Genomic DNA, 288358 nt, shown 5'->3' with positions numbered 1-288358 from the left:
TCTATCTGTGTGTGTGTTTGTACACACATTTATATAATGAATTTAATTACATTTGATGATACACACATACATATAGACACACATATATGTGTTATTTCAATTGTGATAAGTACTATGAAGGAAAAGTAAAAGGTTTTCTGAGAAGGTCTATTTCAGCTAAAACCTGAAGGGTGAGTGGGCTTTGGCCAGGCAGATCGTTGCATGGAGAGGGAACCGTGTGTTTGAAAGTCCTGAGGTAGGCCAGTGGCCCATGGCTTCAGGAGCTAGAAGGCCAGTGTGCGTGGACATTCCTGAGAGAACAAAAAGTGGGGCAGCAAATGAAGAAGTACTTGGATGGAGCCGGGGTCTGCAAGGGCTGGTAGATCAAATGTAAGGATTTTGTCTTGTATTGCAAGCACATATTAAAGAACTTAAGGATCTGGTGGAACATGATCCAATGTGCACTTTTAAATACCTCTCAGCTCCTGTGTGGAGGATAGATTTAAAAGGGAGGCCCAGGGAAGAAAGTAGGGAGACCAGATTGAGGAGGCATGGTAATGGCTTGGCCGAGGAGCAGCAGAAAAGATGGAGAAGAAGATTTTGGGGGTAGAGCCTCAGGATCCGGTGATAGGTGAGCTGAGCAGATTGAGTGAGGCAGATGGCTGGAATGAGTCTCAGGTTTCAGGGTAGATGTAAGTGCTTTTCACTGAGATGGAGAACAAGGGAGAAGGATCATGTTTGAGGGAGAAAGATGAAGAAATCAATGGGCTGGTTACTGGCACAGGTGAGCCTCTTGTTTCTGAAAGTGAGAACAAATGTTTTAAAAAGATATGTATGACAAAGAAGATGAATTTTAAGATTTGTTTGTTCTAGGTCTAGAGTTTGCAACCATTGGATGGGTATTAGCCTGGTAACATAAGAGGAGAAAAAAAATGTAAATGTTTGGCCATCCTTTGACCTATGGAATTGTGCACAATGTGCAATTTTTTTTCTTTCTTTCTTTCGTTTTTTTTGAGATAGACTCTCGCTCTGTCACCCAGGCTGAAGTGCAGTGGCGCGATCTTGGCTCACTGCAACCTCCGCCTCCCAGGTTCAAGCAATTCTCCTGCCTCAGCCTCCCAAGTAGCTGGAACTACAGGCACGCACCACCACGCCTGGCTAATTTTTGTGTTTTTAGTAAAGACAGAGTTCCACCATGTTGGCCAGGCTGGTCTCGAACTCCTGACCTCGTCATCGGCCAGCCTCGGCCTCCCAAAGTGCTGGGATTACAGGAATGTGCAATTTTTTATTTCCTTTGGTATCAAACTGACACTTCTCTGCATTATACAGTATCATTACGTTATATACAAATTTGAGTTTTAAAAACTTGAAGTAGGATATTAACTAAGTCTCAATTTTGCAAAAAATTCAGAATGTCAATACTCTAAGTTTAAAAAAATTAAAAATTACAGTTTCAAAGCTGATAAACCCTGTGAATTCTGAATTGTGTTTATGATACTTTCTTATGGCTGTGTCATTTTAACTAGTAAACAGAAACACCTATCATTTTCTAGAACAGCAATGAACTATGACAATTTTGAATTATGTGAAATATAGAAGAAAACATTTTTGCTTACAATGATACTTCCTATCCAGCAGAATTATAACATTTTAGCTTAGAAATGGCCTTAACCAAGCCCCATATATGTTGCTTTATGCAATGTTATGCACCCAGGAGAATTAGTGAATCACATCCTTCCAAATATTTCACGTATATTCTCAAATGTGTTATTTTAAGAGTCTTCCTTCTCTTCCTTTTGCCTCTTGTTTTCCCAAAGTGTAGTTTTAAAAGTAAATTGTTGGCAAGTTTGTAGATAGTTTTTAAACTGCAGTGATACGTGAGTAGAACAGCAAATATCAAATCAGAAATTATTCCTTACATTTCTATTCCCCCAAGAAAGAGGAACTGCAAGATGGAAAAAGGCCTGTCATCATCAAAACACATATGGAGAAAATAATTTCCCAGTGAGAAGATAAAATTCTGTGGCTGTCTCTGCAGGTTAAACTAGGAGTGCAAGATTTGTTCAAAAGACCTCGTACGCATTAGCAAGATGTAAACAGCAATCAGATTATTTGATCAATATGTGAAAAAAGAAAGCACACATACATGCCAGTGGAACTTTTTCTTTGGTTTTCGAAATAATTTATCATTATGTGTTACTTTCCTTTAAAAAAGGAATGGAGACAATGAATCACACCCTACCACTCATCTCAGAAAGGAATTCCCCATCTCCTGGTGACCTGTGAGAAAACAGGTCACAGGTTATAGGATGGTTTCTCTGCCCCTTACCAAGAGTAAGAATCTGCAGGGCCATCATTCCTCGGTATGCGTGACTTTATGGCGTTTCCATGCCTGTGGAGAGAATGCGAGATGAGGCCAAAATAAAACATGATTTTTAGCTAGAGTTCCAAAAGAAGGTTACTGCCCTCTGCTTAGTAATTCTTAGTAATTACTAAATTCTTAGTAATTCAGACAAGAAGCCCAACAGAATACACACACAGCATATAGAGAAGCCTTCTGGGCCGCTTGCCAGCAAGACACCCCACGTTGGAGCAAGTATCAGCAGTGCATAGGTAGGAGACTGTGCAGGGCTAACTCTGAAATTCTGTTGATCAAATTTCACATTCTAAAATGTATTCATTAAAGGACAGACTCAAGGAAAATTTTCCTTTCCACAGTTCTAAGAAGTAATCTAATGTGAATGCTGGTTTTGTTATCCTTTGCTCTAGTTTTAAACAAGTAACTTGAAAACGTAATGATGCGCCCTAAGATAGAAACAAATTAAATCACATGGAGAAGGAAAAGAGAGGAAAGGAGATGAATTGAGACTTGTCCAACTATATTTCAGTGAGTCTTGTCCCATACTGATATGGATCTGTACTTAATGACTGATTAAAATTGCTGCCAGTTAGGAGAGCAGGCAGAGGGCGGCCTGGCAGCCAAAGGCAGAAATGCGTAAGTGTCCACTTGGAACACTTGGCCCTGCTAGCTGGAATTTCTGTGTGATTAGAGAAAACTTCTTTTCATCAACCAATAATTTCAAGGGTTTTCACAAATACAGGTGTGAGATCTAGAATAGTAATAGCCCCTTTATCTAGCATCTGGAAAAAGTAAGCATTACCGCCTATGGGAATTTTTGAGATGGCTGAGCATAGCACTCTGAGTATCACAACGTCAAGAAAAAAAAATCACCAGTTTTGATTGAAACCCTTCACAGTAGAGATGATTTTTTCCTAACTTCTTCCTGTCTGTTTTGCTAGTGATTCCCAAATTTTATTTCCAATCTGGATCTCTTCCCTGAACTCTAGATGACTTTCTCACTTCACTCAGACCAAAAGCCAAAGCTCTTCCAGTGGCCTAAAGCTTTCCACTAGCCAATCCCACCATCCAGGTGACTTCATTACTCTCCCTGCACTCACTCTATTCAGACATGCTGGCCTTCTTCATTTTCCATGAACATGTCAGGCACACTTCTAACTTTCCATGTGCTTTCTTTTCTGTCTGAAATATCTTTCCCTGAAATATCTGCATGACTGTCTCCTTCACTGCCTACAAGTCTCTGCTTTTTTTTTTTTTTTTTTTTTTCTGAGACCGAGTTTCTCTCTTGTTCTCTTGTTGCCCAGGCTGGAGTGCAGTGGCATCATCTCGGCTCACCGCAACCTCTGCCTCCCAGGTTTGAGTGATTCTCCTGCCTCAACCTTCCTGAGTAGCTGGGATTATAGACATGCACTACCATGCCTGGCTAATTTTGTATTTTAACTATTAAACAGAAACACCCATCATTATTTTCTAGAATAGTGATGAACTATGACAATTTTGAATTATGTGAGATATAGAAGAAAACATTTTCTTCTATATCTGTGTTTCTTCTATATCTGTATTTCGAGGCTGGTCTCAAACTCCCAACCTTAGAAGATCCACTCGCCTTGGCCTCCAAAAGTGCTGGGATTATAGGCGTGAGTCACCGCGCCCAGCCAAGTCTCTGTTTAAACATGATATTCTCAGCAACTTTCCTGACTATCTTATAGCAAATCCCCCCAGTCCTATTCTGCCTCCTTGTCTTATTTTTCTCCATATGCTTATTACTAATTGGCATAATATGTATGTATGTATGTATTCATTCATTCATTCATTATCTTATGACCTGAAGATCTCACCTATGAATACCTGAATAAAATATTTGACATTAACTCTGGGATCTCAGATAGACTTGGAATAACTGAGATTGACTTATAAATGATCTCCTAGTAGAGTAGCATTGTATCATTCAGAAGAAAACTGCAATATGTCTAACATGTAGTCAAAAGGTGCTTTAGAGTACCCAAAAATAATGTGGGAGTTCACTCTGGGCTGCCTACATAATGAGCTTGTGGGACCAGAGTTTCACTATTTTTTCCAGAAGAGTGAATGAAACTCCAGATTGTCTTCTCTGGGACTAATGATGCCCAAGATCTCTCAGTGCTCAGTAGCTGGCTTTCTTTGACAACTCCTAACACAAAAACCAGCCAAGAAGCCATCAAAGGGAGTGGTATGGTTTGGCTATGTCCCCTTCCAAATGTCATCTTGAATTCGCATATGTTGTGGGAGGGACCTGGTGGGAGGTAATTGAATCATTGGGGCAGGTCTTTCCCATGTTGTTCTCATGACAGTGAATAAGTCTCACAAGATCTGATGGTTATATAAAAATGAGAGTTTCCCTGCACAAGCCCCTCTCTTGTCTGCTGCCATGTGAGACGTGCCTTTTACCTTCTGCCATGATTATGAGGCTTCCCCAGCCACGTGGAACTGCAAGTCCAATAAACCTCTTTCTTTTATAAATTGCCCAGTCTCAGGTACATCTTTATCAGCAGCGTGAAAAATGGACTAATACAGGGATCTAATTAGTGTGCTCATGATTTCCATATAAAAAGGGAGAAATACCAGAGAAGTGAGTTCTCCCCTAGACAGACACACCTCCCATGCATGGCCAACCAAATACCTTGTCCCTGGCCTCCTTTGACCCGCTCCGCATCAAGAGGAAATCTGGGAACCTGTGGCTTCTGCTCCTTGATGACTCTTGGCTTGTAAGTTTCTGCTTTCTTAATATAGTTTATTCTTTAATTCATGGTTTTGAGGAGTTCCCAAGACCATCATCAGGTGTGATAATTTGCTAGAAGGACTCACAGATCTCAGGAAATCTGTTTATTCATGGGTATGGTTTACTACTACAAAATGATATAAATCAAAATCAGCAACAATAAAAGGAGCATGTGGCAGAATCAAGGAAAGCCCAGGCACAAGTTTCGGCTGTCCTCTCCTAATGAAGTTGCAGAGATGGTGCTTAATTCTCACAGCAAGGATGTATGACAGCATGTATAAAGTGCCACCCACCAGGGAAGCCCCCCGAGCCATGCTGTCCAGGGATTTTATTGGGAGTCCCTCATGTGGGCATGCAGTGCCCATGTGGCTGACCTTAGTACTTCAGACTCCAGTTTCTCCAGAGGTCAGATGGTTAACATATTACCCAAGGCCCAGACCATAAATGACACTGATAGGATAGACTATCTGATGTGGCTCAAGTCCCCAGGAAAGCACACCCTTTTATCAAGCAGGATGTTCCAAGGGCTTAGAGGTTATCTCCCAGGAACCATTCAAAACCCAAGCCTTTCTTTAGAATGTGCAGGATCTGAGCACCCACTGAGCATTCAGACCTGCTGGGCCAAACTTTTGATGCACATATACTGTGTAATTCTGTCAAATTCATCCTCAGCCTTTGCACAATAGGTGATGACTATTAAGAAACCAAGCTCACATGATATAAAGATAAATCTGCTCATTCTTTTTTTTTTTTTTTTTAAGACAATCTCACCCTGTCACCCAGACTGGAGTGTAGTGGCATGATCTCGGCTCACTGCAACCTCTGCCTCCCAGGCTAAAGCAATTCTTGTGCCTCAGCTTCCCAAGCAGCTGGGATTACAGGTGCCCACCACCATGCCCAGCCAATTTTTGTGTTTTTTGCAGAGATGGGGTTTCACCACATTGGCTAGGCTCATTCGGACTCTCAGAAATGGAGCTACTTTCCATCTCCAGCTGTAGAAGAAAGCTAGCTCAAACGATATTTGTTGTGGCAGATTAATCAACAAGAGCATGACAAGTTCATTCACAAACCGTGTAAACTCAATTTTCTATAATCAACATGTTATATAATCAAATGAACAATAAAAAATTTCTATAGAAAACTTATCATATGTATTTCTGAGAAATAAACAAATTCTTTAAATTGTTTATAATAGAAGTTTAATTATGAAAACAAAAGAGCATAAAAATTAAACATACAGAAGACTTTTATCCTTCTTGGATAGATTTTTTGTTTATACTATTCCTGTGACTTCCAGAAATAAAATCTTTAACTTTCTCATATATTGTGGCTGAAGAGGATAATACCAGAACTAGATTTTGAATTCTTAAAGTATATGGCAACAATATGACAGCAATATTATTTAAGAATTTTTATCATGTGCAATTGTAATCTACCCTTTCATAACTAAGGTTAATCAAAACCAAATTAAGTCCTTAATTTCTGATTTCCACAGTGTAGATAACAACAATTTTTAGCTTTGACTAAAACAGTGCAGGTGGAGAGAGGAACAACATTATTAAGAATCAAAGATACCAAAGATATCATAGGGTTATTTTGCAGCTTCATGTGTGTTCATTTACAGAAGTTACTTTTGAAAATGTATAACAAAAATCAAATTTAATTCACATGTGCAGATAGACAAGGAAGGGCTATGGAAGAGGTATGAATTTTATTATCATATTTCCTCAACTCACACTTTGGAATACACTATGCTTTTTCAAAAAAGAGGAAAGATTTCAGCCCTAAGTGCCCACATCATTTAATTGAATCAAATCCAGAAGTATTTGTTTGTTTGTTTGTTTGTTTTTAAGGGAAAGCACAACTAGGAATTTCATCTCTTCCAGAAGCATGAATCAGAGAAGTTGTTAATCAGTCAATTAAAAAAGCCAAACAGAGGCTTTTCCCTCTGAGCTTCCAATCCAATAAAAAATTACAGATGGAATCCAGGCAGTTTGGAGGGATATAAACCCCTAGATTCACCCACAATACTGCCCACTCTTTTTATATTTTTGAACATCAACCAAAATTAAAATTACCTTTTCTGGTGTGCTGGAAGGGATATCAAAGCACTCATACTGATCTCGACCCATCTCCACAATGGTTTTTGCTTTTCTTGAGTAATCACAGTAATCATAAGCCCACTATCTATTTATCAAGGCATTAAATGAGAGAGACAAAGTAAAAAAAAAAAAAAAAAATGCAGTCATAGACTTTCAAAGCTGAAAGGAGCATGAAGTAAGTTTGCTTTAAAGTGAGTGTAATTGTCTAACTTTACAGAAAACTGAGGCCCAGAGAGGTGAGGTGATCTCACATGCTCTTTCACTTTCTCATTTGTCCACTTGATACATTATTCTTATCTCCCCTATGCTGTGTGCAGAGGTAACAGCCATCAAGGCGTGCAGTCTCCAGTGGCAGAGAGAGCCGGGAGCAGCTGAATCTGGAGACCAGAGCTTTCATTTTCCAGCGGGCACACATTCCGCAAGACCAGGTTTTCTCCTGTTTGTGTTACGATAGGAGATACCTAGAGTGTTTGTTAGGCCCACACATGCCAGGCCCTACCCCGGCCCACTGAATCTGAAAGCATGCCAAAGGAGCTGTGGCTCTACCCTTTTAACAAATGCACAGATGAGTCTTATCACCAGGCACCAGCAGGGCTCCCGTCTGCTGACCAGGGTCAGAGCCCCGCTTCTTTCACTGGCCTCTTTCAATGTCCAGGCTCACATCCCCATTGGCTTCATGGTCCTAGGTCTGACTGTTTAGGTAAGAACTGGCATCAGCATTCACAACCCAGAGTGAGCCACAGAATTACCTACTTTGCTATAAGCAAAGTAAGAAGCCAAGGTCTACCCCAGACCAACTATATTAACATCTTTCAAATCTTTTTTTGAAATACCAGGAGGTATTCTGATGAACAGCCAACATTGAGAACCACTGCCAGCCCTGGGTCCTTTCTGAAACCTCAGGAAGGATCCTGGTCCATAATGTGGTAAAGGAGAGGCTTGGGAACACTTTTCAAAGACAGGACACACAGTGTCTCCAGGTATCATGACTCCTTCCATGTGCCTGCCTATCAAGGTGTTATAAAGCAGCCTGCTCTGAGACAGTGGGATTCACAAATTTCCCTTCAAGACAAAGCAAAACAAAGGAACCATCATGTCTGTAACTGTCGTGCTGGACTGTGCATTCCCCAAACCATTGCAGTCGTGCCACATCTCTGCCATCCCATAATTTCACCTAAATGCCTTTGCACTTGTCTACATATCTCTTCAGGCAGTGCTGTTACAGGATTGCATCGTGTTTAGCTGAGCCTCACTCCTTTGCCCCATGTCCCATCATCCTGTCCCAATGTCATCTGCTCAGGCTCAGGACACACACACATACACAGTAAGCGCCACGTGATCCACGTGCCTGCTGTCAGCCCAGAGCTTTCCCAGGACCCCGCAGAGCCTCTTCTTATGGGCATACATAGGGTGGTGGGCGTGACCTTTAGGAGACAGGAAGATAACAGACACTTCCCCACAGTGTCATGGCCAGGCACACTGACTTCTGAGGAACCCAAGTCACTCAAGACCAAAGAACACGGGTGAGTAAGTGATGTCCCATCAGCAGCTGCAGCTCACACCCTCAAAGCCTGTATCACTTTACACTTTTCATAATCTATGTCTCTTAAGAGTTTCGCCAGGCATGGTGGTTCATGCCCGTAATCCCAGCATTTTGGGAGGCCGAGGCGGACGGATCACCTGAGGTCAGGAGTTCAAGACCAGCCTGGCCAACGTGGCAAAACCTCGTCTCTACTAAAAATACAAAAATTAGCCAGGTGTGGTGGCGGGCACCTGTAATCCCAGCTACTCAGAAGGCTGGGGCAGGAGAATCACTTGAACCTGGGAGGTGGAGGTTGCGTTGAGCCGAGATCATGCCACTGCACTCCAGCCTGGGTGACAGAGTGGAGTTTCAAGAAATACCCTGATGGTACTCCAGTTTGCCTTTTATTTTCTGTCCTGTGCTGAAATAAGGAGTGAGTCTAGAGGCATATAGGAAATCAGCTCTCTCCTTGCAAGTAGATTCCTATGGCACTACTAAAAAAATCTGCATAGCAAGCTTCATGCTAATGGCTTTCAGTTATGCTTGCCTAATGATGCCCAAGCTCTTACAAATTCATCCTCTTTTTATTACTGTGCTGTTCTTTAAAAAAAAAAAAATCAGTAATACTTTGGATTCAACATGTAACTAGACAGGAAACTTAAAAGAAACACTTGTAGAAAGTTAACAAGGTCAAGATTGTTCCCATTATTGTTTACAATAACTTTCATGTTCCTCTTAATTTTATTTTGTTTTCTTGAAATATAGGAAGGGGTTGTATTTTGGTATTCTTGGATTAGTTACAACTAAGACAGTACCTCAAGGGTACTGGTACTTCATTGCACACTAGCTGGGTATTTTGTGTTTCTCAAGTATATCTTACAGAGTACTGAAAATAATTCTTTTGTGGAATGAGAAAATCAAGAGCATTTGGATACTTAAGTGGCAGATAATAATGCCATAATTTAGTATTTAGTATCTTCATAGTGGTTTAATTTAGCAGCTTTAATTTTTTTGGACCATTTCCTGACTTCATCTTCTCTTTTTCACCATTGGTACCAGAATCTCGGTGACTCCATCTAGACAGAGGACTCCCCCTAGCATATGAGAAATACACCCCAGTCCAGCCTCTGGGCCTCTGTCTCCCCAATAATCTCAGGTATTGATACCTGCATGTGCGTTCCAGTAGCTGAACCCACATTCCTTTAATCTTCCTCTGTTTTTAAGGAACGGCTCTCAAAATGCATATTCAGTATATGCTTTGAGCCATATGAAATACACTTTCAAAATGCAATATTCGTTGCCGAAAGAAAAAGGTTTAGTTTAATGAATCTGTACAAATAGTGACAGCATTCCCTCTCTTATCTCCTTCCAGCACAAGCACGACTTTATTGTGAAATCCAGGTGCAGTCGTGTAGTCGCTGTGTCTTTCCTTACTCCGGAAAGGCAGTCTATTAACTGAAGCCCAAGAAGGGAGTGCATTTCTCTGTTAACCATTTATTAAGTCAACAAGCTAAGTAATGACTACATTTTTCTTTCTAATGCGCCTGCAGTATTATGCATTTAGCAATATTATTCCTTGAACAGATGTGTCTTTTCACAGTCGTCTTCCTTTCCTGTGAACACAGGATTTCTTCTTAATTGTATGCTTGTAAGCTTGCAACTGCTCTGAAAGGTGCTTCTAAACACACACTGAGATCCCTCCGTGCTGAGAGCCAAGTGACATGAAAACCACAACATCATCAAGAATGGGAGCAGCCAGCTCCCCACATCAAGCACCCAATTAGCTCGTATTCTTTGGCTAAATATACTCTGCAGCCAATCCAGTCACCTCAGTGCTTTGATTTCAGAAGCTTTAGAAATACCTGGAGTTACTTGAATGTGGCAGTATTCAAAATACAAAAGATAAGGAAGAAGCATTTCACAATCAGCCAGCAAACTATAGGACTTGACAGCAAAGACATTGAAGGTTCCATCAAATTCCTTCCACGTTCGCATTTTGAATAACTAAGCACATTAACCAGGTTTGTGCTCAGCACTTCCCTTTATCAATAAAAAGGAGTATTCACAAAGAATCAATATCTAAAGCACATCGGGCAACTACTACGCTTTTATGATTTCCTCAATGCTGAGTGTTAACAAAGAAAACCTTGCTACTATACTTTTGAAAGACACCAATGGAAGCTGACAACCAAATTGATATCATTTTTTTCTTATAAAAAGTATAATGAGCTCTTGGGTCACCTTCAAAATATGGTCACATTCTTTCCCTGGAGTAGAGTTACTGTGGGATCAAGTGACTGAAAAGGCGAGGAGAGGAAATAAAACGATTGCTCAGCAGGACAAGTGTGGTGCTGCTGTCCTCGCCTGTGTCTCTGCCCACAGCAAGGTCATGGAAATTCAGCGTGAGCCCGAGTGGTTCTTCAGCAGCAGACACTCATGGACATGATCCTGGCACTCGCCGGTGTTTGTCTGACAGCTGCGTGTGCTTCAGCCACGGCTGCAGTAAGTGACCTACTGGGTTCTGCGGAGGAAGCCTGGCCCTACCATTCCCCATTGAGTCAGGAGGTCAAGTGAGAATTCCACTGATGTCTTTAAATAGTCTTGGCTGCAACAAGCTAACGTGGGGGAGGATTCTGGAGTGTGCCCGGGTGTGCCTGGCAGTGATAGGCAGGTCCCCAGTTGCTGCTGGAGGGGGAATTCGGAGGAGACTTCCTTAGCTGCCTCCAAGTGACACTGGTAAGGTCTGTGTGCAATGGTTCAACAGAAGACCTCATGCACAAATGTGCTAATGGAACTATGGTATCTGGTGATAACAGCAGAAATTGGCTTCCTTCTTTTATGGGTGGGAAAATTGAATTGGGGTCTGTTGGGAAAAATCACTTGCTCTATGAATAAGCTATACAGATCCCCTTTGAACAGCTTTTAGAAAAAGCAAGTATTTTTCACAGTAAAATTGCCTACGCTCAGAACCTGAGAGTGAGCTGGCTACTGCCTCAACGCTTTGCTGTTCTTTCCAAATCAGGCAAGTGCAGAGGTGGGGAGGAATTAGGGTTTGATGGCTGCAGGGAATGAAGGGGTTAACTGATTTATCCCAGCTGTGCTCTTTGCTTACTGTTCTCTGGTTACTGAGACTTTGGAGCTCGGTCTAGTCTATGCCCTACAGTGTGTTATTCTTGCCGCAGCCCATTTTTTGTATCTTTCTTGAGCAGGGATCACATCTTGCTGCACATCATAGAAACCATGTGGGTCTGTCTCCTCCTCCAACCTGGGAGCTCCGTGGTAGGAGGAGCAGGTGTTGTTCTTCTCAGGTTTCCCGCCCAGTGTCCAGACTGGAAAAGGTGCTAATAAATATAAGTTACATTGAATGAAACTAAGAATACTGAGAAGTTATACAAGTCTTGGCAGCAACCCCAAATGCTAAGTCTTGGTATAGTTTGCTATAACTTTGTAGACAAATGTGCCAAGAAATCAGAACAATTGGCTCTTCGTAGACCTGAAGGTACTTGATTTTCTTCAGTGTCATATTTTCATTCTGATTATTTAGTTCTAAATCAATATTAACGTGTGGCTCTTGGCTGCTGCCATAGCAGTAAGGTCCGGTGACCTTTGGTGCCGGAACTCTGTCACTGCTTGCCCTGGTGTCTGTATTTCACTAACAGCTGTGTACTCTTAAAATAAAAAACAAGCTTCATGTTTTTATAGAGCCTTTTTTCCAAGGAGCTTTTAAATGTCATTAAACTCACTTTTTTAAAATGTTAACATGGGAAAGTCAATATTACCCTCCTCTAAATTGTAAAAGGGTAATTACTTTTTTGCATGACTTGTCTATGTCTTTCCCCCTCTTTGCTGCCTTTTGGTCATTGTTGGCCAAGTTATCCCATTTAGTAGTTTATCTCTGAGAGGGCAGATGTAGTCATGGAGAAGTGAAATTAGAATGGGATCATCTGATGATTGTCTAGTGTCTAGCAAAGAAGTTCAAGGACATGACAATGAGTGGAAGATGACTGGGAAGGAAGGTTGAAATACACATTAAATCAGTTCATATTTATTACCTGAAAGCCATCCTTCTACCCATTACTCACCACCAGACATAAGCATGAGTGGCTTGGTTATTCCTCTACAGCCGCATGAAAGAAAAATTCCTATGATTGTCCCCCAGAACTCAAGGAGAAAGCTCTGCCTGTTTTGGTCACTGGGGACAGAGCCCACTGTGGTTTGCCTTTTGGTCCCAAGTGATGCTTCATGGAGGCTGATGGAGGAATGTGTCTTGCCGTTGCCACCTGGCCACAGGTTGCTGATTCAAGGGTAGAAACTATCTGAAACCAGGTTTCAGCACCTCATACTGTACTTGGCACACAGTACTTAGCAAATATTTGCCTTTTGAATTACATGGAATTCAGACCTGTTAGGTGTCCACTCTCCCAAGGGCTGAATCTCACTGCTCCTCAGAAGAATCAGAACTGTTAGTTCTCTTTGGGGAAAACCAACCCCCTTTCAATTTATGTTTAGGATGAGATGAACATGATAATCCAGAGGTTATTAAGAACATACAGAGTTAAAAGCAAACACCTCCTTAACATGGATGTTCAACAGCGACTTAGCAAATATTAACAAAAGCATTGCCAGACACTAAGGGTGAGAGTAGAAAGCTGAGATGAGAGAAGTACCCCGGCTGACCGAGTCCAGGTGAGCTGCCTCCCATCCAGGCCTCCAGGACCCACGTCATGTGTGTTTTTTGTCCTTCAGGTAGCCGAAGAGCATCTCCAGGCCCCCCTCCACCAGCTCTGGCAGAGGCTTGGATAAAGGGTTGTGGGAAATGTGGAGCCCTTTGTCCATGGGATTCCAGGCGATCCTCACCAGTCTACACAGCAGGTGGAGTTCGCTCGGGAGGGTCTGGATGTCGTTGTTGTTGAGGTTCAGCAGCTCCAGGCTGGTGACCAGGCAAAGCGACCTCGGGAAGGAGTGGATATTGTTGGCCTCTGCGATGAAGATCTGAAGGCTGGTCAGGTGCTGGATGCTCTCAGCGATGTTTTCCAGGCGATTCGAGCCCACGTGCAAGAAAATCAGTTCCTTCAGGGAGAACACACACATGGGGATGTGCGCGAAGAGGTTGTTGCTGAGGTTCAGCTTCCTCAGTCTGGAGAGGTCAGCGAAGCACGCAGGGAGCTGGGACAGGCAGTTGTGCGACAAGCTCAGGACCTCCAGCTTTCGGCACAAGCTCAGCTCGGCCGGCACCTCGGTCAGGCAGTTCATGTTGACAAACAGGACCCTGAGGCCTTGCAGGAGGCTCACTTCTCTGGGCAGGCTCTTCAGGCGGTTCCCGCACAAGTTCAGGACCACGATCCGGGTCAGTTTCCCCACCTCGGGAGGGAGAACCCGGAGCTGGTTGTGAGACAGATTGAGCTTCTGGACCTCGGACAAGCCCCACAGAAAGTCGGGGATGTCTGTCATTCCTCTGGTGACCAGGCTGAAGCTGACGTGGTGCATGCCTCGCTTCAGCAGAGACCGCGGGTCCCTTCCCGGGAGCAGGGCATCGTCCCACGGGGAAAACTTCTGTCTCCTCCCCGTGAACAGTATCCTCTTGGGGCCCTTATCCTTGGAGCTGGCCCTTGACTGCCTGGCCCCCATCGTACCTTCCCTTCTATTCACTCTCCTCTGCCACCTCCCAGCAGGGACTGTGTCCTCTCAGCTGCTAAAAGCCAGGCTGCTGCAGGCAGGGAGCCTGCGTCCGGGTGAGAACCAACTTGGGACTAGGCGGTCCTAGCGTGGAGAAAGCTGCCCGGAGAGTCTTGATCAGGCCTAGCAGGTATCCGAGACAGGTCCCTGGGCGGCTGCAGGAGCTGTGCCTGTCCCCCAGCGTTTAGGTGTTTTTTCTCCGAGCAGCTGGGCTGTAATGATATACTTGTCCAGGAGGCTGCTAAACTGCTCGATTCCCTCTGAATGCCACAAGGCAGCTGTCACTGTCACTCTGCCTGAGTTTTATTGACCGGGTACATGCAAACAGGTCACAGGAAGGCTGCATATAACTTTACTCTCTCAGCTTTTCTTGGGTGTCACAATTGAGGAGGGTGATTAACAAGCCCATGTCTAAAAAGAAGTAAAGTGGAAAAACAGAGCAGGTCACACGAGCACCGGCTGGTGGCAGGATTGCGGGAGCTCAGCCAGACAACTTCACAGTGAACCTGGGCTCCGTGCTAGCGACAGTTATGTCTCCAAAGCTAAGAATCTGCAGATGATCTCGTAGGTCCCCGTTCCAAACCTGGATGAACTGTATGTTTGTGAAAACATGACAAAAGCAGCCCGGATACCTGGAATCGTCCAGGTCAAAGGTTTTTATCCTGTGCTTGTCAGAGGTGATTTAGTGAGAAGGGGGTTGGGACGGATCTCAGCCCCTCACTCGCATTTCAGCCAGAGAAGCTCTGGGCTCATCTATCTTACAGAGACCTTCTGTATTTAGTAGGATGCGCTTTAAATGTTTGAACAGCCACTTGAGTGGCCACCTCAGTATGGTAAGCACGGGCCATGCATTGTCCTGGAAGGATATAATGAGGCCCCCCTCGCTACACACCATTCTCTTTCTCTCTCTCTCTTCTCCTCCCTGTCTTTTTATTTATTTTTAATTTTTTATTTATTTCTTTTTCTTTCTTTCTTTTTTCTTTCTTTCTTTTTTCTTTTTTTTGACGAAGTTTTTGCTCTTGTCACCCAGGCTGGAGTGCAATGGCGTGATCTTGACTCACTGCAACCTCCGCCTCCTGGGTTCAAGTGATTCTCCTGCCTCAGCCTCCCAAGTAGCTGGGATTACAGGCGCCCACCACCTCACCTGGCTAATTTTTGTATTTTTAGTAGAGACAGGGTTTCACCATGTTGGCCAGGATGGTCTTGACCTCCTGATTGAGGCGGGCGGACCCGCCTCGGCCTCCCTTTTTCTTGAATTAAAAAAGTTAACTTATACCTTAAGTTTGCACAGTTAATTGTTGGTGTTATGGGCTGAACTGTGTCCCCTCACCCTGCCCTCAGATTTCGTATGCTGAAATTGTAACTCCCAGTATCTCAGAAGGCGCTGGGTTTGGCGATCGGGCCAAGTGAAGACGTGTGGAGAAGGCAGCCACCTGTGAGCCAAGGAGAGAGGCCTCAGAAGAAACCAACACCTTGATCTCAGGCTTCCAGTCTCCTGAATTGTGAGAAAAATACATGTCTGCTGTTTAAGCCACCCAGTTTCTTAGAGCAGGCCTGGCAAACTAACATAGTTGGGGAGGAGGCGGACACACGTCTGCACAGGTGAAAAATCCTAAAAATACGTAGTGAGAAGACAAGGGATATCAAGGTGCTGACCTAGGTTCTGAGCACAGGGCTTGTGGCCCTTGGCAAGGGCTGGTTTGGCCTGGAAGCGTGGGGTTTTTACTGCTATGTGTCCTGGAGACCCCTGCTGCTCCTGGGACCCTGACCTCACAGGGATGTTGCCACCAACCCAAGAGTTGTCACTGGGTCCTAGCTGGGTGCTGCCTGGGGAGCCTGGACGTCCATCCACACCCAGGGTGCAGGATCTGACCAGGAGGAGCAGCAGAGGTATAAAATCCACACCCAGGGTGCAGGATCTGACCAGGAGGAGCAGCAGAGGTAGAAACGAGGGGAGGCCACTTCTCTCTCCACACGCCATTTGAAAGAGATCTGACCCTTCTGACTGAGTCAGCCCCAGGGATTCTGGACAAAGGTGGAGACTTTGCACATGCTTTTTATGAGGCACTTGAGTGTTGTAGTTAACAATTGTGGTGGCTTGCGTGGGATCAATGTGGCTACATTTAGACCCTAAGTTTTTGGAGCAGACCATGCCTTATATATGTAAATTTCACATGGTTCTGTTAAAAAAAAAAAAAAAAAAAAAAAAAAACAGAAAAAGAAAAGCTAGCTGTGCTTCCTCTTTCCTTCCATGAGCCTGAGAAATTATGCTAGAGTACTTGAAATGTGGGGAATTGCAGTACCTGGGATGATTTGAGAAAAATATCAATAACTTTCTTCTTGTGGCAATTCTCTCTCTTCCCCCTTAATACATTTTTTCTAATAAATATTTATTGAGCACTTATCAATAGCCAATATTCATCAGATGTTTACTTATGTAAAAGTCACTGTAGCCCTCACTTTATATGCAGAATAGGTATTAAAATTATCTCTATGTTACAGATGAGGAAAGGAAGATAGACAAAGGTAAGTTACTTATGCAAAATCAACTCACTGACCCAAGATCAAGTAACTAGTCAATGGGAGAACCAGGATTCAATCTTAGTTGGTCCGCACAGAGCTCAGACTGGGAACCACAAGAAGACGCTGGTCTTATCTCTGTAGAGAAGCAAAGCAACTCTGGCTAGGACATGGTCCCTTGCTTTCAAGTGCCAGGGTGTAGGATTGACAGAGCACGGGTCAAAAAATGACTACATTACTCCCTGCATAGAAGTAACTACACAGGGCCAGGGGTGGTGACTCACGCCTGTAATACCAGCACTGGGAGGCTGAGGCGGGTGGATCACCTGAGGTTAGGAGTTCGAGACCAGCCTGGCCAACATGGCGAAACCTTGTCTCTACTAAAAACACAGAAAATTAGCTGGGTGTGGTGGCAGAGAGCTGCAATCTCAGCTACTCGGGAGACTGAGGCAGGAGAATCGCTTGAACCCAAGAGGTGGAGGCTGCAGTGTGCTGAGATCGCCCCACTGCACTCCAGCCTAGACGACAGAGTGAGACTTTGTCTCGAAAGAAAGAAAGAAAGAAAGAAAGAAAGAAAGAAAGAAAGAAAGAAAGAAAGAAAGAAAGAAAGAAAGAAAGAAAGAAAGAAAGAAAGAAAGAAAGAAAGAAAGAAAGAAAGAACTACACAGCTAGATAGCAACCCTGCTTATCTTATGCCAGCATAACCAGGAAGAGCAAAAGTTAAACTATCATTCCAGAAAACTTCAGAGTGATGGATTTAGCGCCTCCAAAAACAGTTCAGGTCTTCTCCAGAGAGCTTCTCATGTATCAAATGGACGAGCTGAGTCACTAGCTGACTTGTTTTCTTCTAACTTTTTGAAATGTAAATGCTGCCCACTCAGTGACTGTCAGTTATCCGGTCAGCACGTAGTTCTCTGAGAGGACATGCCTTGTCTCTGGTCTCAGTTTTCTCCTCTATGAAATGGGTCATTTGGAGGGGATAATGGCCGAGAGCCCCTTTCCCAGTCTCCCAGTCTGATTCTCACTACAGATGAGGCCACTTGTGAGAAAGTGAAAGTCACATTTAATCCCCTTTCTGGTAAAAGGATGCAAAATCCAAGACAGCCTTCATTTTTGTAACTTTAATGTTCGTCCTGGGGAATAAACACTAACAAGGAAATGTTGACTTTGGGGTTCTCTATACTGTGTAGACCACATATTTGACCTTTACCAAAAGAGACTTTTCAGGGCTCTCTGAATGGAATGCAGCTTGAAATAACTCTCAGAACATTGTTGGACAATTTTTTGAAATTCCAGGGCATTGTAAGTAATGTGATTATATTTAAAACCTAAGGAGCCTGGAGAATAATTGAAATGCATTTAATATGGCTGACATGTTTACTACACTGCTGTATGTTCCAGCTGATTGTTCCAACATATGAAAATCAATATGGATTATTTCTTTAAACCTAAGTAATATAAAACTGAAATAATGAGAATGTAAAATAGTAGGTTATGAAAACATCTGAAGCTACTCCTGAATTCACACTAACGGAATATCTACAGAAAAGAATATTTTTTATTCTCACTATGACTTTTCAGCCTATGTCTGTACATCATATGTTAATTTCAGAAGAAAGAAATGTGTACCTCTAAATAGTTTATTAAAATAAACTTTCTACTGTTTAAAAAATCTAAAATAGGCCAGTTGCAGTGGCTCACACCTGTAATCACTTTGGGAGGCTGAGGCAGGCAGATCACGTGAACCCAAGACCAGCCTGGGCAACATGGTGAAACCCCATTTCTACAAGAAATACACAAATTAGCTGGGCGTGGTGGTGCATGCCTGTAGTCCCAGCTACCCGGGAGGCTGAGGTGAGGGGAACATTTGAGCACTGGAGGGCGGGGCTGCAGTGAGCCATGATCACACACTACACTCCAGCCCAGGCGACAGAGCAAGACACTATCTCAAAAATAATAATAATAATTAAAATAGAAAATACAGAAAAGTATGAAAAGAGACAATCCAGTTAACATTTTGCATATATAAAGCTAGATCTTATACCTATGCATATTGGCTTCTATCTGTTTTCCTTTACCACAGAAAAAAATTTTTTTCAAGATCTGCCTTAGCCTAGGTTTCCTCAAAAGCAGACCTTCAGGCAAAAGCTTATGGGGCTAATATTTTATTAAGGAGCACAATTGTGGGTAAGCAAGAATGAGGGAGACATGGGGAGGAGCAGCAGGAGGGGGAGCAAGCACAAGTGATGTGTTCTGAGCTGCCACATCTTTGCATCAAACACAGCCTGTTGCTAGGTTTTGCAGAGATCTGCAGAGAAGCTATATTAAACTATTGTAGCTCAGAATGGTCCATGGTTAAGCATCTATGAAGTGCATGCAATAGTAAAGCCCAAAGCACATAAAAATAAAGTCCCTAAATCATGGTTATTGAAGACATATGGCCCATAGTACAGTACTAGGATAGAGTAAGAACTCTATCAATGATAGTTACTCTAAAAATGATAGCTATTACACACACACACACACACACACACACATATGCCCCTGGAGTCATTGAGAGAACATTCTCCATGTGTTTGATTTTTATTTTGTCCTTCTTTATGAACTTTACACTTTCTTTAAACCCAATCAAACCTGTAACTCTGCAGCATCCCTCATTTATCTCCCATTCATCTTCCACGCAAAACTTTAGTTAGTGCTAGGAGCTGTTTGAGACACTTTCATACATTCTATCTGACACAAATAATATTTGGAAGATTGATATTATTAACCTCATATTAACTATGAGGAAGTTGAGCCTCACTGAAGTTAAATGACTCTCCAGGTTGCAAAGCCAATTACTACCAGCATCAGAATCAACATTCAGGTCTTCTGATTCTGACTCTGGCTCTCTTTCCACTACATGGAAACCTGTCTTCCTCTGCACAATTTTTTCTTAGTAAGGTGGCCGATTATTTTTCCAATTAGAGCATCCCACAGCCTTCTAGCACATAGACACTGCAGCAAGAGGCAGCATAATCTAGTGGTTAATGTCATAAGCTCTGATTGATTGACCATCTTGGGTTTCAATCCTGGAAATTTTAGTCAAAGGCTGTGTGACTAGGGCAAGCTACTTAGCTTGTCTGTGCTGTTTCCTCATATATAAAGTGGAGATAATAATACTACCCATACATAGGATGGGCGCGGTGGCTCACACCTGTAATCCCAGCACTTTGGGAGGCTGAGGTGGGCAGATCACGAGGTCAAGAGATCAAGACTATCCTGGTCAACACGGTGAAACCCTGTCTCTACTAAAAATACAAAAATTAGCCAGGCATGGTGGTGTGCACCTGTAGTCCCAGCTACTTGGGAGGCAGAGGCAGGAGAATCGCTTAAACCCGGGAGGCGGAGGTTGCAGTGAGCCAAGATCACGCCATTGCACTCCAGCCTGACCAACAACAGCAAAACTCTGTGTCAAAACAAAACAAAACAAACAAACAAACAAACAAAACATAGAAATCATCAGTTTTTGTGCCAGTCTCCTCCATTAGACTATAAATACATTTCTTAGGGCTGGAGCTAAATCTTATTCATCACCGTTTGTTCTCCTTGAGCGTAGGATGTTGCCCCATATGTGGTAACTATTCAATGAGCCCTGGTTCCTCCCCACTGTATCCTTTTATTTATGAATCAAACCTACTCTATTTTGAGAGGCTTACTGACTCTGTATCCTATTATGTGACCCATATGACCAGAAACATAAATAAAATTGCCTTGCTTGTCAACTGGTATCAGACTTCTATTTATCCAAAATTACACTGCTGACATAATTCATTCGGGGAAAGAAAACCTACAAGCAAGGCCATTTTATCTCTTTGAAATCCTAATGTCAATAGCTCTTGCCTGTCACCGAACAAGATACAGAAATTATAGGACTGGTGCAACTCTAAGAAAGCATTGAGTCTACTTTTGCTGGCCAGCTGCATTTTATTAAATCATCTCAGCAAATTCAAATTTAGCTTTTTAAAAGGCTGCTTCTAGAAAGACAGCCATTTTGTTATTTTGCATATTTTTCCTCTCGGGAAATCCATTTGCTGGGCTAAACCTAGCCTTCAGGTATCAGTTTTCCTTGCATCTTCCTATTTGTCTTCAGTGGAGCTGGGTAACCAGTGAAGGCTTTTATAGTCCTGTTCATTCAGTCCTAATCCATCAAAGTACACTTCGTGCTTTACAGCACTGAAGGAAAGGCGAAATAAAAAGATGCTTTGATTAAAAGTCGAGAGAGTAATTAAATACCAATTCAGCCTTCTGCATATTAAGTTTATATCAGAAAGCAAGGTCATGAATTTAAGAGCAATGAGATTCTATATAATATCCACATACCAAAGTAGCAGAGCTTTATTAAAGATCAAGTCTCTTTTTAAGAAGTTTTAAATTATTGTGACATTTCAGGATAATAAATTGATAAATGGCTAAAAAAAAATTTAAAAAGCAAAGAAGAGACACTAAGTTCAGTCAAGTGAAATATCTGAGATCTAGGCCTCTCTGATAAAAAGTTTAAAATATGCATAGTGTGTATAAAACTTATCTGTTTAATAAATTATAAGTTTGAATCTCATTGAAAACTCCCCCAACTACTTACTATTGTTTTAATTTCAGATTTGGTCTAGATTATGTTAACAAAAATAAACTTTCCCTCTTCATTGAATTGGTGAGGAAAAGTTAAAAAGAGTTGAGCCCTAGAGTAAGAGGAATTCCAAATTCAATTTAAAATCCTTAGTTAAGAGTTGGACTTTGTCCACATATGTCTGAGCCACTGGGGAATGTTTTCCAGCTTCTTTCTCACAGTGGATTCTGAGGGAGCACCATCTTGGCTACAGCCCCTCTCATGGGAACTCCCCTGTGCATGCGGAAAATGTTGGTAGCATACATATCTGTGCCACTGGGGCAGGCTTGCCCACCACTGTCCAACAGCAAACTCTGAGGGGGCCCATTCTCAACTCCAGCCCCTGTCATGGCAGTCAGGGAATGGTCCCAGCGATCCAGGGATCTGCCAGGAAGTTTGCTCCTGTCTGGGTCAATGGGACAGGCTTCTATACTTGGTCCCTGGCCAGCCTTCCCACATAGACTGGTTACCCTCCTTAAGTCTACCCCAGGTCCATCCCAGCTGGGACACTGCAACAGCCAACCTTGGAGTCTTTGTGAGACTTACAGTAAGCCTGGGCTTATGGCTCCCTCTAGTGCTTAAATGGCTGCAGGAGTCACAGGCTCTGACAACGGTCAATCCACTTAGGTTTCTAGACAGGCTCTCTAAAGGATAGGCACAAATAAAGCTAGACTGCAAAGACCTGAATAAATACCTAACTCTTGAATGCACAGACATCAATGTACATCTACAATTATCAAGAACAGTCAGAGAATTATGACCTTACCTAATGGACAAAACAAGGCAGCAGTGACAGAATGTAAAGAGATAGAGATGTTTAATCTGACAGACAAGAAATTCAAAATAGTCATGGTAAGGAACCCATTAACTTCAAGACAACACACAAAAACAATTCAGAATTTCATCAGATACATTTAACAGATAAACTGAAACAACAAAAAAAACAGAAACTCTGGAGCTGAAAAACTACAAATGAATGAAAGGAAAAAAGCCAACAGACAGCAATAAAAGATAAAGTAGAAACAGAGAAGTGATAAAGTAAAAGAAAGAATCAATGAGCTTGAAGACAGGCTATTCAAAAATATACAGTCATAAGAAAAAGAAGAAAAAGAAATAAAAAAATCAAGCTTATATAATCTGTGGAATCGCATCAAAAAAGCAAGTATTTGGGTTATTGGAGTTCAAGAAGAAGGAGAAAAAGACAAAAGGGTAGGAAGCTTATTCAAAGAAATAATTAAAAAAAAAGGGGGGGGCCAGGCACAGTGGCTCACGCCTGTAATCCTAGCACTTTGGGAGGCTGAGGCGGGTGGGTCACGAGGTCAGGAGATCGAGACCATCCTGGCTAACATGGTGAAACCACATCTCTACTAAAAATACAAAAAAATTAGCCGGGTGTCGTGGTAGGTGCCTATAGTCCCAGCTACTTGGGAGGGTGAGGCAGGAGAAGCATGAACCCAGGAGGCAGAGCTTGCAGTGAGCCGAGATTGCACCACTGCACTCCAGCCTGGGTGACAGAGTGAGGCTCTGTCTCAAAAATAAATAAATAAATAAATAAATAAAAGTCTGGGCGTGGTGGATTACACCTGTAATCCCAGCACTTTGGGAGGCTGAGATGGGTGGATCATGAGGTCAAGAGATTGAGACCATCCTGACCAACATGGTGAAACCCTGTCTCTACTAAAAATATAAAAATTAGCTGGGCATGGTGGCTCGTGCCTGTAGTCCTAGCTACTCAGGAGGCTGAGGCAGGAGAATCACTTGAACCCAGGAGGTGGAGGTTGCAGTGAGCCGAGTTCACACCATTGCACTCCAGCCTGGTGACAGAGCAAGACTCTGTAAAAAACAAACAAACAACAACAACAACAACAAAAAACTTTTCAAACCTGAAGAAAGATATAAGTATCCATGTAGAAAAGTCACCAATCAGGCTGGGTGTGGTGGCTCATGCCTGTGATCTCAGCAATTTGGGAGGCTGTTGCGGGAAGTCAGGGACCCCAAATGGAGGGACCGGCTGAAGCCATTGCAGAAGAACATAAATTGTTACGATTTAATGGACATTTATTAGTTCCCCAAATTAATACTTGTATAATTTCTTACATCTATCTTTAATCTCTTTATCCTGTCATCTTCATAAGCTGAGGATGAATGTCGCCTCAGGACCCTGTGATGATCACGTTAACTGCAGAAATTGTTTGTAGAGCATGTGTATTTGAATATGAAATCTGTCACCTTAAGAACATGATAACAGCAATTTTCAGGGAACAAGGGAGATAACTTTAAAGTCTGACTGTCTGTTGGCCGGGCAGAACAGAGCCATATTTATCTTATTACCGAAAACGGGTAAGATAGATATCACTGAATTCTTTCCCCAGTAAAGAATATTAATAATTAACAGCCCTAGGAAAAGAATGCATTCTCAGGGCGGGGCCTCTAAAATGGCTGCCCTAGGAGCGTCTGCCTCATGCAGATGCAGACAGGGATGAAACACGCCCTAATCTCCTGCAGCAATTCCCGGCTTGCTAGGATTAGGAAATTCCAGCCTGGCAAATTCTAGTCAGACCAGTTCTCTGCTCTTGAACCTTGTTTATCAATGACAATGCGTGCACAGCTGGACATGGAAGTTCATTAGTGATTCTAGTTTTGCCCAGACCTTGTGATCTCGCCCTGACCTCCTGCCTTGTGATCTTTTGTCGCCCTTAAAGCATATGATCTCTGTGACCCACACCCTATTCGTGCACTCCTTCCCCTTTGAAAATCGCTAATAAAAACTTGCTGGTTTTATGGCTCAGGGCGCATTACGGAACCTGCCAACATGTGATGCCTTCCCCGGACACCCAGCTTTAAAATTTATCTCTTTTGTACTCTTCCCCTTTATTTCTCAGACCAGCCAACACTTAGGGAAAATAGAAAAGGACCCACGTTGAATATTGGGGGTGGGTTTCCCCAATACGAGGCCAAGGCAGGTGGATCACCTGAGGTCAGGAGTTCGAGACCAGCCTGGCCAACATGGTGAAACCCTTTCTCTACTAAAAATACAAGATATTAGCTGGGCATGGTGATGGGTGCTTATTATCCCAGCTACTCGGGAGGCTGAGACAGGAGAATGACTTGAACCCAGAGGAAGACTCTGTCTCAAAAAAAAAAAAGAAAGAAAGAAAAACTGCAATAAGATGTTACCTCACTCCAACTGGAGTGACTATTATCAAAAAGACAAAAAGTAACAATTTCTAGAGAGAATATGGAGAAAGGGGAACTCATATACTATTGATTAGTACAACCATTAAGGAAAACAGTATGGAGGTTCCTCAAAACATTAAAAATAGAACTACCATATGATCCAGCAATCCCACTTCTGGATATATATCCAAAGGAAACAAAATCAGTACGTTAAAGAGATTATCTGCACCCCCAAGTATATTGCAGTACAATTCACAATAGCCAAGATATGGAATTGACTTAGGTATCTTTCAATAAATGAATGGACAAAAAAAGTGTGGTGTATACACACAAGGGAATACTATCTAGCCATAAGAAAAGAATGAAAATGTGTTATTTGTGACAACATGGATGAACCTAGAGGACCATTGTTAAGTGAAATAAACCAAGCACAAAAGGACAAATACCACATGATCTGACTGATATACGGACTCTAAAAAACCTGGTTTCATAGAAGTAGAGAGTAGAATAGTGGTTACCAGAGGCTGGAGAAGGTAGTTAGGAAGAATGGGGAGAGGTTGGTGAACACATTCAAATTTACAGTTGGGCAGGAGAAATAAGTTCTGGTGTTTATTGCACAGTAGGGTTACTATAATTAATATGATGTATTGTATATTTCAAAATAGCTAGAAAAGAGAGTCTTTAATATCCTCATCATAGCTGGGCATGGTGGCTCACACCTGTAATCCCAGCACTTTGGGAGGCTGAGGCAGGTGGATCATGAGGTCAGAAGTTTGAGACCAGCCTGACCAACATTCTGAAACCCCATCTCTACTATAAATACAAAAAGAAAAGAAAAGAAAAAAAAAATAGCCAGGAGTGGTGGCGTGCACCTGTAATCCCAGCTACTCAGGAGGCTGAGAGGCTGAGGCAGGAGAATTGTTTAACCTGGGAGGTGGAGGTTGCAGTGAACAGATATCGAGCCACTGCACTATAGCCTGAGAGACAGAGGGAGACTCCATCTAAAAAAATAAAAATAAAATCCTCATCACAACAAGATGATAAATGTTTCAGGTGATGGATGTGCCAATTGCCCTGATTTGATCATTACACAATATATACATGCATCAAAGCATCACATCATAAATATGTACAATTATGATTCGTCAATTAAAAACAAAATAAAACTTAAAAAAAAAAGTTGGGCTTGTCAGTCTTAGCTCTGCCAAGCAGCACAATCTTGGGCCAATTACTTATCCTCTCTCCTCTGGGAGATGCTTTGAGGTTTAAAAGAGACAAAGCAGGTCAACTGCTCTTCATAGATCCTGGCATATAGTAAAGTAATAGGTAAGTATTAATGATGTGATTACTATTAATATTACTCTTATTATCCTACTAGTTTTGAGACTCTAGGCAAGTTTTCAGCCTTGCTGAGCCTCAGTTTGTTCTGGGGGATGTGGAGGGGGAACTCTGTAAGTAATAGTTATCATCATCATCATCATCATCTTCATTACCATGGACATCAGCATCTTGGTGGTTTCTGGACTTTTAAGTGATTGCATTTTAGCTGAAAGAAAGGGAGTTAAGATGCTTCTATGTTTAAAAGCATCCATGTAAATGTATATATTATATAAATGTAAAATTATATATGTATACAGGCAAGGACTGAAAGAAAACAGGGAAGAATAGAAATTGATTTGTTTGGGTGTTCAGCATGTGGATGAAGTTTTAAACTTTTCTTTGATTTCTACTAATATTATAACTGTATGTCATGATAATGCTTTAAATAGGTTGATTATATACAAAGTATAATGAATCCCCATACACCTATCATCTACCTTCCCTATGAACAATTTATTTTATAATCATGATGGAAAATTCAAGTCAGCACTGCGGCCAAATATAATAACTTTCATGAATAAATGAGGCAATAAAAGTGACCTAGAATAAGCAGGTGAGGAGTAGGAAACAGGAAATAAAAAGGATTGGCTCAACTGGAAATGTCCAGCTGGCTCAAAGTAATCAGAAGCAAACCCAGTGTGTTTATGACACATCATTCCGTCTATTCACTCAACGAGCATTTATAAAGCCCTTGTTGTGCACGAGGCCAGGCATGAGGTCCTATGCCAAACAAGAAAGCTACTGGGGTAATAAAGGAAAATGAAGACCAAGACCGTGTTCTCAATGATTTCCTTCTCTAAATCTAAGCGAAGTATTTTAGTGTAGGGTTGTATTAAATACATGCTGTAACAGAAGCATGTCCAAGTTGTGATGGGCACAGACCAAAGAAGGCAGACGCTCTGCTGGGGATGGGAACAGCAGAAGATTCAGAGGAGGCAGCCGGGCATGGTGGCTCATGCCTGTAATCCCAGCATTTTGGGAGGCTGAGGCAGATGGATCATCGGAGGTCAGGAGTTTGAGACGAGCCTGGCCAACATGGTGAAACCCCATCTGTACTAAAAATACAAAAATTAGCCGGGCGTGGTAGTGGGTGCCTGTAATCTCAGCTACTTGGGAGGCTGAGGTAGGAGAATCGCTTGAACCCAGGAGGCAGAGGTTGCAGTGAGCCGAGTTTGCGCCAGCCTGGGCAACAAGAGCAAAACTCTATCTCAAAAATTAAATAAATAAATAAATAAATAAGATTCAGAGGAGGCATAAGTTGGGGTGAGAGGGCCAAGGAGAATCAGAGGATTGAGCCTGGCAAGCTGAGTGGCCATAAGGGCGGAGATGATGGAGAGAGCACTGGAGACTGCAAGCACCTGGGGAAGCCTGGAGGGCAGGATGCAAACAGGTGAAAGGCAAGGCAGCAGAGCAGGCAGGAAGAGTGGAGAGGCTGAATATCACAGAAGACAAATGAAACATGCACTCCATCCGTGTCACTGTTCTTGGAATAATCTTGAAAGAGTTCTTCGATTTGAGTTAGTTAATGACTTGGCGTCATGTAATGGTGATTCTGCTCAACTTAAGCTTCAAGAGGATTTTATTGTTCTGGTTTCATACTTTTAGAAAATACATGGCTTTGTTTATGGGCCCCTGGGGTTTAATGACTATGCATTTAGGCGTTTGCAAGATGTAATGGTTTAATATTGCAATGGATTTTAAATATCTCCCAAAAATAATTAAAAGGGGATGAAAAGAAGTCATGATTAAGTACTGAAAATGCTTTAAAATTTTTGTAGTTCGGTATTATGTCTAATTAAATAAACTCTATTTCCACATTAACATATTGTTTGTAGCACGCTGGTGTCATTCTCAGGCACATCAGACTGACCCCATATTGTGCTGATGGATCACTCATTTTTGAAAGTCCCAGAGATAGCCAGGGGTGGCGGCTCACAGCTGTAATCCTAGCACTTAGAGAAGATGAAGTGGGAGGATCACTTGAGGCCAGGAGTTTCAGACCAGCCTTGGCAGCATAGCAAGACCCTGTCTCTACGGAATTTCTTTGAAAAATTATCTAGGTGTGGTGGCACGTGCCTGTAGTCCCAGCAATTCAGGAAGTTGAGGCAGGAAGATCACTTGAGCCCACAAGTTTGAGGCCGCACTGAGCTATGATCATGGCACTGCACTCTAGCGTGGGACACAGAGGATACCCTGTCTCAAATAATAATAATAATAACTAACAAGTAAAGGAGAAAGGAGTCTGTGCACTCCTGCGTGCTGCCCAGCTGAGTGCCCGAGAGTGGGACTTGCATGGGGAGTTGAGAATTGCTGGGACCTCAACCACCCAGTTTGGAGGCTGAAAGCACAGGAATGCTTTGCCCAACGTCCTATCTGGAAACCCCATAAAGTGTAAGCCCAACAGAGAGAACAGAGAGCTCAGAGCTAACCAAGGAGTGGGGAAAGAAAAAGTTTTGAATTCAATTGAGTTGAAACCAAAAATTACTGTAAAATCACTGAATTTAACTACAATTTTATGGATGTTTTTGTGTACTTGCAGCTATGAGAGCCTGAGATAGATTTAGGTTTAGTTGTAAGAAAATAAGACACTTTTTGCATAACTCAAATAAATAACAATTTTTTTACTGAAAATCATGCATACTATATTTACAGAGCTTTTTAAAATTCAAAAACACAGTTAATGAAAACATTATGGGCAAGAAAGCAAAACACACTTTTTTGAAAGGGAAAGAAAATCAACCCTTGCCATGGTTCCTGGCGCTACAAAACTTTGTATATTTGGATTCAATTTGTCCTGGGTTCAGTAACTTGGAAGAATTCATGTTAGCTTTGGTTCCGTTCACATCCCTGTAAGGATATTTGCCCTTCAATAAGCAAATATGCCCCCACCAGAGGAAGTTTAGAAAGGTACTTTATGCCCCACAAAATCTTTTCTCTCTGTAGGCAACTGGAATACCCAGGTATAGTTATGTTTTCTTTCAGAGGCTTCTGTTTTCTGTGTACACGGACATAGAAGAATCCAAACTTCATTCTCACCCTGAGGCGTTCTGATGAATTTCCATTCCAGGCAGAGGTGGATTTACTGTGAAGCTAACACAGCTTAAACTTTAGCACTCCTCACATGCCCGGGACACTCCCAAGGCACTAGATGAGGCCACGGTCTATGTTCACATCAAAAATAAACTGTGTAAAAGTTAGGCATTTTAGCTACAATCCACTTGGAATTCTCTCTGTCACACATCCCCTCGGTTTAGGTGGCATGAGAGTGGCCAAGCATTTTTGGGGTCTAGCCGAAGGGAACTTGAATAAGAAATGCATCTTTTTTGGGTTAGGTAGGATGTATGTACGTGATTTGTGATCACCTTCATGGATAATGAAGTTTTTCTTGGCCATTCTGGTGTTAGAATATATTCCAGGACAATTATTACCACCTACCATGTATCTCAATTGGTGGCATAACATGAAGGTTCAAAACCAGAGGACATGTTGAGATACAAATGAGTCCTATGGCTCCTAGCACCAGAAGCTAACTTGTGAAACATTCTGCCGCTTGGCAGATGTTGTGGTGCATTGTTTGCAAAGCTGGCTGCAAAAACTACTTCCATACTGCACTGTCATTTGTTTGCAAAGTCTTTTTGGTGTCTTCCGTAAAGAGCCCCCTCTATTTCACCACACCTCAAATCTAGGCTAGAATTTGGGCTTGACTTGACCAACAGAATCTTGTGGAAGTGGTAGATCCCATTTTCTCCAGGTGACTAATTTGCCGAGGGCATAAGAGGCCAGGTAGCCTTTTCTGTTCCTTATGGAAATAGGGTCTTGCTCTGTCACCCAGGCTGGAATGCAGTGGTGCCATCGGGCTCACTATAACCACTGGAACTCCAGGGCTGAAGCAATCCTCCTGCCTCAGCCCCCCAAGTAGCTGGGACTAAAATGTGTGCCACCATGCCGGGTAATTTTTTATTTTTTATTTGTAGAGATGGGATCTTTTTTTTTTTTTTTTTCTGAGATGGAGTCTCGCCCTGTCGCCCAGGCTAGAGTGCAGTGGCACAGTGGCACGATCTCGGCTCACAGCAACCTCTACCTCCCAGGTTCAAGCGATTCCCCTGCCTCAGCCTCCCAAGTAGCTGGGATTATAGGCATGTGCCACCATGCCCATTTAGTTTTTTTGTGTGTACTTTTAGTAGAGATGGGGTTTCAGTGTATTAGCTAGGATGGTCTCCATCTGCTGACCTCGTGATCCGCCTGCCTCAGCCTCCCAAAGTGCTGGGATTACAGGCCATGAGCCACCGTGCCCAGCCTTTTTTTTTTTTTTTTTTTTTTTTTTTTTGAGATGGAGTCTCACTCTGTTGCCAGGCTGGAGTGCAGTGGCACAATCTCCGTTCGCTGTAACCTCCACCTCCCAGGTTCAAGTGATTCTCCTGCCTCAGCCTCCCGAGTAGCTGGAACTACAGGCGCCCACCACCATCCCCAGCTAATTTTTGTATTTTTAGTAGAGACAGGGTTTCACCATGTTGGCCAGGAGGGTCTTGATTTCTTGACCTTGTGATCTGTCTGCCTCAGCCTCCCAAAGTGCTGGGACTACAGGTGTGAACCACAGCACCAGGCTGAGATGGGATCTTACTATGTGGCCTGGCCTCAAGTTATCCTCCCACCTCAGCATCCCAAAAAGATGGGATTATATGTATGCGCCACTGCGTCTGACCATGAACAGGTAGCTTATCATTTGGAAACACTAAGTCAAGAATATATGGAACTCGACCATTTTGCAACTTTTCTGAGTCTAAAATTATTTCAAATTAAAGTATTAATTTAAAAAATCTTTTTGAGGCTGGGCGCAGTGGCTCACGCCTGTAATGCCAGCACTTTGGGAGGCCGAGGTGGACAGATCACGAGGTCGGGAGATCGAGACCATCCTGGCTAACACAGTGAAACCCTGTCTCTACTAAAAATAAAAAAAAATTAGCCGCGCCCTGGTGGCGGGCACCTGTAGTCCCAGCTACTCGGGAGGCTGAGGCAGGAGAATGGTGTGAACCCACGAGGCGGAGCTTGCAGTGAGCCGAGATCGTGCCACTGCACTCCAGCCTGGGCGACAGAGCGAGACTTTGTCTCAAAAAAAAAAAAAAAAAAAAGAAGAAGTGCTGTGTGTTGCCACACCTGGAAGGGAAGAGAGTAGTTGAACAGAGCAGTCAGAAAGAAAGAATGAAACCTCTCAGCCTCTGCTAGAACATGCTGGGTTTGCCTTTACTCACCAGTCTTGAACCAGAGACCCCAGGAGAGGAGAATTTTAGTGTTGGCAGAAGGACTCTGAGGGCCATCTCAGCCAAGCCCTCTGTTTTATAGCTGAGGGGCCTGGGGATTCCAGGAGTTAAGTGAATCACTCGAGGTCAAACAGGCCGTGACCGGCAAAGCTGGGCCAAGTCTCTGGCTCCTCATCCAGTGCGTTCTGCGCACCTGATCTTCAAGCTCTCAGAAGTGCTACCTGTCCGTCCCCGCGTGTGGGATTGGGGGAGACTTGAAGGCAGTGTGTGGAGACAGGGGAGGCCCATGGGGCAGAACCTGTCACGAAAGGTGAATTCAAGTCAAGCCCTCATAGGAAAAAGAAATTATGAATTTGTTTCCTCTGTTTTTATCATTCTCCTTAAACAACACGATGCTGTTGCTTTAAAATGTAGTATTTAAAAAAAGTGGAGAAGGGGAGAAAACATTAAAAAACCTAGAAAAAATATTTGAAAGTGACTCAGCAGAGCCCAGAGAAAAGAAGAGGAGGAGGAGGGGAGCAGAAGAGGAGGCTGTTTCATGTTGGCATCAAAATCTGGGCCACATTTCTCCTCTGTAACTTGGAGCGGCTAATTTGCTTAGTAGGGGAGCTGTATCGTTAAGCAGAAAAGTTTACTGGTAAAATCTCAGGCTGGCAAGTTTAGCAGCAGAGCCAGAGCCCATGGCTGGCCACACGGGAGGGCTGCCTGTTAGAGTCCTCAGGGGTTTTGTTTCCTGGGACAACTGGCATTGCCTTATCACTCATGTCCCAGATGCCTTCCCACATGTCCTCACGTGAAACAAGGTGGAGGCAGAGGTCTCTGTCACCGACAGTGGCTCAGGGCAGTGTGAACTTCTCCTTCCTCATCTACCATCTCCCTCTCACGATGTTTGTCCCCAAAGAACTTGTACTGACTTTTAGTAAAAAGGCTGCCGGAGAGGTGGAAATGGGAGAGTTAAGGATGAGATGTGGGAGAATATATTTTACATATAAATGGGGAAAGTTTTCTTTTAAAAGAAGATTATCCGCCAGACACAGTGGCTCATGCCTGTAATCCCAGCATTTTGGGAGGCTGAGGCAGGTGGATCATGAGGTCAGGAGTTTGAGACCAGTCTGGCCAATATGGTGAAACCCCATCTCTACTATAAAATATTCAAAAATTAGCCAGGAGTGGTGGTGCCTGCCTGCAGTCCCAGCTACTAAGGAGGCTGAAGCAGGAGAACTGCTTGAACCCAGGAGGTGGAGGTTGCAGTGAGCGGAGATCGTGCCACTGCCCTCCAACCTGGGTGACAGAGTGAGACTCCATCTCAAAAAAAAAAAAAAAAAAAAAAGCGGGGGGCCGGGAGCGGTGGCTCATGCTTGTAATCCTAGCACTTTGGGAGGCCAAGGCGGGCGGATCACGAGGTCAGGAGATCGAGACCATCCTGGTTAATAACGGTGAAACCTCATCTCTACTGAAAATACAAAAAATTAGCCAGGTATGGTGGCGGGCCCCTGTAGTCCCAGCTACTTGGGAGGCTGAAGCAGGGGAATCACTTGAACCTAGGAGGCAGAGGTTGCAGTGAGTCGAGATCACGCCACTGCACTCCAGCCTGGGCGACAGAGCAAGACTCCATCTCAAAAAAAAAAAAAAAAAGAATATCTTACACATCACATTTCTGTTTCTTTTACTCCTCTTTAAAAAAAATCCATACAAGTGCTCGTATGTCCTGCCTTTCCCTTTGAGAATTATTTCTGTATAAATTGATTCCTAATTCAAGGAAATTGCCTTTTTCAAGCACAATGGGAGAGAAGAGGCTTAGCCAGGAAGGAGCTGGTCCTCCATTCCTGGAGCCTGGGTTTGCTCTCTGCAAATGGGAGGATGGTAAGGGTCCTGCATGCCTTTAGCATCGAGTCTGGCACATAAGATGCACTCAAAACATGAAGCTGCCATCATGTTCATTGTCTTTCTTCTCCCTTTCCATAGAAAAATATACAGGTACATATCACCTCTTTTTCATCTAATTAAATGAAATCAGGGCAAGCACTATGGAAATCAAGAAGCCTATTTAAAAAATTAGACAGTCGGTGTCACAGGAGTTGAATCTGTTTGTCTTCTCTTACTCTCCCTTTCTGATCTGTTTGTGAGCTAAATGCCTGGTGTTTCTATTTCTCTCTTATTCAATCTGTCATGATTGCTATGGGGGGAGGTGCAAAGTTCTGAGCTCTGCCCCGAAGCAGCAGCCAGGAGGAGTGGGAGATGCAGCAGGGTAGGTGGACAACTGAGGATGCAACTTGAATTTAGGAGGGCTGAGTAGACTTTTTGCAGTGTAGTGATTTTTATTGACTGATTGCCAGGCTTAGCATAATCCCAGGAATGACATTTTGCAGGTTTAATGCTTTCAGCAGTTTTATCAACTGGCTAGATTACCCCCAATGACACAATAAAACTCTTATGTTTACTGAAAGTTTATAAGACACTGAGCCCTGGGCATTCTTCCAAAGGCTAGAAAAGACAGTGAAAGTGAATGGAATAGAAACATAGATGGAGGGAGAGAGAAAGATAGAGACAGAGATGGAGAGAGAGAGACAGAGATAGAGAGAAGGAAAGGAAAGGGGAGGGTGGGAGGGAAGGTGGAAGGAAGGAAGGAAGGAAGAAAGGAAGGAAGGAAGGAAGGAGGAGGGAGGGAGGGAGGGAGGGAGGGAGGGAGGGAGGCAGAGAGAGAGGGAATGAAGGAAATATGGAAAGAACATAGGGTTTGCTGACTGAATGAGAGTAGAGTCTGGGAGGGACTGGAGAAGGTTATGGTCTTTGAAAGACCTTGTAGGAGTATGACAACATTTAGAATCCAGCTGACATAGCATCATCTTTTTTTAGAAGAGTATTCAGGAAAGATTTTGTTTTCAGCAACTTAACAAATACTGTTTAAAATGGGCTAACCACAGTCAAGTCCTTACATATAAAGTCCTGCCAAAATGTTTCACAGCCATCCTTTTGGAGCCAAGTAAATTATTTTTAACCAGTAGACTCTAAAGACTCTCTGAAGTAAGTCATCAAACAGAAGTCTGTGTTTTTCCACTGTTGATTCTAATGTCATAATTCAGAACAGTTGAAATGTCTAAACATCCACAAAGAACATACAATGAAGCTTTGCAAAAATCTAGCACATTAAGCCAGAAGGAATCTCCAATCTCTGGTTTACTGCCTCTGAATTCATAGATAATTGAACTGAGACCCCGAGCTGTTGGGTGCTGCCCCCAGACACACACAGCCGTGGGCAAGCCAGAGCTGAACTGAACCCCCACGTCAGACTCCTGCCTCAGCAACATTTCACCCCACTCCACAGCCCTTTCCTGAAAACACTTTAAAGTAACCCTCTTCTCAGGGATATTTTATTTCAAGCGGAATCAAACCTTCAGAATGAAAGGGATGATGCTGTAAGTGGCTGACTTCAGGCTTTAGTCATAGGGAGAAATACTCCGGACATCAGTGTGGCCTCCCTTGTGCCTCTGATATCACCCCATGAAGAAAGGTGTTTGCCTGCTCTCCCTACAAGTTAGATTAACTTTGGGAGAGAAAAGGGAGAAGCGGGGTGGTGTGCAGAATCCTGGTGTTTATGTGGAGCCTCTTAGCCCTCTTTCTCCTCACAGGAATGGGAAGGAGGCCCTGGAGGAAGGGCACCATCATGACATTGGGTGAAGGATGGAGAACTCCCTCTGCAGTAGGGAGACTTGGCTTTGAGGCCAGCTCTCCCAGTGACTGTCTGGGCAACTTGCCTCTCGCGCTGAGCCTCCAGTTCCTCTTTTTAAACTAGAGAGGCGCGGTGGCTCAAGCCTGTAATCCCAGCACTTTGGGAGGCCGAGACGGGCGGATCACGAGGTCAGGAGATCGAGACCATCCTGGCTAACACTGTGAAACCCCGTGTCTACTAAAAAATACAAAAAACTAGCCGGGCGAGGTGGCGGGTGCCTGTAGTCCCAGCTACTCGGGAGGCTGAGGCAGGAGAATGGTGTAAACCCGGGAGGCGGAGCTTGCAGTGAGCTGAGATGGTACCACTGCACTCCAGCCTGGGCGACAGAGCAAGACTCCGTCTAAAAAAAAAAAAACTAGAGAGGCCATCTACAGTAGAGCTAATGGAAACAATTCAGTGGGATAACAGACACGATCGCCCATTGTAAACCAAAATTCACCATACACGTTTGAGTTGCTATTATTATTAATTGGGACACTTTTTCAAACACGGATCCCTCCTCTGGCTCTTGGCACCCCTAGTAAGTTAGCAAATGCTTAGATGGGACTATTCAGTGTGACCAAGTTAGTATAAAGTAATCTTTAAGAGAAGGGACTTTGGTGTTTGACAAATCCGGGTTTTAATCCTCATTCTACCATCTTCCCACTATGGCGCATTGGACATGTTCCTCACTCTTTCTAAGCCTAGCTTTCCTCATGTGTGAAGTGGAGATGGCAAAACAAGCTTTGTATCTCTCAGACTAGTGTAGGGATTCAGTGAGTCAGCACATGTGCAGTGCTCTATTCAAGGGTGGACATTCCTAACTGCCCTAAAAAATGTTAACTAATTTTATTAGTAAAAGAAATTTAAAATCTTCTTCTCCATGGGACTAACAGACAGAATTTGTTCCTGAAGACTAAAACTAAGGCAAAATCCAAGCAGATGCGACTCGAGAGGCTCACATGCCATGCACTGGGCTATTTCCATGGCATTTAGCAGAGGATATGGTCAGTGCCCATGTGGTGAAAGTTGTGAGATTGGAGACCCAAACTCCCCTAAGTCTAGTGCCCACTCTAGAAACCCCCCATTCTCGCTACTCAGCATAGAGCAGAGTTTAGTGGCCTCCATACAGTGTAATTGGGAAATTCATACAATAAAATCAGGAATATAAATTAAGTTGTATTCATATTATTTAATTGGGTATATTATTTCACTTGGATATTTATTATTGGGTGATTTTAATTTAAATAGAAGGACATACTTATTTCTTTTTTTTTTTTTTGAGACAGAGTCTCGCTCCATCACCCAGGCCGGAGTGCAGTGGCATGATCTCCGCTCACTGCAAGCTCTGCCCCCCGGGTTCTCCTGCCTCAGCCTCCCAAGTAGCTGGGACTACAGGTGCCCGCCACCACACCCGGCTTTTTTGTATTTTTAGTAGAGACGAGGTTTCACAGTGTTCACCAGGATGGTCTTGATCTCCTGCTCTCGTGATCCACCCGCCTCGGCCTCCCAAAGTGCTGGGATTACAGGCGTGAGCCGCCGTTCCCGGCCACACTTATTTCTTAAATAGATTATCATTGCAGCATTTTAAGCTGTATTATTATTAATCATTATTCAATGATTTACTGTAAATTAGTGCAACCCTACGGGGGAAAATGGGAATGTCATTGTGAAGTGTTCAATCCCTGCTTATAATCTGAATATTTTGCACCAGGATTGGAATGGAATTTTTGAGAAATGCTAACAGACTGGCACCTTGTATCTTTCTGGGGTGTGTTTGTGTGTGCACACGTGTGTGTGCACGTGTGTGCGTTTGCATGCACACACTTGTGCTTCATATAAAAAAGATGCTGGTATTTTGCCTCAGGAGTCAGGGAGCAATGATAACAGTGTTCTGTGACAGCTGGAATCAAATGTGAATGTGCAGCTGCTCATCAGAAAGCTGCTCCAGCCTCCAGAATAAAGAGGAAAGTGCTTCACCAGGCCCCATGCCAGCTGGTCCCTCCATTCCCCTGAGGTCTCTGCTCTTCCACTCTCTGCTAGCTGTGGCCAGTTCTCCCAGGGAGCGTGCCCCGCTTAACCTCAGCCACCTGGAAAGCCTTCACCTCCAACTTCCCCTCTGCCCTGGTAATGCTCATGAACCCCATACGTAGGTCTCCCCTTAGACATGGATGTTTGCGTTCTCAGTTGGATTTCTCTGACTTTGTGATCTTTCTAGAGCCTCAAGTGGCAAGTAAAGGCTAAATATATTTTAGAAATTACCCATCATGAGCTATTTGGGTTTGGATGAAAAGTTGTAATGTTTTGAGTAGTTGACCTGAGTACTTTGGGTATTTTACTTTTGTTTTAATCATTATTTAGTAATGTCAGTTTTTTAGTGTTCTTCATGGGCTGTTTTTTAACCACTTAAGAGTTTTTGGCCAGGAGCAGTGGCTCACGCCTGTAATACCAGCACTTTGGGAGGCTGAGGTTTATGGATCACCTGAGGTCAGGAGTTCGAGACTAGCCTGGTCAACATGGTGAAACCCTGTCTCTACTAAAAATAACAAAACAGAACAAAAAAAAATAGCCAGAGTGGTGGTGTGCGCCTGCAATCCCAGCTACTCAGAAGGCTGAGGCAGGAGAATTGCTTGAACCTGGGATGCAGAGGTTGCAGTGAGCCGAGATCATGCCACTGCACTCCAGCCTGGGCAACAGGAGTGAAACTCCGTCCAAAAAAAAAAAAAAATCATTGGGGTGGGAAACAGAGGTTAGAGATTCAAAGCCATGATTTTTTAAATGTATGAAATGGAAATGAGAAAGAAAATGTATAAATATATAGCAGCAGATGATGTAAAGCTAGAGACTGGAATGATGGAGAGGAGGTACAGGAGAACTAGCTGAGGGAAACAAGCCTCTGTGCACATTCACTAGATTTCCGCTGGACAGATTTCACTGGAGTATATGCTATCTATGAAACAGTGGCTACTCCGTATGCTAAACAATTCCTTTGAACAGTGGTCTGATCTGTTCTGTTAGATTCTGTACAAGATCAGCGGTTGGCTTGAGATCTGTGTGGCCTTAGGTCCCGAAGGTGCTCCTCATTTTTGACCTCTTGTGCCCTCAGAATTCCTGAGAAGCAAACACTTTTCACAAATTAGTGAGAGACTACATGAGATAAAAGAAATGGGAGGGAAGGTGGAAAGCCGTGGTACAGGAGACGTGACAAATTACCTACTTCATTGTAGGTAGGTAGCAAGGATAGCAACCTTTTCTTTTACAGCTTCTGAGTTTTCAATCATACTTTTTGTATAATTTCATTCTCTTTGTGGAAACCATAACACTTTTTCCCATGTTTCTTCAAATATATTACATTTGCATTTTCGTTTTAACCTTTTAAACCTTCACTTTTTTTTTTTTTTCTTTCCGAGACAGGGTTTTGCTCTGTCGCCCAGGTTGAAGTGCAGTGGCACAATCTCAGCTCACTGCAGCCTCGATCTCCCAGGTTCAAGCAATTATCCTGCCTCAGCCTCTCAAGTAGCTGGGATTACAGGCACCTGCCATCACACCCGGCTAATTTTTGCACCTTTAGTAGAGGCAGAGTTTTGCCATGTTGGCCAGGGTGGTCTGGAACTCCTGGCCTCAAGTAATCCACCTGCCTCAGCCTCCCAAAATACTGGGATTACAGGCGTGAGCCTCTGTGCCTGGCCTACATTTTTTACTCAACTGAAATCTGTTTATTATTTATTTATTTGAGACAGGATTCTGTCTCCCAGGCTGGAGTGCAGTGACGTGATCACGTGAACTTCCAGGCTGGAGTGCAGCACTGTGATCATGGCTCATTGCAGCCTCAACTTCCTGGACTCAAGTCATCCTGCCACCTCAGCCTCCTGAGTAGCTGGGACAACAGGTGCGTGCCACCACGTCCGGCTCGTTTTTTCAATTTTTAGGAGAGATGAGGTTTTACTGTGTTTTCCAGCCTGGTCTCAAGTTCCTGTGCTCAAGCAATCCTACCACCTTGGCCTCCCAAAGTACTGGGATTACAGCTGTGAGCCACCACACCCTGCCTGAAATGTTTATTTTTAAACAGATTTTATGGCGTGAGGTAAGAATTCAACTTAGTACTTTTTTTCCAAATAACTATTTATTCCAACATAATTTGTTAAATAGAAAACACTTTCCTCCTAACTCAAAATGACCTAGGCTTTTAAAATCTGTTAGTGTTCCTCCGTGGGAAACATCCATGCTGACAAAATTTTCAGACCACCTTGCCTCCTATGTCTGGTTGCTGTTTGGGGTCAGGTGGGAGATGTTAACTAGAATGGAACGGTCTGGAGTAAATTTCAGGACACTGTGCCAAGGGGGAGGAGAGTCATGCAGAGTAACTCGATGGCCCTGTGCTTTGGTTGTGGGTTTTTTTTTTTTTTTTTTTTTTTGAGACGGAGTCTCGCTCTGTGGCCCAGACTGGAGTGCAGTGGCGCCATCTCGGCTCACTGGAAGCTCCGCCTCCCGGGTTCACACCATTCTCCTGCCTCAGCCTCCCGTGTAGCTGGGACTACAGGTGCCCGCCACCATGCCCGGCTAATTTGTGTGTGTGTGTTTTTAGTAGAGACAGGGTTTCACCGTGTTAGCCAGGATGGTCTCCATCTCCTGACCTCGTGATCTGCCCATCTGGGCCTCCTAAAGTGCTGGGATTACAGGTGTGAGCCACCGTGCCTGGCCTTTTTTTTTTTTTTAATAGGGTCTCTGTCACCCAGGCTGGACGGCAGTGATATGATCACAGCTTTCTGCACCGTTGATCTCCATCCAGGTCTTAAGCAATCCTCCCACCCAGAGGTGAACCCAGCTGGGCATCTGGGTTGGGTGGGGACTTGGAGAACTTTTCTGTCTAGCTAAAGGATTGTAAACACACCAAGCAGCACTCTGTGTCTAGCTAAATGTTTGTAAACGCACCAATCAGCACTCTGTGTCTAGTTAAATGTTTGTAAACGCACCAATCAGCACTCTGTAAAAACGAACCAATCAGCGCTCTGTAAAATGGACCAATCAGCAGGCGAAGGACATCTGGCAGGGCCAAATAAGGGAATAAAAGCTGGCCTCCCGGAACCAAAAGCAACAACCCGTTGGGGTCCATTTCCAGGCTGTGGAAACTTTGTTCTTTTGCTCTTTGCAATAAATCTTGATGCTGCTCGCTTTTGGGGTCAGCACTACCTTTATGAGCTGTAACACTCACTGCAAAGGTCTGCAGCTTCACTCCTGAAGCCAGTGAGACCACCAACCCACCAGAAGGAAGAAACTCCTAACACATCTGAACACCTGAAGGAACAAACTCTGGACACACCATCTTTAAGAACTGTAACACTCACGTCGAGGGTCCGTGGCTTCATTCTTGAAGTCAACGAGACCAAGAACCCACCGGAAGGAACCAATTCCAGACACACCACTTCAGCCCCTTGAGTAACTGGAACTACAGGCATGTGCCACCATGCCCAGCTATTTTTGAACGATTTTTTTTGTAGAGATGGGGTCTTGCTATGTTGACCAGGCTAATTTTGAATTCCTGGTCTCAAGCAATCCTCCTACCTTGGCCTCCCAAAGTGCTGGGATTACAGGCATGAGCCATTGTGCCCAGACACCCCTGTTTTGAATTCAACATGTGTCTGATTATTTTCCATTTTTGCATTGCTGTTCCAATACTGGAAGAAAACTTGGCTGCATTGCACATACTGATAATGTTGCTGAGACACCAGGGGTTCAGCCGAGGTCCTTGTTGCTTGCCACACAGAAAGTCAATCACTGAGACGGTGAGTACTGCCAAGGAAGACGGCTTTCAGCAGGTGCTGCAACCAAAGAGATGGGAGTTCAGTCTCAAATCTATCTCCCTGCCTGACTAAAACTGGGGTTTATTTAGCAGGGAAGAAATGTAACAACGTGTACGAAAACAGGAACTAGGGAGGGGCAATGAAGCATGAGTGAGAGGTCCAGCCCATCACCATGCCTGGCTAATTTTTTGCATTTTTAGTAGAGACGGGGTCGTTGATACATTTTTGTGAGGCTTCAGTTCTTTGAAACTTTTTTGAGAGGCCTAAAGGTCCTGTGCTCAGGAAAGAACTCAAATAAAACAAATACAAGTTTCAAGCTTGACTAGCAGAAGGGTCAATTTTTGTTTATCCAAAAGAACTGTCTCTGGGACTACTGGGTCAGTTTTAACAGTACATTATTAAAAAGTGTGTATATTGGCTGGGTGCAATGGCTCACGCCTTTAATCCCAGCACTTTGGGAGGCCGAGGTAGGTGGACCACCAGAGGTCGGGAGTTCTAGACCAGCCTGACCAACATGGAGAAACCTTGTCTCCGCTAAAAATGCAGAGTTAGCTGGGTGTGGTGGCAAATGCCTATAATCTCAGCTACTCGGGAGGCTAAGGCAGGAGAATCACTTGAACCCGGGAGGCGGAGGTTGTGGTAAGCCAAGATCACGCCATTGCACTCCAGCCTGGGTGACAAGAGTGAAACTCCGTCTCAAAAAAAAAAAAAAAAAAAATGTGTATGTATATATACTTGTGTGAGTCTTTTATATATTATTTGATTATCCACATGTAATTTTTGCCTTACAGGCTAGCTTTAGACTTTGATTTCCATTTAAAATGTGACTCAACAATGCTATGGTCTGACTAGTTGTGTCCCACCAAAATTTGTAGGCTGAAATCATAACCCCCAAGATGATGGTATTAGGAGGTGGGGCTCTTGTGGGGGGGGGTGTTTAGGTCATGAAGATAGAGTCCTCACGAATGGATTCATGCCCTTATAAAAGAGGCCCGAGGGAGTTGATTGGCCCCTTCCACCATGTGAGGTCCCCTAGATGGTGCCGTCTATGAGGAGGACCCCCCCCACCCCAGACACCCAATCTGTTACCACCTTGCTCTCAAACTTTCCAGCCTCCAGAACTGTGAGAAATAAATTTCTGTTGTTTATAAGGTACCAGTCTAAAGTATTTTGTTATAGCAGGATGAACAGAGTAACACGTACAGTATAATAGAAGGAGTGGGGCCAGGCATGGTGGCTCACACCTGGAATACCAGCACTTTGGGAGGCTGAGGTGGGCAGATCACGAGGTCAAGAGATCGAGACCATCCTGACCAACATGGTGAAATCCTGTCTCTACTAAAAATACAAAAATAGCTGGGTGTGGTGACGGGCACCTATAGTCCCAGCTACTCGGGAGGCTGAGGCAGGAGAATAGCTTGAACCCGGGAGGCGGAGGTTGCAGTGAGCCAAGATCACACCACTGCACTCCATTCTGGTGACAGAGAGAGACTCCGTCTCAAAAAAAAAAAAAAAAAGAAGAAGAAGAAGAAGCAGTGAGTATGTTTGACATGGTCTGGCAGCATTAAGGGTGGCTTCTATTGGAAGTGGCAGTTAAGCTGATGTGAGAGATTTAGCCATATTGGAAGTGATAGGCTGATGGGAGAGATTTAGCCAGGTGAGGAGTGAAGGCAAAATTGAAACGAGGGAATACATTGTGTGCAAGAAGTTGGAAAAGCCCAGTATGGCTGGAGCAGATAAATAATAAGGATGATCATTAACAGAACAACAGCTATGTCTTCTGTGTTTATTCCCACCCAGGGCCTTTGGGAACTTTGTCTCTTTTCACATGATCTTTGTTTAAATATAGTTATTTCCATTTTGCCAAAATGGAGACCAGTACTTAAAGAAAAAAATAATTTGTCTTAGATGGCATAGGTATTTACTACAGAGTATTTTCTTTTTAATGGTGAAATTAGGAGTATTTTCTTTCTAATGGTGAAATTAAGAATCCTTCTGTCAAATTCTAAAAGAAATTATGACATAGTTACAGTTATTTTGGCTTTGTCCCAGATTTCTTTTTTTTTTTTTAACTGTGGGCAAGTGACTTTACTTCTCTGCACCTCTGTTTTCTTGCAAGCAGAGCAAATGTTTGGATAAAGGTTAGATTCTGTGAGTGTAAACGTGATGCCAACAGAGGCCCTGATCGTGCGAGCAGAGAGCTCTACCAAGAATGCTCCCTCTTGCCCTCTCATACTTCAGTCTCCCCTGGGCATGTTTCTTATTTCTTGGCTTGGCTTCTGTGACATAGACACCATCCTTCTTTCACCTTATTTTCCTACTAAACCACTGGACCATTAGGACTAAAAGGCTGGCTCAAATTTGTACCTCTCGCTCCAACTCACTTTTCCTGCCCACACTACTGAGCAAGCAGCTGTGGCCAGGCTGTCCTGCCCCTCTTCCTGCCCAGTTCCGTGTCTGCGTGTTGGGGTCCATTCTCTTTGGTAATTGCCACTATAGGTTCTCCATTCTCCTCAACACTTAGATTCCTTAGGCTTCCAGAACTAGGTTGATTTTCTTCACAGCCTGGAAACTCATTTTCCTTGCATTTCCCCATTTCCTCCCGCCCCTGCGGAGTGGCCTGTGGAAACTCTCATTCCTCACATAAGTGCCCTTCTCTCCATGTCTCTCACTTCCATTTTCACTGTCAGCACTGCACACATGACTCTGAAAAAGCAACCAACCCCTCCGGCCTGCTGTCTAAAGCTTCGAGACCACATTTTCAGCCCTTAGTTTTGGACATCCACTTGGACTTCAGAGAAGCATTTCAAAGTGAATATAGTTAATATTGAACTTTATTCCTCTTCTCTTTAAGCCCAGATTTCCTTTTTAAAAAAAATTATCACTCTACCAGGAAGGAACCCTGGCTAACTATGAACCATTCTTAACTCTTTTCCCTCCCTCTTCCTCCATCCAACCCATCACCAGAACGTTCTTTTTCTAAATTATTTCTCCCTCCCTCTCTTCTTCTCTCCTTCTTTCCCTCCCTTCCACTTTGTTTTTTTTGTTGTTGTTGTTTTTATTTATTTATTTATTTATTTTGAGACAGAGTCTCGCTCCGTCCCCAGGTCAGAGTGCAGTGGCACGGTCTCAGCTCACTGCAACCTCCACCTCCCGGGTTCGAGGAATTCTCCTGCCTCAGCCTCCAGAGTAGCTGGGACTGCAGGAGTGCACCACCATTCCCAGCTAATTTTTGTATTTTTAGTAGAGATGGGGTTTCACCATGTTGGCCAAGATGGTCTCGATCTCTTGACCTCACGATCCTCCTGCCTTGGCCTCCCAAAGTGCTGGGATTACAGGCGTGAGCCACTGCGTCTGCGTCTGGTCTCTCTTTCTTTTCTTTCTTTTCTTTCTCTTTCTTTCTTGCTTGCTTGCTTGCTTCTTTCTTTCTTTCTATTTCTCTCTCCTTCCTTCCTTCCTTCCTTCCTTCCTTCCTTCCTCTCTTCCTTCCTTCCTCTTTCTTTCTTTTGCTCTCTGTGTCTTTCCTGTCATTCCCTCAGCAAACTGGTTCAGACATCCTTGTTATCTCATGCTGGGGCCTTTTCTGTTGTCTCCTGTCTGATTTCCTTCCCAGTAGTACTTGGGCTATACAATTAATTATTCAGAGAGCTGCCAACTTAACATGAATAAATCTTGAAAGCATTGTGTTAAGTGAAAGAACACAGACACAAGAGACTACATACTGTACAGTTCCGTTTATCCTAGAAAAGGAAAGGCTACCGTGATGGAGCGAAGATTAGTGATTGCTGTTACACAGGTGTGGGGGAAGAAGACCGACTCTAAAGGAGCACAAAGGAACATTTTGGGTGAGCAAAATGTTTTCTATTGTGATTGCAGTGGTGGTTACACAATCATATACATTTATCAAGCAAAACTCATGAACAATTGGTGAATTTTATGAAATGTATGCGTGATTTATACCTAAGTATATATGTGTGTGTGTGTGTGTGTGTGTGTATATATAAATGTGGGACTCTATGCCTCACACCCCCAGGAGACATTAATTCACTTTTGCCTATGCTGCGTATACTTTGTTGAGTGTAACAGTTTTTACTGCAGTGACCACAATTACACAATACACATCCCTACCTCCCACATTCTCTCACTTGTGCCCTACTCCAGGTGACCTCTGGAGGGCACGATTTGACATCTTCCTGAACAACTTGGAAACTGTTGCAGCCAAGCTCTATGGGGAATATGACAAGATGATCTAGCTCTTTCTCTGGTGAGTCTATGTAGGAAGCGTTAACATACGAATAGCTTGGAAGTTCAGAAAACAGCTCGAAATGATCCCTGTTTCCCACCCCCAGCCCCCACCTATTAAGCCTACTCATGTCAAGGTCCAGCTCCACTGACACCTTCTCCTTAAAGCCTTCTTTAGTCATTCATGGTGATCTGCTCTTGCGTGTCTGAACTCTGATGCAGAAGTGATGGAGAAAATTTATTCCACCAGAATTCCCTTTTGGAAAATCACTGAAAACAATACTTTGAGAATCTTGGATTGAAAATGAGACTCAGCTGGGTGCGGTGGCTCACGCCTATAATCCCAGCACTTTGGGAGGCCGAGGCAGATGGATCACGAGGTCAAGAAATCAAGACCATCCTGGCTAACACGGTGAAACCCTGTCTCTACGAAAAATACAAAAAATTAGCTGGGTGTGGTGGCGGGTGCCTCTAGTCCCAGCTACTTAGGAGGCTGAGGCTGGAGAATGGCATGAACTCGGGAGGCGGAGCTTGCAGTGAGCAGAGATAGTGCCACTGCACTCCAGCCTGGGAGACAGAGCGAGACTCTGTCTCAAAAAAAAAAAAAAAAAAAAAGACTCAAAGTGAATGAATAAGTAACAAAGATGGCCACCACACCGCCTTCTAGGGAGGTTGGAACCTGTTACCTGGCGAGCCCATACTTTTGCATAGTACAGTGATAAGTTTGGGACTGCGGGTTGGGAGGACGGTTGCTACTACAATGCTAAGGGTTTTTTCATAATAGAAGGAAGAGGCATTTGAAGCTCCCTCTGAGAAGAAATCTCAGAGTGAGGGGGAAAGTCAGAAAGGCTGAGACGGGTTACTTGAAAGATGACAGACAACATGCCAGCAGTTGTATGGCTGAGAAGTGACTGGAGAACAAAAAGGTCTGGGTGAGATGTTCCAGTTGTTTGCAGAGAAACAGGTGGCACAGCCTCCTTGGACATCCCCACCTGATGCTCACAGAGCTTACCTCACTCACTAGTGCTGTGGCCCCAACTCTAGGAAGACATTTACGTTGCCTCAGGGGATACAGACAGCATGTGTAGAGACATCTGGAAGATGCAGGGGACGCCATCTTTTTTTGTTTTTTTGTTTTTTTGGAGATGGAGTCTTGCTCTGTCACCCAGTGTGGAGTGCAGTGGCGTGATCTTGGCTCACTGCAACCTCCGCCTCCTGGGTTCAAGTGATTCTCCTGCCTCAGCCTCCCCAGTAGCTGAGATTACAGCCGGCTGCCATCTTTTGCGGTTAATTTTTGTAATTTTGTATTTTTGTTTCACATGTTAGCCAGGCTGGTCTTGAACTCCTAACCTCAGGTGGTCTGCCCACCTCGGCCTCCCTAAGTGCTGGGATTACAGGCCACACCCGGTCATCTGTGTTCCTCTTGAGTGAAGCTGAGTCTGTGTGTGTGTGTGTGTGTGTGTGTGTGTGTTTGTGTGTGTGTGTGTGTGTGTGTGTGTGTGTGTGTGTTTGTGTGTGTGTGTTTGTGTGTGTGTGTTTGTGTGTGTGTGTTTGTGTGTGTGTGTGTTTGTGTGTGTGTACTGGTGACTGCTGCTCCTCTGGTAAAGCTCCATATTCTAAGTATAAGGTCTTGTCTTAGAAGTAGAGGAGGAGGATGGGAGCAGTGGCTCACGCCTGTAATCCTAGCACTTTGGGAGGCCGAGGTGGGCAGATATCCTGAGGTCAGGAGTTCCAGACTAGCCTGGCTGACATGGTGAAATCCCATCTCTACTAACGATACAAAAAAATTAGCCACGCGTGGTGGTGGGCGCCTGTAATCCCAACTACTCAGGAGGCTGAGGCAGGAGAATTGCTTCAACCTGGGAGGCAGAGGCTGCAGTGAGCCAAGATCTCACCATTGCACTCCAGCCTGGGCAACAAGAGCAAAACTTCATCTCGAAAAAAGAAGAAAAATGGCTGGGCGTGGTGGCTCACACCTGTAATTCCAACACTTTGGGAAGCCGAGGTGGGTGGATCACAAGGTCGAGATTGAGACCATCCTGGCCAACATAGTGAAACCCCATCTCTACTAAAAATACAAAACTTAGCTGGGTGTAGTGGTGCGCACCTGTAATCCCAGCTACTCGGGAGGCTGAGGTAGGAGAATCAGTTGAACCTGGGAGGTAGAGGTTGCAGTAAGCCGAGATCATACCATGGCACTCCAGCCTGGTGACAAACCGAGATTCTGTCTCAAAAAAAAAAAAAAAGAAAAGAAATAGAGGAGGAGACAGACCAGATGCATAAGTACAAGGAACACGGTTAAAGAGCCCGGTCCTACTGGAGCCCAGCATGAATAGTTGGAGAAGGGAAGCATTTTCTTCTTTGCACTTAGTAGGTTCTCATTAACTACAGCCTGATAGTAGTTGTCACTATGCTGTCTACACAACTTCCCAGGTTTCCCTCTCACTAGGGAGTGCATGAGTGGGCATCCTAGCCTCCCCCTACAGGGAAGTCTAGCCCTCTGTTGCTAGGCTTCTATTCCAACGTTGCTGTTTGATTCGGTTGGTAGTTTAAAAAATAAGCAGAAGTCTACAAATCAACTCAGATCAGATTTGGAGTCTGCAGAGACAGCCAGGGTCCCAGTAAAAGCTGGTAGCACCTTGTAATGAAACATTTATTCAGATTGTGGTTTTGCAAATGACAAATCAATTTAGAGTAATGTTTCTTCTGGTTAATGGAGGAGTGCAGCTGGGTTTCACACTCATCACAGGCTGACATTTCCTTGAACTGCCTAACTTCAGCCTTGCATTGTGTAACAAACGTGTGACACAAATGTAGCAGAACGAAATGCTCCTGCAAGGGCACAAACTGCTCTAACAAGGCCAGTGCAGCAGCCCGTGTGCGTCCAACATAAATAAAGCATCAGCAGATTCAGGAAAACAGAAAGCGTAATTGAACTGAGATGAGGACAAGAGTCAGGTTTTGTAAGACCATCCTAAAGTGGATGCAGCTAATGGCTTTATCATTTCTTCTCAGATAAAGGCTGAATGGTTGAGTAGGCAGCCTTGGGAAGCCGGTAGCAATGAGGGGAAGATCACAGACACACAGAACTGCAAGCATCAATCACAGGTGCTCTTGTTGGACACATTTTTTTTAAAGGCTTGGGAAATGAATGGAGAGACAAGCAAGAAAAAAAAGAAACAGGATGGATGTACTTTCTGTTTCACAGAGAAATCCTAAGGCCGTGGAAAACCTGTTTTCTGGCCAGGCACGGTGGCTCACGCCTGTAATCCCAGCACTTTAGGTCACGAGGTGGGCGGATCATGAGGTCAGGAGTTCCCGAGCAACCTAGCCAACATGGTGAAACCCCGTCTCTACCAAAAATACAAAAAAATTAGCTGGGCATGGGGGCAGGTGCCTGTAATCCCAGCTACTTGGTAAGCTGAGGCAGGAGAATTGTTTGAACCTGGGAGGCGGAGGTTGCAGTGAGCTGAGATCGCACCATTGCACTCCAGCCTTGGCGACAGGGTGAGACTCTATCTCAAAAAAAAAAAAAAAGTTTTCCATGACAGCACTTGACTCAGAATCCTTATCAGGGACTATGGCTTATGCACGTGTGGCGCATCTGCTTGGTACCCAGCACAGTGCCTCACCTGTGGAAGTTACCCAGTGAAGGTGTGTCACACTGTTTTAGCTTCATTAATTTTCTGTTCTTTCTTTCTTCCCAATCCTTGGTTCCCATTGAATATGGCTGTGGCTTAAGGAAATCCTAACACCTGATTAGAAGTGGACAGGCAAGCAGAAAAAAAGACAGGATTGAGTAAAGCAGAATCGGTATAAATAGTAAATTTCAGACTCTCACTTCTAGTCAAGATGGGATGTCTAAAAAATAGGACAAAATACACAAAACAATGGTTTTCAGACATTGGACATCAAACAGTGCAGGACAATGACCCCTGAGCTAGAGGACACCAACAGGGTGAGCCCTGCTTGCCAAACTCACTTGCTGGAAAGGAGGGAACCAGAAACAGATGGTTCAGGAGACAGTGCTGGGAGTGTGGGGAGGCCAGAGTGGCTGGAGTTTGCAGGGGAGGGAACCGCAGAGATGAGAGTTACACAGAGAGGAGAGCACCAGAGACCTGCTAAGGGGCCCTCCAGCCAGCGGGTGAGCACCGATGGGTGTATACATGTGATGAGACTACCCAAGTCCTGGAAAAGAGCCAAAAAATCCCGACGGGATTACAGAAGCCGATCGCTTCAACTCACCCAGGCCCAGCAACAGTTTGTGATCCCGAGTGGAAAACCTCATAATTCACAGCACATCAGTCATAGTACTTCCATGGTATTGTCTCTGCAGTGGGGAACTTTTTAACAAGGTCTACTTTGACCCAGACAACAAAGCTTCAAGAGACGCTACAAGAGGACTGAACTTTTTTCAAGTAGCTAAATGGCGTTCCAGAACAAAGCTCAAAAACATCCATTGTGACAGAAAATATCCAGCACCTAACAAATTAAAATTCATAGCAAATGTATTTGTTAGAGCCAAAAAATGGAAACAAGCCAAATGTCCATCAACGGGTGAAAGGGTAAACAAACTGTGGTATAATCCACACAATGGAATAGTATACAGTGATTAAAAAGGAACGAACTACTGATACATGTAACAAAATAAATGAATCTCAAAATAATTACACTGAAGGAAAAAGGCCAGGCTAGAAACAAAAACAAATAAGAGTACACACTTTATTTTCCCATTTATACAAAATTATTGAAATATTCAAGCTAATCAATAGGGACAGAAAGCAGACCATTGGTTGCCTTGGGATTCTGTGGCCTGGAGGGGAATTACCAAGGCTATGAGGAAAATGTGAGGATTTTGAATATGTTCATGATTGGATTATGGTGACAGTTTCATATGCATATACACACATTATGTTAAATCTTACCAAATTGTATAGTTTAAACACATACAGTTTATTTTATGTTAGTTACATCTTATTAAAGCTTTTTTTTAAAGTAAATTCATCTCAGTTGTTTAGGAAAAAAAGTATTTCCTTTTTTAATGGAAATGCTTAAGTTTTTAGACAAATAGTGCTTTCATTTTCTGATTTTCACACAAATGCTGTGAATTCAGGAGATTAAATGTTGCTGTTTCCCTGTTTAGAGAATGAGGCTAATCTCCCAGAGGTGAGCTGGTTTATTCAAGTTCACACGACTTGGCGATGGTGGTAGAATCACGGTCACAGTTCAGGTTTGCTGGCTCCTGGAGTAATCACAGTGGCTCCTCTGCTTAGTTACAAGTCTCATGGGGAACATTGCAATTGGCCTGTCAGAGATTCTGTTCCTCAGCTGCAATGCAGCCAATAAATCTCCAAGATCATTGTACTTTCATGGGTTACTGGATTTGGAATAAAACCAAAGTTAGAAGTGACAGTTTGAAGGAACTTTCAATCACAAAATGCAAAGTGTGTTGCACTCCAGCCACCCCGGATGAGTTATTGGCCAGTTTATTGATCATGTTGGGTAATCACTGGAATCCCCAGAGCTCTCAGAGTGAGGCCTGTGTAATGGAGCACATGTAATTCCCAGTGAAAGCAGAAGTCCATGAAAGGAAGTTTTCCTTGTAACACAGTCTCCTTAGAAAGTCTCAAATTCCTAGTCATTATCTTGTTACTAGATCAAAATATACGGTTATGTTTTCTCTCCAAATATATCTTTGAGTTTTTCCTTTATCTCAAATAAGTCCAGCAACCAGAGAAGGACATGGATTGCTCTTCCAAGAGCAATCCAAGCTCTGCATGGTAAGATTTGAATACATGAAAAAAAAAAAACCCATAAAATTCTAGGTCGGGCGCAGTGGCTCACACCTGTAATCCCAGCACTTTGGGAGGCCAAGGCGGGTGAATCACGAGGTCAGGAGATCGAGACCATCCTGGCTAACACGGTGAAACTCTGTCTCTACTAAACAAAATACAAAAAAATTAGCCGGGCATGGTGGCGGGCTCCTGTAGTCCCAGCTACTGGGGAGGCTGAGGCTGGAGAATGGCATGAACCCGGGAGGTGGAGTTCGCAGTGAGCTGAGATCGCGCCACTGCACTCCAGCCTGGGCGACAGAGGGAGACTCCATCTCAAAAAAGAAAAAAAACCACAAAACTCTATTTCCTTGCTTTATGCCTCAGGGCAAGACTTTCACGTGAGCACCAATTTTCACATTCCGTCTAAGGGCAGATAATGTTTATGTATGGAACAGTGTTGGTCTTCCACTCTAAGTTTTTCTAAGAAATGTGTATAGATGATCACTCAAATTATTGCTTTTATTTTCAATTTTCTACCCTATACTGTTATTCTCAAAATTTCTGAGCTAGACATAATTTTCATTCCTTCTTTGTGTTTTCAGCTGGAATCCTGTCTGCAGTGACACCTCCTCATCTCCACGCAAACTGGGTTATTCCTCACCCCTCTCTGGTCACCCCGCCTGACCCTGGCCTCAGCCCTGACTCATCCAGGCGCTCTCCTCACTGGGTTTTATCCAAAATCACAGGTCCCATTTCATGCACTCTTTCTTCAAACTCCATTTTAAATCTTTTACAAATCTTCTCTTTTGATTAGTTAATGAGCCCATTTAGTTCTCTGTCCTTCTACCTTCTCACATTATTGGAAGTGCAAGTTTCCTATTTGCTTATCAATTCCAACTGCTACTATCATCTTTTTTATTTTTTTTTTATTTTTTTATTTTTTTGAGATGGAGTCTCGCTCTGTCACCCAGGCTGGAGTGCAACAGCATGATCTCAGCTCACTGCAACCTCTGCCTCCTGGTTTCAAGCGATTCTCCTGCCTCAGCCTCCCGAATAGCTGGGACTACAGGAACCCGCCACCATGCCCAGATAATTTTTGTATTTTTAGTAGAGATGGGGTTTCACCATATTGGTCAGGCTGGTCTCGTGCTCCTGACCTTGTGATCCAGCCACCTCGGCCTACCAAAGTGCTGGGATTACAGGCATGAGCCACCGCGCCCAGCCCTTACTATCATCATTTAAGGACCCGTCTATTTCCTTCATTTGACAATCGGCACTTGAAGCAGTATTAGATTTCATTCAAGTTTATAGATTAAACGAAACCTCTCATCTGGGCAGTTCAGTAATATGGAACAGATACAAAGAGGTGTGAGGGAAAACACAGATGCAGCTCACAACTGTGTGGCCACACTTTGGATTAAGAGGCAGCAGGCATGCTATCACAACCACGGAAGTGCCCCGTGCACCCCTCCCCAATCCCGTCCTCTCCCTCTTCCCTTAGCCATAACCATTATCTTACATTGTAGGTTGATAATTCCCATGCTCTTCCACACATTTTACCATATATGTTCATCTCTCCAACTGCTATACCATTAAATTCTGCCTGCTTTTGAGCTTTATATAAAAATGGGGCCATGCTGTGTGTATTTTGTAGTGACTGGCTTTTTTTTTTTAATTCAAAATATTTTCCTTAAGATTCTTGCATGTTGCTGCTTGTGGCATACTCAGGCCATTGAACTGCAAGTCACCACTGCCGCCAGGACACTCTGGACAAGCAGGCAAATAGAGGAATCACCTGATGGCCAAGAGTAATCACCTGATCACCTCAACAGGGCAGGAGGAATAGAGTGGAACTCAGGTGATCCGCGGAGGCACCTGGGCGTCCTTTCTTGCCATTGGAGCAGTGAGCGCATACAGGGAGCAGCCTTGAACTGAGAAGGGGTGACTGCCAAGGTGCAGGAGTGAAGTTTGGAGTGAAGTTTGGCTGTACCACCAGGCAAGCCAGCAGGTGAATGGAAGTGGTCGTTGAGGGGGAAAGGAATGCAGAATGGAGGGAAGGAGATGAACGGCAGTGCTGGGGCCATACCACCAGCCTCCCTGCTGTCAGTCTCCCCTGAGGAGGAGAGGGTCCCAAGGGCCAGGGGCAGTTGCATCCGTGCAGCATGAGGAGTGAGCCAAGGAGCCTGGGGAAGTTACCTCTCAGAGCTGTACTTGTCCAACACCCCACTGCTGGGCTCTGAACCGCGTTTTGCAAGCACCCCAGATCATACTTCCTGGGGGCTCCTCTCACTTGTGACGGAGCTTGGCAGGGATACGAAGGCAGGCCCACTCCCAGGAGAAGGGGAACACCTTGCATGCATGGCTATGGCCCGGGGACTCCTCAATGGGCTTCTCAAATTTTCACTAGCACTGCCCTGCCATTTCCCACCCAAATTCCTTCCTTCCCTCTCTCCTTCCCCTGTAATCAGACCTACACCTGGCCTGCCACCTCCCAGCCTCTCTCAGCTTCCTCCCATTCTCTCTCACAGGTGCTTCCCCAAATAATGTTCGTGCCCATGTATTCCTGCCTTGGTGCCTGATTCTTGGAGGACCCAGACAAACGTGTCCATCTTTACCTTTCTGATATGGTTTTCCATACTTTTCCTCCCGTTTTCATCTATTTCATCAAATTTATTAGTCTTTACAAAGAGTCAGCTTTTGGTTTTGTTGATTCTCCCAGTTAAACATTTGTTTCTATTTTATAGTTCCTGCTCTTACCATTTTTAGTTCCTTTCTTTCAAAATAAACTTTTTGAGGTTGAAATGGATGCTTAATTCACTAAACTTCATGCTTCCTTCATATTGCATCTGTTTAGAAGCTATAAATTTCCCTTTAAGTGTTGCTTTAACTGTACTCCACATTATTATTATTATTATTATTATTGAGTCTCTCTCTGTCGCCAGGCTGGAGTGCAGTGGCGCAATCTCAGTTCACGGCAACCTCCAACTCCCTGGTTCAAGTGATTCTCCTGCCTCGGCCTCCTGAGTAGCTGGGATTACAGGCACGTGCCACCACACCCAGCTAATTTTTGTATTTTTAGTAGAGACGGGGTTTCACCACGTGGGCCAGGATGGTCTCAATCTCCTGACCTCAGGTGATCCACCCACCTCGGCCTCCCAAAGTGCTGGGATTACAGGCGTGAGCCACCGCGCCCAGGCACTCCACATTATTAATATGCATTATTTTCATTTTTGTTTTGTTCAAAATATTTTCTAATTTTTGTTTTGACTTATTGTTTGACCTGAGTTGTTTAAAAACAGAGGCAGTTATCCTTTTGTGATTTATTCTTAACATAATGATATTATACTCAGAGAAAATGTTTTGTATAGTTTCAACCTTTTGCAAATATGAGGACTTGCTTTATGGCCCAGTGTGTGGTCAATTTCTGCAAATGTCCTTGTGTACTGAAAATAATTTGTCTTCCAGCACAGTTGGGTCTGGTGTTGCAAGTGTATATATTTGGTCAAATCATTACATGTGTCACGGTCAAGTCTTCTGTATCACTATCAATTTCTTCATGCTTATCATCTCCTGAGAGAGGTATATATTTTTTTTTTTTTTTTTTTTTGAGACAGAGTCTCGCTCTGTCGCCCAGGCTGGAGTGCAGTGGCCGGATCTCAGCTCACTGCAAGCTCCGCCTCCCGGGTTCACGCCATTCTCCTGCCTCAGCCTCCCGAGTAGCTGGGACTACAGGCGCCCGCCACCTCGCCCGGCTAGTTTTTTGTATTTTTTAGTAGAGACGGGGTTTCACCGTGTTAGCCAGGATAGTCTCGATCTCCTGACCTCGTGATCCACCCGTCTCGGCCTCCCAAAGTGCTGGGATTACAGGCTTGAGCCACTGCGCCCGGCCCGAGAGGTATATATTCTTATGTCAGCTTTTAAAAATATATTCACAGCTATAGTGTAGACGTTGCAAAAGATGCATAAAAGTTTTGAATTGTTATATACTCCTAGTTAACTGGAACTTAAATCAATAAGAAGCCCCCTCCAAGTTCATCCATGTTGTCGCAAATGACAGAATTTCCTTCTTTTATCAGGCTGTATGGTGTTCTATTGTGCGTGTGTACCACTGTATACCATATCATCTGTATCCATCCATCTGTTAATGGACATTTAGGTTGATTCCATAAGTTGGCTATTGTGAATAATGCTGCAATGAACATGGCAGTGCAGACATCTCTTCGACATACCTAGTTCAATATTTTGGATAAATACCCAGAATTGGGATCTCTGACTCATATTTAGACTATTTTTAGTTTTTTGAAAAACTTCCAAAAAGACAGGGACAGAAAGGCAAATAATTCATGTCTTCACTTATAGGCGGGCTCTAAATCACTTAGACTCCTAGAAGCAGAATGGAATAGGATGGCGGTTACTAGAGGCTGGGGTTGGGGGCCTTGAGGAGATATTGGTCAAAGGGTACCAAGTCTTAGGAGAAATGTTTTCCTTGGAGATCTAGCACACAGCATGGTGAATACAGTTAATAATAGTGTATTTTACATTTCAAAGTTGCTCAGGCAGTACATTTCAAATCCTCTACAAAAAAGGAAAGCATTTGAAGGAATGGATATGTTAATTAGTTTGATTTAATTGTTACATTATGAATATATTGTATTCATAAATCATAACATCACTTTGTGCATCACAAGTATATACAATTATAATTTGTCAATTTACAATAAAATAAAATTCTTAAAAAGAAAACATAAAAAAGCACCCTGTCAGCCAGGTGCGGTGGCTCACGCCTGTAATCCCAGCACTTTGGGAGGCTGAGGTGGATCATCTGAGGTCAGGAGTTTGAGACCAGCCTGGCCAACATGGTGAAACTCCATCTCTACTAAAAATATATATATATAAAAAATTAGCCGGGCATGGTGGTGGGCGCCTGTAATCCCAGCTACTCGAGAGGCTGAGGCAACAGTATTGCTTGAACCTGGGAAGAGGAGGTTGTAGTGAGCCGAGATCATGCCATTACACTCCAGCCTGGGTGACAAGAGCAAAACTCTGTCTCAAAAACAAACAAAAACTCACCAAAAAACAAACAAACAAAAAACAAAAAACACACCCTGTCAGCTGGGCACGGTAATCCCAGCACTTTGGGAGGCTGAGGTGGGCAGATCACCTGAGGTCAGGAGTTCGAGACCAGCCCGACCAACATGGAGAAATCCTGTCTCCACTAAAAATACAAAATTAGCCGGGCATGGTGGCACATGCCTGTAACCATTACACTCCAGCCTGGTGCTAAAGTGCTAATTTTATATTTTGTGATGTTATGATTTATGAATACAATAGCCGGGCATGGTGGCACATGCCTGTAATCCCAGCTACTTGGGAGGCTGAGGCAAGAGAATCGCTTGAACCCCGGAGGCGGAGGTTGCGGTTAGCCAGCATCGCACCATTGCGCTCCAGTCTGGGCAACAACAGAGAAACTCTGTCTCACATAAAAACAAAAACAAACAAAAAAAAGCACCCTGTCTTACCAGTTGTGAGGGTTTTGTTGCCATAAGATCTGTTGTACTTACTATTAATAGGTTTCTTCTGGTTGGTGTTTATGTGGTTTATCTTTTTCTGTCTTACTTTCACCCTTTCTGGATCCTGTATATTTTAGATGCTTATAAAAAATAGTTCCTGCAGCCAGGCATGGTGGCTCACGCCTGTAATTCCAGCACTTTGGGAGGCCAAGACCGGGGGCTCACCCAAGGTCAGGAGTTCGAGACCACCCTGGCCAACATGGTGAAACTCCATCTCTACTAAAACAAACAAACAAAAAAATACAAGACTTAGCCAGGCATGGTGATGCATGCCTGTAGTCCCACCTACTCAGGAGGCTGAGTCAGGAGAATTGCTTGAACCTGGGAGGCAGAAGTTGCAGTGAGCCAAGATCGTGCCACTGCACTCCAGCCTGGGCGACAGAGCGAGACTCTGTCTCAAAAAAAAAAAAAAAAGAGAAGAGAAGGAAAGGGAAAAAAAAGAAAAGGTTCCTATTCCTGTGAACCTCATATTTGTGTGTATGTGAGTGTGTATGTATGTGAGTGTGTGTATGTATGTGTGTGTGAGAGAGGTAAACAATAAACAATAGATACAATAAGCAAATTAAGTAGCATTCTAGAAAGTGACAAATGCCAGGGAAAGAGAAAATAGAGCAGAGCGATGCAGCTGGGAGCTCAGGACCGCAGGGTTAGGGAGGGAGCTGCAGTATTCACTAGGGTGGGGTCTCCTAGAGAAAACCACATAGTGAATATGGAGGGCAGCAGAGATTTAGCCAAATAGAAGTCTGAGAGAAGAGCCTGTAGGGTGGCAGAAACTTCCAGTACAATGCTTTATAGCAGCAGGAATGGTCAGGAGGCCAGTGGAGAGCACAGGAGGTGAAGTCAGAGTGGTGACAAGAGCAAGGGCAGAAGGAGGGCAGGGCAGGAGACGCAAGGGGTTGGAGGGATGGATGCTCCTTAAGGACCATTGTAAAGACTGCAGCTTTTACTCTCGGTGAAATGGGAAGGCATCTCAGGATTGTTTTAGCAGAGAACCGATATGGTCTGACTCAACATTTTAAAGGGATCACCCTGGATGCTGTAAGAAAAACGATTTTGAAGGTCATTGATAGAAATGGGGGGACAGAAGCCAGTGATCCAGGTGAGAAGTGACACCGGCTCAGAGCGGCACCTTGGCAGTGGGAAGTGAGTTCTGGAGAGAGTTTTTAGAGTCATTCACATTTCCTGGTGGATTGAGAAAGAGGTGTTAGGATTGAGCAACTGGAGTTTTGATGACATTGCCATCAAAAGACATGAAAACGCGTTCAAGTGCAACAAGGTTTATTTTTGTTTTGTTTTGTTTTGTTTGTTGTTGCTTGTCTTTTGAAGGGGAAAGACGGGTTTAGGTTGTGTGTAAATTTGAATTGTCCAACAGACATCCAAGTGGTGATGTCAAGTAAGTAGTTCGATCTGTGAGTTTGGTGTTTAGGGCAGAGGTGTGGATTGAAGATAGACTTTCTGGAGCCTCTGGCATGGAGGAAGTGTATAGTGGTCACTCCAGACTTTTTTTTTTTTTTAATTATACTTTAAGTTCTGGGATACATGTGCACAACATGCAGGTTTGATACATATGGTATACATGTGCCATGGTGGTTTGCTGCACCCATTAACTCGTCATTTACATTAGGTATATCTCCTAATGCTATCCCAGCCCTAGCCACCAGCCCCCTGACAGGCCCGGTGTGTGATGTTCCCCGCCCTGTGTTCGTGTGTTCTCATTGTTCAATTCCCACCTATGAGTGAGAACATGTGGTGTTTGGTTTTCTGTTCTTGTGATAGTTTGCTGAGAATGATGGTTTCCAGCCTCATCCATGTCCCTACAAAGGACATAAACTCATCCTTTTTTATGACTGCATAGTATTCCATGGTGTATACGTGCCACATTTTCTTAATCCAGTCTATCATTTATGGACATTTGGGTTGGTTCCAAGTCTTTGCTATTGTGAATGGTGCTGCAATAAACATATGTGTGCATGTGTCTTTATAGTAGCATGATTTACAGTTCTTTGGGTATATACCCAGTAATGGGATTGCTGGGTCAAATAGTATTTCTAGTTCTAGCTTCTTGAGGAATTGCCACACTGTCTTCCACAATGGTTGAACTAATTTACACTCCCAACAGTGTAAAAGCATTCCTATTTCTCCACATCCTCCTCGGCAGGTGTTATTTCCTGACTTTTTGATGACTGCCATTCTAACTGGCACGAGATGGTATCTCATTGTGGTTTTGATTTGCATTTATCTGATGATCAGGGATGATGACCATTTTTTCATGTGTCTGTTGGCTGCATAAATGTCTTCTTTTGAGAAATGTCTGTTCATATCCTTTGCCCACTTTTTGATGGGGTTGTTTGTTTTTTCTTGTAAATTTGTTTAAGTTCTTTGTAGATTCTGGGTATTAGCCCTTTGTCAGATGGGTAGATTTTAAAAATTTTCTCCCATTCTGTAGGTTGCCTGTTCACTCTGCTGATAGTTTCTTTTGCTGTGCAGAAGCTCTTTAGTTTAATTAGATCTCATTTGTCTATTTTGGCTTTTGTTGCCATTGCTTTTGGTGTTTTAGTCATGAAGTCTTTGCCCATGCCTATGTCCTGGATGGTATTGCCTAGGTTTTCTTCTAGGGTTTTTATGGTTTTAGGTCTTATATTTAAGTCTTTAATACATCTTGAGTTAATTTTTGTATAATGTGTAAGAAACGGATCCAGTTTCAGTTTTATACATATGGCTAGCCACTTTTCCCAGCACCATTTATTAAATAGGGAATCTTTTCCCCATTTCTTATTTTTGTCAGGTTTGTCAAAGATCAGATGGTTGTAGATATGTGGTGTTATTTCTGAGGTCTCTGTTCTGTTCTATTGGTCTATATGTTTGTTTTGGTACCAGTACCATGCTGTTTTGGTTTCTGTAACCTTGTAGTATAGTTTGAAGTCAGGCAGCATGATGCCTCCAGCTTTGTTCTCTTTGCTTAGGATTATCTTTGCTATGTGGGCTCTTTTTTGGTTCCATATGAAATTTAGAGTAGTTTTTTCCAATTCTGTGAAGAAAGTCATTGGTAGCTTGATGGGGATGGCATCGAATCTATAAATTACCATGGGTAGTATGGTCATTTTCACAATATTGATTCTTCCTATCCTTGAGCATGGAATGTTCTTCCATTTGTTTGTTTCCTCTTTTATTTCGTTGAGCAGTGGTTTGTAGTTCTCCTTGAAGAAGTCCTTCACATCCCTTCTAGGTATTTTATTTTCTTTGTAGCAATTGTGAATAGGAGTTCACTCATGATTGGGCTCTCTCTCTCTCCGTTTATTGGTATATAGGAATGCTTCTGATTTTTGCACATTGATTTTGTATCCTGAGACTTTGCTGAAGTTGCTTATCACCTTAAGAAGATTTGGGGCTGAGACGATGGGGTTTCCTAAATATACAATCATGTCATCTGCAAACAGAGACAATTTGACTTCCTCTTTTCCTAATTGAATACCCTTTATTTTTTTCCCTTGCCTGATTGCCCTGGCCAGAACTTCCAACACTATGTTGAATAGCAGTGGTGAGAGAGGACATCCTTGTCTTGTGCTTGTTTTCAAAGGGAATGCTTCCAGTTTTTGCCCATTCAGTATGATACTGGCTGTGGGTTTGTCATAAATAGCTCTTATGATTTTGAGATATTTTCCATCAATACCTAGTTTATTGAGAGTTTTTAGCATGAAGGGCTGTTGAATTTTGTCAACAGATGCAGAATTTTCTGCATCTATTGATGTAATCATGTGGTTTTTGTCATTAGTTCTGTTATGTGATGGATTACGTTTATTGATTTGCATTTGTTGAATCAGCCTTGCATCCCAGGGATGAAGCCGACTTGATCATGGTGGATAAGCTTTTTGATGTGCTGCTGGATTTGACTTGCCAGTATTTTATTGAGGATTTTTGCATCGATGTTCATCAGGGATATTAGCCTAAATTTCTCTTTTTTTTGTTGTTGTGTCTCTGCCAGGCTTTGATATCAGGATGATGCTGGCCTCATAAAATGAGTTAGGGAGGATTCCCTCTTTTTCTATTGATTGGAATAGTTTCAGAAGGAATAGTACCAGCTCCTCTTTGTAGCTCTGGTAGAATTCGGCTGTGAATCCGTCTGGTCCTGGACTTTTTTTGGTTGGTAGGCTATTTATTATTGCCTTAATTTCAGAGCCTGTTACTGGTCTATTCAGAGATTCTTAGTCTTGGGAGGGTATATGTGTCCAGGAATTTATCCATTTCTTCTAGATTTTCTAGTTTATTTGCATAGAGGTGTTTATAGTATTCTCTGATAGTAGTTTGTATTTCTGTAGGATCGTTTTATCATTTTTTATTTTTTTATTGCATCTATTTGATTCTTCTCTCTTTTCTTCTTTATTAATCTTGCTAGTGGTCTATGTATTTTGTTGATCTTTTCAAAAAACCAGCTCCTGAACTCATTGATTTTTGAGGTTTTTTTTGGTCACTATCTCCTTCAGTTCTGCTCTCATCTTAGTTATTTCTTGCCTTCTGCTAGCTTTTGAATTTGTTTGCTCTTGCTTCTCTAGTACTTTTAATTGTGATGTTAGGGTGTCCATTTTAGATCTTTCTTGCTTTCTCTTGTGGGCATTTAGTGCTATAAATATCCCTCTACACACTACTTTAAATGTGTCCCAGAGATTCTGGTATGTTGCGTCTTTGTTCTCATTGGTTTCAAAGAACATCTTTATTTCTGCCTTCATTTCTTTATTTACCCAGAAGTCATTCAGGAGCAGGTTGTTCAGTTTCCATGTAGTTGTGTGGTTTTGAGTGAATTTCTTAATCCTGAGTTCTAATTTGATTTCACTGTTGTCTGAGAGACAGCTTGTTGTGATTTCTGTTCTTTTACATTTGCTGAGTTGTGTTTTACTTCCAACTATGTGGCCAATTTTAGAATAAGTGCAATGTGGTGCTGAGAAGAGTGTATATTCTGTTGATTTGGGGTGGATAGTTCTGTAGATGTCTATTAGGTCCACTTGGTGCAGAGCTGAGTTTAAATCCTAGGTATCCTTGTTAACCTTCTGTCTCATTGATCTAATATTTATAGTGGGGTGTTAAAGTCTCCCATTATTATTGTGTGGGAGTCTAAGTCTCTTTGTAGGTCTCTAAGGGCTTACTTTATGAATCTGGGTGCACCTGTATTGGGTGCATATATATTTAGGATAGTTAGCTCTTCTTGTTGAATTGACCCCTTTACCATTATGTAATGGCCTTCTTTGTCTCTTTTGATCTTTGTTGGTTTACACTGTTTTATCAGAGACTAGGATTGCGACTCCTGTTTTGTTTTGTTTTGTTTTTTTTCTTTCCATTTGTTTGGTAGATCTTCCTCCATCCCTTTATTTTGAGCCTATGTGTGTCTCTGCACGTAAGATGGGTCTCCTGAATACAGCACACTGATGGGTTTTGACTCTTTATTCAATTTGCCAGTCTGTGCCTTTTAATTGGAGCATTTAGCCTATTTACATTTAAGGTTAATATTGTTATGTGTGAATTCGATCCTTTCATTATGATGTTAGCTGGTTATTTTGCCCGTTAATTGATGCAGTTTCTTTATTTTGCCCATTAATTGATGCAGTTTCTTCCTAGCATCAATGGTCTTTACAATTTAGCATGTTTTTGCAGTGGCTGGTACTGGTTGTTCCTTTCCATGTTTAGTGGTTCCTTCAGGAGCTCTTGTAAGGCAGGTCTGGTAAAATCTCTCAGCATTTGCTTGTCTGTAAAGTATTTTATTTCCCCTTCACTTATGATGCTTAGTTTGGGCGGATATGAAATTCTGGGTTGAAAATTCTTTTCTTTAAGAATGTTGAATATTGGCCCCACTCTCTTCTGGCTTGTAGGGTTTCTGCTGAGAGATTCGCTGTTAGTCTGATGGGCTTTCCTTTGTGGGTAAACCGACCTTTCTCTCTGGCTGCTTAACACTTTTTCCTTCATTTCAACCTTGGTGAAACTGACAGTTATGTGTCTTGGGGTTGCTCTTCTCGAGGAGTATCTTTGTGGTGTTCTCTGTATTTCCTGAATTTGAATGTTGGTCTGCCTTGCTAGGTTGGGAAAGTTCTCCTGGATAATATCCTGAAGAGTGTTTTCTAGCTTGGTTCCATTCTCCCCGTCACTTTCAGGTTCACCAATCAAACGGAGGATGTGCTCTTTTCACATAGTCCCATATTTCTTTGAGACTTGCTCGTTTCTTTTTACTCTTTTTTCTTCTAATCTTGTCATCTTGCTTCATTTCATTCATTTGATCTTCAATCACTGATATCCTTTCTTCCGCTTGATCGAATCGTCTATTGAAGCTTGTGTATGTGTCACAAAGTTCTTGTGCTGTGGTTTTCAGCTCCCTCAGGTCATTTAAGGTCTTCTCTACACTGTTTATCCTAGTTAGCCATTTGTCTAACCTTTTTTCAAGGTTTTTAGCTTCCTTGCAATGGGCTAGAACATGTTCCTTTAGCTCAGAGAAGTTTGTTATTACTGATCTTCTGAAGCCTTCTTCTGTCAATTCGTCAAAGTCATTCTCTGCTTAGTTTTGTTCTGTTGCTGGCAAGGAGCTGCGATCCTTTGGAGGAGAAGAGGTACTCTGGTTTTTGGAATTTTCAGCTTTTCTGCTCTGGTTTCTCCCCATCTTTGTGATTTTATCTACCTTTGGTCTTTGATGTTGGTGACCTACAGATGGGGTTTTGGTGTGGATGTCCTTTTTGTTGATGTTGATACTATTCCTTTCTGTTTGTTAGTTTTCCTTCTAACAGTCAGGGCCCTCAGCTCCCGGTCTGTTGGAGTTTGCTGGAGGTCCACTCCAGACCCTGTTTGCCTGGGTATCACCAGCGGAGGCTGCAGAACAGCAAATATTGCTGCCTGATCCTTCCTCTGGAAGCTTCATCCCAGAGGGGCACCCGCCTCTATGAGGTGTCTGTCAGCCCCTACTGGGAGGTGTCTCCCAGTCAGGCTACACAGGGGTCAGGGATCCACTTGAGGAGGCAGTTCTGTCTGTTCTCAGAGCTTGAACACCATGCTGGGAGAACCACTGCTGTCTTCAGAGTTGTCAGACAGGGACATTTAAGTCTGCAGAAGTTGTCTGCTGATTTTTGTTCAGCTATGCCTTGCCCCCAGAGGTGGAGTCTACAGAGGTAGCAGGCCTTGCTGAGCTGTGGTGGGCTCCACCCAGTTTGAGCTTCTGGCCGCTTTGTTTACCTATTCAAGCCTCAGCCGTGGTGGATGCCCTTCCCCCTGCCAGGCTGCAGCCTCTCAGGTTGATCTCAGACTGTTGTGCTAGCAGTGAGCAAGGCTCCATTGGCATGGGACCCTCTGAGCCAGGCACAGGAGGGAATCTCCTGGTCTGCTTGGTGCTAACACCATTGAAAAGAGCGATATTTGGGTGGTAGTGTACCTGTTTTCCATGTACAGTCTGTCACAGCATCCCTTGGCTAGGAAAGGGAAATTGCTCAACCCCTTGCACTTCCTGGGTGAGGCGACACACCACCCGGCTTTGGCTTGCCCTCTGTGGGCTTCACCCACTGTCCAACGAGTCCCAATGGGATGAACCAGGTACCTCAGTTGGAAATGCAGAAATCACCCGTCTTCCGCATCAGTCTTGCTGGGAGCTGCAAACCAGAGCTGTTCCTATTTGACCATTTTGGAAGCAACCCCACCCCAGACATTTTAACACAAATATTCCACTTACCCAAGTCTAAAGTTAATCAATAGCTTCACAGTTTTCCTAAATGATGCAAGGAATTTGGAACACTATCACTTTGATTACTCTTCTTTGTGTACTGCATTTTTGTTCCTCTTTGTTTTTGTTTAATCCTACAGGATTTGTTGACATTACTTCATATAGTCAGTGCTCACATAAATTGACCCTTTCTCAGCCATCATTCTCACATCTTAGATCTACACTTGGACTCACTGTCCTTTTCATTAAATACATCTTTCACAATTTCCTTAACAAAGGTTGGTGGCTGGAAAATTCTGTTTTTATTAATTTAAATGAACACAGTTCTAAGTTCACATCTATTTTCTTGATATTTTTGAGACAGAGTCTTACTCTTGTTGCCCAGGCTGGAGTGCAGTGGCACAATCTCTGCTCACTGCTACCTCTACCTCCTGGGTTCAAGCAATTCTCCTGCCTTAGTCTCCTGAGTAGCTGGGATTACAGGCAGCCACCAATATGCCTAGCTAATTTTTTGTATTTTTAGTAAAGATGGTATTTCACTATTATGGCCAGGCTGGTCTCAAACTCCTGACCTCAGGTGATTCACCTGCCTTGGCCTCCCAAAGTGCTGGGATTACTGACATGAGCCACAGCATCTGGCCTGACATCTATTTTCTCTAAGGACATGGAAAATACTAATTCCCTCTCCTGGGCCTCCCACTGGTACCAGTGAGAAATCAGATCTCAGACTAAATATCATTCAAATGTAGTTAATTTGTGTTTTCTCATTGGCTTTTACAGAGGTCTCTTTGTCTTTGTCTCACTCTGATGTAACTACAGGTGGATTTCTGTTTCTTTCAATTGTGCTTGAAAATTGTGTTTAGTTCATCTGTGAGTCAATGTCTTTTATCAGTTCCGAAAAATCCACAGCTATTATCTCTTCAAATATTGCCTTTGGTCCCTTCATATATTATCCCTTTTCCCTGTAGCTTCCACATCTCTTAACGTTTCTGTCCTGTTTTCCCTGTGTGTCTCAGGCACTGAACTCTGAATAATTTCTTCAGAAATAATGTTCTTTTTGCTAATTCTCACTAGGTACAAATAAACAGCTGCCAAAACTTTTCAACAGTTTTCATGTCAATCATTATACATATCTTGTCTATAAATTTTACTTTTACTTTTTTTTTTTTTTTTTTTTTTTTTTTTTGAGACGGAGTCTCACTCTGTTGCCCAGGCTGGAGCACAGTGGTGGAATCTCGACTCACTGCAAGCTCCACCTCCCAGGTTCACGCCATTCTTTCACCTCAGCCTCCTGAGTAGCTGGGACTACAGGTGACCACCACTACGCCCAGCTAATTTTTTGTATTTTTAGTAGAGATGGGGTTTCACCATGTTAGCCATGATGGTCTCGATCTCCTGACCTCGTGATCCGCCTGCCTCGGCCTCCCAAAACGCTGGGATTACAGGTGTGAGCCACCAGGCTTGGCCTTACTTTTACTTTTAAACTTGCTTTTTTAAAAACTTTTAAGCTTCCACTTTTATTTCATTAAAACATATTAGACATTCTTATTTAATATTCTGTATCTGATAATTCCAATACTCGCTGTCTTTGTGGGTCTAATTCGGCTGTCTTTATTTTTGCCAGCTCTTGAGCGTGGTGACTCGATTCCTTGTGCATTTTGTGGTTTTCAACATTAAGTTTGTGTTTCTTGGAATTTTATATGAGGGAGTTCTTGGAGGCCTCATCTGAAGGTAAATGCCTGAGAGACAATGTTCATCTGCTTTTGCCAGTTATCTCAGAGCACACCAGGCCTGGACTACTACAAACTAAATGATGGTTTGGAAAAGTTTGGGACCACAAAAAAATGAATGAATTCAAAGTAAAAGTCTATAGAAGACCACCTGGTAATGATACATTTTCAAGGAAGATTTATTGTTCACTCTAACCCAAGGATGTAAGCTAGGCAATTAGCCTTACAGTCCCTGGGGTAGGGTATACATATCCTTAGTCTACCCTGACACCAAGTAGGTAACTGTTTAAGGCTCCAGCTTACCATAAGGGGGGTCTCCTACAAGAGTCTCTTTCTTGGGCTACCCATGAAAACCAGAGACCAAGGTATCAGGTTTGGCAGATGTGCTCAGGACTAAACCTCTCCTATCTACTTCCAATTTCAGGTTCTCCTTTCACTTAGTTTTGGCCTCTATGCATGCCTTATATTCATACTGGTTTCTCAATGTATTAGAATTTTTTGTTCAGCATATTTAGTTTATACAAACAGAAGAACTGGTCAGGGTATCTAGTACCCAGACTGTTGGAATCACAAGTCCTTCACTGTCATTTCATTTTAACCTGAACAATTGCGGTATCCCATCACATCACCATAGGCTCATTTACAATAATTGAAAAGATGCTAAGATGCTACTTTTGAAAATATACTTCCTTTATCGCCACAGATAAGTTTGTTTTTTTTTTTTTGTTTGTTTGTTTTTTGAGACGGAGTCTCACTCTGTCACCCAAGCTGGAGTGCAGTGGCGCTATCTCAGCTCACTGCAATGTCCGCCTCCCGGGTTCATGCCATTCTTCTGCCTCAGCCTCCCGAGTAGCTGGGACTACAGGTGCCCGCCACCATGCCCAGCTAATTTTATTTGTATTTTTAGCAGAGACGGAGTTTCACCGTGTTAGCCAGAATGGTCTCGATTCCCTGACCTCATGATCTGCCCGCCTTGGCCTCCCAAAGTGCTGGGATTACAGGCGTGAACCACCGTGCCTGGCCCACCACAGGTAAGTTCTTAAAAGCATATGTAGGGAGGGAAAAAGAACAGAATAAAGGAACTAAGGTCTTCCATGAGGCACAGAGGGTTAAATGGGAGATGGACTGAATTAACTCTTCAGCCAGAGATGGTGACTGTCTCACATGGCCATACATTTCTGTGGCCACCACAGGTGCATTTAAAAGGCTTGGGCAGGATAGACAGTCCCAAATAATCACTGCTTGCGGTAGCCAGGACTCCAAATTTGGATCCTATTGCAGAAATTACACACGTTAAGACTTAATTTGTTTTTGATCCATCAGATTCTGCTAATGAAAACTAATTGCCTTGAAACTCATTTTCTACGTGTTTGTATCAGAAACTCTGTAGCTAACCCTGAATTATTGGATTTGTATTTCTGCCTCCAAAATCAAACAACTGTGAATGTTTCAGTTTCTCGTTTAACGCTTGATCTTCTCTTTGATCATTTTGTTGGATGTGAAAAATGGTAGGTTAATACTAAATGTTAACCAATTCTTGATGGCTTACTTTTCTCAATTTGCTTTGGTGGTAGCTTGCATCTAATACGGTAAGTGAATGCAATTAGACTGTGGATAAATAACATTAACATATGTTCATATTCAGTACTGGTAGAGTCTGAAGACATGATTTCTCCTCTGTCAAACCTCCACAATCTTTTTTTTTTTTTTTAAAAAAAAAAAAAAAAAAAAAAGTCTCACTCTGTTACCAGGGTGGAGTACAGTGGTGTGATCTCAGCTCACTGCAACCTCCGCCTCCCAGGTTAAAGTGATTCTCCTGCCTCAGCCTCTCGGGTAGCTGGGACCACAGGCACACGCTGCCATGCCCAGCTAATTTTTTCATTTTTAGTAGAGATAAAGTTTCACCATGTTGGCCAGGATGGTCTCGATCTCTTGACCTTGTGATCCGCCACCTCAGCCTCCTGAAGTGCTGAGATTAAAGGCATTAGCCACCATGCCCAGCCATCAAATCTTTATTGATTTGATTTCTCTATGCAACTTGTGGCTCTGAGTAATTTGGCCTTTGGGTCTCTTTCAGTTTAACTTTCAAAGTCTTCTGGGTATCTTTTTTCTCTTGTCTCACATTAACTCAGAATGATGCAGAATAATTTTCCATTTAGATGAGTGAGGCAACTAGGAAAGGCAGTAACTGATGTCACAAATATCTTCTAAGCCTGATTCAGACTCAAAGAAAGTTTTGAAAAGAAAAATTGGATATGTTTTTCTTTTCTTGGCATTTTATCATTTCCCCCAAATGTATTAGTGGCAGTTATTGAACCATATTTATTAATTTCTCATGAAAATTCAGTTACAATATTTTGTTCTTACCAGTAGTCTAGCAAAACAAGCTATTCTTTTAATAAACCCTGGGGATTATATCTTGACGTTAAGATGAGTGAGTGTTTTAAGATAATTTAAATTCTCTTTTATCTGTGTTTATTCAGATTCCATTATTTAAATGTATGCATGATAGTATAAAGTCTTTCAGTTACAAAAAGAATAACCAATGTATTATGTAACTTCTTCCTAATTGATAATTAATATTTGCACCTGCAGTTTTTTATTCTGCCTGTGAAAATCTGTGATAAAATGAGGTTTAAATCTGAATTTGTGCTCACTTCACAGGGCTCCTGTTAGCTAGTGTGAGCAGGTAGTACCCCCATTACGTCGCTAAGGGGAGCTGTTGGTCCTTCATTACTCGGTAAACCAGTGCTGGCCTCTGCCTGGTCTGTGAAGTTACTTTCTGATTAGGAGTGGTTCATTATCATTTCATGCTTGGCGCAATTATGAAAGAATTCTGTAATCATTCAGAGAGGCACCAAAGCAGCTAGGAAAAAGAAGCTGATAAACTCAATCAGATACCTTGAAAACTTCTAAAGAATACTCAGCTGGCTTAGAGCTTATCATCAAATCCTAACAACTTCTCTAACAGAGAAAGTAAAATTATGAAAATTCCATACAAAGAACACATTTCATTAAAGTTGAAAAGGATAGTAGGTTAAGAGTTACATGATAAATGGCCCCAAAACTGCTTATTAAAGAATAAACGCGGCCGGGCGCGGTGGCTCAAGCCTGTAATCCCAGCACTTTGGGAGGCCGAGACAGGCGGATCACGAGGTCAGGAGATCGAGACCATCCTGGCTAACACGGTGAAACCCCGTCTCTACTACAAAATACAAAAAAACTAGCCGGGCGAGGTGGCGGGCGCCTGTAGTCCCAGCTACTCGGGAGGCTGAGGCAGGAGAATGGCATAAACCTGGGAGACAGAGCTTGCAGTGAGCTGAGATCCGGCCACTGTACTCCAGCCTGGGTGACAGAGCGAGACTCTGTCTCAAAAAAATAAAAAAAATAAATAAATAAATAAAAATAAAAAAAAGAATAAACGCCCATGAAAATGTTGTCAATCAACCAGGACTACTTTTTCCTTTTTTCTCTTTTTCAATCCAATTCAAAAAACCTGGTAATACCCAGCCCTCACTAGCCAAAGGGTGTAAGGGAGGTCATGTGAATACTGACAGATGAATTTTTGTTGGCTTGATAAACCTGTTTTGTAACCAGAATCTCAGCTGCATTTGGATGTCTTCTCCCTATTCTAGAATCTTCTTGGAGCACATCTGCTCTCAGGGGCCCCATTTTTGCTCCTGCAAGCTCCATTTTTTATCAACCTCCTTTTACCTCAACTCAGTTTCCAGGCTTATCTGTGGGTATCCTCAACCTCATTTGAAGGCATGTCTGACTGGTGTCCTCTTAAGAAGAGGAAATTTGGACACAGAGACCCACACAGAGGGAAGACCATGTGAGGACACAGGGAGAAGACAGCCATCCAAGCCAAGGAGAGGCCTCACCAGAACCCAACCCTGCCAACACCTTGGTCTTGGACTTCAGCCTCCAGAACTGAGAGGAAATAAGTTTCCGTTGCTTCAGCCTCCCAGCCCATGATTCTTTGCTATGGCACCTGCAGCAGACTGAGACAGCCCTGTCTGTCCCTCCTGGCCACCGGGTTGTGAGCTGACTATGAACAGGCTGATGGGCGCTGAGGGCAGAAGCTCCCTTGTCCTGCTTCCCATCGGGATTCTAGGCGGAAAACCTCTTAGCGTTCTTGATCCAACATGAGATTCCTGTTAGTGTGCAATCCGTAGCATCGCTGGGCATGGAAGGACACATCTTCAGCTGCCCAGTTCTCCCTCAGCTCCTGGGGTGCCCGGCAGGTCCCTAATCCTGGTGTGGGCCACATGGAAGGCCACTCACTTGCAGGAGGATGAGCTGAGGGGGACAGTGGTTGCTGCGAGGGAAAAACCTGGGCCCTGTAGGCCGACACAGCAGAGCGACTGCCCCAGCTGGGGAGTGCACGGAGTCACAGTTGGCTTCTGCTCCTTGGAGCAGGGAGGTGGGGCCAGGCCAGCGGGGGGAGTCCAGGCCAGCTGACCTGAGAGGATGGTGACAGCAGATGGCAGCAGTGATCTGTGACCAGGGTGACAGTCACTGTAGCTGAGAGGTCAAGGACCCCGAGAGCAGCGCAGGCCCTGGCTGCAGAGCCCAGGCTTCCTTGCCCAGGCATCGCTGGAAGACAAGGGAGAGGGTGTGGGTTTGGGGTGCTGAAGGAGGGAGTGTTTTCCTGTCAAAGGCAAACTGCAGCAGATGCAACATTCCCTTCGGGGCACGGAAGGGAAACTACAGCTTTCCTAGGAATCCGCAACTTCCCATGCAAGGAGCCCAAGGGTAGCAAATGTAGCCCTGGATTCCAGGACTGGCCACCACTTCTCCCGCTAAACTGCAAAAAGTCCCAGGTGTCATCTGGGCACCATGCCCAAATGGTGGAATTTCACTACTGGGAGATGGCATAATCACTTGTCCCTCGTGAAATGTCCCCATGGTGGTGGTGGTGGTGGTGATCCTTCTCCTTCTCCTTCTCCTTCTCCTTCTCCTTCTCCTTCTCCTTCTCCTCCTCCTCCTTCTTCTTCTTCTTTCTTTTCTTCTTCTTCTTCTTCCTCTTTTCTTCTTCTCCTTCTTTCTTCCTCCTCCTCCTCCTCCTCCTTCCTCTTCCTCTTCCTCTTCTTCCTCCTCCTCCTCCTTCTTTTTTGACATAGAGTCTCGTTCTGTCACCCAGGCTGGAGTGCAGTGGCATGATCTCAGATCACTGCAACCTCCACCTCCCTGGTTCAAGCAATTCCCCTGCCTCAGCCTCCCAAGTAGCTGTGACTACAGACACACACCACCATGCCCAGCTAATTTTTTTTGTATTTTTAGTAGAGACAGGGTTTCACCATGTTGGCCACACTGGTCTCGAACTCCTGACCTCAGGCAATCCATCTGCATCAGCCTCCCAAAGTGCTAGGATTACAGGCGTGAGCCATTGTGCCCGCCCCCCGCTTTTTTTTTTAATCTCCCTTTTCTCTTTTCTTTCTGTGTTATCAAATGCTAACTGCCCAGAGTGTCACTGAAACAGTCTGTTGATCAGCCCACAAAGCCCTGTAGATTCTGGCTGTAGGGAAGAAGAGGCAGAGGGAGGAGGACAAAGCTGGCATCTTTACTGAGATGCTCAAGTCTGATTCCAGGTGGGTTTTCCCATTGAATGGGGCCTTGGTTAGGCTTGGGTGAGGACCATGCTATAATCGGTGAGGACTGCGGGATGACACAGCAAATCGGTGATTTTGAGGCAGGGTAAAAAGAGTCTTGGGACGGTTTGATGTTCTGTATTGAAAAGCTGATGGGTCTTTCCAGAAGATGTTGGAAAGATAAAGTTATCAACAGCTCTCTGGCAAGTTTGCTGGAATAGTAAACTCATGTTGAGAAGGACAATAGGCCAATGAAGTCACGTTAATGTAGACCGTGAGCTGTGTGGTGTAGACAGCCCCGGTTCTCAATCTGGTACGGAGAAAGCCCTGGTCCAGAGGCAGATGAGGCAGCGTGTCCAAGCAGAGCTGGCTTGCCTGGGCTCGCCAGGGCTCTGCCGCTTATGGTGTGTGAGATTTGGGGATAGTTGCCTCACCTCAATGCTTGGAAGATAGCAAGTTCTTGCTACTAATCTTATCAGAATCTATTCTCAGCCCTCAAAGAACGTCAGCATTCATGGAGAAATCAGATGTGCAGCAGACGTGGCCTGAGAGACCCGGGCTCACCTCCTGGCGTGTCCTTGGGCAAGCAGGTTGCCGCACATCCAGCCTCACGGCTCCCCGCCTGCAGCCTCTCCCGTATGCTTCACAGGGCTGTCATGGAGGGCGCGTGGAAAATCACTCACACGCTCAATTCTGGAGCCCTCTGCTATGAAAGGCATCCCTAAGGGGCCTCCCCTTCACTGCCCCCATCTCTCTTACCTCCCCTTACCCACTCCATCTCCACTCCTCTGCCAGTTGCTCCCCTCCCACGCCTCTTCTGTTTCTCCCCTCCCTGCCTGTGCCTTCTGTGTATGTTTGGTTTCTTTTCAGGGTAAAACCCTTATTCCAGGCCTTTGTTTGTCTAGTTTCAGGTGAAGACGCCAGATACGTTTACCATAGCTTGGCTTTAGCAACCGAGTCCTGGGGTCAGACCCAGACTAGCTAGCTGTGCAGATGGAGGTAAGGTACCTAATGCTGCGCCATCTGTTTCCACATCTTAACAATGACACAGTGCCTGCTGTGTACACAGGTGTTTTCACATTGGCTGGCACAGGCAGATGGAGGAGTGCTTGAATCACCTCCCAAGCTCTCCTGGGATCACAGGAACTACTTTGTCGGTGGCTTTGGGGTTTATTGGATTAGTGGGCCAGGCTGTCTGTGTCCCAGTCGTGGCTCCATCCCTCAGGGCCAGGTTTAGTGAGGCTGCAGAGGAGCTCCACTTGGCACAAAATTTAAGGGGCCACCAAAATCTCTGTAATCAAGCTGGATAATATCTTTTTTTTTTTTTTTTTTGAGACGGAGTCTCGCTCTGTCGCCCAGGCTGGAGTGCAGTGGCCCGATCTCGGCTCACTGCAAGCTCCGCCTCCCGGGTTTACGCCATTCTCCTGCCTCAGCCTCCGAGTAGCTGGGACTACAGGCGCCCGCCACCACGCCCGGCTAGTTTTTTGTATTTTTAGTAGAGACGGGGTTTCACCATGTTAGCCAGGAAGGTCTCGATCTCCTGACTTCGTGATCCACCCGCCTCGGCCTCCCAAAGTACTGGGATTACAGGCTTGAGCCACCGCGCCCGGCCTGGATAATATCTTAATGCAGTCTTTCTAAACATCTTATCAGCAAACTACAGCTCACAGGCTGGTCTCCTGGTTTTGTTGTTGTTGTTGTTGTTGTTGTTATTGAAACGAAGTCTCGCTCTGTCACCCAGGCTGGAGTGCAGTGGTACGGTCTCGGCTCACTGCAAGCTCTGCCTTCCGGGTTCATGCCATTCTCCCGCCTCAGCCTCCCAAGTAGCTGGGACCACAGGTGCCCACCACCACGCCCGGCTAATTTTTTGTATTTTTAGTAGAGACAGGGTTTTGCCATTCACAGGATGGTCTCGATCTCCTGACCTCGTGATCCACCCACCTCAGCCTCCCAAAGTGCTGGGATTACAGGCGTGAGCCACCACGCCTGGCCCCTCCTGTTTTGTAAGTCATGTGTTATTTCAGAGCTGAGATTCTGGAAGCTCGTATATTCGGAAGGTACCCAGTATTAATGAAGCCGAAGTCTGCATCTACTGGGGAGACCCATTCTGCTTCCATGGCTCCTCTGCCCAAGAAGCGTTTGCCATAGGCACTTGATCATCCTCTACTTTGGCTCCCAGAAGCACAGCAACATAGAGAAGGCTGGCGGTGGGGGCTAGGAGTGAGGGAAGAGGGCAGGGCTCAGGCGTGTGGCTCTTCTGCCCTGGTAGCCTCATGTCTCCAGGGTTCTTACCTATCCTATCTCTTTCTCCTTGCTTTTTGTCCTGTGTTTCCAATTCATTTAATAAGCAGTGTGTTTCAAACACTGTACTTTAACCTGTGAGCCTCTCTGTTCCTTGGTGTCTGTGACAGCTTGCCTGGCAGTGAACTTGAAGGCTCCCACTACTTCAAGGGACTTTCCATAGGAGAAGGGTTTTGGCCTCCTCCCTAGTGTTCAATTGATCCAGGACTTTTCTTATTTTGGGTGAGTCTAGATAAACAGGCTAAATACAGCACCATGAGGAAAAGACAAAGAATGCAGTGACTAGGCTGGGGGCAGTGGCTCATGTCTATAATCCCAGCTCTTTGGGAGGCTGAGACGGGTGGATCATGAGGTCAAGAGATCGAGACCATCCTGGCCAACATGGTGAAACCCCATCTCTACTAAAAATACAAAAAATTAGCCAGGTGTGATGGTGAGCCCTGTAATCCCAGCTACTTGGGGGGCTGAGGCAGGAGAATTGCTTGAGCCTGGTAGGCGGAGGTTGCAGTGAGCAGAGATCATGGCATTGCACTGCAGCCTGGGTGACAGAGCGAGACTCTGTCTCAAAAAAGATACTTTAGCAGGATGCAATGAGAGTGCTCAGATTGCATGTGGTTGAGATAAACAGGCTTCCCCACCACTCCCACCACACATATCCTCTTCTTAGCTAACAGGGCTTATAAAGACTCTCCCAGAGACTAATCACAGTATCAGGAAAGTCAGGCCCTCATAACCTACAATTCTACATCAGCTGCTGAGCACTTTTTTTTTTTTTTTTTTTTTTTTTTTTTTTTTTGAGACAAGGTCTCCCTCTGTTGCCCAGGTTGGTGCTCAGTAGTGTGATCCTGGCTCACTGCAACCTCCACTTCCCAGGTTCAAGCAATCCTCCCACCTCAGCCTCCCAAGTAACTGGGGCCAGGTCTCACTATGTTGCTCAGGCTGGTTTTGAACTCCTGACCTCAAGCGATCCTCCTGCCTCGGCCTCCCAGAGTGCTGAGATTACAGGTGTGAGCCACTGCGCCTGGCTGTGAGCCACAATTTTCACAGAAAACCAACCAGGGCTCCAAAGGATCCAGCAATTTAAAACAGTGCAACATTCCAAAGTGCAAGGTGAAGTTGTCTTCTCCCCAGCGCTTTCTGAACCAAGGAAATATTCAGCGATGCACGTTCCTGCCCCTGAAGGCATAGTGGCCTCTCCCCTTCCCACTGACAAGGGACATGTCTTCTTTTCTTCAGCAAAACTATAGGCTTGAAGGCCAGCCTGGCTGTTGTCTTGAGAGAAAAGTTTCCAGATTCCTCAGCCCTGTCTTAGCACAGCAACCAGCAAGGAAGGCTGTGCTGCTCAGAGCAAATCACTGGGCTCGGCGAGCCTCCAGGTAGGGTTGGGTGCCAGGGCTGGGCTGAGAGTAGCCTGGGTGGCTCGGGCCACTTGGGCTCCTGTGCCCTGGTTTCTTCATCCATAGGGAGGAGAGGATATTAGATAAAATATGTGTGAAGGCTAAATGGGTCAATATGAGCATCTTCCCCCTTGGGCACCTGCTAAGCACTTCATAAACATGAACCATCATGGCATGGGGCAGGTGGGGCTACAATTTGCCATAGGGGAGAGAATGGGAGCGACATCTCGAAAAAGGCAAAGAGAAGTAGGACTCCTCAGTCCTCTCTCAGGGACGCTCTGAAAGCAAAGGGAGGAGCGATCGCTCTCCAGCCACCAGCCATCCCTGTGCCCCGGGGAGCAGTTTCAGAAAAGCGCACACAGGAAAGCATTTACAGTGATTCCAGAGTGGGGTGACTGTTGAGGCTGCTCCAGACAGGAATGCAGGGCAGTTGTGCCCTGGAGGCCCTGGCAGGGAGTGCAGAATGGGCTGCCATGGCCTGGAGCTGCGCAGAGACCCCCACGAGGCTCCAGAGAAGGCGCCTAGGAGCCCAGCAGGCGAAGAGAGGCTCAGGCCTGTGGTGGCAGGGGTTTTGGGGGTGGGGGTGTCTCAGAAGAGGCAGGGACACCCCCAGCCCCTAGCCCCAGCTCAGCAAGCCGAGCTGTGTGGGTTCTCAGATGGCCACGTAGCCTGCAGCCCCAACAACTGAGAGGCCATGCCAGGGACAGCACCTGGGGGGCAGCACCCTCCAAGGACCCCCTGAAGTAGGGAACCCCCATCCACACCTCAGAACTGCATTCTTGAACCCAGTTAGCTCAACTTTGCTCTAGCCAAGTCCCCAAAATGCCCATAGACACCCCAATGCCACCAAATCTGAAAAAAGTTTTAGAAAGGGCAAGTTAGCGTAGAAAGATAGGATGCTCTGGACAAACTGCAGTTCAATTATCTTCATTTTGTCAACTTGATAAAAACAGATGACCCTGTGATGATATTACCGGGGTCCCTCCCAGGCCTTACAAGAGACTCAAGTGAGTGGGGAGCCTAAAGATTCTTTGGTCTCCCCGTAAGTCCTTGTCTACTTGTAAGAGCTGAAATCTAAAAGGAAACTGGGGATATGAAGAATTTTCCTCCCAGTTATATCTCTGCCCAATTCTGTTTGCTGAACCTAAGGTCTGGTCTCCATTTACAGGAAGACTTAACCACTTGCTTTGAAAGATAAAGTAGATTGGGTAGTAAAGAGCTGCATATTAATGAATTAAAGCTTGCTTACAAAAACCTCGTCATCAAAAATGGGATTTCAGGCAGGTTCATAAAATACAGTTTATCCTTAAATGTTCTCTTGGAAACAATTGTGCAGGATGTGAACGTTAATCTCTGAGACCTTGGACTTTAAATTCTTAATCTAATTGTTGCCTATTTGCTTAGGCTTCCTGACCTTTCATTGCCGAGCAGTTTATTGTTACAAGCTTTCTGCTTTATAGGGTAGTTTTTAAATTTTTAACTACGCTGGGGCAACACATAGAGAATATCTCATAATGGCTGCAAGCACAATCTTTGGCAAAATAAAGCCACTGCAGGTTAATTAAGAAATTTAGAAGATTCTTTCACAGACAACTCTGTGCCCTGAGAGGAAAGGTTATAATTAAGATAGATTCAGTGTCATTACGATCATTTAAAATGCCAACGCTTCAAAAACTGAAGACAATAAAGTCAGCGGGAGAACACATACTATGTGTTCAAAGGGTTTATTGGATGAACTGACCTTGCTAAGAACAAGGAAAAAGGAACTTTTGTTCTTCCCACCACTGTCTTCACACCTGCACCCCCTGATCTCCATTCCTAAGGCAAGGAAGATGTACTTAAGCTTTCCCTGTGACTTTCAGGGATTAGAGCAATCTCCTTCTCAGATGTTAAAAAGTCCAGACCCTCTGACTCAAAATGCAAACGTCTCATTCGATGGAAAGCTTCCACGGCGCAGGCCTGAGCTGGGTTTGGCAGCTCTAAGCTCATTTCTGGCTTCTCCAGGGCAGGGTGAAGGGTGGGACAAACAGGGAAAAGGGGCTTCTTGCATGAGGTTGTGGCCATCTGGTGCCGTGGCAGTGGTGTCATGATGATGGTCTGGAGGGCTGCTCTTGTGGGTTCTTCAGGCGCACACACAGCTGGGGACATTGGACGGGGCCCCTCCCTGGTGGGAGCAAAGCAGCCTCTGGCTCACTTCCTAGGGCTGGCCCACAGGCCCTGCTTCCACGCCACAGAGATCCTTTTCCCTCTCTGGAAAAAGATCTTCTTGGGCAGAGGCGTCTTTGAAGTCGGCTCCGCCTTGGCTCACAGTTTCCCCTCCCCTCCAGCGGTTCAGGTGCCGCCCCTTGAAGCACCAACTCTCTGTTGCTGGGGGCAGCGTCCGCCATCTCTTGCCTTCAGACTTTTCCAGGTGAGAACCAGGGGGTGGTCTCGGGGTGGGGGGGCACCCGACCCAGGGGCTCACCTGCAGCTCCCACAAGGCCCTTCATCTTGCCCTGTTCTTCTGCCCCAGGGCCTGGGGACCTCCCCTCCCCAGCAAACATCCCAGCAGCAGAACACATCCTTGGGCAGTGGGAGCCAGGACTGCAGTCTATTCTCTTACACTGACCGCTGTTCTCAAAGAAATCACCTTTTCCTCCTACCAGTCTCATCTCTATTTATTTATTTATTTATTTATTTATTTATTTATTTAGACAGAGTCTCGCTGTATCACCCAGACTGGAGTGCAGTGGCGCAATCTCAGCTCACTGCAACCTCTGCCTCCCAGGTTCAAGTGATTCTCCTGCCTCAGCCTCCGGAGTAGCTGGAATTATAGATGCGCGCCACCACACCTGGCTAATTTTTGTATTTTTAGTAAAGATGGGGTTTCACCATGTTGGTGAGGATGGTCTCAAACTCGTGACCTTGGGTGATCCACTTACCTTGGCCTCCCAAGGTGCTAGGATTACAGGCGTGAACCACCGTGCCCAGCCCATTCTCATCTCTTTTAGATTAAAAGTAGATGAAAAGTGAGTGACATGCAGGGGCTGCAGAATCAGCTTTGGGCCCACCCTCAGCAAGTTCTGCCCAGATGACCTCACACCACTTTCTAGAACACAGAGGCCATGGTGACGTATGGTTCTCAGCTTCAGGGCCTCACTTGAAATTCTTAGATAACATGGGAAGCCCATAATGTATGAAATTATACTATTATGATCTGAGGGAAATTCTTCATAGTGCAAATTCACAGAATGCAAATTCTTTACATCCTGGTATCATTGACTGATATGGGAAGTCAAGGAGTATCTGGCTGGAGTGCGAATCACCATGGCCATGTACAGTGTTGGACATCCACTGTGCAAAGGCTTTTCATGAACATCTGATCCTCTATAGACATTCAGTTCACAATCTGGAGTCACAGACATTATCTTCCAGGTGAGGAAACAGACACAGGGACATCATGTGACTTGCCCAAGGTTAACCAGCTTTTAAGTGGTAGAGTTGAGGTCAGACCTCAGAGCTATTCTGTCTCAAAGCTTGTTTTATCATATACCCTCTGGCTTGATAATTATTATGAAAATATCCCTTATGCTAGTGCTTGAGGCTGCTGTCACCTCAGTCTCCTGCTTCTTCCTCCAAAGCCCTGAGCAAATCAATCAAATCAGTAAATGTGTTCACGATGGCTTAGATTGACCTGACGTTAAACATAGCTCCTAAGCTTCGGGAGAGCATTCAAGGCCCTTAGGGCTTCACTGGGGAAGTAACAAATATCTGGGAGACAGAGAGCAGGGGAGGCTGTGGAACAGCAGGGACAAGTGTGCAGTGGAGGCCGTAAGTGGCAAGAGGGAAGTGACTGGAACTGAGGGTCGTGGTGGGTTGAGGAGGAGGAGGGCTTTGAGGTAATCATGGAAGCACAGACAGGAGTGCGTGGAGGAGCACAAGGAGGTGACTCCGGGCGGGATCTCCTAGCTCAGGTGCAGGTGGCTAGCAGGGACATAAGCAGGGATTGAGGAGGGCTGTGGCTCATTTTCCTGGAGCTTCCATAACAAAGCACCACCAGCTGAGTGCTTAAACAGCAGAAGCTGATTACCTCAGAGTCTGAGGCTAGAATTCCAAGGTCAAGGCGTCAGTAGGGCCATGCTCCTGCTGAAACCCACAGGGGCTTCTTCCTTGCTTCTCCCAGCTTCTGGTGTTGCCAGCAACCTTTGGCCTTCCTCGGTGTGCAGCTGCACCACTCCAGCCTCCGCCTGCGTTGCCTTGTGTTTGGGTCTTTTCTCTTCTCATAGGAGCCCCAGTTGTTTGGGATCAGGGGCCTGCATACTTCAGTACGACCTCACCTAACCTTAACTAATCACATCTGCAACAGCCCTTTTTCCAACTAACGTCGCATTCTAAGGTATGGAGGCTAGGACTTTATCTCTTTTTGAGGGGAACACACTCAACTCTTGACCTGGAAGACCTTTGCTGGCTCCTCATAGCTTAGAGTTCAAGTCTAAGGACGAAGGGGCACTTGGGGTCGCTCAGTCTGTCCTCAGCCCTCTCTCCCTTCTTCCCGTTGGTCAATCTCCTACTCACTTTGCATCAAGCTTCCTGGCCTCCCAGGCCAGAAGCACACTATAGTCTTGGTGGGCACTGCCTCCTGTCCCCACACTCCCCACTCCTTCTGATGAGGAGCTCTTCATAGATCATGCTCACTATCACCTCCTTTTCTGTGCCTTGCTTTAGCCTTCACCTGGAGGAACAAGGAATTCTCCCACAGCATCTTCCTTAGAGCCCTGTCACAGCATTTACTGTGAGATACAGTTACCTGTTACCTAGCTGTGATCGCATTTTAACTCAGCCAATCACCCACTTTGGGCTTGGGACTCACTGAGTGATAGGCTTTTAGGATTGGAGGCTATGTTCCCAACCAGCCCCCCAGAACCACTGAACTCCTGATCTGGTTGAAGTAAAATGTTGCATTTGATGACTGGCCAAACAGTGTGGTATCTGAAAGAAGATATCATCTTCCCACATGGTAGGGGGCGAGTGCTTCCAGAGTGCAGGCCAGGTGTCCGCAGGGGACGTCTGCCAGGCAGGGCACCTGGGAGGAGAAATGATGGGGGTCACGGGTCTGGCTGTTTTGGGACAGCAGTAGGGTTGTGAGGAAGAGGGAAAAAGAAGGAAAAGAAGGAGGGGAAGGGAATTCTAGGCAGCTACCACTGAAAAGGAAGAGGAGCTCTTTTGCCCAAAACCTTAGAAGGACCCAAGGTGGGGCACAGGGTGTGGTGGGGGAGCAGGTTCTAAGTGTGCCGCATGGAATACAGAATAAGAAATTGATCTGGAGATAATGTTTCTTGGGGAGTGATAGATTATTACCAAAGACAGATGAAGTAGTAGAATCACTCTGGTTCCACGCAGGAAGTCATGCGTGGTTTCTCCCACTGCACAGATCAGCAGTGCCATCTATTGGGGCTTGGAGTAAACTGTGTGGTCTGGAACGCATGAAGACTGAATCCTCTTTCACGCCCAAACCCACAATTACTGCATTAGTATGTGTTCAGTATGACTTATTGCAGATTAGGATTAAACTGTAATGAGAAAGGACATTATGCATGGCTAGAATGCTTTTTCATTTATTTTTTTTTTATTTTTTATTTTTTTTTTTGAGACGAGTCTCGCTCTGTCACCCAGGCTGGAGTGCAGTGGCCGGATCTCGGCTCACAGCAAGCTCCGCCTCCCGGGTTCACGCCATTCTCCTGCCTCAGCCTCCCGAGTAGCTGGGACTTCAGGCGCCCGCCACCTCGCCCGGCTAGTTTTTTGTATTTTTTAGTAGAGACGGGGTTTCACCGTGTTAGCCAGGATGGTCTCGATCTCCTGACCTCGTGATCCGCCCGTCTCAGCCTCCCAAAGTGCTGGGATTACAGGCTTGAGCCACCGCGCCCGGCCGCTTTTTCATTTAAAATGGTTGGGGGGGTGAAGGGAGAAAACTGTGTTCTTTAGCTCTGAACAACATTTTATCGTTCAGAAATGAGAATTATGTGCCTCCCAGGCCTGAGGTCAGCACAGGCACCACCCTGCCCTCGTGGGATGCGGTGTGGAAAGCTCAGAGCAGCTTGTGCACACTCCCGTGTTGTAGAGAATCTCTCCATACACGCATTCTGAGAGATGATAGGGAGAGAACTTTGAGTTTATGCAATTTCCCAGAACACTCAAAAGTCCATGTTTTTCTTTTTATTTTGAGTTAATGGTAAATGTTATCTCTGCCATCCCAGTGGCAGGCTCATTTTTGTTCCTCCCACCTCTCCTTGACTGTAGGTACTCCCCATGAGGGCAGTCCTCAGCCCTTGTCCCTTGAATCCCATGACTTCACCTGCCATGGACATGCTGATGATACATGTGTCTGCATCTGCTCCCCCAACACCCCATCTCTTGGCTTACTTCCAAATCCACCTGCCTAAATGCCTATCAGTCATCTCCATCCAGATGACCTGCAGGCACCTAAAACTCAACATATCCAAAGTCAGTTCAGTATCCCCCTTAAATCTGTCCTCTTACTTTCTTTTCCTTGGCCGAAGGCATAACGCCCACCAGGTTCCCCAAGCCAGAAATCCTGGAACCACTCATTCTTGACTCTTTTATCCCTTGAACCACAGCGGCTTCATCCGTAAGGCACAGTGGTGGGACTATGCAGAGTGCAATGGTTTACACAGATAATTCAGGAATCAAGAGTCCTTCAAACAGAAATGATAAAATAAAAACTAATACTTACATAGAGTGGTTTATGTGGCAGGCACTGCCCTAATAGTGATTTAACTACCATTCAAATGTATTGGTTCGTTTATTCAATCAAATTCTCACTGCAACTCTGAGCTAAGTATGATTATTATTTGTGTTTTATAGATAAGGAAACTGAGGCACAGACCTGTTAAGAAACTTGATTAAAAGTTCACCGGGCCAGGCGCGGTGGCTCCTGTCTGTAATCCTAGCACTTCAGAGGCCGAGGCAGGCAGATCACTTGAGGTCAGGAGTTCGAGACCAGCCTGTCCAGCATGGTGAAACCCTGTCTCTACTCAAAACTATAAAAAAATTAGCCAAGTATGGTGGCACGCACCTGTAATCCCAGCTACTCCAGAGACTGAGGCAGGAGAAGCACCTGAACCCAGGAGGCGGAGGTGTCAGTAAGCCAAGATCTTGCCGCTACACTCCAGTCTGGGCAACAGAGCGAGACTCCATCTTAAAAACAAACAAAAAAAAAGTCCATTGGATAGTTGGGTAAAAATATATCATTGCTGCCTTTTAGGAGCTCATAACTGTAGAAGAGAATCAGACGGGCAGCAAACAGCCACCTGTGTGGAAGTGCTGTAATGGGGGCCTGTGGAAGGCTCCCCAAGGACAGGGATATACTCACATATGTCTGAGATGACACAGGGACCTGCACTGTGTTGAGAAGGATGAACATTAGTTTGAGTCTCCCGTTTCTCAATCCCAGTGTGTGGGATTTAACCCAAGCCTATCACATTTCATTCAAGCCTCATTAGGGGTGTGTCATTCATGGCAGGTTTATTATGTTGTAGGAACAACCCCCAAATCCAGGGACCTCATACACTAAAGGTTTGTTTTCACTGACACCACACATCAGTGCAGGTCAGCTGGGGCAGAGCTCAGTGCCATCTCTCGGGATCCTGGGCTGATGGAGGCTCCGGCTGGACACAATCGCTGCAGCAGTGATAAGGGAGTGTGGCGACTCACACACGGCCTCTTAGAACTTCCATCCGGAACCAACACAAGTAACTCCTGCCAGGTTTTGTTGGCCAAAAGAGTCGCCTGCCCACATGGGACATCAAAAGACATGAGGAATTACAACCCTACCAGGTCCCTGAAGAAGGCAAAGTAGAGTATTTGTGAACTACCCTAATGGCTGCCATGGGGATGGGGAGTGAAAGTATATTCTCTGAACATGGGGCATTCGGGACTGGTGCCTGACTCAGGTGTGGAACCTAAGCAGCCTTGGCAGCAGGTGGGAGGAAGCTGTGCTGGGATGGGCCCACATTCCCATGGTGGCAGGACAGGGGGCAGTGATGCCAAGCATGGAGCTAAAAATAACTAGACTTGGCTAGGCGCAGTGGCTTATGCCTGTAATCCCAGCACTTTGGGAGGCAGGCAGATCACGAGGTCGGGAGATCAAGACCATCCTGGCTAACAAGGTGAAACCCCGTCTCTACTAAAAATACAAAAAAATTTAGCCAGGCATGGTGGTGGGCGCCTATAGTCCCAACTATTCGGGAGGCTGAGGCAGGCGAATGGCGTGAACCTGGGAGGCACAGTTTGCACTGAGCCGAGATCACACCACTGCACTCCAGCCTCAGTGACAGAGAGAGACTCCTTCCCCCCACCAAAAAAATAAATAAATACATAAGAATAAATAAATAAATAAATAAATAAATAGCTAGACTTTCATAGCTCTTACTATGTGCCTGTCACTGCCTTAAGTGCTTTACATATATCAACTCACTTGACTCTCAAGCCTAAGGCCCTAATAATTGTAGAGCTACAGAAGAATCCCTCTTCAGAATAATTCCTCTTGGAGGGTTTCTAGTATCTAACTTGTCTCTTCTTTTCCCTCTAACATCTCACCAGTATGTTGTGCAACATCCTGAATCCAAAGCAAAGCTGATAGACTGAGTAACCATATTCTTTTGTAACAGGGTATATTAGTTTGGTGGGAGCGGGAGGATATGACCCTTCCTCCAATTTCCATTTGGAATATGGCTTCAAGAGAGTGAAGTTGGCCAGTATCCTGTCTCCAGGACAAACATTTGTGCCCAGGGATTTGCACAGCGGCTAGAGAGACACCTAGCAAACAATTTGAGCTTATTAATCACTGGGGTTCACACATGAGTAAATTTGTTGAATGAATTTGTGTGGCCTCTGACAGAAGCCAGATTGTTGAAGGGATAGTGGAAACCCTAGAGAGAATGTGTAGTCAGCAACTGAGCATGAGGGTGGAGCTAGAGAAGCCTGGTTCGGGGTTCTAGGTGCACTGATACTCAAACTCAGCCACCCTGTTCATTTTCTGCTGCTAAAACAGAATATACAGGCCGGGTAATTTTATTTTTAAAAAGAGATCTATTTGGTTCACAGAAGCTGGGATGTCCAAGACTAAGAGCTGCATCTGGCAAGGGCCTCCTTGCTGCATTGTAAGATGGCAGAAGGGCATCATGTTGTGAGAGACCCTGGGAGAGAGGGAGAAAAAGTGGGCGGAATTCCCCAACTTATGAATCTCCCATTCCTGAGATAATGACATTAATTCCTTCATGAGAGCAGAGCCCTTATCACCTGATCATCTCTTTAAGGTCCCATTTCTTAATACTGTCACAATGGCAATTACATTTCAACATGAAGCTGGGCGCCGTGGCTCACACCTGTAGTCCCAGCATTTTGGGAGGCTGAGGCAGGTGGATCACGAGGTCAGGAGATCGAGACCATCCTGGTTAACATGGTAAAAGCCCGTCTCTACTAAAAATACAAAAAGGTAGCTGGGTGTGGTGGCACGCACCTGTAATCCCACCTACTCAGGAGGCTGAGGCAGGAGAATAGCTTGAACACAGGAGGCGGAGGTTGCAGTGAGCCAAGATCACGCTATTGCATTCCAGCCTGGGCAACAAAGCGAGAGTCTGTCTAAAAAAAAAAAAAAAAAAAAAAAATTCAACATGAGTTCTGGAGGGGACATTCAAACCATAGCATGTGGGAATTGAAAATGCTGTAACTCTTTGTAGGGAAACAGTGAGAGCTTCAGAGCTCCAGCTGTGGGGCAGCATGTTCATGGAACTGCCATGGGTTGGCCTCTCAGAAACAATGAGAGGGTTCTATCATCATTACCGTCATGACTAATACCTATAGAGCTTTGCACAGTCCAAAATGCTTTACATATGCTCACCACCACAACTGTAGCAAGTAGGTGCTATGGTTATATTTATCTTGTAGATGAAAACCCTGGGTGGGCGCGGTGGCTCACACCTATAATCCCAACAATTTGGGAGGCTGAGGTGGGCAGATCACCTGAGGTCAGGAGTTCAAGACCAGCCTAACCAACATGGAGAAACCCCATCTCTACTGAAAATACAAAACTAGCCCAGCGTGGTGGCATATGCCTGTAATCCCAGCTACTCGGGAGGCTGAGACAGGAGAATGGCTTGAACCCAGGAGGCGAAGGTTGCAGTGAGCCAAGATTGCACTATTGCACTCCAGCCTGGGCAACAGGAGCAAAGCTCCATCGCGAACAAAACAAAACAAAATAAGACCAAAAAAACCAAAAAAGAAAACCCTAAGTCACAGGTCACACTGCTGATAAGTGGAAGAGTCAGATTTCAATCCATTCACTGTGGTTCTAGGCATTGGAAAGCTGTGAATATTAGAAAGAAAAATTGAATGGAACTAAATGCTAAAAAGGAACAGACCACTTTAGTGTGTGCTGAGAATGTCCCTGTTTTCTTCACTGAGGGGTAGATGTCAAGTCTGGGCACAGGCTGAGGACTAGGACTGGCCTAGGCAGAGGAATTTGCTGAAGGAACAAAATAGAAGCAGAGTTTTCTATGGCCATATGAATGGGCTTAATGGGTTTAGACCTAGAGTGGAACCAAATGAATGTCAGGCTTTCCATTTCCTGAGTGCTAGACTAGAGGGTGAATCTACAGGATTAAGCTAGAAAGCAGTAGTAAAAATCTCTCACAATCTCACTTAGCTTGGGAGACAGATTCCACTTGGAGGAGGGGAATCCTGCAAAAAACATATAACAGACCTCTGTGGTCTTCCTCCCAAAAATCTGTAACCACAGTCTAATCATGAGAAAAACACCAGAACAATTCCAATAGATGGACATCCACAAAATACCTGACCAGGCTGGGCGTGGTGGCTCACGCCTGTAATCCTAGCACTTTGGGAGGCTGCGGCAGGCAGATCACAAGGTCAGGAGTTCAACACCAGTCTGGCCAACGTAGTGAAACCCTGTCTCTACTAAAAATACACAAAATTTAGCTGGGTGTGGTGGTGTGTGCCTGTAGTCCCAGCTACTCAGGAGGCTGAGGCAGGAGAATCACGTGAACCCGGGAGGCGGAGGTTGCAGTGAGCCAGGATTGTGCCACTGCACTCCTGGGTGAGACTCCATCTCAAAAAAGAAAAAAAACAAACCTGACCAGTACTCCTCAAAACTGTGAAGGTCATCGAAAACAAGGAAAGTCTGAGAAACTGCCACAGCCAATAGCAGCATAAAGAGATATGACAAGTAAATGCAATGTGGTATCCTGAATGGGAACATAAAAAGGGCAGCAGGTAAAAACTCAAGAAATCAGAATAAATTACAGAATTTGTTAATGGTAATGGATCCACGTTGGTTCATTAATTGTAACAAATGTGACTTCCTAAAGTAATACATTAATGAGAGTGGAAACAGAGTAAGGTGCATATGGGAACTCTCTACTATCTTTTTAATTTTCTGTAAATCCAAAAATGTTAAAAATAAAGTTTTTATAAAATGTATTGTTCAAAAGGAACAATAATAATGAGGTTTATGAGCTTTATAACTATAAAAAGGGGAATATTTGGCTACAATGCCACAAAAAATAAGAAGGAATAAATGAGAATTTATTTGCTGTGAGATTCTCATATTGTTTGAGAAGTGGTAATGTAGAAGAAAAGATAGTCACAGATCAATATTTCTCACGAATATACCAGGTGGTATGGTTAAATTGACCATTGAAAACCAATTGATATAATTCATGCCATTAACAAAATAAAGGGGAAAAACTTATATGAGAATCTCAATAGATGAGAAAAATGATGTAATAAACTTCAACACTTTTTAATGATAGAAATTCAAAACAAGTGTAAAGGAACTTCTTAAATCAGATAAAATATATCTTGAAAATGCCTGGCTAATAATTGATTATTAAATTTTTAACATTTCCCTTGATTTTTCAAAATAAGAAAAGAGTGTCACTTGTTAGAGTTTCTAGTCAACATTTTATTGATGGTCTTGGCTAATGTAATAAACCAAGAAAATTAAATTTTAAAAGTAAAGACTGGAGAAGAAGTAAATCTATCTTTATCTGCAAGTGTTAAGACTTGTATACAAAGAAAATACTAGCAACAAATAATTGGAAAACAAGTTTAAAAGCAATGCCATTTATGCTAGTATCAAAAAGTTAAATAGATAGTAATAAATCAACAACAATGTTCTAGATCTTTACACTAAAACTTTACACTGAAAACAAATGTTCTGAGAGAAATTTTATTTTATTTTTTTTAATTTTTTTTTTGAGAAATTTTAAAATACTTAAATAAATGGAGTGACATACCGTATTTATGGATCAGAAAATTTAATACTGATAAGATGTCAGTTCCCCGAAGTTAATGTGTAGATTCAATGCAATCCAATCATAATCCCAAAAGGATTTTGTGGAAGTTGGCAAGCTTTTCTAAAATGTGTATGGAAATGCCAAGGACCTAGAGTAATCAAGAAGAGAAAAACAAATTTAGGGGACATACACTACTAGACTTTAAGAATTACTATAATGTTAATTAATCAACGTGAGATATTGATGCAAAGAAGATGCAATTGACCCACAAGGAAGAAAACACTTTAGAAATATATCCAAAACGCAATCACTTGATTTACAACAAAGGCAACACTGTAGTTTAGTGGGGGAAAGAGTCTTTTCTATAAATGTTGTAGCAATTGGATATCTCTAACATCTCTCTCCGTATCTGCATTTGTGTCTACATCTATAATGAATCATGACCTCTTACATCATTTACAAATATGCAATAGATCCTGGACCTAAATGTGAAAAGTGAAGTAGTAAAGCTTCTAGAATAGAACTGAAGAGCATGTTTAGGATCTTGAGGTAAGAAAATATTTTCTAGCTCTTTTACCAAGGACCTGCCAACATGAGTTGCGTTTGCACCAAAACTGTGAAGAAGATGGCCCGGGTCATCACAGAAAAGTACAACATGTGCCTGGGCAACGACTTCCACAAGAACTAGCGCGTGTGTGAAGGGGTCACCATTATCCCCAGCAAGTAGCTCCACAACAAGATGGCAGGCTAAGTCACGCACCTGAAGAAGCGGATTCCGAGGGGCCCGGTGAGAGGTATCTCCATCAAGCTGCAGGAGGAGGAGAGAGAAAGGAGAGACAGTTACGTTCCCGAGGTCTCAGCCCTGGATAGGAGATCATTGAAGTAGATCCTGACACTAAGGAAATGCTGAAGCTTTTGGACTTCGGCAGTCTGTCCAACCTGCAGGTCACTCAGCCTACAGTTGGCATGAATTTCAAAATGCCTCGGGGAGTATTTGAATCTTTCTGCGATGTTGTAATATTTTCAATAAACCTGGGACAACAGCCTTAAAAAAAGGAAAACATTTTCTGATATATGTCTATATACATTCTACATATAGAATATATATAATAAAGGCTGGGCGTGGTGGCTTATGCCTGTAATCCCAGTACTTTGGGAGGCTGAGACAGGTGGATTACCTGCATTCAGGAGTTTGAGACCAGCCTGGCCAACATGGGGAAACTCCATCTCTACTAAAAATACAAAAATTAGCCGGGCATGGTGGCACATGCCTGTAATGCCAGCTACTCAGCTATATATATATATATATATGTACACACACACACATACACACACACATACTCAAGCAGAGGATTTACACAAAAATAAAGAACTTTCATAAATCAATAAGTAAAAGACAAAGGAGGGCATCCAAAAATCAATACATGCCTGAATAGGTGCATGTATTACTCATCAGGAAAATGAAACTAAAATCAAAATGTTTTACATACTCACAGGAAAAGCTAAAATTAAAATACCTAATAATACGAAATAGTGGTGAAGATATAGAGAAACTGGAACTCTCTCATGTGACTGGTCTCGTATAAATTGGAAAACTATTTGACAGTATCTCCCACAATTAAACACACACCTGCTTTATGACCCAGCAATTCCACTCCTAGGTATATACCCGTGAAAAATAAGTGCCTATGTCCATAGAAAGATATGTATAATAATATTCATAGTAACTCTATTCATAATAGCAGTAAACTAGAAATAACCCATATGTCCATCAGTAGGAGAATGAACAAATGAATTATGGATATTCATACAGTAGAAAGCTACTCAGCAATAAAAAAGAATAAATTACTTTTATATTTAACATGAATCACAGACATTATGTTGAATGAAAGAAACCAGAAGTAGCCGAGTGTGGTGATTCACAGGCCGAGGAGGGTGGATCACGAGGTCAGGAGTTCGAGACCAGCCTTACCAACATGGTGACACCTTGTCTCTACTAAAAATGCAAAAATTCACTGGGCATGGTGGCACATGCCTGTAATCCCAGCTACTCAGGAGGCTGAGGCAGAAGAATCGCTTGAACCCGGGAGGCGGAGGTTGCAGTAAGCCGAGACCGCACCACTGCACTCCAGCCTGGGTGACAGAGAGACTTTGTCCCAAAAAGAAAAAAAAAGAAAAGAAAACAGAAGTAATATATGATCTTACTTATATGAATTCAAGAACAGGCAAAATTAATTCCTAGTAATGGATGTCAGAATAGCAGTCACATCTGTTGGGGAAGGTCCTGACTGGGAAAGTATTGAGAACTTCTGGGGTATGGGAAATGTATATTTCGACTGGGTTATAGTTATACAGGTGTAAGTATGTAAAAATGCAGAACTATGCACTTAAGATATAATCCCTTATTTGTTTTAATGTATATAATTTATGTTTCAAAAAATAAGTATGTGTATGCTTCACAAAGTTGGCAAGGTTATTCTCTCCTCACCCCTCAATATCCCCAAAACCACACAGCCCAGAAGTTTACAGAGGGAAATTCCACCACTCTACAAAGAACAGTATCTTTTTTTTTTTCTTTTTTTGAGATGAAGTCTCGCTCTATTGCCCAGGCTGGAGTGTGACGGCACGATCTCAGCTCACTACAACCTCTGCCTCCCAGGTTCAAACGATTCTCCTGTCTCAGCCTCCTGAGTAGCTGGGATTACAGGTGTGAGCCACCATGCCTGGCTAATTTTTGTATTTTGAGTAGAAACAGGGTTTCACCATGTTGGCCAGGCTAGTCTCGAACTCCCAACCTCAAGTGATCCACCCGCCTCGACTTCCCAAAGTGCGTGAGCCACCACGCCAGGCCCAAAGAACAATATCTGCTATGTTATTTAAACAATTTCAAGACTAGACAAGAACAGCTTCCAGATGTGTGATGACAGCCCAATAAAACTGAAGACCAATCTTACATATGAATATTAAAGCCAAAGGAGCTAAGTAAAGAATAAAGAATTATGGTAAATAATTCAGAATGCCATGACCAAGTGGTGGTTATGCCAGAAATGCAAAAAAAAAAAAAATATTAGAAAATACATTAGTATATTTCACCATAATAATAGATAAAATGAGAAAAAACATATGCTATCTCTCTAGAGCAGCACGTCCAATAGGAAGATAAAGGGAGCCATGTGGGTAATTTTAGATATTCTAGAGGCCGTATTTCAAATAAAGTAAGGAGAAACAGACAAAACAAATTTTAATGATATTTTATTTAACCCAATATATCTAAAATGTACTGTCCCAGCTCACTGCAATTCAGACATAAAATTTTCATTGGAAAAGCTCGATCTGCATTAAGATTTAATGAAGTTTATGATACAAAAAAGTAGATGTATATATCCAAGTTGCAAACGTACTCGAGTTTTTCAATAACTGAATTAACAGTCTTAAAACTTAGTTTAATTAAAATTAAATTAAAAATTCAGTTCCTCAGTCACACTAGCCAAATTGCAAGTGTTCGCAAGCCAGCCACAGGAGGTAATGGTTACCTTATTGAACAGCACACTTCTAGATGATGAAAAAGAATCTGAAAAAATCAGCATATGTCCTTGAGTTTAAAATCTAGGTCCATCTCTCTGGGGTTTCAAGCAGTTCTTTTTAGAGGCAACCAATGTTAACTGAAAGAAACCCTGAGGGAGACGTCACTTGTACACTCCTTTTTCCCTTTGGAGCTTGTATTAAGTTCATCATCTCACATGAAGACAAAATAAAACTAATCACTTAAAAATTTTTTTCGCTGGGTGTGGTGGCTCACGCCTGTAATCCCAGCACTTTGGGAGGCTGAGGTGGGCACATCATGAGGTCAAGAGATCGAGACCATCCTGGCCAACATGGTGAAACCCTGTCTCTACTAAAAATACAAAAATTAGCTGGGCGTGGTGTTGGGCGCCTGTAGTCCCAGCTACTCGGGAGGCTGAGGCAGGAGAATTGCTCGACCTAGGAGGTGGAGGTTGCAGTGAGCCGCGATTGTGAGTGAGACTCCCTCTCAAAAAAAAAAAAAGGTTCACAGAAAATTCTAACAATACTTTTCATGAGTGTAAACATCTTGGTGAAGAATTTACTCTAGTGAGTGCAAATGTCTATGAGGTTTTTTTACGGGGGTGATAAAAATGTTTTAACATTACTGTAGCAATGGTTGCATAACTAGTAAATTTACTATTAAAAGTCATTGAGTTGTACTCTTAAAAAATAAATGGATTTAATTGTATATAAATTATATCTCAATAAAGCTTTTAACATAAGTTTACTTCATATATAGATTCATGTAGATATAGCTATAACACATAGCTAGAAACATAGAATCAAATACAGATACAGAGAGAAAATAACACAGAGGTAATAACAAAAATAACTTCCTGATTATCTACTATATATTAGGTACTTAAGGATGTTATACTTAATGATAACAACTTTTCCAGACAGGCATTAGGGATCCCATTTTACAGATTAAAAAAACTGCAGTTCAGAGATGTTGAGTGGAACTGACAGTAAGGGGGAGGGTGGGGATCTGAGCTTGGGCCATCCAAGGCCTGTTCTGGGTCCACTTTATTGCCTCTATTATGAGAATATCCCCAAGTAATCCAGCCTGGGAAGCCAGAGTACCAGAGCTTCCTAGTATTCTATCCTGGGATGCAAGTCAAGGAACCATGGCTGATAACCTGAAAGGAGGAGAAAGAGGGGAGATTTAGATAGTTCGAGCCTCGGTGTGAGTCAGTGGACAAACATCCCTTCTAGAAACAGTGTCAAGTTCTGAGGAATGCCTGCCCTCCCCCTCCGTACAGAGCCCGGGACTCCTGCTCCCTCCTGTGCCTCAGTCTCCTGATTTGGGTCTTCCTCTGACTCCCATGCCACACCCAATATGTTCATTCCAACCCAGCCTTGCAATGAAGCCCTCCAGCCACCACTGCTACCTAAAGTCATCCCAGAGTTTACAGTTCCGATAGAACTGCAGCAAGGTCAGGACATCGGGAACTACCACCAGAGCAAGTTCTCCAAAACTGTTCCCTTTTAAAGGGTTAAGGGTAATATGTACAGGTGATGATTGCTTTTTACAAAGTTCAAAAGAACCTGGAGGAAGCAGTGTAAAAGCAAGAGCTGGAGGTTTTTTGAGAAGATGTGGTAAAAGGAGTCAACAGCACCACAAAGCCCTGCTGGGGTCCAGCCCACGCCTCCAGAAATCAGAGCCACACTACGCCCCTGGCTGTAGTCTTGATAAAGTTTGCCTTGTTATCTTGAAAGAGAAAGACTTTGGGTTAGTTTGCTTTGCTTTGCTTTGCTTTGCTTTGCTTTGCTTTGCTGAGGCTTTTATCAAAAGATAAGGCAAGCCGACTTGTGTGGAGGTTGTAGGGATCACCACTGCTAACACTGATAGGTTCAGGACAGGCGGACTGCTTCCCCTGACGGCTTCCTTTAGCTAGAAATCAGGGAGCAGCAAAATGAACAGATTTGAGGACATGTCCATTTCCTCTTCCTCCCTCTTCCTCTCTCTGCTCAGAAATGAGCAGGCTCTGCAGTAACAGTCTCAGAAGATGGAGAAATTGTCCCAGGTGGGGCCCGGAACTGGCTCTGTGATGCAAACTAGGAATTGTGAGGTCTATTTCTTTGCCCCTTTGGAACACTTGGGAGGCCCCCGAAAGAGCACCACGTTAGTGCCCTCGAGCCACCTACCACCCTTCTGCCATTCGCTTTCCCTTGTTCTGTTACCTGTCTTCATGATTTGCTCCCTTGCAAAGTATCTATTTAGTAGTCAGATGTGAGTTAATTTAATTAAATCCTAGGAAGTGATGGAGATGGAGTTCTTCAATGGCTTCTTTTCTGGCACAAAACTAAATGCCCCAAACACTCAGGGAAACACAGTAGTTAAAGTGGTGTCTCTCTTGCTTACAGTTTAATAATTTCTTTTTTTTTCCTTGCCTAACATTAAATAGTACTTTGATTAAAGGTCACTCTTACACCTTAATAAAGAAAACTGCTTACATTTCCCAAGTATGTTTACATTTCATTTCACGTCAGCAAGTAATCAGGTCCTTTCTTCATGTGACACCCCCTAACTTTCTAACTAAATGACTGACGTTTTTATCCAAAACTTAGCCTTGGGAATGGGGAGAAGAAACAACGTGTTCATCAATGTGTTGGTTCTTTTTGCTTGACACACCATCACTAAAAAGTTACTGATACATAACTCAAACTTCCTACTAGTCTGTCCTGGAAACCATAAAGTCTACACCCCAGTGGATAGCTCAATTGCACTCTTGTATTTAATGTTAAGGGGTGTCTTAATCTGTTTCTGTTTCTTGTAATAGAAAACCTGAAACTGGGTAATTTATAAAGAAGACAAATTCATGCCTTATAGTTATGGAGGCTGAGAAGTCCAAGGTCAAGGACATCTGGTGGAGACTGTCTGCGGAGTCCCAAGGTGGGGCAGGGCAATCACCGCTTAAAACCCCACCTCTCAGCCGGGCACGGTGGCTCACCCCTGTAATCCCACACTTCGGGAGGCTGAGGTGGGCAGATCACGAGGTCAGGAGATTGAGACCATCCTAGTCAACATGGTGAAACCCTGTCTCTACTAAAAATACAAAAATTAGCTGGGTGTGGTGGCACATGCCTGTAGTCTCAGCTACTCGGGAGACTGAGTCAGGAGAATCGCTTCAACCCAGGAGGCAGAGGTTGCGGTGAGCCGAGATTACACCACTGCACTCCAGCCTGGTGACAGAACAAGACTCTGTCAAAAAAACAAAACAAAACAAAACAAAACAAAAACCACCTCTCAATAATGGGAATTTGAGGGCCCGGGTGTGGTGGCTCATCCTGTAATCCCAACACTTTGGGAGGTTGAGGGGACTGGATCACCCGAGGTCAGGAGTTTGAGAGCAGCCTGGCCAACATAGTGAAACCCCATCTCTACTAAAAATACAAAAATTAGCTAGGCATGGTGGTGGTGGGCACCTGTAATTCCAGCTACTTGGGAGGCTTAGGCAGGAGAATCGCGTGAACCCAGGAGGTGGAGGTTGCAGTGAACTGAGATTGCGCCATTGCACTCCAGCCTGGGTGACAAGAGCGAAACTCCATCTCAATAATGATAACAATAATAATGGAACTTTGGGGATTAAATTTCAACATGAGTTTTACGTGGGACAAATAATTGCACCACAGGTGGGAGAGAACAGCAAGCAACGGTTAAACATTTAAATTAAATCTTCAGGACTGCCTGTTCATCTGGTCATTCTCCACCTGCCCCCAGCTTCCTTCTCTGCCCTCCTCTGCCTGCTCCCTGCCCCAGGAGGATCCCCATGAATGCCTCACCCAGGCTCCCTGTCCAGCTTGCATCTGGTGGATTCAGCCTGCAGAGACACCAGCAAGAGATAGAGGAGTGAGGAACAGAGAGCGGTCAGGGTTACATCTTCCTGGCTCCCTCCCTGCTGTGGTACCCTGTTGTTAGCTCTGTCCTCCCATGATTACACCGCCTTTATAAAGATGGATATGGTTTCACCAGATGAAATTAGTAGTAGGGGCTTTCCAAGTAAAGAAAAAATAGGCTAGAAAGGAAAAATATATTTGGAACAAACCAGAAGCTCCGTTGGGCTAGAAGTCATCATAGGCACAGAGGGACTCTGGGAACAGACACCAAAGGTGTGTCAGGCCTCGTTGCAGGGGGTCAGAGCCAGGCAGGAGAGTTTCAACTTACCTGGAAGGCTGAGCTTGGGGGTAATTCTGTGAGATGCACCTGGCAACAGTTCACAGGAGAGACTGAAAGAGATACTAGACACAGGATGTCAAAGAAGTTAATGGGGCCAGGTGCAGTAGCTCACGCCTGTAATCCCAGCACTTTGGGAGGCCAAGGTGGGCAGATCACCTGAGGTCAGGAGTTCGAGACTAGTCTGGCCAACACGGTGAAACCCTGTCTCCACTAAAAATACAAAAGTTAGCAGGGTGTGTGTGGAGGCATGCACCTGTAATCCCAGCTACTCGGGAGGCTGAGGCAGAAGAATCGCTTGAACGCAGGAGGCAGAGGTTGCAGTGAGCAGAGATCACTCCATTGCACTCCAGCCTGAGCGACAAAAGCGAAACTGTGTCTCAAAAAAAAAAAAAAAGAAAGACAAGAAAAGTTACTGTCTTGAGCAGAAAGACTGAAGGGTGGGTGTTGAGAGGAGATGGAATGGGGTTAGAGGAAGACCCTTGGACAAGTCCTATATTTAGGGACGGGATAATGTCATAGAGCTATGGCAGAGACTGCTATTTGCCTACCTGGCAATTATTCACCTTGAAATTATTGCTTAGGTAAGGAACTTTGATTTTATTTCGTGTGAATAAATCCCCCACCTAACAAATTACATTGCCCAGCTTCCCTTGATGCCAGGCCAGGGCACGTGCTGGCCAAAGAGATGTAAGTAAAAATGTGGAACTTGGAAATAAATTAACTTAGCAGAAGCTGAATCTGGAAGTCACGCCTTTTTCGTTCTTTTCCTGCTTGTTGCCCCGAATGCAGACGTGGTGGTTGAAGCTCCAGCAGTCACACTGGGCCCTGAGTGATATTCAGGTGAAGCCTCTAAGCGAGAATGATGGAGCAGAAAGAACGAAATACCCTGGGTTCCCGAAGATTTTCTGGAAAGTCCTTATCAGTCCTGGACTAGCCACCTGTGGAGCTTTTCTGTGTGAGAAAACAAACACCTGTGTGTTTAAGCCATGATTGTATTGGATTTTCTTTTATATGCAGTTGAATGTTATATGAACTGATATAAAAGTGAACAGAGTCAATGGCAAAGAAAAGAGAGGCCAGAAGGTGAACTTGTCAATTGCAAACAGGGCCAGGGAATTAGAGCTTGCTGGAGGTTAAAAGACACGCAATAAGGAGGAAGGTATTTCTGATACATGTGACTGAATGGCGATCAAGGTGATGTCCTCAAATCCACCTTCCTTTAAAAACCCCTTGTTCCTTTAAGATCAAATTGAAGGCATCGGTGGCTCACCCCTGTAATGCCTCACCACTTTGGGAGGCCGAGACGGGCGCCATCTCCACGAGGTCAGGAGATCGAGACCACCATCCTGGCTGACACGGTGAAACCCCGCTCTCTACTTTAAAAATACAAAAAAAAAAAACTAGCCAGGGGCCAGGCAGCAATTTGCGCCTGTCTTCCCAGCTACTCGGGAGGCTGACCTCCTGGCATCCCAATGGCTTCTCTAACACGGGAGGCGAGCTTGCAGTGAGCTGAGATCACCTCACTGCACTCCAGCCTGGGCGGCACAGCGAGACTCCGTCTCAAAAAAAAAAAAAAAAAAAACCCCTTGTTCCTTTAAGATCAATTTGAAGTGCATCGGTCCCCACCCCATCTGCCTCACCTACCATGGGAAGTCTGTGCCTGCCGCCATCTCCAGAGCGTCTCGTGGAGGGTTCCACCATGGTCCCTGCTCACTTCTTGTTCAGAATCCCTGGCCTGAGGACCTCTCAGGGGCCAGGCAGCAATTTGCCCCTTTCTTCTTCTTCACCTCCTCACTCTGGATTCACCTCCTGCCTCATCCCACAGAGCTTCTCTAACACAAGGCGATTTCAGCGGAGTGAGGTTTTGAAGTGCAACAGAACACACCCCTGTTGTACAATTTCTCCACCTACAACTACAAAGAAATCACATTCGTGTGTGTGTGTGTGTGTGTGTGTGTGTAGTAGAGACAGGGTTTCACCATGCTGGCCAGGCTGGTCTCGAACTCCTGACCTCCAGTGATCCGTCAGCTTCAGCCTCCCAAAGTGCTGGGATCACAGGCGTGAGGCACCGCGCCTGGACAAGAAACCACGTTCTACACCAGTTCCCTCATGGCCCGACGTCCCGTCGTTTTGCTTGAACCTCTCTCCCTGCCAAGACCCCGTCCTCTCCTCTGTCGACTCTCCCGTCCAGTCCAGGCCATCTCACAACCTCATCTTCCCAGCTTCTCTATTAGGGAAAAATTTAAGGGTTGCATCATTACTATAAAAAATATTATCATGAGCAGGGAAATTTGGTTTTCTTTGTTGTAACTCTGGCCTGTGCAGATTACCTGCGGGAGAACTCATCACAGCCAAAGGGCTCCTATGGTGTTTTACAAAACAAAAGGGACCTGAATCCCAAATCTCCATCCTGGCAACATGAAAGAACAGGCTAAAGCTTTGAAATGAAGGTTTCTTTTAACTGGAGTCAGATCTCAGACTTGGGCAGTTTCACTCTCCCTCTAAGTGGAAGCAGTCAGCGGAACATTGTTGTTTTCATATGGCCAGAGCAGGGGCCCAGGACTCGTGATTCCCATTTCTCTTCCTGATACACATGACAAAGTGTTAATATTGCTTAGACAGTAGACCCTTGCACATTAATAATTAATTAATATCCTCATAGAAAAGTAGCCATACAAGTTATTCAAAAAAGAAAACATACATATGGGCAATTACTTAATTACTTAATTATTATTTTATTTATTTCTTTATTTATTTTTGAGATGGAGTTTCACCCCTGTTGCCCAGGCTGGAGTGCAATGGCATGATCTTGGCTCACTGCAACCTCTGCCTCCCAGGTTCAAGTGATTCTCCTGCCTCAGCCTCCTGAGTAGCTGGAATTACAGGCGTGCGCCACCACGTCTGGCTAATTTTTTGTATTTTTAGTAGAAACGGGGTTTCACCATGTTGGCCAGCCTGCCTTCGAACTCCTGACCTCAGGTGATCCGCCTGCCTCAGCCTCCCAAAGTGCTGGGACTACAGTCATGAGCCACCATGCCTGGCCCAATTATTATTATTTTGAGAGGGAGTTTCATTCTTGCTGCCCAGGCTAGAATGTAATGGCAAGATCTCGGCTCACTGCAACCTCTGCCTCCTGGGTTCAAGCCATTCTCCTGCCTCAGCGTCCCCAGTACCTGGGATTACAGGCATGTGCCACCCCGCCTATCTAATTTTTTGTATTTTTTGTAGAGAGGGGGTTTCACTATGTTGGCCAGGCTGGTCTCAAACTCCTGACCTCAGGTGATCCACCCGCCTCAGCCTCCCAAGGTGCTGCAATTACAGGCGTGAGCCACCACGCCTGACTGAATTTATTACTTAACACCTCTTAGCATTATGCAATACAAAATGCAAATGTAATAACTATGTATACTTTTTATTACAATGTTGGCAAAGGCAACACTTTATTATAATGTTGACAATATGTCAATGTGGGTGAGAGTGGAGAGGAAGTAGCTGTTCTCATACACTGGTAGTGCACATTCTTATTTTGGCTTGTCTCCACCCGCCTCCCAGGCCTTTGGGGGCTTGCAAAAGCTCCAGATACCATAAGAGTAGCTTTATTTCTTAGCACTGCAGCTCATCTTGGCTTCCCCTCTGAAGGCCAGCCTCTGGCATGTGGATCTAGCTTCCCTAGCAGTTGCCCTCTACCTGCAAGGAAAGGGAAGTTAACACCCCATGGTCAATGGGAGGCAACAGCTGGTAATTTCTCCCCCTTATTTTTTCCAACAGACTGTTCCAAGGCACAGTGGTTACTTATGACATTTCCAGAAACACTCTCATTGCAAAGCAACTGAGGTTTTGCAAGAAGCTATGACCAGCTGTGTAAAACATTTCTTTAATTTGCTCTCTTTCCTTCTTATTTCCTTTTTTCCTTCTTTCTTGCTCTCTCAAGACAGCAAACCCCCAATAGACTATTCACATGTAAGCTATGTATCAGACTCAGTTTTCTAAGACACTGGAAAGATGGTAAAGTAGTATAACTTTTTTGGAGGACAGTTTGGCAAAACACATCAAATTGTAAAAGAATGTATGTACTTTTTACTGTGGTAAAATATAAATAACATACAATCTACCATTGTAACTGTTTTAAGTGTATAGTGCAGTGGCATTAAGTACGTTCACACCGTCGTGCAGTCATCACCGCCATCCAGAGCTTTTTCATCACTGCAAACTGAAACTCTGTACCCATTAAACAATAGCTCCCCTTTCTTCCTTCCCTCTAGCCCCTGGTAAGCACCAGTCTACTTCCTGTCTCTAGGAATCTGACCACTCCAGGTGCCTCAGATAAGTGAAACCACACAGTATTTGTCCTGCTGTGTCTGGCTTACTTCACTTGGCATTCTGTCTTTAAAGTTCATCCATGTTGTACCATAACGTGTCAGAATTCCCTTCCTCCTTCGTAAGTCTGAATAATATTCGATTATGTATATATATATGTGTGTGTGTGTGTGTGTGTGTGTGTGTGCGCGCACTACAATTTGTTTTTGTTTTGAGATGGAGTTTCCCTCTTATTGCCCAGGCTGGAGTGCAATGGCACAATCTCGACTCACTGCAACCTCTGCCTCCCGAGTTCTGTCTATCACATTAAGCATTCTCACCCTGGGCCGGGCGCGGTGGCTCAAGCCTGTAATCCCAGCACTTTGGGAGGCCGAGACGGGCGGATCACGAGGTCGGGAGATCGAGACCATCCTGGCTAACACGGTGAAACCCCGTCTCTACTAAAAAGTACAAAAAACTAGCCGGGCGTGGTGGCGGGCGCCTGTAGTCCCAGCTACTCGGGAGGCTGAGGCAGGAGAATGGCGTGAACCCGGGAGGCGGAGCTTGCAGTGAGCTGAGATCCGGCCACTGCACTCCAGCCTGGGCGACAGAGTGAGACTCCGTCTCAAAAAAAAAAAAAAAAAAAAAGCATTCTCACCCTGCAGAGAGAAAGAGAGAGAGAAGAGATGGCCAAAAAGCGTGATCCTCGGGGCCCTCTTCCTTGTGGTTGAAAACAGAACATGTTTACCACTCCTGTGATTACGTTATGCTATATGTCAAAGAGAGAATCTGTGAGTGGACCTAATCTAACCACACAAACCCTTTAAGCTTAGAAAGCTTTCTCAGGCTGGTGGTAGAAGGAAAGTCAAAGAGATTTGAAGTGTAAGCACAGCTCACTGTTGACGGCTTGAAGATAGAAGAGATCACATGTGAGGAGGACCAGAGCGTGGCTTCTAGGAGCTGAGAGCAGTCCCAAGACAACAGTTAGCATGGAAATGGGGACTTTCACCCCGCAGCCATGTGGAACTGAGTTCTTCCAGTGAGCTGAATGAGGCTGAACGCAGATTCTCCCCCTTCTCAAAGAGAAGAACCCAGCCTTTGAGACCCTAAGCAGGGAACCCAAATGAGCTCACCTAAACTTCTGACCTTATTAACTGTGAGTTAATAAATGAGTGTCCTTTTAAGCTGCTGGTTTGTGACAATTTGTTACACACAACAGAATACGAATACAATGACCTATTTATCCTATCGCTATTTAAACAGCACTAGCTACTGGGATTCCACTGAGCCTGTTTTCTCATCTATAAAACAGGAACACTAACACTAGATGGGTTAAATGAGAGAATGAACGTAGAAAAAAACTTTGTAGATTGTAAAGTGTTAAAGAAAATTGTGAACTATTCTTGTTACCATTACTGAGCATGTACTTGAACTGGGCCCAGTTGGTGGCCTGGTGTCATCATTTTTTACCCATTAAGAGTGGGCAGGCTGGGTGCGGTGGCTCACGCCTGTAATCCCAGCACTTTGGGAGGCCAAGGCAAGTGGATCATGAGGTCAGGAGATCGAGACCATCCTGTTGCTATTAAAAAAAAAAAACTGATAGGCTGGGCACAGTGGCTCATGCCTGTAATCCCAGCACTTTGGGAGGCCGAGGTGGATGGATCATTTGAGATCAGGAGTTTGAAAGCAACCTGACCAACATGGTAAAATGCAGTCTCTACTAAAAAATACAAAAAGAATTAACTGGGCGTGGTGGTGCATGCCTGTAGTCCCAGCTACTGGTGAGGCTGAGGCAGGAGAATCGTTTGAGCCCCAGAGGCAGAGGTTTCAGTGAGCCAAGATAGCGCCACTGCACTCCTGCCTGGGTGACAGAGCAAGACTTGGTCTCAAAAACAACAACAACAACAAAAACAAACAAACAAAAACCTTGATAATACCAAATATAAGTGAGGATGTGAAGCTACTAGAAATCTTGGAATTTTAGGCTGGCCGTGGTGGCTCACTCCTGTAATCCTAGCACTTCGGGAGTCCAAGGTGGGCAGATCACGAGGTCAGGGGATTGAGACCATCCTGGCTAACACGGTGAAACCCCGTCTCCACTAAAAATACAAAAAATTAGCCAGGCGTGGTGGCAGGCACCTGTAGTCCCAGCTACTCGGGAGGCTGAGGCAGGAGAATGGCGTGAACCCAGGAGGCGGAGCTTACAGTGAGCCGAGATCACGCCACTGCACTACAGCCTGGGTGACAGAGCGAGACTCCATCTCAAAAAAAAAAAAAAAAAGAAATCTTGGAATTTTATATTGTTGATGGGAATATCACTTTGGAAAGTACTTTTGCAGCTTCTTAAAGAGTTCGTATATACTCACAATGCAATTCAGAAATCCAGCTCCACACAAAGATTTGCACTTGATGTTCATAACAGGTTTATGCATAAGAGCCAAAAACTGTGGGTCATCTAAATTGGTAAATAAGTAGAGGTATACTTTTACAATGGAAAGCTTCTCAGCCATCAAAAAGAATGGCCTACTGACTCTCAGAATGGATGAATCTCAATAGCATTATGTAAAGTGAAAGAAAAGAAGATAAAGACAAAACACTGTATAATTCCATTTATTTGTTCATTCATTTTTTCTGTTGGAACCTTTTACTCTGTTTTGTTGATGCTTAAGGAAAACAGCCTTGCCCATAACTTACTGTGGCCTGGAGTCATGACACCAACTTATTGTGACCAATTACGAAAGAGGCCAAACCGCATTCTTCTTAGAAGGTCTATTCAGTTAATAAATGGCACTTAACTGATGGTTTTCTTCATATAACCTCTAACAAGAACTCCTAAGTTGCACTGATTATGCCCCAAGCGGTAAGGGACCGATGGTAATTCAGATGAGCACCTCTGAAAAGATTTATCAGTTTTCTGTCCCATTCCGGACAGATGTTTTGGAAAACCTTGAGGAAAGACTGAAATTCTCCACCAGTCTGAGACTGTGTGCTAGTTTTTACAACATTAACTAGAAAAAACAAGAATCCCAACATGGCACCCAATAGTCTTCCACAGAGAAAATCATTGACCAAATGAGCACTGGGAGTCGTTGCTGTAGACAGATGCTCCTTAAAGGCACCTCCAGGCCAAAAAAAAAAGAAAAAAAGACATTGCTGAGTCCATTCCGGAAAAGAATGGGCAGCAAGCCTCAACAACGCTCCCCAATTCCATGGAATTTCAGTGCCTTGAAAGCCTTATAAGTGCTGGTAAATGTGTCATGATGCCTGTGGCCTTGAAGCAATGTCTGAACTCCTTCCAGTGGAGTGAAAATTGCTTCTGTTGTCCCTGCAAGCACTGCTGCCACGACACAGGTTGCAAACTCTAGAGCACTGACACACTTGTGGAGAAGGCAGGATAAATCCTCCTACAGATCAACATAAGTGCAAGTCTAGTTATCTTTTACATCAATGAGGGAAGGATTCCAGGATACAAGTTTCGAAATCCATCCCTTCTCAACTGAAGTATTGCATCCCGGGTTTTGATGGCATACAGCTGTTGTTGAAAGAGGACCTTCTGAATGGGAAATGTGATTACTACGTGTTGAAGGCTGCACAGCAGCCACACAAGTCATGCTTCATTTCATCAACATTTATAATATGAGGCGATATATCTTGTTTCAAAGATGTTAGTATTGGTGGCCTCTTTTCATGAGCTTCTGAATCCATCATGTTGCTTAAGATCTTTCTGGGGCTGGGCACGGTGGCTCATGTCTATAATCCCAGCACTTTGGGAGGCTGAGGTGGGTGGATTGCATGAGGTCAGGAGTTTGAGACCAGTCTGGCCAACATGGTGAAACCTTGTCTCTACTAAAAATACAACAAAATTAGCCAGGTGTGGTGGGGAGCACCTGTAATCCTAGCTACTTGGGAGGCTGAGGCAGGGGAATTGCTTGAACCAGGAAGGCGGAGGTTGCAGTGAGCCAAGATCGCGCCACTGCACTCCAGCCTAGATGACAGAGTGAGACTCCGTCTCAGAAAAAAAAAAAATTGTTTGGTGCAGTGGTTCACGCCTGTAATCCCAGCACTTTGGGAGGCTGAGGCGGGCAGATCACGTGAGGCCAGGACCTTGAGACCAGCCTGACCAACATGGAGAAACCCTGTCTCTACTAAAAATATAAAATTAGCCAGGTGTGGTGACGCATGCCTGTAATCCCAGCTACTCTGGAGGCTAAGGCAGGAGAATCACTTGAATCTGGGAGGCGGAGGTTGCGGTGAGCCGAGATCGCGCCACTGCACTCCAGCCTGGGCAAGAGCAAAACTCTGTTTCAAAAAAAAAAAAAAAAAAAAAGAAAAAAAAGATCTTTCTTTTTCATGAAGGGCTTTTTTTTTTTTTTTTTTTTTAACCTGTAACACCATCTGAGCCTAGAGTTTTGCAGGATGATAGCTGTTTGATAATGTTCCCAGTTTCTTCCATTGTTATTGTTCTGTTAGGTTCTCTCTTCTGGAGTCAATTTTGATAACTGGATTTCCCATTGCCAAGGCATCCCGCAGGCCAGTGAGTGAGCCAGGGCCCATGCAGGCACCTACAATTCCATTTATATGAAAAATGTAAAAGGGCTAACCTGTAGTGACATAAAGCAAGACAGTGGTTTCCAGAAATAGGTGGCTGGGAACTGATTACAAAAGATAGTAGGCGACTTTCCAAGGGTGAGGAAGATGTTTTCTATCATGAATATGGGGGTGGCTGCAATTGTTTACATTTGTCAATCTTACCAAACTGCAAACTTAAAATTCCTGCATTTTCTTATCCATAAAACATACCTCAATAATGCTGATTAGAAAACGAGCTTGTATCTGAGCCAATCACTGGCAAACAGAATAGAATTACCTTGACCAACTTCAGTTTATCAAGATTCACGCCCCCAGGGTGAAAAAGAGCTCCTCTTCCCTCAAAGCAGCCTGTCTTCAACCTGGAAGGAAGGCAGGGTTACAACCAGCAGTATCTTCTGCCCTGGGTCAGCTACATGCAGGCTTTGGAGAACACAAATACCCTGATTGAAATGATGGACTCTTCATCTCATAATTACAATCCAATCTTTCACAGTACTAATTACCTATTGAATCAAAACTGTGCAGAATGTTAATGAAAAATAGCCAGTCAATTAGAAGTCACATATCAAACAAAACCTCCAGCTCAATGAGCAGGCAACCAAGGAAGAGTACATTAAGCTGCCCTGGAACAAGTTGTGACACTGTGACCAACACATGTGGTATGTGACCTTCTTTTAACTCTTCTTTTCCTTCGCTCCATATGGGTTATTTTATTTTCAATCCTTGGCTGCTTCGTTTGTCCTTCTGGCTCTGAAGGGAGGTCATTTTTGGTCTAAATCAGAGAGGAAAGGCATATGCTGCTTAGCTCTTGAAATGTTTATTTTTCTCCACTACATACGTTTTGCTTCCTTGTCTAACGTCTGTACTGAAATTTAAGAAGGTCTGCCTTGCACTGATGGTTCTCATTACAATGGATCTAGGGTGGTCCCAGCTTCTCCCTCGCATTTTATGTGTGAGTTCCAGAGCTATGCATAACTTCTGCTCTGCTACTAGTGATGCATTATTGGTACTTATGGAATTCAGGCACAGATTAACTAAGATCTAGTATCAGCTCACTTGAAACATCTGATATTTAAGAAAGTCAATCTAATAGAAAAATAATCGATGCATTCTTTGAGATTCTTTAGGTCCTAGATACCTTAGGAATGTAGATAATCAAAAAACAAACAAGCCTGACCTCATTATCTCAGTCTCTTTTCTTCGTCAAAGCCCTCCCTGAGTTAATAAAGATGTAAAGCTGTGCCCTGGGCTCTAAAGAAGGTTAATATGAGAATCTGTTTGAATAGCACTGTGTCTTGGAAACCTGTAACTAAAAGTATTGTCCATTATGCTGATAATCCACAAATACATTCACTCCTGAAATTATTTATGCTTCAGTGTTTGTCTCTGCAGATAAATGTCCATGTTTTTTTTCATTAGAAAATGAAAACCTTGCAGCCCTTAGTTGTCAGGAAACACAAAAGCGAAACTTATCGCAGAATTATAATGATGAGTGTAGCGTAGATACAACTGAAATATTTGCTTTTATAAATGATCTCCCTAAGAGTCCCCAGCAAAGGCTCAGCTCTAGAGACCTGGGCCCTCTAGATAACATGACTGTAGACTCACTTCTTTCTTAAGGCCCTTCTTGCTCCTAGTAAAGTTCTCATTCCACACCTGGAATTGGTAGTGCATTGTCTCAGGACACACTTGGAGAATGTCTGGAGCAGAAGGAAAAGAACCTCCCCATCCTAGCATGGATTAGGGTTTCCTGAATTGGGGTCCTCAAGAGAACCCCAAGCTGCTCCAATAATAAGCTTCCCTGTTTGCCGCAAACTCCACCTGAACAGCTACCTTGTGGAGAGCGGTCCTGATTGTGCTTTGGATGCTGGCATGGCTTGATCTTGCCCATCGCCGTCTCTCTTGCTCTCCATTTCTTCTTCTCCATGCTCAGCTGGAATTCCTAGACCTGAGTTCCAGCTCTCATGTGTCTCCCGACAATGTCCTAGCATAGTCTATGAGAATTTCTCAGTGGTCCTCATTAGCACTATTTTCCTAATATTTCTGGTTCTCCTCTACTTACAGACACATAATAGGACCCCACTATCATGGTTTCTTGAGGTTAGTTATGACCAGGTGACTTGCCATGGCCTATGGAATATAAACAGAAACTTTAAGAGCCAGTGTGGGACTTACTTCTTTGCTTGCCTCAGTTGGAAGCATATGTTGAAACGAAGGTTCCATCAGCTTGGATCCCTGAGTTACAACAGTGAACGGAGCCCACTGCTAACCCACAATAATCGAGAAAGAGATCTCTGTTGTTTTATGCTTCAGAGGTTTCAGACTACTTTGTTACTGCAGTATAACCTAGCCTATCCCCGTACTATGTCCTCTCCTGGGTTGGTCTTTAATTTTTCTGTTTTCCCAGGATTGTATAATATTTCACATCCTGTATTTCATTGAATATTTCACGACTAAGTTTAACTTCTTTTTTTTATTTTACACTTTATTATCCATCATTATTCTTAGTGACATCAACATCCATGTTTACGACCTTTAGCATCTTAGAATCAGTTCCTGCCCACCTTACCTGTGGAAGGTTTCTTCTTCGTATCAGCAAAATCACTAAATCAAACCTTTCTTCCAAATTCCAAACTCCACACCCCTCTGCCTGGATTCATCTTGATTAAGCTACTTAAGGCATTGCGTGCCTGTTTCGTCACTGAAAAACGATGCTAATCAGCCCACCTTATCTCCTAGGGCTGCTGTGGGCATTCAGTGAGACAAAGCACAAAAGCCCTGGGCCCAGTCTCTGGCACATGACATGCGCTCGGGAGCTGCCTGCTCTGATCATTATTGTCATTATGATGTGCTGTCAGCAACCGCTCTCTACCACACTCTCCATTCTTGATATTTTGGATATTTTGTTCTAATTCTAATTTTGTTTTAAATTTCTAATTCTTGATCTATCAGCTTCCTTTGACGATGGAGGACTCCTGTGTTTTAGCTCCATGCATCCAGGCTGTGGCTTCCCCTAAATCACTCATCCTGAACCTAGAGTTGACTGCAGACGCGTGAAGGAGCCCAGGAAGGCCAGCAGAAGAAGCATCCAACTGAGCCTGTCTAGCTGGCAAAACACAGAATCATCTTGAGGAAAATAAATGATTGCTGCTCTAAACCATTAAGTTTGGGGTTGATTTATGATACAGCAAAAATGAAAGTACACTTTTTAGCTCGGCAAACTCAAGCAGGTTAGCCAGCCTCTGTGAATCTCTGTGGTTTTACCCAGAAAATGGGAATCATATTCATCTTGCATAAGCCGGGCGCAGTGGCTCACGCCTATAATCCCAGCACTTTGGGAGGCTGAAGTGGATGGATCACCTGAGGTCAGGAGTTCGAGACCAGCCTGGCCAACATGACAAAACCCCATCTCTACTACAATTACAAAAAAATTAGCCGGGCATGGTGGCGGGAGCCTGTAATCCCAGCTCCTTGGGAGGCTGAGGCAGGAGAATAGCTTGAACCCGAGAAGCAGAGGTTGCAGTGAGCTGAGATTGAGCCATTGTACTCCAGCCTGGGCAACAAGAGTGAAACTCTGCCTCAAAAAAACACAAAAATTTACCTTGCATATGAGGATTAAGCAGCTGGCATAGTAATGGCTCAGCAAAGGGCATGTCACTTATCTTCTCTGTAACTTTCTGGTGTCCTCATCATGACCATTCTTTCCTCCTTTGTCCTTTGTCCTTCCTCAAGTGTCCCTACTCCAGCTCTCACCTTCAGTAGGTCAATCCTGGATCCCCTTTTCCGGGAAGGCTCCCGCTGTTTTCTAGAAGCCCTCTTGTCTTGTCTTGCTCTCACTTCAGTTCTCTGTGACCTTTCTCTGCACAGTCTCAACTTGGTGAGCTCCTGCACATCAGTGACTCTGAGGTCACACAGAGAAGACTCGATTCTCTGGCCTCAGCCACAATCTCCATCTGTCTTGAATTTCCAGCCGTTTTTCTAACACTGCCATTTGACTAACTGGTAACATCGAAATGACAACAATCAAACTGTGCTCATGATTTCCTCTCCCGTCGGTTCATCTTCCATCTAACCATTCTTTTTTTCATTCTCAGAAAGAAAATTTTAAGTCTACAATTTCCTTGATCATCTGCATCCAATTAGTCACTAAGTCATGTTTCTTTGTTTGAAATCTCAGCTGAGTCCCCTTTCTTCATTCTCACTGCACATTCCTCTTCTATGTCCCCCACCTCCACCCATATGGCCACTTCCATTTCTTTTCATTCCGCTCCTTCCGTTTACTGCTAGCAGGTAGATTTTCATTTAAAAAAAAAAAAAAAAAAAAAAAAAAAAAGATTGCTGCCTTGTTCTTGTGCTTAAAAATTGATAATAAGCTAGGTATGGTGGCCCACACCTGTAATCCCAGCACTTTGGGAGGCTGAGGCGGGTGGATCACTCGAGGTCAGGAGTTTGAGACCAGCCTGGCCAACATGGTGAAAACCCGTCTGTACTAAAAGTACAAAAATTAGCCAGGTGTGGTGGCACGTGTCTGTAATCCCAGCTACCTGGGAGGCTGAGACAGAAGAATTGCTTGAACTCGGGAGGCAGAGCCAAGATCATGCCACTGCACTCCAGCCTGGGTGATAGAGTGAGACACCTTCTCAAAAAAAAAAAAAAAGGAATTGATAATAATTTCCCCTTGCCTGCAGGATTCAAACGTATCTCCCACGTCTCACTAATTGCTCCATGCAAAGGGTCCTTTCTCAGTCCAATATCTCCATACACAGATCCTGAAGCAAAGATGAACATGCTGATGGTTTATGCTTTGAGACATGCAAATTCATGGCAACAAAGAAGAACATGAAGAGCGAGATGGGGAGTAACCTAGAGTGATGTGTGACTGCCTGGTACTGCTTCACCGGGAAGAAACCCCGCACGGGCTTGGCGGCGTATCTGCACCCTGGACTTGTCCAGGTGGGCTACTAGGAGAAACTGGGCCTGGCAGAGGTGCATAGTAGAGAGAGACAGGAGGAGAGCCTGTCTAGCTCTCTCCCTCTTCTATTTCTCATTGGTCAGAATTCATCCCATGGGGAGTAAACTGACCCCCGCTTCTGGGTTTCATCATCTGTCCCCCTCAGTTGCTACTTAGGGTGCCAGATTGTACACAGTGTGGCGTGGTGTTTCCCCTAAGCCCAGAAGTGCAGGGAGGAGGAGAAACTCCAACAACAGCCAGGAAGAAGCCAGATAGGAGAGCCCAACGGCCCTCATACAGCCTGCCTATGGCTCTGCCCCATCCACACATTTCCAGTGTTATCTCTGCGCCCCCGCCAAAGTGATTCCCCACAGCTTTTTCTGTTTTCTTGCCCCTTTCAAAACTAGACTTATCCTGCATTGACTGTTGGCATCTCACCCGCTTCGTGGAGCTCTTCCTGTCCACCTGTGGAAGGCAGGTGCCATCTTGCTTGTTGGCCAGCAGCACTCTCCTCCTCTCAGCACTCCCTTCTCTGTCCGGGGGAGGATTCCCCACGGGTGAAACCTCTTTCTTACTCCCAGCTCCTCCTGTGGAAGAGAAGGGAAGGTCAAGGCTTCCTCACTGCCCACCTGGGGCATACAATGTAAGCTCAGCCAATCAGTTACTGGCTCTCCATGCTTTGAGCCTTGAGCTGGTGAAACAAAGATGCAGTGAACATTTGAAGGTCAGACAGCTCCGGGTGCAGCAGTCTGCTTCAGCTCGACTGTTTTCGGTGGGTGACCTTGGCCGTGGATTCTGTTGCATAGCATCTGTGACCCTGTTGGTTCCTGTTTTCCAAGCCCTCGTCTACAAGTTCCCATGGATTCTATGATCCCCATTCTCCCTGCTGTGCTATCCCTCTGATTAACTTGCCTTTGTTTAAGGTGGCCAGAGGCAGCTTTTGTTGCTTGTGACTCAGAACTGTTTATACGTAGCCGCTTACATTACTTTCTGCCACCTTGGGACTTTTATACCATTTGGAGCTAGTTTATGAAACATGCTTAGCACAATGCCTGGAACATAGCAAACACACAACTGCAACCAAACTACATTTTTGTCAAAATCAACAAATATTTGTCAGGTTTCAGACACTGTGGGGGAGTGGGAAAACAAAATAAACTGAGAAGGAGCCTGTGTTTCTTATTTAATAGGAAAAACATGTTTATAAAATCAACAGCAGTTGCAACCGAGATTGTATTACAGAGCGCATCCGGGCCACAAGGGAGCAAGTGGTTGGTGAGTTTTGGAACAATCATAGAAGGCTTCCTGAGGGAGGAGATTTTTTACTTGGGTGCTCAAGAAAGATCAGGAATTCAAAGGTGGGGAAAGGAAGGGCTGGGCATCATAGATAGGGGGAAACGCAGCTGAGCTCTGAAAGGATGGGGTGCTAAGTGGGAGAGTGAACAGTTTAGGGTAGGCGATGTGTTTGCCTGGCAATTCTAAAGGCCCCTTAATGACCGTGGGCAGGAGTTGAAATGAGACGGGTTGGCATGATTCTCTAGCCACCTTCAGTGGCCATGGTGCAGTCCATCTTCTCCCATATTCTGCTTAAATCTCCAACTCTCTCATGGTAAAGGTGGAGTTGGAGATTTAAGCAGCATAAGTGAGACAATGGGTGTAAAGTACGATTTGAAGATTCAGTACCTGGTAACAGTTGTTATTATCATTGTCATTACTTCTTCTTCTTCTTTTTTTTTTTTGGAGAGAGAGTCTTGCTCTGTGGCTCAGGCTGGGATGCAGTGGAGCAATCTCAGCTCACTGCAAGCTCTGCCTCCCGGGTTCAAACAATTCTCAGGCCTCAGCCTCCCCGGTAGGTGGGACTAGAGGCGCCTACCACAATGCGTGGCTAACTTTTTGTATTTTAGTAGAGACAGGGTTTCACCATGTTGCCCAGGGTGGTCTCGAACTCCTGAGCTCAGGCAATCCGCCCATTAGACCTCCCAAAGAGCTAGGATTACAGGCATGAGCCACTACCCAGCCAGCGACTACTACGTCTAGCAAAAGATTCGGTTACTTAACATTTTACAGAGGAGGAAACTGAGGCTCAGAAAAGGTAACTGACCTGTTAAAGGGTCAAATCGCTAACAATTTCTGGAGCTACAATTTTAATTTCAGTCTTCTGACCTTCATATATCCAATGTGTTGCTTCTCAAGATTGAGATCCTGTAAAATGTTTTTTGATAAAAAAAAAAATACTGTCTTTTCAGGCAACTGATTTTATTACTTAGTAACATCTTCTTCCTACAATTTGAATATTGTCCTTGCCACTAAGCCAATGCCAGGTTTACGAGTTATTTAACTCAAATTTCGCTTCTTGATGACAGGTCTGGAGATGTGTCATAAAATGACACAAGTGGGGATCATGAGGCAAACATGAAGAAAAGAAGCCCTTGGAGAACCTAAAGTGTAAAATATTGTAGAATATTTGCCTCCATCGGGAACAAATAGTAGAAGAAATTAGTAAAAAGCTGAAGGAAGGCTGGGCGCTTAGAATCATGCCTGTAATCCCAGCACTTTGGGAGGCCGAGCTGGGCAGATCACAAGGTCAGGAGTTCAAGACCAGCCTGGCCAACAAGGTGAAATTCCATATCTACTAAATATACAAAAATTAGCTGGGTGTGGTGCATGTCTGTAGTCCTAACTACTCGGGAGGGTGAGGTGGGAGGATCACTTGAACTGGGAGGTGGAGGTTGCAGTGAGCCGAGATTGTGCCACTGCACTCCAGCCTGGGCGACAGAGCAAGACTCTGTCTCAAAAAAAAAAATTGCTGAAGGAAGCTCCAATAATAGTGAGTGGTGTAATACAAATGACACAATGACAAGTATCTTTATAAACATGTATTTCTCACTTTCTAGATAATTGGTGTCCAGCTATAAATTTTTTATTTGCAGGGCTGGGCCCAGTGGCTTTGGGAGGCTGAGGCGGGTGGATCACGAGGTCAGGAGTTTGAGACCAGCCTGACCAACATGGTGAAACCCCATCTCTTAAAAAAAAAAAATTAGCTGGAAACAGTGGTGCACGCCTATAGTCCCAGCTACTCGGGAGGCTGAGGCAGGAGAATCACTTGAACCCGGGAAGTGGAGGTTGCAGTGAGCCAAGATCGCGCCACTGCACTCCAGCCTGGGTGACGGAGTGAGACTTTATCTCAAAAATAAATAAATAAATAAATAAATAAATAAATAAATAAATAATTCGTATTTGCTGCTACTGTTGCAAACTTTGCTTTCGAAGTCTGACTTTCCTGTTGAAAGGCTGCATTGTTAGAGATACCCAGCAGGCAGGGATGTCCTGCAGAGTCCTGGGGACAAATGCTATCTACATGTCCGTATGAACAGCTGTCTTCTAGACCCCTCCAATTTGGCTTCCTCTTCCTCTGTAAAAGAAAAACACACCCACCAAGTTCCCTGAGGACCAATTCCCTGCCAAAACCAATTTTTAAAAGTCTTTTTAGTTTTTGATATAGCTGGTTGCTATTTTCTTGTAGCCTCCATCCACTCCTTGGCTTTAGGGAGATGCTCTTTCTTAGCTCACATCTCCCCTCTGGGTCTCTAGTGCTTCTTGCTACATAAATAAGAGGACAGATAATAGTTCATCTCTTTGCAAATGTCCAATTGCCTTTTGTAAGCATGTGTTGAAAAGCTCCATTAGAGCCCCACATTATCGTCTTATGGCAGCTGTACAACACTCTTCCTAACCCACGGCCATGAAGATGATATCATAGAATAAACTACTATCGAATGTTTACTTGATGCTAGGAACAATGCTAACAATTCTGTGTTCATTATGTCATTCGATTCTCATCTTTTGATGTACATCTTATTTTTATCTCCATTTAATAGTAAAATGGGGATATTTTATAGTAAAATGAGTAAACTGAGGGCGAGAAAGTGAAGTAATTTTCCACAAATCACCCAATCAAGTAAATGTGAGAGCTAGTATTTGGTCCCAGGCAGTTTGAGTCCTGAATTTTTTAACTACTGCTTTTTCTTGTGAAACAATCCTATTTAAATGTATTTTTTTACATTATGCTCTGGAAATTCAGCTATGTAAATGTAAAATACTACAGGCCCCTTAAGAAGAGATTAAATGTCAAAAGGCAGACGCTGCCTGCTGCTGTGGCACATACCTGTAGACTCAGCTACACCACAGGCTGAGGCAGGAGACTTTCTTGAGACCAAGAGTTCTGGCCTGGAGTGTGCTATGTCAATCAGGTGTCCACACTAAGTTCCACTGCAGTAATGGTGATCTCCCAGGAGTGGAGGACAACCAGTTTGCTTAAGGAGAGGTGAACTGGTCAAGTTAGGAAATGGAGAAGGCCAAAACTCCCGTGCTGATCAATAGTAGGACTGCACTGTGAATAGTCACTGCACTCCCTCTTGGGCAATGTAGCAAGGCCTCATATATATATATATATATATATATATATATATATTATATTTTTTTTTTTTTTTTTTTTTTTTTTCTCTTTGAGACAGAGTGTCACTGTGTCCCCCAGGCTGGGATGCAATAGCGCAATCTTGGCTCACTGCAACCTCTACCTCCTGGGTTCAAACAATTCTCCTGCCTCAGCCTCCCGAGTAGCTGGGATTGCAGGCGCCCACCACCATGCCAGGCTAATTTTTGTATTTTTAGTAGAGACAGGGTTTTGTCATGTTGGCCAGGCTGGTCTCTAACTCCTGACCTCAGGTGACCTGCCCACCTTAGCTTCCTAAAGTGTTGGGATTATAGGCACGAGCCACTGTGTCTGGCCGCTCTCATCTCTTTAATAAAAGAAAAAAAGAGTTTTAAGTAAAATATAAGAAAGCAGATGCTATCTGACATTCTCTATGGTCCTTAATGGAAGGTAGATATACTAATATTAAAAAGTGCCCAATTTCAAGTGACAAAAACCCAACTCAAAATAGTTAAAGAGAGAGGAAAGTTTAGGGCATGTACATATAAGGAAGACTTGAAAAACGAAGATGGTGCTGAGGCTCAGATAACCTCTGCCTTAAATAAAGGTCTAAGATGGTGACTGTGATTTGTCAAGACAGAGGGTGATAGCCAGAGTGGGAGCAGTGTCCTAGGGATAAGGTCATGTTGTGTAAATTGGATCTGCTTCTTCTTCTTCTTCTTTTTTCGAGACGGAGTTTTGCTCTGTTGCCCAGGCTGGAGTGCAGTGGCATGATCACTGCTCACTGTACCCTCCACCTCCCAGGTTCAAGCGATTCTCCTGCCTCAGCTTCCTGAGTAGCTGGGATTACACGCGCACACCACCACCCCGGCTAATTTTTGTATTTTTAGTAGAGATGGGGTTTTGCCATGTTAGCCAGGCTAGTCTTGAACTCCTGACCTCAGGTGATCCACTTGCCTCAGCCTCACAAAGTGTTGGGATTGGCCGGGCGCGGTGGCTCACGCCTGTAATCCCAGCACTTTGGGAGGCCGAGGCGGGCGGATCACAAGGTCAGGAGATCGAGACCACGGTGAAACCCCGTCTCTACTAAAAATACAAAAAATTAGCCGGGCGCGGTTGTGGGCGCCTGTAGTTCCAGCTACTCGGGAGGCTGAGGCAGGAGAATGGCGTGAACCCGGGAGGCGGAGCTTGCAGTGAGCCGAGATCGCGCCACTGCACTCCAGCCTGGGCGACAGAGCAAGACTCCGTCTCAAAAAAAAAAAAAAAAAAAAAAAAAAAGGGTTGGGATTACAGGCGCCCGCCAGCACACCCGGCCTGGATATTCTCCTGCTAACCACAGAGCCACAGGAAGGTGATTCTGAGAAAGTAAGTGGGAATGTAGTTACACCATCCCACAGATGTTCTGTGCAACAGACACGCTAGGAAATTTCTATTAAACATGTTCTCTAAGAAATGTTGTCAAGGGTAAAGGCCTAAATCAAATGGTGATAACCATTTTCATTTAATAAGGCTGTTCAGGGCCAAGCAAATCATGTAAGGCTTCTGATATTAATCATTTTACTCGCATGGTTCTATACTCTCGCAAACAAGTAAAAGCAATGGGATTTTGAAGAGTAAAAATTCCCCTGACATTGAAGCAGATATACAACAATATCTGAGGCAAAGAAAAGCCATGGATACCCAGAAAAAGAACAATTTTGTGAGAAATATTAAAATGAGAACATAATATCTAAACCAAAATTATTTCAAAGTTAAGAGATTCAGAATTAGTTAGAGGCAGGCTACTCAGGCCTGGAACACACTCAGGATAACGTTCAGCTTTGAGGGAAGATTTGTTTTCTTCTGAAACTGACTCTTGTGAAGTAGCTACTTCATTATTTTTCATACATTTCTAATTTTTATTTTAAAATACATAATCTGTTGAAAAGCCATCACAATTTACTTTTATTAACTGCACAAAGGAGGGCCTGGTTATTCAGGTTATAGGGTATTTTAGGCTAAGGCTAGGTTGCCCTTTTAAAGGACTCTAAAATACAATGGCTTAAATCAAATACTATTTTATCTCTTTCAGCCATTACGCACTGTAGGCAGCCATATGACTTTTTTTCTTTTCTCTTCTTTTTTTTTTTTTTGAGACAAGAGTTTCACTCTTGTTGCCGAGGCTGGAGTGCAATGGCATGATCTTGGCTCACGGCAACCTCCACCTCTCAGGTTCAAGTGATTCTCCTGCCTCAGCCTCCCGAGTAGCTGGGATTACAGGCGTGCACCAACACACCTGGCTAATTTTGTATTTTTAGTAGAGACGAGGTTTCTCTATGTTGGTCTGGCTGGTCTCAAACTCCTGACCTCCGGTGATCCACCCACCTCAGCCTTCCAAAGTGCTGGGATTACAGGTATGAGCCACCTTTTCATAAAGTTATTAACTTTTCTCTCATCTTGTTGCTTCACCATCCTCCAGGAGGGTCTTTACTCGTGGGGTTGAAGGAGCATGGCAGAACAGCATCTGAGTTTAAGTTTAAGGTGAAAGAGGACACACCCAGTGTCTGGAGCAAGAAGGTCATGTTGAGTTGGCAGGGCCTCAAGTTTCACACCTCACCTCTGCTCACATCCTGTTGACCTGAACCTCGTCAGAGCCTGTGATGGACCAAATGTTTACATTCCCCCCAAATTCATGTGTTGAAGCCCTTTTCCCCAGTGTGGCTGAATTTGGAAATGGGACGTCTGAGAAAGTAAGTAAGGTTAAATGAGGTAGCAAGAATGGGGCTCTGATCCAATAGGATTTGTGTTCTTGTAAGAAGAGAACTTATGAAAGCTTGCTCTTTGTCTCCACCACTTGAGGTCACAGTGAGAAGGTGGCTGCCTGCAAGCCAAGAAGAGAGCCCTCACCAGAAACTGAATGCTGCCGGACCTTGATCTGGGACTTCCAGCCTCCAGAACTCTAAGAAAGTAAGTTTCTGTTGTTTAAGCCTCCCAGCCTGTGACATTTTGTTACAGTAACCTGGGCAGACTAATACAGATTTAAACCTAGCTTTGAGGGAGGCTGGCAATGCAGTGCCCACCTGGGTGACCTACCTGGGTGACTAAATGCTCAGAAGGATAGGAGCCTGCATTTTGGGAGGCAACTTGCAGTCTGTCACCAGGGCTATAAACAGAGTTCAGCCTATCACTTTATAGCCACTTTGTCCAAATTGTTCGCAGAGTTTATGGCACATCTTGCATGAAAACCAAAGCTTATAATATACCTCATGAATAGCAATTTTGTCTCTCTCCAGATGCCAGGTTCTCTACTGCTATCCTCTGAGACCTCTATTCTTCCTTCTCTTTTTTCCAGTATTTCAAGTAATTTTTTCAAATTCTTCCTTCTTCTGCTCTTCATCATGGGCACAAATGGAATCTTCAGGCTCTACTTCAATCCTAATACAGATACTCACTTTCCCCTCAACTTCATCTCCACTTACTGGGAGGTAGTCTTTGCCTAATGTATTAGTTCCCTACTGCTACTGTAACAAATTATCACACACTCCTTGACATAAAACAATACAAACTATCAGATAACCATTTGTATTGTTATCTTATAGTTCCGGAATTCCGAAGTCCAAAATGGGTTTCACCTGGGCAAACTCAAGGTGTCCTTACAGCTGGCTCTTTCTGGAGGCTCTAGGGGAAGATCTGCGTCCTTGCTTTCCAAGGATCTAGAAGCTGCTCACATTCCAGGACTCATGATCCCCGCCCCCATCTTCAAAGCCAGCAATAGCTGCTTGAGTCCTTCTCACATTGAATCACTGAGTCTTCCTCTCCTACTCTCACTGTCACTTATGAAGACTTCTACTGATTACTTTGGTCTGCCTGGTGAATCCTAGATAATCTCCTCATCTTAAGACTCTTATTTAATCACATCTGCAAAGTACCTTTTGTCATGTAATACAATGTATTTCCAGGTTCCAGCCTAGGACATGGGCCATGCACCTTTGAGGGACCATTTTTGCCGCCCACCTCCAATTTGCCTTCATTGACTGCTAGTCCTTCCAGCCCTCACCCCTGTCTAAAACGAAGGGTCTCAACCACCTTATTTCCAGCCATGAGACCTTAAGGAGCTTCTCCTATGGTCAGCCCCTCTAATTTTGCCCTAGATCAGACTCTGACACCATAACCAATTCTAGTAACTGACCTCTTGCCTCTGTCCTTGTAACCAAGCCCCCAGCTTTACATCCAGGCCTACTGCCTGGATCCTGGTGTGATGCTCCTGTGCCCAAGTGTCTGCTTTGTATCTCAGTCCCTTTAGAACTAGAAGTCAGTCTTGCTTGTACTAAGTCTCCAGAGAAACAGTCCTGTCCCGTATTCTGGGCACCGTGGCTGGATCCCTGTTATATGGGTGTCAGGATATGAGGGAAAACACTTACCAGGCCAGGCTTCTTCATACAGCCTGTGATCACACACTGAATGTGGCTCCCCCAGCCTGCTCAGCCACCAGTGACCAGAACCTGGATTGTCTACATGCAGGAGCAGGTCAGTCTAGCTGTGTTTCTGAAAGTTTGCTTCACATTAGAATTATCTGAAGATCATTAGAAATATCTAGATGTCCAAATTGTACCCCATACTAATTGAATCATAATCTCTGGGGGTGGAAACCAGCATCAGTATTTTTTAAATTCCTCCACTGATTTCAATTTGCAGACAAGATGGAGAACAAGCAAGCAAGCTACATGCTGCTCAAGATGTGCTCTGCCTGTCCGCAGCATCAGTGTCATGGGGAGCTCAGGCCTCCAACCCAGAACTACTGAACTAGAATCTGGATTTCAACAGGATCACCCAAGGGATTTGAAAGCTCCAGTTTAGCTCATCTCCACCTGTGTGAGTCCTGGTTTTGAAAATGGTCATAATTAAGCTTTTTTTTTTTTTTAATGTTAAAAAACATAATAGTATTAGTGAAATTACTGAAATAAGAATTCATATTCCAGCACTTTGGGAGGCTGAGGTGGGCAGATCACTTGAGCTCAGGAGTTCAAGACCAGCTTGGGTAACATGGCAAAACCCATCTCTGCCCCCGCAAAAGAAAAGTAATCATAATAATAATACAAAGATTAGCCGAGTGTGGCAGCATGAGTCACTGTGCTTTTAAAAAATACATTACTTTTTTTCTTTTTTTGAGACGGAGTTCTGCTCTTGTTGCCCAGGTTGGAGTGCCATGGCATTTCGGCTCACCGCAGCCTCCACCTCCCGGATTCAAGCGATTCTCCTGCCTCAGCCTCCTGAGTAGCTGGGATTACAGGAATCTGCCACCACGCCTGGCTAAGTTTTATATTTTTGGTAGAGATGGGGTTTCACCATGTTGACCAGGCTGGTCTCCAACTCCTAACCTCAGGTGATCTGCCTGCCTTGGCCTCCCAAAGTGCTGAGATTACAGGCGTGCGTCACCATGCCTGGCCACATGTGCTTATTTTATGTACATAATTGCAATCAGAATGTCTATGTTATTTGGAATTTTGCTTTTCTTAACATGAGTTTTTTTTTAATTGCAAAAGTTTCATAATATAAAAGTAGTACATAATAACCTATCACATTGATTTATAAATTACTTAACCATTTAAACTATTGCTTGACATTTAGGCATTTTCAATTGTTCATTATTTATAGGTGGCTTTGAGGCAAGCATCTTTTTGTGTACAGTTAAGTTGAATTTTTACTTTCTCACAAAACATGAACATTCTTGTTATACTAATTTTCAACTTGAACAAGCCAGCCCTGCACTTTCATGGTGCTCTAGGTAATTTAGATATTTTCCAAGCATGCTAAAGATTGGAAAAATTTTTACTGCAGGGTTTTTAGAAGATGTGTAGAATTATGACATTTTTACTGCCATATTTTATCCAAGTTTGTTCTGAATTCTTTTAGTTGAAATCTTTCTGCTTAATTTTGAGCAGTGATAGTGCCATTTTGCAACTTTTGATGCTTACTATTCACTCCCCAGAAGTGCTGACCACTTGCCTCCCTTGCAATTACACATGAGAGATCCCTGCTTGCAGTTCAAAGATAAGGTCCCATCAACCTCCTCCCTGAATATCTAGGAACCCAGGATACGGGGAGACCCAGAATATGGGGACACCCCTTGTGATTCCTCCACTTTGCTTTTGATCAACATCCTCTGTGATTTCAGTGTGATATTGTAAAGGACTATGGACTAGAAACCAGACTTGGGGTCTAGCTCTAGACCAGACATTTGCTGACACTGAGAACTCACTTCCTTATCTCTTGGGAAGCATCTCATAGAGCTGTGAAGATCCCAAAAGATAATCTATATGAATGCTAGTGTCTTTAAGACACTCTAAAAGATACATATCTAGTGTATACATTTGTGTGCAGTTCTTTCAGCGCACAAATGCTTATAATTCTGCATTTTAATAGCTATGTGCCTAATACTATAATATTTGATCATTTATTAAGTACTAAGTTTACTTATTTAATAATTACTTAGTAACATTTTCATAGTTAAGAACGTCTGCATTTTAAATTTAGTACTGTATGGAGTACTCACTGAACTATATTGCATCCTTTTAAAACGGCCTATCATTTTGTTCTGTACTTCCATGTTTTTTAAAAATTAATCGATGGCTAAGTATTATAACTAAGTTCTACTCACTAGATGTGTAAGTGTCCTCAGAAAAACAGGAATTGATAGAGTTGTCAAATCGATTCACACAAGTGAGAGGAAATTATCTTCCTATCAAGCAAAAAAAAAAAAAAAAAAAAAAAAAGACAAAATGAGATAGTGGGATGATATCAACATCCTCTGCGATTTCAGTGTGGTATTGTAAAGGACTATGGACTAGAAACCAGACCGGGGGTCTAACTCATCTCAGCCTGTGTGAGCCCTGGTTTTGAAAACGGTCATAATTAAGCTTTTTTTAAGTGTTAAAAAACATAATAGTATTATGAGACATTGTCCCTGTATATTTATATAAAATATATATATATAGAGAGAGAGAGAGAGAGAGTATATGGGACATTGTTCCTGTATATTTATATTGAGAAAATGTGAAATCTGCAAAGTGTTATGAATACTTTTTTTTTTTTGAGACGAAGTCTCACTCTGTCTCCCAGGCTGAAGGGCAGCGGTGTGATCTCAGCTCACTGCAACCTGGCTCCAGGGTTCAAGCAATTCTCCTGCCTCAGCCTCTCGAGTAGCTGTGACTGCAGGCGCCCATCACCATAGCTGTGACTGCAGGCGCCCATCACCACGCCCGGCTAATTTTCGGATTTTTTTTAGTAGAGACGGGGTTTCACCATGTTGGCCAGGCTGGTTTTGAACTCCTGACCTCAAGTGATCCACCCGCCTCGGCCTCCCAAAGTGCTGGAATTACAGGCGTGAGCCACTGTGCCCAGCCAATACTTTTGATAGACAAAAAGAGAGAAAGAAAAAAATCAGAGGAAATTAAAAATTCTTTAACGGGGACCAGACATAGTTTAAAAATAATAATTATTATTATTATAATAACAAAGCAGTTGAAATCGCGTGTCAGGAGCGCTTCCTCTCTCCAGCGGTGAGGGTATCTAATCATAATAATTAAGTCCAAGGGACCTTGCCTTCTTTAGGCAAACAAAGTGGGGAACAAGTTGCAACAGATTTTCAGAACCAATCCTCAAGTCCTCTGCCCACGGCGGCGGGTCGGCCGAGCCTGGGTGGCGTCCCGAGGGTTCGCCTCTCGCCCAGCTCCCGGCAGGGGCGCGTGGGTCCTGGCCCGGGGACTGCAGGGCCGCGGCGGGGCGGGCAGGGTCAGCAGGGCACATACTTTCTCGGAATCCACCCTCCCGGGCCCCCACAGCCCAGTTTCTCCTCCCCTCAGCCCACCTTCTCCGCCCACCTCCTACCCGGAGCCAGGGCGGCGGCCGCGGTCAGCCCGACCTCCCCCACCAGGGGTCCGCGTGCGCGGGATCCCGGCGGCCAAGCTGGGCGCCCCCGGAGGAGGGGTCTGGGCGGCTGGGCCAGGCCGGGCGGGGCGGGGCGCAGCCGGGGTGGGTGTGTCCGAGGGCGGCTGGAGGGAGGGGCGGCCGGGACGCCAAGGGCGGCGGGGCCGCGGCAGCTCAGACTCGAGTCCGGCGGAGCGTTCCAGGCGGGCGCGCGGCTTTCTCCCCAGACCCACCGAGCGGCGAAAAGGCGAGATGCGCGGCGGCGGCGCGTGGGGCGTGCTCCTGGCCTCGCTGCTGTGGGTCGCCGCGCGGTGCCAGCAGAGAGGTGAGCCCGGCCCGGGTCCCTGGGTCCTCGGGTCCCGGTTCCCCGCAGACGGGCGGGCGGGGGCGGGCGCGGGCGGGCGGGGGCGGCCGCGGACAAAGCCCGTCGCGTTGGAGCTGCTGGAGACCGGGCGCGCATCCTGGTGCACCTCGGACTGGGGGCCTCTGACACGTGGGTCTCCCGCGCCGGCCGGGGAGGGCGGGATGGGGACGCCGCTCCTGGAGGACGCTGCCCGCTCTTCGCAAGCTTAGGCTTTAACCTCCTCGGGCTTCGGGGGTCGTCTAGCCTCGCCTCTGGCTTTTGCGGAACTTAGTGACCCAGGAGCGCCATCTACGCGAGCAGTGCTGGGGGTGGCGGGAGCGGGCGCCTGGGGGTGCTTTCAGTGCCCCGGCTGCGCGGGCAGGGGTGGCGGGGCTGCTGGCCGGGCGCGGGGAAGGAATGGGGAAAGAGCTCCCCCGAATCGCCCTCACTGTCCGGCTGCGCAAGCTGGGTCGCCGCGGTCGGGGAAGGGCGGATTCCTCGGGGCCACTCGCTGCCGGGCGGGCTAGTGGGGAGAGACGCGGCGAGAAGCGCGCCCCTCGCCAGCGGCCCCGGGCAGGGGGACCCGCAGGCGGCGTTCAGGGCACTGATGCGCCTTCCCGACCCTCGGTCTTTGTGCAATCGGCGAAGTGGCCAAACCCGTTCATTCCCCGCGCAGGTTTGACCGTGGGCGCGCCGGGGCGAGGGACCGGCGGAGAAGGGAGCACCTTGCATGCGCGTTGCAAGGATTGAGAAGACAAACTCAAAGCGAATTTTCAGTTTCTGTTTTTGCGGGCGAAGCGGGAGAGAGAGAGAGAGAAAGAAAGGAGAGAATTCTTTTCCCTTTGGGGGGACAAACCCGGTCCCCACGCCACCCCTAGTCTTCGCAGCGTGGCTTCGTGTTGGCTAGACAGTCACAAATACTTGCTGAAAACAGGTTGAAGTATACAGCACTTGACAATGGGCGTATTCCCACAAATACAAACTTCATTAAAAAAAAAAGTACAGGTCAAAAGTAGTGGGCGGAGTTCGCAGTGCCCTCGTGGGAAACGTGTGTTTGGGCATTGTGCTGAGTTTTGAGCTCTGCAGAAACGCGACCATCTCATTCATTCAAGCATTCATGATGGAAGCACTGGACCGGAGCTGGAAACGCAGCTTTGAATAGCTGCGAGTCTGCTGCGCGGAGCCGGGCTGGGAAGAGGGAATTTACATAGTTATCAGCCAGAAGAAAGGAGCCTTTGGGGAGGGAGAGGAGCCTTAGAGGACTTCGAGCGGACTCCTGTCTATCAGGCTGCTGAAAGTGAACAAGTCTCAGTTTCCCACAGGGTAGAGAAAGAGCAGCTTGCCTCAGCTTATTGTTCCCCGAAACTGAAAGTCTTAGGCTGGGGAGATGGCCTGAAGGTTGTCCTGGTCCCTCGGGGCTCGGCACTTGGCCTGCCAGTTATGAGTGGTGTTTGGAGAAAGTGGGACCTCATGGGGCTTTCCTGCTTTGAGATGCTGCGGAAAACCTCCCAGGGCAGGAGCCCTTTAATGTTGCATATCGCATTCCCTGTTTGCGTTCTGAACCCCACCAGCCCTCACCCTTCCTCACGAGCCTCCTTGAGCAGTTTTGATTTTTTTTTTTTTTGAGATGGAGTCTTGCTGTCGCTAGGCTGCAGGCTGGAGTGCAGTGGCGCCATCTCCGCTCACTGCAACCTCCCATTCCCGGGTTCAAGCGATTCTTTTGCCTCAGTCTCCCGAGTAGCTGGGACTACAGGCGTGTGCCACCACGCCCGGCTATTATTTATTTATTTATTTTTGTATTTTTAGTAGAGACAGGGTTTCCCCATATTGGCCAGAGTAGTCTCGAACTCCTGACCTCGTGATCCGCCCGCCTCGGCCTCCCAAAGTGCTGGGATTACAGGAGTGAGCCACTGCGCGCGGCCTGATTTTTTTTTTTTTTTTTAAAGAAACGATTTTGTGCCCCGTGAATAGCATGAATGATTAGTAAAGTTGTGTGTTTTGGTGATAATACAATAATCCTGGCCTGCAAATCACCTGCTAGTTAGCTGTCTGGTGTTAGTTTTTAGAATAACTTATTCTCTATTGACGTTCAGATTGTTAGACATTCCGAATCATTTCTGCAGTCTCTCTGGGTTACCTTACAACTTATACTATATGACCTGATGGCTCACTTTCCTTTGAAATGTAATCAGTTTCAAGTGAGCTCCTTCTAAGTATTGAATAGGAGGTATTGTGTTTGTAAAAATAATGTGTTAAATTCATGGCTGGCAAATCACAGGAAATTATGGTAGCTTCATCACTTTTGTTGGAAACCAGCCCCTCTTTTTTTCTGAATAAAATAGACAATTCTAAGTACAGGAAAAAAATCTACGAGTAAAAGAAAATTCACTTCATTCTCATATATGACATAGTATTCAAATTTAGCAAGTATATACTCCACTGTAAAGTATGCAAGCCTGAATGCATTTCAAAGGTGTATTTTTCTTTTCTGTTGCTGTATTCTCTAACTAAGGGCCCATGAAAAATACTGATTGTAGCAGTTGGAAACAAGGGTATGTGTAATAGAAGCATCACTGCCCACCTCCTACATAGCCTGGACTTTAGTCCATTCTTTTTTTCCCTCTTTTTTTCCAGACATTAAATATGAAGCCTACACCTGTAGTTAATCTAGTGTGATTGAGAATTCAGATGCAACAAGAATATTAGAATAAATACATATACTGATCTTTAGTGTCTTGTGCCACTGCTTTATAATTGCACTGCTTTATAAACTCATATCATAAAATGTTTCTGGGACCATTTATTTCAGGGTAATGGTCCTTGAAACACCCTACCGTTTTATACTAATTCATTCATAAAATCCTATGGATATTCATTTTCATGTACAGTAAATTGTTATGGGGAAATAACACAAGCTCTATCTTTAAGCTTCAGGTGTTTAATTCTCTGGCTTTACTAGCTATGGCAAATTGGGTACATGACCTGTGCTTTAGTTTCACCATCTGTAAAATGGGAATAATAATAGTGCCTATCTGGAAGGGATGTTAATGATTAAATGAAATAATGTGAGAAAAGTTCTTAGACCAGTACCTAGTACAGGGTTAACCCCCAACAAGCAAGTTTATCTATATTCATCACTATTACTATTTTATAAAGAACTATATATTTTTAAACTGTATTCTCCAAAATGCATAATTGTCTAGAAATTTGGAGTCTAGATTTGGAATCAAATAGTCTTGGGCTCAAATGCCAGACCTGTCACTATGATTAGCTACGGCCATGGCTAAGTTTCTTAACTTCTCTGAATGTCAGCTTTCTATCTATAAAATGGATAGCATTGATATAATTAAATAATATGTGAAACATATTGGCACGGTGTAAGGCGTGTCAGGTACTCAGTGCATGATGGTTATTACTGTTATGCCTATTGTACTTGCTCATTGCTCATCATCCTGGACATCCTGTCTCTTTCATTGCTGAAATCCGTTTGGTCATTAAGACTTGTTGATTTTACCTCCTGAAAATCTGTGCAGTCTCTTTCCCCTCACTGCTGGCTAGGCTTAGGAATTGTTTGTTTTTCTCAGGAAATAGTGCGATGGTTCACCCAGCAGGCCAGCAGCCTCACCTGTTCTCCCTCCTCAGCAGTGCCATCACTGCGATGTTTCTAGAAACACCATCTCCATAACTGCTCCTACTCCTGTTTAAAATTCTTCCCATTTCTCACCGTTTCTTTATCAAATTACTTAATGTTCCCCAATGTGACTGACTTTCCTTCCTTTGTGTTTAAGCAAGTGGTCTTCTTCCAAGGTGTGCCCTTTTCACTCCACATCCCTCTCCTGGGCCCACCGTCTGGGTTTAGATTATGTGCCCCAAACGCCTCGCTTTATCAGATGCACAAAATGACAGTGTCCTGCTGCGTCACATTGTGGGTAAAGCAAGGAGGCTGGGACCCCAGCTGGCCTGCTGTCTCAGAGCTGAGAGGCGTTATCTGGGACACGCCTGCACCTATTTGTAGCTAACCAGTGTTTCCTGGAACATGTGCTATTAAGTGCTGGACACGTCTTTCATTTGGGTTCTAAAGAACCCTGGAAAATCTTCCCAGCTCTCTCTCTGCTGAAGTATTTGTTAGACCACCTTCCCTGCACTCCCAGGGCTTTCCCTGCTCAATCCTATTGTCTTGCCTGTCATGGGGCCAGTAATTGGCTTGCTTATCTGTCTCACCTTCTCTCTCAGTCTTCTCAAGGGCAGGGACTGCTTTATTCATATCTGCCGGTTCATTGCTTTACAGTGTTTTTAGCAGTTAGTAGCCACTTCTTATTGCTGAGCTGAGTTGAAATGAACATCTTTATTTAGGAATCAAGTAACTTTATTTTTTTTTTTATTTTTTTATTTTTTTTTTGAGAGATGGAGTCTCGCTGTGTCTCCCAGGCTGGAGTGCAGTGGTGTGATCTGGGCTCACTGCAAGCTCCGCCTCCCGGGTTCATGCCATTCTCCCACCTCAGCCTCCCAAGTAGCTGGGACTACAGGCGCCCGCCACCACGCCCAGCTAGTTTTTTGTATTTTTAGTAGAGACGGGGTTTCACCATGTTAGCCAGGATAGTCTCGATCTCCTGACCTCGTGATCCACCCGCCTCAGCCTCCCAAAGTGCTGGGATTACAGGCTTGAGCCACCGCGCCCGGCCAAGTAACTTTAAAAATATTTTGAATAGCTGGACGCGGTGGCTCACGCCTGTAATCCCAGCACTTTGGGAAGCTGAGGCAGGTGGGTCACCTAAGGTCAGGAGTTCAAGACCAGACTGACCACCATGGAGAAACCCCGTCTCTACCAAAAATACAAAAAATTAGCTGGGCACTCAGGTGGCACGCACCTGTAGTCCCAGCTACTCGGGAGGCTGAGGCAGGAGAATCGCTTGAACCCTGGAGGCGGAGGTTGTGGTGAGCTGAGATTGCGCCATTGCACTCCAGCCTGGGCAACAAGAGCGAAGCTCCGTCTCAAAAAATATATATATATATATATACACACACACACATATGTAAATACATATATGTATATATATTTATTTTGAATAGATAGTCCATATTTATGGTACAGAATGCAAAAGGTACTATAGATAGAAAAAAAGTTAAGATTTGGCTTTTTTTTACTCTCTTTTGAGGTAACCACTGGCTTTAGTTTTTTGGGTAAGCTTCCAAAGATGTTTCTTCAGGTAACTTTTAAAAGCAAGCTACATCATAAAACCCACTTCTTCTCTAATAGTGTAAGAGGGGCACCAGTGATTTTCTGAGGAAACATGGATGCATGGAACAGTATCCCTCTGTCCACCGCCCTCCCCTCATACTAACTTCTTTACTAGACCTTGTGCGGGATATTGACACATCATTTAGTAAATGTATATACTTGCAACCTCTTCACCTTGCAACTTGTCCTTCCAAGTAGGGCTTTGACAGAAAGGTATTGTTAGAGCAGTGTTTCCTAGATCTTTTGGGGTTTAAAAACTTGATTGATTTCATGGCATTGTACTACTTCTAAAAGTATTGTTTACTGTAGTATTAATAAGCTATTTTTAAGCCATAGAGAATTTTTAAAAATATATTTTAGAACTTTATGATTTATGATATAGAGAAGTTGAGTTTGAGAATAATTCTATTACACGTTAAGGGTAAGTTAATGTATTGACCGATAGGTATGACTTATTACTGGAACACTATGGCAGGTACAGAAAATCTTTATTTAAAAAAATTTCTAATGAATAAGTTAAATCTGTACCTTGAATATAAAAATTAATTGATAGCAACTGGACAGCACTCTGGAACTTAGACTTTAGCTGAAGTTTTTCGTTACATTCCTCAGGAATGTTTGGATGAACCACATAAACTATCGTCTCCTAAGAATGATGTATGTAGTTATTTACAAGTTTGCAAATAATTCTTTTACTTGTGTTATTTCTAAAATATCAATATGCATCCATGGACAATAGAATAAACCAAGGCATTGCAAAATTAATGAGGAGAAAAAACCCTGCATAGAAGTAATTTAGTTAAGGTCATGAACTTTGGTTCTGTTGGAACATGTCTGTCAGGGAGCTATTTCAGCATAAAACACCACACGATAGCAGGGTTCATTGTATTTTCACCCCCCTTTATACTGGGGGTGACAGTGTCCAGAGGAACCATTTGATAATAAATAGCACAGAGTCTTCCCACTTGTGTCTTTGTTTTCTAAGGCTGGCTCAGGACAGCTTTCTTTGGGTTAACTTGTTCCTCATCTTGCTTGGGGGCAAGAGGCAGACAATGGAGGCAGTGAGATTCCAGATCAGCTTGGGTGGGTAACATTCTTGCCTAGGTAAGCTTTTATCTCGAAGTGTTCATTCAGAAATGGTGATGGAGAAATACCACTGCAAAATCACCAGTGTGATTTCAGTGTGTGTGCACATTTTTTTAAAATCAACCATTTGAAGTTTGAATCTCCTCATTCCGAAGTTATCTTTGAAGTCTGATCTGCTGGCCCAGCAGGCAGTGTGACTGACATTCTTGTGCCAGAGAACCTCCTGTATTGCTGGTGGGAATGTCAGATTTAGATCAATGAGTATTTATGGAAAGTGCCATCTTTTCTCATTCCCAAAAGTATTTCCTGCATCTTGTTCCATTGCTCCATAGTTTCCTGCCAGAACCTCAGGAGGTTCTCTATGACAATAGCAGCGTTAAAGAAGATGCTTAAATTTAGCAGATGATTTTTAGTTAAAAGAGAACAATTAGAAGTTGGGACGGGGGGAGGGAAAAAAAATCCTCACACCACAGTGTTGATTATGATACACCATGCTTTTTTCTTTGTTTTTCCTTTGGCACGGAGTCTCACTCTGTTGCCCAGGCTGGAATACAGTGGCTCAATCTCTGCTCACTGTGACCTCTGCTTCCCAGTTCAAGCAATTCTCCTGCCTCAGCCATATTGGTCAGGATGGTCTAGGTCTCCTGACCTCGTGATCCACCCACCTCGGCCTCCCAAAGTGCTGGGATTACAGGCGTGAGCCACTGCGCCCGGCCAGCCGGCTGCTTTTTATCGGGTCTCTGATGCTAGCCTGTGTCCTTTCGTTTAATCTAGGCCCACACTGCAGTTACAGTAAGCCCGCCAAAATACCGCCTTCATAATGTGCTGCCTCAGCTTCTGCCCACCTGCTGTGGCCCTGTGTGATCCCTCCAAGTTCGGTCACAGCTACCCTGCCCTTCTCCACACTTTTCTGTAGCTGAACTATTAGCTTCCATTGCAGGGGTCTCCTTCCTGTCTAACGTCACGTGGCATGTTGACTTGCAGCTGTGTGATTTGGTTACGTGACTCTCTCACCCAAAATGTATTCCCATTTCCCACTGAAAACCTCACCTGACAACTCATGCACAGGCTGCAACATACCAACCCCAGGACAACCTTGATGTGATGGCCTGTTTCAACTGTCTCACTTCTGAATATGCATTGTATTTTGTGATAAATTGGGGTTTCCACCCAGCCAGAGTTGCCATCCGCTCCTCCTTTGAATGGCTGGTCCAGAATGCCATAAGCCAGTGTCAAAAAGAAGGGACATATCTGTTTCGAAGATCAAAACCTTAGCTCCCAGCATTTCTTTGACTACACAGACAACTCCAGGGGGCGTTCTAGTGTTAAAACCTGGGTCATTAGAAGCGGGAGGACAGTAACACCGAGGAACTCCCCACAGGTAGTCAAGTTGTCTGAGGAACCATAAAGCCATTCCTCAGACTCTGGATAACAAACCCAGCCCTGGCCCCTCTGTGGGTATGAGGTCCTTCAGCCTCTTAGACTTTGCGTCATCCAATCACGTGGATTGCAGTTCATTTGATCTGGGTAGGAACCAAAATCTGTGCTTCAGAAAACCTTTTCCCATTTTGTATCCAGAGGCACAAGGACCTTTTCAGTTGGTCTTCAAGCAGACCCTTTGGATTTCTGGTCTAAATGGTTGTTTGCAGAGCTCTTCCTGCCACTGCTTGCTTTCTGTCCCTGCTGCTGTGTCCTCTGGTGGGCCGGTACTCTTTCCCCGCCCCTCAAAATCCACAGTTTGTCTCTTCAGCCCTTTTATCTGAATCTCCAACTCTGCCATTTTTACCTTTACTTCAGTACAAAATGAGTTTTTTCGACTCTTTGCAGCTTCACTCCTGGCTTCATGGGCATACTTTTGTTCATTCTACAAGTTTGGAATGGGGAGAATTGGAGATAATGCATCCACATATGAATGCTTTTGGAAGCTCCCAGTGTTTTTCTTTAAAAGGGAGTTAGCTTTTTTTCTTTTTTTTCTTTTTTGAGACAGAGTCTGGCTCTGTCACCCAGGCTGGAGTGCAGTGGCACAATCTCGGCTCACTGCAACCTCTGCCTCGCGGGTTCAAGCGATTCTCTTGCCTCAGCCTCCTGAGTAGCTGGGAGTGGCCTGTCACCACACCCAGCTAATTTTTGTATTTTTAGTAGAGACAGAGTTTCACCGTGTTGGCCAGGCTGGTCTTGAACTCCTGACCTCAAGTGATCCGCCTGCCTCAGTCTCCAAGAGTGCTGGGATTACAGGTATGAGCCACCATGCCTGGCTGGGAGTTAGCATTTTATTTTTTATATTTATTTATTATTATTATTATTATTATTTTTGAGACGGAGTCTTGCTCTGTCGCCCAGGCTGGAGTGCAGTGGCGCGATCTTGGCTTACTGCAAACTCTGCCTCATGGGTTCATGCCATTCCCTGCCTCAGCCTCCTGAGTAGCTGGGACTACAGGTGCCCGCCACCATGCCTGGCTAATTTTTTGTATTTTTTAGTAGGGAACAGTGTTTCACCGTGGTCTTGATCTCCTGACCTCGTGATCCGCCTGCCTCGGCCTCCCAAAGTTCTGGGATTACAGGCGTGAGCCACCATGCCCGGCCTTTATATGTATTTTTTTGAGATGGAGTCTTGCTCTGTTGCCTAGGCTGAAGTGGTGGAGTGCAGTGGCGCCATCTTGCCTCACTGAAACCTCTGCCTCCCAGGTTCAAGCGATTCTCCTGCCTCAGCCTCTTGAGTAACTGGGACTACAGGCACATGCCACCACGCCTGGCTAATTTTTGTGTAGAGACAGGGTTTCACTATGTTGGTCAGGGTTGTCTCGAACTCCCCATCTCGTGATCCGCCTGCCTCGGCCTCCCAAAGTGCTGGGATTACAGGCGTGAGCCACGAGAGTTAGCATTTTAGAGTTAACACCTCATTGGAGAGGAGAATAGTATTTCCTTGTAGGAGTACTGTCATTTCTATTTAGTTTTTAAATTTTTTTTTCATGCACTTGCTCATTCATTGATGCACTCATTCATTCATGCACTGAAGACACTTTGGGACCTCCACTCTTCCAGGCCCTGGGTCAAGGATGTTCAAAGTTAGTGTGTCTGGAGAGCCCTGTTCTTGGCTGCCTTCCTCACTGTGAATCCATGGCACTTCTTGACTTTCTTGGTGTGTTTGTTTTTGAAAGTCCAAGGAACTGAAAAGTGTGTATATCAAAAGGAGTTTTCTGGCCGGGCGTGGTGGCTCATGCCTGTAATCCCAGCACTTTGGGAGGCCGAGGCGGGTAGATCTCAAGGTCAAGAGCTCGAGACCATCGTGGCCAACATGGTGAAACCCCGTCTCTACTAAAAATACAAAAATTAGCTGGGAGTGGTGGTGCGCGCCTGTAGTCCCAGCTACTTGGGAGGCTGAGGCAGGAGAATCGCTTGAACCTGGGAGGTGGAGGTTGCAGTGAGCTGAGATTGCGCCATTGCACTCCAGCCTGGTGACAGAGCAAGGCTCTGTCTAAAAAAAAAAAAAAAAAAAAGCTTCCCAGGTGATTCCACTGTGCAGCCAGGGTTGAGAACCACTCAGGTAATATCATAAATTTTGTAGGTGAATGCAGTTTACACAGCAACGCAAGGAGGCAGGATCTGCCACCACCCCTTGCTTTGTCTGTAGGGTGGAAGTTGGGGCATTGATCCCATCCTGCCCACCGCGGCCCACAGGCTAGTGCTCTGTACATAACAGATGTGGAATACTCGGGTCCCAACTGACTCTCCTCACTTCATGTCTATTTCCTGATATTCTCACAGCTCTGTGAAGTGGGGATAACAACACCCACACATCTCAGAGCTGTGAGCAGTCCGTGCACTTAGAGATCACGTTGGATCAGTGACGTGGCTCAGGGAAAGCCGGTTTCTTCTGTGTCCCCATTGTCCTTTGTGTAGCGTTTTTCACTTGGAAAGGTCTCACCCAACGCATCATTGTTGCACTTGTGTTTAAAGGGGCTTCCCCACAGTTGAGTCTTGCTTTGCTGACTTGGTCATTCACCAAGACCCTTCTTTCTTTGAAAAATACTCTTGATCATGTATGACATTTACAGTCCTCATGTTTTGGGATAAAGTCTCGTGTTGCAGAATTGGGTGTTGATTGATCTGGTGTTGCACTGAATTGTTCATTCTTTAACAAATTCATCCAAAATTTAGTAAGTGTCTTCCATATTCAGACATTATTCTGTGCTGCATCCCTTCTTTCTCAATGCCTTTACATGGACAGGTCACAGGAGCCTTTTCTCTGGGATTAACTGGGCTACCCCCTTCTCCCCTGATACAACCTGCTGATCTCCTCTTGCACCTTCTCATGTCTGGTGACTCCAGGGTCTGGCTGTCTTTATTCACCTACTGCTCCGGTCCTCTTCTGCTTATTTATTTATTTATTTATTTATTTATTTATTTATTTATTGAGATGAAGTCTCACTGTCTTGCCCAGGCTGGAGTGCAGAGGCGCTATCTCAGCTCACTGCAACCTCCGCCTCCCGGGTTCAAGTCGTTCTCCCACCTCAGCCTCCCAAGTAACTGGATTACAAGCACCAGCCATCATGCCCGGCTAATTTTTGTATTTTTGTAGAGATGGGGTTTCCCCATGTTGGCCAGGCTGGTCTTGAGAACTCCTGACCTCAGGTGATCCACCTGCCTTGGCCTCCCAGGGTGCTGCGCTTACAGGTGTGAGCCAGTGTGCCTGGCCTGCTCTTGTCTTTAATTGATAATTCATTATGCACTTGCTTTTCTGGCCTCCTTCAGAAGTTCTCCTCAATATTTGGCTTGTTATTTCTCTTCCACCCAACAAAACAAGAGCCATTTTCCTTTCCATGTCCCTGTCACACACAGACACACATGCACACACACACCCCTTACACATCTGCCTGTATTGACTTACAGACCAGCTGCTTACCTGGCTTCCCTGCTACAGGCACTTGGAGAAGTATCACACTGATCCCAACTGAGCAGAGCCAGAACCTGGAACTGGGCCTGTCCGCAGGGTGGAGCAGGTTCTTCTGGAAGGGCCAGTCCAGCTGCAAGTGTGGGATGAAGTCTCACGTAGCATGTAGTGTAACAGTTTTCCAAGAGCCCGGAAAGCTGTTGGCATTGGAAGCTCCCCCTGAGTTAATGGACGGTGAGGTTGACCGTGTCATCCCATGCCTGTTGAATTGCTTCAGTGGCATCTCATTCTCTATTGAGTGGGACTTCCAAGGCCCTGCTCAGACCTCTCCACAGCCTCTTCTCCGACTGCTAACCACATCTTGACCATTCTGTGACAGCTGTAGTTCCATCACGTGATCTTTATTTCACCTATGGCACTCTGACTTATTCCAGCCCACCCTGTCATCCTTCTTATTGTTTCCATAGTGATTTCTCTGTACATCTGACCAGTACATCATTTTGCACCTATTTGTTAACTTGCCTGTCTCTCCTTAAGGGCCAAGATGTTTGCCTATATTTGCTGTGCCTAGCACAGTGCCTGACATACAGAGTAGATTCTGTAAATATTTGTTGAATGAACAAATTCAAAATACAGACAAGCAATGGAAATCTATTAATAGTAGGTATTGGCTGGACGCGGTGGCTCACGTCTGTAAGCCTAGCACTTTGGTAGGCCGAGGTGGGTGGACCATGAGGTCAGGAGTTCAAGACCAGCCTGGCCAACATGATGAAACCCTGTCTCTCAAAAAAAAAAATAAAAAAATAAAATAAAAATTAGCCAGGCGTGGGGGTGGTTGCCTGTAATCCCAGCTACTCAGGAGGCTGAGGCAGAGAATTACTTGAATCCAGGAGACGGAGGTTGCAGTGAGCTGACATCGTGCCACTGCACTCCAGCTTGGGCAACAGAGTGAGACTCTGTCTCAAAAAAAAAAATAGTGGGTATTATTTAGAGATCAGACAGATGGGCAGAGGGGGTTAGGGAAGTCACTAGTGAGGAAGCAGAGCGAAGATCTCCTGGGGAAGGGCAGGGGCTGGCTCCAGAAGGCTAGGAGACCTCAGTCACCCAGGCATTTTTTTTTTTTTTTTTTTTTTTTTTTAGACGGAGGCTTACTCTGTCACCCAGGGTGAAGTGCAGTGGCACAATCTCGGCTCAATGTAACCTCCGCCTCCTGGGTTTAAGTGATTCTTCTGCCTCAGCCTCCCGAGTAGCTGGGACTACAGGCACCCACCACCATGCCTGGCTAATTTTTTTTTGTATTTTTAGTAGAGATGGGGTTTCACCATGTTGGCCAGACTGGTCTCGAACTCCTAACCTCAGGTGATCCACCACCCATCTATCTTGGCCTCCCAAGGTGCTGGGATTACAGGCGTGAGCCACCACACCCGGCCTAAGGCAGGATTTAAAGACAGGGAACAAGGAAGAATCCAGGTAACTAGACTAAGAAAGAGAATGGACAGACCTTTTTGGAACCAAGGCCTCCGCTCACTTTTTTTTTTTTTTTTTTTTTTTTTTTTTTTTTTTTTTTGAGATGGAGTCTTGCTGTGTCCCCCAGGCCGGAGTGGAGTGATGTGATCTCAGCTCACTGCAAGCTCCGCCTCCCGGGTTCACGCCATTCTCCTGCCTCAGCCTCCCCAGTAGCTGTGACTACAGGCGCCCGCCACCACGCCCGGCTAATTTTTTGTATTTTTAGTAGAGACAGGGTTTCACCATGTTAGCCAGGATGGTCTCGATCTCTTGGCCTCGTGATCCGCCGGCCTCGGCCTCCCAAAGTGCTGAGATTATAGGCGTGAGCCACCATGCCCAGCCCCAGGGAGGATTTAAAGACAGGGAACAACGAAGAATCCAGGTAACCAGACTAAGAAAGAGAATGGATAGACCTTTTGGAACCAAGGCCTCCGCTCACATTACTTTTTTTTTATTTTTTTTATTTTTGAGACGAATCTTGCTCTGTCGCCCAGGCTGGAGTGCAGTGGCGCGATCTCAGCTCACTGTAAGCTCTGCCTCCCGGGTTCACGGCATTCTCCTGCCTCAGCCTCCCGAGTAGCTGGGACTACAGGCGCCCGCCACCACGCTATGCCCGGCTGATTTTTTGTATTTTTAGTTCACCGTGTTAGCCAGGATGGTCTCAATCTCCTGACCTCGTGATCCGCCCGCCTCGGCCTCCCAAAGTTGCTGGGATTACAGGTGTGAGCCACCGCGACCGGCAGCGACCGGCAGGCCTCCACTCACATTCTAAACCAGAATACAAGGACAGGAACAAGCTAGCAGCAAAAACAAGAAATTCAGACACTCTCTGCACTCATGAGTGGAGTCCAAGTACGGATACAGAAAATCCACAGAATCTAGTAACTAGGAGGACCCTGATGACTTGAAGACATTATTAATCTGGCATATTCTTATCTACCCAGTCAATGCAAAGAAGAAATGGATTACATTTTTTGTAATAGGATTATTTACTGATGATGAGTATTCCATCCAACCTTAAAACTTACATTATACTCAACAAAAACTTATTTCTAGCTTTAGAGCCATTGATCTCTAGGCATCTCAAGCCAGAAATTCATTAACACACATAGTCAACAAGTATTTGTTGAGTTTCTAGAAAGTGCCATCCATACAGGTGACTTGTACTCCAGACCCCAGTGCTAGGAGTCAAGCATGAGAAATGTCTAAGGATCCTACTAAGTGTGTTCCTCAGTACAGATTTGGGAGAGATTTCTGTTTCTGAAAGTCTCAGACACCTATGTCACTCCATTTATTGCTGTGGGATAGTATCATTGTCAACAGAAAGAGAATTGTAATTAAACACTACATTTCTACTGCATGAAGTCTCCTTTTAAAGAATATGACTTCAGAATACTCTAGTGTGACTGCAGACTTGTTGGCATTTGCTGAGTAGTGATATTTTTACATATAGCAGAGGTTTTTTTTGGTTTGTTTTGTTTTTAAGGGAACTGTACCTGTATGGCTTTAAAGGGCTTTCTTTAAGTGAGAGAACAGCTGTTCTCCTCCAGGCGTTCTGGTCTGAGACTTCCTCCTCCTCTCTGGAACAGAACAAAGGCATACAGAATTTATGTCACAGATGGATTTTTTGTTTGACAAAAATCACTTATTACTAAACAAAAGAATGACCCATTCTCTTTAGAAATATGAGCATAACATCTCCTGTGTCTTTGGTGGTTTCTAACTTTGTTGGTTTACTTTTAATTATTATAATTGACTGAATTTAAATGGGCCCTGTTTTAGATGATCAAAGTTTCCTTGAAAATGTGTATATAAGATGGTTTTCAGTAAAGGGAATAATTTCAAATTCATTATTAAAATAAATCCAAAATAATATTTGAAGGAATTGGCTAACAAAGAAAATAATGCCTTGGTCACTGTTGTAGGGGCCAGATGTGGTGGTCACACCTATAGTCTCAGTACGTTGAGAGGCTGAGGCAGGAAGATCCCTTGAGCCCAGGAGTTCGAGACCAGCCTGGGCAACATAGAGAGACCTCTCTCTCTACAAAAAAAAATAGAAATTAGCCAGGTGTGGTGGCATGCATCTGTAGCCCCAGCTACTTAGGATGCTGAAGCAGGAGGATCACTTGAGCCCAAGAGGTCGAGGCTGCAGTAAGCTTTGATTGTACCACTGTATTCTAGCCTAGTCCACAGGGTGAGACCCCATCTCTAAAAATAAAAATATAAATAAAATGTCTATCTACTTTTTGGTGGATAATGGAAGCCACTGAAGAAGATGGAGATACACGAGGATTGGTTACTCCCTACAATCTGACCGCATAGACACTCACAAGAGAATAACTTGAATCCAACATGCACTTCTGCAGTACACATTATGAACATACCTTTGCTAGGAAGCAGACTCATAACAAGTCCTAGGCCATATCCTCAAACTGATAGTCACAGCTTTCTGTCTTTTTGGGTATTCAGACTTCTCTCTTGGCGATTGGCAGCCTTCCTAATACTAGATACGGGACATTTCAGGGATCAAGTGTCAGGTTCCATCACATTCCTTCAGGATGTGAGTTTCAGGCCACCATGTACTTACAAGAGTGAGGAGAATCTCTGTTTTGACAGTTTTATTGTAGTATAATTTATATACCCTAAACTTCTGCCAGTTGTAAGTGTACAGTTGAATGTTTTTTAGTAAATTTAGAGTGTTATACGATAGTCACCACAATCTGGTGTGAACCTTTCCAAGACTGCAGGAAGTGTCGTCATTTTCGTTTGTGCCCAGCCACTGCTCCCACCCTTACTCTGGCGTCCAGCAATCATCTGCTTTCTGTACTTTGAGAAGTGCCTTTTCTGGAAATGTCATATACATGGAGTCATACAAAATGGAGTCTTTTTTTTTTTTTTTTTTTTGAGATGGAGTCCAGTTCCGTCACACTCCAGCTCTGTTGCCCAGGCTGGAGTGCAGTGGTGTGATCTTGGCTCACTGCAACCTCCACCTCCCGGGTTCAAGTGATTCTCCTGCCTCAGCCTCCTGAGTAGCTGGGATTACAGGTGCCTGCCACCACGCTTGGCTAATTGTTGTATTTTTAGTAGAGGCAGGGTTTCACCATGTTGGACAGGGTAGCCTAGAACTCCTGGCCTCAAGTGATCTGTCTGTCTCGGCCTCCCCAGAGTGCTGGGATTACAGGCGTGAGCCACCTTACCCAACCAAAATGGAGTCTTTTGTGTGTACTTCTTTCACTTAGTATTTTCTGGGTTCATCTATGTTGAAGTGTATATCAATAATGTTCTACTTTATTGCTGAATAGTATTCCAGTGTGTAGATACACCACATTTTATTTATTCAGTCATCAGTTGATGGACATTTTGATTGTTTTCAGGTTTTTGGAGCTATCAAGAAGAATGCTGTAAACATTCACATACAATTCTTTGTTTAGATATAGGTTTCATTTCTCTTGAGTGAAATTCCTAGAATTAGAATATGGATCATGTGGTAAGTTTGTGTTTTTCAAAGTATCTGCACAGTTTTACAGCCCTACCAGCAGTGTCTGAGTGCTCCGGCTTCCCCACATTCTTACCAACACTATGCGTTACCTTTCTGATGATAGACGTACAATGGGTTCAGAGTGGTATCTTGTGGTATTATTTTGTACTTCTCCAATGATTAATGACATTGAGCATCTTTTCAAATGCTTCTTAGCCATTCATATATCTTTGGTGAAATGTCTATTCAAGTATTTTGACCAATTTTTAATCAAGTTATTTATTTTCTTAGTTAAGAGTTTTGCATATTTCCTGGATACAAAGCCTTTATCAGACATGTAATTTGAAAGTATTTTCTCCCAGTCTATGCTTGTCTTTTTGTTTTCTTAACGGTATGTTTTGCAGTGCCATAGGTTTTTAAAATTTTTTAATTTATTTTTATTTTTATTTTGATGAGCTCTATTTGATCAATTGTTTTCTTTTGTGGGTTATTCTTTTGGTGTCATCTTTGAGAATTTCTTTGCCTAATCCAAGATCACAGATTTTCTTCTGGAAAGTTTGTAATTTAGCTCTTAAATTTAGGTCTTATGATCCATTTGAGTTAGCTTTTGTGTATGGTAAGGAGTCAGGGTGTAAGTTCATTTTTTGCATATAGATATCCAGTGGTCCCAACAATGTTTGTTGAAAATACAAAATCACCTTCGCACCTTTGCCAAAAATCAAATGACCATAAATGTAAGTATATTTTTGGACTCTATTTTGTTCTATTGATCTGTGTGTCTGTTTTTATGCTAATGTCACACTGTCTGGACTTCTTTGGCTTTATAGTAAATTTTGAAACAGTAGTGTAAGTCATTCAACTTTGTTAACTTTTTCTAAATTACTTTAACTGTTCTAGGTCATTTGTATTTCCAATTGTATCAGCTTGCCAATTTCTACAAAAAAAAAAAAAAGAAAGAAAGAAAGAAAGAAAAAAAGCCAGCTGAGATTTTGATAGCAATCGGATGGAATCTATAGATCAATTTCAGGAGAACTGCTGTCTAACAATATTGAGTCTTCCTGTCCATGAATAAGAAATATCTTCTCATTCATTTAAATCTTCTTTAATTTCTCCCCCAAAATTTTTAAAGGTTTTCAGTGTATAACATTTCTTTCATTGAATTTTTCTTGAATTTCTTGAATTTTCTTGAATTTCTTTCATTCATTTTTTTGTTGTTGTTATTGTTCAAGTATTTTGTTCCTTTTGAATAAAGAAGCCTGGTGTGGATGGAGAACTGATCCAGCCTTTCTGTGGCTCTCCTGTTTCCAGGATCCTGTTACTACAATTTTGGTTGGCCCAGCTGTACAGTTGCATGCACCCTACTGGGACAAAAACCTCAGGCTAGCCCGGCTGTGAGCTTTCCCCATTCATTTTCTACCAATTTCACTACTTTTGCTGATAAGATCATCGGTGGCTAGCCTGTAATCCCAGCACTTTTGCTGATCAGGAGATCGAGACCATTAGGCATGTCCGGTGGCGGGCGCCTGTAGTCCCAGCTACTTGGGAGGCTGAGGCAGGAGTAAACCCGGGAGGCGGAGCTTGCAGTGAGCTGAGATCCGGCCACTGCACTCCAGCCTGGGTGACAGAGCAAGACTCCGTCTCAAAAAAAAAAAAAAAAAAAAAAAAAAAAAAAAAAAAAAAGATCATTAGGCATGTCCTTCCGCTCTGCTCTGAGTCAAGCCAGCCTTCTCCATCAGTGGAGCTGCTGGCTTTAGCGGCTAGCCCTGCCTTAGGAAATGCCCCTGCCGACGGGTTGGGGTGAGAATGGAGCCGCCTCTGCTGGAAGGCCGCTCTCTTCCATGCATCTTACCCAAAACTCTAGCAGCTTTTCCTAAAGAAAAGCTTCTCAGTTTGTTGTTTGTCTTAAGGTGATTTTCAGAGTCCTGAAATGGTTGCTTTCGAAAACTTTGTTCACTTACTTGATTTTTTTGGGTGGGAGAGAATTTGTCAACTTCTTTATTATGCTATAGACAGAAGTTGCTCTACATTTTATATATGTACATATGGAATGAGAGGGGGCTCGGGGGGGGAAGAGAGAGAGAGAGAGAGAGTCTTGCTTGGTCACCTAGGCTGGAGTGCAGTGGTGTGATCACGGCTCATTTTAGCCTTGACCTCCTGGGCTCAAGTGGTCTTCCCACTTCAGCTTCCTGGGTAGCTGGGACTACAGACATGCACTACCATGCCCAGCTAATTAAAAAAAATTGTTGCCCAGGCTGGTGGTGTACTCCTGGGCTCAAGCAGTCTTCCTGACCTGACCTCCCAGAATGCTGGGTATGGGTGTGAGCCACGATGCCTAGCTCTAAAATGTAGTTGATGTGGAGACCTTGACTATCATGAATTTCACCAGTGGAAATCTGTTTCTATTAGTCATCATGCCATTAACAATCCACTGATTTTACTAATATCCCATTGCTATATTCTCGCTGGTAATTAACAAAGTGCTGGTGTCATGGAGACAGACAGAGCAGTGTGCCCCTGGAATGTGGGCAGTATTACCGATTGGAGTACCACCAGCTAACTGCCCAGGAAGACACATCACCTGTTTTAATACTAGCTGCTTAACCTGTGTCTCTCACACAAACATATACCATACCACAGTCTAGACTGAAGTATTTTCTTTTTTTCTTACTTTTTTGAGATGGAGTCTTGCGCTGTTGCCCAGGCTGGAGTGCAATGGCGTGATCTCAGCTCACCGCAACCTCCACCTCTCAGGTTCAAGCGATTCCCCTGCCTCAGCCCTCCGAGTAACTGGGATTACAGGCACCCACCATCACGCCTAGCTAATTTTTTGAATTTTTAGTAGAGATGGGGTTTCACTATGTTTGCCAGACTGGTCTCCAATTCCTGACCTCATGATCTGCCCGCCTTGGCCTCCCAAAGTGCTGGGATACAGGCGTGAGGCACCGCGCCTAGCCTACTGAAGTATTTTCAAGCTATTTAACTGGATTTTCACCTTTAGTCAAACCTCAGTAAATAGCTCCAGTTTGAGTAATTGTCAGCACACTCAAAGGAGAATTCTGTGGGAATTGCAGTCCCCAAGAGGAAACAGATGCCAAATTCAAAGAAGGGCTCTTTGGGCTGCTTGGGCCCATAGCCCCAGGAGCTGAAAGAGAGCTGGCACTCTCCTGGAAACCAGTGAGGCCCTTAAACTTGCCAGCCTTCTTCAGAGCTGGAGCCTGGGGGCTGGAGACAGGCAGGGGAGGGCTCCCGGAGGAGAGGGGGTAGAAAGTGCAACCCAGAACTGAAAGGGAGAAAACTCACTGTTCTGTGTGTACATCATAGTGGGGTGTGTAGTGAGGATAGACCATTTGAGTATGACCAGTTTGTTTTAAAAGAAAATACATTAAACAAGACTCACATAAATGTGATTTAAGAGAATGATCTATTAGTGTGGTCCAGCCTGGGTTTTGATTCCTTCATTACCAAAGTTTGGACATAAAGTAAATTTTCCCACACTGTATTATCATAATAAAAATATAGGGAAGAACTTAGGAAATCAAAGGAAACAAATTTTTAATTTTTTCTTGAGAGCAGAAAGAGAGAGAGTGAGAGAGAGAGAAAGAGAAAGGTCCTGAGGCAACTAGGGAGCAGCTTGTCAATTTCTACCAAAAAAAAAAACAAAACACAGCCAAGGGATATTGCTGGACTCGGATGGAATCTATAGATCAATTTGGGGAGAATTGCTCTCTCACCATGTTGAATCTTCCTATCTACAAATAAGAATGATCTTTTTATTCATTTAGAACTTAATTTCTCAAAAAAATTTTATAGGTTTTCAGTGTATTGGTCTTGAATTAATTTGGTTAAGTTTTTTTTACTAAATATTTTATTCTTTTTGAATAAAACTGAGAAATTTATGGTTCTGGGCACTGCCTGTGTGGATGGGGCCTGAACTGCACTGGTTTGACTTAATAGATTTCCCGGGTTGTTACTGAGTTGAACTTGTTCATATGTTGTGTCTTTAATTTTGGAACCCTTGAAGTTTTTCCTCTTAACAGTAAGCCAAAAACCTTTGTTTTAACTGAAGTACCACATTGCCTTTAAAAATTGTTCCCAAAGGTCTCCAAGACTTGAATGAAGATTGAGGAATATGGAGTTCTGGTTAAATAGTGACAGAAAGCTGCTGGAAGGAGTGAGATCTTATGAAGCAGTCTGATGATCTTGTGCCAAGTTTGGCTGAATTGGTTAAACTCAGGGTGTTTGAGCTGGAAAAAAAGTCCAGGGAGATCGTCTAATATCTTTTTTTTTTTTTTTTTTTTTTTTTTTTTGAGATCGAGTCTCGCTCTGATGCCCAGGCTGGAGCGCAGTGGCGCCATCTCGGCTCACTGCAAGTTCCGCCTCCCGGATTCACGCCATTCTCCTCCCTCAACCTCCCGAGTAGCTGGGACTACAGGTGCCCACCACCACGCCTGGCTAATTTTTTGTATTTTTAGTAGAGATGGGATTTCACCGTGTTAGCCAGGATGGTCTCAATCTCCTGACCTTGTGATCCGCCCACCTCGGCCTCCCAAAGTGCTGGGATTACAGGCGTGAGCCACCACGCCCGGCCATTTGATGCTTTTTTAATATCATTGTCTAAGTCAGGATTTAAAATATGGAACAAGGAAGTATTGGGTCTACAGGATGGAAAACCCAGGCAGGCCTCTGCTCCTCAATTCGGTATACTTTATGTTGCTTGCCCCTTTTTAAAGGCCGCTTTTTGGGAAAATACACTCCTTCCCAGGCGTTCCCCATGCAGTTGCACCTGTGTGGTGAATGAGCATGTGCTGCCGCCACAGGAAGTCGGTTCACATGGAGACGTTTGGGATGACCAGCAGAAGAGACTGAGAAGCTGCTTGAGGGAGGCTGCGAGTCTGTAGTATGATGTATGATGTATGTATGCAGCATGACATATGTAGTGTGGAGATCAAAAGAAACAGGATTTAAGAAAGAGAGAAAGATCATTTTTGACAAAAGCTGCTGCAGGTTCAAGTGCACTGAAAGTAAACTGCTTGTTGGGTTTGCCAAGATGGAAGCTATGGAGACCTTGCAAAGGGCATTCTTTTTTTTTTCCAAGACAGAGTCTTGCTCTGTTGCCAGGCTGGAGTGTAGTGGCCCGATCCTAGCTCACTGGTGGCCCGATCCTAGCTCACTGCAACCTCCACCTCCCGGGGTCAAGTGATTCTTCTGCCTCAGCCTCCCGAGTAGCTGGGACTACAGGTGCATGCCACCTGAGCGCCTGGCTAATTTTTTGTATTTTTAGTAGAGATGGGGTTTCACCGTGTTAGCCAGGATGGTCTCGATCTCCTGACCTCGTGATCCACCTGCCTCGGCCTCCCAAATGCCTGGGATTACAGGCGTGAGCCACCGCGCCCGGCCGGCATTCTTAGTGATGAAAAGGAACAGCTTCTCAGTCGGAGCTGAGTGAAGAGAGAATGTGAGGCAAAGAATTGGAGACAATGAAGACAATTATTGTTATATACAGCCTTAATCTAGTAATAGCCTTTTGAAAAAAGAGAAAAACTACCAGGTTCAATGTATATGTGTTTATAAAGAGGCGGTTTAATTTTGGGGGAAAATATAGTGCTAGAACTGAGAAAATATAGTTATCAATCCCAGTGAGAATGACACCAAGGTAATTTAACTCTGTGCACCTGCGATCAGAGTGGTTTATTGTTAAATATATTTGTCTACCGTTGGTGCATAAGGTAAAAGGTAACTCACATGATTTCTTTGTCTGTAAGATGACCCTCTAGATATGTAGTGGAATAAAAGTAGCTCTAATCCTGTGGATCCAGCCACCTTGGGGTCTTCGTGCTGGTGTTCTGTTAGAGGTGGTGACGCATTTGACATCTCAAGTGCCAAATGATTTGATCAGAGGTACTGGCCCCTGGACATTTTTAAGGACAGTTTCTTATCGCAGCTGCCACTAGGTACATGCAGGACCAGTCATGTAAATTGAGGAGCCAGTGCAAAGTGAAAATGTGGGACTCTTTCTTTAAATTATTAAACATTTCAAGACAGTTTCAGCATAGCACTAAACCAAAAGTGATTGTGCATGAAATGGTCCTTAGCACATGCTCCGGGATAGTGAAACAAGGATGCTAAAGTTTTAAAGCATAAGCAAGTAAAATCTGTACAACCAAGTGCAGAAGTGGCAGAAGAAAGGGGAAGAAATAACTAAGACCTCCAGGGTTTTGCAGAAAAGTTCATGGCCTTCGGAAGTGTTTGGGCTGGTTAGAAAACTGGTGTTTTAAGTATTTAAATAAAGGATATAAGTAATGCAAGTGTTATAAACGACATAAGCAAAATTTAATATAGCTGCATTTTCATCCAAAAGGGTTGTCATTATTCAACTTAAAGGCTGCACTTGCTTTTTTGTTTTTCACCTTTAACGATTTAGGGGAGAGGTACAGTGACTTCTCAGGACAATGGGAATGATATGAAATTTTAAATATATTGCATATTGTGGTGCTATTGTGTTTTGCCTAAGGACAAAAATAATTTTAATCTGGTAGAATATTTAAATTGTTGTCCTTGGAAACGAAAGAGAAAACTGCTTCATGATGAATGAATGAAAGTTCTTTTCTCTGCAACTAAACTTGTATACTAAATGAAAACATCACAGTGCCATTGAATGTAAGTATCTAAATGAACCATTGTGAGAGGAGTAGGCGGATACTGGTAACACACTGGTCTTCTGCAGAGATATTTGTGCCTAACTTCTTCATACCATGTGTTTCTCTTACAATCAAAACTTCTGTCTTTTTCAAGGACACCCTGAGCGCATTGCTAGGGAAATGGAACTCTTAACAAAACCCTGCTAAATCCTTTTGCTTACCACCCCCTCTTGTTTTCTGATTAAACTTCTCTTCATCTTCCCACATAAGGGGGTGAAAAGAAATCAAGTGTGTTAAATACCAGACTCCCAGGAGTTGGGATTTGACTTTTCTCTCACTGTTTGTATGGGGTCTTTATTCCCTCCCTCCCTGCCTGTCTCCCTCCCTTCCTTCTCTCTCTCTCTCTCTCTCTCTCTCTCTCTCTCTCTCTCTGTTCTCTTTCTTTCAGTGTCTCTCCCTGTCTTTCTTTCTCACCACCCACATATTTTCTTGTCCTGTGCTGGAAAGGGTTTCAGTGCTTGCCTGGTGGAATCTCTAGACTATCTTAAAGCTTTTCTTTTACTAACAGCCATCAATGATTAAATTGCTTTAGTCCAAAACCCAAGAATTTGCTTTTGAAGGAGGGGGGCTATTCTCCCCTTAGTGTTTCTGCATCAAGCTGAAAGAGCTCCCTGCTTAGAGGAACTCAAGTCACCGTCCTTAAAAAAACTACTCCCAGGTGTTAGAGATCTCTTTATTAGAGTCATAAAATAGCTGCTTGGTTATTTTAAATAGTTCTCTTTGGAAATGAGCGTCCCATTTTACATTAAGCAGGCAAGACTTTGATGTATTTCATGTATTTAAGCCTTAGCTTTGATTTTTCAGTATTTAAACTTACTGAGAACACTGGTCTTTGAGACACAAAACGAGTTCATTTAGTAGTGGTTTAAAATAATTTTTAACTTATAACAAGTAACTGGAAACAGAGTTTCTTTAAGCAGGGTACTCCTGTTATGGGAACATGTTTGGTGGCAGGTTTCCCAGGGGAGAGGATCCAGGAATAAGGAAGTACTTATTTTACGGTGCCATTGCCACTTGCTGATGGCTCAGAAGCGGAGCTGAGGCCTCTTGGAACTATGTAGTATTGGGAATACATGTTCACATATGATTAATTTTCAAACACACCTACTTTATGACACCTGGCTATATTTGTATTGTTTTCTGGGGAAATAAAAGGTTTGAGTGAAGATGAATTTTGCCACAGTTTGTAAACAGCCTCCTGAACCTGTTGGGGATGCATTGCTCCAAATCATTTCAGTTTAATCCTTTAATCCTCCCCCCATCTCCACCCCTCACCTCTTTCCTATGTGTTCACAGCCCTCGGCATTCACAGAGAACATGTCCCTGAAAACACGCTGGAGCGTCAAATGCAAGAAATCAGATAATAATTATGTTTGAAGAGGGTAATTTTATTCCCCAGGAGAAATAAAATCTTGCTCAGGCAACAGGGGGTGCATTGAGGACCGGGGCTGGAGGCAGCTGCCGCCAGGCCCACCCCAGGTCACTGGGCCTTCGCCTGAGCTCTTGGCCTGGCTTGAGCCCATCACACTCACCTTCACAATCCATGTGGGCAAAAAGTCATGGGCCTTCTGGCTGCCTTATTCCAGGGATGCATGGGATCCTGGAAGAGGAGGTAGGGCAAGGAAACTAGCAGAGTCATCTCACCACCAAGTGGAAATCTTCCTCTGCCCTTAACTCCTTGCACCAGGGTTTTTTTTTTGTTTTTTTTTTTCCCCCCCCAGGCTGGAGTGCAGTGGCGTGATCTCGGCTCACTGCAATGTCCGCCTCCCAGGTTCAAGTGATTCTCCTGCCTCAACCTCCCGAGTAGCTGGGACTACAGGCGCTCCACCACACCCAGCTAATTTTTTGTATTTTGAGTAGAGATGAGGTTCACCATCATCTCCTGATGGTGGTCTCGAACTCCTGACCTCCAGTGATTCGCCTGCCTTGGCCTCCCAAAGTGCTGAGATTACAGGCGTGAGCCACCGCCCTGGCCCCTACCAGGGTTCTTTACCTTTATGGTCCCAATTAATCCCTTTGGCAAAGCTTGTGGACCTATTCTTAGCATAGTTTTTGTTGCTGTTTTTCTTTTAGACACAAAGTCTCACTCTGTCTCCCAGGCTGGAGTGCAGTGGTGAGATCATAGCTTTGCAGCCTCAAGCTCCTAGGCTCAAGCGATGCTCTTGCCTCAGCCTCCCCAGAAACTGAGATTACAGACGTGAGCCTCCGTGTCCAGCTTCTCGACTTATTTTTAAATGCATAAAGAATATATTAGACAGCAGGCACTGTGACTCACGCCTGTAATCTCAGCAGTTTTGGAGGCTGAGATGGAAGGATTGTTTGGGGCCAGGAGTCCGACCAGCCTGGGCAACATTGAGAGATTCTGTCTCCACCAGAAAAATAAATAAATAAAATAAAATTAACCCGGCATGGTGGCATGCACCCTAGCCCCAGGTACTCGGGAAGCTGAGGTGGGAGGATCGCTTGAGCGTGGGAGTTCGAGGTAGCAGTGAGCTGTGATTGCACCACTGCACTCCAGCCTGAGCAACACAGTAAAGACCAGTCTCCAAAAAATAAATAGTAATAATAATAAATAATTTTTAAAACAAAAAAAGAAAGCCAAGTACGTTAAAATTCAGTGTTACCCGTGCATGGCTAGCTCCTTCTTATTTTTTACATAACCCGTTCAATGTCACCTCCTGAGATGCCTTCCCTTGTCGGCTTACATGACAGTTAAAGGAGAGATTGTGATTTACAAATATGCAGTTAACTTACAGGGGCACAAGTACTCAGTGTTGCAAAGCCAACAGCAGCAAGAGCAATAAGATAAAATGAGAAAAAGGCAGGGAGGAAGGAGGAGAGGAAGGGAGGAAGGGAAGGGGGAACGGGGGAATCGTGCTGTGTGGCCATGCCTTGACGAGCCCCTGAGCTGAGCTGAGGCCAGCCTTTCCTTTAGGCCTCTCACCGTGCATACCTCTCTGGGCTAAGAGTGTTTCTTCTATTTCGAGGTATGTGCTTTTCATACCCAGTGACCCCTAAAGGCTAACCCACTTCTCTTCATAAACTTAAGAGAAATAGAGATCCAAATATATGAGCTATAATCATGAAAGTCTAATTATTTTTCAGGAAGCATAGTGACACCCACTGATAATATGAAAATAATAAGAGCAGTTATTTGTTGAGATCTTAATACATTGTATGAAACCCTTTACCTACATGATCTTGTTGATTGCTCACAAAAACGCCTGGGTGCCGTGCTTCTCATCGTTCAGACAGAGAGACTGGGAGGTAAAGCCCTTGGCCAAGGTCACACTGATGGCAGCCGGTAGACCTGGAATTCACACTGGGTACTGCCTGACGTGAAGCCTGTGTTCTTCCTCCTTACCAATGCCTTCTTTCCTAGACACTAGCGATTTCAGGGTTTGGATTCCAACAGAGTTGATATAAAATACATGATTAGAATCAACATTTCCATTTGAAACTGGACACACAGGTTAGACCCTCAACATGCCATATTTAAATAGAGCTTAGTGTCTTGAAATAATTCCACATGATGTAGGTTTACCCACATCCTGGAGAATGGGCCAGGGGAAGGAAGAGCTGTGCCATGGGCATCGGCTGGAAGCAAAGCCATCCTCCAGGATCCTCTGGCTTCCTGAGCCAAGATGGCGTGGAGCATCATCTGTTTCTCTTCCAACTCATCATATGGTGGGAGTTGTGCAGGAGCAACTTTCCTGCCGGTGCTCCACCCCTCATTCATCCATTCCTCTCCTGGAAAGTAGTGATGAAATCTGGCTCTTAAGAACTGGAAGGTTAACCTATGAAGGGATAGATTTAAAGACCTGATGAACTTTAATTTTACCTGCAATACCTCAACCAGGACTTGTTACTGCTACCAAAACTCCCAGTCATTGTGACACTTCTGTCAGCTTTCTAAAGTCATTATAGGACATTTTGTAGACCTTTCTTTTTTTAGATGAAAGGGTCAACTTCAATCCAAAGCACAAAGAAGCAAATAATAATATTTTTTCTCTCTATTTCTATTTGGTTCTTTTGTCCAAGAAGATCAAAGAATTACCAAATTATTTCTCTTCACCCTTGCACACACTGAATGGAGAAAAGTGTTTCTCTCCTCCTTTTTCAAGTAGTGAGAGAGATCATGGTGGGTCAATTTAGCTGGTAGTTTATTAAGGTAAAATAGTTTATTTTACCTTAATAGGTAGTTTATTAAGAATCACAGCATCTCAGGAAAAAAGTACTCATAGAGATATTCATTTAATAGCTAAGGAAATCGAGGCTCAGAATTTGACTTGCCCAAAGACACAGAGTCGGCAGCAGGCTCGGTCTAGATTTTAGGCTCTGGGTCCGGTGCACTTGTGTGGTCCATGAGGGAGAAGCAGAGGGATCTCCTTCCTTCGCTCACTCATTCTTCCACTCAGGCATTATCGGCATTCACGTGAGCCAGATGCTGACCTGGGACCGTTTTTGTTTTTATATTTTGGAAAAGGATAGTGGGGGAGAAGAATCCGGGAGAGACAGGCCAGTAAATTCATGATCTCTATATGAATGGTAAGCGCAATGGGGCATGCTGAGTTGAGGTAGAATGAAAGACATTCGCCTGGGTTTCAGGAAAGGTCTGGACTTGGCTGGAAGGATGAGTAGGGCATGAATGGATCTGTGAAAGGTACAAAGGGAGGGAAATCGAAATGGATCTAAAGAGCATGGAGAGGAGTCAATGAAAGAAGTTATATCTGTCCCTGTCTGAATGCATACACTTTTGTTTCTGCCTAGATGGTGCCTGACCATTTCTCTTACTCTAGAATGTCTTCTCAAATCTGTTTTCAAATATTGCTGCAGTTTTAATATTACACTTATCTACATCAGTGAGTAGAAGCTTCTCTTTTCTTCTTGGTTGTGAGAACCCTGGCGTCAGGAAAAGCTCAGTCATTCATCATAGTGCCCTGGGAGGTGCCTGGCACAATTCTCACCCGCTTTTTCTGATGCATATGTGTAAATCATAGATATGTTACTGAATAGGAATCCAGCCACCCTCCTAAAATTCATGTCATTAGAATACCTTAATCTTATTAACCTGGAATACTATGTTATTAGAATACCTTGGTATTATTATCCTGGAATATTATTAAATAGTTCTAGGATTTTTCACTGAATCATGCTATTTGTAGTTGTTAGAGGTGCTGTTTTTATTGCTGAGTCAGGTGACTACCAGGTTTCAAAGAAAGTGCTGATTAACAGGGTAGCTTCTTTCTAATACCAGACTTCTCTGATCAAATGATGGATGTTCACTTGGGCGAATGGGTAAAATTAAGAGTAAAATAAATGGAAAACAAAATGGGTTTGAATGTTTTTTAAAAATCACAAATTCCTCAATTTAGATTGAGAAGTTTAGAAACTTAAATTCCTCCTTTTCCAAATTTCTCCATAGATTGAATAAGTAGCTTTGTTTTTCAAAATAAAAACTCCCAACACCAGAAACCACCCTGATTATTCAACCATATAAAATATTCATATTCTCTTGTTTCATTCTGAGAAAAATGATCTGGAAATATTGCCCCAGATCCTGTAGCTAAGAATTGCAAATCTTTTTCTTTTCAGAACATCATGTTGATTTTGAGTATGGATCAAGCAAATACAACATTTTCTGAAACTCAAAAACTCTTTTGTTTTTCCAAAATGGAAAAAAAACCCTCACACTTCTCTTACATACAAATAAATTAAGACTTTGAACACTTGGCTTCTGAATCATTTGAAAAATATTGGCAAAAAGTTGTTGTAATGAGCCTCAGGCCTAGCCAACATTTTAGCTGCTTTAGTTTTAAGACAGGGAAGATATATTCTGCTGGGAAGAAACCCGAAAACCTCGAAAAATGAATTATTAAACTATCTGGAAGTGTCTCAGGTGTGGTAATTATGGTAGTAGCATTGTGGTCTGTCATCTTGGTTGCAATTTTTCACCTAATGTTTATAAGGGAATCTTCCAGTAGGTTAACACGGTCCTGAAATGCACTTCAAAAGGCCAAGTATACAGGAAAGTTTTAAAAACAATAACTACTAGTGAATGAGAAGGAATTTATTTAATGCTCGATGGAGTTGGGCTTTATAAATTTTTTAGCTGCTGGTTAAATCCACAATAGAGGAATGGTTCCATTGTGTGTCCTGAGTGGAAGAAAAAAAGTAGAAATTAGTATCACAGTAACAGTAACTAAAGTGAGTAACATTTCTCAACAAAAAACATGCAGACTAATTTATTAAGTCCTTGATGAAGTACTGGGAAAACTGTATCACACTACATAGCTACAGTCCTCATTCTACCCTTGATTGTTACGTGTAAAACCAAACATACCTTCTTGGTACTGTCCTGATCCTAATGCTCCTTCTCATTCTCTGATTTCCTATCCCACCTCCTGCTCAATGCTCATGTGGTTCCCCTTTATTGAAATATTTCAGTAGTCTGCAATGAGTCCGCAACCTCAGGGCCTTTAAAAAAAAAAAATCTGTTGGGAAATAAATACAAGATGGCCAAATAGGAACAGCTCCAGGCTACAGCTCCCAGCGTGACGGACACAGAAGACAGGTGATTTCTGCATTTCCAACTGAGTACCAGGTTCATCTCACTGGGACGTGTCAGACAGTGGGTGCAGGACAGCAGGTGCAGCCCACTGAGTGAGAGCCGAAGGAGGGTGAGGCATCGCCTCACCTGGGAAGTGCAAAGAGTAAGGGAATCCCCTTTCCTAGCCAAGGGCAACCTTGGCACACAGCACCTGGAAAATTGGGTCACTCCCGCCCTAATACTGTGCTTTTCCAAGGGTGTTAGCAAACAGCACACCAGGAGATTATATCCCGCGCCTGGCTTGGAGAGTCCCACGCCCACGAAACCTCCCTCATTGCTAGCACAGCAGTCTGAGACCTAACTGCAAGGCAGCAGCGAGGCTGGGAGAGGGGTGCCCGCCATTGCTGAGGCTTCAGTAGGTAAACAAAGGGGCCAGGAAGCTCGAACTGGGTGGAGCCCACCACAGCTCAAGGAGGCCTGCCTGCCTCTGTAGACTCCACCTCTGGGGACAGGGCATAGCCAAACAAAAGGCAGCAGAAACTGTTGCAGATTTAAATGTCCCTGTCTGACAGCTTTGAAGAGAGTAGTAGTTCTCCCAGCATGGAGTTTGAGATCTGAGAACGGACAGACTACCTGCTCAAGTGGGTCCCTGACCCCCAAGTAGCCTAACTGGGAGGCACCCCCCAGTAGGGGCAGACTGACACCTCACACGCTGGGTACCCCTCTGAGACAAAGCTTCTGGAGGAACAATCAGGCAACAACATTTGCTGTTCAGCAATATTCACTCTTCTGCAGCCTCCGCTGCTGATACCCAGGCAAACAGGATCTGGAGTGGACCTCCAGCAAACTCCAACAGATCTGCATCTGAGTGTCCTGACTCTTAGAAGGAAAACTAACAAACAGAAAAGACATCCACACCAAAACCCCATCTGTACGTCACCATCATCAAAGACCAAAAGTAGATAAAACCACAAAGTATGGGGTAAAACAGAGCAGAAAAGCTGAAAATTCTAAAAATCAGAGCACCTCTCCTCCTTCAAAGGAATACAGCTCCTCGCCAGCAACAGAACAAAGCTGGATGGAGAATGACTTTGATGAGTTGAGAGAAGAAGGCTTCAGACAATCAAACTTCTCCAAGCTAAAGGAAGAAGTTTGAACTCATCACAAAGAAGCTAAAAACCTTGAAAAAAGATTAGACAAATGGCTAACTAGAATAACCAATGTAGAGAAGTCCTTAAATGACCTGACAGAGCTGAAAACCATGGCATGAGAGCTACGTGACAAATGCATAAGCTTCAATAACTGATTCGATCAGCTGGAAGAAAGGATATCAGTGATTGAAGATCAAATGAATGAAATGAAGCGAGAAGAGAAGTTTAGAGAAAAAAGAGTAAAAAGAAATTAACAAAGCCTCCAAGAAATATGGGACTATGTGAAAAGACCAAATCTACTGATTTGGTGTACCTGAAAGTGATGGGGAGAGTGGAACCAAATTGGAAAACACTCTGCAGGATATTATCCAGGAGAACTTCCCCAACCTAGCAAGGCAGGTCAACATTCAACTTCAGGAAATACAGAGAACACCAGAAAGACACTCCTCGAGAAGAGCAACTCCAAGACACATAATTGTCAGATTCACCAAAGTTGAAATGAAGGAAAAAATGTTAAGGGCAGCCAGAGAGAAAGGTCGGGTTATCCACAGGGGGAAGCCCATCAGACTAACAGTGGATCTCTTGGCAGAAACTCTGCAAGTCAGAAGAGAGTGGGGGCCAATATTCAACATTCTTAAAGAAAAGAATTTTCAACCCAGAATTTCATATCCAGTCAAACTAAGTTTCATAAGTGAAGGAGAAACAAAATCCTTTCCAGATAAGCAAATGCTGAGAGATTTTGTCACCACCAGGCCTTCCCTACAAGAGCTTCTGAAGGAAGCACTAAACATGGAAAGAAACAACCGGTACCAGCTACTGCAAAAACATGCCAAAATGTAAAGACCATTGATGCTAGGAGGAAACTGCATCAACTAATGAGCAAAATAACCAGCTAACATCATGATGACAGGATCAAATTCACACATAACAATATTAAGCTTAAATGTAAATGTGCTAAATACTCCAATTAAAAGACACAGACTGGCAAATTGGATAAAGAGTCAAGACCCATGAGGGTGCTGTATTCAGGAGACCCATCTCACATGCAGAAACACACATAGACTCAAAATAAAGGGATGGAGGAAGATCTACCAAGTAAATGGAAAATAAGAAAAGGCAGGGGTTGCGATCCTAGTCTCTGATAAAACAGACTTTAAACCATCAAAGATCAGAAGAGACAAAGAAGGCCATTACATAATGGTAAAGGGATCAGTTCAACAAGAAGAGCTAACTATCCTAAATATATATGCACCCAATACAGGAGCACCCAGATTCATAAAGCAAGTCCTTAGAGACCTACAAAGAGACTTAGACTCCCATACAATAATAATGGGAGACTTTAACACCCCACTGTCAACATTAGACAGATCAACGAGACAGAAAGTTAACAAGGATATCCAGGAATTGAACTTAGCTCTGCACCAAGTGGACCTAATAGACATCTACAGAACTCTCCACCCCAAATCAACAGAATATACATTCTTCTCAGCACCACATCACACTTATTCCAAACTTGACCACATAGTTGGAAGTGAAGCACTCCTCAGCAAATGTAAAAGCACAGAAATTATAACAAACTGTCTCTCAGACCACAGTGCAAACTAGAACTCAGGATTAAGAAACTCACTCAAAACTGTTCAACTACATGGAAACTGAACAACCTGCTCCTGAATGACTATGGGGTAAATAACGAAATGAAGGCAGAAATAAAGATGTTCTTTGAAACCAATGAGAACAAAGATACAACATAGCAGAATCTCTGGGACACACTTAAAGTAGTGTGTAGGGAGAAATTTATAGCACTAAATGCCCACAAGAGAAATCAGGAAAGATCTAAAATTGACACCCTAACGTCACAATTAAAAGAACTAGAGAAGCAAGAGCAAACACATTCAAAAGCTAGCAGAAGGCAAGAAATAACTAAGATCAGAGCAGAGCTGAAGGAGATAGAGAGACACAAAAATCCCTTCAAAAAATCAATGAATCCAGGAGCTGATTTTTTGAAAAGATCAACAAAATTGATAGACTGCTAGCAAGACTAATAAAGAAGAAAAGAGAGAAGAATCAAATAGATGCAATAAAAAATGATAAAGCTGGTATCACCACCGACCCCACAGAAATACAAACTACCATCAGAGAATACTATAAACACCTCTATGCAAATAAACTAGAAAACCTAGAAGAAATGGATACATTCCTGGACACATACACCCTCCCAAGACTAAACCAGGAAGAAGTTGAATCTCTGAATAGACCAATAACAGTCTCTGAAATTGAGGCAATAATTAGTAGCCTACCAACCAAAAAAAGTCCAGGACCATACGGATTCACAGCCGAATTCTACCAGAGGTACAAGGAGGAGCTGGTACCATTCCTTCTGAAACTATTCCAATCAATAGAAAAAGAGGGAATCCTCCCTAAATCATTTTATGAGGCCAATATCATCCTGATATGAAAGGCTGGCAGAGACACAGCAAAAAAAGAGAATTTTAGACCAATATCCCTGATGAACATCAATGCAAAAATCCTCAGTAAAATACTGGCAAGCCAAATCCAGCAGCACATCAAAAAGCTTAACCACTGTGATTAAGTCGGCTTCATCCCTGGGATGTAAGGCTGCTTCAACATACGCAAATCCATAAATGTAATCCAGCATATAAACAGAACCAAGGACAAAAACCACACGATTATCTCAATAGATGCAGAAAAAGCTTTTGACAAAATTCAACAGCCCTTCATGCTAAAAACTCTCAATAAATTCGGTATTGATGGAACATATCTCAAAATAATAAGAGCTATTTATGACAAATCCACAGCCAGTATCATACTGAATGGGCAAAAACTGGAAAAATTCCCTTTGAAAACTGAAACAAGACAGGGATGCCCTCTCTCACCACTCCTATTCAACACAGTGTTGGAAGTTCTGGCCAGGGCAATCAGGCAGGAGAAAGAAAGAAAGGGTATTCAATTAGGAAAAGAAGAAGTCAAATTGTCCCTGTTTGCAGATGACATGATTGTATATTTAGAAAACCCCATCGTCTCAGCCCAAAATCTCCTTAAGCTGATAAGCAACCTCAGTAAAGTCTCAGGATACAAAATCAATGTGCAAAAATCACAAGCATTCCTATACACCGGTAACAGACAAACAGAGAGCCAAATCATGAGTAAACTCCCATTCACAATTGCTTCAAATAGAATAAAATATCTGGGGATCCAACTTACAAGGGATGTGAAGGACCTCTTCAAGGAGAACTACAAACCACTGCTCAACAAAATAAAAGAGGACACAAACAAATGGAAGAACATTCCATGCTCATGGATAGGAAGATTCAATATTGTGAAAATGGCCATACTGCCCATGGTAATTTATAGATTCAATGCCATCCCCGTTAAGCTACCAATGACTTTCTTCACAGAATTGAAAAAAACTACTTTAGAGTTCATATGGAACCAAAGAAGAACCCGCATTGCCAAGACAATCCGAAGCCAAAAGAACAAAGCTGGAGGCATCACGCTACCTGACTTCAAACTATACTACAAGTCTACAGTAACCAAAACAGCATGGTACTGGTACCAAAACAGAGACATAGACCAGTGGAACAGTACAGAGCCCTCAGAAATAATGCCACACATCTGATCTTTGAAAACCCTGAAAAAAAAAAAAGAAATGGGGAAAGGATTCCCTATTTAATAAATGGTGCTGGGAAAACTGGCTAACCATATGTAGAAAGCTGAAACTGGATCCCTTCCTTACACTTTATACAAAAATTAATTCAAGATGGATTAGAGACTTAAATGTTAGACCTAAAACTGTAAAAACCCTAGAAGAAAACCTACGCAATACCATTCAGGACACAGGCATCAGCAAGGACTTCATATGTAAAACACCAAAAGCCATGGCAACAAAAGCCAAAATTGACAAATGGGATCTAATTAAACTAAAGAGCTTCTGCACAGCGAAAGAAACTACCATCAGAGTGAACAGGCAACCTACAGAATGGGAGAAAATTTTTGCAATCTACTAATATCGAGCACCTATAAAGAACTCAAACAAATTTACAAGAAAAAACCCCATCAAAAAGTGGGTGAAGGATATGAACAGACACTTCTCAAAAGAAGACAGCCAACAGACACATGAAAAAATGCTCATCATCACTAACCATCAGAGAAATGCAAATCCAAACCACAATGAGATACCATCTCACACCAGTTAGAATGGCGATCATTAAAAAGTCAGGAAGCAACAGGTGCTGGAAAGGATGTGGAGAAATATGAATGCTTTTATGCTGTTGGTGGGACTGTAAACTAGTTTAACCAGTGTGGAAGACAGTGTGGCGATTCCTCAAGGATCTAGAACTAGAAATACCATTTGACCCAGCCATCCCATTACTGGGTATATACCCAAAGGACTATAAATCATGCTGCTGTAAAGACACATGCACACATATGTTTATTGGGGCACTATTCACAATAGCAAAGACTTGGAACCAACCCAAATGTCCATCAATGACAGACTGGATTAAGAAAATATGGCACATATACACCATGAAATACTACACAGCCATAGAAAGGATGAGTTCATGTCCTTTGTAGGGACATGGATGCCACTGGAAACCATCATTCTCAGCAAACTATCACAAGAGCAGAAAGCCAAACACTGCATGTTCTCAGTCATAGGTGGGAATTGAACAATGAGAACACTTGGACACAGGAAGGGGAACATCACACACTGGGGCCTATCATGGGATGGGGGGAGGGGGGAGGGATAGCATTAGGAGATATACCTCATGTAAATGATGAGTTAATGGGTGCAGCACACCAACATGGCACATGTATACATTTGTAACAAAGCTGCACGTTGTGCACATGTACACTAGAACTTAAAGTATAATAATAATAAAAAAAATTTTTTGTTTACCAGCCTGGGCAAAGAGAGTGAAGCCCCATCTCAAAAAAAAAAAAAAGATTATGTTTAAAATGTGCTTGCTCTAGTACACATTTCTAACCCCCCCCCACCCCCGCTTCTTTTTTTTGAGACAGAGTCTCTCTGTGTTGCCCAGGCTGGAGTGCAGTGGCATGATTTTGGCTCACTGCAACCTCCGCTTCTTAAGTTTAAGTGATTCTCCTGCCTTAGCCTCCTGAGTAGCTAGTATTACAGGCGTGCGCCACCACACCCCACTAATTTTTTTGTATTTTTAATAGAGATGGAGTTTCACCATGGTGGCCAGGCTGGTCTCGAACTCCTGACCTCAAGTGATCCACCCCACCTCGGCCTTCCAAAGTGCTGGGATTACAGGCGTGAGTCATCACACCTGGCCCCACCTAACCTTCTTTCATCTTCTTTCATCTTTGAACAGATGTGGTTCTTTGCAACAAAAGGATAGTGATTATAACTATGAAAAGGGAGTAAATATAATATGTAAGACATCACTTTTAGTGGAGATTTTTTTCCCAAATATTAGCTTATCTGAGAAGGAAGATTTAGTTTTAGTGAAAGACAACACAGATATTTTTATGAAATTAATTATTTGAAGGTTTTACTTGCATAGGCATGCTAATGAAGTATATTTCTTCTAAATATACTTTCAATAAAAAAAGCAATCTTTCTTTTTATTAAAAGTACATTTAGGGCCAGGCGCGGTGGCTCACCAGCACTTTGGGAGGCTGAGGCGGGTGGATCACTTGAGGTCAGGAGTTCGAGACCAGCCTGACCAACATGATGAAACCCCGTCTCTACTAAAAATAGAAAAATTAGCCGGGCGCGGTGGTGCGCGCATGTAATCCCAGCTACTCAGTAGGCTGAGGCAGGAGAATCGCTTGAACCTAGGAGGTGGAGGTTGAAGTGAGCCAAGATCCACTCCAGCCTGGGCGACAGAGTGAGACTCTGTCTCAAAAAAAAAAAAAAAAAAAAAAAATTTATATATATATATATAGAGAGAGAGAACAGCCAGATAAGAAACCTGTCCAGTGCAAAGAACTATCTGATGCTGATTATTATAACTGAGATATTATTCTCCAAAAACGGTTAAATTTATGTTCATGAGGTTTGAGCTGCTTTTCCTCAGTGGTTCAGGGCAAAGACTCCGGCAGAGATAGTGTGTGGGGCCCCCATGACTCCCTGGCCCCCTCCCCCTCCTCAATAACAAGACCCTGCAGTTACTCAGATTGGGAGGTAGTGGGGAGTTCTTTTGATGTCCTGCAACTGGTGGGGGTAAATAAGGAGAAAGTGGGAACATTCATTAAGTGGTGAGGTATTTGTTGTTAATCGAGAAATGCCTTGTGAAGTCAGTTCTTGTAACCTTGGTTTCTTTTTCTTGCTTGACTAGTCTGTGTGAAGGGAATGGATAAAGTTGATTGTACTGTAAATCTAAATGCATGTATGTAATACAGAACCAAAAAATGTCATTTTAGCTGTTTGGACAAAACACCATAGTTTAAAAGCATATCTTATTTTAAATGATGAGCTCATAAGAGAAATTTGAATCAGAATACTAGAATGTTATGGTCATAAAGGATGGAGGAAATTATTATTTATCTTAGTACCAAATAGAATAAATGTCAGCCCCTGCTACAGGTAAGTACCACAAATAAGAATGTATATGTTACTGTAGGAGCTCCATTATTACATAAAATATAACTGTCTAACTACTGCTTGATGCAAATAATAAATTGGGGAGCTACATGATTAAACATAATACCTCATCTGTTTCCTCATAAAGCATTTTTTTCTTAGTTTATATTAAGAAAAGAAGTCCCTTGACAGGGATATGATAAAAATAAGCATCTTTAAGTTAAAAATGAAAATAAATATATTAAACATAGTATATGATGTAAGTCCATGTTATGTTTCAAAATTAAGAATAATGCTTTAGAGTACAAATATTAAATAACCATTTTATCTTGAGAGGGTAAGGACTTATTGACAGGATGGGGTCCTTCTATTTGAGTAGAATCATTAATAGGTAGTTCTGTTTTATGTAAAAAGGTTTTGAAAGACTACCTAATTTTTTTTAAATAGATGCATGGTAAGTTTTTAGTGTAGCAAGTGTTAGAAAAAGAACCATTTTTGTTTTATAATTTAAAATTTAAAATATTTATAATGGAAAAGATCATTGAATGTATTAGGCAGTGCCTAAAAAATAACAATTGAAGCCATGAATTCCTTCTGTGTAACTAAAATTACACTGTGCTATTTTAAATTTCACTGAAAAATAAACATTTCAGTAATGGTATTTCTATATGGTTTTTACAAAGAAAAGATTTTATATTCTGTGATCTTTTAAGATCGAGTCGTAGTATGTTAGAGAAACGCCACTGAGCTGAGACCGTTGTAGTATGCTCTCAGCTCAGTGTCCATGCCTGGGGAACGTCTCTTCAACGTCGCATCACACCATCGTTTCTGTATCTTCGTAGAGTCTTCACTGCTGCTATCCCCTTTTACCAAGATAAAGTTAAGCCTCCAAAGAACCAAATGGAGGGACTTTTCTCACAGTCACCCGGAAATGATTTCCTGAATAGTTTGGACCTGGTACTGATCTTGGCTGCTTAAAGATAAAATCAGCTGAGACAAAGAAACTGTACAAAGGCGGAGATCAATAATGACTTGAAAAGCATTTTGAAAACTGGATCTTTGGGTTCTAAAATTTTATTCACCAAAGAAAACAGGAGTAAAGAAAGAGAAGAGAGAGAGACCAAAAAAAAAAAAAAAAATCCTAGATAATTATAGAAAAGACCTTGTAAATACTACCAGAGGCAACTGGACCAAAGTGAGGAGAGAATAAATGCCCTTCTTTCCAGTGATAGGTGTTTGAATTGCATTGATAAATATATGCATTGGTCATTTGCAACTTCCCCTAAAGCCTGTTTCACAACATTTTATTGTAAACGTTTTCAATCAGAAAAGCGGAAAGAATTGTACAGTGAACACCCATACTCTTGCCTTGATTTTTATTTATTTATTTTTTTGAGACTGAGTCTTGCTCTGTTGCCCAGGCTGGAGTGCAGTGGCACGATCTCCACAGCGGCTGAACTAATTTACACTCCCACCAAAAGTATATAAGCATCCCTTTTGTCCACAGCTTCTCCGGTATCTGTTTTTTGACTTTTTAGTAATAGACATTCTGACTAGTGTGAGATGGCATATCATTGGAAGTCAGCTTACTTTGTGATGCCTTTCGAAGTGGTTTGGAGACATAAGTATACTTTACTCCTAAACATTTCCCCATGTACATTGGTATTTGTTTATGATTCTTTTATTTTGTTTTTTTGAGGTAGAATGTACACGTACTAAGATACACAGATCTACCCAAATCTTAGGTGTACTCATTCTATGATTTTTCACAACTGCATCTGCCTGTGAAACCCAAAGCTTTATCGAGATATGAACATATTACCCTAGAAAGTTCCTCTGTCCTTTCATAGTCAATCCCTACCCCCTGCAACAATGTTTTGACTTTTCCCCATAGATGAATTTTGCTTCTCCTAGAATTTCATGTAACCATGCTGGTATCCTGTGTTTGTGTAAGGATTCCTTCATTCAGCACATAGACTTTCAGTCTCCTTTTGATTCACCTACCAAGTGGGATGGGGTAAGCTCATTCTCTGGATTTCAAGTGGCTCAGTTGATTTGGTGAATTTTCACTTTCAGGCCTGTTTCCTGCCATTCTCAATCTTGCCAGCAACGCTGACATCAGTACCAATGCCACCTGTGGCGAGAAGGGGCCCGAGATGTTCTGCAAACTTGTGGAGCATGTGCCGGGTCGGCCCGTCCGAAACCCACAGTGCCGGATCTGTGATGGCAACAGTGTGAACCCCAGAGGCAAGTGTCGCGCCTTCGTTTCTGAAGTTCCCGTGGGAATGTACACTTTGTGAAATGAGGACTGAGACTTCTATTAGGAAGCCATAAACATTGTGTTCACCTTCACTGCTCTTTGTTTCCACTAGCATTACGGTTTAGAACTTAAGAAATGTAAAGCAAGAGCTGAGAGGAATTCATGTTTTTTGTTTCCTTTTAACAGAACGCCATCCAATATCACATGCCATAGATGGCACCAATAACTGGTGGCAAAGTCCCAGCATTCAGAATGGGAGAGAGTATCACTGGGTCACAATCACTCTGGACTTAAGACAGGTAGGTCAGGCCAGCACCATCGAAGAGTGTCTATGGGCTGCTCAACTGTGGTCTTCCAATGACTTTTGGGAAAGTCTGGCTTCTTTCTGAACACATTTACATTCTGGTCTATTTTCCACCAAGTGAAGGCAAGTGGTATACAGAAGGAGTCCCTGGTGCCATTTCTTGTCACTTTTATCATTCCCAGGTGTCTTTGGGGAGATGGGTGAAATTGCTTCCTTGTGGTTGATGTTCTTTGAAGCTGTGTCAACAGGGCACACCCATCCATCTAGGATATGTCAGGCTGTTTGCTGGCTGCCGACAGATGCGTGGGGAGGGAGGGGGGAAAACACACGTATTTCCTAACTTTTAGCTTACTGTCTTGCTAATGTCTTTGCGCAAGTTATTCTATAAGGATTATATAAGGCTAGAAGAAAACAAAACAAGACAGTGTTAAACCTCTTGACTGTGTCTCCCCTGCCAGATGCAGTCTGTCTGGGCCAGGTAAGCTGGAGTTGCCCAATACTAACTTAAGCAGCGCCTTCAGCATGAGTGAGGAAAGGGAAGGTATGATTGGCTCCAGCCACACTTGCATCCTCTTCCCTTGCTTGAAGGCCACATAGGAGGATGCGAAGAAATATGAGATGAGCCCCAGTTGCCCTGATGTTCCTGGGAAAGGAAAGGAGAGGAGAGGAGAGGAGAAGGGAGGGGAGGGGAGGGGAGGGGAGAAGAGAGATGGCAGGTGTTCTGGAGCTGTTAGCAGGTGTTTTGGAGCCATTGTCCTGGTTCTGATTTGAGCTTTTCAGAAAAGCCATCGCATTAATTCTTATTTATTTCCATTCTCTTGTGTTAGAACTCATAAATTTCATGTAAAATATGAGATTGGTTAAGAGAGGCAAATAATTGTAATGTGCATTGTAGGATTTACATAGGAATTATGGAGATTTAATGACAATCATAATTCTTTGAATAAGTGATAGTTTTAAAATGTGCAGGGTTTTTTTTGAAACAAAGTCTCGCTCTGACACCCAGGCTGGAGTGCAGTGGCGTGATCTCGGCACACTGCAACTTCTGTCTCCTGGGTTCAAGCGATTCTCCTGCCTCAGCCTCCCAAGTAGCTGGGACTACAAGCTCCTGTCGCCACGCCCGGTTAATTTTTTTGTATTTTTAGTAGACGGGGTTTCACCATGTTGGCCAGGATGGTCTCATCTCTGGACCTTGTGATCCGCCCGCCTCGGCCTCCCAAAGTGCTGGGATTACAGGTGTGAGCCACCATGCCTGGCCAAATGTGCAGGATTTTAACATGACAAGGTGATACTTCATATATTGATGTACAAGGAACTTGTGTTCTGTAATAATTACGGCAAATAAGGTAGCAAGATGTGCAGCTCAGAAGACATTTTCCAAGTTCAGGTTCACAGTATTATGAAAGTAAAATAACACTTTTAATAGCTTTCAGGTGTAGGACATGAATTAATGTGACACTCCTTAATATTTTCAAATCCCCCTAAAGAAAAAAGAAAATAGCTTCTTTTTTCTTTTCTTTTTTTTTTTCTTTTTTTGAGACGGAGTTTCGCTGTTGTTACCCAGGCTGGAGTGTAATGGCTCGATCTTGACTCACTGCAACCTCCACCTCCCGGGTTCAAGCGATTCTCCTGAGTAGCTGGGATTACAGGTATGTGGTCTCGAACTCCTGATCTCAGGTGATCCACCTGCCTCGGCTTCCCAAAGTGCTGGAGTTAGAGGCATGAGCACCACGCCCAGCCAAGAGCTTCTTTTTTACCTTGGCCTTTGTGTTTATCTCAGTCGTAAGAATGGTTCTCTGGAAGATTTTGGTTTTTCCCATCACCTTTCTAACGTATTTTCCTTTTTCTAAAGGAAAAAGTAAAACTGTGTTCATTATTAGGAATGTGGTATTACATGAGTTTGGCCAAATTAAGACCTGGATATTTTACATAGAGATTTCAAACCTCTGTAAGTCCATCCTTTGTCTTGAAATTTGTCATGCTTGACTTCATCCTGAAGGGATGGACTAAGTTAGTCTGAGGAATTCCAGAAGGCAGTCTCCATTTTAGATGTTTAAGGCATTTTTAAAAAATAAACATACACATGTAGTTACAGACTGCTTTAGGTAATTTTTAGTGTTTTAGGGTAGGCTTTTAAAATAAGATCACTTAAAATAAGTAGTATTCAGAAATTTCTTTACCATTTACACAGTATAAAAATTCTGCTTGTGCTTTGTTGTTGTTGTTTTTAAACAAAGCACATTATGCTTATATCTGATCAAGTCTTTCTCAGATTTTTTTATTTATTGAGCCTTTTTATTACAAATACTTTTGAATATGTAGAAAGCATATTGCAGTGAATTCTCCTGGAGAAATCATGGACTGCTGTCTAGTACATTACAGACTAGGTGTTCTTGGTTCTCAGCTGAGAGACTACATCAGGGCACTGGTCCCGAGACCTTCAGGATAAGGATGGAGGAAATACAGAAGCAGTTCCATTTGTGTATTAACTGTTGGGTTTTGGTGGCGTGATTTGGTGGAGATGCATGAAGTGTGGTAGGGTGATATATACAAAGTGAAATGTGATAGCATGAAGGATGTAGAGTACCTAACAAACTCCTCACGTTTAATAAACCTGAGTTTTTTTCCCTCTGTCATATTTCTAATACGCAAATTACTTTAGATTCCCAAAGATCTTCAGATATCACCAAGGGAAATGTTAAACAAGGGCTTAATAGAATCTAATCACAGTTAGCTAACAGGATTAAGGAGTGCAGTTATGCAGATTTTGAGAAATTCATAAGTCAATAATTATTCTGTTTTTTCTGATTAGGAAATTAAGATGGAATCATCATAGAAAAATGGAAGATACAGATAAGCGTAAACGGGCAGAAACACATCTCTTCACCTTGTAGCAATGGCTAATTGGTATCTTGGAATATTGACTGTGTCATTTGCCTACAATTCTATGCATTTAATAATGCTATGACAGTACTATTATGTATTACATACTTACTGCGCCAGACATTGTGCTATGCACTTGATGAGGATTATGTCATTGAATTCTCATAATCGCCTATGAGTTGGCTCCTGTTATTATCCCCTTTAGACAGATGACAAAACTGAGACTTAGAGAGTTTAAAGAGGCCTGCTCAAGGGTGGGACTCACTGAAGCTTAAGAGCCTGGACTCTGCATCATTGCACCACTCTGACCGTCCAGCTGAGACAGATGATGTGATATATAAATTCGTGTTTGAATGTTTTATGTAATTTTATATCATGAGCATTTCCCAGTATAACTAAAACTCAAGATTAATAATTGTTAAAGCTGTATTAATAGTTTCTATATATATGGCTTACCCATCATTTGCCCAAGAATCCTCAGGCCTAACATTTTGGTGCTTTTTCTGTTATGGGTGATAACTTGAGCTGTCGATGAAAAAAGGTTCATTTCGTACATATACCCATGAAATAATGCAGTGAATATCAATCACGTTTGAGGTTTATATGACAAATTTATGGTTAATTTTGTTTTGAGCATCTTTTGAAAGAGAAATGTTATTAACAGCTACACATATAGGAACTTATAGATATGAATTATAGACTATTCGGCATTTTTTTCCTCATCCGTATTATTTCATCTGCTTTTCCCAACAGTTCTGGAATGCGAATGATCTCCTCTTTACAGGTACAAAAAATCACAGCACAGAGCAAGCAGGTCACAGGCTTGCCCAGGGCCTATGGCTGCACGTGCTCAGGCTAGGCCTGGAAACCAGGACCTCTGGTTCCCTCTACACCATGCTACGCTGTCGCCTTGTCTTTGGTCTCCAATTATTGTTTTCCTTTGTTCTGACTTTATGGGGTGACTGGCAAGAGCTCTTGCAATTCTCTCCTGATGTTGGGAGTGTTCAGATTCTATCCCCTTCCCTCTTCTGTTTGCCTACTCAGTAGGGTCCTCTCCCCCATGAATCCAGTAGGGTATTGACACTTTCTTCATGCTTTTGCAGTGGCTGATAGAATTGGGTGCTACCTAGCCTTTTTTTTTTTTTTTTACGAAGAAGGAGGAAAATAAATCAGTATCTTCTCTTTTCCTTAAAAAGCTTTTAAACCCAGAGAACATTTCACTGGGAGTGAGGGTCAGATGTGTGAGTAAAACTGTGTAATGGTCTTTTAGAAGATAAGATCTGTTTTGTAAAGCAGGAAAGTTCCCTATGGCATTGAAAATAAAGCTGCCTTTTGGAGCCGTGCTTTATTTTATGTGTAGGTTTAATTAGGAAGTAGCACTTTGTTGTGGGAACATAATCACAGAGGGGCCTTTGTTTTATGCAAACCTTTAGACAAGAGCTGCTTGTTTGCTGGGTTTTGTAAAACCTCATTAATTCAGATGTCAGTTGTTTTCTTCCCCCAAATTTCTGAAAAATTGACCAGTACTAGGTGAGGTTTATTATTATATCATTCAAATATAAAGTGTTTATTAAGCACATCGACAAGGTCAACAAGAAAATAGGCAAATTTCACATTCTTAAGATAAAATCTTTAAAGATTTTTATTGCAAGAATTGCATGTAAGTTGGAGCGTCTCATTACAAGTGAATTTTGGCTGTTCCTGAAAAGAGGTTAGGCAGAAACCCTTCCTAGAAGCACTCAGATAGAAATTACTTTTACTGTATGCTTGTTTGTACTCTAATGATTCTATTCCAGTTTCTATTACTTCATACTTGCCTCCACCAATTTCAGATATTAAGGTTTCTTGATTTGCTTGGTAAAATAAATAGATTGGAAGAAATCTTAAGCTCATCATTATGATTTGGAAGGAAGCCACCCTAAATTCCTGCCCTTCAGACATTTTTATCTTTGTTGTCATGTTCTCTGTGAAGCTGCTAGCCTCAGAAATAGGTCTTTCTTTCGTTTTCACATTTTCATTGCCTCGTTTTATTTTCTCATGCATAGCTTCTCTGCTGGTTATCTATTGTGGAAGAAATCACTGTGAAACTTTATGGCTTAAAACAGCAACATTCATTTTATACCTTTCCTGATTTCAGTGGGGTCAGGATTTCGGAAAAGCCTGAGTGGATATGTCTAAGGCTGCAGACCATGGGGGCTAAAGTTGGAGCAGCTTAGGGAAGAGGGTCTCTGGGGCAGCTGGAAGAGGGGGTTTGGGGAACCTGGGGAAGAGGGTGCTGGAGCAGCTGGGAGAAGGTCCCCGGGGCAGCTGGAGGCTATGTTCATGAGGGTTCAGGGCTTCTCTGTGTGGTCTTTCCACATGGACGCCAGAGCTTCCTCACAGCATGGCGGCCTTAAGGCAGCTGGCTTATAGGGCAGCTTGGGGCAGGAGGCAGAAGTTGTGTCGCCTCTTAGACCTGGTCTCCAGTCACACAGTGCCAGTTTCCCTGTGCTCTATGAGACACCCAGTCACTCAGGTTGGCAGAGATTCAAGTTGGGAAAGATAGACCAGCCTCACCCGTCAACCGGAGGAGGGGTGAAGAATTTGAGGCCTGTTTTAAAACTACTACTACCTTAGCCTTCTGAAAGGGTCTTTCTCTGGAAGGCTTTAATCTTTGCAGCCTTGCATATCTTATCTTGTAGGGGCCGCACCCCTGTCTTTAGGTGAGGTGAAGAGCTTATAGGAACTAAACAGGAATGCAGATACTGTTCTTTTCACAGTAAGTGAGCTGAGTAAGTGAAAACAATTGAGGCCAGGCTTTAGGAACAAGATGGAGTTTTGTTTCTTGTTAAGATTTATATTTAAGCTTTCGCACTTATGTATTATTGGTAGGGTTTGCCAAATAGTTCAGGATAACCATTTTGCCATTTGGCAGAGCTCAGTTCTCTTTAGATTTTGAGCTGCCAAGGTTTGGCCGCACACTTTCAGTGTTTCTACCCAGCAGGACTTCTTGCATTGGGCCTGGGAGGATTCAGGGAAATCCGTGAAGACGGTTTTGCAGGATTGGATCACAATATGCTTTTCATATCCCCAACTGTTTTGGCATCAAAGTAAAGATTTTTGTATATTTATGGGAAAAGAGGGAAGTCCGTTCTGAAATTATTTCTTCCTGTTATATTGAAGCTGAAAAAAAAAGGGATAAGTTTTAATTTCTCAAGAAATTTTTCTTTGAAAAATATAGTGCAGTTTGGTGTCCATTCTAGCTTTTTCTTTTCTTTTTATGTATTGACTTAGCTTCTACTCAGATTGTAGCATTTCCATCTTTAAAAACAGAGCTGTAACAACATTTTTTTTAAAATGGCTTATAAAAACCTCAGCTAGATCTCAAAATATCTCTTGTGTTTTTAATGTCTTCAGTGGACCTTTTCTCTACACAGAACTTCCTTTATTTTGATGTACTGGTAACATATAATAGCAGAAACTTTTTAAACTGTAGAAAAATGTAAGAAAAAAGTTATTTTAAAAAATCCCCTGTGATTCTTACAACCAGGGGTGACCTTTTGCTCCATTGCATCATATCTGAGAACACTGAATATATTTAAGAAATCACGGAATCTCTGCCTTGTGCATACTGGGATCTCAGGATTCGTCGATGAACAAGACAATGATCAGATCCACGTTAAGCCCTTAGTGCAGAGAAAGTGCACAACACATGGTCGGTTCCTTCACTACGTTGGTTATTAGCAGTGATGAGCAGGTCACTTTCATTGCGTGTTTAAGGCAGGCCCCGGGTCTCAAGGGCCTTCTGGTCTGGTGGGACTCAAGGGCCTTTTGTAGCTGGGACTACAGGCGTGTGCCACCAATTAACCATACCTGGCTAATTTTTTTGTATTTTTAGTAGAGACGAGGTTTCACCCTGTTAGCCAGGATGGTCTTGATCTCCTGACCTTGTGATCCACCCGCCTTGGCCCTCCAAGGTGCTGGGATTACAGGCGTAAGCCACCGCACCTGGCCTTGGCTATTCTTTATCACCCTTTTAAGAGCAAGTGACTGATCCAGTGCAGTTTCAACAGTTTCTAAGACCTTTTCCTCCATAGTATTTACAAGACTATCATGAGAATTGTCAATATAATTTAAGAATTTTTACTTTACCTACTATTTAATGGTATGTAATCAGAAGATATTTATCTGTGTTCTCCATATGACAGAAGCACAAAAAAATGCCAGTTAAATAACCACTTAGTAGGTCTCCATTGGGATGAACAATATTTAGGATCATTTACAACTTTATCCAGTCTTGTATCAGTCTTATAGACTGAGCCAGGCAAGAAACGGGGCTGCCTGAGGTCACTGTGCTGTTCAGGAAATGCCACCAAGGAGAAAGCATTGTGTAAACAGTGGTAAAGCCCTGAGTTTGGGGCTCTGATTTTGTATTTTGTGAAGTATCATCATGCCTTGCCAGAGCTCAGAAAGAATGTGACCGAAATCAGGTCATGAGAAAGATAAGATTTCAAACATCCCCTCGGAGCTGTTTGCTTGACCTCCGCTGACTTAATTGGTTTCTATGGAGTTGGCCCCTGCCTAGAAATACTACATTCCTACTCATTTGCAACTTAGACAGCTCAGTCTTTCACAAGGTTGAATCTTCATACCATTCACTTTTCATCTCTTTTTTTTGGAGGGGGTAGTGTTGTAAAATATGCATAACATAAAATTTACCATTGTAACCTTTTTTTGTATAAAAATGGCATATTCTTTATTTTGCATACTTTAATTTCAGAACAAAATAAACAAAAAAAATTTACAATACACACCATCCAATCATGCTGTCAGAGTAGGGAGGGAATGGGGGCTTGACACCTTGTTTCTTGCCTTCAACACAAGGACGGGAGAGAGAAAAAAACACTAGACATCAGCAGGGGGAGCCAGATGGGACGGGGCACTCGAGGCTGCCGTGGGAGCCATTTTAACCATTTTTAAGTGTACAGTTTGGTGACATTAAGTATATTGTGCAACCATCACCACCATCCATCCCCAGAACTTTTTCATCTTCCCAAATGGAAACTATTTACTCCTTAAACACCAACTCCATGTTCCTCTCTTCCCCCAGCCCTGGGTAGCCTCCATTCACCTTTTGTCTATGAATTTGATTACTCTGGGTAATCAAGCTTACATAAGTGGAATCGTACTCTGTTTGTCCTTTTGTCTGGCTTATTTCACTTAGCATACATAATGTCCTCAAGGTTTATCTATGTTGTAGCATGTATTACAATGTCCTTTCTTTTTAAGACTGAGTAATATTCCATTGTATGCATAGACCACACTCTGTTCAGCCATCCATCCATTGATGGACACTTGGGCTGCTTCCGCCTTTTAGCTATTGTGAATAATGCTGCTGTGAACATTGGTGTGTGTGTGCGTTTGAGTCCCTGCTTTCCATTCTTCTGGATGTGTACCTGGAAGAGGAATTTCTGCGTCATATTGTAATTCTATGCTTAATTTTTTGAGGAGCCACTGTACTGTTTTCCGTAGTACCCGCACCATTTTACATTCCCACTGCATGTTTTAAAAAAATAAACAAAAGCCTTCCTATATATTATGTATCCTACATATTTGGATATTCTCTTTTAAAAATAAGCTTTAAATATGATGATTTGTCAGTTAGATACTCAATGAAGTTAGATGTGTCTAAAGAAAAAGGAGAATCTTCAAGTAGAATATAGACCAAAGATCCATATCAAAAGTGAAATTTTACACACACACAAAATAATACTTTCTCATCTCTCTGGTGCTGAAACTATCAACGATTCGGCTGGATTTAGTGCCCGAAGGAAAGAACACATAATTATTGTTTCTGGGTGTTGTAAATGTATAACTGATAGGTTAATGTTTAATGGAGTTCGTTAAGTACGGATTTGCACAGCTTTTCTGGGCAGTATCACCTGTTGGATTTTCGAGGCTTAATGATTAAGGGCCCCTTTTACTGTCATTGGGTGTGATACCCGTGTGTTTTCTCATAATAAGGCATAAGAAGAAGGGATGCAAGCTGTAAGCTCTTCACCATCGCTCCATCAACTGGGGCAAAACCAGGTCAATGTGAGGACTAGGAGAAGAGGTGAAAAGAAGTTGAGTTTTTAGCCAGAAATTCTCTGGGACGGAGGCAAGAGGGGGGAGGTGTGGGCTTTGGGGCTACGTGGGAGAGAACTCTGCACTCTTCCTACAGTGGAGAGAGGGATCTGATCAGAGCTGGAAGGCCCTGCTTGGCCTCTTTGTGTTTTCCTTCTCACTCACGTTTCGACCTTTTAGAAAACCCCGTAAGACCCATTCTTTTCTCTCTGCTCTGGTCTCTTGGTGTTTACAGTCAGCACCACCATCTCTCATGATTTCCAGGCACCAACATCCAATTATGTGACCTTCAGCCCTGGTGACCCCGTAGCTCCTTGGTTTCAGGTCCTGGATGGTCTAAGGGTTTTACCACGGTGCACAAAGATCTGCGTGCTGGCCCATGGTCCTGACCAGGCCCCCGCTGGCTCTCTCCTGCCGTCTCTGCACTCCTTCCTCTGTGCTCTGCCCTCAGGGTTCCACTCTGTCCTTCTTCACCTTCGCTCCAGTTACCTGGACATCTCCCATCTGGCTTCAGAGATACCTTCAGGGAAGCCTTCCCTGACTATCTGCCTTCTCCAGACTTAATGGGCCTTCCCCCAACACCCAGACACTCTCGTAGCCTCCGCCCTTCTCCCTAGTGACTTGGTCAGCCTCTGGCTTTCCCACCAGGGCATTGGGTCACATTGACCTTCCATCCGCTGCCATATTTGTGGCACCTGGCGTAGTCCCTGTGACAAAGCAGATGCTCAGTTAATGATGACTGGACGAAGCTGCAGTGAAAAATTGTTAGTGGGTGTCCCTTGTCCCCAGTCTCCTGTGTCCCTGTGGAGTGTTCCTTTGCTCACCCCTCCCCCACCTGTCCTCAAGGGAGGAGCAGTCATTGTCCTCACTCGGGGACAGCTGACTCTCTCCCCCAGGGCATGTGTGCGCTCTTCTTTTCCTGTGCAGGCTGTTCTCCGATGCACAGGTTCTGGCCCACAGGACAGAGCTTCCAGGGTGGATCCACAAGCACCCACTCAGGCTGTGACACAGGAGGGAGTGTGTTGAGCAGGCCTCTGCTGCGCCCATCTACACCACATCCTCCGGTTTGCTTTTTTCTGGAATATTGCAAACTGCTTTTTCCAATCTTCATGACAGATTTCTGAGCCTACTTCCACAGCCAGAAGAGGAAGGCAGGGATGCCATTCATTGCCACCACCGTCCCAACATGAACAAATGGGGAACTGCATTTTGGAGAAAAGCCTAGTGTGATTTCAAAGGCGAAGATACTCCTAGGTGAAAACTCAATAGTTCCGGCCAAGGGAATGGTTAGGAGTTGGGGAATAGAAAAGGTGCTTTTTGGATTTCTCAGGTCTGAAAATGGCCTATAACTGCATTTCACAAGTGGGTTTATATCATTCCAGGGGCACTTGGCTGTCATGTGGATCTTACAAGGTGGGGAAAATAAATGAAGATCCCCACCAAGAGCATTTGGTGACATGTCTGGCTGTGGTTTTGAGGTAGTTCCAGCTAATTTTCCACAAATTTAGCAAAATCGCCAAGAACACTTGGTCAGCTTGAGCAATGGGAACAATTATAGGGAGAAATACATCGGGACTAGGAATGGAAACCAACCTCTTACTTGTCTGTTCTGTTTCTTAGATAAAGCGGTTCAGCACCTTTTGCGGGGGATGAGGGACAGGGTCTCGCTCTGTCACCCAGGCTGGAGTGCAGCGGCACCATCACGGCTCACCGCAGCCTTGACTCCCCAGGCTCAAGTGATCCTCCCACTTCAGCCTCTCCATGACTGGGACTATAGGCATGCGCCACCATGCCTGGATGATTTTTTTTTTTTTTTTTTTTTTTGTAGTTTTTGCAGAGACGAGGTTTTGCCGTGTTGCCCAGGCTGGTCTCAATTCCTGGGCTCAAGCAGTCTGCTGTCTGCCCACCTTGGCCTCCCAAAGTGCTGGGATTACAGGCGTGAGCCGCCACCCCCAGCCTGCATGCTTTTTAAAACAACAATTCTATTAGTCACCCTCAAATGGAAACGGTGGCACCTGGACCATGGGTCAGCTTGCGGGTGGGCTCCTTCTGAAATCGCTTTTCTAACTGATAGAAGACAAAACTGCTTCTGATGGGTATTTGAAGTATTCCTTTCCTATCTCCAGATTACTATCATGGGTTACTATTTACGTTTTAAATGGGCTGGTATCTCTGTGCCCTCTATTTGTCAGCAATCGTCTTTCTTACTTTGACTTTTCTTCAACGTCCACTTTAAGTATCTCAGCATAGTTCTGAAGGGAGCATTCCTAGATTGTCCTGTCTGAGACATGAATTTTAAGAATTTTAAGGAAAGAAATCTGCTTGATCTAAATTTATCACTATTGGCAGCCTGTCCCTCCTCCCCTAATCAAAACAAAAAGCCAAAAGAAAATGGGGAAAAAAGAGAAAAGTTACTGGACAAGGACATGTTTTGTTTTGTTTTAATTTTGGGACATGTTTATTTTGCACATCTAATGGCAGCACCAAATTTAAAGAGAAACAAATCATGTTTTATTCTAAAATGTTCTTCTCATTTATGAAGCTGGGTTTTTTTGGTCTGTTAATTGAGTATACTGCTCCTAAAATGAGGAGATAACAGTTAAAACTGCCAACTGAAATATAATATAAATGACATTTCAAGTAATTGCTCTGAGAACTGTATTTAAAATGTGTATCCAGGCATCCTTCCTTCCCTCTCAGCTCCCTAGCATCTCTGTTTTTCCTAGTTTTTGTTGCCACTTCACGTGCTGATCGATTGACTGAAGTGCTTTGGTGATTGACACACTATAAAACTGGAAGTGAGCGATATCTGCGTTAGTAATTAGCTTCCTATTAAATAACTGCTTCTTTATTCCTGAGTAGTAAGTATTAATTCAAATGGTCATTTTACATTTCATTCTCTAATAATTTCATGAGACATAAAGCTTAGCACAAAATCGCCACTTTCACAGGGATAATTGAGCAATATTATTTATCAAACGCACTTAACTGTTCATCTAAATCTCTTTTGTCTGGGAAAAGTTCATTTCCTTCATGCAAGAGAGAAAAGATGCCTTCATTCACTGTTCAGTTACCCCCATGGAGGCAGGTAGGTTCTTCCATGGAGAATTTTCAGAGGGGAGTCGTGCCTGGTGTTGAGCCCTGTAGATTTCCTGAGAGCCTGCGGAGAACAGCTGCACTTTGTGGAGACGAGAGGCTTCCCTTCTCTCTGCACATGGGAAGTTGACCTCTGATGCTGGAAAATTCAGTTATCTGTATTTTTTAGACATCTGTGCCTGAGATGGATTTTATATATTTAAGTTAAGATTGAGGCCCACATGAACATTCCTGTCTGGATTCCTTTTTAGAAAGTGGCGTTTGATGTGTGCCTACTTTATTTATGTGACACTGTTTATGTGCATTCCAGTGATCATTAACAAAGGCTACTTGGTGGAAAATCGTGATGAAAGTGGATTTAAAAGTGGCTGTATCAGCTGCAGGTTTAGCAAGACTACATTGACTGTGAGTCTAGTGAGAACCCCTGCATCATCAGTTTGTGTTCAGCCAACCTTAAATCCAGAGAAAAGGCAGTTTAGTCAACCATGCAAAAAAAGGGCAAAAGAAATATTGTGGATTTTATTGGGACAAGGGTTTAATATTCTATATACCAGCCAGGCACAGTGGCTCACGCCTGTAATCCTAGCACTTTAGGAGGCCGAGGCGGGTGGATCACCTGGGGTCAGGAGTTCGAGACCATCCTGGCCAACATGATGAAACCCCGTCTCTACTAAAAATACAAACATTAGCTGGGCATGGTGGTGTGCACCTGTAATCCCAGCTACTCGGGATGCTGAGGCAGGAGAATCGCTTGAACCCAGGAGGCAGAGGTTGCAGTGAGCCGAGATTGCGCCACTGCACTCCAGCCTGGGCGACAAGAGAGAAATTTCGTCTCAAAAAGAAAAAAAAAGTTCTACATACTAACAGAAAATCCTTCAGTTTTCCTACATTATGTGTAAGACCAATTTGTCAACACAGGATTGGTGAATTGGGCCTGTATTAATCAGCTTGGACTGCTGTAACAAGTAGCACCGACTGGGCAGCTCAAGCAAGAGACACTGACGTCCTCACAGTTCTGGAGGCTGAAGTGTAAGGTAAAGGTGTCAGCAGAGTCGGTTTCTTCTGGCTCATAGTGGCTTATCCTCCCTGAGTCCTCACAGGGTCTTCCCTCTGTACTGTCCGTGTCCTAATCTGCTTTTCCTATGACACCAAAAATATTGACATAGGGCCCACTGCAATGACCTCATTTAACTTAATCACCTCTTTAAAGACCCTGTCACCAGATACAGCCATGTTCTCAGCTACTGGAAGTTAGAACTTCAATGTATGCATTTTGGGGGAAATAGTTCAGCCCAAAATGGGGCAAAATGAAGACAAATTGTATTTAGAGTCTTCATAGCACCTCTTCCTCTTTATCAGACTCACCACTCTCAGGACCCCTAGTTTGTGTCCTGGTCTCCAGTTTGAGGACCTTGAGGGCTATTGAGAGATTGTGGGAACAATGGCCAACATCCTAAGGAAGGCTTTGATCAAGATAAAAGTTAACTAACTCCTCCCTTGAAAGTTCATCCTGAAGTTTTTCACTGTGATTGTTTTTCTGTTTGGTATCATTTTCTAACATACAACTAAGCTCTCAGAATAAAAGCTGGCAAAAGGTTGATAAAATACTGGCACATGGTATTGAAATAATTATGGGCTGGGTCGGTGGTTCACATCTGTAATCACGGCACTTTGGGAGGCCAAGGTGGGTGGATCACTTTAGCCCAAGAGTTCAAGACCAGCCTGGGCAACGTAGTGAGATCCCATGACTACGAAGAAAATTTTAAAAAATCAGCCAGGCATCATGTGGCTTGTCTGTGGTTCCAGTGATTTAGCAGGCTGAGGTGGGAGAATCTCTTGAGCCCAGGAGGTCAAGGCTGTAGTGAGCTGTGACCATGCTACTGTACTCCAGCCTGGGTGATAGAGTAAGATCTTATATCAAAAAAAAAGAAAAAGAAACAGAGAGAGAGAGAGAGAGAAAGAGAGAAAGAGAAAGAGAAAGAGAGAAGGAAGGAAGAAGGAAGGAAGGAAGAAAGGAAGGAAGGAAGGAAAAGGAAGAAAGGAAGGAAAGAAGGAAGGAAAGAAAGGAATGACAGTGGTGGAAGTAAAAGGGTGGAAAAACTGGGTTAGGACTTACCAGTTGTCTCAGCCTGGGATTTCTTTCCTTTTCTTTTCTTTTTTTTTTTTTTTGAGACAGAGTCTCGCTCTGTCGCCCAGGCTGGAGTGCAGTGGCCGGATCTCAGCTCACTGCAAGCTCTGCCTCCCCGGTTCACGCCATTCTCCTGCCTCAGCCTCCCATGTAGCTGGGACTATAGGCGCCCGCCACCTTGCCCGGCTAATTTTTTGTATTTTTAGTAGAGATGGGGTTTCACCGTGTTAGCCAGGATGGTCTCGATCTCCTGACCTCGTGATCCGCCCATCTCGGCCTCCCAAAGTGCTGGGATTACAGGCTTGAGCCACTGCGCCCGGCCTTCCTTTTCTTTGCAATATCTAGAAGTAGCGCGGCATAGTGCTTAAGAGTACAAACTGCCTGGGTTCAAGCCCTGCTGTATACAGTTCAGCACCTGTAAGATACTGGGAAGATTACCTAACCTTTCTGTGCCCCAATTTCCTCATCTGTAATGGGGGGAAATGACAGTACTTACTTCGTAAGAAGAATGTAGTTGTAAGAATTCAAAGAGTTGTTGAGGCATGGTACCTCATGTCTTTAATCCCAGCACTTTGAGAGGCATCGATCATTTGAGGTCAGGAGTTTGAGACCAGCCTGGCCAACATGGTAAAACCCCATCTCTACTAAAAATACAAAAATTAGGTGGACGTGGTGGCGTGCACCTGTAATCCCAGCTACTCCGGAGGCTGAGGCAGGAGAACCACTTGAACCCAGGAGTCAGAGGTTGCAGTGAGCCGAGATCACGCCACTGTACTCCAGTCTGGGCGACAGGGCGAGACACTGTCTCAAAAAAAAAAAAATTCAAAGCATTAATAATTCTAATGAAGCATGTGGCATTGGCACTAGCCGCAGAAAGTGCTTCGTGGCATTAGAAGTCATTAATTGTTGTTTCTTGCACACTCTCCATCCTCTTCTCCGACTCAGCAGAATATCTGGAAGAGCTGCCACGGTACCTAACACATGAACCTGGTCTCCAGGTGAATGTAGGAATCTTTTTGTTTGTTTGTTTCTTGGCATTACAAAAACGAAAGTTCAGTGACCCTATGTGTGTGTGAAGATTTGGGGGCAGGCAGTACGCAGGGTGGCTGAAGGGCTCTGGAGTTGACACCACCTGGTTTCTTTGGGGACCTGCAACTCAGTAGTTTGTTCCTTGACCTCTCTTTTCTTCAGTTTCCAAATGTGTAAAATGGGCACAAAAACAATAACGGGGTTGTTTGGGATTAAATGTGATGATACATGTGTAAAGCTCTTAACATGCACGTGGTAAACTTGTTCTTTCCATTTTCAAATGTGAAACTGGAAGACAGAAAGTAATTCTGTTTCAGATGTCTTTGTAAATGACCTTGCCTTCTCTCCCTCCCAAATGGGCTGCCTGATCATCCTGGCTTATGTGGCGCCTCTGCTTTGTGAAGTCGTTTCACATGTGCAGCAGTGATGAATGATCACAACCCACATATTCATAGAGTTCAACTTTTATGATGCAAACATTTACAAAAACATTGGACAGTGTTGAGTAGCTATGAGAATGTTCTCCCTTGTCCTCCTTGTCAAAGCCCCTGAACACATTATTTCACTTTTTTTTTTTTTTTGAGACAGAGTCTTACTCTGTCGCCCAGGCTGGAGCGCAGTGGCGCAAGCTTCTACTCACTGCAAGCTTCCACTCAACTGCAAGCTCCGCCTCCCGGGTTCAAGCCATTCTCCTGCCTCAGCCTCCCAAGTAGCTGGGAGTACAGGCGCCCACCACCACGCCCAGCTAATTTTTTGTATTTTTAGTAGAGACGGGGTTTCACCGTGTTAGCTAGGATGGTCTCGATCTCCTGACCTCATAATCCGCCCGCCTCAGCCTCCCAAAGTGCTGGGATTACAGGCGCGAGCCACTGCACCCGGCCCTTATTTCACTTCTAATGTGCTTTAGAAATGGCAGTTGTCTTCGAAAGGAAAGCAGCACAAGCGCAGAGATAGCCAAAACATCCAACTCCCTGAAATCACTCGCACACTGAAGTCCATTGGAGAACATTTCTGGCAGGTGGAAAGAATTACTATAATGAGATAGAATTATTAGTCCCTATTGATTCTATGGAATTCCAGAATCAGGGAAAAGAAAAGCAAAGAAATAAAACCCAAGAAAACTCAGGCAATAAGACTCAGTAAATTAACAACTTCCTTCCGAAGACATACACATATAGGTGTATGTGTGTGTACGTGGGTAAATTTTTTTTTTTTTTTTTTTTTGAGATGGAGTCTCGCTCTGTCACCCGGGCTGGGAGTGCAGTGGTGCGATCTTGGCTCCTCCCAGGTTCAGGCAATTCTCTGGCCTTGGCCTCCCAAGTAGCTGGGATTATAGGCATGTGCCACTACACCCAGCTAATATTTGTATTTTTTTAGTAGAGATGGGGTTTCACCATGTTGGCCAGGCTGGTCTCGAACTCCTGACCTCTATTGATCTGCCCACCTCAGCGTCCCAAAATGCTGGGATTACAGGCATGAGCCACCACACCTGGCCTAAATTTTTATATATACATATATATATATTTACACACACACACACACACACACAGCTGACCCTTGAATAACTTGAGGGTTGGGGGTGCCAACTCCCAATGCAGTCAAAAAATCCATGAATAACATTTGACTTCCCTAAAATACTTAACTACTAATAGCCTACTATTGACTTGAAGCCTTGCTGACAACATAAACAGTTAACACATATTTTATGTGTTGTATGTATTGTATTATGTATTATGTATGTATTTGTGTGTTATATGTTTATGGTATATTCTTACAATAAGGTAAGCTAGAGAAAAGAAATTGTTATTAAAATTGTAAGGAAGAGACAATATTATATTTACTATTATTAAGTGGACGTGGATCCATCAAGGTCCTCATCCCTGTCATCTTCACATTGAGTAGGATGAGGAGGAGGAGGAAGAGGGGTTGGTTTTGCTGTCTCAGGGGTGGCAGAAGCACACAAAAAAGTTCATTTATAAGTGGACCTATGTAGTTTAAACTACATGTTTAAGGGTCAACTGTACACACGCACGTTTAGAGGTACATTTACACACATGTATTGTGTATCTATTTTACAAATTAAAAGTACTAGAGCTTGGTTTTTTAAAAAATCACCTGTATCCATCTGGGTTAAAGGAAGTCTGGAGTCAGTAGTAGTTCACATGGAGGAAGGCATGTTTTGGTTATTGTTGCTTGCTACCGCGACCTGAGTTAGTAATCTAAGTTTACTCTCAGAAAAGTGAGTGCTTGCTAAGGCTGAATAACTAAAACAGGGGTGTGATATTTTCACTACGTTCTTCACAGTTCAGAAAACATTTAGAGTTCTCTATTCAATTTCTGGGAGCTGCATTTTAAAATAAGGTTATGTCCAGAGCCTTATGACAAGGCGAGGATGTCTTGTTAAATGATGAATGTTTTCAGGAAACCAGAATATTAAGGATAAAAATGAGAGATTCTGGAGGTGATATATGATAGCTGTGTTCAGATACTTGAAGGACAGTTACATGAAAGTGGAATCCAAGATCTTTTCTGCAGCTCCAGCCTGTAGAATATTATGGGGGAGCTTGAATCAATGTAAAATAAGATTGTCTGGCCAGGCACAGTGGCTCAAGGCTATAATCCTAGCACTTTGGGAGGTCGAGGTGGGTGGACCACTTGAGCCTAGGTGTTTGAGACCAGCCTGGGCAACGTAGCAAGACCCTGTCCCACAAAAAAATACAAAAATTAGCCAGGTGTGGTGGTGCATGCCACTCTGGAGGCTGAGGTGGGAGGATCACTTGAGCCCAGGAGGTTGGGACTGCAGTGAGCTGATATCGTGCCACTGTACTCCAGCAGCCTGGGCAGCAGAGTCAGACCTTGTCTCAAAAAAAAAAAAAAAAAAAAAAAAAAATCCTCTAATGAGGGAGTTGTCTTAAAACAAAGGGACTGTCTTAGGAGCTAATGAATTTCCTGTCACTGGAAGTACTTGGAGAAGGCCTGGGGTTTTTGGAGAGATAATTCCTTCTCAGTGCTAGATTTTGGGCTAGATGTCTACCAGGGTCCCTTCCAAATCCAGGATTTGTCTGCCTAGTCTCCTCCTGCTGATAATAGTCATCTACATTCATTTTTTTCCCCAGTTTGTTTCCTCATTACTCTGACTTTTAATTTTTTTCCATTAATAGACATTTTTGGAACAGTTTTACATTTATAGAAAAATGAGCAGAAAGTACAAAGTTGCATACTCCTCACTCTCTCCCTCCCCTCCAGTTTCTCCCGCTATTACCATCTTTCATTCGAATGGTGCATTTGTTATCACTGATGAGACAATATTGATGCATTATTATTGTTGAGTGCATAGTTCACATGAGGGTTCCCTCTTGGTGTTGTACGTTCTGTGTGTTTAGACAAATGTGTAATGACATGTTTCCACCGTTAAAGTATCATACAGGGTGGTTTCACTGCCCTAAACATCTCCTGTGCTCCACCTATTCATCTCCTTCCCTCCCCCTGAGACGCAGGTAGCCACTGATCTTTTTGCCGTCTTCATCGTTTTGCGTTTGTCACAGTGTCATACAGTTGGAATCATACAGTATGGAGCCTTTTCAGATTGGCTTCTTTCACTTAGTAATATGCATTTATTTATTTATTTATTTATTTATTTATTTATTTATTTATTTTGAGATGGAATCTTGCTCTGTCACCCAGGCTGGAGTGCAGTGGCACAATCTCAGCTCACTGCAACCTCCGCCTCCCGGGTTCAAGCGATTCTCCTGCCTCAGCCTCCCGAGTAGCTGGACTGCAAGCATGCACCACCATGCCCAGATAATTTTTTTGTATTTTTAGTAGAGACGGGCTTTCACCGTGTTAGCCAGTATGGTCTCGATCTCCTGACCTCGTGATCCATCTGCCTAGGCCTCCCAAAGTGCTAGGATTACAGGTTTGAGCCTCCACGCCCAGCCTATTTATTTATTTTCTGAAACAGAGTTTCTCTCTTGTTGCTCAGGCTGGAGTGCAATGGTTCAATCTCAACCCACTGCAACCTCTGCTTCCCAGGTTCAAGCGGTTCTCCTGCCTCAGCCTCAAAAGTAGCTGGGATTACATGCATGCGCCTCCATGGCTGGCTAATTTTTTTGTATTTAGTAGAGATGTGGTTTCACCGTGTTGGTCAGGCTGGTCTCGAACTCCTGACCTCAGCTGATCTGCCTGCCATGGCCTCCCCAAGTGCTGGGATTACAGGCGTGAGCCACGGCGCCTAGCCTTTTTTCTTTCTTTTTTTTTTTACGGCCTCTCCAAGTGCTGGGATTACAGGCGTGAGCCACGGCGCCTAGCCTTTTTTCTTTCTTTTTTTTTTACAGCCTCCCCAAGTGCTGGGATTACAGGCGTGAGCCACGGCACCTAGCCTTTCTTTCTTTCTTTTTTTTTTTGAGACAGAGTCTCACACTGTAGCCCAAGCTGGGTGCAGTGGCGCAATCTTGGCTTCCCATAACCTCTGCCTCTGGGGTTCAAGAGATTCTCATGACTCAGCCTCCTGAGTAGCAGGGACTACAGGCACGTGCCACCACACCCACCTAATTTTTTTGTATTTTAGTAGAGATGGGGTTTTATCACGTTGCTCTGGGTGGTCTCAAACTCCTGAGCTCAGGAGATCCACCAGCCTTGGCCTCCCAAAGTGCTGGGATTACAGGCATGAGCCACTGCACCCAGCCAGTAATATGCATTCAAGGTTTCTTCATGTCTTTTTGTGGCTTGAGAATTCATTCTTTTTATCTTAATATTCCATGGTCTGGATGCACCATAGCATGTGTTTCTATTTACCTGTTAGAGCACATCTTGGTTGCTTCCAAGTTTTGGCAATGGTGGTGCAGGTTTTTGTGAGGACCTAAGTTTTCAGTTCATTTGGGTAGACACCCAGGAGCATGACTGCTGAGTATGGTGAGCATTTTTACTAGTGAGTATGGCAAGCATGTTTAGTTTTGTAAGAAACTGCCAAACTATCTTCCAAAGAGGATGTACCATTTTACATTCCCACCAGAAATGAATGAGAATTCCTGTTGCTCCACATCCTCCCCAGCGTTTGGTGTTGTCAGTGTTTTGGATTTTAGCCATTCTGGAGATGTGTAGTGGGCTGACTTTTTTCTCATATTTAGTTGTGTTATCTCCAAATCACTATAAAAATACTTTTAACACTACTGTTAATGTAACATAACACAAGTATCTTTCAAGATCCAAATAACATACACTGGAAACAAGAACAAGCTCTTATGTTCATACCAATATTGTTAATAATAATAATAATACAAATTTATTTGTACTTTTTGAGTTTATTCTGGAAACAAATGCTACTAAGAGATTATTCACAAGACACGTTTCTGATTAACATGTATGAGCAGTTATACTCCAGAGCTTCAATTTTGGCAACCAATGTATACCAGTTCTCTCAAGATGCACTTTTGTTTTTAAACAGCTGCTACTGATTCTATTTTTTTAAAAAATTATTGTATATATTTAAGGTATACAACTTGATTTGACATACATATACACTATGAAAGAATCATCCATCACAATCCAGATAACTAATATATTTATCACTTCACATAGCTACCCTTTTGTGTATATGATGAGCATACATAAGATCTACCCTTTTAATACATAAATTTCTAGTATACTGTACAGTATTGTTATCATCCATTATATCTTCAGAACTTATTCATCTTGCATAACTGAAACTTTGTATGCATTGACCACCATCTCCCTATTCCCCTCTCCCACAGCTCCTGGCAGCCACCACTCTACTGTCTGATTCTAAGTTCAACTATCTTAGACTCTACCTTTAAGTGAGATCATGCAGTAGCTCTCATTCTGTGCCTGGCTTATATCGATTCTGGACTGAGACTTTTCAGTGTCTTTGTTTCAGGTCTTTCAAGTTGCATATGTCATCATTAAAGCTGCCAATGCCCCTCGACCTGGAAACTGGATTTTGGAGCGTTCTCTAGACGGCACCACGTTCAGCCCCTGGCAGTATTATGCAGTCAGCGACTCAGAGTGTTTGTCTCGTTACAATATAACTCCAAGACGAGGGCCGCCCACCTACAGGGCTGATGATGAAGTGATCTGCACCTCCTATTATTCCAGACTGGTGCCACTTGAGCATGGAGAGGTGGGTATGGTGCCCGCTGCGGCAAGATCTGTTTCCTCATCAGAGTCTCCCTGTCTCAGATGTTAAGACAGCCGTTGTCATGGCCAACATTAAAGACGCAAAATTGATCTCTGTCAATACAAAACTCTTTAACATACCTATCTAGCTCTATTTAAAGTGGCCATGAGTCAAGTCTGTTATGAGTAATTTCACAAACAATGTAGTTTACCTTGTTGACTTCCTCTCTTCAAGGAGGCTCTCAGTCTTCACTCTGCTCTGATTTAATGATGCCCTTGGATCCTCCTTCAGAGCATCTTCCCCACAGCACCCTGGCAAGAACGTTTGTTGAAATATTAGAGAGCTAAAATGTCCCCCAGAGTTGTAGTTCTCAGTTTTCTCAATGTTCTCCTCGGTAGGTGGTGAGCGCTGGAGACTCTTGAAGTCTTGCAGCTTAGTTCCCAGCGTGCCCAGATTGTATACACTTCCTTAAAGTCAGGGTGTAATGAGAAACAGCCCATTCTTTAGTAGCACCTGGCTCGAAGAGATGAAACTACAAAAACTCTCCAGTGCTCTTCACGGCGGGAACTCTGCAGTGAGCTGTGTGTTGTTTCAAGGGCAGAGATTAATTAAGGCAGCCTGTATCATTCAGGCTTTGTGGTACTTTTTCTTTGTTCTTCTCGAAGCCTATTCATAACATCTAAAATTTGCTTCAGAGAAGGTGTAGCCCCGGGACAGATGCTGAAATATTCTAACCACATGGAGAGAAACAGTCCTCTTAAAAGATCTGCAGCAATAATGCCATAATGTGATGAATGCTATAGTCTTTGTTCTTCACATTGCAGTCTGGTTCCACATCTGATCTTCGGCAAGTGAGGGTTTTCTTTTATATCAAATTTTAAAGTTTGAGACGTAATTTACATTCAGGAAAGCATACAGATTTTAAGTATATAGTATATCTGAGACACTGAAATAGATAACTTCAATAAACTGAAGACACTGAGATCATGGTAATTCACATGTAATTAACAAATGTTAGACATACTTTTACAAGAAGCTAGTTGTTTTGTTTTGATTTTAGATAGTATCTCTTAAAGATTCTATCCTGACATTGGACAATCAGGGCTATGTTTTTGCATGCTTAAAATTGACATTTGTGGCCAGGTGCAGTGGCTCACCTCTATAATCCCAGCATTTTGGGAGGCTGAGGCAGGTGGATCACCTGAGGTCAGGAGCTCAAGACCAACCTGGTGAACATCGTGAAACACTGTCTCTACTAAAAATACAAAAATTAGCTCTACATCGTGGTGCACCCCTATAGTCCCAGCTACTCAGGAGGCTGAGGCAGGAGAATTGCTTGAACCTGGGAAGTGGAGGTTACAGTGAGCCAAGATCGCGCCACTGCACTCCAGCCTGGACCATACAGCGAGACTCCATCTCAAAAAAAAAAAAATTGACATTCATCTATTTTGATGCCTTCATCTTCAGATTCATACATCACTCATCAATGGCAGACCAAGCGCTGACGATCTTTCACCCAAGTTGTTGGAATTCACTTCTGCGCGATATATTCGCCTTCGCTTACAGCGCATTAGAACACTCAATGCAGATCTCATGACCCTTAGCCACCGGGAACCTAAAGACCTGGATCCTATTGTTACCAGACGCGTGAGTATGGGACGGCAGTCCTGCCACTATGAAAGATTAATTTTATTTAAGGGAACTATTATTTTTCTTCTTTCCTTTTTGGTTGTTCTTTCCCCCACGTGTTGGCCATTTTTCTTGCCAGTGGCTATATCCTTATTTCATGTAAGATTGCTATGTTGTTACAGATGCTACCTTTAGGTGATGGGCCAAAATCGTGTCCTCAGGTCCCTCACCCACCCTGTCCCCGTAGTGCCATAATGTGGTGAATGTCATGGTCTTTATTCATCACATTGTAGTCTGGTTCCACATCTGATCTTCGGCAACTGAGGATTTTCTTTCATAGCAAATTTTAAAGTTTGAGAAATAATTTGCATTCAGGAAAGCATACAGATTTTAAGTATATAGTTAAGTGTATAAGACTGGTGTCACAAAAATCCTCATATCCCTTCAATAACCCAGGAGTGGGATTACTAAGTTATAGGATAGGTGGATGTTTACCTTTTTAAGAAAATGCTAAACTTACATAAAAAGTATTTGTATCCAGCTGGGTGTTGTGGCTCACATGTGTAATCCCAGCACTTTGGGAGGCTGAAATGGGAGGGTCACTGGAACCTGGGAGTTTGGGACCAGCCTGGGCAATAGAGGGAGACCTCAATTCTATTTAAAAAATAAAAATAAAAGTAATTGTATCCATTTTGTAGTCTGACCAGCAATGTGTGAGAGTTCTGGCTGCACTACACACTCTTAGATATTTAGTGCTATCAGTCATTTTTATGCCGGCTGTTCCTGTGTGCATGTATTGGCATTTTGTGATGTTAATTTGTGTTTCTCTGATGACTAATGTTGACAATGTGCTTACTAGTATACAATCAGATTTTTTTGTTCATTTTTAAATTGGACAAAAAATAAGCCTCCTTGTTACTGACTTATAACATAATTTTATATATTTTGTGTATGAATCCTTCATCAGATATGTATATATTGCAAACATATCCGTTCTACTTGGTGTTTGCTTATTCAGTTTCCTGTGACTTTTGATGAGCAGAGGTTTTGTGATGAATCCCAATTGACCATTTTTTCTTTTATGATTAATGCTTTCTATGACCTCAAAAAATATTAGCTTATCCCAAATTTACCAAGATATCATGGTATGCTTTCTTTTAGTAGCTTTATAGTTTTAGCTTTTACATCTATAATTCATTTCATATTAATTTTTGTATTTGATGTGAGGAAGGAGTCGGAGTTTTTTTGTTTTTTGTTTTTTTCCTATATGTATATATAATTGTTCTAGCACTGTTTGTTGAGAATATTTTGCTTGTTTTGGGGTCCTTGTTGAAAACTATTCAACCTTATTATTGTGGGTTTATTTCTGGACTCTCTACTGTTCTATAGATCTATTGGTCTATTCTTGTGCCAATAACAAGCTTTCTTGGTTACTGTAGCTTTATAGTAGGTCTTGAGAGGTCAGGTTTCTTGTATTTCCTTATAAATTTTAGAATCAGTTTGTCAATTTCCGTAAAAAAAAAAATAAAGCCTGCTAAGATTTTCGTTGGGATTCCACTGATTCTTTAGACCAATTTGGGAAGAATTTTAGAAGACATTTTAACAATGTTGAGTCATCCAATCTGTGGACCTGCTGTAACTTTTCACTTATCTAAATCTTCTTTAATTCGCCTTGGCAGAGTTTTATTATTTGAAAACGTCTTGTTCAATAATGCTCAATAATGTTCAATAATGAAAAAAGAAGGCCGGGCCCAGTGGCTCATGCCTGTAATTCCAGCACTTTGGGAGGCCTAGGCGGGTGGATCACGAGGTCGGGAGATCAGGACCATCCTGGCTAACATGGTGAAACCCGGTCTCTACTAAAAATACAAAAATTAGCCGGGTGTGGTGGCGCATGCCTGTAATCCCAGCTACTCAGGAGGCTGAGGCAGGAGAATAGCTTGAACCCAGGAGGTGGAGGTTGCAGAGCCGAGATCACGCCACTGCACTCCAGTCTGGATGATAGACCACTGAGACGCCTTATCAAAAAAAAAAAAAAAAAAAGGCACGCATAGTAAGACTAAACTGTTATTATTTGTAGATGACATGGTTATGTATGTAGAAAATCTACAAAGCAACTACCAGAAATAAAAAGTGAATTTAGCAATGTTGCAATATACAAAATCAATAAACAAAGGTGAATCACATTTTTAGTCACTAGCAATGAATAATGGAAAAGGAAATGTAAAAGGAAGTCTATTAACACTAACATGTAAAAACCTAGAGAAGTGGTGAGTGCATTTCTTCAGAGGCAAGCACTTTGTTCTGTTAATGTGATTGACGTTTCTTGATTTTTGTGTGGCAGACTAACTTTGCATTCTAAGGTAACTCTTAGTTGTTCATGATCTTTTCTAGAGAGCGCTGTATTCAATTTACCAATGTTTTTAGGATTTTCAGTAATGAGTTTTGAAAGAATACTGACTTGGTTTAAGATGCAGCCAAGTTGGGGAATTCTTTTAGACTTCTTTGGGTTCTGATGATCTAATTTGAGCCTAATTTATTTTAATTGAGCACAGGATTCTTTGTGCATGAAATATAATTTTTAAATGTACATGTAATTATATTTTAGATTGCCAGTAAAAACTCTTAAACCACATGAGATATTTGTTGGTGTGCCAACATTTTCATTTCACTGAAATCTAGGTTTTAATTTTTGTTCATGACTTTCTTTTTCCTTAGTATTATTATTCAATAAAGGACATTTCTGTTGGAGGCATGTGTATCTGCTATGGTCATGCTAGTAGCTGTCCATGGGATGAAACTACAAAGGTGAGTTCTAGTATTTTACATTTCACTAAAACTTCAAAAAATAAATTGTGCCTATAATATTTGCATTACTCTTTTTTATTCAAAACAAACATGAAAGGTATAAAATTATGTTGCAAAAAAAACAGATTTTCAGAAGTTTAACTGGTATCATTTTTAAACAATTTCATTTTGCTTTGGAGGATATGTTTCTAATTAAGTTCTTACAATGATTTTTTTATGTGATAAAATATCCCTAACATAAAATTAACCATTTGAAAGTGTACAGTTCAGGGGCCTTATTAATTTTGAAGCCCTTCTGTCTATAAGAAAGTCAAACAAAAAACATGTGCAATTATAAATTATGTTTACATTTTTTTAAAGAAGGGTTTTCTGTTCCTATTTTCTCCCCTTCCATTTTGTTGGTACTAAATCAAGATTTAAAAGGGGCGTGGTGGCTCACACCTGTAATCCCAGCACTTTGGGAGGCAGAGGCGGGTGGATCACTTGAGGCTAGGAATTTGAGACCGGTCTGGCCAACATGGAAAAACCCCATCTTTACTGAAAATACAAAAATTAGTGGGGCATGGTGGTGTGCACCTATAGTCCCAGCTACTCGACAGGTTGAGGCAGGAGAATCGCTTGAACTCGGGAGGCGGAGGTTGCAGTGAGCTGAGATCATGCTGCTGCACTCCATCCTGGGTGACAGAGCGAGACTCTTTCTCAGTAAAAAATTTAGAAAAAGATTTAAAAGTTTATCTGTTTTAGCATTACATTAAATGAATAATATGACATCTTCTTTTATTTTTTAAAAATTTTTATTTATTTATTTATTTATTTATTTATTTATTTATTTTGAGACAGAGTTTCGCTCTTGTTGTCCACGCTGGAGTGCAGTGGCAGAGTCTCGGCTCACTTCAACCTCCACCTCCTGGGTTCAAGGGATTCTCTTGCCTCAGCCTCCCGAGTAGCTGGGATTATAGGCACGTGCCACCATCCCCAGCTAATTTTTTTGTATTTTTAGTAGAGATGGGGTTTCACCATGTTGGCCAGGCTGGTCCTGACATCTTCCCTTTTAAAACACTTATGTGAAGTTACTTCTTATTTTCTTCTAATCTTTGTAATTCTTTACCTCTTGAATAGGACTATTCTATTATCGATGCCGAAAAATATATAGATGAACACTAAGAAAATTATTAACAGGAGCTTCTAAACCCTTAATGTCCATGCATCTTTTTAAAAAAAGTTTTTATTAGCTAAGTCGTATTCTGGTTTTGCTTTCTTCCTCTTTACTTCTGTTTGTAACCAGGTTATTTGTATATATTGGCATCTAAAAATTAAATGCCAGCTTGCTTTGATGATATTCATATATCCTTTGTCGTGAGGTCTTGCCACAACAGAGGTTCTGTTGTGACAGATAGGTTTTGACAGATAGGTTCTTTCTGTCATGAAATTAAGAAAAATAAGCAGATACATTTTCTGATCCAGTTCTGGCTTCCTTATTGTATAGAAACTGCAGTGTCAATGTGAGCATAATACTTGCGGGGAGAGCTGTAACAGGTGCTGTCCTGGGTACCATCAGCGGCCCTGGAGGCCTGGAACCGTGTCCTCTGGCAATACATGTGAAGGTCAGTATGCTTAGAATCTGACTGTCAGTGCACTTTTCCTCTTACTACGTCTAAGTTTATGGTGTCTTAACAACTTTTTTTTTTTTTTTTTTTTTTTTTTGAGACAGTCTCGCTTAGTCGCCCAGGCTGGAGTGCAATGGCGCGATCTCGGCTCACTGCAAGCTCCGCCTCCTGGGTTCACGCCATTCTCCTGCCTCAGCCTCCCGAGTAGCTGGGACTACAGGCGCCCGCCGCCTCGCCTGGCTAATTTTTTGCATTTTTAGTAGAGACGGGGTTTCACCGTGTTAGCCAGGATGGTCTCGATCTCCTGACCTCGTGATCCGCCCGCCTCGGCCTCCCAAAGTGCTGGGATTACAGGCGTAAGCCACCGCGCCCGGCCCTTAACAACTTTTATAGTTAGCAAGTAACTTGTTTTCTTAGAAATTTAAGTAGTTGCCAAAGCTGCAAAGTATCTTAAAATTTTTACTATTGTGGCCTAAATGTATCTTTATGGGTTTGCTGTTTTATCTACAAGTCCCCCTTCCCATATAGTTTATTATTCTGTATTAATTTTATTTTAGTTTTTGTTTTTGTTTTTTTACCATGGGATCTGCCAGGTTGTATATTCCGTATTGATTTGGATTTAAGTTTTAAATAGGCAATATATTCACAAGGGTCCTACAGCTAACAGTATGTAAAAGTACGTAGTAAAAAGCATGACTTCCACTTGCTTTTTATTTTGCACTTTTTATTATTTTCCTTTGCATTTTTTATTATTTTCTAGTATGCCCTTCCTAAAATTGCTATGCATATAAAGCATACATTAACATATCCCTCCAGCCAATACAGTTCTTTACACAGAAGACAATGTACTATGCATGCCGTTGTATACATTGCCTTTTTTTGTTTTTTGTTTGTTTGTTTGTTTGTTTGTTTGTTTTTTGAGACAGAGTCTTGCTCTGTCGCCCAGGCTGGAGTGTAGTGGTACGACCTCAGCTCACTGCAACCTCCGCCTCCTGGGTTCATGCTTCATGCCATCCTCCTGTTTCAGCCTCCTGAGTAGCTGGGACTACAGACACCCGCCACCACACCTGGCTAAATTTTTGGCTTTTTAGTAGAGATGGGTTTCACTGTGTTAGCCAGGATGGTCTCCGTCTCCTGACCTCGTGATCCGCCCACCTTGGCCTCCCACAGTGCTAGGATTACAGGCGTGAGCCACGGTGCATGATCCACATCACTTTTTATATTTAACAATGTATCGTGAAAATCTTTCCATATTAGCAATTAGAAATGCTGTTTTCAAAAACAGTTGCACAGAATTTCGTTATACAAATGTAGTATAATTTATTAAACAACCACCTATCAATGGTTATTTTGATGGTTGTTAGTCTGTTGTCCACACAAACAATTATGCAGTGATTAACCCTGTATAGGTCCTTCTCAGGTGGGTAAATACTTCTGCAAAATGTAATCCCAGGAGATGGTTTCCTGGGTCAAATGGGTATGTGCATTTATTATTTTGATATTAATAGCTCTTCCCAATTGTCTTCCATAATATTGCCCATATCTTATTAACATGACTTATTCTAGGATTTTAATTTAATCTAAAGTCATAGAACTTACTTAGGGAGGTTGAGAGTTTTCTTTGTATAAGGCATGCTACATCAATGAACTGAGATGTTAAAATATTCTCCTAGCATGTAATTGTCACAATAAAGCCAAAGACTGTTACTATGATGAAAGTGTTGCAAAGCAGAAGAAGAGTTTGAATACTGCTGGACAGTTCAGAGGAGGAGGGGTTTGCACAAACTGCTTGCAGAACACCATGGGAATCAACTGTGAGACCTGTATTGATGGATATTATAGACCACACAAAGTAAGAGTATTTCTTTGCCATTGTCGATCGTCATCTTCCCCAGGTGGAAAAGAGACTTTGTCAAGTCTTAACCTCTGTATTGGAGACTTTTGTAATATTTCATTTATATCCTTGTTACACTAGTAGTGTTTTTATATATATAGTTCCTACTCTATCTGTCCTGCTTTTCTTGCTCAAAGTAGGATGTCAGTCATTGTTATTTAACTTGAATTTAGGGGCCCATTAGCTATGTAATCCTGGGTCATAATACTAGCTACAGATGTGAAAATTCAGCCATAACTAAAGCAGCTGTCTCTTGCCTGTAGGAGGTGTTCAGCCAATCTTTTTTATTTTTATTTTTATTTTTTGAGACAGAGTCTCGCTCTGTCACTAGGCTGGAGTGCAGTGGCATGATCTTGGCTCACTGCAACCTCCGCCTCCCAGGTTCAAGTGATTCTCCTGCCTCAGCCTCCTGAGTAGCTGGGATTATAGGTGTGTGCCACCACACCCAGCTAATTTTTGTATTTTTAGTAGAGACAGGGTTTCACCATGTTGGCCAGGATGGTCTCAATCTCTTGACCTCGCGATCTGCCTGCCTTGGCCTCTCAAAGTGCTGGGATTACAGGCATGAGCCACCATGCCCGGCCGTGTTCAGCCAATCTTTAATTGACTTGATGTGTAGTTGTTGCATGGGTCCTTGTGGAGGTCTGGTTATAACGTGGCTCTGAGAGACAGCAGAGCGAGGGGGGCTGGATAGCAGGGATAATGGAAAAAGACGCCACTTTGCTAATGGTACTAACTACTGTCACCATCGAAAAGATGTTTGGGCTTCCTGGCTTGAGATCACCTTATCTTCCTGAAACCTAACTCCCACCCCCATGCACAAAATAATAGTCTCATCTTGAATAAAAAGTCAATACCTTCTTATTGATACTATTGCCAACATTGCTGTTATTTCTAGTAAGAGAATCCAGGGCAACCTCTGCCTTTCAGGTGTCTCCTTATGAGGATGAGCCTTGCCGCCCCTGTGACTGTGACCCTGTGGGGTCCCTCAGTTCTGTCTGTGTTAAGGATGACCTTCATTCTGACTTACGCAATGGTAAGCACTTGATTCACTTTTGTGCTTGTAGTTGATTTTGTGTGTGTGTGGAAGATGTGCACATACTGGAACTATTACCATTATATAGCCAGTTGGTAACATGATTCTTTATTGATTCTTTTGTTCACCAAGTATGTATCAAGCACCTACTGTGTCTCAGGCAGTTTTTGAGGACCTGGGAATATGTACTTAACAAGGTAGTCAAAGTCCTTGCTCTCAAAAACACTAAACAAACAAGTACATGGGTAATGTAATGCCAGGTCAAGAGGTAGTGTCATGGACATAAAGCAAAATGGAGGGAGATGGGGTAATGAGGTGACAATGTTGGGGTGATAAAATGACGTTTGAGCAGATAATTGAGCATTTGATGAAAGAAGAAATAAGGCTCATTTTAAAGCCATGTGTGTAACACAGTAAATAGCAATTGCTCTGCTTAGCTTTTAGAAGACATTCGGAGGGCTTTTGCATACCTCATCTCACAGAGCAAGCAAGTCCTCCTGTTAACTTGGTAAATGCCAGAGTTCTTTCTTTCCGTTTCAAAAACTGGCAGATTGACTTGCAAATACCAGGGTCTCCTGAATAGGTTGCATCTGTTCAGAGACTCCTGTGACTCCATCAAGTTCTCAGCCACTGGCAGTTAAAGTGGATATTGACCAGCAGGGATGGATGGGCCCCCCAGCAATGGGGAGGGTAAATTACCCAACTGAATTGATTCTGACGTGCAACTGGTGAGGGGATGATGATGATGATAATGAAGATGATGATGGTGATAGTGGTGGTGACATTTACCATCAATTGAGTTCATTTAAAAATATATATCATTTAAACTTTTCAACCACAGCAGATAGAAATTACTTAGCCCACTTTACAAGCAAGGAAACTGTAGCTCAGAGCAGTTAAGAAACGTGCCTGAGATCACACGGCCTGAAGCTTTCAGAGCTGACATTAAAAGCAAAGATAGTGCTTGCTGCTCTCTGCCACTTGCATCTGTGCTTTTTATTTTTTACAAACAGTTTTATAATTTACAACGATACAATTCTCCCATTTGAAGTCTACAATTCATTGTTTTGGTGTATTGGTGCAACCATCGCCACAATCTAAGAGTCGAACATTTTTTTTTTTTTTTTTTTTTTTTTTTGAGACGGAGTCTTGCTCAGTCACCCAGGCTGCAGTGCGGTGGCGCGATCTCGGCTCACTGCAAGCTCCGCCTCCCGGGTTCTCGCCATTCTCCTGCCTCAGCCTCCCGAGTAGCTGGGACTATAGGCGCCCGCCACTACGCCCGGCTAGTTTTTTGTATTTTTAGTAGAGACGGGGTTTCACCGTGTTAGACAGGATGGTCTCGATCTCCCGACCTCGTGATCCGCCCGTCTCGGCCTCCCAAAGTGCTGGGATTACAGGCTTGAGCCACCGCGCCCGGCCAAGTCGAACATTTTCATCACCCCGTAAAGAAGCCCCTTACAAACTAGCTGTTACTTCCTACTTTCCTCCAGCCCCTCCTCCCAGCCCCTGGCAATCATTAATTAGCTTTTTCTTTGCAGATTTACCTATTCTGAACATTACATAGAAATGGAACCATATATGTTGGGTTTTGGTGACTGGCTCCTTTCATTTAGTATAATGACCCTTTTTCAGGATCATCCGTGTTGTAGCATGTATCAGTATTTCATCCCTTTTTATTACCAAATAATATTTCATAGTATGGACATACCACATTTTATATATCCATTCATCAGTTGATGAACATTTGAATTGTTTCTACTTTGGGGCTATTCTGAATAATGCTACTAGGGACACTCATGTACAAGCGTTTTGTGGATGTATGTTTCATTTTATTGGGTGTTTACTTAGGAGTGCAATTGCTGGATCTTACAGTAACTTTGTACTTAACGTTTTGAAGAAGTACCAAAGAATTTTCCAAAGTCACTCTACCATTTTATATTCTCAGCTCCCTCCGTGGGTTTCATCTCTGTTTTCTTTCTTTAAACAAGGAATTGGCAAACTATGGCCCATGGGCTAAATCCAGCACACTGTCTGTCCTTTTGAATATAGTTTTATTGGAACAGAGATGTAGCCATTTGCCTGTGTATTCTCTACGACTGTCTTCAAACGATAACGGCCGAGCTGAGCAGCTGCAGATGATTCTCTGAGGCCAAAAAGCCTAAAATAGACACCTCTGACCCTTTACAGAAAACGTTTGCCAACCCCTGCTTTAAACCTCTTTTGCCTTCGTGTTGGGTCATTGCCATTGTTGTCTTTCTAGGGAAGGGGCCGGGTCAGTGCCCATGTAAGGAAGGCTATGCAGGAGAAAAATGTGATCGCTGCCAACTTGGCTATAAGGATTACCCGGCCTGTGTCTCCTGTGGGTGCAACCCAGTGGGCAGTGCCAGTGACGAGCCCTGCACAGGGCCCTGTGTTTGTAAGGTAAGTGGGGAGGTCAGAGATGCCCCTGAACTTCCTTTGAGCTTCTCTGGAAAAGGAGTGTTTTCCATTGGCTCCAATGATCAGTTCTCGAGCAAAGTGGTAAGGTTTAAGCAGAGCTGCCCTTGCCCCTTCTCTCCAAGCCACACCGAGTTGGCTGTATTATGTATGTTTGGACTTACGTGGGCATCTGGCTGGCTTTTTTTGTACCTGTGGTAATGGTCATATATTCCAGAGGCATTTCTGTGACTTCTTAGAGGACACCAAGCACTGCATACCTTTATATTCCCACCTCCCTCTGTAGGCCTCATCTCTGTTTTCTTTCTTTAAACCAGGACTTGGTAAACTATGGCTCGTGGGCCTAATCCGACACGCTGCCTGTTTTTGTGAATAAAGTTTTATTGGAACAGAGCTGTATCCATTTGCTTATGTATTTTTATGACTATGTTCAACCAGTAAAGGCTGAGTTGAGTAGTTGGAAAAGAGATGCTCTTGGCCCCTACCTGAATTCTGTGATATTCTTTTCCAGCTTTGTATTTGGAGGAGAACCAGGTTAACGTTACATTTCCGAGAACACCAGTTAAAGGCAGACATGCTATTTTGAGTTTCTCTTAAAAGGGAGTTGAATAGTCACGAGAAATGCATTAATGTGGTGCCAGTGAGGGGTTTTATTTGGCCTTATAATATTAATAACAATTTCTTCATAATTCATAGGATATTCCATTGTACCTATGTACTTATTCCCACCTATGCAGTCTTAGGCACGTGTTATATATGACTGGAAATAATCTTGAGCATTTATGAATAAGACAGAAGATTCTATAGCTGTCTTCAGATTTTGAGATGCTAGAAAGATCAGTAAAAAATGAAAGATTTAAAACAAAACAAAACAATTTAAATAGAATGACCAACTTTTAAGACCTCCAGCCTTGTTCTTGGCTACAAAATCAAATTATATATATTTCAAAATCTCTATTCTGGAAATATTGACTTTATGAGGCCTCACCTTTACTTTGGACGTTTATTTTCCTGTCTCTGTGAATCACTGAACACCTTGTGAATGTCATTCTTGTGAATGTCATTTTATTCATTCTGGACACATTGGTTTCAAAGCTAATCTTTTCCCCTAACTTACAGGAAAATGTTGAGGGGAAAGCCTGCAATCGCTGCAAGCCAGGATTCTACAACCTGAAGGAGAAAAACCCCCAGGGCTGCTCCGAGTGCTTCTGCTTTGGCGTTTCCGATGTCTGCAGCAGCCTCTCTTGGCCTGTTGGTCAGGTGGGAGGCGCCATCTACGAGGCGGGATTTCATGAGCAGGTCGTATTGCACAAGCTTGGCACAAGCTGTGTGAGGAGGAAATGAGGATGACTTCCCCCGTGACACCACTCTCATCGCTTTGCAGTGACACTGACGTGGGTCATAGGCAGCCCTCTGCTCCTCAAGTTTCTTTATAGGTCATGTGCTTACTCCCACACACATTTCTCTATAGAAAAAACAGGATGATGTGGCACTAGAGAACACGTCATGTTTCAATTTCTTCTGTGGGGAAATGGATTAGGTGGGGAGGTCAGCGTTCCCCCTATCTGCCCCTGCTGCCCTCGGGCCTGGGAGCGCAGCTGGCCATGGGACCATGGGAATTTTCCAGCTAAGAGGCTAAGGAGTAGGACGCCCTCCAGTGGCAAGGGTGGGAACAGCAGCACGTGGTGCAGGGTTAATGAATGCAGGCCAAGTTGTTTCGGGAACCAGGTGAACTGGGGTGATGGGTTCAACAGGGGTCTCCAGGGGTGGCTAGAAGAGGTGGAGATGGTGTGATGGCTGCAGGCAAGGGAGGAGCTGCTCAGTAGGGACTTACCTACTGGTGACTGCCATGGCCACCACGCTGGGGGGAGTACCATCACCTCTATGTAGGTGACACACTGGGAGTATAAGATCTAGAGCTTATCTTTGTACATTTTTCAGCATTTGGGTAAAAAGCAGGGGGCAACAAAGAAGAGGGAGTCAGAGCTAGCAAGAGACATTTTGCTGAATACATTTATGATGTTCTTTTGTTGTTTTAAAGCTGAAGTCTATACCCATGGCCTTTGTGGTTTTGCTCATTTATTTGCTTATACTGGATCTGGATTTGGGGTAGTGAGACTTGTTCTCAGATCCTCCTGGTCCTTTACAAGTGGAAGGGTCAAGGGTCATGAGGTTCGGCCATGGGTGTTATGTTAATACCATCCCTAGAGAAGCTTTCTGGCCCACCTCTTCATTGTGAACACATTACTGCTGCACGGGGTGAAGTCTAAGGTAAGTTCTATTTCATACTTCAAAATTCTTGAATTTGTTTTTAAGGTAAGCAATATGTCGGGGTGGCTGGTCACCGACTTGATCAGTCCCAGGAGGATTCCGTCTCAGCAAGATGCACTGGGTGGGCGCCACCAGGTCAGCATCAACAACACCGCGGTCATGCAGAGGCTGGCTCCCAAGTACTACTGGGCAGCCCCCGAGGCCTACCTTGGAAATAAGGTGCGTGTGTCCCTGCAGGCAGCGATGTCTCAGACGAAGATCTCGGGGAACACTGAGAAAGAACTTGTGCAGCCTGCATTTTAGGTAGTCTCATAGGGCACCTGAGTGTCGGACAGCATTTCACAGCCTGTACTTGATCCGAAGAAGGTTTTCTAGCCTTGTTAGACTTTACGTTGTATTATTCAAATAAGAACTTCTGCTCTTCTGGTCTGGTTCCTGAGCAGTGTGTTTGCTGAAGTCTCATCCCCTTCTCTGAGAGAAGCTTTCCGGGTCCCTGCATCGCTTGTTTATGAAGTGTTCATCACATTCCCGCTTTGTTTAGTTTGCCGTAGGCTCAGCTTAACGCCTCTGTGGCTTTGCGGAGGGCCTGGCATACAAAAAACAACCCAGGGAAGGTTCCAGCAATGGGACTGCTGTGCTGCTCCCTCACTTTGAGTACCATGGCAGGCTGTGCTCATCTGAAGCTCACATTTAGGAACAGATGAAATACTTTCTGCTTTTGTTATATTTCAAGAAAATGCAAACTGGTGATTCTGCAATGTGGAGGTTGGTTTGTAGGCTTGAGCCCTCCTTGCAATGATGTGTTCCCATTCCCCCTCCCCTGTTATGGCACGTCTCTCCAGATTCTGATTGAGTTGAAAATTTATTCCCGAGACTCCGTCTCAATTATTATAGCTCCCTGCTTGCCTTCCCAGGGTTTTTTGTTTGTGTGTTTTAAAGTAATGGCATACGGGCATGCTAGTGTAGTGTTGTAGGTTGGTATGCTGCTATTTAATTTGATGGTTATATTTTCATTTTAAAGCTTGTTTTGTATATTTTTAAGGAGTGTTTATTTTTGAAAATTATTGTTTTTTTCATCAAATTATAATCCTAGAACATGTGCTCTATTTATATGATTTTATCAACAGAGTTCAATGATTTTTTTTCTCTTGATATCACTTCTGCAAATTTATGGTGCAGAGTTGGGTTCTGAACAATATATTGTTGTCACATACCCATCAGAAAGAAAATCTTTATTTTGTATTGAATTGAAGGACATCTCATCAGAAGAAACACCTTTAGTCCTTTCTCTAACTAGCAAATCAAACATGTCCTTTATTGTCCTACGAGGAGGATGCTGAAATGAAAATGTGGATATTGTAGACATGGGTCAAACTCCTCATCCCTTAAATTACTTAAGTGAAGTAAATATCTATGTGTGATTAACAAAAGTTTATAGTAATTTGCCTTGTGGTCTCTAACAAAGAGTACATTTTTCTTCTGTGCTTTCAAACAATGTGCTGCATTTTGGTGATATGGATTAACCAAAGTGTTTCTAAATACACTTCCCTTTCACTGCCTTTAGTGTGAATTTCCTTGTCTGTCATGGTCGAGGGGATAGTTGTAGCCTAGTTGTTTGCAGATGGATCCCAGTGACCACTTCCTCTTACTTGATTGTTGCTGTGATTGTTTTCCCCTTTCATTTTAATTCTCACTTAAACATTTCAGCTGACTGCATTTGGTGGATTCCTGAAATACACGGTGTCTTACGATATTCCAGTAGAGACGGTAGACAGTAACCTCATGTCGCACGCTGATGTCATCATTAAGGTGATTGTTTTTTGTTTTTTGTTGTTTTTTTTTTTTTTTTTGATTCTGCTATAGAGCTTAGGGCTTAGTGGGCTGATAGTTTATGACTGAAAGTGACTAGTTGAGGCCATCTCAGCAAGGAGCTGGTGGCCAGGTGGCCATTCAGCAGACCCTGGACTTGGGCAGGGACTGCTGAGGCAGTGAGTGTGAGAATCTGTCTTTGAGCCCATTTCTGGAGTTGCCTCTGGACAGCACCTGCCGCTCTTCTCTTCATCACCAAGGTGTACCCATCTTTTCACATTTAAAAATGAAGCAGGGCTTGGTGGCTTATGCTTGTAATGTAAGTGCTTTGAGAGGCTGAGACAGGAGGATTGTTTGAGGCCAGGAGTTTGAGACCAGTCTAGGTAACATAGTGAGACCCCATCTCTCAAAAAATATTAGCCAGGCACCATGGCATGTGCCTGTAATCCCAGGTACTCGGGAGGTTGAGGCAGGAGGATGGCTTGAGCCCAGGAGTTCAAGGTTACAGTGAGCGGTGATTGCACCACTGAACTCCAACCTGGGTGACAGAGACAGAGCCTATCTCAAAAAAGAAAAAAAATTAAATCAAAAGGAGACAAAATTTTGCTCTGACCTTGAATCTTCTCTTTTAAGTCTCTTCTTCCCTATGCCACTTTGCCTCTCAGATGAATGGATTAGGCAGTACTTGGCAGTCTGAGGACAGCAGACGTGTTGCCATTCTTGTCCTCAGCCTCTGTGCCTATCCCCCCTCCTCGGTCTCCACAAAAAGATCCAGCTCAGTCAGGAGGGCTCCCCAAGTGGTCATGTCCCAGGGTCCGGGGCACGTTTGGGCAGAAACCGCTCCAGGTTCTTGTCTCTCATGTCCTTTCATCTGGAGCTATCTGCACCTCCATCTCCAGCCTGAACAATTGCAGACCATACACGGTAAATCACTTTGCTTAACAGCAATTTGATGAAAAGCTGGAGCTATGTTCATGTACTTTTTCTACCTCTGTACTTTAGTTAAAGATTAGAGGTGTCAGATGGGTTGCTTTGATAAAAGCTGTGGGCAACTGCATGACTTTCTTTCTTTTCCAAGATCCCAGCAGAGTACACGGACTTTCACTTTATTACTGGAACCCTTCGAAAAGAATACAATGAAACACCTTTTCTCTGATAATTCTGGGCCAAGAGCTATATACACCATTACATGTTTGCCACAAGAAGCTAGGCACGAATGAAAAACCACGCTGCTGAATACAAAATTTGATTTGATTTTTTATTTTATCATTAAATTCAACGACGAATGTATTTTCTCTTGTTTTTAAATGTTAGGGAAACAGACTCACTTTAAGCACACAGGCTGAGGGTCTGTCATTGCAGCCTTATGAAGAGTACCTAAATGTGGTTAGACTTGTGCCCGAAAACTTCCGAGATTTTCACAGCAAAAGGCAGATCGATCGTGACCAGCTGATGACTGTCCTTGCCAATGTGACACATCTTTTGATCAGAGCCAACTACAATTCTGCAAAAATGGCTCTTTACAGGTATGTATTGGAAATGGAGGAAAAACTTATGGTGAAGGTACTCCAATTTTATCTTCATTTATTAATATATATTTCAAGTTGAACATGTTTTACATTCATTATGTTATGCACACAGCTAAAGGAACTGGTTGGCTTAAAAATTACTAAGTTTACAAATGTAGTTTTATTGAAAACATAAGAACAGTTGTCCACGTCAGCTGTATCCAGTAGAAGACAGACTTGACATTAGGATGAGAAACTTTCAAAGGGGGTTTCTGGGAAACGCATGATGAGTTAGCGATTGTCTGGACCATGTTGCACCTGGTTCTCACCAGCCTAATGTTAACCGTCTTAGCTTTTACTCAGTCCATTTAAGTGAATGTATCCATCGTTGCTCATTTTATTACTTTGAGGAGGACAATTTGTGGCAATGTCGTGCCAAGCATCAAAGTTGTATGCAGCTAGGCTGGGCGTGGTGGCTCACGCCTATAATCCCAACACTTTGGGAGGCCAAGGCAGGTGGATCATATGAGGTCAGGAGTTTGAGACCAGCCTGGCCCAACATGGTGAAACCCCATCTCTACTAAAAATACAAAAAATTAGCCAGGCGTGATGGTGCATGCCTGTAGTCCCAGCTACTTGGGAGGCAGAGGCATGAGAATCATTTGAACCCAGGAGGTGGAGGTTGCAGTGAGCTGAGGTCGTGCCACTGCACTCAAGCTGGGGCAACACAGCGAGACTTTGTCTCAACAACAACAACAACAAAAATGTTGTATGCATCTAACACAAACATAGCATGACACATTTAAGGATAATCTTTCTATTTGTGATCATTGAATGGATTAATTTTTCTGAGGTGCTTCAACTCCAAATAGGCAACACCAGACGTTTCCCACAGTGGTCTATGGGCAACAGCACAACTTTGTACCAAACATTGAAGGCATTTCCAGGGAATAATGATGGCTCCCAGAGAATGTATTGTTGTGAAAGACCTTCAGTTATTTACAAAAATCACATCACTCTTTTACTGGATTTAAATGTGTTTTTTTTTTGTTTTGTTTTGTTTGTTTTTTTTTTTTTTTTTTTGAGATGGAGTCTTCCTCTGTCACCCAGGCTGGAGTGCAGTGGCACTATCTCAGCTCACTGCAAGCCCTGCCTCTCAGGTTCAAGAGATTCTCCTGCCTCAGCCTCCTGAGTAGCTGGGACTACAGGCGCCCGCCACCACGCCGGCTGATTTTTTGTATTTTTAGTAGAGATGGGGTTTCACCCTGTTAGCCAGGATGGTCTCGATCTCCTGACCTTGTGATCCACCCGCCTCAGCCTCCCAAAGTGCTGGGATTATAGGTGTGAGCCACCGCACCCGGTTAGATTTAAATCTTTTAGGAGCCTGTCTTCACTGAGATGTGAGATGTATTTGCGAGCGTGTGAGTCACATAACAATCTGTCTGTTTGTAGGTTGGAGTCCGTCTCTCTGGACGTAGCCAGCTCTAATGCCATCGACCTGGCAGTGGCTGCCGATGTGGAGCACTGTGAATGTCCACAAGGCTACACGGGGACCTCCTGTGAGGTGACGCTTCTCTCTTCCTGCCTTTTTCCTTTTGTTCCTTCCTAAGGGGAAAACAGTGCACTGAAGGGGATGTCATGGCACACATTTGAATTTTAGCTTTAGCAACCCGATATTTGGCTCAGTCTTTTTTGGGCAATAGAAATATTAGAAATCACATTGTTTAAAAAAATCAGATTCTTCCACCAGGAATGGGCTGAAGCCCTGGACAATATTCTGACATAGTGCTGCCCTCCTGCCTTAGTCAACAGGAAGCTTGCAATACCCATGCCACTGACTGTGTTTCTAAGGAGGATGGAACTTGATCATATTTGAACATATACAAATCACCAGCATGTGACCTGGGTGGCTTTATACAAGCCAGCCCTATTTTGAGAACTTTTATGCACCCTGGGTATTTTACTTTGGTGGGCTCCACCTTACATGTGAAATACATGAAAATGCACTTGCAATCCTCAATGAAAGTAATCTGTTGCTAAAACTATTTTGAAATTACTTGGACAAACGTATTGATATTAATACCATAACAAGAATGGGCCATAAGACTTGTTGCACAACCGTTACATTTTTGTGTGTATGTCTCTACCTTTAAAAAGAAATAAGGAACTGGATTATGGTGATGGTTGCACAGCTCGGTAAGTTTTTTACTAAAAGTCATTGAATTGTGCGCTTGAAATGAGTGAATTGTGTAGCATGTGAATGACACCTCATTTAGGATGTTTGAGAAAAAAGAAAGACATTTCTGTACGCATGGGCAACTGAGCGGTTTCTTGTTTGTAACGTCGTGGAGGGAGGATGACTTTCCCTTCTCTTGCAGTTGTGCCTCTCTGGCTATTACCGCGTGGATGGAATACTCTTCGGAGGAATTTGTCAACCCTGTGAATGCCGCGGCCACGCAGCTGAGTGCGACGTTCACGGCATTTGCATTGTGAGTCTCTCACTGAAGCTCAGGCGCCCTCTCCTACTCACTTCAGAGCCATTTGCTGTGTACAAGTGAATTTTTGTTTTTTGAGTGCTTCCTCCACGGAATAACCCTGGCCTCACAGACCCCAAAGAAAATTTACAGATTGAAGCTCATGCTATGAAATGTTTCTTCTTGTTGTTTTTTTTCTTTTTTGAAAAAAGTTACTTTGGTAATAGTAGAAAAGGGATATACAATTTCATTACAGTTCTTTTTATTAGAATAATATAAAGTAGTTGTTTTTATTTGCTAAGACTGTAAAGCAATAGAAAGGTAGAAAATATTGTCTACGTACTAAATACAAAGGATAGGATCTTTGAGATGACAGTGCCACTATTTATTTATTTATTTATTTGAGACAGAGTCTTACTCCAAGCTGGAGTGCTTACTGCAGCCCTGGACCTTCTGGGCGCAAATGGTCCTCCCGCCTCAACCCTCCAAGCAGCTGAGGCCACAGACAATGCTAGTATTTTTTTAAAAATCATGATATTACATAATATACCATAAGAAGATGAATAAAGTATAATCACCCCACTTATATGCCATGCTTTATAGTTATTTGGGATAAATTCATCAAACAGGTACTTCTTTCATGCAATATGAGTTGAAACAGGGCTTAAGAAATAGGTAGTTAATCTTGAGAATGAACATTAGGGCAGACATGGGGCAGGACTTGTTTTTTAACTTCAATCAGGAATCTTCTAGGCCCTATGCCCTGAAGCCAGGCCACACTCTGTGGTCTCATGGGTTTGATCCTCAGAGGTGGAGTGACTGCCTACGCTAACCAGCTGTACCCTGGTCACCTGGCAGGGAAAAGTTCACGCTTTTTCCAAAAGGGATTGACTAGTCACAGAGTTAGGGAAAATTAATTACCAGACCCAGGGAGAAGATCTCAGAATGATGCCCAGGATGGCTTATTGGCTCTAGAATTAGAATTTAATTTTTCTTTATTCTGTAAGTAAAGTTTTTGTTTTCCCCCATCTAGGATCAGATGTTGAATTTTATCGTCGTGTCTTCTTAGGCTTTTAATAGGAAATATTTCTACCGCCTCTCTTTGTATTTTATGCTATTGGCATTTTGAAGAATATAATCTTTTTTTTTTTTGAGACAGAGTCTCGCTCTGTTGCCCAGGCAGTGGCGCGATCTCGGCTCACTGCAAGCTCCACCTCCCAGATTCACGCCATTCTCCTGCCTCAGCCTTCTGAGTAGCTGGGACTACAGGCGCCCACTAATTTTTTGTATTTTTAGTAGCGATGGAGTTTCACCGTGTTAGCCAGGATGGTGTCGATCTCCTGACCTCGTGATCCACCCGGCTTGTCCTCCCAAAGTGCTGGGATTACAGGCATGAGCCACCACGCTCGGCCGAATATAATCATTAAAAAAAAAAAAGAACGTCCTTGGTTCTGGGCCCTTCTTTTGTTTCTCATGGATTATTCAGGCCAGAATACTTTGTCAAGGATGAGTCTCTCAAAACACTGCCAATGGGAGGCCCAGTGTCTCTCTGGCCCTCACTGGTGATGTTAATTCTGATTACACAGGCAAGGTGTCAGTCAGTTTTTCCACTATATATGAACGATTCTTTCCTTTTGCAACTGAAAAACAGTTGGAGGAGGACACTGTGAGACCATGTGCATATCCCACTCTTCATCAGAATTCCCTGTAGAGGTAGGAGTCGGAAGGTTCTGGCCAAAGCAGCACTTGCTGTCATGTTTGCAAAAGCTTCTGCCCTTGTCCATGCTCATCAGTCAGAGAGAAAGCTCTCAGGTTTCTCATTTATACAAACTACACTTGCTGATACTAATCTGAAAACAGGAGGCCTTCCTCATATAGCTCAGAGTTTTGTGACTGGTTTTAGCATTTTGTCTTTTTTTTTTTCCACTTGGACTTCAAGTTACTTATAGATAAATCTGAAAATCCTTTAAGACAACCTGAGCCGATTCTTCTGGTGCATGTTCCTAGGCATGTGCGCACAACACCACCGGCGACCACTGCGAGCGGTGCTTGCCCGGCTTCTACGGGGAGCCTTCCCGAGGGACTCCTGGGGACTGCCAGCCCTGCGCCTGCCCTCTCACCATAGCCTCCAACAAGTAAGCCTCGGACCTCATCCGCATTTCCTGCCGGCATGGCCAGCATTCCCACCCAGATGTGTACTAATGTCTTCGGAGCAAGACTTTGTGTGTAATAAGTGTGTGAATTTTGCCAGTAACAATTGATTTGGATTAAAGACAGAGGGGTGGGTTATTTTCTTCTAAACCAAAGTTTGGCGTATTAAAGCAAGCAAGAAAAGGTGTGTGCCAGCAAGGACCTATGCACGCCGTTTTCCCTCTTGGTTCCTCTTGGTCATCAGTTGTTTCACAAGTATATATTGTCTACTCACCAGTGGGCTAGGAGGTAGAGGGATACAGAGAGGAATAAAACATTGTCCCTCGACTTAGGGAGTTTTTGATCTAATGACCAAAATACATACGTATGAGCCTAAACAAGAATAGTCTAAATCCATTCATTGATTCAACAGATGTTTATGGAGTGCCTGCTGTGGCCTGGGTTTTACAGCAGGTGTTCTGAGTAGCAAACTGTTCTGACCTGGCCGTGGGCCCCAGGGGACGCAGTGTGGTCGTGAGTGTAGTGAGACCTGTCCACCAGATGGTGGGATGGAGGGAGAGCAGTGTCCAGCCTACCTAGGTGGGTGCAGGAAGCTCTTAGACCTGCAGGAGAAGGAATTCCACAGGCAGCACAGACAGGCGTTCTAGGCGGATGGAGCTGGGCGTGCCGTGGCGTGGCAGCAGGAACAGGCATCGCCCATTTGAGGAATTGCAGCAGGCCATGGAACAGAAGGCATGGAGGGAGGTGGAAGGAGATGTACCAGGCAAGGCCTTGTAGTCACTCTGGGGCAAGTGCATCCCACAGGCCAGCAGCTTAAAAGCCTCTCCTCTCTCGCTGGTTTAACCTTTAGAACTCTTCCTCCACCCACTCTCAAAGAATTCCCCCAGGGATTTTTATTTGAAATTCCAGTATATAAAAAGGATGCAGTCAGGGTTACTCGCGATGAAATTGGGGGTGTTTACTGTCATCCACCCTTTGCAGGCTCCTCAAGGTTTAGGAATAGGGTTGGAAGGGGCATCAGTTAGCAGGGGGTCCCTGGAGAGGTGCGAGAGACTCCTGACCACTTTGTGTTTGAGCGAGCTCACTTTTGCCCTGGTATGGGCAGGGCTCTGACGTGGGAAGTCAGTGCCAGGGAACCCGAGGTGGGGAACCCAGCATCCTAGGAGCACCCGAGTAGGCCTCCTGGAGGAAGCGTCACCTGAGGTGGGCACTGGGGCTGAGCTGGGTTAACCCAGGCAGACAGCGGGAGAAGTTGGCGCACTGTGGACTGAGAACAAGAGGAGTAGGGAGCAGGGAGCGAGGCGCGAGTGTCCGTGCCTGGATCATGGGACCAAGAGTCGATGAGGGGTGGAGGCTCACAGGGTGGGCTGGGTGACCAGAGGCCCCGGGTTCTGAGCTAAGGAGATCTCACTGACAGTCTGTAAGCACAGGAGTGGTAGAAATTAAGCATTTTAAATATTTAGAAATTCAACTTCATTCATTGGAAAATTTTGTTCATTTCTGTTCTGACAGTTTCAGCCCCACCTGCCACCTCAATGATGGGGATGAGGTGGTCTGCGACCAGTGTGCCCCGGGATACTCAGGAGCTTGGTGTGAGAGGTACTCTGCATCCACTGGTTTCAAAACGCTGTGTTCACATTTTCAAAATTGAATATAAATTCTGTGTGTTTGTTTTTAAATGCATAGTTAAGTGTGGTTTTGGAGTTTTGATGCATAATTGTTATTTCATAGAATCACTGAGAAAAATCAATATTTCATGTTTTAAAATTAATGTTAAACCTTGCTGGGAATTTTTAAAGAACGGTACTCTTTTCCTGGCTAATGTGAGTTCTCATCAAGAACAATAGGCCGGGCGTGGTGGCCCACACATGTAATGCCAACATTTTGGGAGGCCGAGGCAGGCAGATCACCTGAGGTTAGAAGTTCGAGACCAGCCTGACCAACATGGTAAAACCCCGTCTCTACAAAAATACAAAAAAAAAAAAAAAAAAAGGCTGGGCATGATGGCGGGTGCCTGTAATCCTAGCTACTTTGGAGGCTGAGGCGGGAGAATCAGTTGAACCTGGGAGTTGGAGGTTGCAGTGAGTGGAGATTGCACCAGTGCACTCCAGCCTGGGAGACAGAGTGAGACTCCGTCTCAAAACAACAACAACAACAACAAAAACAACAGGAAGCAGCAAGGAGTCGTATCTGTGGTTCACACATTTGAATATTCCATTGCTCCCAGCTATTCTGGAGATGACAGGTGGTTTGGTTTAGTAGCTGTCTCCTGGCTTCTGAAAGCCATTGCTGTTTTACCCACGTGTGCGCCTCAGTGCCCAGCTCTGGCCGAGCCTGTAAGAGGCTGTGTGGCATCTGGAGTGGTCAGCGGTGGGTCAGAGTTGGCGCTGGACACAGTTGCACGTCCACTGGATTTATGCCTCATTTTGGACACTCTCCCCCTTCATCACGACAGGTGAAGGAGATCTGGGAATGCCCGAGTGTGGAGTCGTATCCCTTTCACAGTAAATCTCAGGAAACAGAGTCAGTCTGATTTATTGGCCATTCAGGGAGCCCCTGGATAGTGCGGTAAGGCCTTAAGTAATTGCATTTGTCTGATCCCACTTTCAATCTTTGATACAGATGTGCAGATGGTTACTATGGAAACCCAACAGTGCCTGGCGAATCTTGTGTTCTCTGTGACTGCAGCGGCAACGTGGACCCCTCGGAGGCTGGTCACTGTGACTCGGTCACCGGGGAGTGCCTGAAGTGCCTGGGAAACACAGACGGCGCCCACTGTGAAAGGTGTGCTGACGGCTTCTACGGGGACGCTGTGACAGCCAAGAACTGCCGCGGTGAGTGCGCGAGCGTGAAGTCAGGTCGGCTGTTTATCGCCGTAGGAAGTCACATGGGTCACACAGGGCCCAGCCTAGGAGGTCACGCTCTCTTGAGGGGTTACTTGCATTAATGCTGGGTCTCCGATCAAACACAGACCCACGACCCGGTTCTTCCCTGGCTACCCTATCTGAGCTTGGTTAGTCACAACCCATAGGGGCCAGTGGCCTAGAAAGATACAGCCTGCCACTCGAGCGGCCAGTGTGACTTGAGAGAGTTCTGGCTCTGCTCCCAGTGACTGAAATGAAAGTGGGGAAGCTCAGAGCCTGTCACATTCATAAGGGAGATGCTTCGGGGGCTGCATGAGGCAGATGAGATTCCAAGATGAAGGGTGGGAAATGGTAAGACTGTAACTCCAGAAACTGCGTAAAGCACCGTGTGGTGCATCTTAGTCCTCTGTGCCGAAACTACCCGATCCCTGTGTCCCTCTGCTGAATTTGAGTCTTGAAATTACGGATCATGGAGAAAACTAGATTCTCCTGTACAGCAGATGACCTGGCCAGAGGGATGATTCAGCCCTCAGATTTTGAAGGAGTGAAAGAACAAAACTGGCAATTACAAATTATTTTGAGTATTTCATATAAATGCCAAAGTCATACTATGGTATTACAATGTGGGGACACAAGAGGGCGCCAGCTATACAGAAAACGTACTTTCCCAGCCACACATGGAGAGATTGGAAATGTTTTTAGCCCTGGGCCAATCAGGCTGGGCTCCGGCAGGTGGCCACCTTGACTGGCTATCATACCAGAATAATTATGATAACAGGATTTCTACAGTGCTTCACAGTTTACAGAATGTTTTTATCGTTTTCATGTCATTTCTTTTCATCATTACTGCAAGCCTTGGTGATTCGTTCCTCCACTCATTCATTGTTTATTAAGTGTCTGGTATTTCCCAGACACTATCCTAAGAACTGTGACAGGTAGTTGGGAAATTGTGGTTCAAATCTACTGGGAAGCTACACATGATGATGGTATGGGGAAAAAACATACCTGCGGATCCAGCCGTTGGAGTCTGACTAATGTGACTTTGATTCCAGGACCAACTGTGTGACATTGGGCTAATTTATTAGCCTCTCTGAGCCACTATTTTGCTATTCATAAAATGGACATAATTATATGTGTATATTAAAGCCTTTCTGAGAAGTCAGTGCAAAAACATTTACAGTTCTAGACATGAAATAAATGGTAGCTATTATAATTACTAGTAATAAAGCAATCATTTTTATTATATTTTCACACCACTGCTGTCCAATAGAAATATAATGTAAACACACATGTAATTTAAAATTTTTTAGTGGCCACATTTTTCAATAGTAAAAAGAAGTAGGTGAAATGTATTTTAATAATATATTTTACCTGAGCTGATATATTAAAAATTAGCATTTTGTCATGTGATCAGGTTTTAAAAGTATTAAAGCAATATTTACTTTCTTTTTTAGTACTGAGTCATCAAAATTGAGTGTATATTTTATAGCCCAGCTCAGTTTGCTAAATTTTCATCAGAAATACTTGATCTACATGCAGATTACAGAAAATTTACAGTTGAAAAGGTAGTTCAAACGTATTTAAAATTTTTCCATCCTGTACCAAAAATTATTTTCTTTAATATTGGCATCCACGTTGACAAAACCACTTCAGTATTTAAATTTAAACTCAGAGATTTGGTTCTTCGGTTGCATCAGCCACATCTCCAGCGTTTGGTAGACATGTGTGGTTGGCGGCCACAGGACAGGACTGTGAAGGTGAAGGCGATGAATGACTGTCTGGGGGTGCACTTGAAGGCACAGAGGACGGGCAGGCCCATCAGCCTAGGGTGGCCAGTGCTGCCTTCTGAAGGGAGTGCTGTTCATCTGAGACTTGAAGGCTGGAAAGAGGAACCCCAAGAAGAGTGACCAGCGTGGGAAGACGGGCCCAGGCAAGCGGGCAGGCCCTGCCCGAGGTAGAGGCTGGAGAGAGAGTGAGCAGAATGGAAAAGACAGAGGCAGGGAGGGCAGGTCTCGGGCTGACAGGTGGGAAGCAGCCACGTCGGCGGGGTCTCGTGTGCAGTGTTGAGGTGCCGAGGTCACTTCATCCTCACTGTCCTAGGACTCACCAGGGTGTGATTGGAGCTGTGTGTTTGAATAGTGCCCTGCGGCCAGCGTTGAGGAGAGACTGGCTGCCGGGGTGTTGGGTTAGGAGACAAGACCGGAAATGAATCTTGCTGATGAGGGCTTCAGATAGGGCCTTTGCCCCGGAGATAAAAGAGAAGACATAAAATAGGTGTTGGTGACAGATTGGAAGGTGGAGGAAGGCCGGTTAGAGCAGCTGGGGTTTGGGTCTGGGCCTGGGCTGGTGGGGCTGATGCTGTCCAGGCTCTCTCTGGTTTCTCAGCACTTCACAGCTTTTGTTCCTCTCTCGCTTTCTCATCCCCTCCTCGCATCCCCTGGTTTCGATGAGACAAAGTCCTGTGAACGGTTTCTGCGTATCTCACGAGCAATCCTTCCGTTTCTGTAACAGGCTTCCCTCTATGGACCTCCCATAGGGCCCCCCCATTCTTGTATAATACTATAGTCTGTTAGGTTAAACCAGGTGAAAGTGCCGGTGTTGTATGTGATTGACCTTCTCTAAAGCAAGTGCTTATAGTTCAACCCGGTATTTATCTGTTTACTCGCCCGTAACTCTGACTCACTTGAAGCTTGGTAGGAGGAGAAACTGATCATCAGGTTCACCTTCAGTGGCTGCAGCCGGAGGTGTAGACAGGCCGTCCAGGTAGAGTAGGCGCTTGGGGAGATGAGGATGGTGAGAAACCTCACAGAACTCTAATATTAAAGAAATCTTATATTAAATAAGTTAAATGAGTATAATTTTTATATTGTGAGCTACTCCTGAGAATTAAAATATATATAAAGTACCTGGCTATTCAGTAATTGGCCTAAAATAATACTATTTTAAATTAGTACTATCTATAACATAAATACTATTTTAATTAAGAATTACTATAATAGGCCGGGTATGGTGGTTCACACCTGTAATCTCAGCACTTTGGGAGGCCGAGGCCAGTGGATCACCTGAGGTCAGGAGTTCGAGACCAGCCTGGCCAACATGGCAAAACCCCGTTTCTAATAAAAATGCAAAAATTAGCTGGGTGTGGTGGTGAGTGCCTGTAATCCCAGCTACTCGGGAGGCTAAGGTGGGAGAATCACTTAAGCCTGGTAGGCAGAGGTGGCAGTGAACCGAGATTGTGCCACTGCACTCCAGCCTGGGTGATGGAGTGAGGCCCCGTCTAAAAAAAAAAAAAAAAAAAAAAAAAAAGAATCACCATAATAATTATTACTGCAGAGAGAGAACTAGTAATAGCTGTGTGACCTATGGAAAGGTATCTAGTCTTTCCAGGTTGTAGATTTTGTAGATTTCACACCAAAAATAGAGAACATTATTTTTATTTCACCTCTCTCCTTGGTTTGTGATGAAAGTACAAAGAAATACTGAATGTGACAGGCACAGACTGACAGACACATCATACAGTGAATATGATTTTTTAAATTGTCATCAATAGTTTGTATTGATCATACTTGCATTGAACTTTAAATATTCCCCAGAGAAAGAGGCAGCTTTAAATGAAACACGGAGGGGAGACACACAAGAAACAAGGGGGGCTGAAAAGTGGGTGTCCCAAATACCTCAGTAGGAGGGCGATGCAAAAGGGAGAGGGAGGTCACGGGGTCCCTTCCACAGAGCCATGGGGTCAGAGGGGGACCGAAGTCTACTCCCTGAATTTGGTGCCTGGGAAATCCCTGGAGACTTCTGGGAGAACAGTTGTAGCAGACAAGGGGCCAGGAAGACACTATGCAAAAGCTGGATTGAACGGACGTGCCAGGGAGGTGGATGTTCCGATGGAGGGTCAAGGGGAGGGGTGTCTTGTGTTTGATGGGGTCAGTAGAGAAGGATGTGCTGGGGAATTAGCAGTAGAGTCTGCACGGTCCAGCTATGGGCTGACAGAGTAAGTCCCTGAAGGGCGCCAGTGAATGGGGCCTCCTGTGGGACTTCAGCGTTAAGGCCCCCACCCCGGGAAAACAGATGGCCAGCCTGGCCTAGATCATGAAGGAGGCGGATCCCAGCACGTTTCCTCTGCCCTCGACCTTCCCGTGTCCCGTGTCCGGCACTCTTGCTGCAGCCTCCGGGTTGTGTTTGGGCCTTCCATTATTTGTGAAGTTTTTCTCTCTTTTTTGTTATATCGTTATATCATGACACACACTGGACATGTTCCGAGTCCACGCATTCATAAAGAGTGCCTGGGGGCCGGGCGCGGTGGCTCACGCCTGTAATCCCAGCACTTTGGGAGGCCGAGGCGGGCAGATCACGAGGTCGGGAGATCAAGACCATCCTAACTAACACGGTGAAACCCCGCCTCTACTAAAAATACAAAAAATAAGCTGGGCATAGTGGCCGGTATCTGTAGTCCCAGCTACCTGAGAGGCTGAGGCAGGAGAATGGCATGAACCTGGGAGGCGGAGCTTGCAGTGAGCCGAGATGGCACCACTGTACGCCAACCTGGGTGACAGAGTGAGACTCTGTCTCAAAACAAAAATAAAACAAAAAAAAGGAGTGTCGGGCAACATATTAAATGTTCTTTTTTTTTTTTTTTTTTTTTTGAGTTGGAGTTTCATTTGTCACTCAGGCTGGAGTGCAATGGCGTGATCTTGGCTCACTGCAACTTCCACCTCCCGGGTTCAAGAGATTCTTCTGCCTCAGCCTCCCGAGTAGCTGGGATTACAGGCATGTGCCACCATGCCTGGCTAATTTGTGTATTTTTGGTAGAGACGGGGTTTCACCATGTTGGCCAGGCTGATCTTGAATGCCTGACCTCAGGTGATCCGCCCTCCTTGTCCTCCCAAAGTGCTGGGATTACAGGCATGAGCCACTGTACCCAGTCAACATATAAATATTCTAACTGAAGTGCTTATTGAGGGTTCCCCTGTGAATATTGATTAAATGTATTTTGAACCCGTAAGATTATATCACTTTGCAAAGGTAGGGGCCTTTGTAGCTTTGTCAGTGTTGCAACTGTAGATAAAATGGAACCATCTGGCCTGAAACTACAAATGACTCATGACTTAGAACTGGGATGTATCATATTTAATGAAAAGATGTTTTTCATTAAATTATGAAATGTAATATTAATATGTACTTATTTAGATTACGTTTTAACTGAGCTTTAAAATATTAAATATGTAGCCTGGCACGGTGGCTCACGCTTGTGATCCCAGCACTTTGGGAGGCCAAGGTGGGCAGATCACGAGGTCGGGAGATCGAGACCATCCTGGCTAACACAGTGAAACCCCATCTCTACTAAAAATACAAAGAATTAGCCAGGCGTGGTGGCGGGTACCTGTAGTCCCAGCTACTTGGGAGGCTGAGGCAGGAGGATGGCGTGAACCCGGGAGGTGGAACTTGCAGTGAGCCGAGATCGCACCACTGCACTCTAGCCTGGGCGACAGAGCAAGACTCAGTCTCAAAAAAAAATAAAAAATATATATACACGTGTGTGTGTGTGTGTATATATATGTGTGTATATATATGTGTATATATATAAAAAATATGTACCTGATTGAAATCAGAGCAAATGGCTAAGTTGGTTTTGAAAATCTCCATTGCATGTTTTTCACGGGAATTTGTAGCTTATTTTTAAAATGTCACGGAATTCATGAAATTGGTTAAGCGAATTTGTAATTATCATCTTAATAGCTTCAATATGTTTTTCCTGTGATGGATCCTTCCACTAACCCTGTTTTAGTTTACTCTTCAGAAGAATGCTAAACTTCTAAAGTTATTGCCAATAATATCATTTTTAGTTTTGTGATTTGAAAGGCTGAAGGTTTACATTTTTTTTCCTTTGGGGATGAAGGATCTTATAACCATCCTCAGAAATGAGGGTTAATATGTCTCTGTGTGCATGTGTTTAGCCTGCAGATGCCATGCGAAAGGCTCCCATTCTGCCGTGTGCCATCTTGAGACCGGACTCTGCGACTGCAAACCAAACGTGACTGGACAGCAGTGTGACCAGTGTTTGGTAAGATGCGTGTGACTGACACCTTAGCGTTGGTACAGAGGCGATTGAATCCATGACTCAGAAGGAGCTAAGTCCCCAAGTGTAGTGGTCTGTTCTCACACTGCTATGGAGATACTACCCAGGACTGGGGAATTATCAACAAAGGAGGTTTAATTGACTCACAGTTTCGCGTGGTTGGGGAGGACTCAGGAAACTTCTAATCATGGTGGAAGGGGAAGCAGGCACCTTCTTTACAAGGCAGCAGGAGAGAGTGTGAGCAAGTGAAGGAGGAACTGTCAACACTTACAAAACCATCAGATCTCATGAGCATTCACTATCATGAGAACAGCATGGGGAGCTGCCCCTAGGATCAAATCACCTCTCTCCTTTGACACATGGGGATTACAATTGGATTTGAGATTTGGGTGGGGACCCAGAGTCAAACCATGTCACAAAGTGTGGCTGACAAGTGCCGTGCCTGTCTAGAGAGTGACGTTCACTATAAAGGGATGGGGATGGTGTCATGAATACTTTATGATTCTATGAAATACCCTGTGTGTGTTCTGGAACATACTAATATGAGGAGTCATTGATTAAAACATATGTTGGTTTGCACTGTCTCCCCCTCTGGTGAAACAGCATGGCTATTATGGGCTGGACTCAGGCCATGGCTGCCGGCCCTGCAACTGCAGCGTGGCAGGCTCCGTGTCAGATGACTGCACGGATGAAGGCCAGTGTCACTGCGTCCCAGGTGTGGCAGGGAAAAGGTGTGACAGGTGTGCCCATGGCTTCTACGCCTACCAGGATGGCAGCTGTACACGTAAGCCTTGATTTCCTTGTTTGAGACTTTATAGTCATTCTTGGACCTTTCCTTCGGCCCTCCCTCTACTTCCAACTAATTTCGGTTAAGTGCATTTACTTTTTCTCTTCTTTCCCTGGAGGATTTCATACTTTTTTTCTGGTTTCTGATCCCTCTCAGGGTACAAGCCTAAGTTTTGGTCATGGCTCTGCCGCCTACTAATTGTGGGAGCTTAGATTCATTACTTAACTTCGCTTGGCCTCAGTTTCCTCATCTGTAAAATGGGGATGCTAATGTGAGTCTGCATTGAGAAGTTAGTGTAAGTGTTCTATATAAAGTCTTCAGCGTGGCGTTGGGCCTGCAGTAAGTAAATATTGGCTCCCTCTGTGATCAGCTAGTGAGGGCCTTTTCACTCTTCTGTTTCCCCTGTCCTGTCCCCATTTTCCCTCTTCCCCCAGCATCTCCTGAGACCGAGGGCTGGCCACCTCCATGAGGACATGGAGCAATCTTCAGAATTGTGAGGCATCTTTTAGGAGGGAGAAGAATGGCTTGGACTCTTCATAAAAGGGAAAGAACAGCGTCAGCTCCTAGCCCTTTACTGACGTCACCCAGATCTGTAACACAGCCTTCATCTTTATTTCAGCCTGTGACTGCCCACACACTCGGAATACCTGCGACCCAGAAACTGGAGAGTGTGTCTGCCCCCCTCACACACAGGGTGCGAGGTGTGAAGAATGTGAGGATGGGCACTGGGGCTATGATGTGGAGGTGGGGTGCCAGGTGAGCGCTGTCATCCACGCTTTTGCGTCACTGAGAGTTGCTTTGCTCTAGCAAGTTGCAGGCCTTTTCTTCTATATGTTTTCTGGACTTTAATCTGTTGAATAGCTTTGTGGGTTTAAAAAAAGAAAAAACTCAATGTGGGCGAGGCACAGTGGCTCGCACCTGTAATCACTGCACTTTGGGAGGCTGAGGCAAGAGGATCTTTTGAAGCCAGGAATTCACAACCAGCCTGGGCAACAAAGCAAAACCCTGTCTTTGCAAAAAATAGCAGTTAAAAAAAAAAAACGTAGCCTGGTGTGGTGGCACATGCCTGTGGTCCCAGCTACTTGGGAGATTGAGGCAGGAGGATCATTTGAACCTAGGGATCCAAGGCTGTAGTGAGCTGTGATCGCACCACTGCACTTCAGCCTGAACGACAGAGAAAGACTCTATCTTAAAAATCAAAACCAAAAACAATACACCTCAGTGCAGATGAGAGGGGTCAAAGTGGAAGACACCACACCCTGAAGACACCTTATTCTAGGTTTTCTTCAAGAACCTAGTTGTTACACTGATGGTTAGAAAATCCAAAAACCGGCCGGGCACAGTGGCTCACGCCTGCAATCCCAGCGCTTTGGGAGGCTGAGGTGGGCAGATCACAAGGTTAGGAGATCGAGACCATCCTGGCTAACATGGTGAAACCCTGTATCTACTAAAAATACAAAAGTAATTGGCTGGGCATGGTGGCAGGCACCTCACTGTGTTGCCCAGGCTAGTCTCAAACTCCTGGGCTCAAGTGATCTTCCCACCTCTGCATCCCAGAGTGCTGTAATTACAGGCATGAACCACTGTGCCTGGCCTGATTTCTACAGTAATTTTGTGAGACTTGTTTTGATCTAGTAGATTTCATTTCACTTCACAATTTTGGCCCCATGCGCATGTGCCACTAAGATGCACAAATGTCCAGCAACACAATGCTTATCTCCTCTTGGCACATGGCAAAGTGAATCCATGGAGCAATAGCAAGAGGGAGATGGTTCATTTGTAGATCTTCCCCACGTGTAGTGTTCTCCTGTCATTCAAATATGTGCATACTGGGAAGCATCAAATCTGTCTTTTTATTGAGTTGATTTTCCTGTCTCTCAGGCCTGCAACTGCAGCCTCGTGGGGTCGTCTCATCATCAGTGTGACATGGTCACCGGCCGTTGCCAGTGCAACTGGAAATTTGGCGGCCGGGCCTGTGATCAGTGCTCCTTGGGTTACAGAGACTTTCCCGACTGTGTTCCCTGTGACTGTGACCTGAGGGGGACGTCGGGGGATGCCTGCAACCTGGAGCAGGGTCTCTGCGGCTGTGCAGAGGAAACCGGGGCCTGCCCTTGCAAGGTATTTACCATCCATCCTCCTCCTTCTTCCTCTCTCTAGCTCCTCATCGTGACTCTTGGGCTTTGACTACTTACCTCAGCAACCAGTATTTAGATGCTTTCGCTAGTGACTTCACACTGCCTTCCGCATCCGAGTTCAAAGTCTCTTGTGCTCCTCTAGAGTGATGGATGATTTCTGAAATTGAATTTTTACTGTTACAAGTGTCAGATGATGGAACCGATTTGAAAACTGCCCTGAGTTTTTGATCATATATCCCAGAGGCTGAGTGGCTGTGTATTTTGAGTATGCAGGTGAAGTAGGTATCTCAGGGCTTTGGGATTTGTGATGGGATCCCTGTGAGGTTATTGGGCTCCCGCAGGTGCTGGCCACACTGAAGGAAATCAGGGTTTATTATTTTCCCAAGAGGTAAGATTTCAATGTCATTATAAGTTTTGTGTATTTCCGTTAGTTTTCCCAATGTGCTTTGCTATTAGGAGGTCAGAGCCACCTCCTCTGGTCCTTTTCCCATGGGTGGTGAGATGGGAGCCCTCTGGCTTGATGATGGTAATGGGCTGATGGGTGACTGGAGATAAGAAGGAAAACTCATGTAGAGATCATGGCCTGGGAGTAATAGAAGCATTAGTCTCCCTGTTTTCGGCCTTATTTATTTATTTATTTATTTAGAGACGGAGTCTCGCTCTGTCACCCAGGCTGGAGTGCAGTGGCACAATATCGGCTCACTGCAACCTCTGCCTCCTGAGTTCAAGCAATTCTCCTGCCTCAGCCTCCCAAGTATTTGGGACTACAGGTGCCCACCACCATGCCTGGCTAAATTTTTGTATTTTTAGTAGAGACAGGGTTTCACCATGTTGGCCAGGCTGGTCTCAAACTCCTGACCTCAGGTGATCTGCCCGCCTCAGCCTCCCAAAGTGCTGGGATTACAGGTGTGAGCCACCACACCTGGACTCTGCCACATCTTATGATAACAGCTGTGATGACAGACGAGTAGAGCAGCAGGCCCTGTCTTAATAATCACCTGGGCCAGGCGCGGTGGCTGATGCCTGTAATCCCAACACTTTGGAAGGCCGAGGCGGGTGAATCACCTGAGGTCAGGAGTTCGAGACCAGCCTAGCTAACGTGGCAAAACCCCATCTCTACTAAAAATACAAAATTAGCCGGGCATGGTGGCAGGCACCTGTAGTCCCAGCTACTCGGGAGGCTGAGGCGGGAGAATCACTTGAACCTGGGAGCTGGAGGTTGCAGTGAGCTGAGATTGCACCACTGCACTCCAGCCTGGGTGACAGAGCGAGACTCCGTCTTAAATAATAATAATAATAATACCTGCCGGTGGCTCTCACGCCCAGGGATCATCAGAATCACCTGGGGACTCGAGGCAGCTTCCAGAATTGCCATGGAATGTTCTCATCAGGGAATCTGTATTTTCCAAAAGCTTCCAAGATGACTCTGATAATCATCTGTGTTTGAGAATCACTGATTGGATCTTTGAGAAAACTGACATGCAGAGAGCTCAGGGCCCGGCTAACAGAAACTGATGTTTGTGCATCTATAATTACTTTTAAAATTATGTTTGTGTTTTATTTTGTTTCTGTTCAGAAATCACATCTCGTTTTTAGGCAAACGCGAGTCCTGTATTTGTTTCCTTTTAGGAGAATGTGTCTGGCCCTCAGTGCAACGAGTGTCGAGAGGGCAGCTTTGCTCTCCGCGCAGACAACGCCGTGGGCTGCAGCCCCTGCTTCTGCTCCGGGCTGTCCCACCTCTGCTCAGAGCTGGAGGGCTACGTGAGGACCCCAGTAAGTCACGCACGGCAAAGACGTTCTGCTTCTAACCCCACTCCCCTTGGGAGGAGGGTGGGGGTGGGAGACACAGCCAAGTGTTCACATTAAATTTTGCTTTTATGGCATCAGAAATTCTAGGAAGCTAATTTGGGTTAGAGCATGGATCAGAGCTCGACTTCTGCTGGCCGAGGAAGTAAATGGAGCTTGAACTAAAGGCTGTCCGTGTTGTTCCTTAGCTAATCTATGAAAAGCTTTCACTGGAGAGAAGATAGAACTGCAAAATCTTAACCGTCTTCTGCATATCATCGAACATTTCCCCAGTGCAGCAACAGTTTGGCCTTAAATGCAGTCGTTTAAAACGCTTTCAGTTCATTTTCATCCGGATGTTTAGTTTAAAGGAAAAGTCTTTACTGTTTCTGTTTTAATAATGAAGCTGTTTCATCTGTGAAACAATGATGGAATCTAAAGGATGAAACTGGCGTGGAAAGTTCGTATTTTGAAGTGCACTTTCCCTCCCTTTCGTGGTTTAGGTAACGCTGGGCTCCGATCAGCCTCTTCTGCGTGTGGTTTCTCAGAGTAACCTGAGGGGCACGACCGAGGGGGTTTACTACCAGGCCCCCGACTTCCTGCTGGATGCCGCCACCGTCCGGCAGCACGTCCACGCAGAGCCGTTTTACTGGCGGCTGCCGCGGCAGTTCCAAGGACCCCAGGTGAGGGGCACGCCCAGGTGAGGGGCACGCCCAGCCGAGAGCCAGTCCCGGTCCCCACTTCCTGGCAGATATGGAAATCATTTAAAATCACCACAGTCTGGCCCAGCCTGTCATTTAAAGAAGTGGTTATTAATTTCCTCTTTTAAGTGAGGTCAGAGAAGTTTAATACTTATAAAAATCTCGTCAAGTATATGGTTTCTTAAAATTTTTCATTAATTTGAAAAGTTTTTTAAGTTCACATTATATTAATTTGGTTCTTCCTAAAGCAGTCATTCAACAAACATATACAGTTATTTGTCACTTAACGATGGAGAGACATTCTAGGGGAATGTGTCATTAGGTGGGAATGTGTCATTAGGTGCGAATGTTAATATCATCATCTCATGAGACCATGGTCGTATATGTGGTTTGTCATTGACTGAAATGTCATTACGTGGTGTGGGACTGGACTGTGTTTATTAATATGCCCGTCGAACAAACCTAGGTGCTATGGCCTGGGAGTCCCTTTTCAAGAAATTATCACTCATATGGGGCGGGGCGCGGAACTACTATAAAAGATCATGAAGGGCATCACTTGGATTTTTGTTTATATAAACATTGGAGTCTGTGTATGAATTCACCCTGATCTTTACAATTTGCAAATATGCATCCAGTGCTCCTGGAGACAGAGAAATTTTTAATTTAAAGGAGCTTGAAAATAATTTGCATCATTACCACCTTGATTTGTTATTTTGGAGCTCACTTTTGTTTGTATTCTTAAAAGGAACTGTGTAACTTAGGTCAACTTAACAATCCATAATTAAATGGAATTAGAAGGAAACAAATTCCAGACAACATATTTCACGCATGTATTTTGAAGATACAAGATTTCTCTCATATGGTGGTAGGCTTGCAATAAAATGTTTTTAAGCGAAAGCTTTGTCAGAGAAGTAAACACTGTGTTATTTGATAGCTCATGGCCTATGGTGGCAAACTGAAGTACAGCGTGGCCTTCTATTCTTTGGACGGCGTCGGCACCTCCAATTTTGAGCCTCAAGTTCTCATCAAAGGTGGTCGGACCAGAAAGCAAGTCATTTACATGGATGCACCAGCGCCAGAGAATGGAGTGAGGCAGGAACAAGAAGTAGCAATGAGAGAGGTGAAAATGGGATCTTTTTATATAAGTTCCTTAAAGACATTGACTTTGCTATGGATGTAGTGAAAGATGAAAGCCATTAATAAGAGAATGAGCAGCCAGGTGCGGTGGCTCACACCTGTAATCCCACCACTTTGGGAGGCCGAGGTGGGTGGATCACCTGAGGTCAGGAGTTTGAGACCAGCCTGGCCAACATGGTGAAACCCCGTCTCTACTAAAAATACAAAAATTAGCAAGGCATGGTGGTGCACGCCTGTAGGCCCAGCTCCTTGGGAGGCTGAGATGGGAGAATCGCCTGAACCCAAGAGGCAGAGGTTGCAGTGAGCCGAGATTGCGTCACTGTACTCCAGCTTGTGCAACAGCGAAACTGTCTCAAAAAAAAAAGAGAGAGAGAGACTGAGCAAGAAGACCCTGGGATCAAATTTCCAGTGGGATTAGCAGGATTTCCAAAAACAATTTGAATTTCAAATTCTCAAGAAATGTGTATTAGGCATATGTCAGTTTAGTGGGCACTGCATCTTAAATTCTTTATCTTGGCGTACTATTTTCAACCTGCATGGAGATAGTGGTACAGGAGACTTTGGACTTGCTCAGATTTGGGAAGTGTCCATTCTCCCAGCAGATGTTTACTGGATGTTCGCTGTGTGGCTGGCACTGCCTTAGGTAATGCGTATCTATTGATAAATGGGACTGACGCTGCACCTGCCTGTGGAGGTTTCAGGAGGTCTTTGTCAGTTACACTCAGTGGCGTGCACAGAACATGGCTCATTTCTGGAGAAATTTATAAAAGAATTTATTCTTTATAAGTTTTATGCCTGTCAGAATTTGGCCTCTGAGCTTAAATGAATGTGTTTCTCATTCTACAGCATTTTTGGAAATATTTTAACTCCGTCTCGGAAAAATCTGTCACGCGAGAGGATTTTATGTCTGTCCTTAGCAACATTGAGTACATCCTCATCAAGGCATCATATGGTCAAGGATTACAGCAGAGCAGGTACTTGGAGCTTCTAGAATTTTGACCGTTATTTTCATATTTGAAAGCAAACTGAAAGAATTTGACTCATTCCGCTTCCATTACCTACTATTTTTATTAATACATGTAGTTCAGTTCCTTACCAAAACATTGTTAAATATTAATATCATTATGGAATGTGTGAGTTATAACTTAAAGTATCCACCTAGCATGCTAATGTCGATATAAAATATAAGGACGTAATGGTGGAATCTTGGCTGAAGATAAAATGCAAAAAAAAGAAAAGAAAAGAAAAGAAACAGTTGCCATTTCTGCCGTGAAAACTGAAATGCCCACGTCTTTGTAATGATGTATAAAGAATGCGGTCACCAACTCATCTAATACTTTAACCCATAAAGAAAGCCATTAAGTCTTGGCCAAATCAGCACTTCAAAAGGTCTTTTAGGTGTACTTCTGTCACATTATTTTTAAATTCTTAAATGTCTAAAATGTGTCATGACAGTACTAATGTGCTTTAAGACATTTCACTTATAATCACAAGTGGGAACTACTCCAAACAGGGAAGGAAGCTCTGGTTTCATATATATGCAAATATTAGGTCATGTGCTGTGTTTCTAGAAAGTTTTTCAAATGTTAGCATTTCCTCTCTTCTTAACATGATGGCCGCACAGAATCTCAGGCATTTCAATGGAGGTTGGCAGAAAGGCTGAAAAGCCGCACCCAGAAGAAGAGGTTGCATCTCTTTTAGAGAATTGTGTCTGTCCTCCTGGTACTGTGGGATTCTCGTGTCAGGTAGGCAGACTCTAGTCAAAATCTATTTCCTTGTTATAGCAACTCCAAGAGACGAACAGAACTTATGTGTATATACTATATCATTTTTTTCTCTTTTTGAATTAAAAAGAAATTAATTTTGGTAAAATGTACGTAACAAAATCTGCCATCTTCGCCATTCTTTGGTGTACCATTTAGTCGTGTTAAGTACAGTTACGTCGTTGTACAACTGTCACTACTGTCATTCTCCAAACTTTTTATCATCCCAAATGCAAACTCTGCACTCATTAAACACTGGCTCCCCATTTCCTCTCTCTGCAGTCCCCCACAACCACCACTCTTCTTTTGGTCTCTGTGTATTTGACCACTGTAGGGCCTGCTTCTATATATATGTAATACATGGCGCCTGCCTGTAATCCCAGCTACTCAGGAGGGTGAGACAGGAGAATCACTTGAACTCGGGAGGCAGAGGCTGCAGTGAGCTGAGATCGAGCCATTGCACTCCAGCCTCAGTGACAGAGAGAGACTCCGTCTCGAAAATAAATAAACAAAATAAGTGGAGTAATACAGAATCTGTCTTTTTGTGAATGGCTTGTTTCACTTAGCATGATGTCCTCAAGACTCATTCATGTTGTAGCCTGTGTCAGAATTTCCCTCCTTTTTAAGGCTGAATAGTATTCCATTGTATATACATGCCACATTTTGCTTATTCGTTAATCTGTCAATGAATAAACTTGGGTGGCTTCCCAGTCTTGGCTATTGTGAATAATGCTGCTGTGAACATAGGGGTTCAACTATCTCTTTGAGATTCTGCTTTCGGTTCTTTTGGATGTGTACCCAAAAGTCGACTTGCAGAATCACATGGTACTTCAATTTTCTATCTTTGGAGAGATGGAAATGGTATAGCTGCTGGTTTTTACTGTACCATTTTACATTCTCACCAGCAGTATACAGGGTTCCAATTTCTCACCAACACTTGTTAGTTTCTGTTTTGTTTTGTTTTTTTTTTTTGATAGTTGATACCCTGACAGGTGTGAGGTGGTATCACCTTGTGTTTTTTCATTTGCATTTCTCTGATGATAGAGATGTTGAACTTCTTTTCATATACCTGTTGGCCATTTGTATGTCTCCTTTGGAGAAATGTCTATTCAAGTCCCTCACTCACTATTTAATCAGACTTTTTTGTCCTCCCTTTTGCATCCCCTCAGGACTGTGCCCCTGGGTACCACAGAGGGAAGCTCCCAGCAGGGAGTGGCAGGGGACCGCGCCCTCTGGTTGCTCCTTGTGTGCCCTGCAGTTGCAACAACCATAGTGACACCTGTGACCCCGACACCGGGAAGTGTCTGGTATGCTGGTTTGTGGGGGTGCTTGCCTGAGTTTAGAAGTAAAGTGGATGCTGAGTGTCAGATTTCTGGTCAAAGTCATAGCTGTGCCTTGGTTTAGTGAGAGGTTAGCTCAATGTAAAATATAAACGTATTTCTTTAAGGAAGGAATAGCTTAGTGGTTCTGACCTTATCAGTGGAAATTCTTTTATAAATTTTACTTTCTTGATGAATTTATCTGTGGGCATCAATTTGGGAATTACAGTCATGCACCAAATAATGACATTTCCATCAACAATAGATCACATATAGGACAGTGGTCTGATAAGACTATAACACTGTATTTTTACTTTACCTTTTCTATGTTAGATATAGTTAGATGCACAAATATTTACTGTTGTGTTGCAATTGCCTACCATATGGCGTAGGCGTGTAGTAGGCTGTGCCATCTAGGTTTGTGTAAGTGGCAGGGGACCGCGCCCTCTGGTTGCTCCTTGTGAACTCTATGATGTTCACACAATGACAGAATCAGCTAGGATGCATTTCTCAGGAAGTATCCCCATCTTTAAGTGACGCATGACTGTAGTTGCATGCCTTGTTTTTAATTGCAGTACTGGTTGCCGTAGTCAAAATAGATGAGAACTATATATGATAAAGTCTGGGGGCTCACGTGGGAATTTTAAAATAAATTAATGCCAGTGTTGCAAATGTATTTCTCTATGTAAAATATTGCCCTCTCCTTGCATTTTTTAAAAAATGCATATTCTCTAGGGGATGATAACAGCACATTATTCACATGTTAGTGCGTATTTGCTTCTCAGCCACCTTCTCCTAGGCCAAGACTGGTCTCGGGGGCCGGGCGTGATGGCTCACACCTGTAATCCCAGCACTTTGGAACGCCGAGGCAGGCAGATCACGAGGTCAGGAGGTTGAGACCATGCTGGCTAACATGGTGAAACCCCATCTCTACTAAAAATACAAAAAATTAGCCGGGCGTGGTGGTGGCGCCTGTAATCCCAGCTCTTCAGGAGGCTGAGGCAGGAGAATGGCGCGAACCCGGGAGGCGGAGCTTGCAGTGAGCTGAGATCGCTCACTGCACTCCAGCCCGGGCGACAGAGCGAGACTCCGTCTCAAAACAGACAAACAAACAAACAAACAAAAAGATTGGTCTCAGGGACACATGGAGAACTCTGACCACTGTAAATGACTAAGCGACCCAGACAGAAGGCTCGCAGCCCTGACTGAGGACAAACTCCCGTGCCCATGATTTAGCTTGAGCCAGTGAGGCAGATAACAAAATGATCTGATACTTGTTTCCTGCTCCTGAAGGCTCATGCTTTACAATCACTCAGGTGGAAACATTGATTACTGGTAGAAATTGTTCCCAGATTAACTTGCCTTGGGTAAAATAATGCATTGAAGGGAAATGCGCTGCCCATCAAGGACACACCCGAAGCCTTGGAGATCCTGGGTGTGGCCCAATCACAAGGAAACACTGGAGCCAAAACAGAGGAGTTAGGACTGCGGGCTCCCAACCTGCCTCCCACCACATTTTGATTCTGGTTTTCCCTCTTTTTACAGATCTGTATTCTGTGTTTGTCCCTAGGGACTTCATTCATGGTCACCACTTATTGACAGTTCTTGTCACTGAAACCCACTATAAACAAAAAATGGTGTCTGGGCTTAGAGGATGGGATTTCAGGGTTGCAGTGGTCCTTCTATTCTTGTCAGAGTCCCTTCAGATCTTTTTTTTTTTTTTTGAGATGGAGGCTTGCTCTGTCACCCAGGCTGGAAAGCAATGGTGTAATCTGCTCATTGCATCTGCCTCCTGGCTTTAAGCGATTCTCCTGCCTCAGCCTCCTAAGTAGCTGGGATTACAGGCGCCTGCCACCATGCCTGGCTAATTTTTGTATTTGTAGTAGAGACAGGGTTTCACCATGTTGGCCAGGCTGGTTTCAAAATCCTGACCTCAAATGATCCGCCTGCCTTGGCCTCCCAAAGTGCTGGGATTACAGGCATGAGCCACCACGCCCGGCTATCCCTTCAGATATGAAGTCTGAACTGTAACAGCTATGCCAGGCAGTAATTTAGTGTACGTTTTACACACCTGCAACAATGGGGAGCTCACTCCAGAACAGCTCAGCTCATCTTTGGGAGCCCTGATTCTTCCTGAAGCCGGTGCCCCTGGACCATCATCTGTTGGTACATCTGTTGGTGGTAGGACCTTAACAAATACCTTGCGAAACTACTTGATCAAATCCCTCTTTCCCATGTCCAAAGGCCCTGAATCTTCAACCTTCCAAATCACACACCCTCACGTGGCTGGAGGCCGGATGGAGTGGTCATGGGTCCATTCACCAGTCTGGGGTGTGCATGTCACTGTGTGTCTTTGGTATCCTGCCCTGAGCCTAATGCCTTTGCTCCCGGAGTCGATGGGAGCATCTCTCCTTAACTCGAGGTGCTGTGTCTCCACGGCACAGCCTGGACAGGGTAGTCATGTCCGCCCTGTCACTGCTGCCTCACAGAGTTGACTAGACATAAGACCCTTGCACTATTCTCACCAATATAGCGCCTCCGTCCCTTCTTCCTTGCTCTTTAAGCCCAGGACCTTCCCTTCCGTCCTCAGTGTTTCAGATCCTTTTGTGGTTTAGTGCAGTTCATTTCCCTTCAACATAATCTCCTAAGCACTCCCTCTGTATTTATTGTACAGGTAGATATGAAGACCGTTTTGGATCTGATTTTGTCATTAGTATACAGGATGTTCAGGTCACTGGGCGTTTGGTGTTACCATAAAAATGATTGATTGGGGCCGGGCATGGTGGCTCACACCTATAATCCCAGCACTTCGGGAGGCCGAGGGAGGCGGATCACCTGAGGCTGGGAGTTTGAGACCAGCCTGACCAACATGGAGAAACCCCGTCTCTACTGCAAATACAAAATTAGCTGGGCATGGTGGCGTGTGCCTCTTAATCCCAGCTACTGGGGAGGCTGAGGCAAAAAAATCGCTTGATCCCAGCTATTTGGGAGGCAGAGGCTGTGGTGAGCTGATATCATACCATTGCACTTCAGCCTGGGCAACAAGAGTGAAACTCTATCTCAAAAAAAAAAAAGTGATTGATTTTTGGAAGTATGACTTGGAAGGGGCTGGGGAGACAGAGGACAAGGGCGGTTGGTAGCTTGGGAGCTTCTCTTCCTGGTTACCCACCCCCTACCACCGCCTTCTGGGAGATACGACGGAACCTTTTTACATCAGTAAAAAATTGGCAGGCATTCTCTGTGCATTTCCCATAGCAACGAGTTCAGCCCACACTTTAGTTCTCATCAGGAGGTCCTTATTTCCTGGCCACTCTTGGGGCAGCTTGTCTTTGCTTCTCTAGGGAGCCCAGAGTCCATCGTGTGTCGGGGAGCTGGTGTTAGCCGTGGAAAACCTGAAAATCTTCAATTCTCCCTTATCGTCTAATACTTATTCCTTGTCAAGTTTAGGCCATGCCATTAACACATGTCTTTAACACATTTACTTTTCAAGAGAGAGATTACAAATTTTACTTCTAAAGAGAGATCAGTTTGAGAGGTCAGGTAGATCCCAGTAAAATTTGTCCCCATCAGGGAAAAAAATAGGAATAGAACTTTAAAATGAAAAATACTAGAATTTTTAAAACATTTAAATGAACTTAAAATAGTCTTTTTTTAACATGTAAATTATGTCTTTCTGTATCACCTCTCACTGCCAAGGAGAAAAGTGTGAGTCAGCCTGGGAGTTTGCTCAGGGGTTCCTCAGCCATCCTGGTTTTTCGACTCAGCTGCATCAGACATGGAATCTTGTGGCCAGGGACTGAGTAAATAGAGATGAATTGAGCAAATGCCAATTTCAAATTGGAGTCAGATGGCAAGAACTGCTTGTTCTTTTAGCTTTAAAAATGTGTACCCTTTTTAATAGAAAGACTATAGGTCCAAAGGATGATGTAAAGGTTAACTGGAAATGCCACATGGGGTGGCCTGTGTCTGTCGTCCCAGCTACTTAGGAGGCTGAGGCAGGATGATCACCTGAGGCCAGGAGTTTGTGACCAGCCTGGGCAACATAGCAACCCCCTATCTGTACAAAAAAGTGAAAAATTAAACAAACGTGGTGGCGTGTGCCTGTGGTCCCAGCTACTCGAGAGGCTGAGGCAGGAGGATCACTTGAACTTGAGCCCTGGAGGTCAAAGGTGCAGTGAGCTATGATTGCACCACGCACTCCAGCCTGGGCAACACAGGGAGACCTCGTCTCTAAAAAAAAAAAAAAAAAAATGAACTGAAAGTTAGTTGGTGATTGTAGTAATCTATCAGTGGTGCTCTAAAACCATGAGTTTTCTTCCCTCATTCTCTATTTCCTAAATCGTCTATCCATTCTTCACTTACTTGCATGTGGTTGTTGAACCCTGACTATGTGCAAAACTGGTGCTTCAGATTGTTTTTTGGGCCACTAAATATTTTAAATCTGTGTTTTAAGGTTCTGCAAACTGCTTTTAGGGCTCCTATGTCTATTTTCCTTAAGAAGAATATACTAGTAATTTCTTGGCTTTATTGGATGAATGCAGCCTTATGATGAATGAAAGCCCCAGAGCTGGAAATGTTTTCAGGATTTTTAAGAATATGGAGGAAAATGCTCCCCTTATGTTTTTAAAAGCTCGCTGATATAAAACGTGGCAGTGCTTAGCTATTACCAGATAAGAATGATTTCTAACAATCTCCCATTTTTTCCTTCTTCCTTTAAATGTGGGCTCCCAGAACTGCGGCGATAACACAGCAGGTGACCATTGCGATGTGTGTGCTTTTGGCTACTATGGGAAGGTGACTGGCTCAGCAAGTGACTGTGCTCTGTGTGTCTGTCCTCACAGCCCCCCCGCCAGGTGAGCCCCCACAGGTGCAGCTGGCATGCTGGGCTGCCCAGGGCTGCTTCCAGTTCACCCTCAGTGGTCTGTGTTAATGAATATTCTCCTTTGGTTGCAAAAGGTTAATTTTAAGAAAAAGTGTTCATTCTCAAAAGCATTGGAAGAGAATCTTTCCAAAAGCAAAGCATCTGTGTTGGTACTGGATGTTTGGATGCAACCAGTTAAAGGAAGGACTTTTACGTTTTGTTTTTTAAGACTCATTTTAGCCCACAGCATATGTATCCAATCTGCATGGAGATGAATTGTTATTAATTTTATTGATAATGATACAAAAGAACCCAATTACCATTTAAGAGAATAGGATTAGAATTTATATAAGCTGGTGCCTAAGTGCTGAAATGCACATGGTGATAAAATTGGGACTAGTTTCTATCTTGTACTCATGATGTTTGTACAGAATTATCTGAATGCAAAAGGGAACCAGAAATTTTAAGTGGGAATTAGAATATCAAAGAATCCTCTTTGGTTCAAATGAAAATTATAATTCGTCAACAATATTTTATTATCACTTAGAATATTTGGCAAGGTATTGAACATGTAAAGATCAAATGTTAACTTTTGGTTTACTGCAGCAAAGTATTCCTTTTAATATTTGTCTGAATCTTCTGTTTTTTATTGCCTCCAAGTAAATCATGCCTGATGGTGAGTACTGAATGAGAGGCACTATGTTCACTTCCCTGGCAAGCTATGAAGCATCCTAAAATGTGTTGTTACTAGTGCTTATTTTTTATATTAAATCTATATATGTGAATTTTGACTTGTCAATTCCATTTCTGTAGTCTATGCTATAGAAATACTTTCGTGTGTGTAACGTTGGATGTGTTTTAGCATTGCTTGTACTCATGAGGAATAGGGGAAACAAATATCTACTTACAGGGAATTGATTATATACATTGTGTTGCATTCCTAGAGTGAAATATTTTACAAACATGGAGAAAAGAATAAGGTATATCTGTAGGCACAGAATTAGAGAAATGGCCAGTTGAAGTATGTAATGGAATATGTAGTGTGATGCCATTTTGGAAAAAATTCATATCCACATGTCTATTCATACCCAAGTTATAGGTGGCTATATGTGCCCAGAGAAGTATTGGGAAGGACGTTCTACCCTACTACTCTGCACATTTCCGTACTGTTTGAATAGTTTACTTCTTCAATAATAAAAAGGTTATAAACGTCCCCAAAGTCCACATTAATAAATTAAAATTGTGCTATCAGGAAGAGATTGTGAGGATGTGAACATTCGTGTGTGCTCAGAATCTGAGATGTCCTAAAACACATGCTTTATTTTCTACGTATTTTGTTTCCACTGAAGTCTGTCCCTTTACTATTTTAAGGAGGAAAAAGAGTCAGAAGTGGTATGGGGCTGGTAACTGATGCTGGAAACTTCATCTTGCTAACCAGAAGGAACCAGGCTTGGCTTTAACCGTTTTTGTTTTTTATTGTCTCCAGTAGTTTGCATGCACCCAGCTCAGCCTCTAGATGGCGCATTGGTAATTTAAAACGTGAAGGCAGAGGGTAGAGGATGTTGAGAAAAAGGAGTAAAACAAAAGCAGAAATCCATGAATGAGGAGATCAAATCCCAGTCGATAATTACACTTTGAGAGGCTCTGTCATTTTGCTTCTGGTAGCCTACCACATAACTCCCTGCCTGCCTTTAGGTTCATCGATTCTCCAATTCCACCCTACTTCCTTGCCTTTGCTTCCCTGGCTTGCCTTCCTCGCCTTACATTACAGTCAATAAAGTTCTTTTCGTCAGCGTGTGTTCATCCATCTTCCCCTGCGGGTTTTCATGCTTGCTCATAGTTGTTTCAACTCTCTTACCACCTTATCACTTAGTAAGCAAAGACGCTTTTTCCTTGGGACACTCTCTTGTTGGGTGGCTAATTAGTGATAATCCCTAAGGTCAGTCTTCTTCCACTTAACATTCACATGATTGCCCCGGACAGGGTCTTATGAATGTCTTTTGGATACAAGATGTGCATGCACTTATTGATTACATTTATTTTCCTTCCTTTTGCCCAGTAGATTGTAAGCTCTAAAAAGCTATGTGTGATCACGTAACTTTGAGACCAGTATAGTGTATCCTAAGAGTAATGAATAAGCACTTTAAGGAAAGATGGAAATTGTGTATCTGAAAATTCAAGAAGAAATTCTTTTCCTCCAGTTTTAGTCCCACTTGTGTCTTGGAAGGTGACCACAATTTCCGTTGTGACGCCTGTCTCCTGGGCTATGAAGGACAACATTGTGAAAGGTACATGGGTGGATTGTCACGTGGAAATCCCTGGGTACTCTGTTTCTTTTATAAGGTGTTGGGCATATTTACTATAGTGATCTGGGAGCCATTAACAATTTGCATTGCTTGATTGAAATAAGACCTCATTACTGTTCCAAAACAAGTTTTCCCAAGGTGAATGGATCTGTGCTTTGCATTTCATTTGGTGCAAATGATTACTGTCGTGAGTTAGAAGCTGGTATTGACCATCCTATCTGTACGTATGTTCCTTCCTTTCTGTAGGTGCTCCTTGGGCTATTATGGGAACCCTCAAACACTAGGTGGCAGTTGCCAGAAGTGTGACTGCAACCCGCACGGCTCTGTCCATGGCGACTGTGACCGCACATCTGGGCAGTGCGTTTGCAGGCTGGGGGCCTCGGGGCTCCGGTGCGATGAGTGTGAACCGAGGCACATTCTGATGGAAACGGATTGTGTTTGTGAGTATTTCTCCCCTAAATGTGTAAAGATGGTTTTTCCTCCCAAATGTGTTGGGAAAGAAGCGGTGGTGGCACACTAAAATGTCCGCAGGATACCAACCTCCTGTTTTATTTTCATTTTGTTATTTTCTAATCATAGATCACTGTTGCATCTGCTGAACTGAACCTTTCATCCGGTGTTTTCCAGCTGAGGCAGGAGGTTCTAAGATACCAGTTTATTCCTCTGGCACTCAGAGTGGCACAGTGATTTCAACTTTCTCGTTTAGTGGCATTAATATTTCCTTTAGTGGAGCCGGGAGTGATTTAGTGTGGGAGAGGAAACAGCTTTGTGGGGTTGTCATTTGTGTTACCCCAATTTCATGAGAGCTTCTGCTCTTGGCTATCATGGATTTTTTTTTTTTTTTTTTTTTTTTTTAAATGGAGTCTTGCTGTGTCCCCCAGGCTGGAGTGCAGTAGCGCAATCTCGGCTCACTGCAACCTCCGCCTCCTGGACTCAAGTGATTCCTCTGCCTCAGCCTCCCAAGTAGCTGGGATCACAGGTGTCCACCACCTTGCCTGGCTAATTCTTGTATTTTTAGTAGAGACAGGGTTTCACTACGCTGGCCAGGCTGGTCTTGAACTCCTGACGTCAGGCAGTCTGCCCGCCTCAGCCTCCCAAAGTGCTGGGATTACAGGCGTGAACCACCACGCCCAGCCTATCATGGACTTTTGTAAACTTTTTTTCCAGTTCTGATTTATTTTACCAGCAAGTGCACGAGATAGTCATCTTGGGATGTCTTCTCAGGGGTTAATGGGGAAGATAAGGAGGCCTGTTAGGATCATGGCATTGGAGGTCTTTTTTGCTTTGACTTTTGTGTTGATTATAGGCACAAACACCCCCACTATTCTATCCAGTGTCCTTCACTTGTACTTGCGAAAGATGCATTTGCAAACTGTCTGGGGAGGTGACAAGCAGGCTGTGGAAGGGAATGCTGGGATTCAGCGCAGTGGGTCCTAGTTAAAGATGAACCAGGCAGCATAATGATGAGGGCAGAAGAACGAAATGTGTGCCAGAGCTGGGCACCACTCTCGGCCTCAGCTGTTTCTTTCTGTGTGACCTCAGGGAAGTTACGTATCTGATCTGAGTCTTGGCATCATCATTGAATAGGGGCCTAGCACTTCCTGCCGTGCCACCTATGGCACAGTTGGAGTGAGAATGAGATCAGATATGGTGCACGGGGTCTTGGAGTGTACTCTGACCGCATATGTCATTTTCACAAAACAGCTTATGCAACCCCATGAAAAAATGGGCAGACCACACTGCATTAACTTTAACTCTCCTTTTTAAAAATTTGTCTTGTAGCCTGTGATGATGAATGTGTAGGTGTGCTGCTGAATGACTTGCATGAGATTGGTGGTGCCATTCTTTCTCTGAACCTCACTGGCATTATCCCTGTCCCATATGGAATTTTGTCAAACCTGGAAAATACAACTAAATATCTCCAGGTAGGTACTGGAAATATGGAGATGAACAGATACGTGTATCATTGAGGGATATAGTCAGTGGGAATGGTGGGAGTCATTGCATGTGTCCTCCCCGCAGTGTGAGAGCCCAACTTCCATCGGCCCCTGCGGACAGGTTTCCAGTCTTTCCTTGACTGTGACCAGTGACAGGCACTTACTTACTTATCTCACATGCTAGCTTGTTTCACAGTTGGCAGCTTTCATTGTTTGAGTGCTCCCTGGAGGACTCCTTATCAATGCTGTCCTCTGTGGCCCTCATTCTGCCTTTTGGGATAAGACCAAATCCACTTGCTCTTCTGTAAGACAACTTTGGGTGTTTAAAAACAGCTGCCCTATTAGAAAAGCAGAAAATAGACCAGGCACGGTGGCTCACACCTGTAATCCCAGCATCCCAGCACTTTGGGAGGCCAAAGCGGGCAGATCACGAGGTCAAGAGATCAAGACCATCCTGGCCAACATGGTGAAACCCCGTCTCTACTAAAAATACAAAAATTAGCTGGGCACAGTGGCGCGCGCCTGTAATCCCAGCTACTTGGGAGGCTGAGGCAGGAGAATTGCTTGAACCTGGGAGATGGAGGTTGCAATGAGCCGAGATCGCACCACTGCACTCCAGCCTGGTGACAGAGCAAGACTCCGTCTCAAAAAAAGAAAAAGAAAAAGAAAAGCAGAGAATAAATCTGAATAGTATCTTCTTTAAAGTTGGCTCATACTGAAGATGTACCGTTTTAAGTATATTGTTATTCACTTCACGAGAGTTGCAGGGCACAGAATCTCTCCTCCCTGGAAGACTGCATTAAATGTCTGGCAGTAAATCATAGTTTTATGTTTTCATCAACAGGGCCTAGGTCAAAAAAGGATGAAGAGTTAAGAAATTAACTTAGTAGACAGTGTCCTACTATAGCACTTATTTATTTTTATTATTTTATTTATTTATTTATTTATTTATTTTTTGAGACAGGGTCTCCCTCAGTCACTCAGGTTGGCATGCGGTGGCACAGTCATGGCCCACTGCAGCCTTAACCTCCATAGCCCAAGGGATCCTCCTGCCTTAGCCTCCCAGGTAGCTGAGACTACAGGCACACACCACCATGCCCAGCTAGTTTTTTATTTTTATTTTTAATAGAGATGAGCTCTCGCTATGTTGTCCAGGCTGGTCTTGAACTCCTAAGCTCAAGAGATCCTCCCACCTTGACCTCTCAAATTTCTGGGATTACAGGCGTGAGTCACCGCCCCTGACCCACTTTTAATTCTCATTGGAAAACAATGTGATTCTTAAATTTTGCTTTATATATGTGTTAGAATTTGACATAATCTATGCAGTGTGCCAGGTAGCAATAAAAGGGATGGCCATTTCTAAATGCCTTTTCTTAGATAAGAGCTTTCCTCAAACGTAATACTTCCTTAGCGGGGTGTGTGTGTGTGTGTGCGTGTTGGGATGGGGCTGGTTCTTGGATCCATCTTGATTTGCAGTGGTCTTTTAGGGACCGCTAAGAGATGTTTTTATGTTATACTTTCCTCAAATGTCACAAAGTGTTTTTGAAAAATGAGAGCTTTTAAATCTATTAAAAAAAGAATATTTAAATGTTTTTTCCAATCACTACATATACAATCAGTATATTAATCTGCCAGTATGGGTCCCAGGGATATAACAATTTTCTATATATCAAATAAATATTTGATTTAAATTTTAACTCATTTTGAATGATTTGCTCTAAATAAACCACTTGTCCGTTTTCTTTAAATAACTTTTTGTGTTTATGTAAAGTATTCATTGAGTTTTAAAGTTTAAACAAAATCATACAAGAAATTAGAAGGATGTTGGCATAAATTAAGCACTTTATTTTTCTTTATTTTTTGTATTTATAAATCTTTCTTTATTGAATTCTTTTGTAGTTTAGCCTAAAGGCGTTTTTTTCTTAGGTGTTGCAATTATAATTAAATTTGTGTGACTCTGCTATTGAGATAAAGCCAGAATTTTATCTGAGAATTGCAGCAGTATCAGATTCTGCTTATCACACCAGATTTTAAATTTATATCTATATCAGAAATATAATGCAAAGGATGGCAATATGGAATCATGTCGCTATAATCGAAACCTAAGTAAATGTGATCTATTTTTTTTTTTAAATGACAGTTCCAAGGAAAGAACTTCTTTCTGTGAACAAAAAGGAAATAACAAGTGCTTCTTAGTTAAGAATCAGAACATTTTACTGCGAAGCATTATAATTTATTTCCTCCATTCTTCCTAGGAATCTTTATTAAGAGAAAATATGCAAAAGGACCTGGGAAGAATTAAGCTTGAAGGTGTTGCAGAAGAAACGGACAACCTGCAAAAGAAGGTAAATTCTTTCCATAACGAACCAACCTTCCTCCAGGTCCCTCCCATCAGCCCTCCTGAACAGTTGCCTTGGGGCTGTCGGCAAGGTTCTCATTAGATCATGCCAGCCTCTTCCTCCCACGAGCTGTGCTCCAGTTACTTAATCATCAAATTGGTTTTGACCCTGCCAGTTTCTGTGGTTTAGTGGGAAAAGGCTCCCGACTTAATGTCTGTTGTCATCTCTGCTGAGGACAGAGTTGGGCAGTCTCTTAGCTCTGACTTACATTTTCTCCTCTGAAACAACGGGTGGGGCGGGGATGAAAAGATCGCTGAGGTTTCTTCCTCCTCCTAAATTCATTCAGTAATCAAGCACATGGTGAGCCCAAAAGCATGGACTGAACATCAGTAATGCTCTCTAAAACTTTCTGGGTGGAGCAGGGAGCGCACAGACCTCAAGACGTGGTGTCTGTGCAACCTTCAGCCTTCAGGTTGGGGTGGTTCTGATTTTAGGGCTCTGAGTGGCAAGTGAGCTTGTTTTTATGTCATCAGGGAATTATTTATTCTGTTTAACCTGTGACAGGAATGGCATTTAGTGACTTAAAAAAGAATCTCGCCCTCTGCAGATGGTGAGGAAGGATCACTGTCAAATTTACTATTTTTTCATTTATGAATTTTGTATGTGCGTGTGTGTGTGTGTGTGTGTGTGTACTGTGTGTACTGTGATGCTGTATCTATACATATGGATGTCTAATCTCCATCAACACATGCACACATACACAAACATCACCCTAGAAAGTATAGTTTGGCTCCTGTTAATTGAGAATTAACGATGTTTTGGAAAGAGTTGAAGGGTTTAAGTTTGGGTTTAAGTACCTCATCAAGCAAACATTTGGTTGGAAATGATAAGCTGATTAAAATAAATTCTCTGTATCCATTAAAGAAGATTCTACTTGGTCTTGACTAGAAAATACTTTTAGACCCAGTCTGAGTTACTTTACATTCTTGGAAATTACAAACAACCTTTCCTTTTGCAAATAGTAAAAATCCCAGTAAAAATAACAGCTGAGGACAGCTAAGTGGTAGCCTCCGGGCTGCTGACTTCCTGGCTCTCGTCTTGTGTAGTTCTCGTAGCAGCCCCGGGAGGTAAGCATTACTGTTTCCCAAGTGTTACACACAATGCTTGGAGATGTCTGGGCCTATCCACAGCCTGGCAGAATCAGGTCTAAAATCAGCTTGCCTGACTCCGTGTTCTTAACTCCTAGAGACTAACATTTCATAGGCCATACAAATCAGTAAGGTTTGCTTTCTATATTCTGTATATTTGGGTTTTAAAGTGAATCGAGGGCCTTCACAGTATAGACACTAGGAGACTCTGTAGTTTAATACACAATTAGCCTGCTTTTGAAAACATACCCATCTTTTCTTACGCTGAGTGAGTTGTAGATTATTTCATTAACTACTGAGTCCATTTATAACCCCAAAATATGAACCTCAGCTTGCATAATAGTGCTCATCTTTACTCTATATTCTGGAATATATGTTGTTGCTGATAAGCGACAACCACGGAATACTAAAGTTTGCATATTATTTAAAGTCAGACTCCTTAAAGTCAAACTAACCTGAGACTTTATTTTTCCACCAGCTCACTAGAATGTTAGCAAGTACCCAAAAGGTGAACAGGGCAACTGAGAGAATCTTCAAGGAGAGTCGAGACCTGGCCATAGCCATTGAGAGGTTGCGGATGAACATCACAGGTAGTGTGGGCAGCGTCTAGTTTGAAGTGTCTGTCCTTATCTAGTAAGAAGTCACTGTCGCTTTTTTAAACATATGAATAGATGTATATCCCTTGCATTGGGCTTTCTGGAACCAGAGGGACTGCAATAGTTTGGGGATCCTGAAATATGTAAGCTTTAGTCTTTCACTGAGAGCTTTAGCTTTAAAAAATGCATATTTCTTTTTTAATTTTGTGCATTACACCTGAAACTTAGATCCTAATTCTCAAGCCGCATTATGGTAAAGTTAGTATGGTAGCTCCCCATCCATTTGCCCAGAATAGGAGCTGATGGTATTTGGGACTTCAGTTTGGTACCAAGTATATCCATCGTATTAGAATAATTTAATCATTTCTCAGTTGGGTGTGCTGTGGCTTTTAGCATGCTATTTTCAGTTTTCCAGCTACCAGAAATATATGATCACTCTTCTTTTTGAATTATAGTGTAAGGGCTTAAAAAGTACAGAATCCAATGCAAATCAGACTTTATAGGGCAAAAGGTAAGGAAATTATTAGAACAAATTATGTTTAATTAAAAAAGTAGGATCAAGCATTGGTGGTTTATTTATGTCGTAAATATTTATTGAGAACATTTATTTTTCATGTGCAGATGTCTTTGCCAGGTACAAGGAAATGCTGAGGTTGACACCATGTCCCTGCCTTTAGGGAGTTTATTGGTGCATGGAAAGACTTTGAAATAGGCCAGTAATCCCAAGTTCATGGATGTTTAGTTAAGGGATGTACAGAGTACATTGGGATACACCAGGTGGCCTGGCCTGGCATGGAGGTCCAACTCAGCTTAGGTAAACAGAGCAGTCCTCAGCAGAGAAGTGTCTAAGTTTTTCACTTGCTACTAGCCACTTTTCAGAGGCTTATTAAATGATTGGTGAATTTTCTCCATAGAAATTATTGAAAAGACAACTTTAAATCAGACTTTGGATGAAGATTTCCTGCTACTCAATTCTACACTTCAGAGCATGCAACAGAACGGGACGTCTTTGCTGGAAATCATGCAGAGAAGAGACTTCACACAGTCGCACCAAAATGCCACTCTTGAACTCAAGTAAGTTCCCAATTACCGTTCACAGTGCAACCAAGTAGAGAGAGAAACTTGCATGCTATCTCCAAAGGAGAAGGAGGCATCCTGGAAGAAAAGTGCTCACTGGGAATGGAATATCCTAAGAGAGGAGAAGGGGCCCTGTGGTCAAGTAAAGGAAGAGGTGGTTACTGACCCCTCCAAATATAGAACGGTGTAATCTGTGCAGCCCATATAATCTATCTTTGTGCTATCATGCAGTGGCTTCTGTCCTTTTCTGTGATTCTGGATGTTTCCACCCAGCACAAACAGCAGAGCCTCATGGTACTATAGACCAAGGATAAGGCAGTAAACTCTCATAGAAAAAAATCGTTGGTGGCCACCAATACCATGAACTCCAAGACAGGTCAATGTTATGCCAGAATAATTGAACTCAGTTCTATACGAAAGTACAGTTACATTGAAACCCATGATGTGAAGTGACACAGAGATCACAAAACATTCTTACATACAGTCACAAGGAGTTTGGAGTTTCCTTTCCAGCTTTTATCTTAGCATTTCCATACAGGTATTACTAGCACAGGCTGTGTCTCTGCCAGGTTGTAATGAATGTGTGAAGTGCTGTTATAAATAGTTACTTGACACTTCATTAAAACTTTGCTCTTGAATTTCCTATCTAAACTATAATCAGATGAAATGATATAGTCCTGTGAGATATTTAAACTTTAATATTTTGCTATTTTAAATTATGTTGTGATGGACTTCTTATGCAAATGCTTTATCTATTTTTCTATATTGAAATATCAAATATTTATTTATACTGTATATATCTCATCTTTTTCTGTATTTCAGATTATTATCAGGGTAGATATTAAGAAGTAGAATTATTGGCTGGGCACGGTGGCTCACACCTGTAATCCCAGCACTTTGGGAGGCTGAGGCAGGCAGGTCATCTGAAGTCAGGAGTTCAAAACCAGCCTGGCCAACAAGGCCAACCCCGTCTCTACTAAAAATACAAAAATTAGCCTGGCATAGTGGTGGACACCTGTAATCCCAGCTACTCAGGAGGCTGAGGCAGGAGAATTGCTTGAACCTGGGAGGCGGAGGTTGCGGTGAGCTGAGATCGTGCCACTGCACTCCAGCCTGGGCAACAAAGCAAGACTCCGTCTCAAAAAAAAAAAAAAAAGAAGAAGAAGTGGAATTATTTAGTCAAAGAATTTGCATTTTGAGGATTCCTAACATGCGCTTCCAAATAATTTTTTAAATATTTTTTAAAAACAATGTGCACTGCCACCAGCAACACACTAGAGGGTTGGGCATGTGGCCTTTTTCATCGTAGAACATAATTTTTGACGTTGTTGATTTGTTAGGTGAAAAACAAAAGGAGGTGTTTACGGTTGGATGGAGTTTGGAGAGAGGACTAGTAATCTAATTACTAGAATAATAGGGTCTGGAAAGGGCTCTGAGAGAACTAGGATCTAAAGGCCTTGGGGGGAAATGAGAGGAGGGTGTGGTGCCAGGAGACGGGCGTGAGCAGCTGTCTGTGGAGCCCCTCCTCTGTGCCAGGAGAGTGCCAGCTTCTCTTCTCACATTGTGCTCTGTGATCATCTCAGTCTTTCCAGGTAGGGTAGAATCCAGTTGAGGAAACTGAGGCCCAGAGAATATAAGTAACTTGCCCTATGTTAATTAAGCCTCCAGGACAATATGAAACCTGACCACAAACCTGAATCTGTTTGAGTCTAAACCCTATTATTTTCCCACCCAGAACAAAAGGAAGTACCATTTGAGACCCAATCCATAAAAGACGGGCAGGTGGAATTTGGACATCAGAGACATCGAGGGCCTTTCAGGGGCAGGGAAACGAGATCTCAGTCTAGCATAGGTGGAGAGCCATTGAGTGAGGGAACACTGGAGCCAAAGAAGCTCAGCTGAAGTTTGCATCGAATTTGAGAGGCAGTGGGGAGTGGTCACAGAAGCCAAGTTGAACGTTAGTCCTGCAGCCCCAACTGCACACTGAGGCTTCAGCTGTGCTCCTCTTGGGCATCTCCAACCACGTCTTCCCAGGACCTGCCCACCCTGGAGGTGACGCCCCTGGGTTGGACTCTGCTCCCTAACCTTCCTCAGCCCCCCACACATCTGAGTTGGTGGGGAGCATGTGAAGGATGGAGATTCCCAGGCCCACCCTGCAGATCCTAGAGAATCATTTTGTGAGGCTGTCCCTTCCCACCGTTACCCATCTGAGATCAATGCATTCATTCATTCATTCATTCATTCAGCAAAGTGACCTGAACCCTGGCATTGTGCCAGGAGTTGGGGACATACAGGGGAACAATAGAGCCTTTTGCCCACTAGGAACTCGTGGTCCATTTGGGGAAAGTTTATTTTCTGAATATGCACTTTAAATACAATAAGAAAGTTTAAAATAGAGGTCAAATTTTCATCTATAGGATGATGTTACTATCTAAACCACAATCACATGAGATGATACAGTCCTCAATGACTTGAACAAGATTAACCCCCAAAAGCAAAACAAAACAAAAAAACCCCAGCACTCTTCATTAGCTTCTTCTAGCAAAATTGACAGAGGAAACTGGTGTTTCTCAAGCTATGTTCCTCTACAACACTAGTGTCCCATGAACTCCTAGGCAGATTCCTTAAACAAATATTAACCTTCCTAGGATCTGCAAGGCGGGTCTGGGACTCTCCATCCTTAACAAGCTCCCCAGCAACTCAGATGTGTAGGTGGCTGAGGAAGGTTAGGGAGCGGAGCCCAGCCCTAGGGCGCCGCCTCTAGGGTGGATGGTTCCGGGAAGACCTGGTTGAATAGCCTGAAAGGAGGGGGAGAGGCAGGGCCAGCCCCCACCTCCACCTGTTCCCCTCAGTGCCTCCTGACCCTCCCCTACTGGCGACGGCCTCTACGACCCCTTTCTCTGTCACTGCCGTTATGGTTTCACTTGGAATAAAGTTATTAATAAGATTGCTGATCTCTCTAATTTGCAAGTAAAAATATTACTAAAGAGACCTTTTATTTTAAAAGTCAAGAGTTTAAAATGTATTCTCTGGCCTCCACTTTCCAATTTTCCATAGATAATCCCTATATATATGCCATTTCAAGTTACATGGATGATTTTAGGAATTATCTGCTTTTTAATAATAATTCTTAGAAAATTGGTGGTTCATGCTGAAGCATGGCAATCATATAGATGAGAAGTTTAGCACACAGACGGATTGCTTTGCATGGTGGGTTGGGGGTCTCCAGTACTACCACCACATTCAGAGTTTCACCAGGACCCCCAGGATCCAGCATATAACTGTACTTACAGCTAAGATTTATTAAGGAGGTCCAGCCAGATGGGACAAAAGGACACAGCAGAGTCTGGAGGAATCCATGAAGTCCTCTCCCCGTGTGGGATCCCGGAGAGCACTCCTCCCCCAGCAAGAAAAATGCAGCACCATGTGTGTGATGTTTGTGCCCAGGGAAGCCTGTCAGAGATTCTGTATCCGGGGATTTTGTTGGAGCTGTACTGGTAGGCACCCTCTCCCTAGCACATAGCAAAACTCGACTCCCAGAAGGAAAGCAGGTGTTCAGCATAAACCACGTTGCTTGCACAAACAGCCCAGGTAGTGAGCTACTCTTAGCAGTTAGGGATCTGTGGGAACACAGCCCACCTCACCAGCAGGCCTTTCAAAGGAGAGCGGGCTCCAGCCTGCCACGTTGACTCTTTGCTACACACTTTGGATTATTGTTTGTAGCTGTTTTTCAGATGATTTCCATGCTGGTATCTCAGACCTATTAAAATATTTTTATTTATTTATTTATTTTTATAGTCTCCCAGGCTGGGGTATAGTGGCACGATCTCAGCTCACTGCAACTTCCGCCTCCTGGGTTCAAGCAATTCTCCCTCCTTAGCCTCCTGAGTAGCTAAGATTACAGGCGCCCGCCATCATGCCCAGCTAATTTTTGTAATTTTGTATTTTTGTAGAGACAGGGTTTCACCATGTTGGCCAGGCTGGTCTTGGACTCCTGTCCTCGGGTGATCTGCCCGCCTCGGCCTCCCAAAGTGCTGGGATTACCGGCGTGAGCCACTGTGACCGACCAAAGATACTTCATTAAAGAAGCACATTCCATGACACAGTGTCTGCTTAGGAGAGAGAAGTTCTGTACTGCAGGTCTTCTCAAAGCTTTTAGTACGCCCATCAGCAGCCCCGTGCAGGATCCAGCTACGCTTCTTTCACCCTGGAATATTTGTTCAAGGAATCTGCCTGGCAGTTCTTGGGACACTGGTGTTGTAGAGGAACATAGTTTGGGAAACACCAGTTTCCTCTGTTAATTTTGCTAGAAGAAGCTAATGAAGTGCTGAGTGGGTTTTTTTTTGTTGCTTAATCTTGTTCAAATTATTGAGGAGTATGTCATTCACGTGATTGTAGTTTAGATAGTAGAGTTACCTTATAGATGAAAATTTGGTTTCTATTTTGAACTTTATTTTCTTTTTGAGACAGGGTCTCACTCAGTCACCCAGGCTGGAGTGCAGTGGCACAATCTCAGCTCACTGCAGCCTCCACCTCCCAGGCTGAAGTGATTTTCCTACCTCAGCCTCCTGAGTAGCTGGGACTACAGGCATGTGCCACCACACCTGGCTAATTTATTTTAAATTTTCTTAGAGAGCTATCTCATTTAATAAAAGGAATAACAGATTCATGATCAGACATTAGAAATATATTGGGTTTATTCGTGTTTTCTTATGTATGTGTTTTAGTTCTTGTTGCCTGCTCATAATGCAAAGTCTTTATTATTAAAAATTGTAAGTATATCATTAAAAACTATAAGTCCTGATGTTATTCTAATAATGTCAGAGTTCAAATTTATATCCTTGACAAATGTTTTTGATCGTGTCTTAACCCAGTAACCTGACACCTGTGAAAGCTGAGGGCGTTTTACAAGGCATTTTCCATAGAATTTTTCAAAGTTCTCCTGACAAATTGAAATGAAGAGTTCATAGGATATTCCCCACCACTGCAAGGATTTGTAGTATGAAATTTTATTATTCTATGCAGCTATAAATTCAAAATTGATTTAAATAAGCAGTTTGATGGCATATTTATAAAGGCATAGGAAAAAAATCGTTTGATATTCTAAAGCTTGCGTTTATCCATGGTACAAATCATATCTTTTTGTCACTTTGAATTTGAAAGCTTTTATGAAATCTGCTGCTTCTTAACTAGCTGCAGAAAATCCTTTTACCATATATATAAATTGGTAAATTCACTGAATAGCCTTCTTTCAATTTCTTGCTGTATTATATATAATGAAAGATGGCAGTTCCCATCAACACAGAATGTTGTCCCAATTTCCTGAATCCAGATTCATGGAGATGATCTTTTTTAATTCCATTACTAAAATGTATTAGAAAATTTAAGTGTTCAGATTCTCACAAAGCCCACTGGACCCCAGTTTACCAGGAAATTTGGGGAGGAGGGGTTTAATGACTTTCATCATTTATAAAATCATCAGAGCTGATAAAAGAAGTAAAGCTTTGGGCCGGGCACGGTGACTCACACCTGTAATCCCAGCACTTCGGGAGGCCAAGGCGGGCGGATCACCTGAGATCAGGAGTTTGAGACCAACCTGGCCAACATGGTGAAACCCAAACCCTGTGTCTACTAAACAATACAAAAATTAGCTGGGTGTGATGGCAGGCACCTTAATCCCAGCTACTTGGGAGGCAGAGGCAGGAGAATCGTTTGAGCCCGGGAGGCAGAGGTTGCAGTGAGTTGAGATCAAGCCATTGCACTGAAACCTAGGGGACAAGAGTGAGACTTCTCTCAAAAAAAAAAAAAGAAGTAAAGCTTTGAAAGCTTCAAGACTTGTGCCTGCTCATGGTCATCCTAACCAGCTTAACTTGAAATACACCTGAGATGAAAGGTCACTGTGCCTGTACATTTCAGGAAACTATATGGGAACATGGAAGGTCACTGTGCACTTGTATAAATACCGTTTACTTCCTGGCATGAATAAATGTATCTGTGAAATGCACCACTTAAAAAAAAAAAAGACAATTTGTTAAGGATAAAATATAAACCTGCCATACCAGTAGCTATCTTAGAAAAATTGTTTCCATTCTTAAGAAGTTATGATGTATCACTTACAATTTCAAAAAGAGACTAGGCATAAATATGTAAAAATTTTTTCCACTATTATTTCAGAGATAGGAGTTTTGTTGGTCATTTACTTACTATGTGAACCATTCATATTTATCAGGGCTGCTGAAGATTTATTGTCACAAATTCAGGAAAATTACCAAAAGCCGCTGGAAGAATTGGAGGTATTAAAAGAAGCAACAAGCCACCTCCTTTCAAGGCACAACAGTGAACTACAGGCGGCTGAGGTGCTTGTGAGGGAAGCCGAGGCAAAGACCGAGGAAAGCAACCACCTGCTGTTCATGGTCAATGCTAACCTGAGAGAATTCAGTGTGAGTCTCACTCTCTCTCTCCTTCTCAATTATAATGGGTAACAAAATACTCCAACGTAAGCAATTAAAAGTGAGCCCTGGTCTGGCCAGGTGGTTCGCGCCTGTAATCCCAGCACTTTGGGAGGCCGAGGCGAGCAGATCATGAGGTCAAGAGATGGAGACCATCCTGGCCAACATGGTGAAACCCCGTCTCTACTAAAAATACAAAAATTAGCTGGGCGTGGTTGCGCGCGCCTGTGGTCCCAGCTACTCGGGAGGCTGAGGCAGGAGAATCGCTTGAACTCGGGAGGTAGAGGTTGTAGTGAGCCAAGATTGCACCGCCGCACTCCAGCCTGGCGACAGAATGAGACTCCATCTCAAAAGATAAAATAAAATAAAAGGGAGTCCCGTGCACTAACTTCTGCACGTAGCATTAGGCACCAAAGGTCAGAGGCAGAGTTGCTTTTATGAAACATCCTTAAAATGCCGTTTCTGCTGCAGGATAAAAAGCTACATGTTCAAGAAGAACAAAATCTGACCTCAGAGCTCATTGCCCAAGGACGAGGACTGATAGATACTGCTGCTGTACAAACAGATGCTGTGCAAGATGCTCTAGAGGTGAGTTACCACTCAGCACGGCCACAGTACAGTTTTTAAAGAATCTTCACACATCTTGTCTATATGCACATGTATCTGTTATTAAATAGATGTGCATATATTTACAATATTAATTTCTCCATGTAGCACTTAGAGCATCACCAGGATACGCTACTTTTATGGTCTGCCAAAATCAGGCACCACGTAGATGACCTGGTCATGCACATGTCCCAAAGGAACGCGCTTGACCTGGTCTACAGCGCTGAGGACCATGCCGCTGAGTTCCAGAGACTGGCAGACGTTCTGGACAGGTAGGAACATGCCTTTGTGGGAATTCAAGAGTTTGCAATCTATTGATTAGAGAAAACAAAGATGGATGTTTTTTTCACAGTGATGGGTCACTCTTCCTTTGTGTAAAAATGAGCACTCCTGTTTTATTTACCTGGCAAGTTGGATTGCCTCGTGTCTGCTAACATAGTTTACCATTGGCCTACATATCTGATGGAAAAATGCAAATAATGGAATAAGACTTAAAACACATAGTATGCGGCCGGGCACAGTGGCTCATGCCTATAATCCCAGCACTTTGGGAGGCCGAGGCGGGCAGATCATGAGGTCAGGAGATCAAGACCATCCTGGCTAACACAGTGAAACCTGTCTCTACTAAAAATACAAAAAATTAGCCGGGCATGGTGGTGGGCGCCTGTAGTCCCAGCTACTCCGGAGGCTGAGGCAGGAGAATGGCGTGAACCCGGGAGGCGGAGCTTGCAGTGAGCTGAGATTGTGCCACTGTACTCCAGCCTGGGTGACAGAGCGAGACTCCGTCTCAAAAAAAAAAAACATAGTAGGCTACAGTTTCAAGCCATCAGGTCTTTATTAAGCACCTACTGAGTGCTCAGAGCTTTGTTAGGTTGCAGGTGGGACAGAATGAGGTTATTAATTTCTTTACAGATCCGGCCTTTTTGGAGTGTATTATTTGGGTGGAGGATGTGGCTGTCCACTCTCTCCTATAGAAGTGTTGAGAGTCTCTTTTCCAATCCCTGAGAGATACCACCTCCAATTATTTTCTACTGCCTGAAAGTCTGCCATTGTAATACAATTACTTTAACTTATATTTTTTGGATATTTGAAAAATATGTACTCAACTTGCTAAAAATGCCTTTAAATGAGAAGCACAATTTTAGCCAGCCACTTCAAACTTGTCTGCACACTGGAATCTTCTGGGGAGCTTCTTAAGACACCAATGCCTTTGTTCCTTAGCTGCCTTCCCCACAAAGGTTGTGACTTAATGGGACTGGGATGTAGCCTGGGTTTTGTGATTTTTTTTTAAACCCTAAGGTGATTCTAATGTGCAGCAAATGTGGGACCTGAAGTTTTAGGTGTTACCAGTGATTTACACAATACTGTGAGTTAATTGGTAAATTTCTTTCTTTAAAATTTGCTATGCATTATGGGTGACAAAGCTGGCCACACTGGGAAGATGTATGTTCTTGTGTGTGCGTGTTCTGTGGAAAGGGAAAGATGCGTATCTCCTTATTTGAAAAATGCTGACATAAAAGATTAGTTCACACAACAAAAGCAATTAAAAATGATATGATAGAATATTGCATAAATTATGTGCTAAATTGAGTACTGCTTCCTAATATGTCTTGGGGATCAGTAGTGGAAAATGGCATGAGATACTAGCTTCTCTCTTCTCATCAGTTTTCATCATTTCCCCCACAGAGAAAAACATGTTCTGACTCCATACCTAGCTAAAACAAAATCTTTATTACTTTGTATGACTAGTAGAAGCAATTTGTTGTGATAACACGAAGTTAAATTAGTATATTTTATTTATAAATCATAGAATTTTGCCTGTCCAATAGTAACAAGCAATAACTGCTAATATTTGGTCTGGGAATTGCCCGACTCAATAACCTTGGAAAGAAAATGAAGTGAGTTACTCAGCAGGCAAAGATGTGCCCATTGCCAGACTTTATTTTCAAGATCGAGAGCACTGGATGACCTTGTGCCATGACCGGTTACCAAGTTCCTAAGTGACGTGCCCACTTGTTAGAATGATGTTGAGCTGATTGAAATATTAGCTGATCTTCCTCCAGAATTTCTAGTGAATTTTGTAAAATTGTCATGCCATTTGAGGGATAAGATTCAGCGACCTCAAGTATGCTTAGGAACACTTCTTGGAGGTTAACAAGTGTGTTGCAGGGAGTTTATAACCAATGCAAACATGCAACGGCACCCCAGACATGCACAGGGAGTTGGAACAGAGATTGAGGAATGCTGAGGGCAGCTTGTGGAAAGTGATGAATGGTTGTCTAAGGGAAACAGCAGTAGTCTCTTCTTGGGTATTGATTAAATAGCAGTTCTGAGTGTCATTGTGACAAAGTGGCTATGGCTTCTCAAAAATTGCTTTTGAAGTTACATGGGAACCCACAGGTTGTTATTTTTTATGGATGATACTCTTCTAAGGGGAAAGAAGATAGGAGGCTTTCAAGACTAGTAGGCATTTATGATTTTTGTGAGTGAATCGGCAAGTTTGATTTAGCTTATCATAACGTATCTAAATATGCTGCTTTGATAGTGGCCTTGAAAATGTCAGAAATGTGTCCCTGAATGCCACCAGTGCAGCCTATGTCCATTACAACATCCAGAACCTGATCGAAGAATCGGAGGAACTGGCCAAAGATGCTCACAGGACTGTGACTGAGATGAGCCTGGTAGGAAATGCCGTGGGCTTCTTTTTCTGGGCTCTGTGGGAGATTGTTCTGTACCCGGTTTGAACAGAGATCAGTGGCCCCCAATTCTGCCTATTAACATTCTTTTCTGGTGGAATCTGTTTCTGGCTTCTGTCATCATGTGATCTGTGCTTTAATTTTTTAAGATCATAAATACTTCTTTATACAGACTAGAAACCAGCGTAGAGATGAGAACAATCTCACATTTCCTTGAGCTAAAAATGATAATGCTACTTGATACCTACTGGAGACATTTTTCTTTAATTACAGTGAAAATCTCTATTGAATGGCTAGTTTCCTTCCTTATCTACTTAAAAATGTCTTTGTGTTCTCTTGCCTCAGCCATTTGAAATTGTCCCTACCTGGTACCTGGCTGACTTTCTTGCTGGGAATGTGGCTGGGGGCTACTCTGATGGAGTCACTTCCTCCATCCCCAGCAGGACTCCATCTGCCCTGCTCTCACCATGCTTAAGCGGTTCTGTTTTCCAGCTCCCAGAATCCCTTGTTTCTAATGGGAAAGCGGCCGTGCAGCGCAGCTCCAGATTTCTAAATGAAGGCGACAACCTCAGCAGGAAGCTTCCAGGTCAGCTTGTGGCTCGGACGGTGTAGACAGGCAGAGTGAGCGTGAGCATCTCGCTGAGCAACCTCTAAGAACGTTCTCTTTGCATGCAGCAACTTGAAACTTAGCATTTCTATGTCCTATTTATATTCCGATTTCCTATCATATAAACTTTCCTATCATGTAAACTTTCCTATCGTATAAACTTCCTATCACATCAACTTCATATAATTTGGCATTTTTATTCTAGTGATATCTGTTCCTTTATTGTGCAGTCATCTCTATCTTTAACCTGTCCTTAATCCTCCACTCGTCGCCTTAGCTTGGAGCCTTCACTGTTCTTCCTAGTGTCTCTTGGGTTATCTTTGATTGTGTGCGCTCCTTTATTTTTCCTTGAGGAGATATATTATGCTTGATATTTGTTTTACCTTTCTCATGGGACTAATATCATGTTAGACTCATGGTAGGTTCTCGTTTAATAATTATTACATTAAATCATAATTGATTTAGCCATTTTCCAAAAAATATCTATGCAGTTAATTTGTCCTAAAGTTTCAAGAAAGAATGACTTGGCATATGTAAGAGCAATCCATCCAATAAACATAAACCAAAATGGCATCAGGAATCTGTTATGAAAGAGAAACTATGTAGGCATACTTTTTTAATAACAAATAACACGCTTTCCATCTTAATATATTCTAATAGATCAAAAATACCAAGATTTCTGGAGGAGTAAATAGTGGGCCATACTCACAGCTCATTCCCTTTACAGGTGACTTACTTCCAAGTCTAACACTGGATCCTTCCACAACTGTCTGAACCAAAGGCTTGGATATGTGCATAAATTTTTTTTCTCATTGAGTGACACAATTTAAAATTTGTGTTGGCATCTCACAGTATCGAAAATGCATAATGTGTTGATGGGCTGTAATTTCAGTCTGTACAACTAGAGGTACTTCATAGGTAGTGAAATTGGGAGCTTGCTGGCAATTAAAATTTCATGTTTTCACCATGTGCTCAAAATCAAAATGTGATTATATGTTATGAACAGAAATTTTAAAAGCAAAAGCTGTGATCAAACTTGAGAAGGAGGTTGAGTTGAGTTCCAGTTGGGTGGCCAGAAGGGAATAGAAGGGGATGGAGGATTGGCCAGAGATGCAGGTGGGAGACTATGAGGAAGACTCCCAGGTGGGAACCCACCTTAGGGGTTTGACAACCCAGAGGAGTAAGGTGACCAAGATTCAGATGGGGATAGAAAGTTAGTGCATCTGATTAAGACTGAGTGACTTAAACACAGCTCTTGGTCCTTGAGCTCTAGTAAAATTGGACATGAAATTTAAGTAGAAATATTAGTGAGAAAGTCAACAAGCGAAGTAGAGAAAATGATTGAGCAAGCTAGAAACACATTCTTAATTTCTTTTTTTTTTTTTTGAGGTGGAGTCTTGCTCTTTCTCCCAGGCTGGAGTGCAGTGGCGCTATCTTGGCTCACTGTAAGCTCCGCCTCCCAGGTACACGCCATTCTCCCGCCTCAACCTCTCGAGTAGCTGGGACTACAGGCGTCTGCCAGCAGGCTTGGCTAATTTTGTGTGTGTGTGTGTGTGTGTGTGTGTGTGTGTGTGTGTGTGTGTGTGTTTTTAGTAGAGACAGGGTTTCACCGTGTTAGCCAGGCTGGTCTCAATCTCCTGACCTCGTGATCCACCCGCCTCAGCCTCCCAAAGTGCTGAGATTACAGGCGTGAGCCACCACGTCCGGCCCATACTCTTAATTTCTATAATGAATGTTGCTCAGTCTTGCTGGAAAAACTGTCAATATTGGGAGTCTCTTTAGAAAGCTATGAATTCTGTAGATGGTCAAGAATGACAAAGCTGTTGCCTAGGCAACCTTTTAGTAGGCTAACCTGAAAGGAAACATTTTTCTCCCTTTAAATAGTTATTGCATTGGAACTGAGTGAACTGAGAAATAAGACAAACAGATTTCAAGAGAATGCTGATGAAATTACCAGGCAGACCAATGAATCAGTCTTGATACTCAGAGCAATTCCTGAAGGTAAGTGGAAAAGACGTTCTTCTTTAAATCATGTCTTCTCACTGTAAAAGCATCACTCAGGAGCGTAAGGAAGTCCCGCCTCAAGACTGGTCAAGGCGCTAGCTCAAAAATGAGACTAAGATTGACAAAATTTTTACTTGGAAAGGAATAAGACTTCGAAATGAAAATCATTGGTTTTTAAAATAACATCACAATATTTGCATCAAACTGCTAGAATTTATAATCTTAAAAACAGAGATTGCATAGTACCATCTGAATTGCTTACTTTTGAAATGCTTGACACATTGCTTAGAGGAAGAAGGACCATTGAAAGAAGTCAGCAAGTAAAGAAGCTGGAATGTGCTTTACCTGCCTAAGGGGAAAATGCCAGATTCACTATCAGTGTGGCAAACTGAAGACTGCTTGCTTAGCCGTCTTCCTTAGCGAGGCAGTAAAACATTAGGCTCACTGATCACTTTAATACTGATGGTTTAGAAATGTGGTATTCTTGAAAATTTTAAATAGGGTAATTTTTTTAAGTCTAATACAAATGAATTGCGCTACACCTCAAACTTCTCTTTTGTTCTTTTGTTGTCTTTTACTTCTAAAGTTTCTATTGTTTTATAGAGACCAGGTCTTGCTATGTTGCCCAGATTGGCCTTGAATTCTTGGCCTCAAGCGACCCTCTTGTCTTGGTCTCCCAAAATGCTGGATTACAAGCGTGAGCCACTGTGCCCATCCTCCTTTTTTGCTTAATAAACATCTTTTGAAAAAGTTTTATAAAGTGCTCAAAGGAGCACTTTAAAAGTGCTTTAAAGCCCTTAAAAACAAGAAGCCCAAAGTCCTGTCTGCAGGGCTTCTGTGTGTAAGCATGGAGTCACCTGGGGAAACTGGGCATGCTGCGTTGGGCTTACTTCTTGCCTTGAAACAATGAAGCATTTTCTGATCTGGAAGACTTTTTTTTCCTTTTCTTTTTTTATAAGGATGCCATGTATATTTTGACTAAATGCTTAATAACATTTTTATTTGAAAATAATTTTGAGCTTACAGAAAAGTTGCAAGGAAAGTAAAAAGGCCACCTGTATACCCTTTTTCCAGCTTTTTCTGCGGTAAATGTTTTGCCCCACTTGTGATTAAATGCTTCAAAAATGAATGATAGTGTCTTTTAAAAATCCTCACCCAGATTTTCTAGAATAACTGAATTCTAATTTACCTTGAATGGCTGTTTAGCCTTTATTCTGCTGTTACTTCTAGCAGCCAGTTGATGCTATGGGCAAATACCTCTTCCTGTAACTTAAGACATTCCCACCTCAGCTGCAGAACTAGGATCCAAATCCTTAGTATCCAGACATGAAAGGAGGTAGAGAACATGTTTCATGAAGGTGAGAAGGGGGTGATGGAAAAGGACCCAAATAAAGAAATGTAGCTGATTAAGATGTAAGACACAGATCACACGGCGATTGGTCATTACTTTTGTGATCTCATTGTGTACTGAAATCATATTCCAGAGAAGTATTAACAAAAATTATTTCATTTGTCCCTAAAAGGGGATAGTAGAGCATAAGATATGCAGTTTTAATATTGCCATTAGAAACAAGAAGCTCTTAGGTCATTGACCCCTGCCCGAAAGAAAAAAAAAGCAAACAAGCCAGCCTCAGTTTGTGTTGAGCATCAGTAATATGACAATAATGTATTTCTGTGCAAAATTACATTTGTGGTAGTTTTATTCTTTTCTCTGTGTGTAAGCAGCAAAAGTGCATGCTTGTGTATACATTTATTTTAGATACAAGAGACAAAGGAGCCAAAACCAAAGAGCTGGCCACGTCTGCAAGCCATAGCGCGGTGAGCACGCTGAGGGACGTGGCAGGGCTGAGCCAGGAGCTGCTGAGCACATCTGCCAGCCTGTCCAGGGTCAACGCCACATTACAAGAGACACACCAGCTTCTGCAGGACTCCACCATGGCCAGTATGTCAGTGCCCTTCCTTCCAGTCATGACCATCTGTGTCATGCAGACATGGAGCTAGCTAAGTACACAGTGGTGCGTTGTTCACAACTTTCCTGAAAAGTAGCAGTATGCCAATGTCTGGATTAGCCTTTATAAAGAAAAGGGCCTTAGTCTATGCATGCTACTGGTGCAGTTTTCATCTTAGTACCAAAATGTCATGGATTTGATTATTAGGGTGTTGTTTTACCCAGTGCATTCTTAATGGACAATTAATTATCTTGTTTTTCCCTCTCCCCAACTTTCTTGCCACCCCTTGCCTTCTTGTATTTGTTAGCTCTGTTGGCTGGAAGAAAAGTCAAAGACGTAGAAACTCAAGCCAACCTTTTGTTTGATCGGTTGAAGCCTTTGAAGATGTTAGAAGAGAATCTGAGCAGAAACTTATCAGAAATTAAACTGCTCATCAGCCAGGCCCGGAAACAAGCAGCTTCTGTGAGTTTGGGGCCCCGTGGCTTTCATCACTGGGCTCTCAGTCATGTGGAATCCCAGGGAATTCAGGCAGACGTGGCTCTCAGCCACACTACGTCCCTTAGGCCTTCCAAAGACCCAGATCCCAATAATCCGGGCTTCCTCACAGCCCTGTCTTGGTATATTTAAAGCCAATAACTAGCTTCATTTTCTTTGAGTTCTGCTTTTATTCAACATGCTTCAAAATGTTGTTAGCAAAGAGATTTCCATGTCTTTATGGAGATTTATCATTATAGACTAAATTTAAAACTATTAGCCTGGATAGTGCAGAACATGTCGAATCTACATGTTAACATTACTCTAAGTTTATGGGTTGCATATGGTGTTATTTCTTCATTTTACCAACTTAGTTTTAATAATCCAAGTATTCTTTAAAGTGTTTGTGTAGTATGGGCCTCATCCTTGAGGTGTCTGAGAAAACAATTTGTATGCAACAAAGGCTGCACAAATCCAGGTCACTAAGTGCCTGAGGCACTGGCCACCTAGAACAGTTCACACGTGAGAAGATGTTTTACCTGTGGCACATGGCACTGGCTGTGTCCTAAGGGAAAAAGTTTCCTTTTGAGAGAATGTGCAATCGTCATGTGACTGGGGACTTCCAGAGGATGAACGCAGCCTCTGGGCTTGCATTTGTCCACCTCAGGCTTTCTAGGGAAGAGAAAGGAGCACACGCTCTGTCTTTTCCTCTCAAGCGTCCTTGCTATTGGAAAAGGAATGTTGGTTTCCATGAGCTCTGGCTTGCATCTGTTTCAGTTACAGTTGCTAAATAAATATAGGCTGGGCATGGTAGCTCACATCCATAACTCCCACAATTTGGGAGGTTGAGGTGGGAGGATTGCTTGAGGCCAGGAGTTTGAGATGACCCTAGGAAACATAATGAGACCCTGTCTCTGCTAAAAAAAAAATCATAATAGCCGGGCTTGGTGGTGTGAACCTGTAGTCCCAGCTACTCAGGAGGCTGAGGCAGGAGGATTGCTCGAGCCTAGGAGTTCAAGGCTGCAGTGAGCTATGATCACGCCATTTGCACTTCAGCCTGGGCAACAGAGCAAGACCCTAAATAAATAAATAAATAAATAAATAAATAAATAAATAAATGTAAGCCCAAGGAATGCTTCTTGATGCTATGGTTAATACCAAACTTAGACTCTTTAAGACTAATGTAAGATACATGTGCAAAGAATTACTAATCAAAGAAATATGTAGTAAGTACAATAATTGCTCTATAAATATCTGCTGAGTGAATAAATATATTACCTCTCCATTTATTCACCAGATGATTATCAAATATCCTCTTTGTGTCAGGCAGAAAGATTCCAAGGTGATAAAATCCTTGTCTTTAAGGAGTTAAATCTTATGTGAGCAAGACAGTTTCCTATATAAAATAACTTATTAAAAACTAACACTGATTTTCTCATATTTAAACACTTTACCAAATGAAATCATTTTTATTACCATCTGATATGTCACTTCATGAAACATGAACCATTGTGTATTAACAAGAGAGGAAGCCTGCCTCAGTGAAAATTCATGACAGAAGAGCGTTGTTGAGCTGCTGGTGAGCTGCTGGTGTGCGTCACTAAATGATGAGGACACTTTCATTTTCCTTCTACAGATTAAAGTCGCCGTGTCTGCAGACAGAGGTTGCATCCGGGCCTACCAGCCTCAGATTTCCTCTACTAACTACAACACCTTAACACTAAGTGTTAAGACACAGGAACCCGACAATCTTCTCTTCTACCTCGGTAGCAGCACCTCTGTAAGTGATGGACATTTGGAAAGCAGCACTGAATTTTTTATGCACTTCTAGATTTTTCTGAATTTTCACTTATTTGGTGGAAAAAAAAAAAAAAAAAAGGGGGCCTTAGCGAAGTCTCTAAATCTCCCATAGGGACTAACCTTTGTTAAAATGGTAGCATTAGGTTACAAATGAGCAAACGACCAAATTGAAAGCCTGTGAGAAGGGAAGTGACATTTCTGAAGGACGCCATCTTAACTGCAAGCCCTGGGGATGGAACGTTTTTGTGATTCCCCCAGTGACCCCTGGAGTGACTATCAGAATTGTCAAGCTTCTGTCAGGTTTTTCTTGCCAAGAATTCCAGTGGTCCCCAGATGGCAAGTGCCTGTGGAAGGTCTTTGATACCTTGGCTGTGCCAGTGAGAACAGGTCAGAAGCCTTGGGTGTGTAGGGCAGAAAATGTTAACAAGCACATAGAGTGTCTGAAATGTCTTCAGGAGATAAGATGCAAAGCACAGGCAAGCCTGTGACAGGGGTGGGACCTCATGGCTCCTGTCTTAATGCATGTTTCACATCCATTTCTTACCTCGGACACTGGGCAAACAAGCAAGCTCAGTGCCTTCCCTGGTGCTCCTGCTGGACTGCCTGTGACCCGCAGCGAATTTTCCCGGGGACTCTATGGGAGGTATTGAGGAGGACCAGGCCAGGCACGCAGGGAGGCGCTAATGTCCCCGGGGCTGTGAGTCATGCCCCAGCTCCAGGGAGGGGACCATTTCAAACAATAGAAAATAGATTTGGGGGTTTTGCTTTTTATTTATTTATTTTTCAGAATAGAGAAAACACCGTAAGAATTGACTCTGTAAAGTGTGGTGGTGGTTGGCAAACAGTGTGTAAACTGATCCCCGTTCATGCCCCGCCCCCCAGTCTGATTTCCTTGCAGTGGAGATGCGGCGAGGGAAAGTGGCCTTCCTGTGGGACCTGGGCTCCGGCTCCACACGCTTGGAGTTTCCAGACTTTCCCATTGATGACAGCAGATGGCACAGTATCCATGTGGCCAGGTAGTAGAGAATGTTCTCTCAGAGCACCTCTCTTTTTTAAAGTGTGTCTCATAAGTAATTACACGCTTGTAATGTCATATAATAGGCTTTGAAACTTCTGGAAAGTCAGATTATAACCAAACAATACTTGGTTTAGGTTAGCTGTAGAAGTCAGCATTTGTGGCCGGTGGCTCACACCTGTAATCCCAGCACTTTGGGAGGCCGAGACGGGTGGATCACCTGAGGTCAGGAGTTTGAGACCAGCCTGGCCAGCACGGTGAAACCCCATCTCTACTAAAAATACAAAAATTAGCTGGGCGTGGTGGTAGGTGCCTGTAATCCCAGCTACTCAAGAGGCTGAGGCAGAATTGCTTGAACCCAGGAGGCGGAGGTTGCAGTGAGTGGAGGTCGCACCACTGCACTCCAGCCTGGGCGACAGAGCTAGACTCCATCTCAAAAAACAAAGAAAAAGAAGAAATAAGCATTTGTTACAAATGACAGAACTTCTTTTTTAAGGCTGAATAATAGTATTCCATTGTGTATATTTGTATAAAAGCACATTTTCTTTATCCATTCGTGTACAAAACCACATTTTCTTTATCCATTGATGGTTAATCATTCTACATCATATCCAAAAATCATAACATCATTTTGCATCTCAGAAGTATATACAACTATAATTTGACAATATATAATAAAAAGTAATTTGGCCGGGCGCGGTGGCTCAAGCCTGTAATCCCAGCACTTTGGGAGGCCAAGACGGGCGGATCACGAGGTCAGGAGATCGAGACCATCCTGGCTAACACGTGCAACCCCGTCTGTACTAAAAAATACAAAAAACTAGCTGGGTGAGGTGGCGGGCGCCTGTAGTACAGGCGCAGCTACACAGGAGGCTGAGGCAAGAGAATGGCGTAAACCCGAGAGGCGGAGCTTGCAGTGAGCTGAGATCCGGCCACTGCACTCCAGCCTGGGCGACAGAGCCAGACTCCATCTCAAAAAAAAAAAAAAAAAAAAAGGTAATTCAAAAAATTTTTTTACATTAAGGTTTGGATTTTTTTCTTACTGCAGGAGAAACAAACTTACCAAAATCAACAATCAGAAGAAGAAAAAACTGAAAAGCTTAGGTTACCCTTAGAATGTCTAAAATGTCTAAAAGTTTAGGTTATCTTTAGAGACGAGGCATGGTGGCTCACTCCTATAATCCCAGTGCTTCGGAAGGCCGAGGAGGGAGGATTATTTGAACAACAAGGAGTTTGAGGTTAGCCTGGACAACATAGTGAGACCCTGTCTCTAAAAAAATTAAAAATGTATCCAGGCACGGTGGAGTGTGCCTGTAGTCCCAGCTACTCAGGAGACTTAGGCGGGAAATTGCTGGAGCACAGGAGGTCGAGGCTGCAGTGAGCAATGATCACACCGCTGTGTTCCAGTCTGAGTGACAGAGCAAGACCCTGCCTCTAAAAAAATTTAAAAATACAGAATGTTACTTTTAGAAAGTCTATGTGTAAGGCAGCCAACCTGGTAAACTTCCTCAGGAGAGAGGTGTAAGGTGTGGCATGGTAGACATTGCATGTGGCTGGCAGCACATTGCACGTAGACAAGGACCGAAAATAATGATGCAGGTAGGGGGGTGCATTTTCTTAAAATTCAGGCACAAAGCAAAATTCTTTCTTTTAAAATCCTTCTCCAGAGGTAATCACTTTTGAGCAGCTTTAAGTATATGTTTTCACTTTTCTATAATATTATGGTTTGTTGGGATTTTTTTTTTATTTACAAAATGGGGTAGTATTTACGGAGTAGACATGTCCTCGGATACAGTTTAGCTCATGTCAAATGTTTTAAGCAGGGACGCAACATGATGAAATTTCTGTTTCAGAAGAGCGACTCTTGAAGATTTGGGGCAGTAGGCAAGACTGGAAGCCAGGAGGCCAGCAGGGGGCGCTGTTGCAGGGCTCTTGGGGAGAAGCAGATGGTGGGTGTGAAGGAAACATGGGGATGTATGTGCGCCAACTGGAAATTCTGAAAGTTCCTTTTGCAATTCTTTGTGACCCTTAGATTTGGAAACATTGGTTCACTGAGTGTAAAGGAAATGAGCTCAAATCAAAAGCCACCAGCAAAAACAAGTAAATCCCCTGGGACAGCTAATGTTCTGGATGTAAACAATTCAACACTCATGTTTGTTGGAGGTCTTGGAGGACAAATCAAGGTAACATTCTGAAAGTTCTTCTGAACAGGACTGATTGACTGATTTTACCTATGTATAAAAGTCATGGGCTGAGCGTGGTGGCTCATGCCTGTAATCCCAGCACTTTGGGAGGCTGAGGTGGGCGGATCACCTGAGGTCCAGAGTTCAAGACCAGCCTGACCAACATGGAGAAACCCTGTCTCTACTAAAAATACAAAATTAGCCAGGGGTGGTGGTGCGTGCCTGTAATCCCAGCTACTCAGGAGGCTGAGGCAGGAGAATCACTTGAACCCCGGGAGGTAGAGGTTGCAGTGAGCTGAGATCGTGCCCTTGCATTCCAGCCAGGGCAACAGAAGTGAAACTCCGTCTCAAAAAAAAAAAAAAAAAAAAGGCATATGTTTAGATGGTTGAATATATACTAGGCAGATGAAGATGTTTCTGCTTCTTTTGTTTTGCTGCCTGACAGTTCCTCTGCACAATTAGGCTGGTTTTGCACAGTAAAGGGTGATGCTTAATCAGTAGCATAAATGGAGAAAAAGCCAATGGCTCATCTTGCTGTTTGGGTTTCTTTCCCAGTGATGAACAGGAAATTCAATGCTCCATGTTAATTTCTGTAAGGTTTCTTTATCTCTAGTCTAGCTCTAGTTAGTGGTTGATTAATACTAATTAGTGTTTAGCAAGAAAGCCCTCCATATTTATTTTATTATATCAGTTCTCCTCTCTCCAAATATAATTGCATTTTTTGGACCTGGATCAATGCTCTGAAGTGGAGTCCAGGTCTCAGGTCCAGCTGGGCCCTCACTACCAATAACATTCTTTGGCTGTCTGTTTTCTCACCCATGCAACACGGTTTTCTCCATCAACCCTAGTCACTGAGATGATCTTTAAGATCCTGCCCAGTTGTCACTCATTCTAGGATTCCACTTCATAACTGGAAGGAAATCCAGTGATTACAAACTGGCCTTTTTTCTAATGTTGTTCTCTCAAAATTTGGATCTGTTAGATTGAAGCTCCCAGGGAGAAGTTTTGTGCACTTGGAGAATGTATTTTGCTTCGTCAGCTATGTATTGGTTATGTTTGCTTGTTTGCATTAGAAATCTCCTGCTGTGAAGGTTACTCATTTTAAAGGCTGCTTGGGAGAGGCCTTCCTGAATGGAAAATCCATCGGCCTATGGAACTATATCGAAAGGGAAGGCAAGTGCCACGGGTGCTTTGGAAGGTAAGATGTCCTCATGGTTTAGCACATAGTATGCCATTCTGTTAACATCTGAGAAGTGCTGAAATAATTTATTAATACATGTACCTCAAGGGAGGACAGAATTTGTGATATCACTGGTAGGTGTTTAGCTGCCAATTACAAAACCATGCTTTTTTTCACACGTTTGTTGTAAAAAAAAAATCATCCTGTCACATTGGTATAATGTAGATTTTACCAATCTACATTATATTATTATATTATATTGTCAAATGGTATAATGTAGATTAGTTCCTGAGAGAAGCACGGGTATCATTTTTAATCCTTTAAAAAGAAGTGCTCTTTTTCCTATGGCTTGTATGCTTTGATCATGAATCATAAACCCTAAAGGTTTCAGACAATTTCTCGAATGGCCTTCTGTCTCAGAGAGCCACAACCAAATCTTTAGAAATCACTGTGCATTTTTATTTTGAAAACATCTCCAAGGATAAGAATTTTTTCTTGTGTGGTCAATTTTTACAGATAAGTACTTCCCAATTCCGGACCAAGTACTTCCCAATTCCGGACCAGGTACTTCCCAATTCCGGATCAAGTACTTCCCAATTCCGGACCAAGTACTTCCCAATTCCGGACCAAGTTCTGTAATTCCAGAAATAAACTGCATTAGGAAATAGAGAAAAACGAGTATCTTTCTGCATATATTGATATAAAGGCATTCAAGGACTTAACCTTACCAAGTGCAACATCTTCACCCCCCACCCATTATTTTATAACAAAATAACTGCAACCCCTTAAGTATATAAAACCTGTTTTCCATCACTTTAGTAATTAAGACAGTAAATTGCCTTTTTCCATTAGAGAAATGTAACATCTGATATAATTTCTCTTGTCTAATGGGCTGCTCTGTCCAGATGGATATCTGCAATTAACAGTGAGCAGTGGCAAGATCAGTTAAAGCAACTTACAGCACATTTAGAAACTCACGGGTGAATTTTTCATTTTGTCATTGTCAGGTCTATAGTTTAAGCCTTCTCTTTTTCCCCTTAAAAAGTTAGGACCAGGTGGGCATGGTGGCTCATGCCTGTAATCCCAGCACTTTAGGAGGCCGAGGCGGGCGGATCACCTGAGGTCAGGAGTTCGATACCAGCCTGATCAATATGGTGAAACTCTGTCTCTACTAAAAATATAAAAATTAGCTGGGCATAGTGGCACATGCATGTAGTTCCAGCTACTTGGAAGGCTGAGGCAGGAGAATTGCTTGAACCCAGGAGGCAGAGGTTGCAGTGAGCCAAGATTGTGCCACTGCACTCCAGCATGGGTGACAGAGCAGCAAGACTCTGTCTCAAAAAAAAGAAAAAAGAAAAAAGTTGGGACCAGAGACTTGGAGGCTTGGTGATTGTAGCCTTAGGATTGAAAAAGAATATAGGGTTTGGAGTCTTGGGTTTCTCAGGCTTCTGGCCCAGGTCTCCCACCAATTTTTTTTTCCCTGACTTTGGATAATAAGTCTCTTCACCTCACTGAGGTTTGGTTTCTTTCTCCAGAAAAGAAAAATGATCATCGTACTTGTCTTACCCACCTCTATAAATAATAGGGATGAACACACAACATGATGTGTGTGAAAGTGCTTTATAAACTGGAAACACTTCACCAGTCTTCACCACTGGTCTCCTACAGTGATGTGGCTTTGCTTTGTAGGTAAATGTCACAGGATTTTATTTTTTTCTGACAGTAAACATGTGAAAAAGCATGGCTTTGTAATTGGCAACTATGATAAAAAATGCTGTTGCCTCATAAGGTAATGACATGCCCTGCTCTAGAACTTCAGTGGAATGAGCCCCTGAATTCAGGCTCTCTGATCCGTCACTTTTTCCTTATCCTGTGTTTCCAGCAAGGAACTCTTCCAGCAATTTAGACATTCTAACATGAGAAACACCCCCACCCCTAGACTCTGTCCCCTCCACTGACCCCAGATCATTAACCTCACTGATAGAAAGAGAAATGGTTAACAGAAATTAAACATTTCTAGTATGAAAAAGTCCCCCTGCTTTACCTGTGACAGTATCCTCTGTTTTCATCAGTCATTTCCAGAGGTGTTTTGAAACCATTGACGGTCAAACTACAGCACCGAATGAATTGAATGATTTCCGGCTCTTCTTTTCTTGTTGGGTTGAGGATAGTCAGCTTTTTAGGTGGTCGCATGTTTTGTTCCCCTTGAAATACCTGGCCTGCCACCGGATTTCCACCCACCTGGACCTTTGACTGGGTCAAAGATGCTCCCCTCCTGCCAACTTGAGACTGGCTGTTTGACAGAGGGCTGGCCACCCAGCTGAGTAGTAGAACCACATTGACTGATCAGCTCAACCAAACTAGGGTCTGATTAAATATGTTTTTCTGGGGACTGAACAAATCCGCTGGCTATTCTTGTATTATATTGGCCAACATTTCCAAAAATAGGTGTTTGTAAAGAATACTAGTTTGGCGTAGGGTATTAATAGGTATTGTGTACTGATCATAAATGTTTGGGAAACACTGAGTTAAAAAAATAAGCATGTTCCTTGGTTGCGAGGCTATGGGAGCCTTTAATTAGCATTAATATGCTAACATGTATGGTAGCCTTGTCCTGGGGAGAGGCCAGAGTTGCAGCGTTTCCCAAACTCACTTGAGCTTGAACCCTTTTTGAAAAGGTACCTCTGGGTGAGGCTCACGCTTGTAATCCCAGCACTTTGGGAGGCCAAGGCAGGTGGATTGAAAAAGATTAGCCAGGCGTGGTGGCGTGCGCCTGTAGTCCCCGCTACTCCGGAGGCTGAGGTGGGAGGAGCGTTTGAGCCCCTGCACTTCTGCCTGGGTGACAGAGTGAGATCCTGTCTCAAAAAAAAAAAGGGCATCTGGAGTTTCTTCTGCTTCATAAAACATATTTTGTGAAGTGCTGGTACAGGCACAGATTGGTGCTTTATGTCTGTTCGTAAATTGAACTGTCTTCAGTTTAGGTAACATCCACCACTGCGCCCCTTCTCCTGTTAGACAAAAGCTTTAGTTCAAAGAGCTAATACCCTAATTCTAGTAACAATCCATTTTAGCAGACTTAGATGATCATTCCTTGTCCCTTTCAGTTTGTGTATAATTTGCCATTATTAAATCATTAGTGTAGCCCATCAGTGTCCTCTAAATTTTAAAAAAATTTTTGACCGTTTACTCTTAAATGTGATTTATGTTACCAAGTAAATGAATTGAAACCTTTTTATTCCTCTTTGAATATATTATTATACTTGTACATGGTGTCACTCTGTAATTATGAGCAATCTCTTCTGTTCTCAAAGGATACTACAAAATTAACCACTGGTTCTAACAGTCCTCATCAAAATCAATATGGAAAGGCCCTTTATGTAATTAACAGGCATAATCCTTGCGTTATTTACGAGTGGACATTGTGACAGAGTGCTGGCTACGCGGCTGGCCTTTGTCACGAGTCAGTTACCTGTGCTCCGGGCCCTCTGCTAGGTACCAGCCGTGTCCACATACATCACACGTTTGTGTCCTCAGACATCTCATGGCCTAGGGGAAAATGCCTGTATAGAAAGCAGAAAATGCATGGGCTGTGGCAAGGGGCCAGAGCTGGAGAAGCAGCATCCCAAGCCCGAGCCAGGGTTCTCTCACGCGCTTGTGGGGTGGCAGCAGGGCACGCTAGTAGGTCAGCTCAGGGTTATCCAAACCTCATGAGGGAGCCCTCGGAGGATCGGGGAGGTCTGGTGATTCTTCCAGACTCACAGGGCTGAGCACTGGGGAGGGCGGACGCCCTCCTTATTGCAGGCTCCCACTTGAACCTGTGGGTAATGGGGGCATTTCCAAGGCTGGAACAGAGCTGTCCACGAAGTGCTGTGATGAACCGAGCTTTCATTTGTCCTGGGCCCTGACCAAGGCAGGGACCCACTTGGGGAACAGGCACCTGGGCCGACTGTTGAGGCACGTGTGCCTCTGGTCATAGTGGGGAAGCCGGCAGGGGCTCTGGGAGGAGTTCAGGGAAGTGACTGACATGGGGACAGCCTTCGGTCGTGTTCAGTCATCATTTCATTTGAGGCCCCCCTCTTCGTGGCCACTTCACTCCAGCAGGCCCTGTTGAGGGAGAGAACCCAGGAGCACAGCCCCCACCTTCTTGAGAGAGGAGGGCTCACGGGCTCTGGGGAGGGAAGGGCCATGCACTGAGGACCAGGACAGATTTCTGGAGTTTTATTTGAAACCTGGCTTTGTGATTTCTTGGGGTGTGTCCTTGAACAAGGTACTTTAATCTTTGAGGCTCAGCTTTTCATAGGCGGAAAGGGGGACCAGCCCATCGAGGACCTCCAAACACAGCAGAATAATGAGAGAGCACGTCTGCTGTGTGCCAGGCACTGTTCTAAGAACTGCCTGGGCCAGCGCTCCCAGAGAGGTTTTATGGTTTTCCGTGTTTTATAGATGAAGGAAAGGGCACACAGAGAGGTTAAGTGAGTTTTCCAAGTTCACACAGCTAGCATGTTGGGGACCTGGGATTTGAACCCTGGTAGTCTAGCTCTAGAGTCTCTGTCCTCAGGCACATGCACTGTGGCTGGCCAAGAGGTAGAACAATGGAACACATGGCTAGGAAGCCAAAGGCTTAAGAATTAAAGAATTAAGCCATAGTTGAAGAATTTATGCAGAGTGCATTTCTTTTAAGTTGTAATTCCTCAAAGAGACCACATGATGGAAATTTTTGAAAAAGCAAGAGTGCAGGTAGTTATCCATTTGAAACCTCAGGTTTCACAAAGCACTATTTTTTGTTTTGTTTTGTGTTGTTTTATCATCCATGGAAATGATTTTACTGTTTGGTTAGACTGCCTTGCTTGGAAATGTGGCACTGAGTTTGGTTGTTACACCTCTAACTGGGAGAAGTTCAAATTCTTACCCAAAAACCATCCTCATCCAAATTTCACTCTCAAGCCTTATGATATTCCAGGAAATTATTTTTGGAACATACATGATTCTGATCTGTTCCAGATGAATGGCTTTGTAATTGAACAGCGAGTCAAGTCAGCCTTTTGCTGTCTTGGGGGAGAAGACCAGGAAACACACTCACCTGAAAATGCCCTGGGCCGTATTATATCCCTGTTGTAACCCATGTACTCATCTCTGAGTATGATATGGGTCTTTAAGCTCATCCTGCAGATTTTTGAGGATGTCAGTGATTGTTTTGTGAAGTGATGATTCTGGTATATGGGCACAAACTTGCTTTCCATCGTAACTCTAGTTTCCCTGAGGTATTAGTTAAAACCTCATTGGCAGAGTGAAAATGTCAATATAAAAATTATTCCAAAGACACCAGAGTTAAGAGAGGACAGTTACATTAAAGGAGATTAGAACAAACAAATCCAGTTGGTAAACTGAAATATTTATAGCAGTTATCCTCCTATAAAGAAATGTCTTTTATCACAATGAATACTGCCTGCATTAACTTTATTTTCCTTATAAAGCAGTTGGGCATTTGTCTTGCATCTTCACATGGCAAAAGCATATTTTTAAATATTATCATCTACACTTGTTATGAAAGTATGGAACTAATAGCTCTCCGTGATCTTTGTGAAGGAGAACTCAGTAAGTGTGTTCCTGGTTCTTTCTGCCCTCCTGAGAATGGATTCCATTTCATCTCTTCTGCTTTGCAGCTCCCAGAATGAAGACGCTTCCTTCCATTTTGACGGGAGTGGGTACTCTGTCGTGGAGAAGTCACTTCCGGCTACCGTGACCCAGATAATCATGCTTTTTAATACCTTTTCACCTAATGGACTTCTTCTCTACCTGGGTTCATACGGCATAGTAAGAGTCTTTATGGGGCCCTAGGCCCTACTATATATACACATTTAGATTGCTATGTGGTTGTTTATGTTTAATGAGGATTTACTAATTAAATATGTACATATGTATGCCATACAGTTTTTATGCGCATATGCTAGTATCAATGTATTTGTGTGCTAAACAATTTCCTCATTTAAAATTATTTATTATCATTGTAGAACCTTTAGAAAAATATAGAAGAACAGCGAGTAGAAACTGGCCTTCTAGTCTTTATAGATGTCAATTCAACATTTGTTATTAAATTTTGAGCTCAAATAATATGTCTTGTTCTGGGTTCACTGTGACCGCAGTGACATTGTTTGAATTCCATCCATGGGAATTTCATGTTCTTGTTTGCATCTCATGTGCTGGTGATTTCTGTCTTTCAATCTTTTGGTTTTGTTTTTTAAAACTGGCCCCTTGTCAGTCTGAATGAAAAAGATACAAGGAGATTCCATTTCTCTTACTGAATTGTAGATTTTGGTAACAACGGATGGTGTTTCGTTTATATTAGTGTAGTGTTCTAGAAAGCCTTCGTGGGCATTTTTGGTTTCATCGCCGATAGACCTCTGGCTGTGGGGCCAGATCCAGTTTTCTCAGTTTGACTTTAGAAGGTTTCGGCCATCCCTGACTTGAAGGGAAAGGGAAACTTGGGATAAAGCTATAACCTGGGGAACTGTGTTCTCTTCTTTACAGAGAGACTTTTTATCCATCGAGCTGTTCCATGGCAGAGTGAAGGTTACGACTGACTTGGGTTCAGGACCCCTTACCCTTTTGACAGACAGACGTTATAACAATGGAACCTGGTACAAAATTGCCTTCCAGCGAAACCGGAAGCAAGGTAGAGACAGATGGACTCACCAGATGGCGGTCACCCTCATAAGAATAGAAATCTTGTCAAAATCAGCAATCTCTATTCCACAGTAGTCTCCTGGGTATTGGATGATAGTCTACTTGAAAGCCAGTGTTGTCTTTGGAATACTAAGCAACAGGATTCACATTTTGCTGGAGGAGTGTTATACTTGTATTTGCCTGTGATTTCCAAGTGTGTTATTTAACATTAAATGCTAAATTGGAATCAAGAATCAAATCCATTCTATTTTCTTCTACACACACTGCTCTCATTTAGCAATGGGTATTGACTTTGATAGAGAGGATTTTCACTTGTCCTTCAATAACCAAGAACGTTAGCTGATCAAATTCATAGAATCTAGAAGAATATGCCTTTGTAAATGAACTTTGTTGCCAGAAGTTTGCATTTTACCTTAACATGGAAAGGGATTTCCCTTTTCTTATCTCTTGTCTGTGCTCTCCTTTTAGGAGTCCTAGCAGTTAACGATGCCTATAACACCAGTAATAAAGAAACCAAGCAGGGCGAGACTCCGGGAGCGTCTTCCGACCTCAACCGTCTAGACAAGGATCCGATTTATGTGGGTGGATTACCAAGGTCAAGAGTTGTAAGGTATGATACTAAACTGCAGAATTTTCGTGTCCCTGATTTCCAACCGTATTAGCTTGCTACGGCTGCGAATGGATTGTATCACAAACCAGGTGGCTTAAACAACAGACATTTATTATTTTCCAGTTCTAGAGACTGCAAGTCCAAAAGCAAGGTGTTGGCAGGCCTTGCTTCCTTTTGAGGGCCGTGAGAGGGAATCTGTCCCATGCTCCTAGCTTCTGGTCGCTTCAGGGATTCCTTGGCCTGTGCCCTGTGTCCACACTCCCCCTTTTTATAAGGACAACAGTCACGTTGGATAAGGACTTCCCCTAATGACCTCATCCTAACTTGATTACCTCTGTAAAGACCCTTTTTCCAAATGAAGGTCACAGTCACACATAAGGAGGATTAAGACTGCCATATCTTTTGGGAGGACACAGTTCAACCTGTAATCTGCTTTTATTTATTCAAAGTACTCTATGCCGTGTGACTTGAGAAGTAAAGCAGACCTTCTGCAGAAATATTAGTGATTTTATATGTATTGCCTTTAGAACATCTAAATCCTGTTACCATGCAATCTTTGGAGACCCCACTTGCTGTCATACTTGCTTTGTGACTTGAATGATTTACAGAAACTTTGTGTGGCTGGTTCATTGTCCTCAGTTTTGTAATTTTGGTTTGTAATTAAACTCTAAGGTTCTTTCACACCATTAAAAAAAAGACACTTATGAAAGTCCAATAGTTAAGGTAAGACGGCTTGCCGGGAGTGGGGTCATTAAATGTCCAAACTGGGCCATTCAGCGTAGTGGTCAGCAAATGTCCATTTGTAGCAGTGCTACAACGTCTTTAGGTCAGGTTCTTTTATAGAATCCTCTTACATGGCACAGAACTGCAGCCATTCAGTTGCTATGATGAGCAGCCTTTCGTAGAGAGAGCCACTTCTCCACTGTGCCCCTTCTTTTTGCCAGGAATCTTGGAAAGTCCCAAAGAACACAGTTTGCAACCACAGCCACCTCCTGATCTTAGAATTGAATCCATTTAAACCTCAGTGGAGTTTGTCACTTGCTAAGTCTTACCTCCCTGCCAAGACAGAGCCAGGACTGGAAGCTGTCTCCGGATCCCATCCCAGATTCATGCCCTGTCATGCTGGGACCAGGACTGGGGTGTTCCTGTAGCCTCAGCTATGTCCTAGTACATCTGGACTTTGCCCAGATGGCCCAGTGTAGACAATGCAGAAAAGGACAGAAGCCCATATCACAGATGTTCTCAGTAGAACGCACTTAGGTGTCATCAAAGCCAGCCTCCTCATTTACATGGAAAGAACTCGAGATCCAGAAAGGCTGAAATTTGTCCAAAATCATGTAGTTGCTTAGCGGTCCATAGCTCATTGTTTCAACATGAGAAAAAAAAATGAGCTGTGACTGTAACAGGAAACCATGTTATTGCAAAGCTCTCCTGTGAAGAGCTGGTACAGAAGAGTGCAGCTGGGAGATGTTCGGTGGTCTCCATGATTTGGAAATGAGAACTGGACTACATTATAGCCTGACCTTAGCCAGGAGTGTGGAGACTTCTGGTAAGAAAAACGTGATATTGACTTGAACATTGAGAAATAGAGTTTCGGATAGTCCCAGACTTTACCACATGCAGTTACTTCCTTTAGGATAAAGTTCATGGATATGCAATGTAAACAACAGCCAATGACTTTCTTTTTTAGCAGTCAGATCCTGGGAAATGCATTACCTGCACTGGTCCCCTTGGGAAGCAAACTTTCTGCTCTACATGGAGACTGGATTTGAATCGGTGTGCTGCAAGGCGCTGTGCACTGTCTTTCTTATAATTGGCCTGTGTTTTCTGTGGGTAGCCATCCAAGTAGCCAAACTCACTAAGTTTGATCCCTTTCTCTAGTCCTAAGGAGAGTAGGAGAGTACTTGTTTGACCTAAAGTTCTCACTATCGATATTGTTCTTAGAGGGAGACCAAGATATTTCTGCAGAGTAACACATGGAAACAAGTTTTCCAGAAGTATAGGGTTTTTTTTTTTCCTTTTTCTTTTTTTGGGGGGCAGGATCTTGCTCTGTCACCCAGGCTGGAGTGCAGTGGAACAATCATGGCTCATTGCAGCCTCAAACTCCTGGGCTCAAGCAATCTTCCTGCCTCCGTCTCTGGGACTACAAGTGCATGCTACCATGACTGGCTAATTTTTTATTTTTTGTAGAGACAGGGTCTCACTATGTTGCCCAGACTTGTCTCAAACTCATGGGCTCAGGTGATCCTCCCACCTCAGCCTCCCAAAGTGCTGGGATTACAGGCATGAGTCACTGTGCCTTGCCCAGTGGCTTCGTATTCCTTCGTTCAAAAATGGAATTTGAAAATCCAAATTTTGTGGTTGTTCTCATGCCCTTCCCTACAGGAGAGGTGTCACCGCCAAAAGCTTTGTGGGCTGCATCAAGAACCTGGAAATATCCAGATCAACCTTTGACTTACTCCGAAATTCCTATGGAGTGAGAAAAGGCTGCTCACTGGAGGTAGGGAACATTGTTATTAATATTCACATGAGTTTTCTTAAGTGTTCATTGATTTATCAACATCCTAACGCAACAAACCAGTGGGGATAGGAAAGAGATGATGGGGAGACCAGTAGTGTCCTCCCCACGGGAGGTTTGGCCGCAGCTGGGAACTCACCATGCTGTTTCCATCTCCTCTGTGACCAGCCCATCCGGAGTGTTAGCTTCTTGAAAGGCGGCTACATTGAATTGCCACCCAAGTCTTTGTCACCAGAATCGGAATGGCTGGTAACATTTGCCACCAAGAACAGCAGTGGCATCATCCTGGCTGCCCTCGGCGGGGATGCGGAGAAGCAGCGCGATCGTGAGGAGTCACACGTGGTGAGTAGGTGCTCCTGAGCCCCAGTCTCAGGAAACGACTTCGGGAAACAATGAATGGAAAATGACGTACTCATAAACATTTATTGTCGCTGTGTTCCTGGTTGTTTATGGATGTGCATTTTCAAAAAGTAAAAGTTATTATTGCTGAATGTCATCCCCTTATGAATCAATGATTTCTTATATTGCATAATCCATCTTCCTTGTCTAGTGACTGAGGAAAAAGTTATTTGCTGTCTACCTCTAATTTTTTAAAAACTCATTCAGAAAGCATATACTGAGTTTTCTTCCCCATGTTGTGGTCATTTCTCTTCATTCCAAGGCTAAAACAGCAGTCCTTAAATCCTGTTGAGGTCTTCAGTCTACTGCTGGATGAAGCAAGATTTTCTTTATCTATTATAGGATTGAAAGGAGCAGCAAGAGAAATGTGGCCTGTAATAAGCACAGTAAACTAACATGGGACAGAAGAGAAATGACAACCATTTTCCTTATTTATATTCCATTTCAAGAGCATAGGTGATATTTCCCTCATCCTCTGCTCAAATGTGTGTCTATCACATGATTTGAAGAGACTTTACAGAATGTTAGCAAACTGTCTTAACCAAGTTGAGTTCATGCAGCTAAAATCTGTAGAATGCCACCTTGTACTCTGCAAGGTACTTTACAGACATTGCTGTGTAATCATCACAACCTTGCTGCAAGGGGAATGCTGCTACATTTTGCTGAGGAAGAAATGTGTTCAGAGAGCCTCGTAAACCTGCTCGAGGTCACACCGCTGGTATGAGTCAGAGTCAGGACTGGAACACCAGTTTGCAGAACCCAAACATGTCATGACATACTGGGGGAAGGGCTAACAGTGACTAAGACTGGTTAAGGAGCTCCATTGATTTCTCTCTTTTTTTTTTAAATTGAGCTGAAATGTATATAACCTAAAATCAACCATTTCAAAGTGAACAATTCAGCAGCATTTAGTGCATGCACAATGTTACGAGGCCACCTTTTCTATCTGGTTGCAAACATTTTCATCGCTCAAAATAAAAGCCTGTGCCATTAATTAGTCACTCCCCATTCTCCTCTCTCCCCACCCCTGGCAACCACCAATTTGCTTTCTGTCTCTATAGATGGATTTATCTATTCTGGATATTTTGTACAAATGGAATCATAGGATGTCTTGCATCTTTCACTTAGCATTTCTTTGAAGTTCATCCCCATTGCAGTATGGATCAGTGCTTCATTCTTTTTTACAGCTGAGTAACATTCCACTGTATGTACATACCACAGTTTGTTCATCAGTTACTTCATGGATAAACTTTGGGGCATTTCTGCCTTTTAGCTATTATGTATAAATGCTGCTATGAACATAGGTGGATAAGTATTTGTTTGAGTCCCTGTCTTCAGTTCTTCTGTGTATGTATTTAGGAGTGGAATCACTGGTTATATGGTAATTCTATGTTTAACTTTTTGAGGAACTGCCAAACTTTTTCTCCATTAGTCTTAGTAAAATTACTTTCAAATCAAAGTGTGCTTACTAAGTCAGCAAAAATGAATGATATTAGCCATTGCTAGCAAGAGTGTTGTGAGACGCTCACATTCCAATCCTTCTGGTGTATAAACTACCTTTTTTCAATGTCTAAAAAAATTAAAAGCTTTAAATATTTTCACATCCTTCCAATGTTTAATTCTACTTTTCATAATGTTAGAAACAACCTCACAGGCAAAACAATTAAATATTCATATGTATGGTAATAAAAAGTTGGAAACTAAATTTCATGGATAAAAAGACAAATTACAATATACCTACTCGATGGTATCTAATGTAGCAATAAACAATAAGTATGAGGCAATGCAGAAATGGAAATCTTTGACATCTTCAGTGATAATAGCATAATGCGGAACATAAATTATATGAACAGAGATTAGAAAGTAACATACAAAATTTAAAATTGTGACAGCTGATGAGATTCTTAAGGAATTGCTCTACTGACTTGATGTTAATCTTCTCACATTATCTTCATAAGACGAAAGTTTTCTAAATCACATAGTGATGTGTTTTGTCGGGAAATTCTCTATGCAACCTCCGCAGCCCTTCTTTTCCATCATGCTGATTGGAGGCAACATCGAGGTACATGTCAATCCTGGGGATGGCACAGGCCTGAGAAAAGCTCTCCTGCACGCTCCCACGGGTACATGCAGCGACGGACAAGCACATTCCATCTCCTTGGTCAGGAATCGGAGGTACTTGTACGCGGCAAGGCAGTGTGTAATAAGGGTGTGGTGAGCTTAGAGGGAATGTGGAAGGAACCTTGCGGTGGTGCCCTGGGCGGCTAGATGACTGGGGTCATCGGCATCCAAATAATTCTAGAACCTTGCTAGGATTGTTTCCTGGGAACCAATTTCATCTGCTTTGTAATAAGATACTTGTAGAATTTTTATAATTAAACAACTTTAACTCTGCCCTTTACTGGGGCCCAGCATAAATTGTCTTTACACTGGATTGATTCTGTGGCAAATAGTACTACACTATTAGTAAATAGTATTATATCAATAGTAAATAGCATTATATCAACATTCCTGTATATTTCTCTCCAAAACTGTAGACTGAATGCTTTAAAAGCACACTGGACATTTTCATCATAGGTAAAGAGGTTAAAAAAAAAAAAAAGAAAACCTCTCCAAAAAGCAATCTCATTCAATGGATATTTAATAACATTCCATTCGTTTCTGAAAAATGTTCAATTGTGAGTTTTAATTTTCAAGATTCACCTTTTTGGTCACAGACAGCATCTTGTTAAAATGTACCTTTAGGGAACGTTTATTTTCAGTGAGAACTTGTGGGAATTATGAACTAAAATGGAATTATTATTTCATTATGTTTAAAGCTTTTCATTTATTTTCTCTGTTGGACTTTTAGAATGATCACTGTCCAATTGGATGAGAACAATCGTGTGGAAATGAAGTTGGGCCCATTAGTAGAAAGCAGGACGATAAATATGTCCAATCTGTACGTCGGGGGAATTCCAGAGGGAGAGGGGACATCGCTGCTCACAACGAGAAGATCGTTCCATGGCTGTATCAAAGACCTGATCTTTAATTTGGAGTAAGTGTACCTGCTCTCTGCATGTTCTTGCACTTTCTGATCTTTCATGGTGAGTGCTAACATTAATCTGAAATCTAATTTTACTGTTTGAGATTGAAAATTTTGCAAGTTCCCAAATAATGAGTGAACCCCATTATTCTATCATGAAAGGCCCCCCACATGGATTTTAGAATGTTAGACAGATCTGGTCATCATACTTTAAAAACCATCGCTGAACATTAGCTCTCTGTGACTGTCCATAAAGAGCTGGGATTTAAATGCATTTTTGACATGCATTTGAAGGAACGTAGGGATTTTGTGATGTAAGTCTCTTGCTGTCTTGAGAGCATTGCTTTGAAGGAGCTGTTGACTATGGGGCTACTAGCAGCTTCAGGTTGTTAATGGCTTCTCCCAAGACAATTACTGTGTAATTAAGAACTGGAAGCCTCCATTCCCTGTGTGGAGCTCATGATGAAGAAGAGAACTGGCATGTGCCCATGAGCAGTTCATTCCTCCTTGCTCATCCTCTGCCTCTGGACAGGGTGCTGATGGGAGACAAGCTGTGCTCTGGGACCAGCATCTGCCCAGGAGAACCTGGAAGTGCCCTGGGCATCAGGAAATTGAAGCTCCCTCCTGGCTGGGTCACTGACTTGCCTAGTGACCTTGAACAAGGACTTGGATCTTTCATGGTCACAGTGTCTTCTTCTCTGTGAAATTACCTCTTAGGACTCCCTGAAATTTGCAAGAGTAAAACCTAGCATTGGGTTTCAATACAATCATAATGTCAGAGCTCTGGTTTAGATTTTTGTACAGGTTTATGTTTATTCCCCTAGTTGTCTGTTCATTCATTCATGAGGCATCTTCATGCTCCTGAAAGTCATGGGGTTGTGAACTCAGTAGAGCAGAAACGTTTCTGTGAAGTTCCCAGCTGTGCCTGGGAAAGTGCCAGGGGGACCTGTGTGGGCACAGGACACAGCACAGGAGCTGCAGAGTGATGGTGCACGTGACAAGCGTAACCCATGACCTCCTGGCGAGGGGAAGCATGTAAACGAGAAGTCAGTGTTTCGTGGAGGTCACCGTGCAGCGCTTGGGAACTAGAGACAGAAACGTGTCCCTGCAGCAATCCAGTCAAGGCTGCAGGAGGAGGCGACAGCATCAAAGCCGACCTGGGGGGTGCTCGGGAATGGCCAGGGTCTAACATGGGGATACGCTAGGCTGGGTGCCATTGCAAGCAGAAGCATCAGACAAGAAATATCTAAGGTAGCATGTCTGGACTCCGAGTCACAGTGAAGGATTGGCACTTTGGTTACTCTAAGAGAAATATATACATGGTTTTTAATTGATTTTCATTGTACAGTTACCAGATGACTTGGGTTCATGGACTGGTTTGTGATAGCCTAATTTTGAAAACACTCTCGTTTCTGCCTAGACTTTTGGATTTCAACAGCGCAGTTGGCCATGAGCAAGTCGACTTGGACACCTGCTGGCTGTCAGAAAGGCCTAAGCCGGCTCCCGATGCAGAGGACAGCGAGCTCTTGCCAGAGCCCCGGGCTTTTCCAGTAGGAGCGGCTTCCTTTACTATCAGTCAGGTCCAGTCAGCAAAGGAGGGCCCAGGACAGAGGGAGTTAAAATGGGGCCTTGCTGTAAAGGTGCTGCGAGAGCTGGAGCTGGAGCTGTGCTAAAATTCAGAGCAGGCATAGGGTGGGAAAGCGTGCCCCAAGCAACTCAGATGACACAGCCCAATTCATAGATTGTTGGCCCCAACACCCCGGCCGCTCATCAGGCTGATGCCCCAACACCCCGGCCGCGCATCAGGCTGATGCCCCACACCCCGGCCGCGCATCAGGCTGATGTAGAATATGCTTTTGGCAGAGCTTCCATAAGGACTCATTATCAATTTACATTTAGCTGAGAAAGCATGAAAATAAGTACTTCATGTAAAGCCATCGTGCACGTATTTGTTGCTTAAAAAAAAAAAAAGATTCAATTCATTTAGGAAAAGCCGGTTCTGGCCAAAGAGTTTGAATGGCAGCCATTGTTCTTTTTCATTTTCTCCCCTTGTGCTTTCTCTGTTGCCCTGGTGTAAAGTGTGCGCTCTAATAATTTAGAAGATGGCAGAAGCATTTGAGAGCAGGACCTTCTGAGCAGGCCCAGGCTTCGAGTTCAGGGCAGTTTTCTTGGCAGCATCTGCCTAGGCTGAGCCAGAAAACAGCAGCGGGGACCCCCGTGACTTGGGCAGTGTCAGGGCAGCCCGCGGATGGTTGCAGGGGGGTTCAGGGGCCCTTCCCACCTGGCTCCTCTTGTCTGCACCTTGCCCTGTCATTGTGGACCTAGGTTCACAGGTTCACACTCTGAGGCCCTGCAAAGCGCATCACCTGTGGGCACCTCCAGTTTTCCGGTGCTGGACTGCAGCTGATCTCGGCGGCTGCATCCTCAGGGCCATTCCCAGAGCTTCAGGTCATGGCAGGGGCCTAGGAAGACAGCAAGGCCTTTGCCCCTTAAGCCTGATGAAAATTCATAGGAGAGACTTCAGTGTCCGTATGAACTTCAGTGTCCGTATGAAGTTGAGTGGGATTAAGGTGAAAGACGGAAGCTCTAAGTGCCTTCTTCAGGGGGATGAAGGGCTGGCAAGTGCATCATTTAAACCTAAGATGGAGTGAGCACCAACAAGCATTGGTGGTGGCTGCTGTTCTGATGGGATTGCTTCGGAGATGGCTTTTCATGGCGGAACACGTGGGTCAGTGGGGTTCGGGCTGCGGTGGCGGCTGAGTGTTCCTGTGCTCTTACAGGAACAGTGTGTGGTGGATGCAGCTCTGGAGTACGTTCCCGGCGCCCACCAGTTTGGTCTCTCACAAAACAGCCATTTCCTGTTGCCTTTTAACCAGTCGGCTGTCAGAAAGAGGTAGGTATCTTTCTAATGTCCTTACGCGGTGTCTCATTGCTGGATGGACGGGGTGTTCTCCAGCCACAGAGTCTCTTCCAAAAGAAGGTGCTTCTATTTGATGATGAAGTGCTTGACTTGCAACCAAATGGCAAAGAGAAGGCAAAGAGATAGGAATTCAGCGTTGGTGCAAATCACAACGCTTTCACGGTGGTTCACGGGGGAGTCTGTGGTTTCTGCCTTTCCCCTTCTGGAGGGTGGCTGGTTTCCCCTCTCTGTGTGCACGTAAGTTAAGCGTGTGGGCGTCTAAATCAAGCCTCCTGGATCTATTACTATTTGGACTTTCAACCCCATTCCACTTTACGCATTCCTTAGTCTGATGTCTTTGTCTACCCAAACTCTTACACTGTGGTGGCCAAAGTCCTGGGTGCCACACCTACCCCTCTGTGCGCCTTCTGGCCCTCATACCTGCCTGTCCCTGGGACCCTTCTGCCAAGGGAAGAGCTTAAGGCCTGGAGCTTGGGGCTCCCAGACTCCATGTTGCTCCTCTCTCCTCCTGCGGTCCTCCAGCTCACCTGCCAGGCTTGCCTGCAGACTCTGCCATGCCCTGCCTGTCTTGTCGTCATTGGCTGTGAGTGCCACCCCGTCATACCCCTTAGACCTGGGCTCCTGTCTGTCTTCTGCAGCTCCTGCCATCCCTCTCTGTGAATTCAGCAGCTGCCTAACCCCTGACCTTTCCGTGCTCAAACTGTGATCTGTGAAACGTCTTCCCTACTCCCTCCTCAGCCGGCCTCTCCCATCACCATACCCTTGACTTCTTCACAGGTATCCATCCCTCTCAGTCTCGACTTTAAAAGCCTCCTATTAGACAATCCCTTTCTTCTCGTTTCAACTCTGTGCCTCCCCACTCCTGCAGTTTGTCAGTTCCCTGGAGACCTCTAAGCCACTAGCCCTAATGCCCTCCCACCACCATCTCCCCTCTTCTCTAGCCCCACATCACAATTCATCCTCCAGGTAGGTTCCAGGCCAGTGTTACAGGTGTTCCTCTGCAAACTCCCTTACTCCTTTGTCTCCCCCACTCCTGCGAGCCCAGGTAAAAGCCAACATGCCACGTTCTCTGTGCCGGAACCCACACTGGAGACCAGGCTGAGGAGATGGACGTCTCCTTTCCAGCTGGTTTGAGCTGCATATCATGGCTGTCAATCTCAGATGGAGCCTCCAGACAACATAGAGAACCAGTGCATTGCTCTAATATGCTTATGGTTTTTATTCTCCATGACGACTTGCTCATAGCTGCTCTCAGCTCAGAGCCCTGTGCACCACAGTCTTTCTTCACACCCCAGCTGATGACTTGCCCCATTGAGAAGAAAGAGATCCTTCATCTGTCCACCACCAAAAAGACCAGCCCCTGCTTTTGTTCCTGACCCTCTATCTCTTCTTCTGCTACCACAGATGAAGGGGTCTTTGTTCCTAGCAAAGCCCACCCAGCCAGCCCCAGCTTGTCCTCTGGATCCCACTCGCCCTCTCCTTCCTAGGACATGCACAGCAGCCACACCTCACTCCTCAGTGCACACTCCCACCAGCACACAGATGCCACCATCACCCCATCGTCATCAGTGACAGCAAGAGCAGCAAACAATTGTACTGGAGGTTGACACAGAGATTTTACACAGATGATCTAATTTACTCCTCATAATTCTCCTGTGAGGAAGGTGTTGTTATTATCTCCATTTTACATATAAGGAGATTGAGGTATAGGGAGCCTGAGACATCTGCTCAAAGTCACACAGCTGGTAAATGGTAGAGCTGGGATTCAAACCCAGGCCTTGTGGCTTCAGAGTCTGTGCCTGTACAGTAGTTTCCCCTTCTCCTTGGGGGATACGTTCCAGGACCCCCAGTGGTTGCCTGAAACCTCGGCTAGTACCTAAACGTCATATACACTGCGTTTTCCTATGTATGCATATCTATGATAAAGTTGAATTATAAATTGGGCACAGGAAGAGATTAACAGTAACTAATAATAAAATAGAAGAATTATAACAGTATGCCAGCATCACTCCTCTTGTACCTCGAGGGCATTATTGAGTAAAATCAGGGTGACCTGAACACAAGCCCCGCTGTACTGCCACAGTCGATCTGTGAACCTAGACGACTATAAAGTGACCAAAGGGCACATGGCTCATATGGTGTGGAACCGCTGGACACAGACGGGATTCACTTCCTGGGCAGGACCGAGTGGGATGGTATGAGACCTTGTCACGCTACTCAGAGTGATACCCCATTTAAAACTTACGCATTGTTTATTTCCAGAACTTCCCATTTAATATTTTCAGACCTCAGTTGACTGCAGGTAATTGAAACCTTAAAAAGTGAAACCTTGGAAGGCAAAACCGTGAATAAGAAGGGACTGCTGTAACCTCTACGCTGCACTCCCTCTCTCACTTTGACTTCTATAGCAGAACCCCCAGGAGACGCCACATCCCCCTGCACACACATGCGCAGTACCTGGCTCTGTTTCCCACAAGGCGCTCAAAAGAGCTGCCCTTTCCTCAGGGACTGTTTCCTCGTTTAACCATCTGGTCAGCCTCCCGCACACCCCCAGCTGCTCTTGAGAGAATTACTGAAGACCCCCATGTAGCTACGTGGTACAGGGCCCCCTGCCCTGGGCTCTCAGCAGCCCGTGGACTTCCTTGGCTGTCACAGCCGCACACTCTCCTGGTTCCCTGCTCTCTCTCGGCCCGCCTTCCTCAGTCTCCCAGCTGAGAGTGCTGGGCCCTTCCACACGCTCTCCCAGGATGGCCGTCTATGTTCCGATCACCTTAAAATGCCACCTAGATACGGCAGCACCTACCCGTGTAGCTCTGGCCTCCACTTAGAACTCAGGGTTTGTGGGCCTACCGGCCACTCGAGATCTCCGTGTGGACTCGGACAGGTTCCAGGGTCACTGGACATCTCTGTGTGGACTGGGACAGGTTCCTCAGCCACTCGACACCTCTATGTGGACTGGAACAGGCTCCTGGGCCTCATCGCCCCGAATGGAATTCGCAGGCTCCCTCAGTCCTGCTCTTCTGCTCTTTGCCGTTGCCGCGGGCACGATCACCATTCACCTGGTTGCCCAAGGCCCAAGCCTAGAGGCTATTTTTTATTTCACCTGTTCTCACTCTTCAAATCCAGTCCATTGGCACATCCTCTTGCTTCTTCCTCCAGAATGTTTCCTGAATCTGTTGAGTCCCCGCCGCCACCCTGGTCTAAGCCACCCACCCCTCCCTATTGGCTGTCGCAACAGCTGCCTGATGGGGCCCGCTTCACCCCGACCCCTGACCCGTTCTGCAGTTTAGACAGAGGATCTCTGAAAGGGATTCTCGGTCACTCCCCCTTTCAGAGCCTTCCTGTGACTTCCCACTGTGCTGAAAATCAACTCTCAAAGCCCCTCCTCCCTATGATGGAGCCACATCCACCCTCGTCCTGTCCCGGGGTGCTCCCGTGGCACCGTGGTCCCTCTGATGGGGCCCACCCAGGTGTAGCCTTCCTGCACACCTGCAGTGGCTCTGGTTCCCCCGCGGCCTCAGGTGGGCTTCCTGCTGCCCACTGTCATCAAGCCCCTTACTTTGCAGGGGCTTGCCCCTTTCTGTCACTCAGAGCTGGGCTGAAATATCTGCTTTACAGAGCTACCCGCGTTGACTACTTAAGGTAGCCACCGGTTGGCCTCTACAGGACCCACTTTAACTCTCTGGTGTGTTTCTGTATTAGCTTCATGAGCAAAGGGATCTGATCTTCCTCTTTGTTCATGGCTCTATCCTCATCCTAAAACAGCCTGGCACACAGAGGTAGGCAGTTAAATGAATGGATGTGTAAATGGATGAAGGAATGAATTCCCCTCTTTCCTGAGATGTTCAGTGTAAACGCCGAAACAATTGTGGAGTCCTCTCTTTGAGGTTTTAAAAATGAAAAGTTAAAGTTTTCTTTCTCAACGCTCAGCGCTTGTTTTTTCCAGGCTCTCGGTTGAGCTGAGTATCCGCACGTTCGCCTCCAGCGGCCTGATTTACTACATGGCTCATCAGAACCAAGCAGACTACGCCGTGCTCCAGCTGCACGGGGGCCGCCTCCACTTCATGTTTGACCTCGGCAAAGGCAGAACAAAGGTCTCTCACCCTGCACTGCTCAGCGATGGCAAGTGGCACACGGTACGATCTCAGGAGGCTTGTGCTGGCTGCTTCTGAGTTTGGTTCCATGTATCACTGGGGTTCACTCCATTTCTCAAAGGCACATTATCCCCGTTCATCTCTATCTCGCCGTGCGTGTCTGGTATCTCCCCCAGAGACTGCAAGTCTTAAAGGCAGGGATCTTTGCTGCTTCTGAAATACCCCCAGGGCCTTGCTTAGTACCTGACATGAAATAGACACTCAGCAAACATTGGCGGGATGAACAAAAGGTACTAGACATGTTCTCAACTTGGCAAGGAGTATGTAAAGCCTAGCCTCCCCTCATGGCATTTGCTTTCTGATAACCAGGACTCTGGACCACTTTCTGGTGTGCAGCAGGCTTTACCTGTGCCTGTAATTGTCCAGCTGGGTTGTTCTTGTCCACTGCCCAGGAAAGCAAATGCACAAGGAATGGCAGGTTTTGCGGCAAAGAAAGAGTTTCATTATTGCAGAGGCAACTTGCCAGGAGATAATTGTCAAAGCTGCCTCCCCAAGAATTCAAAGACTAGGGTTAAACCTTGTGCAAACAAGGATAGTTTGGCAGCCAGGGGATACAGAATGGCAAATGCTGATTGATTGGATTGGGGAAGAAATCATAGGGGGTCGAAGTTGTCTTCTTGTGCTGAGTCAGTTTCTGGGTAGGGGTTACTGCTCTGGGTCGCGCCATTGGTTCATACTGAATGCAAAGTCTGAAAAATATCTCAAATGCCAGTCTTAGGTTTTACAATAGCAATGTTATCTATAGGGGCAATTGGGGAAGTTATAAAGTTTGTGACTATTGGCTATGTGATTCCTAAGTAATAAGTAGTTTAAAAAGGCAAATTATAAAACAATGACTGGTTAGGGTTTAACTATGCCTACGTCTTAGCAGAAGAAACAATGGCTGGTTAGAGTTTATGCCTGTATCTTAGCAGAATTCAGGCCCCTATCACAATTCCAACCTTGTGGCATTTCCTTAATTTTACAGAGGTGATTTTGGTCCCTGAGCAAGGAGGGAATCAGTTTTAGGGAGGGACCATTATCATCTGTTTTAAAGTTAAACTATCCACTAAATTCCTCCCATTTCCGGAAGGCACTGTTACCATCTTTGTTTTAAACTGTCAGCTAAATTCCTCCCATAGCTAGGTTGAATTAGCAAAGACAGCTTATGAGGTCAGAAGCAAGATAGAGTCAGTTATGTCAGACTCCTCTTACTGTCATCATTTTTCTATGTCAGGTTTCTTTCACTGTTACAGTTTTTGCAAAGGCAGTTTCATACCTGCCTCCTTTCTTCTGCCAGGCTCAGCCGCTTTTCATCACCAACTGTCTAAAAATTTGAACCACCCTTTAGCATTGCATTCAGGTTGTTACAGCTCTCAGAAACAGATGTTGCATCTGTTAAAGTTGATACATCTGTTAAAGTTTTCTCAGGTTCCTTAAAAATTATGCATGTTTGCACTTCGCTGTAGGTCAAGACAGACTATGTTAAAAGAAAAGGCCTCATAACGGTTGACGGCCAAGAGTCCCCCATGGTGACCGTGGTGGGAGACGGAACCACGCTGGATGTGGAGGGTTTGTTCTACCTAGGAGGCCTGCCCTCCCAGTACCGGGCCAGGAAAATTGGAAATGTAAGCAGCATTTTCTGTACTGACATTTTACCTTTGTTGTGGTTGTGCTTATTCTGTAGAAGAGCATAGCTCACGGCATCTTTATGTATAAATTACCTTGTTTGAACCTGGGGCTCGTAAAGAAGTTGACTTTGCAGGCATGTCCACAGATCATGTGCCAGCGCCGCCCCTCAGAACCCGATCAGCCTTTTAGTTAATGAACATCTCCCTTTCCGCGGCCACATGGCCACAGCACAATTCAGGGAAGCCTAGCAAATGCGTATTCGCACATTAGTAAACTCGGCATTTTTTGATTTCCACGATATTTCGCTAAAATAATAGAAAACACTTCCACGGCATTATTAGCAAAGATACTCAAATGGTAGCTCTAACTTAGACATTCATGTGAAGTATTGTGGCGAAGTTTTTTTTTTAAAAAAAGATAACATTTTAATGTGTTTTATTGAGACCAATCTGATGAAGTGGAAGGAAAATGTGTCCAGGCCCTTCTCGTTAGAGTCACCACCGTCTACTCTTGCATGTCATTTGGCTTAGATCACCCACAGCATCCCTGCCTGCATTGGGGATGTGACGGTTAACAGCAAACAGCTGGACAAGGACAGCCCGGTGTCCACCTTCACGGTGAACAGGTGCTACGCAGCGGCCCAGGAGGGAACGTTCTTTGATGGAAGCGGATACGCAGCTCTTGGTATGTGTTAGCAACACTCTGGAAAGCAGTCCCCGGCGGAGCCTGGACTATAAAGCAATGTGGATCTGAGAGTATGAGACAGGACCCGCTGGACAAGGCTACAGGAAAACCACATTGAGTTCAGTATTCCAGTTGATTCCTAATTTCTTGGCGTAAAAAGCCTTCTCAGGTCTTGTGCTATCTGGATGGCCTGACAAAGTCTCCCGCCAGGAGCAGTGTGACTCCTGACAGAGGCCAGACACGGGGTGCTAGTTTCATCTGTGCTTTCCCCAGGTTCTGTAATGCACACTCAGTGTCCAAGTTAAGAAAGGACTTTGAATTAAAAATCAGCAGCATAAAATGTCTAGACCAGCTGGTGCCAGGGAGGCTGTGCAGAAGTTTGGGTGGGGAAGAGGGGGAAGCCAGCAGAACATCTCTCGTTCACTCTGCGCTTCCTGTCTCCTGTTCCTGGGACTCAGGCTCCAGCCCCGCTGGGCAGGCCCTCCGTGGCCTCGGTATGCCTCGCACCCCCCGGGTATGCTCTGGGGATACCACCTTCCCCCCTTTTCCTTCAGCCCTGGTCATGGTAACAGCTGCCTGCTTGTGGCCAATAGCCCCAGTGTGGCTGCTCAGCTCTTTTTATCACCTGAATTAAAAAATCATTCCATTCAGTCCCCACCTTTAACAAATTTAGTATGGACTCTGATACACTCAGTAAATGATGATTCCTCCAAGTACACAGATACTAGGAAAATAAAGTGGACTATTCTTAGATGATGATAAAGGGATTCCAGGGATCAAATCCCAACAGCCCACGGAAAAGACTGCCACAGGGAGGACGTGTCCACAGGGTGAGGCAGGGCCACGTGCTTCTGCGGCCACAGATGAAGGAGACGCCTGGCTCTGCTCTGGCCTGGCTGGCTGCACGCGTCTTCTTTAAAAGCTCCACGATGTGGAAGCCGAGACTCAGAAGGCAGGAGTGACCTGCTGGTGGGGATGGAGCTGGATCCAAAGGAAGAGCTAGAGCCAGGTCCCCCGACCCTTAGCCAGGAGCCCAGATGCTCAACCTGGGCCTGGCAGCGCTCACCCTGACTTGGGCCGTCCTTGTGTGTTACAGTCAAAGAGGGCTACAAAGTCCAGACAGATGTGAACATCACACTGGAGTTTCGAACCTCCTCGCAGAATGGCGTCCTCCTGGGGATCAGCACTGCCAAAGTGGATGCCATTGGACTAGAGCTTGTGGACGGCAAGGTGGGTGCTTCTTCTCCATGGGGTCTTCCTCCCCCCAGTGTCAGAGACAGAGCAATTGAGAAACAGCAGATTCAAATTCACAACTGTCTATTTTTATGGAGTCAAACAATGGTCCCATTACTATTTAAAAAACAGATATGGCTACAAAAAAAACTTTTTTGTTTATTTTTTAAAAGCTTTTCAAAAATAACTTTTTATATGTTTGAAAGTAAGCTTTCAGCAAAATTACAACTATAATACAAATAACTTTTTTTCCTGAACCATCTGAGAATAAGCTGCTGACCTGATGCCCTATCCCTTCTAATAATTTTTTTTAACTTTTTATTTGGAAATGATTACAGATTCATAGGAAGTTGCAATGAAATGTACAGGGAGGGCCCCATGCACCCTTCACCCAGGCCCAGGTTTCCCAGTGGTAGCATTATGCATTTTTTTTGAGACGGAGTTTTGCTCTTGTCACCCAGGCTAGAGTACAATGATGCAATCTCAGCTCACTGCAACCTCTGCCTCCCAGGTTCAAGTGATTCTCCTGCCTCAGCCTCCTGAGTAACTGGGATTACAGGCATGCACCACCATGCCAGGCTAATTTTTGTATTTTTTAGTAGAGACCAGGTTTCACCATGTTGGTCAGGCTGGTCTCGAACTCCTGACCTCATGATCTGCCTGCCTCACCTCCCGAAGTGCTGGGATTACAGATTACAGACATTATGTATTTTTCTAGCACAATCAAGATACTTAATTGTATCAATACCAAAAGGTTCCCCCTTAATACCCCATCATGGCCATACCCAACTCCTGTTGCCCTAATCCTAGGCAACCGCTAATCTGTTTGCTGTCCCTCTAATTTCTGTTTCGCCAGTGTTATATCAATGAAGTGACGCAGTAGGTATCCTTTTGAGATCAGCTTTTCACACTTAGCCTGACCTCGGGAGGTTCATCTGGATGGTTGTGCATCTCAGCAGTCCGTTCCCTTTTGTGGTGGAGTATTACTCCATGGGATAGACGTACCACGCTCTAATTTTTTTTAATGTAAAACACGTTATTTTTTTCTGTGACTATCTGCTCTTGCCTTTCAGCCTCTCATGTCCCTCTCCTGCTGGCAACAAAATGAAGTCAACAATTTGCAGTACTCATCCTTTAGTCTCCTGCTTGGAAACCGCCTCCTTCGCAGCTTCTCCCAGTTCTCACTTTCCTTCGTCTCCCCTTTGGGGCTGTCTGGGCACAGGCAGGATGCAGGGCAGGGAGTCTCGATGACCCTTTTCCTTTCTGTGGGCGCTCTCGTGGACAGCAGCTGAGCCACAGCTCAGTCTCCTGGGCTTCAGGCAGCCTCTTACAGTGAGTGGTCCTGGGTCTCAGCATTGCCCCTGCGTGGGGGCTGCTCCTGGAGAGTTTGGCCAGTGTCCCTTTCAGCTCAGGCCTCTCATCCTGGTTGTCACGGGCAGTGCCACCTCTTCATCTTCCCCCTTCCCCGTGGGGTCATGTGCAAACTTGGGGATTTCTGCCAAGCCACACAGAGGCCGTGGGGAATCAGGGATGGTGCCTCTCTGGTCCTCTGTCTATGTTTTACCAGCATTTCTGCAGCACTGTGGTCAGTGCTTCTTGTTGTGGGAGTAAGAGGCCTGAATTTTCCAACACTAGTGCCTCTTGGAAGGCAAGGAACAAGTCTCCATGTTCTAGATTCCCCGGGACTCAGTGGTGGTTTCTAGTATTTCCCTACTTACTCCCTGCTGGGTTTTGACCACCCGCTATGGTATCCTAGAGTGGGGGTGGGGAGGATCTGAAAGGTCATGTCTGACCTTTTGCCCTTCACCTCTTTTCCAATTCATATCAGAACAGAACTAACTTGATGTCATATTGCTGCCTCTCTACACTGACTTACAGCCAACTTTTTCCCTCATCTATACTTTAAAAACTTTTGTATCTATTTGCATGTTTTTATGTGATATCTAAAAAATGTTATCAGGGGCCAGGTACGGTGGCTTACGCCTGTAATCCCAAAACTTTGGGAGGCTGAAGCAGGAGGACTGCTTGAGCCCAGGAGTTTGCGACCAGCCTGGGCAATGTAGCAAGACCCCCATCTCTGTTTTTGAAAAATATTTTACTTAGATAAATAAAAAATTTAAAATGCAATCAGAAGTGTAATTGCTGCAAACAATGTAATTTTCTGTTGTATTATATATTTTACCTCATTGGATTATTATTTATAGTTCTTTTTTAACATTTTTAGTTGTTGCCTAAGGGTTTATGACCTGTATCTTTAATTGTCACAGTCCACCTTGAAATAATACTGAGAAGCTTCATATATAGTGTAACAATCTTCAAAAAGTACATTTGAAATCTCCCCTCCTGTCTTAGTCTGCTTGGGGTACCAGAACAAAGAACCACAGACTGTGTGGCTTAAACAATGGAAATTTATTTTCTTGCCATTCTAGAGACTAGAAGTCCGAGATCAATGTGTTGGTAAGGTTCTTTATTCGGAGGCCTCTCTCTTTGACTCACAGATGCCTCGTTGTTCTCCCTGTGTTCTCACGTGGTCTTCCCTCTGTGCGTGTTTGTGTCCTACTCTCTTGTAAAGACACAGTCAGATTGGATGAGGGCTACCCCGGTGACTCATCTTTACTTAGTTACCTCTAAAAGCTCCATCTTCAAATACAATCACATTCTGAGGGTCTAGGGGTTAGGACTTCAGCATATGAATTTTGGAGGGGGCGGTCTTCAGCCCATAACACCTTCTATCTTTTGCAAAGCTGAGATCTCTTTACTCGCTGTGGGAGAGCATCTACAGTTCATCAGAAGAGAGTTAGTAAATATTCGCTCATAGGTGCTATCAATAGGTAACACCGGGCCAGGTGTGGTGGCTCATGCCTATAATCCTGGCACTTTGGGAGGTTGAGGCCGGCAGATCACCTGAGGTCAGGAATTTGAGACCAGCGTGGCCAACATGGTGAAACCCTGTCTACTAAAAATACAAAAATTAGCAGGGCGTGGTGGCGGGCACCTGTAATCCCAGCTATGCGGGAGGCTGAGGCAAAAGAATCACTTGAACCTGGGAGGTGGAGTTTGCAGTGAGTCAAGACCATGTCCCCTGCACTCCAGCCTGGACAACAAGAGCGAAACTCCATCTCAAAAAAAAAAAAAAAAATGTATGACCAGCACCTCCAATAAGGCTATTAACTCCTAAAATGTCCTAAAAACGAGGCCTGCATTTAAGGATGCAATGTGCTCAGACTTGTGGTCCTGAAGGTGGCCATTTGCCCTTTCTGGAATTTGGGGAATAGTATAACATCTGAAATTTTTTTTTTTTTTTTTTGGAGACGGAGTTTCGCTGTTGTTGCCCAGGCTGGAGTGCAATGGCATGATATTGGCTCACTGCAACCTCCACCTCCCAGGTTCAAGCAATTTTCCAGCCTCAGCCTCCCGAGTTGCTAGGATTACAGGCATGTGCCACCACACCTGGCTAATTTTTTTGTATTTTTAGTAGAGACAGGGTTTCTCCATGTTGCTCACACTGGTCTTGAACTCCTGACCCCAGGTGATCCACCTGCCTTGGCCTCCTAAAATGCCGGGATTACAGGCGTGAGCCACCGCGCTCGGCCATCATCTGAATCCTTTAAAAGGCTCTTTTTCAAAATTATTTTCTGTTTCTCATGTTAGCTCTCCTTTTAAACATAATGCTGCAATTTTATCCACTCCAAGAGCTTGTACAAATGGACTGTGTTCCTTAAATACACATAAACTCACCAAGATATTTGCTTTGTTTAGGTCTTGTTCCATGTCAACAATGGTGCTGGCAGGATAACAGCCACGTATGAGCCTAAAACCGCCACTGCGCTCTGTGATGGAAAATGGCACACGCTTCAAGCTAACAAAAGCAAACACCGTATCACTCTGATTGTCGATGGGAATGCAGTTGGCGCTGAAAGTCCACACACCCGGTCTACCTCAGTGGACACCAACAATCCCATTTATGTTGGTGGCTATCCTGGTATGTACGGGTACCTGCTCTTCCACTCAAAAGGGGCACTGTTCCTGGAGGAAGTCTTAGTTCAGGTGGATGTAGAATAGGGATTGAGAAGGGTACATGGTTTGGGTTGACAAATCTTTTACCATTTTAGAAAAGCCATTTCAAATACTTAAGAATTCTTGGAAAACTTAAAATAATCTACACACACAAGTTAATCATTGGGTAAGACTGTGAGAACATGATATAAAGGCAGCTGGATGACTTTACCAAAGTAAATTTCATGACTCTCAGACTTGGGAGTCATTTTAGGGCTAGGGAATCATTTTAGGAAATAAACTCGTGACTCATCTCTCTGGTCAATTTTGGATTAGAATTATGTATTTTAGATGTTCCAAGGAATTGTTGCAAATAATAAAATAAACACCTGTTGTATGACTTAAGTTATAATTATGCCTTAAAATTTTATATATTAAAAGTTTTTGGCCAGGTGTGGTGGCTCACGCCTATAATCCTGGCACTTTGGGAGGCCAAGGTGGGTTGGATCACTTGAGGTTAGAAGTTTGAGACCAGCCTGGCCAACATGGTGAAACCCTGTCTCTACTAAAAATACAAAAATAAGCTGGACGTGGTGATGGGTGCCTGTAATCCCAGCTACTCAGGAGGCTGAGACAGGAGAATCACTTGAACCCAGGAGGCAGAGGTTGCAGTGAGCCGAGATCGCACCACTGCACTCCAGCCTGGGTGACAGAGCGAGACTCCGTCTCAAAAAAAAAAAGTTTTCTCTGAATTCTGCTATTCACTGACACCACATATGTGGAAAATATTCTTCTAATTTTAATAGTGAAAAATTTTAAAAACAAAATAACCCACTTGAGATTATTTCTGTTCCTTTTGTGCTATGGATCGCATTTCAACAAAATTAAGCAAGATTTGTCTTCTCTTCTTTCCTGAACAGCTGGCGTGAAGCAAAAATGCCTGAGCAGCCAGACCTCGTTCCGCGGGTGTTTGAGGAAGCTAGTGCTGATTAAGAGGCCGCAGGTGCAATCCTTTGACTTCAGCAGAGCGTTTGAATGGCATGGAGTTTTCCTTCATTCCTGTCCTGGGACGGAGTCCTGAACTTCAAGCAGAATCCGCAGTTGGAGTAATTGCTAGTATTTTGAAAAGAAGTGTTTGTGTGAATTAAGAGTCTCCTCAGTTCATATTTCATTTCCAACTCAGGTTAAGTGTTTCTGGGGAGAGATGTTGTGTTTATGTTACACTAAAACCACATGTGCAACAAATACCTCCATTAAATGGTCTAAAATGTACATTGAATTCCCTGGCTCTCTTTTTTAACATGTTTTTTTAAAAAAAAAATCTTTATACACATTGAATGTTCTGTTGATTACTTGATAGTGTTTTATGTTTTTCATTTTGAGCTTTTAAAAAAGTGTCAATACAGATGATAACAGATTAGAGTATGAAGCCTTTTATTTCTTCAAGAAAACTCTAAGCTCCAGTTTCTACAACAGACAAGCAATGTTCAGGGATTAATTCCAGATGAGCACACCAGCTGTTGGCCACATAACCTTTTAAGGAGGCTCCAGCAAGTCACAGGGGCAAAGGGAGCAAAGGAAGGAGCTGGACCCTCCTTGGACGTGGCCTTGTGCTATCAGGACCTCACCTAACAGCGCATTTTGCAGGACAGAAAAAAAGAAAAGATGGCATCATTTTAAGTTAGTGCTTCCTTTATTGTCAATTTTATTTTCACCACTTGGAATGAAACAGTTTGCCTTAATCAGCTACTTTTCTGGGATAATGTGTGTAATTTGAAAAGAGGGAACATTTAAAAACCATGTAAGTATATTATTTTAATGGACCAAGCAGCTGTAGACCCAGATTTCTGAAGTTGCATTCAGTCCCCTCCACATTCATTTTAGTTCTGCTCTGTGGCTGCAGCTCAGGTCACAGTGGCCGCTATCCAATCGTTTAGAAAAATGATCCCATTTTCCAAATGCTCACTTGAGCGGTCTCCACCTGTCTTAGCCATGACCTGCTTTTCCAACATGGAGGAGGCCAGAGTTTGTGTCTCTGAGCGATTTTGATTGGATAAACAAGGAATGCAGCTGTGCTCCTGGTCCCCGTCCCTGTTCTGTGCCTTCCCTATGTTTTTTGAACCCTTAGGGGGATTCACACCTCTTGATGGGTATATTTGAAATTTGTAATTCTTTCCCATTTAAATACCTGCATGAAGATGTTCCTTAGAGAAAGGCAGCTGCCAGTTGTGGACATGCTGATG

General features: G+C 43.7%; 2 protein-coding genes and 1 pseudogene across 3 annotated transcripts; 1 reads left to right on the top strand and 2 right to left on the bottom strand.

Moving 5' to 3' along the window:
- Positions 1-6415: 6415 nt before the first annotated feature.
- LRRC30 (leucine rich repeat containing 30) lies at positions 6416-14784 on the bottom strand. Its single transcript, XM_050767332.1, has one exon. The coding sequence runs from the start codon at positions 14346-14348 to the stop codon at positions 13443-13445; it is 906 nt and encodes a 301-aa protein (XP_050623289.1). The 5' UTR covers positions 14349-14784; the 3' UTR covers positions 6416-13442.
- Positions 14785-102340: 87556 nt separating this feature from the next.
- LOC126941151 (mitochondrial nicotinamide adenine dinucleotide transporter SLC25A51-like) lies at positions 102341-103513 on the bottom strand (annotated as a pseudogene).
- Positions 103514-121587: 18074 nt separating this feature from the next.
- Positions 121588-287387, top strand: LAMA1 (laminin subunit alpha 1). Of its 2 annotated transcripts, none has more exons than XM_050767166.1 (63): positions 121588-121735; positions 161000-161170; positions 161370-161482; positions 182622-182864; positions 184329-184508; positions 187209-187298; positions 188785-188902; positions 190579-190757; positions 191730-191835; positions 194096-194256; positions 195391-195531; positions 196588-196761; positions 198250-198351; positions 199666-199877; positions 201312-201423; positions 202238-202348; positions 204341-204468; positions 205997-206083; positions 207107-207318; positions 213306-213412; positions 214031-214211; positions 214834-214970; positions 216096-216332; positions 217979-218122; positions 218638-218817; positions 219770-219955; positions 220819-220946; positions 221597-221717; positions 222905-223042; positions 227786-227907; positions 230117-230203; positions 230468-230661; positions 232004-232146; positions 234414-234503; positions 236124-236235; positions 237156-237315; positions 243548-243758; positions 244239-244355; positions 244482-244645; positions 246919-247054; positions 247562-247655; positions 249561-249677; positions 251440-251622; positions 251937-252091; positions 253740-253883; positions 254786-254919; positions 256951-257101; positions 258175-258299; positions 263945-264095; positions 264810-264954; positions 265434-265575; positions 267961-268075; positions 268262-268435; positions 270516-270667; positions 271344-271529; positions 272938-273067; positions 274298-274410; positions 278384-278573; positions 280040-280198; positions 280733-280886; positions 281983-282116; positions 285879-286101; positions 287036-287387. In XM_050767166.1, exons 1-63 carry the CDS (start codon positions 121663-121665, stop codon positions 287194-287196), a joined length of 9240 nt encoding a protein of 3079 aa, XP_050623123.1. In that variant the 5' UTR covers positions 121588-121662; the 3' UTR covers positions 287197-287387. The 2 variants fall into 2 exon arrangements, with proteins under 2 accessions (XP_050623123.1, XP_050623121.1); XM_050767164.1 differs by having other exon boundaries at positions 121594-121735; positions 272938-273097.
- The last annotated feature ends 971 nt before the right edge of the window (positions 287388-288358 follow it).

This window comes from Macaca thibetana, chromosome 18 (genome assembly GCF_024542745.1).
Source record: "Macaca thibetana thibetana isolate TM-01 chromosome 18, ASM2454274v1, whole genome shotgun sequence".
NCBI lineage: Eukaryota > Metazoa > Chordata > Mammalia > Primates > Cercopithecidae > Macaca > Macaca thibetana.
This window is presented reverse-complemented; position numbering and strand designations above follow the sequence as displayed.

Coding starts and splice junctions, on each gene's coding strand:
- LRRC30 (XM_050767332.1), bottom strand. CDS start 14,348: ATGGGGGCCAGGCAGTCAAGGGCCAGCTCCAAGGATAAGGGCCCCAAG.
- LAMA1 (XM_050767164.1), top strand. CDS start 121,663: ATGCGCGGCGGCGGCGCGTGGGGCGTGCTCCTGGCCTCGCTGCTGTGG. Junction 249,678..251,439: donor ACTCAGAGCAATTCCTGAAG/GTAAGTGGAAAA, acceptor CATTTATTTTAG/ATACAAGAGACAAAGGAGCC. Junction 274,411..278,383: donor CAGTCGGCTGTCAGAAAGAG/GTAGGTATCTTT, acceptor TGTTTTTTCCAG/GCTCTCGGTTGAGCTGAGTA.